General features: G+C 45.2%; 2 protein-coding genes across 4 annotated transcripts; one reads left to right on the plus strand and one right to left on the minus strand.

Moving 5' to 3' along the window:
* The first annotated feature begins 5,125 nt into the window (after positions 1 to 5,125).
* On the plus strand, positions 5,126 to 129,559 carry LOC115087341 (sulfotransferase 6B1-like). The gene is made up of 7 exons (XM_029594438.1): positions 5,126 to 5,438; positions 29,396 to 29,505; positions 46,710 to 46,799; positions 57,810 to 57,936; positions 84,580 to 84,674; positions 123,472 to 123,628; positions 129,166 to 129,559. Exons 1-7 carry the CDS (start codon positions 5,237 to 5,239, stop codon positions 129,294 to 129,296), a joined length of 912 nt encoding a protein of 303 aa, XP_029450298.1. The 5' UTR covers positions 5,126 to 5,236; the 3' UTR covers positions 129,297 to 129,559.
* A 5,939-nt stretch (positions 129,560 to 135,498) lies between these two features.
* On the minus strand, positions 135,499 to 184,965 carry LOC115087340 (zinc finger protein 10-like). Of its 3 annotated transcripts, XM_029594435.1 has the most exons (7): positions 184,516 to 184,960; positions 161,777 to 161,903; positions 159,098 to 159,211; positions 155,438 to 155,551; positions 154,194 to 154,301; positions 147,225 to 147,332; positions 144,022 to 145,998 (listed from the first exon to the last, which is right to left on the minus strand). In XM_029594435.1, the coding sequence occupies exons 1-7, from the start codon at positions 184,537 to 184,539 to the stop codon at positions 145,073 to 145,075; spliced, it is 1,521 nt and encodes a 506-aa protein (XP_029450295.1). In that variant the 5' UTR covers positions 184,540 to 184,960; the 3' UTR covers positions 144,022 to 145,072. The 3 variants fall into 3 exon arrangements, with proteins under 3 accessions (XP_029450297.1, XP_029450295.1, XP_029450296.1); XM_029594437.1 differs by lacking the exons at positions 144,022 to 145,998; positions 147,225 to 147,332 and adding an exon at positions 135,499 to 135,727 and having other exon boundaries at positions 184,516 to 184,965; XM_029594436.1 differs by lacking the exon at positions 147,225 to 147,332 and having other exon boundaries at positions 184,516 to 184,962.
* Between the last annotated feature and the right edge of the window lie 50,032 nt (positions 184,966 to 234,997).

Consider the following 234,997-nt stretch of genomic DNA (forward strand, 5'->3'; position numbering starts at 1 on the left):
CTCATTCGGACTCAGCACTCTCGGCCCAGGGATGCATTCTCCCTCCCGTGGTCAACAGGTCTGCTTTATGCATTCCCTCCACTTCCTCTTCTGTCGGACTCTTGTGAAGCTACGTCAGGACAAGGGAACCATGATCCTGATCGCACCTCACTGGCCACGCCAAGTGTGGATTCCCATACTCCAGGATCTCTCCATCCGCAGGCACATTCCCTTGGGAAATGACCCGCATCTGATCACTCAAAACGACGGATGCCTCCTCCATCCCAATCTCCAAGCCTTGTCCCTGACGGCATGGATGTTGAAAGGTTAGTCCTTCAACCACTTAACTTATCGTATTCAGTTTCTCGTGTCCTCATCGCTTCACGAAAGCCTTCCACAAGAAAATCTTACTCCTATAAATGGAAAAGGTACACATCATGGTGCACTTCTCAGTCCCTTGATCCCCTTTCCTGTCCAATTCCTAAATTTTTGGACTACCTTTGGCATTTGTCAGAATCTGGTCTAAAGACCTCTTCCATTAGAATGCATGTCAGTGCGGTAGCCGCCTTCCATAAAGGTATCGGGGGTGTACCTATTTCAGTACAACCCCTTGTAACACGCTTTCTCAAAGGCTTGCTCCATTTGAAGCCATCTTTACGTCCTCCGGCCCCATCTTGGGACCTTAATCTGGTTCTTGGTCGCCTTATGAAACCACCCTTCGAACCTCTTCACTCCTGTGACCTTAAATATCTCACATGGAAAGTGATATTTCTTCTGGCTATCACTTCAGCTCGCAGGGTTAGTGAGTTACAGGCCCTAGTTACCTATCCGCCTTACACTAAACTCCTGCAGGACCGGGCAGTACTCAGCACTCACCCTAAATTCTTACCTAAGGTAGTTTCGGAGTTTCATATTAATCAATCGATCATACTACCTATTTTCTTTCCCAGGCCCCACTCCAACTCCGGGGAACAGACTCTGCATACCCTCGACTGTAAACGTGCTCTAGCTTTTTATCTAGACCGTACAGTGGCCCACAGGAAGAGCACTCAATTATTCATCTCTTTCCATCCTAACAAATTAGGACAACCTGTGGGTAAGCAGGCTCTTTCCTCCTGGTTGGCGGACTGCATATCTTTCTGCTATCAGCAAGCTGGCATTCCCTTTCAAGACCGTGTTAAGGCACACTCTGTGAGGGCCATGGCGACTTCAGTAGCTAACCTTCGATCGGTGCCGCTTCCTGACATCTGCAGGGCTGCTACCTGGAGTTCTCTCCATACATTTGCAGCCCACTACTGTTTGGACAAAGCTGGAAGACAGGATTCCATCTTCGGCCAATCTGTCTTGCGTAACCTTTTTCCAACATGACGTACCAACACCCTTCCGCCTACCCGGTGGGGTGCGGATGTTCTCTACCAAATTTCACCCCAGTTGTTGTGCCTGTTGCACACCGTTGGTTACTTTTGGTGCATGTTCGGACATCCTCAGCTCGGTACTCACCCATTTGTGAGGACAACCATCCTGCTTGTCCTGTAAGAAAGCAAATGTTGCTTACCTGATGTAACAGGTGTTCTCACAGGACAGCTGGATGTTAGTCCTCACAAAACCCGCCCGCCACCCCGCGGTGTTGGGTTCGTTTTCTTATTTTATTTTTTCGGCACTGCCTGTAGCTTTGAAACAAGACTGAAGGGGGACCCCTGCTGGCTGCAGGGTTGGTGCCGTGCTGGGCATGCCCAGTAGGGGCCAGTCAAAGTTCCAGAAACTTTGACAGAAGTTTTTCCGTGGTTGGGCTCCATCCTCGATGTCACCCATTTGTGAGGACTATCATCCTGCTGTCCTGTGAGAACACCTGTTACATCAGGTAAGCAACATTTGCTTTATTTCCTAGGACTGTTTTCCAGTACATTTCTCTTATAAATCTCTTTTCAAGTCATGGTTCTGTAATTTAAGGGTTTGCATTCTCTCATTTTTTAGTGATATTTTAGTGATATTTCCTATAACATTACCATCAGAAGTCCAGGGGGCTGTGACATCCACATCCCCTACCTGAATATCTGACTAATCTATTCAATGGTCAGTTAAGTACCTTCACACTAAGGGGTCTGATGATGTTTTCAATTTCATTCTGTGTTTCCTGGGATGGTGGCTCATGATACAGAGCTGCATTATCCTCCCCCTTTTTTTCTCCTACAGTTCACTTAATGGCAGCATGCTCAAATCTGTCTCTTGTGTGTGGAGGGGTTTCAAAAATATACAATTCAAAACAGCTGTTGAATAGAATAATACACATTTTTTTAAAATGTCCTAAATATTGATAAAATATTTCAGAACAGCAGACATCAGTTAACACCCACTAATTAAACTAATAAGGGTTTTTAAAATCTCCCACTCTCCATACCTGGGGCTACACATACACACAGAGACACAAATAAAATATGCTCCCTCTGTCTCACACACATGTATGCTTGGTGAGAGACAGAGGGAGCTTGAGTGTGTGTGAACGTGAGTATGAGTGTGTGTGAAAGCAACAGACACACGTGTTTCCTCTGTTTCTCTCTCACACATGCATGCTTTCTCTGTATCTCTTACACACAATTCCTGTCTCACCAATGCGCGCGCACACACACACACACGCTTCATCCCCACCCCTGCACACAGGTACCCTCTCACACAATCGCACCCACAGGCACCCTGTCATATATACACACAGGTGCACACACACACTCACTGTTCTATACACCCCCTGTCTCATACACACACACTCACACAGCTTCATACATACACACCCCCTCATGCACACACACACACACACACACTCATATACACACACACTGGCACTTACTCTCAAAGGGCCAATCTCTCACTTCTTCAGCCGGCTTCTACTTTTGCCGCCGGCCCCAAGCGATGCCAGCAGTAACGCTGGCCTCTTCTTCTGCCACTGGCTCTGGGAAATGGCAGTGGTGCCGCTGGCTTCTTCCACGGGACCTCACGTTTGCTAGTGGAAACCCTGCCAGCATGTCACAGCAATGCGCCACTGCAGGACCTTCCTGCTGGTGGCAATAGCAATCATCTCCCCCTGTTGTCACCGGGGTGCTCCGTCCCTCTCGCCCCCCCCCCCCCCCCTTAGTATGCCTCCGCTGGCTACATTTGTTTTGTTGAACTGTATATGATAGCAAAGTTGTTTTGTTTGTTACTTTACACAAATAAAGAGGTTTATTAACAATTTTGCAAAAATCCATCCTGAAATCTGTCCTCTGGCTACCCCTCACTGCTCAGTACCACAGGTGCTAAACCTCATGTTTTGGGGTGGACCACCCTTGGCATTTCTGTCTCCTCAGCTGGAGAGGGGAGCTGGCACTTCTAACATCCTGTTCTAAAGCTGTTCGCCTGGGAGAGGAGGCAGCAGCAAGAGTTGGTTAGAAGCACTGGCAGTGACCACTAGCTCTGTTCACCACAGGGGGCAGAGTTTTGAAAGGAGAGGGGGAAATTGGAAGGAGACAGAGAGAAAGGGAAGAATGAAAGGGGAGGGTGTTGAAAGGTGCAGGAGAGCAGAGGGTGGATGGAATGTGATGGAGAAGGATGAAAGGGGAGAGAGGATGGAATGAATGGAAGGTGGAGGAAGGAGGGGATAGGGGAAAGGAAAGAGGAGGAGGGTTGAAAAGTGATGGAGGGAATGGATGGAAGGTAAGGAGAGGGGAAGGAAGGTGAGGGGGTTGAAAGGTGATGGAGAGGAGATGAAGGATGGAAGGGGAGCTAGTAGAGGAGGGGATGATGGAAGATGGTAGGAAGAAGATAGGAAAGGGGAAATAAGAGGAAAAGAAGGGAAGTAAGAAAGTGAAGAAGTATAAGTTGAGGGAGGGGAGAGGGGTGCATGGAAGGTATGAGGGTTATGGGAGGATGGAAGGCAGGGGAGGGGAGAGGGAGGATGATTTGGCAGAAGAGGGGTGTTTCAGAGAGCAAGAATTGAATAGCGGCAGTTGTTGAAGGAACCCAGATAGCTGGAGATGATTAAGGGAGCAACCCAACCAGAGAGAGATGGAAGGCTGAGAGGGGAAATAGTGGAGAAAGTTGGTGAGGAGGAAAGAAGGAATGAAATCTAGCCATGAGTTTATAATGAGACAGAGAGAGAGAAAATGGGAAAAAAATGAGACAGGGAAAGATAAATGTCAGAAAGTGATGTAGGGTAGGAACTGAAAATGGAAAAAAGACCCTGAAAAAGAGTTAGGAGACAAACAGAGAATCAGAAAAAAGAGATGAGGAACATTATATAGAGATTCTGATTTCTTGGGGTCTCCATTACAGTTTTTGTTTGCATGAGTCTTTTTCAAGTCATGGTCGCTTACTCTGTACTTGTTGAAGGTCTGTCTGTGGATGACATCGTGGTGTAAAGGCACCCACGCCTCCCTCCTGCTGCTTAGCAAGGTAGAGATTACTAATCAGTTGGGTAGAAATGAAGGGTAACACTTTTGTCAATTATGAATAGTAGTGTTATGCATTAAAATATATATATAAAAAAAAATTATCAGTCTCCCAATTTGTGGTGTCATGTACAGGGTGAGAAAGGTGCCAAATTGCCTGGCTATAGCTTTGATTTTCATTGGGGAAAAAACTCCAGGACAAAATTGCAGCAAAAGTTTGACAAATTTCTCTAAAAGTAATTAAATGGAATTTGCCCGCCCTCAGACGCTATCAGGTTTGCTCCTCCTAGAAAAATAAAAGGAATTGCATGCACTGGGCTCATAGTTCAGTCACGCAACATGACGTAAATCATTAACAAAGGAGTTCTCATTTCATTTGCTGCACTTTTGAGTTTCAGCAGACTGGAGTCATTTTTTTTTTGGCTTCATTCATTTACGTTTTATTGTTTTAAGGGGTGGACTGAACATGCACGCAATCCACGTACACAAGTTGTCAAGGAATAAAACGATTTACACTCAATCCCTCCACCCCAAAAATATCCTTTGGCAGGCATATTTTTCTAACCCGTCTTCTCTGCAGCTATATAATGCGACCTATGAGCTTTCTCAGTAATGAGGCAGGAAGCAGCCTCCGGCATTCTGGGAGTTGCGTGTGAAGGGAGCTGAGAAACCCAAGAAATCATCCCAATTTCGTTTACAATAAAGTGAAAGAAAGCCAAGGTTAGCACATTAATTCTTTTCCCTCCTACTTCTTGAAAAAAAGAGTAGGGGAAAGAAGGGCTGGGCTAAATCCTAATCCTGGCTGCTGCTACACGACGGTTGGAAGTCTAGAAGCAAACATGGAGAAAACTAGATTGCAGTTTATTGAAGAACTAGAAAAATTAATGCTTACAGCTAAGGATAAAGCTCCAGGAGATCTGCTGTTTACCTATAAGGGAGTGCTGTACCCCAGTATTTTCTGTAGCCCCGAGACTTTCCAAAAACTGGAAAATTTTGAAGCCAGAAAAGATGATCTAATGCTGATAGCTTACCCAAAATGTGGTAAGTATGCAGCCTAAATTGCTAAAAAAAAAATAAGAAATTTACTAAACTAGTTTAAAAGGATCATGTTTAAAAGAATGCAAATGAAAGCTTATTAAATTATCAATGACTTGACTGATTAATTTATTGCCTCAGAAGTTTTAATGTGGGTTCCCACATAAATGCACTGTTTGAAATCTGTCTCTTGTGAATGTAGTTTGAACTTTCAGAAGTGCTGCAGGCTGGATTAGGTGGTGTCATAGGCGAGTACTTGTGGAGATTTTACTTTGAAAGCCCTTTGAATGCTTTTGAACGCATATTTTGCACCTCCTTCGGTTTGACAGTAAGCCTGCAAGTTCCCTGCAGGACTTTGAAAATTACTCTTGTAGTTTATCTCCTTCAGTACCATTTCATATAAAAGAGATAATAGTACAGTGATTGAGCGTACAAGCCATGGAAAATGACAGCCAGTGAGTTAGGATTTGGAGTGAGGTAATGTAAACTTCTTCTTCTGCGACCGCCGCGATTGCCTCTTCGCCGCGATTGACTGCAGCCCAGGCCTGCGCAGCCGGCGCTGAAGCCCATCGGGGCAAGGCCCAACTTAAAATAAAGCACTCACCACCGGGGCTCCAGCGACGGCCACGCGGCTCACCCCGATCGTCCCTCAGCTCCGCCCACCCAGGAGAAGCAGCCTACCAGCGAGCACAGACACGTCAGCAGCAGAGGTAAGCGGGGGATTTAAATCCCTGCCGCTCCTCCCGGCGTCCTCTTCTTCTGCGACCGCCGCGATTGCCTCTTCGCCGCGATTGACTGCAGCCCAGGCCTGCGCAGCCGGCGCTGAAACCCATCGGGGCAAGGCCCAACTTAAAATAAAGCACTCACCACCGGGGCTCCAGCGACGGCCACGCGGCTCACCCGATCGTCCCTCAGCTCCGCCCACCCAGGAGAAGCAGCCTACCAGCGAGCACAGACACGTCAGCAGCAGAGGTAAGCGGGGGATTTAAATCCCTGCCGCTCCTCCCGGCGTCCTCTTCTTCTGCGACCGCCGCGATTGCCTCTTCGCCGCGATTGCAGCCCAGGCCTGCGCAGCCGGCGCTGAAGCCCATCGGGGCAAGGCCCAACTTAAAATAAAGCACTCACCACCGGGGCTCCAGCGACGGCCACGCGGCTCACCCGATCGTCCCTCAGCTCCGCCCACCCAGGAGAAGCAGCCTACCAGCGAGCACAGACACGTCAGCAGCAGAGGTAAGCGGGGGATTTAAATCCCTGCCGCTCATCCTGGCGTCGCGCGCCGAAGGAGCGCGACAAAGGGGCCTGCCCCTTTGTCTCGCCCCTTAGTTGCAGCCCCGAAGGAGCCCCGATCCCTACCCCCCGGAATGACCACAGACAAACCTCTGCTTAATTAACGCTTCCCATTAACGGATTTCGCAGCCCTGTTTGCAACACTCCGCCTTCCAATAAAAAGAAAAAAGAAAAGGAACAAACAGTCCCGCTTCCTGCTGATACTTCAGAATTCTTACAGCCTCTCCTCTCTCCCAAACTAACTCTCATCCATCTCATTATAGACAGCATCTACTCCCAGCTTGAGCTACTAAGATTTTTTCTCCCTGGCTTCTCTTTCAATAACTCCCAGAAGGAATGCAAAACCAATACATCCCTATCAGACACCACCGTCTCCTTCACAACATGTCACCTGTGCAAGAACTACCAATTAGAAATCCCAGATCTCTCATTCCAATCATGATCACTCCTCTAACACAGTTCCTAGGGCTAACTATGCTCTCAGTAACACTGGTCAATGCACAATCTCTGACAAAAAAGACGCATATCCTCAATGACTATCTCTTGGACTGTAACCCTGATATCTGCGCCATTACAGAAACTTGGCTAAAAAACTCAGACATTGCTCTAATTAACCAACTACCCACTCACAAATACGATTTCTTCTCAATCCCCAGACACAAAAAAAGAGGGGGTGGCCTGCTCCTAGCCACAAAGAAAGAATTCAGACTAACACTTCATCCTATCAAGTTAAAATCTACAATTGAACTTGGATTTTTTTAATCGAATCACTTTCAAATTCTACTAGTCTACGCTCCCCCAGGAATCCTGGAAGCAGACTCCTCACCCCTTATAGAAACCATCGTGAAACACATCAACACAGATTTTCCTACCATAATTTTGGGAGATTTTAACTTACACTTTGATGCCTCTCCACACTCATCCAATTGTGAAGCATTCCTCACCGCCCTTAACGCTATGGGATTCACCCAGATTATCAACAATCCAACTCACAGAGCAGGACACACATTGGATCTTATTTTCATTAATGCTAATTTCCTCTGCTCTATTGATCCTACATGTACCCCCATTCCCTGGTCAGACCATTTCCTGATAACTACAACCCTATCCACCAAGATACAATCTTCCACTGATCAACACCTCTCCACCATTTACTTCAGGAAATCTTGTGCTTCAGAAATTCTCAGCGAGCAGCTCACCAAGGAACTCACAAACCTAGACACATCTAACCCCAATTCAGCTGTGCTATCCTGGCATAAGATCACGGAAAGGGTAGCAAACAATCTTTGCCCATCAACCTCGAAATTAATCAACCCAGCAAAAAAAGGTAAACAACCTTGGTTCACCAGCGAACTCAAACGGATAAAACAAGATCTACGCCACAAAGAAAACAGATGGCGCAAAGTCCCTTCACCGTCTACTCTTTCATCATACAAAGGAACTTTACATTTTTACAGATCATCCATCCTAAAATCAAAAAAACAATACTACGCTAATAAAATCCATGACCTACAATATGATGCAAAGGCTTTATTTTCATATGTATCACAAATCACAAAGCCAATTCCTCCATCAATACCAGATGATCATGCTCAATCCAAGGCAAATGAGTTAGCCCTGTTCTTTCAGCAGAAAATTTCAAACACTATAGCACTTCTTCCAACTAAGACCAACCCTCCTGATTCAAGCTCCTCCAACCACATACTCAAGGATACTAAATTCGACAACTTTGAATTAACTTCCACTAAAGAAATCGAAACCATTTTAAAAAGGCAGAAACCATCCAGCCACCCAACAGATAACATACCCTCCAAATTATTGCTACTCATCCCAGACACAATCTCAAAACCTCTGACTAACATCATAAATTGCTGCCTAACTCAAGGTCTGTACCCAGATAGCCTAAAAAATGCTTCCCTTAAACCCCTCTTGAAAAAACACAATTTAGACCCTAGCATTCTTGCTAATTTCCGTCCAATCTCTAATCTTCCATTCCTAGCCAAATTACAGAAAAAGTAGTCAATACCCAGCTATCAGATTACTTAGAAGAACACAATATTCTTTCCCCTTCCCAATATGGTTTCCGCAAATCACGCAATACAGAAACCCTGCTCATCTCACTAACAGACCATATTATTATGGGAATGGACAAAGGACACTCATTTCTTCTAATCCTTCTAGACATTTCAGCAGCCTTCGACACGGTCAACCACACCATCCTCCTGGATCGTTTATCTGATATTGGCATAACTGGCTCAGTCTTCAGCTGGTTCAAGTCCTTCCTTGATAACAGAAGCTTCAGGGTCAGGATCAACAACAAAGAATCACCATCGACAAATTCTTCTCTTGGCGTGCCTCAAGGATCCTCCCTTTCTCCCACCCTTTTCAATATTTACCTCCTCCCCCTTTGTCATCTGTTAACAAGTCTCAATCTCATCCATTACATCTATGCTGACGATGTTCAGATTCTGCTCCCCATTACAGAATCCATTACTAAAGCTCTCTCACTTTGGAAAACTTGCCTTCAATCTATAAACAATCTCCTCAATAATCTAAATTTGGTCCTCAACTCCGCTAAGACTGAATTACTATTTATCTCTTCCAACCCAGACATCCATCCTCCACAAACCCATCACAGTCTCCAACTCACCCATACTCAAGTAAGAGATCTGGGAGTAATTCTAGACAACCGCCTTAATCTAAAGACTATGATCAATTCGACTACCAAAGATTGTTTCCACAGACTACAGGTGTTGAGAAGACTCAAACCTCTCCTATATCTCCACGACTTTAGAACTGTTCTGCAATCCCTAATATTTTCAAAAATAGATTATTGCAGCGCTCTTCTCACTGGCCTACCCAGCTCAACCACCAAACCTCTTCAAATGATACAGAATGCTGCTGCCAGAATTTTAACCAGTACCAACCGAAGAGATCATATTACACCAATTCTCCGAAACCTTCACTGGTTACCAGTCTACTACAGAGTCCTTCACAAATCTCTCACCCTGATACACAAGTCCATCCATAACTATTTTCATCTTGACCTTGAATTTCCCCTCAAACTCCATACATCCAACAGACCGATTAGAGAAATCCACAAAGGAGAGTTACAACCCCCTCCAACCAAAACCATTCGCCTAGTTTCGACCAGGGTCCGAGCCTTTTCTCTAGCAGGTCCAAACATTTGGAATAGCCTTCCTGCAGAACTCAGGTTGGAATCATGCCTACTAACTTTTAAAAAAAAACTTAAGACTTGGCTGTTCCGACTAGCCTTCTTGGATCCTTCAGACACACAATAATCTACCATCCTACTCACGAGCCATGGAACCATGCCTTCTTTGTGAGATGCCTCTTATCCAATACCTCCGCAATTAAACTATCTTATGACTTTTGATTTTAAGTTATGGCCCTACTCGGGCCTTTTTTACTCTATTTACTTCCAAGCTGTAAAGCCTCCAAGTTTATAGTCCTTGTTCAATGTAACTTTCTTGCTCTCTTTCTGATTATAACTTATTGTTCCGTTTTTTGTTACAAGTTTCTATCCCTCGTTCGATGTAAACCGATCTGATATGGTATTCAACCATGAAGCTCGGTATAGAAAAATGTGAAATAAATAAACTGCAAAAGGATGAGGTTTTAGAAGAGCTTGGTATGCAGCACGTGAGAGGCAGAGGAGACAGTGAATGGAAGTTGATTCCTCCAAAATGAAACAAAGAGAAAGGGTGAATGAAAGAAGGAACTTAGACTTGGATTTTCAGGAGCAAGAAAGAATACATAAGTGCACCAATTTTCTGAGAAAGGAGTGAGGGCATGGGGTGCAGAGTAAGTAAAACTGATGTAGAAGGAGATTGGAAGCCAGACAAGTTGAAAGATGTATGAGAAGAGCAAAAAAGAAAAGAAAGATAAGTTGAGCAGCAAAACGTTGAATCCTCTATAGGAGATGAGATAGGAAATCAGCAAGGAGAGCATTACATTAATCAAGACACAAGATTTCATGAAAACGTATCAAAATGAAGTCACTGGAGAAAGGCAAGTTAAAGTAGTAGGTATTATACAGTTGCAATAGCAAGTATCTATGGGGCTGATTTACTGAAGTGCAAACTGTTTACTGCATGGAAAACCACTATGGTTTTTGTTAAACTCAATACGGCAGTTTAGCAAATCCCGCTGTAGTTTTCTGTGATTGTTTTAGGATGTCAGGTATAATTGAAGTTTTCATTACCTTGATTGTTTTAATATGATTTCTGTAATGTTTTGGTGTGTACAGTGACTGTGCTTTTGATAATTATGTATGTTATTTTATTGTTATCCATTCTGGACAAGATCCTTAGAGGTAGTGGAATACAAGAATTTAAATAAAGATCAGCAAACAAAGCACTACTAACTATTCCTTCAGTCAAAACAGCAAGACTAACCCAAGTAAGGGAAAGGGCCCTATCCTTAGCAGGACCCATAATATGGAACGCCATGCCTTTAAAAATCAGATTGCAAAGGGACATCAAAACATTCGGAAAAAGTTTTAAAACATGGCTATTTAAACAAGCGTACCACAAAGAGAACGGAGAGTAGAATCCAGGGAAGTGTAGGAGGCGGTCAATAGAGCACCCACACACATCACCTTATTCAAGATGTGTGTATTTTATTTTATATTTTTAGTTTCAACACCAAAGGATGAGATATAATTATTAATTCATTTTTACAGCTGATACGGATAAGAATGGACATGATTTATCACACCCACCAATCAGTATTTATTATGAAACTATGTTACCATATTTTGATAGCGCCTGTTTAGTTGATAGAATATAATATATTTGAGCAACATTAATTTATGCGCCTTATTGTGAACCGTTGTGACGGCATCTAGCTTAACGACAGTATAGAAAAGATTTTAAATAAATAAAGAGGGAAATATTTTTGTTTTGGCCAGGACTTTGGGCTTTCCAGGTTGTGGCAACACACTAGAGTGGTTCCACATCCTGGGGCCACCATGTTTTAAAGCACCTGCCCAGCCCCAGAACGACCCCAAAACCCCAAGAAAAGAAAGCCATGGTGGGTTGGGGGGGGGCCCTCAATACCACCAGTGGAGTAAAATTAAAAAGTATAATTAAATGCCCCTCATGCCACACCCCACCAGAAGAAAACAGGGATACAGTTAAACTAGAGAGTTTCCAGGGGGGTGAGATAGAGTAGGAGGGGGGCTGAGGGCTATATTTGTAAAGGGCCAATGTTTTTTTTTCTGCAGGTTGGGCCTAAAGGAAACTGAAAAATTATAATTATTTTTACTCTGCTTGAGATACGGGGGAGGAGAGGTCCTACTAGACTCCCACAGATTTGTTTACTTGGAGCTTGGTGAAGATTCTGAGCATGGGAGGGCCCTTTAGGTGGTGACCCTGGGAGCATCAGAATGTGCATTAGCATTGTGGTGTTCTTGGAGGAGGAAGGGGGGAGTTATCTACACCTCCTGAGCTGTAGCTAACCTCCTGGGAGCAGTGCAGCACGTTACTAATTTGCATGGAAATAAGCTGCTTTGCATGTATTTGCATGTTAAGCTGCTCATTTCCATACTTGCGTTGGGCCTAATTTATGGAGTCTGAAATCACGCGCCCATATATGTGATCTGTGTGGGTGCACATATATGTGCATATGTGCTCACAAGCACACATTCGCAAGAATTTTAAATCATGCTTGTATAGAATTTAAAATGCACCAAGCACATGTATGTGTGCTCCTAATTTTAAGTGGTTACATGAGCAAACTTAATGCATGTACCTTCCTTAGGACTTTGTCAGCTTTAACACTCGCATATAAATGGATTTTAGTTCAAATATTTGTATTAAATCGAAATGATATACATCAGATGCTGGTTGGCTCTGACTAGCCCCAAAACACACAAATTGAAACTTTTTTCTTTTCAAACCCACAGAAAAGCCCAAACCCCACCATCATATCCCTCCCCAGAGAGTTTCCCATTCCCTCCCAAATTGTCCTTCATATTAAACCCTAGAGTGATGTCCAGTCATCAAAGAGTATCCTTCCAGTAACTCTTGACTCCTACTCAGTCCAAAATGTTTAACACCAGTCTCTATGTGGTAGGTTGTAGGTATCAAACCCAGACTTTAAAAAGCACTGCGCACCACCTTGTAATGTCAGTCTTTCCTTCACAAGGACACATCCGATGAATGGAAATCCTCTACATCATCAAGGAGGTTGGATCTTTGTTAAGCCAACCCTGTAATATTGACTTTTTCACTAACGCAAGCACTTTTCGGACCCACAATCTAGTATACATATCCCGAAATGGGTTGTGCAATAATCCATCCAAAAAAAAAAAAAAGAATTTTAGGATCATTTTGCACTTCCAGTCCCAATACCGCACCTAAATATCCAATCTTTTTTTGCCAAGATATAGCAAATTTTGGACAGGCCCAAAATTGATGACCCAAGGTGCCCACACTCCTAGTACACTTTACCCAAAACGCTGCTGGACTTAATTTAGTTAAATGAGCACATTTTTGAGAAAAATAGGCTTGCAGGAGAAATTAATACTGTGTTTCCCGTAAAGGAACATTATCCATTACCAACCGTATCTTAATGAAGCTACTGGCATATTGAGAGGCGGTTAAGTCCACACCAAGTTCCAATTTCCAAGCTTGCAAAAAGTTGTCATAATTGGGGAAACTCTTCCATTCTTAATAATTTAGCATATAGTGCAGTAATCATATGATGAGACAGGTCTTCAAAATCGAAAATTTCCAAAAGTGACACCCTATTGTACTTTTGCAATTCATCAATAGGTAATCGATTAACATAGTGCCGAACCTGCAAGGAAGTGCCATCTAGGTCAAACTCTTATTGCACTTCCGCAAATGATTTCATTCGACTGTGTTAATTCAATAAGGGCTGGATTTTCAAAAGGTTACGCGTGCTGGGCCTATTTTAAAAAGGCCCGGCGACGTGCATAAAGCCCCAGGACGCGTGTAAGTCCCGGGGCTTGCAAAAAGAGGCGGGGCCGGAGGCCTTTGACACAGCGGCCATTTGCTGCTGTGTCAGAGATCGCGTGCCAGCAGTCGGCCGGCACGCGCAACTTATTCAGCCCCAGGGCTGAAGTAAGTTTTGAAATAAAAAAAAAAAAAAAGAAGTCATCAAAGGTAGGGAGGAAAGGGCGGGGGAGGTAAGGGAAGGTGGGGTGGGGGTAGGGAAGTTCCCTCTGAGGCGAGGGAGGGAACAGGGGAAGGCAGCGCGGCTTGGAGTGGGCTCAGCGTGCACAATTGTGCACCCCCTTGTGCGCGCCGACCCAGGATTTTATAACATGTGCGCGCCTGAATCAAAAGATAATTCATGTGAGCTTGTGAGTTATGTGCTTGGGAAACATGAGTATATCTCCTTTCCATGGGATGCAACACCCACCGGCCCGTACTGGACCTCAAGTCGGTCAATCGATACTTAAGGGTCCCGAGGTTTCGCATGGAAACTCTGCGTTCCGTCAAGACTGCAGTCCAGCCGGGAGAGTTCCTCACGGCATTGGACCTGTCAGAAGCCTACCTGCATATCCCGATCCATCCGGATCATCAGCGCTACCTACGTTTCAAGGTTCTAGGGCGCCACTTCCAGTTTCGGGCTCTGCCCTTCGGGTTGGCCACGTCACCACGCACCTTCACCAAGGTGGTCGTAGTGGTAGCAGCGGCACTCAGACGGGAAGGAATTTTGGTCCATCCCTACCTAGACGACTGGCTGATCAGGGCGAAATCTCGAGAGGAGAGCATGCGGACAACCGACAGAGTGATCGCCCTTCTGGAAAGTTTGGGCTGGGTAATCAACCTCAGCAAGAGCTGCCTGCAGCCCTCCCAGTCCCTGGAATACCTGGGAGTACAGTTCGACACCCGGGTGGACACAGTCAGTCTCACTGCCAAGAGAAAGTTGAAACTTCAGCAGTGCATCCAGTATTTGATGGGAGCCAGTCAGCCCATAGCTTGGGATTATCTGCAGGTTCTCGGTCTCATGGCATCCACCCTGGAAGTGGTACCTTGGGCGAGGGCCTATATGAGGCCTCTACAACACTCCCTGCTCTCCCGCTGGAGCCCCCGTCTACGGAACTATTCCACGCACCTTCATCTTCCAGCGACAGTGCGGACCCAGTTGCGGTGGTGGTTGCAGTCCAACCACATGAGCAGGGGGTCGAAGATGTCCTCACCCACATGGACCTTGCTCACCACAGACGCCAGCCTGAGCGGATGGGGAGCGCACTGCGAAGAACTCACCGCACAAGGGCAGTGGAACAAAGAAGAGTCAGCGTGGAACATCAACCGTCTAGAGGCCCGGGCAGTCCGATTGGCATGCCTTCGATTTGCTCACAGACTGAAGAACAGAGCAGTCAGAGTGATGTCCGACAACGCCACCACGGTGGCATACATCAACCATCAGGGCGGAACCAGAAGCCGTCAAGTATCTCTGGAGATCGCCCCACTGATGGCTTGGGCAGAGGCGAATCTGCAAGACATCTCCGCCGTCCACATTGCCGGGAAGGACAATACTACGGCAGACTTCCTCAGCAGAGAAAGCCTAATTCCGGGAGAGTGGCAGCTGTCACCCACAGCCTTCCAGATGATTGTGGATCACTGGGGGATTCCGGACATGGATTTACTGGCGGACAAGTCCAATGCTCAAGTACCCAGATACTTCAGTCGCAGGCGCGACCCGTTCTCACCCGGAATTGATGCCCTGGTTCAGCCATGGCCTCCAGGGACTCTGCTATACGCCTTTCCTCCGTAGCCTCTGCTGGGCGCCATCATCCACAAGATTCGGAAACACCGGGGCCTAGTTCTTCTAGTGGCACCAGACTGGCCAAGAAGACCCTGGTACGCGGACATGAGAAGACTACTGGCAGGGGAGCCTCTTCCCCTGCCTCCTCTCCGGGACCTTCTACATCAAGGTCCCATCCTTCATGAGGATCCAGCTCAATTCTCTCTTACGGGCTGGCCATTGAGAGGGCTAGACTAAAGAAAAGAGGTTACTCGGAGCCCGTGATAGATACACTCCTCCGAGCGCGCAGGTTTTCCACATCCCTCACCTACGTCAGGATCTGGAGAGTATTCGAAGCATGGTGCGACACTCATGGCACCAATCCACATGCGGCCACAAATCCCTATTGTGTTGGATTTCCTGCAAGATGGCCTTCAGAAGGGTCTCTCCCTCAGCTCCATCAAGGTTCAGGTGGCTGCGCTGTCTTGCTACGGTCCCAAGAGGGATGGCAAGACCATCGCCAAGCACCCAGATGTTTCTCGCTTCCTGCAAGGAGTCAAGCATATTCGTCCGCCGCTAAAGTGGCCTGTGCCCTTATGGAACCTCAATCTTGTTTTGGATTTCCTCGCGGGATCTACCTTCAAACCCCTTAGGGGACTGACTCTCCGTTCCCTCACCTTGAAGATGGTGTTCCTATTGGCGGTATGTTCAGCACGCCGCATCTCAGAGCTACAAGCACTGTCCTGCCGTGATCCCTTTCTCAAAATCACTCCTGAGGCTATCCATCTTCGTACGGTTCCCTCCTTTCTACCTAAAGTGGTTTCACAGTTTCATCTTAACCAAACTATATTTTTGCCTACCACGGCAGGTTTGAAGAAATCTGAAGAAGGGCGTTTATTACGCCATCTCGACATTGGCAGATTGCTGCCCAGATATCTGGCAGTAACACAAGAACTGCGAAGAACGGACCATCTGTTCGTCCTGCACAGCGGGAGGAAGCAAGGTGAAGCGGCCTCGCGGCCCACCATCGCCCGCTGGATTAAAGAAGTTATCAGAGCAGCTAATGTAGAGGCTGGGAAGTCTCCGCCTCTACACGTCAAGGCTCATTCTACCAGAGCACAAGCGGCATCTTGGGCTGAATCCAGGATGCTGTCGCCTGCGGAAATCTGTAAAGCGGCGACGTGGTCCTCCCTCCATACCTTTTCCAGGTTCTACCGTCTGGATGTCCAGGCCAGGGAGGACTCAGCTTTTGCGAGGGCGGTACTACATGGGCCTCAGGCAGCCTCCCGCCCAGGCTGGGAGTAAAGCTTTTGTACATCCCATTTGTTCTGAGTCCATCTGGCTACACGCCAAGAAATGTTGAGATTACTACCTGATAATCTCCTTTTCCTTAGTGTAGACAGATGGACTCAGCATCCCGCCCAGCTGCCTGTGTACATGGGTTTCACCGATTCAAGGTAAGCCATGTCCTCTGTTTCCATAAAGAGCGTACACTCTACCAGGTGTCAACGCCTTCCGGTTGGAAATGCTGGCGGTCTCCAGCTACTATCAATCGGTCAGGGGAATCCTGTTTCACTTTTCACTGAGCATCAGTACACACATCCATAACAGCTTTTGCAAGGAAGATTACTAAGTTGCTACGCTTCCTGTGGGGATATATATACCCCGTGCTGACGTCAGATCCGTCTCCAACTGCTAGCACGCGGATACTATCCCATTTGTTCTGAGTCCATCTGTCTACACTAAGGAAAAGGAGATTATCAGGTAGTAATCTCAACATTTAAAACCAAAAACAAATAAAAGTGGAATAAAAGTTAAAAATAGAACATGAAGGTAAAGGATAAAAAACAAAAAATATTAATGATAATAAAAAAACAAAGGATCAATTATATTAAAATATAAGAATAAATTGTTGGATCTGTATAGATACAACCAAATTAAAAACACCAAGTTGCCCACACCAGAAGTGAACAAATGTAAAACAAAGTTATTCATAAAAAGACATTTAAGTCAGTATCACAACTGAGACCAAATGGAGATACAGTGTTAAAATAAAAAATAAATTTTTGTTCACATCTTAATAACAGTACCATTGCTTTAATGTACCCTTGTTCCCTCCACCCCCTCCACTCCTTTTCCCTCCTCGCTCCCTCCCTCCTTCCCTACTCCCCCTGCACCTGCATTTAATTGTACATAAGTGCACATGCCTCCTTTATACTGTAAATAAGTTCATATGCTAAGTTCATAAGTGCACACGCCTCCTTAACATTGTTTATGCATATCTAAACTTAACATGGATAATCAAATCCCATTTCGTTCAACAAAGTTGTATCTCTGCTCGTTGATTCTCTCTCCTTGTACTTTCGTATATTATCCAGTATCGTATATTATCCAGTTAGCCCTCTATCCTCGTTCATTGTAATTTCCTTTCTCAGTTACTTGTGAACCGACATGATGTGTCCTACGAATGCCGGTATATAAAAAGTGTTAAATAAATAAATAAATATTGTCAAAATTGCCACCTCCTAGCATTCATATGTACTTTTTTGATAATGCAGAATCTGTACTGTTCAAATGTGTGACCCATTTCAATTGAATGTGAGACCAATGGTTTTCCATCACTGCGCCTGTTAATGGCACTTTTGTGTTCTATGACTCTCTTGTTAAATTGTCTTGTTTTTCCTACATATATCAGATCGCATGGACAAATGGCGATGTAGACAACACCTGAGGTTTTACATGTAGTGGAATCCATTAATTTAAAAACCTTTTCATTTCCTCCAATCTGCAAGGACTGGGGGTCTTACATTTACAGAGCAAACGCTACACCTGCCACAGGGTTTGTGTCCTAGTGGGTGTGTAGTTTGGTAAAGCAGAAGGGGACAGGAATTATTTCAAATTCTTGTCCCGTTTATTGGCCACCTTGACATCTTTGCCTTTAAATGCTGGGAGTAACTGGAGTACATGCCTGTGTTTTCTAATTATTTTAGTGATGATATGGGATAATCCTGTAAACGTTAGTGGAAAAATTATTTTGTCTTTCTTCATAGGTTTAGCTTGAGGCTTTAGCAATTTGGAGCGTTCTTATGACTGCGCTCTTGAAAAGCCATTGTCAATGCATGCTCTTGGATATCCTCGTTGTAGAAATCTGTTTTTCATTTCTACAGATCTCTTCATGAATGTACTTTTGTCTGTACACAATCTCTTGAGATGGAGAAATTGACTGTATGGTAGATTGCGTAAAAAGGATTTGTTATGACAACTATTAAATGTTAACAGTTTATTTGTATCAGTAGGTTTTCTGTATATGTCAGTCTCAAATCCATCAGGGGTGTTTTTGATTAAGATATCTAAAAAAGCAATTTCCTGAGTGTCATATTGTATTTTGAATTTTAAATTATCATGTGGAGAATTTAACCAATCATTGAATTCCAAGAGTGCATTGACATTGCCTTTAGAAAAACATCGTCAATGTATCGTTTCCATAGTGCAATGTTATTTTCATATTTATGATGTGTCAGGAAGATCTTTTCAAAATTGGCAACGTACAGATTTGCGACAGAAGGGGTCATGGTGGACCCCATAGCCACATCCTTAATTTGTGGATAGAATTTCTGATCAAAACTAAAAAACTTTTTTGTTAAGGCAATGGTGGCCAATTCAATGATTAATTGGTTCAGAATGCGCGTACTTGTATTCCTGCCAAAAATCGTTTGTTCTATGATCTCTATTGCACTGTTTTGAGGAATGTTAGTGTACAGTGAGTCTACGTCCAAGGTAACCAAGATGATGTCATTATTGTCAAATGTTGTGTTCATGAGAATATTGATCACATGGGCTGAGTCTCTAATGTATGACGGCATACTGGGGACATGCGGACGCATGAAAGTATCTATGAATGTGGATAATGGTTCTAAAAGTGAACCATTAGCTGATTGGTCTGCCTGGTGGATCTGTTATGGATTTATGTATTTTTGGTAAAGTGTATAATACTGGCATAACCGGATGTTCAACCTTAAGGAAAGATATTTCTTTTTTTGTCAGATAATTAGATGTTTCAGCTATATTCAAAATGGAATCTATCTCTTGTTTTATCTTCTTCGTTGGATCATCGTCAAGTCTGTTAATCTCAGCTGTATAGTCAGACCTATTCATAACTACTACTGCACCGCCTTTATCTGCTGACTTAATAACTATTGTTTCATCTTTGCTCAGACTATTGATGGCATTTCTTTCGCGTAAACTAATATTGTGTTTATATTTGAAATTCTCCTCCTTTTCTGTAACTGGATGGCGCGGGCCATCCAGTGGACGGCGCGGGCCATCCAGTGGACGGCCGGTGCCATCTTTAAAAATGGCGCTGGCCGTCCAGTGCTCCTACCATGTGACAGGGGCCGGCCAATGGCATGAATATCCTGTCACATGGTAAGGGCAAAGGGCCATCGGCGCCATTTTTATTAGTGGCAGCCGACGGCCCGAGAGTGGGAGATCGCTCCCGGCGCCCCCACTGGACCACCAGGTGATTTTAAAACGTTTGGGGGGGTTTGGGAGGGTGGGGGAAGGTAAGGGATTTGTTTTAAAGGGTCGGGGTGGGTTTAGGAGTTGTTTTGGTGTGCCGGTTTTCCCACCCTCCCCCCAAATACTCCCGTTAGTGGACACAACCCGATTAACGATTTTTCACGATAAATCGGGGGGATTTCTATTGTATCGCACTCTTTAATGATTTTTGACGATTTAAAAAATATCGGACGATATTTTAAATCGTCAAAAAAATGATTCACATCCCTAGTTGTAATACACCCTGCCTCTCCCTCTCCCCCTCACTGGCATCGTGTCCCATTTCTTTTCTTGTGCATCTGGTTTTGATAAGTCCTTTTTCCAAAATTTTCCTAGCTGAAAAACTTGGTAGACTGGTTTTTGCTGGATGGGAACATCATGAACTGTGCTAAATAGGGGTGCTGAAGGATCAACATTGTCTCCATTGTCACTACGTATATGCTTAGCCCCTCTATCAATATTTGGACTAGTGTACTGTCTATCGACATGTTTTTCACCATTGATGTTTTTATCCTTATTTTGCAAGTGATTCGGGGCAACATAATTATTCTTGTTGTTAGATCTATTATTGAATTTGTTGTTGTATTTGTCCTGTCTTTGCCAAGGGTATACTGTGTTATTTTTATGGTCGTTTTCATCTCTTTTGAATTTGTCATATTTAATGTTTTTGAGATCCTTGGTAAATTTTTCCAAATTAACCTTATAGTCCTCATATATAAGGTCGAAACAAAGGTCCTTCTCTTTCAGAAACTGTAGTTGTTGATCTAATTCCGCTTTCAATTTCTCTTCCCTTTCTTTGGCTGTTTTTATAATTAGTATCATGAGGTCCAGCGAGCATTTATTAAGAATAGCCTCCCAACTGTTCATAAAGGTGTTATCTTCTTGATACATGCTCGGGGCTGCTTAATCCTCAAACCTCTTGGAATTCTCTTATATCTGCAATAGTCCAGACCACTTCTTACTAACCCTTTGTTGAGATTAATGGCATCTTCCTATTTCTTCAAAAAGTCATCAAATGTCTCATTGTCTTTGAAGAACGGTTCAGATGGCAGTAAATGATTAAGTACGCCGTCGTCATAACTGAGTATGTCCTTCCAAGGTGAGAAGGACATTTCCGGTAGGAGGGATGGACCCAAGAAACAAATCGGAAGCCGATCCAAATTGTTGATAAGCGAAGAAACACAAGCTGATCGGTATAAAGCAGTCTTTATTGGAATAAGGCCGACTCTTGCCAAGTTTTGCTCCCACAGGAGCTGCCTCAGGGGCTGTTGAGGGCAAAAAATACATATATCTCAACACTTAAATTAAAATACACATACATATGTCACATAAATAGGTGTAAATAAAACCAAAAAGATAAAACAAATATGTACTCAAATTGCTGACAACAATGACACAATTGTACATATATAGTGAATCAATAAACATATAATGTGCACATATATTGAAGACATGCATGATTGCATAGGCGGATGGTATTATTACGTAAGAAAATCATGTATGAGTGTGGGAAGAAGTGTGAATGGGTTTGTATGTGTATTATCCTAGATACAAAGGACTAAGACTTAAACTAATTAGTAAATAATAAAGGAGTGGAATACATGTACGTGCAGTGCACAATTGACACTAGCGCGCAGTGAAAGGTGATGGTCAGAAAACAAATTTAAAATACCTATTGTTGGTCAGTGTCTTCAATCTTAAAGGATAAATAGGCAAATCAACAAAATCATATAATCCAGGCTGAGCAACCCATGGTTGTCAGTGGGTTCGAGAACCAACGCCGGTAAAATTGAGCGTCAGCTGTCAAACCCGCTGACAGCCACCGCTTCTGTCAAAAAGGAGGCGCTAGGGTCACGCTACTGTCCCTAGTGCCTCCTTTTACTGCAGGCCCTCATTTAAATACTTGATCGTGCGCCCAGGAGAGTGGCCTAGGCGCGTGTCGGGAGAGCGGGTGCTCGCCTTGGAGCACCGGTTCTCCCACGGTTTTTACTGTATAGGCTCGTGAGATAGTTGTAATGTGGGCCAAGCAAACTGCAGAGTGTGCAACTTTAACCACGGCAGCCCCAGGACCACAGGGTAGATAGCTTTATCCAGCACAAGCAAGAATATGGTCTCAACATGAAGAGAGCCGATGCGGAGCTGAATGGGTACCGTGGAGTGTGTGACTTTGCCTGGTAGAGGTTCGCCATGAATGGAGGACAGTAATAAGGGTACCGGGGAGTGAATGGTGGGGATTCGGAGATGTTCCACAAGATGTCTCAGGATGAAGTTCCCACTGGCCCCAGAGTCCACCAGAGCAAGTGTATGAAATTCTTGGGCCTTGTTGGAGATGGAGAAGAGAAGATCCGTATGTGGTCCTTCGATCTGGGTTGTCGAATACGGAGTGAAAAGGGGCAAGAATGTCCGACAGATCACGAAGAACTGGGTCAGCTCGCTCCCAGAGAGGTGACGCCCAGGCCAGGGCCTTACTGTCTAAGAGTAACAGGATGTTCGTTGTTTTGGCAATCACATCTGGAAAATTCGCGGGTTGTAGGAAAATGTGCATATTACACTGATTCAGGAAACCCCTGCACATGAGAAGGTCTCCTGAGAAACGTGGGGGTGCTGGCAAGGGCACTATAGGCTGGAGGAGTGGCATGTGAGGAGCAGGATTAGGTTTGGCAGATGTCGATGACTGCAGCCAGAGTTTCTAAGAACTTTCGTTGTTCAGAAATTCGTTGCACCAGGCCAGGGATGGCCTGGAGAACCGAGACCTCTGCCGGGTCCATGGACTTGGCAATCTGTTAGGTTTTGTGGGTTAGTGGGCCCTTGGCCTGAGGTGAGAGGTAGTACCGCCCACAGGGAGGAGCCCCGTTGAGCCTCACCGTCAGGAGGCGAGGGCAGAGCTATAGGTAGCACAGCCCAGCGAATAGGAAGAGAGTGGGAGGCTGGGCTGTGGGAGAAAAGAGCCAGTAAGGATCCCCTTGGTAGTAGAGTGCAGAACAGACCCTGAGGAGCAGGGAGTGCAGAGAAAGCGACCCCGTAGCGGAGCCACAGAGAAAGAGTCTTGCACAGGAGGAATGACATAGGTTACCCGAGACAAGGGGAACCCAGGGGTCTCTGGCAATGCAAGGGAACACTACTCCAAGGAGCTGTGAAGTGTGGTACAGTCTTGGAGTGTAAGTGGAACGCTACCCCGAGGAGTGGGGTGCAAGATGTAGTGGCAGGAACAAGGTGTTGGCCCGAGGAGTGGGAGAACGCCAAGCAATCACAGTTCACAAGTGCAGAACCGAGGAACGGGAGGCGCGGCTGGTCCCTAGCGATGGCAGTGGCCCGCGGAGCGGGATACACCAGCGCTGGTTCTCCAAGAGGCAGGGTAGCACAGTAATGGTCCGCAGAGCGGGTTACACTGTAGTGGAGGTTCATGGGCAGCGTAGTTCGGCAGTGGTCCGTGAAGCGGGGTACACCGAAGTAGAGGCTCACGAGCAGAGTAGTTCCTGAAGCTATCCCCGAGGAGCGGGAGAAGGTAGCCAGCATCCGAGGCGCAGGGCCCTCCAAGGAGTGGATAGCCAGAGACTAGAGGAGGGCCCCCAAGGAGCGGGTACCTGAGAGTATCTCACGCCACGGGAAGCAGGAAGCAGGAACCAACGTCCGTAGAGAGCGCAGCAGGATTCAGCAAGGAGGGGACTCGTTGCCAAGTCGATTAGAACCAGGCCTTGATGGTGTTTAAGAGTCCAGGGCTAATGATGTCATCAAGGGGAAGGGGAGATGCCCCTGAGGTTCCCGCCCTGGTGTCCTTAAAGGAGGGCCATGGAGCGCGAACGCGCCTAGGAAGGCACGGGAGAGACATGGCGGTCGGCGGCGTCCTCACCACCCTGGGGAGACCTGAAACAGAGCCATGAGAGTCGGAGACGGCTAGCCACAGCCACGAGTCTTCCCAGAGGAGAGAGGGCAGTGAGGCATGAATTAATTAATAGCGGTCATAGCCGACAGTCATAACACTTATCTGGCTACCTTAACCACCCCAGAACATTCTCGGAACACTCCCATCAAAATTTTGTCCTAATGAGTTATCCGGCTAAAATTTAAACAGAACTATTCAAAAGTTGGCATTTAGCCAGATTTCACATGCGTTATCTGCTAAATGCTGTTGAGTATGGACCTCTGTATGTGTTATTTCCTTTCCCTGACCTAAGTACACCCACAGGAATCCTTTCTTCTTATCTGGGTAAAAGTACACATGTTGTTCAACCCCATGCATATTTTTACCTGGCAAAGGGATGAACCTAAAAATAGCCAAGCTGGGTCAGACCAATGGTCCATCTAGCCCAGTATCTTATCTCCAAAAGTAGCCCCAGAATCACTAGTACCAGCCAACAGATGAAAACCAAAGTTCATCTAAGCTCTCCCTGTAGATATATTAAAGGCTAGGATGGCAAAGTCCCGGCCTGCTGTCATTAGCATGGAGGTGGGTCAGTCTCCCTTCCCATATGACCCTATTGATGTTTGAGGGATGTGCCCTCTGTTGTAGGAAGGAGGTGTCCGAGATGGGGGAAGGGAAATAGGGAATTGTTGGTTTGTTGGTTTCTTTCTGCCCCCTTTCTTTCCCTTCCCTTCCCTTGCTTGCCCCCCTTTGCCCAGGGATCCTTGTAAGTGCTTCTGTTCAAGCTGGGGGCTGAGCAGCCTCTGGTTGGATAACCTCCTGCAGGGATTGTAGAGCTGGGGTGGGCAGGGTTTTCCTTGCATTTTTAAGTAGTGAGGAGGGAATCTCCCACACCATTTTTCTTCCTCCTCTTTGCTCACAGTGGCTGATCTCAGGGTGTAGAAACTTACCTTGTTCCAGGGATGACCAGAACTCGTGGAGTTAAGACATCAACAGGTGTTTAAGCAAAGGCAGGATCAGAAGCAACAGCAGACATAGTGATGTTTGGGCGAGAAGAGGTGCTGGGTCTGATGGAGTTGGGTAGGGGTCTGGCAGAGAGCTCAGTTCCCAAAGTGATGGTCATTGAAAACCAGGAGGATGAGGAGTTGGTCACTGCCCAGTGTGGGTCAGGCAGGGGAAGCAAAGATTCAAGGGGTGGTGTTGATATTGCAGGGGAGTTTGGGAGCATGTGGAGTCAGAGCAAAAACACATATACTCCAGGGTACCCAACCAGCTCTTGGTATGAGGACTCAATGTATGTGGGGGATTTGGCTGCATCATCCTTAGCCATCATGCCTCTCTTACAGAAGGCAAGCACAGTGTCTCAGAGAAGACTACAATAGAGACTGGCGTCAGTGGGTGGAGCGCGTTGGCAGGAGAAAGAAGCATTAAGGCCAGAACCGGCAGTAGTTGGTCTTTGGGAAGGGATGACAGAAGAGATGCAGGGCTCCAAGAAGGTTCTAAAGATTTGATAAGTAATGTACCTGATGGAAAAAGTTATGGAATGTCTAGGAAAGGGATGTTACCTGCATGCATGGGGTATGAGTGCAGTAAGGGTATACTCAGTACAGAATTACATAATAGCATATTCACTACGGGAGCTGTATACTCCCTGGTATAAAAATAGATGATCAAGAGGTGGATCACATGTTGCAGTGAGCGAGAGAGAATGCAGAAGCTTCAAGACCCACCCTGATAAACAGTACTTTCCCAAATCTCATTCAGTGGAACATATTGCCTTTGGCATACATAATTTATGGACAAACATGTCATTAGAATCTCACATGATGACTAAAAGTAGGAAAAAAGGAAAAGAAAAGCTAAAGATACCAGAGAACAAAATGACGGACATATAGGAGGAGGTTGTCTTGCTGCACAGGAGAAAATGGTAATTGACATAACAGCAGTGGTAGGGGTGCCACACTAGAAAGCCACTAGAAATTTTACCTTCAAAGGTTTTGCTTTCCAGGATTGTACATTTTTGGACTCTGTACTCTTTTTTTTTTTTTTTTTTTTCTGTCTGGATTGCACTCCATTGTACACTCTTCTGATTTAATTCATTTTATATGCAATGTATTATTTTAAATCATTTATATGTATTGTATTGTTTTAAATCATTTTATTATTTGTGTGATCTTGTCTTATGAATTGTTGTAATTTGCCTAGCATGACATTGTCACTATAGGTGAAACACAAATATTTGTAAATAAATACATAGATCTACATCAGTTATTCCAGTAAAGGATTTAATTCTTGAACAATACCAGACTGTGTGGGCAGTGTGTTGTTTTTGCTGGAAAGTGTCAGGAGAACGCCAGACAACCGAAGGACCTTGAGAGACATTAACTTGCCCCCTGCCAGGAAAGAACTCAAAGTTCTAGTAGCCTGTGGTACGGGCTCTGCACCTAAAAAATAATTTAGGGCCCTAAATTTGACTGAAAATAAGTTCCTAAATTGGGCTCCTAATTAAGGCGCCTAAGATCAAGAACTCAGCATTTCCTGACTATCAGGTTCATATTTAACTCTGATGAATCCACGTCAACACACACATTCTTTGCTTAACCTCATGCCCCACTCAATTCTGCATGACATGCATAACCTCGCACACCTATCTAGAAGAGCTGATATTATCATACTGTATACTCATACCAAAAAAATGTTTTCTTAAACTTTTTTTTTGGGGGGGGGGGGCATTTGTGCCTGTAATAAGCGGTCCTTCATATTAAACTCTTTGGAGGTAGGAACTCACTATCTCCGTCTCTCAGAGACAAGGCAGGACACTTAGGTATCACTTATAGCAGGCCTTCCCAAACTTAGCCAATGTGATTCCATATTAGCTCTTGAAAATTCACAGAGGACAACCAGAAGAAAAAGCAGTCCTCCTCCAACAATCCCTCCACTCTCACTCTCCCTATTCTCCAATTGATCCTCTCTCTCTCAGCCTCCAACCCCTTCAGAGGACATCATGTCTTAACTTCTTCCCCTGCTTCCTCTTACAACCCTGATCTCCTCTTACCTCTCCAATCTATGCTTTCCTGCCCTTTTTGCATCCCCACAGCTGATCCTCTCTCACACACAGACCCTTTTTATAATTCCCAGTTGATCCGCTATCATTCCCTTTTACCTCATCCCATTACCTCCTCTCATCTCCCACCTCCCTCCCTCATCTCCCAGCCTCACCCCTTCCCCTCCAATCTTCTTTCAGTCTCCCTCTCTCACCATCCACAGCCATTCACTCTCCAGCTGATCCCAACATTCAAACTACTGCATCTGATTCCTCCCTTCAAACAGCTCCTCCTCTAAAAATCACCCTGGTCAGGGTTAGCGGCTAAATTTTCCTTTAGACCCCAGGCCAAAAGTGGATGACAACAGATGGAAAGAGAAGTTAGGCTGATCTCAGGGCAATATTTTTCTGGTGAGTAAGTTCTAAGCCAGACCCTTCCCTCCCCTCCCCTCATGGTTGCTTCCAAGCCCAATAGTGATCTGCAAGTGACAGCAGCAGCATTAGTCAGCTCAGAGCTTTGAGCTAGTGCAAGCTTACAGGCCCTGCAATGGCCTTGATCCCTCCTCGCGCAGGGCTTCCTTTAACCACAGAAACTCATGTGAGGGCAGGGCAGGGCTTGTGAGTGTGTGCAGGCTCACAGATCCCATGCTGACTTCCACACTAATGCTGCTGCTGGTGACTGAAGAGTGCTGCTGTTCGAGGCACTTGTGACCCCAACTAAAGGTTTGTGACCCCATTTGGGGTCCTAACCTACAGTTTGGGAAACCCTGGTTTATAGCCTTCATTTAGAATTTCGAGGTCCATATTCAAAAGCATTAGCCAGCTATATGAATATTTGAGCACTTACCCAGCCAGCTAGAATTTAGCTGGCTAACTTAGGGGCGTTCCAGGGGCATAACTGGGAGGAGTTGAACTAGCCGGCTATGTTAACTGGTTAAATCCAATATTCAGTTAGTCGGTTGACATAGCCGGCCAAGTCTGGTCAGGCTAAATAGCTGTCCTAAAGCAAGCCGGTTAAAATATAGCCAGTGAACTTTAAGATAGCCGGGTATATTCCATAGTGCAGCTGCACTTTTGAGTATGCCTCTAAAGTTAGCCGGATAAGTTTATCTGGCTAACTTTGCTATCCAGACTGTGTCTGAATATGGACCTCTACAAGTCCAATCTTCACAACCTGCTTCAGTTAGAGTCTGTAGCTTCCAAGAAGTCAATATTCAAAACTAAACATTTAAATGGCTAACTTGGAATTAGATGGATAACTTGTATAACTTGTCAGATGGATAACTTGTGAATTATCCTTCTAAATGGCTTTGAATATTGACCTCCAACCTAATACTCTGGGACGGTAACTTAAAAAAAATCTGCACTCGTATGCTGGCTCGTGTGAATGGATGCGCTCATTTTATAACATACGCGCGTATTTGCCCACATGTTATAAAATCGGCTGTACGCGCGTACATGTGCACACAATTTTATATGGACGTGTATATAAAATGCTGCCTCTGCCGAGTAAGTGGGGAGATTTTGCTAGGCACGTGCGCTGACATAAATACCCATTTCCCCAATTCATTCCCAGTTCACCCCGGTAAAGGATAGGACTTCCTAACCCCCCTAGCTTGTTAGCCTCCCTTTTCCCTTGTGAGCCCTGACCCTTCAAACCCCGCTGACTAGCCCTGATTTTTTTATTTTAAAACTTACACGCCATTGTTCCAGAAGTTAAGTTACGCAGTAGGGGATCCTGGAGCGTGCTTGGCATTAAAATACTTATGCGTGTACTTTAGGTTACAGACCAGGAATGCCCATGTCCCGCCCAGACTTTGTCCATGCCCTGCCCCTTTTTTGACTTTCCCATTTGTGCGCATATTGGAAGATAAGTGTGTACTCGGATGCCTCTTAAAATCCACGTGGCACGAGCTGGCCCGACATATTCGCGTATCTCCCGGCTTTGGCACGTATACAGCTTTTAAAATCCGCCTTTTATGCATGGCTTCACAGAGCAGTGCATTTCTAACCCTGGAAATACCATGCAAGGCAATTCTGATTTTACAAGTAAAAGTAAGTCCACGCTGAATATGGAATGTAAAAGTACATTGTGAGCAGTCATTCACACAGGTAAATGACTTTGAAAATTGCCCTCAATATTTGCCAGCTGGAGGCAAATCCTAATTCTAATATTTTTAGTAGTTTTGAATTTATTATACTTTTTTCAGGGAAGTTAAGAGATAGCTTTCTTGCATGTACCGTGTATCTATCCTGAAATAAGCAGTGCGTTGTTGATTGTTGAATATTGTTATCTCTTCTTTGGATAATGATTAGAGATGAATATAAACGTTTCACATAAATAAATAAACATCGTTAATGTAATTGAAGTGACGTGATGTCTTTATATAACTGGACTTTTATTTTAGAGTCTTAATAACTATGTTTAGATCGAACAGATATTTCAACATATTTACTATTATGTTATAGGAACTAACTGGATTCTTCAGATCGTAACCGAGATGGTTTGTATGCATGCGAATAAATCGCCATCAGGTGACATTCCAGTGATTGAATTTGGATCTGCAGAAAAACTAGAGGTTTGTATAGAATACCTTGGACACCCTGCTACAGCTTTAACTTAGCATACGAGAAAATTGCCAAAACATAGTTGACAAGTTCATCCTGAAGGACAGACACTGTGAGGCAAATATGCAAAGCCATTTAGCCGGAGAACTTGAGAGCTATCCGGTTAAATACTGAGTTGTAAATATCCCTGGTACTTATCTGGCTACTTTTAGCTGCATAAGTAATGGGTTGTTTTGGGGGCAATCCTGGGTGGGGGATGAGTTAGCCAGGTAACCTATCTGGCTAACTCCAATATTAGGAGTTAGCCAGATAGGGAGTACTATGTCCAGAGTCCTGATAGTTCCTAAATTCCAAATGGAATAGCTGGTAAAGTCCCTAAATTTCATGCAGGAAAAGTAGGGACCCCAGTAACAGAGAGGATCCCAATTCTTATGTTCTTAATTAGCCTAATAAGATTTTTGGCTAACTTTTGCCATGCCCTGCAGCAGGTCTTTAGTTATCCAGCCGTGTGCGGCCAGGTAACTTTAGAATTAACTGGCTAGATTAAAAAAAATATAGTTGGTCAAGTGGTCCTGCTGACTTTAAAAGCAAAAGCACTTGCGGGCCTAGAGTAAACCATGAGTCCTGCCAGGCCAAGCCTCCCCATCCCTCAAACCCCCTTGAGAATATTTTAAAATGAAAACAGCTAGGGGTCCAGGACCAGCCTCCCCTCCCCACCCATTTTCTGGTTCTGCGTAAGCAATAATGAACCTTTGCTTGCCTCCCACCCTCGCAGTACCTTTTTGAATTCTCTGTCTTCAAAAGGGATCACTGTACGCTGCTGCTCCAGTCCCAACTGACACTTTTCGCATTGCTATATCAGGAGGAAAGAGGGGGTTCTCCACGCAGTCTTGTCAGCATCCTTAACCTTTCTGATTAATTTTACTGTTTGAGGTTAGAGAAGACTCTTCATTTTTGGACTTCACTTGAAAGAGAGTTTTCCCACCCTTTCTTTCCCTTTTTTCTTTGAGGATTTGCTTATTCCCCATCTGGTTCTCTCAGTTATGTCCATATGGCAAAGGTTTTGGAGAAGATGAGGATACTCATCTAGTATCCAGAGGAATTAGGAGAGAGGAGGTGGCACTCACAGCATATACCCATCTGGTATACATCAGAGAGTCAAGGAGGTTCCTAACCGGAAACAGAGGAGTGCAAGTAAAGGAGAGGATCCAGTCAGAGCATCAGTAGCACTCTGGTGTCATTTACTGGGAACTCTAAATTGGAGGGAGTACTATGTACAGAGTCCTGATAGTTCCTAAATTCCAAATGGAATAGCTGGTAGAATCCCTAAATTTCAAGCAGGAAAAGTAGGGACCCCAGTAATAGAGACAATCCCAATTCAAATATTTATTTATGGATTATGGATTTATTTTAAAAAAGTGTAGTTTGTATTAGATTCCTTTTATTCTCCAAGGATAAGCAGGATGGTAGCCCTCACCCATGGGTGACATCATCAGATGGAGCCCAGCATGGAAACGTTTTGTCAAACTTTCTAGAAACTTTGACTAGCACACTGAGCATGCCCAGCATGCCACTAACCATGCATCCACGCGGGGTCCCTTTTCAGTTTCTTCTTTTCAGCGAAGCTTCACCTCGCATTTGTGGAGCTTGCGCTTGTTGGTTTCTTTTCTGCGGTTTTTGTATCTCCAATGTCACGTAGGGTCCCTCACATTTCTTGAGTTCTTACCCTGTGCGATCTGGTAAGTCCTTCGTTTTTTTGCTGTCGATCACCGACGGTATCGCCTCCTGGTGGCCGCCGGCCATCGACCATGTACCGTGTTCTTTTTGTGATAGCATCATCCAGCTTTTGCCAGTGCCCCCGGACTATGTCCATCACATATCCCCACAAAGTCTGTGTCCTTTGCCTGGGGGCATCCCACAATGTCCGCAGTTGTGATCTTTGTGCCCAGATGACCCCCAAGGGCCGTCGGGCATGCTTGGACAAGATGGAGAAGTTGTTCAGCCCTAAGCATTCAGATCTGTCTTCGGCATCGGGGACCTCCACCCCACTCGGGAAGGAAGTTCTGGCCTCTATAGGTGGGATAGGAGGCGATGTCCTTTCGTGGATTGCAAACTGGCTAAAAGACAGGAAACAGAGAGTAGGATTAAATGGGCAATTTTCTCAGTGGAAGGGAGTGGACAGTGGAGTGCCTCAGGGATCTGTATTGGGGCCCTTACTGTTCAATATATTTATAAATGATCTGGAAAGAATCTGGAAAGAAATACGACGAGTGAGATAATCAAATTTGCAGATGACACAAAATTGTTCAGAGTAGTTAAATCACAAGCAGATTGTGATAAATTGCAGGAAGACCTTGTGAGGCTGGAAAATTGGGCATCCAAATGGCAGATGAAATTTAATGTGGATAAGTGCAAGGTGATGCATATAGGGAAAAATAACCCATGCATTAATTACACAATGTTGGGTTCCATATTAGGTGCTACAACCCAAGAAAGAGATCTAGGTGTCATAGTGGATAACACATTGAAATCGTCGGTGCAGTGTGCTGCGGCAGTCAAAAAAGCAAACAGAATGTTGGGAATTATTAGAAAAGGAATGATGAATAAAACAGAAAATGTCATAATGCCTCTGTATCGCTCCATGGTGAGACCGCACCTTGAATACTGTGTACAATTCTGGTCGCCGCATCTCAAAAAAGATATAATTGCGATGGAGAAGGTACAGAGAAGGGCTACCAAAATGATAAGGGGAATGGAACAACTCCCCTATGAGGAAAGACTAAAGAGGTTAGGACTTTTCAGCTTGGAGAAGAGACGACCTAGGGGGGATATGATAGAGGTGTTTAAAATCATGAGAGGTCTAGAACGGGTAGATGTGAATCGGTTATTTACTCTTTCGGATAGTAGAAAGACTAGGGGGCACTCCATGAAGTTAGCATGGGGCACATTTAAAACTAATCGGAGAAAGTTCTTTTTTACTCAACGCACAATTAAACTCTGGAATTTGTTGCCAGAGAATGTGGTTCGTGCAGTTAGTATAGCTGTGTTAAAAAAAGGATTGGATAAGTTCTTGGAGGAGAAGTCCATTACCTGCTATTAAGTTCACTTAGAGAATAGCCACTGCCATTAGCAATGGTTACATGGAATAGACTTAGTTTTTGGGTACTTGCCAGGTTCTTATGGCCTGGATTGGCCACTGTAGGAAACAGGATGCTGGGCTTGATGGACCCTTGGTCTGACCCAGTATGGCATGTTCTTATGTTCTCGATCCCTTTGGGGTCACCCCTGCTACCGCTCCACGGTCCTGAGGTGGGAGCGGGGGATCTAGCTCGTTCTACGTCTTCTCCTTCCCAGTCGGGTTCTTCTCCGTCACCATCTGTTCCGGGCGAAATCTGAGATGGACATCAAGAAACGTCAAGGAAGCATCTCCATCGGTCAACTTCCTCCAAATCGGTCAGTGGGCAGGCATCAGCCGTGCCCCAAAGCGGTCTCAGACAGAAGAATTGATTTCCACCGTTCCTTCTGAGGCCTCTTGGTGGCCTCCACCGACACCAGTGGAGGGCTCGGTGTCTCCCAGTACTCCAGGGGCATTCTGATCCTGCCGCCTCCTCCTCCTCAAGCTGTTTTGTTTTCGTCTGCTTTTGAGGAGGAGTTGGAGAGGCGTGTGCAGTTGAAGGTCGGCTGTGCCCTGCAGGGCCTCGAGCCTTTGGTTTCACTGGGACCAACACCACCACAGTAGCCAACTCCACTGGTGCTTGCACCTTTACTGGAGCAGCTGGATATGCTGCTCTGTGTCCTATTAATGCAGTCAGCACTGATGCCCCAAGCTTCTTCGCAGCCGAAGGGAACATCGATGCTGCCATCAACTGTTCCCATTCCGGTGAATGATTCCTTGGATGAGGAAGGGTTGGCAGGTTCGGTGGCTGGCACAATGCTCCCCACCACCTCCCAGTTCTCCCAGGACCATTAGAGTCGATGCCATCGGTGCCCCCAGCACCCCCGAAGCTGTTAGATCCATCAGCACTTCTATGGCCTCTAGCCCCTATGGTGCCCTCTGTTCCCTCTGTTTCTGACAAGGCCTGTGCTCCAGGTGCAATTGGGTTCTCAGCCCCCCCCCTCCCCCCACATCTCTGGACATGCACAGTGAGGGGGAAGCCACCTATGATCCCTGGGAAGGAGAGGCATTCATGTCCTCCACAGAAGAATCGGAGGATTTGCCCTCGGAGTCCTCTCCACCAGAGGAGTGGTGGAAATCCCCCTGGATGATCTTTTCTTCACTGGATTCATCAAGGCCATGGCAGAATCGGTGCCTTTTCAGCTATTAACAGAACAGGACTCTAGGCACAAGATGCTAGAGATCTTGCAATTCCTGGATGCCCCGAAGGAAGTGGTGGTTGTCCCAATCCATGACATCTTCAAGGACCTGGTAGCCTGTCTCTAGCAGCACACCATCTCGGTGTCTCCAGTGAACAGCAAGAAGGATACGGTTTATCTGGTCCAGCCTACCACTGGCTTCAAACTCCCTCACCAGTTGGTGGTGGTACAAGTTGCAGTTCCATTGAGTTCCACTCCACTCGCCTCCATGTCCTCAGTGGAGAGCAGTAGGGAATTTGCAGATACTTCAAGTAGAGCTCTCCGCCCTCGTGCTGGCCTGGGCAGTTGAACCAGTTCCGCCAGGCCAGCAAGGTGAAGGGTTCTACTCCAGGTATTTCCTGATCCCCAACTAAAAAGGTGGCCTTCGGCCTATTCTGGACCTGCAGGCACTGAACCGGTTTCTGTTCAGAGAGAAGTTCAAAATGGTCTTGTTGGGCACCTTGATTCCCCTCTTCAAAGCAGGAGACTGGCTCTGCTCCCTCGATCTAAAAGACATGTACACTAATATCCCCATTTCCCAGGCGGATCACCGGTACCTGTGATTCCTGATAGACAGGAAGCACTGTCAGTATAGGGTGCTGCTCTTCGGCCTTGTGTCGATGCCCCACATTTTCACCGTGCCTGGCGGTGGTCTGAGTCTATCTTGGGAGGCGAGTGGTCCATGTCTTCCCTTACCTCGACAATTGGCTTATCAAAAGTGACTCCAAGCAGGGGGCAGAGAGTGCCCTGCATGCCACTGTCCAGGTCTTGGAAAATCTGGGGTTTCTGATCAATTATCCGAAATCTCAACCGTCCTTGCAACTGGAATTTATCGGGGCCTAGCTGGACACTGTTCAGGCGAAGGCTTTTCTACCTCAAAACAGGGCGAAGATTCTCATGACTCTAGTTTGGGTAGTCTCTGGCTGCTCCTATGTCCAGCACACCAGTTTCTCTGGTTACTGGGCCATATGGTAGCGATGGTACATATCACGCCATTCGCTCGGCTTCACATGCCCAGGGCTCAATGGACATTACGTTCTCAATGGTGTCAAGCTACCCAGGACCTTCGAGCTTGTATCCTAATCACCATGCTCCTTCGGCAGTCATGTGGTGGACAACCCCTTCAAATCTGGAGTGGGAGCTCCTATCTGGAGCTCCCACTCCAGATTTGAAGGGACTATGGGCTCCTTTCTGGAGCCCATAGTCCCATATTGTCCTCACCACAGATGCATCACAGAGGGTTGGGGAGCCTCCACACCAGGGGCTTTGGTCCTGGCAGGAGAAACAGCCCCAGATCAACTTCCTGGAGTTGCGGGTGATTCGGTATGCCCTACAGGTATTCAGAGAGCAACTTCTCAACAAGTAGTCCTTGTTCAGACCAACAATCAGGTAGCTATGTGGCATCTGAACAAGCAGGGGGGAATAGGGTCCTATGCCCTCTGCAAGAAGGCAGTCCAGATCTGTTGTGGGCCATCGAGAATGGCGTTCTCCTCAGGGTGGTGTACCACCCCGGAGTAGCCAATGGCCTTGCGGACTCCTTGAGCCGTGCCTTCTGGCCTCACAAGTGGTCCCTCAATCAAGAGGTAGCGAACTGCATTTTTCACTCGTGGGGGACTCCGGACATAGATTTCATTGCTTCATTGGAGAACAGGAAGGTGGATTGCTTCTGCTCCCTAGGCTGGATGAGCAGAGGATTGGTGGCAGATGTTTTTTTGATTCACTGGCGCACTGGGCTGCTATACACTTACCTTTCCCTTCCGTTCATCTCAAAAAGACTCCAAAAGCTCCAGCAGGACAGGGGTACCATGATCCTGATCGCCCCCTTTTGGCCCCAACAAGTCTGGTTTCTGCTCATATGGGAGCTTGCCACGCGCCCTCCGATCTGGCTACAGACCTAGCTTTCTCAAGACCTGGGCAGATTCCGCCACCCCAACCTCTGATCCCTATCTCTCATGGCTTGGATGTTGATGGGGTGATTGTACAGGCCCTAGGCCTTTCGGAAGGCGTATCCCGAGGCTTGTTGGAGTCAGAAAACTCTCCATGAGGAAATCCTACAATCTCAAGTGGAAGCATTTTTCGGCTTGGTGTGTGGAGCGCAGTCTCAATCCCTTCTCCTTTTGCCCCTCTCAGAGTCTGGTCTGCAGACCACATCGGTGAGGGTTCACCTAAGTGCCATTGGAGCATAACATCAGAGTAATGATGGTTCCTCCATTTCCACCCATCTGCTTGTGGGGCGGTTCATGAGAGGCTTGTTACAGCTCAAGCCCCCCACTTGGCCACCAGCTGTCTCCTTGGACCTCAACATTATCCTGTCTTAGCTCATGAAAGCTCCATTTGAGTCATTGCAGTCCTGCGACCTGAAGTACCTATCCTGGAAGATCATCTTCTTGGTTGTGGTTACTTCCGCACGCAAGGTGAGTGAACTGCAAGCTCTGGTGTCGTACCCCTCCTTATAGGGAATTTTGTCACAATAAGGTAGTTCTGCCTACGCATCCGAAATTCCTTCCTAAGGTGATCTTGGAGTTCCATCTTAATCAACCCATTGTGTTGCTTTCTTTTTTTCCAAAGCTGCACACTCACCGGGGTGAGTGGGCTCTGCACACCCTGGATTGTAAAAGAGCTCTGGCCTTTTACTTGGAATGGATGGCACTTTTGACAAAAACAAATTGGGGGTCGTGGTATCCAAACAGACTGTATCCCATTGGCTTGTGGACTGTACTTCAGCTACGCTCAGGCGGGCTTACAGCTTGAAGGTCACATCAAGGCTTATTCCGTATGAGCCATGCCAGTCTCTGTGGCCCATTTACGTGCAGTCCCCATTCACGAGACTTGCAGAGCAGCGACCTGGAATTCCCTCCACACGTTCACCTCGCATTATTGTCTGGATAAGGATGGCTGGTGTGACAGTCGTTTTAGATAGTCCGTCCTCCGTATTCTCTTTCACCCTTGAAAACCCAACTCTCCCTCCGTGGGCCCCATCCTTGGGTGCAGGCCTGTTCCTCTGGTTATTGCAGCTCTAGTTGTTGTGCACGTTGGCACCTGTTCTCTAATGCACATATTGGGAGCAGCCTGGTGTAGCACCAGGCTGCTCCCAATATGTGCATTAGAGAACCATACGTGAGGACTACTATCCTGCATGTCCTTAGAGAAAGCAAAGTTGCTTTCCTGTAACAGGTGTTCTCCAAGGACAGCAGGATGTTAGTCCTCACGAAATCCACCAACCACCCTGCAGAGTTGGGTTTCCCTCGGTTTGTTGTTTTATTTTTTGTGAACTCAATGTTATAAGACTGAAGAGGGACCCCACGTGGACGTGTAGTTAGTGGCATGCTGGGCATGCTCAGTGTGCCAGTCAAAGTTTCCTGTGCCAGGCTGCAGCTGATGTTGTCACCCATGTGTGAGGACTAACATTCTCCTGTCCTTGGAGAACACCTGTTTCAGGTAAGCAACTCTGCTGTGCAGAAATGCTTTAGTAAAGTCCAGTCAAGTGACTCGCTGATTCTTTTAATGCTATGTTTCCCAACAAGTCTGCCATGGCTCACTGGAGTGACTTCAGATCTGATCAAGTCTGCCATGGAAAAGTCACCATTGCCTGATATTCAGATCCAGTCCAGCACCTGGGCTGTGCTCTCAGCACATTATAACAGCAAGAAACACCATCAGTGAACTTTAAACTCGTAGGAACTCCTTAAGAACATAAGAAGTTGCCATACTGGGTCAGACCGAGACTCCATCAAGCCCAGCATCCAGATTCCAACAGTAGCCAATCCAGGTTACAGGTACCTGGCAAATACTCAAACATTAAATAAATCCCATGCTACTAAGACCAGTATTAAGCAATGGTTATTCTCTAAGTCAACTTATCCAAAAATGTTTTAAACCCAACTACACTAACTGCATTAATCACATCTTCTGGCAATGATTTCCAGAGCGTAATTGTGCATTGAGTGAAAAAGTATTTTCTCCAATTTGTTTGAAATGTGCTACTTGCTAATTTCATGAAGTGCCCCAAAGTCCATGTATTATCTGAAAGAGTAAACTGATTCACATTTACCGTAGACTTCTCATGATTTTATAGACCTCTGTCATATCCCACCTCATCCTTCTCTTGCCAAGCTGAGCAGCCTTAATCTCTTTAGCCTTTCCTCCTAGGGGAGCCATTCCACCACTTTATCATTTTTGACACTCTTCTCTGTACCTTCTCTAGTGCAAGTATATCTGTTTTTTAAGATGCGGTGACCAGAATTGCACACATTTTCAAGGTGAGTTCTCACCACGGAGCAATACAGTGGCAGTATGACATTCTCTGTTTTATTCACCATTCCCTTCCTAATAATTCCTAACATTCTGTTTGCTTTTTTGACCACCACAGCATACTGAACCGACGATTTCAAGGTACTGTCCACTATGAAGCATAGATCTTTTTCCAGAGTGGAAACTCCTAATACAGACATTGTGTAACTTCAACATTTTTCCCTATATGAATCACCTTGCACTTATCCACATTAAATTTCATCTGCCATTTGGACGCCCAGTCTTCCATTCTCAGAAGGTCCTCCTGCAACTTATCACAATTCGCATGTTCTTTAACCTTTCTGAATAATTTTGGTCAACTAACTTGTCATATCCCTTTCCAGATCATTTATAAATGTATTGAAAAGCACTGAACAAGTACAGTTCCCTGTACGTACCAGGATCAGTCCAGACGGTGGGTTATGTCCCCCATCCAGCAGATGGAGTCAGACAAGAACTTCGAAGGGAGGTGCCACCTAAGCCCGCACCCCCTCTATGCCTCTTCAGTATATTTCTGACTCTAGCAGATAGGAGCAGGGGAACCTCAGTTCCCCAGTACTTTGCTTTATTTTTCTAATTTAGCACTCAGTTTGTTTCTTGGCTTACCCGTGTTTTGTGAGGGATCAAGTTTCCTATTGAAAAAAAAAAGATTTTGCAGTTGCTTCGGGGCACTTGCGGACAGGTCTGTGCTGACTTTCCTTCTCTGCCTTCCTCCTCTGTCTGCTTCCTACCATCGTTTTCTCGCCGGTGGGGTAAGTGCCTGCTTGTATTTATTCCTTTTTCTCTTCACAGGTTTCTTGGCGCGCCGCACCGCTGGGGTGCATGCTGGTGGCTCCAGCCTCTCCCCCCTCTACCTCCCCCCTCGGTCGCCTTCTGACCCGCGGCACCACGACATTACATTCCCCGGGGCTGCTGATCACTGGGAGGTCCCATTCCCCAGTGGCCCCTGCACATCGTTGGCGCGGGGGGTGCGACAGCGTTCCTGGACTGGACTCTACGTGCACGGCATTCACGGATCTTGCTTCCCACGCTTCTTTCATCCCTTTCCCCGCCATGCGACATGCCGCGACTTTCGGCATGCGTCGCGTGTGGCCGGCCTGGGGGTCACCGCTCCAGAGAGGGGCTGTGTGCCGACTGCCTCCCCGGTGGGGAGTCCAGCTCGAGGCAGGGGGACAACATGGAAGCGCGTGGTCAGGACTGCGCTTCTGGACAGCAGCCTGCCCCGATCCCGTGGAGTGCAGGAACGGCGGCCATCTTGCTACAGGACCAGGCTGCCTCAGAGGAGAATGCGGAGCCCTCGTTTTCTGCCCTGCCGCCGGTTCTGGAACCAGTACAGGCAGGCACCGAATGCTTTGATGCTGTCGGGGGATCCTCGGACCTCACTGGGCCCACCATCTTTTTCACCGGAGTTTGTGGTTTTAATGCATAATGCGTTCCTGGCCCGGATGGCCCAACCAGTAGATCTCATCTCCGGACCTCCCCCTCTCAAGCTGGCACAGTTGGATCCTTCCCCTGGGGGAGTTCTCCCCCAGGTCATCAACCCCCCCGGGAGGGGGGTCGGCAGTCCTACCACAGGACCCCCCTGAATCTTCCATAGGATACCCCACGGGGCAAGGGGGTATCTGGACCCAGATTTGGTTGGCGACGACCCGCTGTTGGCGGCCCAGATGGAGGGTGACGACCCTCGGGTCCTGTGCATTTTCCAAAGAGAAGAGCTGGAGGACCTGATCCCGCATATCCTGCAGGAGCTGGACATTGATGCGCCACCTGATCCTCCAGGACCCGAACCCACGGCAAAGAAGGGGGACCCTGTGCTGGCGGGGTTCCGCCCGCCCGCGAGGGCATTTCCCACCCATTCTACATTCCTTCAGTTGCTTTCTAGGGAATGGGACTCGCCAGAAGCCACACTCAAGGTCAGTAGGGCCATGGAGAAGCTTTATCCACTTCCTGAGGATTTTCTGGAGCTACTCAAGGTCCCGATGGTTGATTCCGCAGTTTCGGCGGTCACCAAACGCACCACCATCCCGGTTATGGGGGCACAGCCCTGAGGGACCTCCAGGACAGGAAGCTGGAGGTGTACCTCAAGAGAGTGTTCGAAGTCTCAGCACTGGGAGTTCGGGAGGCCATCTGCAGCTCTTTGGCGCAGAGAGCTGGTCTTCGATGGGTGCAACAGCTTCTCACATCGCAGGAACTACCTCCAGAGGAGACGTGCCAGGCGGACAGGTTGGAGGCCGCGATTGCCTATGGGGTGGATGCCTTGTACGATGTACTCCGGGTCCTTGTCAGATCGATGGTGGCGGCAGTCTCGGCTCGACGCCTCTTTTGGCTCAGGAACTGGTCGGCAGATTCCTCCTCCAAGACTCGCCTAGGTTCACTTCCATTTAAGGGTAAGTTCCTTTTTGGAGAATATCTGGATCAGATCATCAAGAACCTTGGAGAAAACATGGTGCATAGGCTCCCGGAAGATCGACCGTGCTCCACGAGATCCTACAATTCCTCCAGGAGTAGATTCCGCACCCAACACCGTTTTCGTACCATGAGACAGCAGACTCCGCGGACTCCCTCTGCTCGCTCACATTTTTAGAACCGGCCCTTTCGAGGGCGCAGACCCAGCAGGGAAGGTCCCTCTCAGGGCGCTTCCTCCAAGCCCCTCCAATGATGCCAGGACGACCCATGCGACAGTACCCATTGTGGGGGGCCGGATCTCTCTCTTCTATGAGGAGTAGGTCCGGATCACGTCGGATCAGTGGGTCCTAGATATTCTAAAGCACGGCTATGCATTGGATTTTGTACAGCACCCAAGAGACAGTTTTCTCTTCTCGCCCTGCGGATCTCTTGAAAAACAGATCGCGGTTCGCCAGACATTGGACCGGCTTCTCTCGCTGGGAGCGATTGTTCCAGTGCCACCCTCAGAAGTGGGCCGGGGACACTATTCCATCTATTTCATGGTGCCCAAAAAGGAGGGCGCTTTCCGCCCCATCGTGGACCTCAAGTTGGTAAACAAATCTCTCAAAGTATCGTGTTTCCGGATGGAGACCCTACGCTCGGTAATAGCGGCAGGGCACCGAGGGGAGTTCCTGGCCTCTCTGGACCCTCACGGAGGCGTACCTCCACATCTCGATCCTCAAGTTGCATCAATGTTTCCTCCGGTTCAAGGTGCTAGGACAACATTTTCAGTTCCAGGCCCTCCCCTTTGGTCTGGCGACGGCCCCTCGAGTTTTCACCAAGGTCATGGTGGTGGTAGCGGCCTCCCTCCGTCGGGAGGGTATTTTGGTTCACCCTTACCTGGGCAACTGGCTCATTCGAGCAACATCCCTGGACCAGGGTTATCGGGCGGTCGACAAAGTGTTACAACTACTCCAGTCACTTGGGTGGATCATCAACTTCGCCAAGAGCAGCCTCACCCCATCTCAGTCATTGGCCTTCCTGGGCGCCAGATTCGACACGGCAGAGGGCAAGGTGTTCTTACGGCCAGAGCAAGCACAGGCATTGCGGGATCAAATATAGCATTTCTCTGGTCTATCTTCGCCCACAGCTTGGGATTATCTACAGGTCCTGGGATCCATGGCCTCCACCATAGATCTGGTACCTTGGGCCTTTGCACATTTGCGCCCCCTACAGAGGGCCTTGCTTTCCCGCTGGAAGCTGGTGTTGAGAGATTTTCAGGCAATCCTCCCGATTCCACAGACAGCCGAGGACAGCTTTGCCTGGTGGCTAGACCCTGTCCATGTAGCTCGGGGTATCCCTGGAGACTCCGGACTGGATAGTAGTCACGACAGATGACAGTCTCTGATTTGGGGGTGGTCTGTCAGTCGAGGTCGCTGCAGGGTCAGTGGACGCAAGCCCAAGCAAGGTGGCCAATCAACCGCTTGGAAACCAGAGCGGTCCGCTTAGCGCTGAAGGAGTTCCTTCCCCTCGTTCGCCATCGAGTGGTCAGGATACTCTCGGACAACGCGACCATGGTGGCGTATATAAATCGCCAGGGAGACACGAGAAGCCGTCACGTCTCCCTGGAAACGGACAAGCTCCTGGCATGGGCGGAACAGCATCTGATCCGCTTGGCGGCCTCACACATCACCGGGGTGGACAACATCCAGGCAGATTTCCTCAGCCGTCAACACCTCGACCCCAGGGAGTGGGAGCTGTCGGAGGAGGCGATGCACCTGATTGTCCACTGTTGGGGGATTCCTCACGTAGACCTCATGGCGACAGCCCGCAACGCCAAGGCCCCCGCTTCTTCAGTCGCAGAAGAGAACATGGTGCGGAGGGCTTCGATGCACTGGTACTGCCATGGCCCCGCCATCTCCTCCTCTATGGGTTTCCTCCTTGGCCTCTAGTGGGCAGGGTTCTACGAAGAATTGAGAACCACCAAGGCACGGTAATTCTGGTGGCTCTGGAGTGGCCTCGCCGGCCATGGTTCGCAGATCTACTCAACCTGGCAGAGGATGGGCCCCTGCATCCCGGGCATCTTCCACGCCTCCTTCGTCAAGGGCCAATATTTTTCGATGAGGCAGCTCGCTTCTGTCTTGTGGCTTTGCTTTTGAGAGGCGCAAGTTGAGGCGACATGGTTATCCGGAGGCAGCGATCTCAAACCTCCTTCGTGCACGAAAGAAGTCCACCTCTGTCGCCTACGTCCGGATGTGGAAGGTTTGAGGCATGGTGCATGGCACAAGCTACACAACCATGGCAAGCGATGGTGTCCCAGATTCTCTCGTTCCTACAGGCAGGATTGGAAAAGGGTTTGGCTTACAACCATCTCCGAGTACAGGTTGCAGCCTTAGGAGCCTTATTTCGCCGAGAGACGGAAATTCCTCTCGCCTCTCATCCGGATGTCGTCCATTTCCTTAAGGGAGCAAAGCATTTGAAGCCACCACTCCAAGCCCCTTGCCCCTCTTGGAGCCTCAATCTGGTACTACGGACCCTCGGCGGAGCTCCCTTCAAGCCTCTATGGACCGCTACTCTCAAGGTCCTCACTCTCAAGACGGTCTTCCTGGTGGCCATTTGTTCGGCCCGCAGAGTCTCTGAACTACAGGCGTTTTCCTGCAGGGAACCGTATCTTCGATTCACAGACTCAGGGGTCACTTTGCGCACAGTACCCTTGCTTCTGCCCAAGGTGGTCTCCACTTTCCACTTGAATCAGACGGTGGAACTACCCTCCTTCTCATCGGTTGATTCTCGAGATCTATGCAAGCTTGATGTTAAGCGCTGCTTGCTGCATTATCTGGAGGTTACCAACGATTTTCGGCTTTCGGATCATCTTTTCGTTCTTTGGTCAGGACCCAAGAAGGGACATCTGGCCTCTAAGACGATGATCGCTCGCTGGCTGAAGGAGGCCATTGCGTCAGCGTTCATTGGTGCGGGTAAGAAACCCCCGATGGGGGTCAGGGCGCATTCCCTCTGTGGCCAGGCGACATCCTGGGCGGAGAGCTTTTCGGTCTCGTCGCAGGAAATTTGCAGGGCGGACTTGGAAGTCGCTACATACTTTTGCCCGACACTACCGTCTGGACATTCAGTCGTCGACCTTTGGTTCGTTTGGCAACAGGGTCATTTGAGCAGGGCTATCTACGGCCCTCCCTCAGTAGGGAAGCTTTGGTACATCCCACTGTTTGGACTGATCCTGGTACGTACAGGGAAAAGAAAATTATTCCTTACCTGCTAATTTTCGTTCCTGTAGTACCATGGATCAGACCAGACGCCCTCCCTCAGATTGGTTGGGATTTCTCAGGGGATATTCTGCTCGACTTTTCTTATCTCTGTGACCCTCCGGGGTAGAGTTTTTTGCTATTCTTCTCTGAAGCTGTTTCTTACAGTTCTGTTGGCAAGTTGCTGTTGGACAATAGTTTGCGTTAACTATTACGGTTTTAGTAATACTCTAAGTTGGTCTACTTGATCCCTCGTTTTTCTCTCTTCTATGGCTTTAATAGGCTATTTACTGAAGAGGCATAGAGGGGGTGCGGGCTTAGGTGGCACCTCCCTTCGAAGTTCTTGTCTGACTCCATCTGCTGGACGGGGGACATAACCCACCATCTGGACTGATCCATGGTACTACAGGAACGAAAATTAGCAGGTAAGGAATAATTTTCTTATTCACTCCGTTAGTGCGCACTAACCCGAAATTCAGACGGCCGAAATAAAAAAAAAAAAAAAGGCCCGAACTGCGGGAAACCGAAATTTCCCGCGGCAGGCCGATAACGAAGGCCGAACCAAAAGGTTCAGCCGAAGCACATCTCTACTAAATATACTCTTTGCCCATTACAGATTATCCAAAACTCTGCAGCTTGCTTACTGACACTCACACTAGTTTGTGAGCTCATTACCCTAATTTTACAGCAACTCCACTGGTTACCGATAGCATTCAGAATTCAATATAAACTTGCCACAATTGTACATTCTCTCATATATAATGTTCAATCACCATGGATAGATGCCATCATGAAAATACATTCCCCGGCGAGATCCCTCCGATCAGCAAATCAGAATATTCTGGATATCCCCTCCTCTAAAATTGCACCTCTCGGACAAAACTAGAGAAAGAGCACTTTCAATAGCAGGTCCAACCTTTTGAATTTGTTACCAAATGACCTGAAAACCTAAAAGACCCTAGGTTTTTAAAGAAAGCTTTAAAGACTTTTTTATTTAAACTCGCTTTTAATGTCGAATCCAGGTGTATGACTGTTTGACTACTCGCTGGTATGCAATTTTTATTTTATGTGTCTGTCGCCATGTTTTAAAAAATCTGTGAATGTGATATTGTAACCCTCCCTGAACATAGGAAGGGTGGGCTATAAATGTTTTAAATGAATAAAAATAAATAGGTAACTTAGTGGAGACCCCTAATGGGTCTCTACACTATTGCAACTTCCTTATTGGTGGATGTCCTGAATGCAGAGGGCACACTGTTGTTCCCGGGGCCACTTTCTCCCAATTCTCTCTTTTCTCATACAAAGACAGTCCACTTACTCTGGAGGTGCTGGGGTTTCTTTCCGATGGGGAGAAGGATTCAATCTCCCCAGGCCCTAGGCTCACGGGGTGGGAAGAAGCACATAGCCTCTCGGTCTGTCTGCTTTTTCTCTCAGGGCTGCACTTACTATTGCTTTAGGGCATCTCTTGACGTTTAAAGAAGTTGCTGGACGTCGTGGGGAGTGTTCCAAAAATAAATTTACTGTAACCAAAAATACTTCAAGTCCAATTAACAACATTTCTCCAGTTGATCTTCTCACAAACTTAAATAGTTCGGAAGTTTTCCTTGCTCTCAGTTGTGTCAGCTGAGTCAGTGCCCCTTGGAAGGTAGGCCCTAGGCAACAACTCGCCACCCTTTAGTGGTAGAATGTGGCTTCCTAGTGGGAACTAGGATCTCCTTATCTCGTTCTGAAGTTTACCCTGAACCTCGAGTGTTAGAAAGTCCAGACAGTGTCCCAATCTCTTCTTCTTCTCCGGGCAAGGACCTGGTAGCAAAAAATCCCTCCCAAAATGACAGGAACAAAACTCTCCTCAAACCCATAAATTGACTCTCTCTTATTCTTCTGTGGCAGGTCATTGCTGTCCCTCTTTAACTGGACAAAAGGAAAAGACAATCCCTTCCAGACATGGGGGGTGGGGGGCAACTGGCCAAGCCAGTGTCTCCTGGATTAGGCTGAGGGGCATAAAATGGAGGACTCTTTCCCCCCCCCCCACCCCCTTCACACTATCTACTACTTCTCTAAACTCAGCTCAAAAAGAAACACACACAGTACTCCTCCTGCATTACAGCTTTTAAGGTGCTTAGCTGTCCAATGCAGGCAAGCCTCTCTGATGTTGCTTGTAAGGGATGGTCAGCAAATTACCCTTCCTACCTGAATCCTTACTTAGGGCTTAAACTAGGGTCAATTTAGCTAGAGGAAACCTAGAGAGTCCCCAACACTATGTTGACCTATGGAAAGATATTACACAGAGATGTTAGACAGGGCCTTCTGGGACCATTCGGCTCCTTCTTTAATGTAGAACAAGCCTGTGTTCTCCTGGCATCTAGATGGGGAGGGAAATGGGTGGGGGTGGTGGTCACTTGAGGATAGATGCTGAAGTCAACCATAAGACAACAGGTTAAGTTTTAGCTGATTATCTTAAGTGCTTGGGGGCCAGCTGAAAATTTGTCAGGATGAGGCCTTATAAAAACATTAAATTCTATTCCAGATCTCTTTGGATATATAAGTAGCAACAACTGAATTACCTTTCTCAAACATGTTAGAACATGTTGCTTTATTATTCTTAATATTCACAGTGAAAGACTGAAGATCAAAAACTATTGTCTTTATTTGGACCCATCAGAATGACATGGCATGCTGAGTCAGACTACATACTGAGCCTAATTGGCCACTGTCAGAGACAGGATGCTGGGCTCGATGGACCTTTGTTCTGACGCATTGTTCTTATGACATTTTGTTTTCTCTGCACAGGAGGTGCAAGCCAGGAAAGACTGTGCTAGTCAATCTTATCCTAATTGGGATTTCCTGGCATATATCTCCCCTATGTGCAAGAGTCAGACTGGTGTGTCTTGAGCCATGCATGTTTAATTTTCTTGTTTCTTGTTTTCAAGAGGTTAGAGCAGCAGCCTTCACCAAGGGTGATAACAACTCATCTGTATCTTGATAACATCCCCAAGTCATTCTTTAAAACTAAAACAAAGGTGAGTGCCTTGCTTTGTCCTTCTCAACAGATGTTTTCATTGTAATGAATCTGTTCCTCTACAGCCTTTGGGTTGATACTGATATACAGGCCGATTCAGTATGGTGTGCTCGGCTGAGTGCACCATTTAGCACCTGTTTGGCCGCGCGTTTTCAATGCGTGTCTATTACCCCTTATACAGTAAGGGGTAATAGCGTCTTGAAAACACGCGGCCAAACTCGTGAAAACGAATAGCATTCATCACATGCAAATGCATGTTGATGAGCCTATTAGTCGCCCGAGATACTGAAAGCTGCACATTTTACTCTCAGAAATTAACGCCTGTCCAAAGGCAGGTGTTAACCATAGACAGCACCGGATAAGTGTACAGAAAAGCAGAAAAAACTGCTTTTCATGTTCACCCTCCGACTTAATATCATAGCGATATTAAGTCGGAGGCCCCAAAAATAAAAAAGCAAAAACTTCTTGAAAAAAAAATAAAAAAACTACCGTGGGTTCAAAAACGGATGCGCAATTTTGCCGCCGTCCATTTTCCAAACCCGTGGCTGTCAGCGGGTTTGAAAACCGACGCTGGTAAAATTAAGCGTCGGTTGTCGGACCTGCTAACAGCCGCCACTTGCGCTTATAAGGAGGCGCTAGTTTAAATAGAGAATCCAAATGTATCTTTTCTCTATGTACGTGATAAGGTCTCAGGTTCCTGGGGTGTAAGAGGCCCAATCTCTGTGGGAAATCCTGCTCTGCTTGAGATCCCCTTAAAACATGAAACAGTCATACCTGAGGTCCAAATTGTTCCCTTCTACCTGGCTTGTGCCTGTGTCCCAAAGGGAAGATCCTGTGAAGGGTCTTCAGTGCTATTTTTCTTCCTCCTGTCTCCAACTGAGAGGAGGGTTGGCAAAAATACCTCCTTTCAACAAAAATAGAAAAAATACTTCAATAGACTGGCCTGAAAGCTCTGCAGCCCTTCTCTGACCTAGAAGGCAACTGGTAGGTATTCAATGTCTTGGCCTCCAAAATCAGGGAATGGTCATTTCCAAGAGTAACCAGGCTGCACTCCCGGCAAAAAATTCTCTGCATAAAAAAATCTTCTTAATTAAAGTCTCTGTCTTCTTAACAAGCAAGTATTGCTCAAACAGGATTTCCCTCCAAACAAGTACTGAGTGAGGGAGTAGGCCTCATTCTAAAAGAGCAAACTCTAAGAGCTCCTGTCTCAACAAAATCCTAACCCAAATGCCACTCCTCCTATTGCTCTAGTCCCTATTAATAGGCAAGGTCTACCCACTCAGGCAGCCTCTAGTGGAAGAACGGAAATGTGGTATTCCTGCAAGCTAGTTCGTGAGCTACTAGAGATATCTAGAGGCCAGCTCGTAGAGAGGGCCACACATAAATCAAACATAACTTGTGCTTCCTGTCTTACAATAATGCAGGTTAGCCTGACTTCAGTGCCAGGAAAAATAGTGGAAAGTGTTCTAAACATCAAAATCACAGAACATATAGAAAGAAATGGTTTAATGGAACAAAGTCAGCATGGCTTTACCCAGGGCAAGTCTTGCCTCACAAATCTGCTTCACTTTTTTGAAGGAGTTAATAAACATGTGGATAAAGGTGAACCGGTAGATATAGTATACTTGGATTTTCAGAAGGCGTTTGACAAAGTTCCTCATGAGAGGCTTCTAGGAAAAGTAAAAAGTCATGGGATAGGTGGCGATGTCCTTTCGTGGATTGCAAACTGGCTAAAAGACAGGAAACAGAGAGTAGGATTAAATGGGCAATTTTCTCAGTGGAAGGGAGTGGACAGTGGAGTGCCTCAGGGATCTGTATTGGGACCCTTACTGTTCAATATATTTATAAATGATCTGGAAAGAAATACGACAAATGAGATAATCAAATTTGCAGATGACACAAAATTGTTCAGAGTAGTTAAATCACAAGCAGATTGTGATAAATTGCAGGAAGACCTTGGAGACTGGAAAATTGGGCATCCAAATGGCAGATGAAATTTAATGTGGATAAGTGCAAGGTGATGCATATAGGGAAAAATAACCCATGCTATAATTACACAATGTTGGGTTCCATATTAGGTGCTACAACCCAAGAAAGAGATCTAGGTGTCATAGTGGATAACACATTGAAATCGTCGGTGCAGTGTGCTGCGGCAGTCAAAAAAGCAAACAGAATGTTGGGAATTATTAGAAAGGAATGGTGAATAAAACGGAAAATGTCATAATGCCTCTGTATCGCTCCATGGTGAGACCGCACCTTGAATACTGTGTACAATTCTGGTCGCCGCATCTCAAAAAAGATATAATTGCGATGGAGAAGGTACAGAGAAGGGCTACCAAAATGGTAAGGGGAATGGAACAACTCCCCTATGAGGAAAGACTAAAGAGGTTAGGACTTTTCAGCTTGGAGAAGAGACGACTGAGGGGGGATATGATAGAGGTGTTTAAAATCATGAGAGGTCTAGAACGGGTAGATGTGAATCGGTTATTTACTCTTTCGGATAGTAGAAAGACTAGGGGGCACTCCATGAAGTTAGCATGGGGCACATTTAAAACTAATCGGAGAAAGTTCTTTTTTACTCAACGCACAATTAAACTCTGGAATTTGTTGCCGGAGAATGTGGTTAGTGCAGTTAGTATAGCTGTGTTTAAAAAAGGATTGGATAAGTTCTTGGAGGAGAAATCCATTACCGGCTATTAAGTTCACTTAGAGAATAGCCACTGCCATTAGCAATGGTTACATGGAATGGACTTAGTTTTTGGGTACTTGCCAGGTTCTTATGGCCTGGATTGGCCACTGTTGAAAACAGGATGCTGGGCTTGATGGACCCTTGGTGTGACCCAGTATGGCATTTTCTTATGTTCTTAAACAAAATAGCCAAGAAGACTTCCCTTACTGGGCAAGCAAGAGTGAGGTCCAAACAGCTTGAGAGATTTCAGCATAGCCTTCTTCAGATCTAGCCTTAAAGACAGAGATGTTGTGCTAGCAGAGAACTCTCTAGCCACTGGCCCAGTCCTCCCCCTACTTCCTCACTAAAATTACTTAAAATGTCCCTCCTCTGTCTCCCCCAGTCATCCATCCTCCCCCACCCCAGCTGATACCCTCTCCCACACCCCTTACCTCCAAAATGGCTCCTCTTCTGTGTGCAGGGATTGCTGTTGTCAGTGATCTTGGCTGCTTGCAACGTAACTTAGTCTATTACCTAAGCCAGTGATTCTCACTACTCATTATAATCCATGGCGGAAATTTAAAAAAAAAAAAGGCCCCGTATTACTTTTATTGTTAAGAATGACACAAAGGAAAGATAAGAGTACTCTCTCTGAAAAAAAAATTACATAAATAATAATCCTCCCATACCATAACAGCACCAACTTCCAGCACTCAAACAGTAACCACCTTATTTAAGAAAAGGCAACACTGAAAATATTACACCAGGCCTTAAAAGTCCAATACTCCTCCAATTAGGGAAACAGAACAAGCCAAGTTGCTATAGAGCCCTTCACAGAAACTATATGCCAACAGAATACCTCACCTCAGACACATGTGTGCTATGACCACCGTCCGTGGCCGTCTGCGGTAGGCCCAACTCTCACCGCATGTCTGACGTGGCCCTCCACCTCCGGTTCTCTCGCAGCGGTGGCCAGTCACCACCGCCATGTTTCTCCCAGTTCCCTGCGCTCCACGTGGTGGCCAGGACGCCATTGACCAGCGCTCCGATCCTGGTCCTCTCTAGGCACACGTGCACTATCACGGACCCAGGATATTTAAGCCCCTCCTGTAGCCTTCACTAACCGACTTGGCAACGAGTTCCATGGTTCCTATTGGTGCCATACTTTCTCCACGGACCGATTGTTCCCGTCGTCGGACCTCTGCGCTTCTCCTTCCAGGTTCCTCTCTCAGCGCTTCCCGTTCCGCGGATCCTTCTCAGTGCTTCCTGCTCCTCGGGGCCAGGCTCAGTACAACCTTATCCGGACTTTCTCTCTGCACCTCGCGCTCCTTGGGTCCTGGCTCAGCACAATCTAACTGGAGTCTTGCTGTGCGCTTCCCGCTCCTTAGGGCCAGGTTCCGTGCAACCTTACCCAGATGCTCTCTCTGCACCTCCTGCTCTGCGGATCCCAGCTCTGCGGGTCCTGGCTCAGCGCAACCTATCTGGACTCTCTTCCAGCGCTTCCCGCTCCTCAGGGCCAGGCTCAGCGCTAGTCTATTTGTGAGTTCCAACAGCAGTGCCCGCGGCTCCTGGGAAACCCCACGGTACTTCTCTTCGAAGACTTTTGCTACAGTGCCTTCTCTCTCCGGGAGTTGGCTCAGTGCAGTACACCTTCAGACTGGGCCTCGGAGCCCCGCTCCTCGGGGTAGCCCTCTACACTATTGCTACAGAAGGTCTTGCCATTGGATCGCCGAGTCCCAGGCAGTACCCCTGTGCTGCTACTCTTCAGGCATCAGCTACAGCGGGTTACCCGCTCTACCTCTCCTCCTGCACATTACAGATCGTGTCTCCGCAGCTGCATCTCCTCTCCTCGAGGCCACTCCCACGTTGTCCTGCTCTACTCCCTTCAGTGCTGCAGTGGCCTTGCACTCTGAGACTCTTTCTCCTTCTCCCTCCGAGAGTGCTCCTGTCTCGAACTGTGCCTAACCTCTCTGACACTCTCTGCACTCGCTTGCCTACCCTCTCTGGGACCAGCCACACAGGGGCGCTCCTAAGTCCTACTGGCCACAGCACCCAAGGGCTCAACCTGAGGGGAACGAGGGTTGGCACAGGTGAAGTTCCAGCTTGCCTCTGTTCCCGGCCAGCCTCGCCTCCCGACGGTGGGGACCTGTGGGGCCCAACCCTTCAGGTAGCAACAACCCCACCTCGGGCCAAGGGTCCACAATTCCTAACATAAATATGCAGACCCTCACCTAATAAAGAATAAAGAAACCGTAAAGCATAAATAGAAGCATGCAGACAAGAAACTGAACTGGAAACTACTACAGGCCAGAGACTCTGTATGCAATGCAACAAAGGAAAAAGGGAAACAACACCAGTCCTCATAAAACAAATCAAGAAATATAAAATCAATAGCAGTAAAGCCATAATAATAAAAAGAAAAGATTATTTCAAAACAGATGATGAATGGAATATCCAATAATTAAAAATCTATATAAATATTTTATAGACACCAAAAAAATATTTCAAAACAGCAGACAGAAAGACCCAATAATTAAAAATAATAAGAATAAAAAAAAATGCATTGCTTTCCATACCTGGAAACATTGGATTTGCAGGTGCCTTGAGATTGTTGTGAATTTAGTATGATGAGAGGAAGACGGGGGGGTGCTAGAAACTTTCTCCTTTCTCTCAGTCACACATATAATACACATGTTCTCTCTCTCTCTCTCTCACTTACACATACAGGTTCTCAATCACACACTGACACACATGTGCTCTCTCTCTCTCTCTCTCTCACATATACATACAAGCTGTCCATCACATACACACATGTTCCCTCTTCATTACACATACAGGTTCTCAAACATACATACTTGCTGTCTCACACATACAGGATCTCAATCACACACAGGCTCTCAATCATACACATATGCTGTCTTTCACACATAGGTTCTCTATCACACACTTACACACATGCGCTGTATCATACACACAGGCGCTCAATCTCACACTTACATACCTGCTGTCTCTCTCACACACAAAAGATCTCAGTCACACACAGGCTCTCAATCACACACACACACGCTCACTATCACTCAAACAGGTTCTCAATCACACCCTTACACGCATGCACTCTCTCTCTCTCATATACACACAGGCTCTTAATCACACGCTTACACATACAGGTTCTCAAACACACACTTAAATACATGCCATGTGTGTGCGTCTCTCACACGCTAATGCACAAGTCTCAAACACATGTGCTCGCTTTCTCACTCATTCAGTCTCTCTCCCCCCATTGAACAGCAACTAGCAGCAGCAGTAGCCTCCTCTTCTTACAGCCATCATGGCCTCGGGAAAGGAGTCCCATCGGCCACAGGGGCTGATGTTGCTCCGGGCTGCACTGCTCTTCTCCTTTGGGCCGATGCTGCACGCACTTGTGCCTAGAGTTGCCAACTCTCCCGATTTTCTCCGGACAGTAGGTATGATAGAGGGACTGTCTGAAAGTCAGAAGGAGGGCCAAAATGTCCAGAAAATGTCCAGATTTTAGCCCTCCAGGTCCACCTACAGTGCCCTCTGGTATATCCTCTAGCATGCTCTCTATCTTATTTTTCAGCAGAGCTCTGTACCTCTAGCCCACCACCGTGGTTTCTCATCTATATGTTTCCACAGCCACACAATCTCTATTATGAGAACAGTTCAAATGTCAGCTGTTTGAACTGTGCAGGGCTCTGTAGCCCGCATGGTTCTATCAGCTGATCTATGAATTGAGCCCACAAGAGGAGCTAGAGTGTGGGAACAGTGGTAGCCAGGCCCTCTGGGCCAAAGAGAGGAAGCAGCGAAGTGGTGGCCAGGCCAGGGGGAGGAGAAAGCATGTATGTATTAGTGGGGGGGGGGGGGGGGGAGAGAGCGCATATTTTTGTATATGGGGGAGGGGGAGAGAGTATATTTATGTATGTGTGTATAGAATGGGATAGATTGTGTGTGTGTGTGTTTATGGAGTGGAAGAGAGAGCACATGTATGTGTGTGTATGGGGTGGTCTAAGGAGAGCGCATGTATGTGAGTATATAGGATGGGAGAGGGGATTATGCCTGCATATGTGTGTGTGTGTGTGTGTGTGTGTGTGTGTGTGTATGGTGTGAGAGAGAGATTCTATTTGTGTGTGTATGGTGTGAGAGAGCAAATGTGTGTGTGTATATGGGGTGGGAGATAGAAAGAGCATGCATTTGTGTGTGTGTGTGTGTGTGTGTGTGTGTGGTGTAGGAGAGAGCTAGCCCATGGGTGTGTACAGGGTAGGAAAGAGAGCGCAGGTGTGTATATGTATGTATGTGGGGTGGGAGAGGGAGAGCGCATGTATGTGTTTATGGGGTGAGAGTAAGAGCGTGTGTATATGTATGGGTGGGAGACAGAGAGCGCATATGTGTGTGTGGGCTAGGAGAGAGAAAGCACGTGTGTATGGTGTGGGAGAGAGAGTGCATGTAGGTGTATGTATGGGTGGGAGAGTGAGAGTCCATGTGTGTGTGGATTGTAGGGTAGGAGAAAAAGGGAGCATATGTGTGTGTGTATGCTGTGGGAGAGAGAGAGCACATGTATATGGGAAGGGAGGGAGAGTGCATTTGTATTTGTGCATGGGTGCAGAGTTGGAGAGAGTTAGCCCATGTGTGTGTGTATGGGGTGGGAGAGAGCAGGATTAAGGTTAAGGAGATGGTAAAGAAGGGTACTTGGATGCTGAGTAGGGGGTAAAAGACAAATGAAAGAGATGGGAGGCAGGGGAGGACATGAAAAACTGAGGAGGCAAGATTGCTGATGAGAGGATTAGAGTCAGAGGAAATAGTTGAGGATTGGAAATAGGTAGACATAGGGATTAGGGAGTGGGGGAATAGAAGATTGCTTTCTCATTCTTTACCAGAGAAATGGACTGGGAAGTAGCCTTAGACTCCTTCAGAAGGTGATGGGAATGGGATAGCTGGTGAGAAGGAGACAGAATTGAAAAGAGATTGAGGAATAAAAGCTGAGGAGAAAGGAGGGGTGAAATCTAGCTATGGCTAGAGGCAGAGGAAAGGAGATAAACATGAAAGATCAATCTCCGAGACAAATGTAGAGGAGGAAGTGAAAAAGACAAGAGTTGAGAGAAGAAATAAAAAAATATAAGGAGACCTTGAACAAGATCGTAGGAGAAGCAGAAGAGAGACTGGGATCAACACAATTTGAAAAATAAGATCTCTAGACAAAGGTAGAAGAAATAATTTTTTATTTATAGTTTGTTGTTTGGAATTTGTCTGTTTTGGAAATATATATCTCTTATCCTTTCATTTTGCTCAGCAGAGGAGGAAATGCATTTCTGTTTTGAGTTTTCCAGTGTTGCACTGCATGTGGAGTCTGGTGTCTCAAGATTTAAAGTTTAGTTTTTATCTCATTATTTCTAATTTCTGGTCACTTATTCTGTATTTAGTGAAGGTCTGTGTTCTGCATGTGTGGTTGAGGTGAAGTAAACTTGCCAGTATGTAGTTTTTGTGTAAGGATTAATAGCAATCTGCTTTCTTCTTCTTTCCTAGTAGGAGATATATTGGTGCTGTAGGGCTCATTGCAATATTTGCAGTGCCACTTTTTCATATGTAGGGTTATTGCTGTTTGTGTTCTGGATGTCAGTGCTGTTTGGGGATGGCAGGTTTGCAACATAACTGCAGAGTTTGCTTTTTGTAGGATTTTATGTTGCTTCTTAGAGTGCCTGATACAGGATGGAGTTTACATAATTCCTACTGAAATGAAGCCTAAATTTGACTATTCACCATATGAAGAAGCACATTAAGGGGAAACCTCCTGCTCTGCCCACTTTTGGGGTGTTTCTATGGATACAGAATATTTGCAGAACTGGAGGTGCAGGATTTATATAGGGGTTCTATTCTATTCTGTATAGGTTGGGGTTAATGATGATTACTCTCATGTGAGGATTGATTGAATGCTATTGAATAATTGGTCTTAATCTGCTGCTTTTACAATGTTATTAATGGTGGGGTGGCAATAACATTCATGTGTGAATGTGGAAGTACATTGTCAACAAAAACCTTGCTCGGCACCTCCAGGTGTTCAGAATTTTCATGACTGAAAGTTGGCAGTACTACTTGTCTCTTCTTCCTGCACGTGCAGCCACTGATCACCACGTCCTCTTCCGGACTGCGAGGGCGAGAAGAAGAGAGCATGCTGTTAGTGCCGCTGACTCCAGCTCTCCTGCCGAATTCCACCTTGGGCTATCAGCATTTCAAGCCCAGGCAGAGGAAGAGATGCTGTTATGGAGGGGCAGGGGGAGAAGCTGGGCCAGCAGGGGAGTGGGAGTGTGGTGACACACCTACTTGTGCTTGGCGACACACTGGTTGTGAAACTCTACCAGAATTATTACCTTATTATTACACTGCAAGCAGCCGGGATCACTGAGGCCAAGTCTCAGTCTCTCTAACCGTCCTCAAAACTTTTGGACATTGCATGGCAAAGCACCCGCACATCCAAAAATGTGTTCCTTTCAAAACAGTTCTTTTCTCTTCTCTCAGACAGATGCAAAAGCCACCCCCCACTTCAGTTGGGCCTTGGGCAGGCACAGCATCCAGACTCTTTTCCTCTGGTGGGGCGGGGAGGGGGGGGGGGAGGAGGTTTTGAAAATGGGATCAAGTCCAAAAAAAAAACCCCAAAATTTTCTTCACAAAAATCAGTCTCTCCCACACCTCCGTCCCTCTCTTCTCAAGGGCAGAGGGGCTTAGCCAGGGATCTCCACCAAAAACCTCTCCTCCCAGCAGCAACTCCAATCCAGCTCTCTTCTCCTCTGTACATGTTCAACCACCTTTTATATGGTGAAGCTGACCAATCCCAGTCCTTGGGAGAAGGACATTTCTAGGGATGGTCTACAAACCCCCAGTCCCTTCCCTTAGTGTTGGTCAAAAAAGAGAAAAATTATTAGTAAGGAACTGGAATGTCCCTTCAAGTGTACCATGGGTTTAACATGCATATAAATGCCTTAATGTGAAGTTAGATGTCCTAATGACTACAACTAACATTTACTTACAAGGAACTATGCATAACAGAACAAAGAACAAAATTGTTCAGTTAAACTGAGGTAAACAATCTTATTTTAGTTGCAATTATTGTAAATAGATCTTTCTGTAAATAAGTTCCTTCTATTTTGACGGTTGTTTTTTATTCTCTATTTCACGCTACCTATTTTTTCCCTCTCTTCTCCTGTCTCCCTTACCCCCCCTCCTCTTTCTGGCCTGCTCCCATCCCCTGCTCCCTGTTCATTGTAATTCCTCCTTTATTTGAGTTAATTGTAAACCGGCGTGATGTGCCATACGAACGTCGGTATATTAAAAGTTGTTAAATAAATAAATAAATAAATAAAGAGGGAGGATAAGCCAGATGTGACAGGAATTACTGATCCTGATCAGTGCAGTATATGGAGACACACACAGCGAGAGCAATTTTCAAAGACAATTACTGGGAAAATTACCCTTCTGAAGTGCACCTAAAAGTATGTTTGTCAGTCATAGCACATGTTCTTTTAGCTGTAGAAAAAAGAGGTTTTCCTTGGGGCATGTTTACATTGGAACCTGGAATAAGTTAAGTACATCAATTTACACTTTTAAGAGTGATCTTCTTGAGATGAAAACAGTTTGATCTGATAATCTTATAAAAAATTATATCAAGGCAAACTATAGAGGGGTCTATTTCTCATAAGATTTAATTTAAAAAAATTGTGAATGTGACTCATTATCCATCTAATTAGATTATAAATGGAAAACAAGTTCTGCTTACAGTGATAAAAAGACAACCCCATCTCTGGTGACATTTATTTTTATTTTACACCCTGAGATTACATAACATGTAATTATAAGACCATGGTGACAGAACAGAATGGCACTGCATATAGAGACATAGAAACATAGAAATGATGGCAGAAGAAGACCAAACGGTCCATCCAGTCTGCCCAGTAAGCTTTCACACTTATTTTTTCATACTTATCTGTTACTCTTGTCCCTTTTAAGAAACTTTTTGGTTCTATTTCCCTTCCACCTCCGCCATCGATGTAGATAGCAGTGCTGGAGCTGCATCTAAGTGAAGTATCTAGCTAATTGGTTTGGGGTAGTAACTGCCGTAATAAGCAAGCTACTCCCACGCTTGTTTACCCAGCCTGTGCAATTCAGTCCTTGTTGGTTGTTTGAATATAAATCCTCTTTTCTTCATTCCCCCTGCCGTTGAAACAGTGAGCTGCGCTGGATATGTATTCCAAGTGAAGTATCAGGCTATATATATATTTTTTCAAAGATCTCAAAATTACCAGTCTTGTTTACCTGTGTGTCATTGTCTATTAACAGAAACTGGTGATCTTTCGAAATCCAAAGGATACAGCAGTATCATATTTCCATTTCTCTAACAATAACCCTTCGCTCCCCACCTACAGCTCCTGGGATGACTTCTTCCAGCACTTCATGAGTGGAAAAGGTATCAGTAAAGTTATTACAGTTTATAATATTCATAACCACCTTGTGTTTTCAGAAGCGAAACTTTCAAAGTTTAGTCAGGATATATCCACATAACTTCAGGAACTATCTACAATATAAATGGGCACTGACCGACGGCCCGCAAATGCACAGTAGAGAGCAGCTCTACCGCGCATGCGTGGGCGAGAGAGCCCGTCGGTCAGAGCGGAGCGGCGTCGGGAGGAAATGGAGCTGTGTGAGGGCTGCGGTGAGGCGCGCTCGCACGAGAGAGAAAGAGAGACCTGCGGCTCTGACGGACATGCATGCAAGGGGAGTGCAAAGGGAGAGAGGGTGGAGGGGGAAGAGGATAGTAAGAGGTAAGGGGAGGGCCAGAGGAGGTGGAGGAGGATATGAGGGGGGATATGATAGAGGTGTTTAAAATCATGAGAGGTCTAGAACAGGTAGATGTGAATCGGTTATTTATTCTTTCGGATAGTAGAAAGACTAGGGGGCACTCCATGAAGTTAGCATGGGGCACATTTAAAACTAATCGGAGAAAGTTGTTTTTTACTCAACACACAATTAAACTCTGGAATTTGTTGCCAGAGGATGTGGTTAGTGCAGTTAGTATAGCGGTGTTTAAAAAAGGATTGGATAAGTTCTTGGAGGAGAAGTCCATTACCTGCTATTAAGTTCACTTAGAGAATAGCCACTGCCATTAGCAATGGTAACATGGAATAGACTTAGCTTTTGGGTACTTGCCAGGTTCTTATGGCCTGGATTGGCCACTGTTGGAAACAGGATGCTGGGCTTGATGGACCCTTGGTCTGACCCAGTATGGCATATTCTTATGTTCTTAGGAGGAGTGGGAGAATAAGGAAGAGAAGGGTGCTGGGCAAGTGAGGAGCAGTGAGGAAAAGGGAGTGTAATGGAAGAACGAGGGGAGAGGGGGGCTGCAGGGGCAGACCAGCGGGTGATAGAATGGGAAGGGGCTGCAGGAGAGGACCTGTGGAAGAAAGGAGGAACATTGGGGGAATGAGAGATGAGGAGGAGCAGTGGGGAAGTGAGAGGGGGTTGGGGAGATGGGACAGCAGAAGAGGAGAGGGGAGCTGGAGGGAGGGAGCATTGGGTGCAAGGGGAGGGCAAAGGGAGAGAGGGTGGCGGGGGAAGAGTACAATCCTGACACCTCCACACATAACACAGCTGGCATTTGGAACAAACATCTCGCCCGTTTTAAGGGGCTTAACGGCTTGTATAGGCATATTTGGCTATTTGAAAATTTAACAATCACAGCAGGTAGAAAGTATGTAGTTCTGTACATATTTTACTATGAATGTATTTCTCTCCACATTAAAATTGGTCATTCTGGGGGATGTAATTAAGTTGAGAGAGTAATACATGCAGGTAATTTTTAATTTTTGAAAAATACCTAGTGTAAGTATGGTACACAAGTACATCTAGGCAAAGCAAAATCTGATTTAACTGAACCTGAGAGTTTTAGCCACATAACGTTAGTTGGATTTTCAGCCACCAACTAAGTGGTAAAGTCATGTGGTTAACACAACTCAGGTATCTTACCACTGAACTGTTTGAAGATCTAATCCAATATATCATAGAAGACAAATATATGCAATATTCAAAATATGAGATTTAATCAATATTACTGTAAAAATGCAGTCACCGCTGATTAAGGATATTAATAAGTCAGGTTAAGTGCATTTCAGATGAAAGTGTGTTTAGTATACCAATAGCATGTTTCCAATAAGACAGCTAAGTGACCTGCTGCTAATCACAGCCTATACTGAAATCATTGTTTTACACATTACAGCACAGAACATTAACCACCATCAAGTGGCGACACCTAACCCAACCCATGTACAGCCACCCTACACAATGAAATAATTACATAAGTAGGAAGTTCTGCCTCCATGTTTCTCTCTTTCATTGGCATTTACTTATCATCTAACCCTCTCTCTCTCTGAGGGTTGACAGCATTATAAGAAAACAATCACCCAGCTAGAGCACACATTCATTTTCTATACTTCAGTGGCATCACCCTTTTATGTAATATTTATTTATTTAGACATTTTATATATCGTCCCATTTTGTAGATCACAGTGGTTTACAAGGTGACGTTCATAATTTTAACTCAACAAACAGATGAAGATTGGTTACATAGGAGGTCTTTATAGTCAGGCATTGATGTCTGTCCATAGAAATGTTTTAGTACATATTAATATATCAGCAAGTCACAGAGGGGTGGATATTCCAAGGCTGTTGACGGGGTAAAGATAACCAGGTAAATGTATCCTTTCCGCCTCTGGATTCTGCCAAATTGACTTGTACAAGACTTTGCACATTCAGTTGCTATGTCTTAAAATTATAGAACAAGTTAGTGCTACCTTTTTGCCTTGAAACATCTTACCCTATTGTGGTAATTTTGGTGATAGTGGGCTTAGAAACAGCCAGAGAAATAAAGAGGCATATTCTGGCTGTTCCTTAGGTGCAGTTTATTTACAGTTAAAAACCAAAATGAAAACAATCAGTGCAGCTCACCTTAACATCAGATAACACATAGTCCTTAAAATAACAGGTCTTGGCATACGATAGGTCTCTGCCTGCTCCCCAGGGCCTGCTTAACCCTTCTAGGCCCTGAGTTCTTATACTCTGGTGAAAGGCTCCTCCCATCACCCAGGATTCCCTGTGGGTCTGAATCTTAAGGAGGACCGGGCAAGGCTGCTGTGCTCGGACCCTTAAAGTAGTCTGAGCAAGTTTCCTATCGACTCCCTCACAATTACTATCTGGAAGAAAGTCAAGGTTTGACTATATGAACAGGCCTTCACTTAGACCTCATGACATAGCCTGTGACATGATACTGCCTTTCGACCACATGACTACTAGAGCTCGATCAAGGACCTCTTCATCACCGCTCGACTTGCTTACTTATCAATTTAACTGCATTAGTTGCCAACATTTTATTACAAGACAGGCACACTCTTATACCTATCTCTATCCCTGTTTTCTAAACTTATCCCTGCTATAACCTAGCAACCAATACAGTAAACCATGGGTGTCCAACTCCAGTCCTCGAGGGCCGCAAACCGATCTGATTTTCAGAGTCTCCCTAATGAATATGCATGAGATGCATTTGCATGCACCGCCACAATTGAATGCAGATCTGTCTTATGTATATTCATTAGAGATATCCTAAAAACCAGACTGGTTTGTGGCCCTCGAGGATCGGAGTTGGACAACCCTGCAGTATACCTTATATTTCCAACCTTATATGTATGCCCACCTTCATGTTTGTTCTTGACTTGTTCTGTAAACTGTCAAATCACTGTAACTGTAATTTTATTACAACTTTGATTGCAGTCCATCTTGAGACTTGCTTAGGAAAAGGTTGAATATCATATGTTCAATAAAATAAAATTCCTAGTTATCTTTAGCCAAATATTCAACTGCATTTACCCAGCTAATTTTGTGGCTGAATATCCAGCCAAACCTATCCCCTAAAAATTAGAGTGGATAGATTCAGGAGAGTCATTTGGCTGGATAGCACTGGAAATTGTGCTGACTGGCTAAATTCAGAACGGCCAGCCACAGGAATGCCTCGAAGCAGCCACTTTCCTTGCCCAGCTAAATTTGTGCAGCTTGTGGTTTTACCTGCACAAATTTGGACAGAGGACCAAACTTTTAGCTAGACGCCCCTAGTCACTCTTCAGCATAGAATTGCTCCTCCTGTAGCACCTGCAAGATATTGCTTAGACATCATACGGCATATCATTTCCAAAACAATCAGGTGGAAGGAATGTAAAGAAATTTATCCATCGAATTAAACAATAGGTAGAGGTCGACAGAAACCCACACCCTCCTTATGATAGAACTTCTCCTGGATAAGTGCCTGGCTTTGCAGTTTTCTACACTTTCTCCTGGAATGATTGCCTGGATCACAAATCTTCCTGGTTTTCTTTCCTATACGGGACCACCTAATTTAGAGATTCAAGGCTCATATCCTAAAAAACATAAAAAATACTCCTACATATGTCACATTTCTTGTAAAAACGTGACACTTTTAAAAGTGACTGAATTATATCTGTAAAAGAACTTCACAAATAGTGCAAAGCACCATTCCTAGCTGTAGGAATTGGTCACCTAAAATTATGTAACCCCCATCCCGGGGAGCTGACTCCGATGGGGGCCATAAAAGATTTTTTATGTCTCTTCAGGGCAGGATCACTCCTGGCTAGCTGGTACACAATCTCCTACCCCCAGGGCCCTCATCCTTTATTGGTATGGGGAAAAATAGTTTTTCAAGGCCCAGAGTGCTAAAGGTGACTGATGCTTTATTTTCCTTGGGGGAGAGGTATGTTTTCCCCACTGTGTGCTGTAAGAGCCCAATATTACGCTGGAGTTACTGTTTAGTGTCCAAAATAAATATCTTTACTGGTGGGCAAACAGATTGAATATTGGCACAAATAACAAAGTCCTCAGCACCACAGCTAGTCTTTTCTCTCTTATAGTTGGTTCCTCTATCTGTGCATGAGTCTCAATACTAGGTCAAGGGAGAGCAACCATCTTCCAGGGCTTGGCTAAGTGAGGATTCTCAGGTGGGTAGGGTATCCTTAGTTGGTCAGGAAGAACCCCTTCCAAAACTAGTAAAATAGTAAAACACAGTCTCTGCACAGAGAGCCCTTTCCTCTTTCTCTCTAGAGGGTGAAGACTCCAGATAGGTGTCCTCAAAGGTTTTAAATTTATTACCCACAATTAGTAGTTATTCTTCCTAGTAGCTCTCTTTCTTGCTGGATTCCAGATGGGAAGGATCCCCTTGGGAAAAAGTAACTCCAGCTGTTCCTGGCCCAGGCAAGAAAGGTGGAAAAACTCTTCCTACTGGGCAGCAACCAAAAATCTTATTTTTCCCCAACTCAGGATCAACTCCAGAAGACACTGCAGCAGGTCACCACCATTCCTTTGCTTCCTAGGCAGATCGCAATGGGGCAGGTCTTTCCTACCCAGGACCCCTCAAGGAGAGGTTTCCCCAAGACCTCTCTCTGAGCAAACACCCTGGGGTTTCACAGTCCTCTTACAATGAAAGATAAACATTTCCCCAAAAAATATCCTGAGATAACCACGCTGAATATAAGGAGTGGACTGCAGGAGTGGAGTCCCTGATCTAAACCAAGGGTTCCAGGCAGGAGAGAGGCCAAACCTCCAGGAAAGTCAAAACTCTAACTCAGAGGAAAAGCTCCCCAATCTCCTCCAAAATTCCAAACTTATACTGGCTCCTCCCCGCCACCGGTCTACATTAAAGAAAATATTGAATGGGGCTTCATTCAGCCTTCGTCCTCCCAAGCCAGGAGCCAGGTTCTTTTGTGAGGGGAAGAAGGATAGCTCACTTAGACCATATATTGTTACAGAGGGTTAAATGCCATCACCCATAAAAACAGATATCCATTACCTATGATTAAGGAGATCTTTAACCACTTACAGGGAGCAGAAACATTTACAAAGCTGGACCTCTGGATGGCTTATAACTTCATCCATATGCAAGAGGGGGTTGAGTGGAAAACATTCTTTAATACAAGGGATAGCCATTACAATTACTTATGCCATTTAGCTTATGTAATACCCTTGTGGTTTTTCAACGAGATCTTTCAAGACCTTCTCCAGCCCTGTGTGCTTGTCTAACTACACGATATTTTCATTTTTTCCAAGTCTCTAATCGTGAGCATGTAAAAATTGTACTTCAAAGGTTTTGAGAGAACCATCTATATACTAAATTTGAGAAGTGCACGTTTGAGCAGCAAGAACTACTCTTTTTGGGCTACATTATCTCTCTCTGTAGTCCCCACATGGCTCCTGAAGTTGAAAGCCATACAAGCTTGGCCCCGGCCTGTAGGACTTTAAGCATTGCAAAGATTCCTTGAATTCATGAACTATTACTGACAGTTCATTCCTAATTACTCTTCTCTGGCAGAACATCTCACCTCACTCACACAGAAGGGTTCTGACACTAAGAATTGGTCGAAAGAGGCTATCCTAGCCTTTGAGCAACTCAAAGCATCATTTCTCAAAGAATTATACTTGAAGTACTCAGATCCCCGAAACCCTTCATTGTAGAGGTGAATGTGTCCACTACCAAAGTGGGGGCTGTTCTCTTGCAGCATAATGATAATGGCACACTCATTTCCTGCTCATTCTACTCTAAGAAATTCACACCTACATCGAGGAACTATACCGTTGGGGACAAGGAGTTATTAGTCATAAAATTCACCCTGAAGGGCCATGCACCCAGTCACCATATATACTGACCATAAGAACCTTCAGTACTTCCCGGAAGTGCAACAATTATACCCACAACAGGATAGGGGTCCTTATTTTTAAACATTTTGAGTTTGAGCTTAAGTACCATCCAGCAGAAAAGAATCAACCTGCAGATACCCTTTCCCGATCCTCTGAAGCACTAGACATTCAAGAGCCACCCCATTACATTATTGATTCTGCAAGAATCTTGGTCACGATAGCCACTCCAGTACCTCCCGGGGAAATGGTTTTGCATAAGCACCTCAGAGAGAAGGTAATTAATTGGGTGCATGACTCTTGTTTAGCTGGCCATGCCAGCACAACAAAAATCCTGGAATTACTCTCTATTGGAGCACTATTGGTGGCTCCAAGTGACACAAGATGTCCACCACTATGTTGAATTCTAATTGTGCAGTCAATAGAGTGTCTCATGCCCAATCCTAGAGACTGTTGCAACCATTGCCAGACCCCTAGAGACCATGATATCACATAGCCATGAACTTTGTCGCAGATCTACCTCTCTCCCAAGGCTGTATGACTCTTTGGGTCATAGTAGACTGATTTCTCAAAGATGACCTACTTTGTACCTCTCCCTGGCTTGCCATCTGCCCCCAAATTGGCTCGTAATTTTTTTCAGCACATAGTCCATCTCCACGGCCTACAGTAACACGTACTCTCTGACTATGGAGTCCAGTTGACCACAAACTTCTAGAGGAATCTGCAAAAATTTCCTTGGATTTCTCATCTGCCTACCATCCGCAAACCAATGATCAGATGGAGCACATAATCAGATTCTCAAGATTTTCTTAAGGGCATATGTCAATGATCGGCAAGATGACTGGGCTTCCTTACTACCATGGGCATAATTCTATCATAATAACCATGCTGGTGAGTTTGCAGGCACCTCATCCTTCTATACAGTAGACATACTAGGCTTCCGCTTCCAGGTCCCCTGACAATTTCATGTCCCACTGCTAACACACTAGCCCAAGACCTTGGGAAACTGTGGCAGAAGATTCAACGACTCCTTGTAGCCACTGGAAAATACAAGAGACAAATCGATAAGAGGTGCTGTCCAGAACCAATGTTCAAACTAGGAGACAATGTGTAGCTCAACACATGGAATCTTATACTGAAAACATCTTCCATGAAGTTCTCTCCATGATTCATTGGCCCCTTTTCTGTCATCTGCCAGGTAGGGTCCATGAGCTATCAACTTCATTTGCCTCCTGCGTTGAAGATCCATAACGTCTTCCATGTTTCCACTTCTCTTGACCTGCCCCTCTCAGTCTATACCCAAGCCCATGGAAGTGGTTTAGAATCAGAGTATGAAGTACAGTCCATCTGGGATTCCAGATGCATCAGAGGAAAATTACAATAACTCATCTCTTGGAAAGAATTTGGTGAAGAAGAAAATACTTGGGAATTGACTCCAATGTATAAGCTCCTTGTCATACCAAGGAGTTCCATTAGCTCCATCCTATAAGTCCAAACATAGGGGCTTGGGAGGGGGCTTAGAAAGGGGTTACTTTAACATTTGGCCAACCACGGAACCTTCCCGTAGCTAGCCTAACTTATCCCAAACTCTGCCAAAACTGCAAGATGCCACCAGGATCTCTTCACAGCAAGAATGCCACCATAGGGAACTCAGCCAGCTGCCTCTCTCTAGGTGCGCATGTGCCAATTCCACTTCTATAGGCCTTGTGGCATGAAAATGGACTTTCAGCACTCCATGATGATGTTGGTGTGGCTGGGAATTTAAATCCCAGCTGTGTTCCCAACTGCTGCTTCTGCAACAGGTCCTCCTGCTGTGCTTGCTTGCAGTGCATGAGTGTGTTCCTGTTCCTGCTCCTGCTCTCCTTCGTTCCTCTTCCAGCCTGCTTTGCCTCTGTTCCTGCCTGCTCTCATTTTCACCTCCATACTTCCCTTTTCAGACTGCCTCCTGGATCTGACCTATTGCCTGAATACTGATGTGCCATGATCTCTGTCCGCCTGATCCTATTACATAGTAGCATAACACAGTAACATAGTATTGTCGGCAGAAAAAAATCAAATGGTCCATCCAGTCTGTCCAGCAAGCTTCCCATGACAGCAACTGCCGATCCATGCAGGATACCCCCAAATGTCTGCCAAGGGTAGTAACTGCCACGCTGTGCAGGTTACCCTCATGCCTTCTGTTAAGAATAGTATACTTTCAAGCAAGACCAAGCAACTGTCAAACCCATAACAAAATTACTGCAACATTTTTACATGGTGAGCTATCTGCTCTGCTATCCACCATCTTTGGGACTCTTGCCTAAGTCCTGCCATCTTCAGAACCCAAGGGCTCAACCTGCGGTGGAAGAGGCTGGTAAGTTGAAGCCTAGACTTTGTCCTAGTTTAAGTGAGCCTGCCTACTGTCGATGGGGGCCCAGCTGGTTCACTAGCTGGGCAACACCAATTCCACCACAGCTAAAGGGCTCACCTTCCGTGAAAACGATGAGGAAAGGCGTAGTCTTGCCATGCCATTTGATACAATGATGTAGTTGCAAAAAATGTTTTACTCCTTCTCGACTAAACTTACCTTCACCATAAAGAGTGAGCTGGCAGTTGTCAAAAAGGTTACTGAACTTGTGGTTTCCATGCAAGTATATTCCTCCCAGATCGAGGTCGTAGCGACATGGGTAGAGGAACTTGAAGACTCCTTGATTGGCACAAGAAGGAAGGTTGATTTCTTGGAGTAGAAGTTCACAGAGGTGATGGATAAGCTTGAAAATATGGAGAATTGGGAGCACTACTGGAACATCAGACTGGTGGGCTTCCTAGAGGGCAAGGAGGGCCCAGATTTGATGGTGTTTTTTGAGAGATGGATTCCCAAGGTTTTGATGATACACATCAAAATAGTGTATTGTGCACTCACACCACCCCTAGACCTATGTGGGCACCCAAGAACTGTAATCATGCAAATGTACAATTATCAAGACAAAGGGGCAGATTTTCAAAGGGGTACGAGCATAACCCCCGAAAACGTGCCCCAAGCTCCCCCTGCACGCGCCAGTCCCGGGACTTCGAATAAGAGGCTGGCCGGGGGCATGTCCGGGGGCGCAGCGGCGGGCCGGGGGCATGGTGGCAGTTTGTGGGCGGGGTCGGAGGCGTGACGGCGGTCTGGGGGCGGGGCAGAGTGCTCCGGCACAGCGGCCTGTGCCGGGGCAGGGAGCTGGCGGCGCACGCAAGTTATACAGGAGGGCCATGGGTACCTCTACTTAGTTTACTTATTGAGAGACGGATATGACGGCCGGCTGGACCTTTAGCCGCACTTCTTCACAGAGTCAGGCATAACTCCACGAAATAAGGTGGGGGGGGGATTTAGTGGGGGGAACGAAAAGAAAAGTTCCCTCCAAAGCTGCTCGGCTTGGCGCGCACAGGCTGCACAATTGTGCACCCCCCTGCGTGCGCCAACCCTGGATTTTATAACATGCGCGCGGTAGCGCGCGCATGTTATAAAATCGGGCATAGATTTTTCACGCCAGGTTGAGCGAACAAATCTGCACCCTCGCATAACTTTAAAGATTTGCCCCAAAGTGCACATCTTGAACAAAGCACACACCAAGGGAGAGATATTCTATAGGAACCAGAAGGTCATGTATCAGAACTTCTCAGAAGCATTGCAAAATAAGAGCAGGGTATGTCATTATTAAAAAAAAACCCATGCCGCACTACTATAAAAACATTGCTTGCACAAAAACAGCCACATATGCGCATATGCAGGGTTCGCGCGAGCAACGCAAAGTTTAAGAATTTTAAGAAGCCGCGAAGTACGCGAGTACTTACCCGCTTCAAGAATAAGGGGGCAGGGTCACAGCTTGCACGTGTAACACCAAATTTTTAAAAAGCTGACCATGGCACGTGTGAGTAACTTATCCACGTAACGTTATTGCTGGTCCTGATAAGGAGCAAGTCTGGAGATCTCGAGTTTTAGGGCTTTCAGCACAGCATGAGGGTTTGGGGGTCAATTGGGGGCTTAGAAGATGAAAAACCAGAGGGGTCTTGAAGACCTCAATATCAACTGGACAAACTGTTTTTTCCCTTGCGTGAGCATGTTTTAAAATCCACCTGCATATGCATGTAAAAGCCACTAAAGCCCTAGCAGAAATACATAGGGGCACTTTCCCGATCTGTCTATAAAGATTGCATGCACGTACGCGTGGCAGGGGTATTTTAAATGATATGCACATGCTTGCGCGCATGATGTAAAATTGCTGTGTATCTCCGCTCGCGTGCCAATACGCACATTTATGGGTGTATTGGCACGCATATGCACTAAGAACATAAGAACATAAGAAAATGCCATACTGGGTCAGACCAAGGGTCCATCAAGCCCAGCATCCTGTTTCCAACAGTGGCCAATCCAGGCCACAAGAACCTGGCAAGTACCCAAAAACTAAGTCTATTCCATGTAACCATTGCTAATGGCAGTGGCTATTCTCTAAGTGAACTTAATAGCAGGTAATGGACTTCTCCTCCAAGAACTTATCCAATCCTTTTTTAAACACAGCTATACTAACTGCACGAACCACATTCTCTGGCAACAAATTCCAGAGTTTAATTGTGCGTTGAGTAAAAAAGAACTTTCTCCGATTAGTTTTAAATGTGCCCCATGCTAACTTCATGGAGTGCCCCCTAGTCTTTTTACTATCCGAAAGAGTAAATAACCGATTCACATCTACCCGTTCTAGACCTCTCATGATTTTAAACACCTCTATCATATCCCCCCTCAGTCGTCTCTTCTCCAAGCTGAAAAGTCCTAACCTCTTTAGTCTTTCCTCATAGGGGAGTTGTTCCATTCCCTTTATCATTTTGGTAGCCCTTCTCTGTACCTTCTCCATCGCAATTATATCTTTTTTGAGATGCGGCGACCAGAATTGTACACAGTATTCAAGGTGCGGTCTCACCATGGAGCGATACAGAGGCATTATGACATTTTCCGTTTTATTCATCATTCCTTTTCTAATAATTCCCAACATTCTGTTTGCTTTTTTGACTGCCGCAGCACACTGCACCGACGATTTCAATGTGTTATCCACTGTGACACCTAGATCTCTTTCTTGGGTTGTAGCACCTAATATGGAACCCAACATTGTGTAATTATAGCATGGGTTATTTTTCCCTATATGCATCACCTTGCACTTATCCACATTAAATTTCATCTGCCATTTGGATGCCCAATTTTCCAGTCTCACAAGGTCTTCCTGCAATTTATCACAATCTGCTTGTGATTTAACTACTCTGAACAATTTTGTGTCATCTGCAAATTTGATTATCTCACTCGTCGTATTTCTTTCCAGATCATTTATAAATATATTGAACAGTAAGGGTCCCAATACAGATCCCTGAGGCACTCCACTGTCCACTCCCTTCCACTGAGAAAATTGCCCATTTAATCCTACTCTCTGTTTCCTGTCTTTTAGCCAGTTTGCAATCCACAAAAGGACATCGCCACCTATCCCATGACTTTTTACTTTTCCTAGAAGCCTCTCATGAGGAACTTTGTCAAACGCCTTCTGAAACTCCAAGTATACTATATCTACCGGTTCACCTTTATCCACATGTTTATTAACTCCTTCAAAAAAGTGAAGCAGATTTGTGAGGCAAGACTTGCCCTGGGTAAAGCCATGCTGACTTTGTTCCATTAAACCATGTCTTTCTTATATGTTCTGTGATTTTGATGTTTAGAACACTTTCCACTATTTTTCCTGGCACTGAAGTCAGGCTAACCGGTCTGTAGTTTCCCGGATCGCCCCTGGAGCCCTTTTTAAATATTGGGGTTACATTTGCTATCCTCCAGTCTTCAGGTACAATGGATGATTTTAATGATAAGTTACAAATTTTTACTAATAGGTCTGAAATTTCATTTTTTAGTTCCTTCAGAACTCTGGGGTGTATACCATCCGGTCCAGGTGATTTACTACTCTTCAGTTTGTCAATCAGGCCTACCACATCTTCTAGGCTTGCTGGGCAGACTGGATGGGCCATTCGGTCTTCTTCTGCCGTCATTTCTATGTTTCTATGTTTCTATGTTTCTATTTGATTCAGTCCATCTGAATCATTACCCATGAAAACCTTCTCCATTACAGGTACCTCCCCAACATCCTCTTCAGTAAACACCGAAGCAAAGAAATCATTTAATCTTTCCGCGATGGCCTTATCTTCTCTAAGTGCCCCTTTAACCCCTCAATCATCTAACGGTCCAACTGACTCCCTCTCAGGCTTTCTGCTTCGAATATATTTAAAAAAGTTTTTACTGTGAGTTTTTGCCTCTACAGCCAACTTCTTTTCAAATTCTCTCTTAGCCTGTCTTATCAATGTCTTACATTTAACTTGCCAATGTTTATGCTTTATCCTATTTTCTTCTGTTGGATCCTTCTTCCAATTTTTGAATGAAGATCTTTTGGCTAAAATAGCTTCTTTCACCTCCCCTTTTAACCATGCCGGTAATCGTTTTGCCTTCTTTCCACCTTTCTTAATGTGTGGAATACATCTGGACTGTGCTTCTAGAATGGTATTTTTTAACAATGACCACGCCTCTTGGACATTTTTTACTTTTGTAGCTGCTCCTTTCAGTTTTTTTCTAACAATTTTTCTCATTTTATCAAAGTTTCCCTTTTGAAAGTTTAGCACGAGAGCCTTGGATTTGCACACTGTTCCTTTTCCAGTCATTAAATCAATCACTGTCTTTTTAAAATTTGCCAGTCTGTGAACAATAAGCCCTAGACCTTTGCAACTCCCTTGGTGGCTCAGCGCTTTCTGGAGCAAACTGGGGAAGTGCTTCCCACCAAAAAGCAGAGGACTGTTGGTAACCGAGATGAGGCATTAACTTTAATTACCACATGCTGGAGAAAGAGGAGCAGGAGATGTGCCGACACAGGCGCTGCAGCTATGGATTCACTGCACTGCCATGATCCCTCCACTGGGTTCACGTTTTTATGATTCTAGGTTGGGGCTATATTGTGGGTTTAATTATCTAATTTTTGTTTTAAGTTGGGGGAGTTCAGGGATATGTGGGAGGGCCATGGGTACCTCTGCTTAGTTTACTTATTGAGAGAGGGATATGACGGCCGGCTGGACCTTTAGCGGCACTTCTTCATAGAGCTTAGAGCCTTTTTTCTCTTCTACATGGTGCTGGGTTATGTTTCTGATGTTCAAAGCACCGCAGCATCCAGAGGAGTCCAGACAGGAGAACCTCTGCTCACATCACATTGTTGATGCTTTGCGAGTTTGAGGCTGCCTCTTGCAACAAATATTGGCACTTCATACCTCTGATTGCGACCTGGCCTTCAGTTTTCCAAAAGTGGTCATATGCATGGCTCCTTTTTGCTAGCCACACTGAACAAGAGAATGGATTACCCTGTGGTATGTCTTTGTTCCCTCTGAGAAATGTTTGCAGGTTTCCTTCAATATTGTTTCCCTTTTCTGTATGGGAAACAATATTGTTGGGGGGAAAGGAGGGAAGGGTACGGAGGAAGGGCAGAATTGGAAATTGGAGGGAGTGGGAGTAATAGGAATTGATGGAGGATAGCAAGTGAAAAGGAGGGGGGACTTTTTGTATGGTTGGTGTTGGAGAAGTGAACCAAGGAGGAGTTGGCACCGCCTGTGGGGAAGATCCCCATAGGCCTCCTCCATCGGTAGGCGAGGCTGGACGGGAAGCAGAGGCCAGTGGGAGCTTCGCCAATACCAGCCCTCGTTCCCCGCAGGTTGAGCCCTTGAGTACTGGGGTCGGCTGAACTTAATGGGCCTCTGCGTGGATGATTCCATGGGAAGAAGGCCAGGTGATATTATTCGAGGTCAGGTCTAGGCCGAAGGTCATAGGCAGGCGGCGATACTCAGTCAGGTCCAGGCAGAAAGTCAGGGCAGGCGGCAATACTCCGAGTCAGGTCCAAGCAGAAGGTCCATCTGGGGTCAGGAGTGATGGAAGGGAGGAACGAGGGAACTCAGTGAGGCAGGGACCCAGGAAGGCTGCAAGGTAGGAACACGGGAAGGCAGGAGCTCTGGAACACAGCTCAAGGAGAGCTAAGAGTCTTTTTGCCAAGGCAAGCTCTGACTGTCAGAGCTTGCCTTATATAGGGAAAGGCTGGTGATGTCATCAGCAAGGGCCACGGGCGGTCTCCCGCCAAGGACAAAAATCTTAGGGAGAGGTGCACGCATAGAGGGGCGTCGAGCCCGGAAGGAAGGCAGCGGTACCTCAGGTGCAGCCGCGGGCAGCAATGCAGCATCAGTGAGGTGGCTAGACCCGGGGAGGGCTGCCGCATTGGGGTGAGAGCTGGGGAGCAGTGCAGCATCGGTGGTGGCTTCCTGCTGTGGCCAGGGAGCCTGGGGCTGCCTTGGTGAGCTGGCATCAGGAGATGAGTGTAGCTGACTGAGGGCCCCTGCGGTCAGCGCATGTAACAGTACCCCTTCCCCCTAAGCCCCCCTCCTGGAGGTCTTGGTTTCTTGGGATGAGTAGTGTGGAATTGCCCAAACAAAATCTTGTCGAGAATGTTCGTGGCTGGCTCCAAAGAATTCTCCTCGGGCCCGTATCCTTCCTATAACAGGAGGTACTCCCACGTATGACCTTGTCTCTGGACGTCCAGGACATCATGTACTTGGTAGATGGTGTCACTCTCTGCAGCGAGTTTCATTGGTACAGAGGTCTTCTGGGATGGCCAGGAAAGGACCAAAGGCTTGAGGAGGGACACATGAAAGACATTATGGATTCCCAGCCCAGGAGGGAGGCATAGCTGATACATCACCGATCCAATCTGTTTGATGATGGGAAATGGGCCGATGTATCGAGGTGCCAGGCACTGGGACGGAAGCTTGAGCCAGATGTGGTGGGTGCTGAGCCACACCTTATCTCCAGATTTAAACTGAGGTACTGGCTTACAGTGGGCGTCAGCAAATCTTTTAGCCTGACTTGCCGCTTCCTGTAACAACTTGGTGGTGCGAGTCCAGAGCTGGTGTAGTTCATCCGCAGTGGCTTGGGCTTCCGGAGACAGAACTGACAGGGGTATTGGCAACGGAGGAAGCGGTTGTTTCCCATAGACGATGAGGAAGGGAGATGGTGGTGCTGATATGGGAGTTGTGGGAGAATTCTGCCCATGGAGGGAGGTGGGTCCAATTGTTTTGTTGATCATTGGCATAGTCTCATAGGAAGGTCTTTAGTGATCAGTTAGTTCGCTCTGCCTGTCCATTGGCTTGTGGGTGGTAGGTGGTGGTCAGATCCAACGTTATATTACACTTCCTGCAAAGCGATTGCCAATACCGGGCAGTGAACTGTGGTCCTCTAACGTAAATTACATGTTTGGGGAGCCCAAGGAGGCGGAACACGTGTAGAGTGAATAATCGGGCCAACTCTGGGGCCGAAGGGAGACCAGGTAATGGAACGAAATGAGCCATCTTGGAAAATCTGTCAACTGTCACCTAAATTACGGTGTTGCTATTGGAGTTCTGGAGGTCCACCACAAAATCAGTGGATAGGTGGGTCCAGGGTTTCTTGGGGGCTGGCAATGGCTGTAATAGCCCCCAGGATATCCCACCAATGGCTATTGTTGTGCAAAGGTGGGACAAGAGTCTACATAGGCCCTAACATCTTGTTGCATGTTGGGCCACCAGTAGTAGCATTGGAGGAGAGCCAGTGTCCAAGCACGGCCAGGATGGACAGCTATCTGGGAATCATATGACCATTTTATACTCTCTCTCATATCCTGCACAGAACCACTGTCTTCCCAGTGGTAACAATTGTAGCTACAGAGAGGTGGATGCGTGCTGGGTCAATGATATGTTGGTGTTCCTCGATGGTATTTTCTGGTTGAAACGACAATGATAAGGCATTGGCTCATGTGTTCTTATCTACTGGATGGTACCTTAGGTCAAAGTTAAAATGGGCAAAGAAGAGAGACCATTGGGCTTGCCGGGTGTTTAAGCATTGGGTGTGTCCGAGGTGTTCTAAATTTTTGTGGTCTGTGTAGATTGTGAACTGGTGCTGAGTCCCCTCCAGCCAGGGGCGCCATTCCTCCAGGGCAATTTTGATGGCAAGGAGTTCACAGTTGGCGATGCTTTAGTTGCACTCTACAAGAGAAAACTTGTTAGAGAAAAAGGAGCAGGGATGTCAGGTGCCTGTTGCAACTGTCGCTGCCCGATGGCTTCACTTCGCCTACCTTTCTTTTTCTGCGACTCTTCCTGCTCCCTGTGGACGTCTGGCTGCCGCGGCGTCTGCCCGCCGTCTTCTCTGGCATCCCCGGACCGGCTTGGGCGCTGCCTCCCGCCATGCTCCTCAGGTACCTTGGGGCGCGTGCGCCGCGCAGCCGTCATTCTTATTTCCTCTCTGGCGCGAACCTGTGATGACATCACACTTCCCGGATATTTAAGCCTGTTGTTTATTGCTAGCCTTTGAGTTTCAAGGGATTTCCTACGGATGGGAATCACTCTCCGTACCCAGCTACTCTGCCTCCAACGTCTATTTGGACTCTTTGCTGTTTACGAGATACCCGCTCCTCGGGGGCCTCTCTGCTTTTTTCAGGTTGCTATCAGGATCCAGTACTTGCTCCTTGAGGGCCCATGTTCCCTGACTCGCTGCCTGTGTCCATCTCCTCTTCTACTTGGAAGAATTCACTACAGACACCACCTGTGAGTACTACTACCATCTACTCCTCAGAGCTGTTTCCCTGGAACCAGGTATTTGCTCCTCGAGGGCTTGCCTCCATTCCAGCACCAGTGCCATCTTCTACGGAGAACTGCCGCGTGAGTACTTGCCAACGAGTCTCTGTGCCCAGGGATCTGGTACTCACTCCTAGAGGGCCAGCTCTCCCTATCTCGGTGCTTCTCCATACTGGGGACTCTGTGAATATCTCAGTGTACTTATTTTCTCAGTTCTTCTTCCTACAGCATTGCTACCAGAGAAGCCGCTGTTCCAGCGCCCTGAGGAATACTAGCCCAGCCGGGCTCCATCTTCAACTCACTATTGCCAACTCTGGTGGCTTCACAAACTGCTAATAAAAGATATAATCTGTGTTTGTGTGTCCAGAGCTGAACCTGACCTGTGGCCTCTCATGGGATTTCCCCCCATGGGCGTGGTTAGCTGCCACAGTGTCCAAGGGTCCACCCAAACCCTACAAAACATAACAGTGCCTTTAGGGGAGTGCTGGCTGAGGACAGCTCCAACACCTATAGAGGATGCGTCCATCTCAAGAATGAAAGAGCAGCTTGGATCAGGATGACAGAGGCAAGGTGCTTGCAGGAAGGCTTCCTTTAACGTTCAGAAGGCCGAGATCGCAGCGGGGGACCAATTTCGAGTGTGGGCCCCTTTGCGCGTGAGCACCGTAAGAGGAGCCACAAGGGAAGAGTAGTTTGCAATGAAATGATGGTAGTAGTTTGCGAACTCTAGAAATCTTTGGAGGGCTCAAAGGCCAGTTGGCTGGGGCCAATTGTAGATTCTCTGGAGCTTACTGGGATCCATGGAGAAGCCTTGCTTGAAAACGATATATCCCAAGAAGGGAAGACTTTCTTGCTTGAACAAACATTTGTCCAATTTAGCGTACAGTTCGTTCTCTCGTAGGCAGTGGAGCACCTGACAGACATCCTGACGGTGGATTGGCAGGTCCTTCGAGAATACGAGAATGTTGTCCAGGTAGACAACGACCTTGGAATACAGAAGGTTTTGGAAAATCTCATTCATCATCAGCTGGAATACCGCTGGGGCATTGCATAGGCCGAAGGGCATTACAAGGTACTCATAATACCCATCCCTGGTGTTAAAGGCAGTCTTCCATATGTCGTCTGGGTGAATATGGACCAGATTTATAAGCACCATAGAAATCTAACTTGGTGAAGACTGCCGCCCCCTGAAGGTGGTCGAACAGTTCATTAATCAGCAGCAATGGGTATTTGTCCTTACGGGTAATGGCGTTGAGCCCTCGGTAGTCAATACAGGGGCATAAGCTGCCGTCCTTTTTCATAACGAAGAAGAACCCCGCGCTGGCAGGAGAAGAAGGACAAATAAATCCTTTGGCCAGATTCTCCTAGATGTACTCTGTCATGACCCTCGTCTCCGGAATAGAGAGAGGGTATCCCCTATCCCGCGGAGGAGTGGTTCCGGGGAGTAGGTCTATGGGGTAGTCGAATTTCTGATGAGGTGGAAGGATGCCCGCATTCCTCTTAAAGAAGACATCGGCGAAGTCCGAATAGGGCTCTGGGATTCCAGGCATTGCAGCTGCCAGTAGTATCAGTGTGAGTGGCTCCACCCGCTTCATGCAAGAGTGTAGCATCACCCAGTTGAATTGTGGAGAGTGGCGCTGCAGCCAGGATCATGAGGTGCATAGATTTGTCAAAGATGTAGAACTCTATCTTCTTCTCATGGAGAGTGCCAATCCTCACCGGAACTGGAATGGTGATCTGGGTGATCCTCCCCGGCAAGGGGTCTCCATGGATGAACACAACGACCATGGGTTTTTCTATGGTCTTGGTAGCAACAAGTAGGTGGGCCGCGAAATCCTTGGCTAGGAAATTTCCTCCCGCTCTGGAATCCACCAGTGCCAGTACTGGGAAGGAGCGAGAGTCCAAGGTGATGATTGCTGGAAGAGTCAGCTGAGGGTCCAGAGTGACGGAGATTAAGGTCAGGGCCCTAACTGTCCTTAGACAGGCAAGTTTCCTAGACTGATGGGGCACTGGGATAACTGGTTTCCTGTCACGCCACAGTATAGGCAGAGACCCACTTGTCTTCTCCGTAGACATTCCTCCGGAGATAATTGCCCACGACCCAACTGCATGGGTTCTTTGTCCTTACAGGCGGAGGTGCTTCCAGGAACTGAAGCCACGGTGGTAGGAGGAGAGCGGGGACACTTGGAAACCAAGCGGCGTGGAGTCTGAAATTCCCTTGTGCATTCCTGGAAGCGTCAGTCGATTTGGCCAGTGAGGTCAATGAGGCCTTCCAGAGTTTCGGGAAGCTCCCAGGTGGCGAGTTCATCCTTGATCTGGGATGAGAGGCCGTCCAAGAAGAATGGGCGTAAGCAGTCCTCTTGCCATCCATGTTTGGTGGCGAGCATCCGGAATTCAATAGTGTAGTCACTAAGCGAGCGTTGCCCCTGCTTGAGATGCAGAAGGTCTGCACTGGCGGTGGCCAGTCTCCCAGGATCATCGAAGGACCTTTTGAAGGCTCCTGCTGAAGCATGTGAGAGATGATAGTGCATGAGCAACTTAAGCATGATTGGATGGGTCATGTATATTCAGCTCCATACTTCTCTAAAAGTTGGAGAGTATGTATCCTGAGCCATAAAAATTTGCCTATTCAAATATTGAGCTCTACAGTGGGAGGGTAGGGTAGATATATTTTACTACATTGCAGTATGTTCTCCAGGAATTTTTACTGTTAAATGTCTATGAGCCAAATGATGACCCAGATCCTTTCTTCACAGACCTTATCAAAGTTTTGGATGATTTTGTGGGTGCTTTACTGGAGGGGAGGGGGGACTGGAATATCTCCCTAAATCCTGGGATGCATTGCTCTCATCCTAAAGATTATCATAAGGAGCCTGGTTCACTGACTATCTTGACTGGCCTCTATAGCTTTCTAGATATGTTTTAGGAGAGATATCCTTCTAGTAAGGATTATACTTACTTCTCTCCACGATAAAACACCTATAGTTGCCTGTATTTGTTCTTTACATTTAGATAGGTTAATTATCCATTAGATCATCATCTGATTTCTACATTGCTTTCTTTTGATCAGCACTCTGACTCTTCACACACATGGAGACTGAATCTTTTTTTACTGGGTAAATAGGAATTTCTTAAGCTTGTTAAAGAGGCAGTTACAAATTTTAATTTTCATCGCTGTGCTGTGCTGTGACCTAGTGCTGTGTTGCAAATCTTTTAAAATGGTGTTGCGGAGCAAAATAATTGGCTATGCTAGTCACATAGAGTTAGCCTTGAGGAACAAAGGACATAGGAGGTGGAAATAGCAAAATTGCAAAAGGAACATAAGAAGAATTGTTTCACTTGAGTTTATAGGAAATTGCTATTGATGCTGGATCAGTTAAGGGCCTTACAGGTCTCTAAAGCTGAAGCGGCATTGTGGTATACTAAACAGTTCTACTACGAATATGGCAGTAAAACTGGTACCTCGTTGGTGGACCTGCAGCGAGGAGCCCTGCAGGTCCCCACCATTGGCTGGTGGAACTGACTGTGACAGAGACCCAACTGGAGCTTCACCTGTATCAGCCCTCGTTCCCCTTAGGTTGAACCCTCGGGTGCTGGGGCTGGCAGGTCTTAGGCGGGGTCTCTGCTGATGAGCTGGATGTCTATGGAGATGGTTGGGTCACAGGCCAGGGTTCTGGGCAAGCTGGGTTCAGGTGAAGCTGGGAACAAGGCTGGGAACAAGGCAGGTGAAGCTGGGAACAAGGCAGGCAGTGTTCAAGCGACGAGAATCAGGCAATGGTCAGTGGCAGGCAGAGTTCAAGCATAGAAGTGAGTCAGGCAGTGGTCAGTATCAGGTGGAATTTAAGCATAGTCACGTGTCAAGCAAGTCGAAGTCAAAACCAGAGATCCATCCGAGGAAAAGCAGGATGGATAGGTAGGCAGGGAGTTGAGGAATGGCACAGGTGGGCAGGAAGACATAGAAGACATTGAAGAACTGAAGACTGATCACCAGACAAGGATGAAGATCAGGAACAAAGACCAGGAACACAGAAACGAAGACCAGGAACAAACGCTAAGGCAACCTGCACTACTAAAGGTAGTGGACCTATTGCTGAGGCACAGGTTGCAGGAAGGAAGATCCTTATAAAGGCCAAGACTTGTAAGGTCATCAAGAAGGGCCGCAAGACTTTTCCCACCACAGTCCCTTTAAATTCAGCCAGGCGGCATGTGCACATGCCTAAAGAGGGCGCACCTCACCAAGGAGCATTGGTGGCATCCCAGCCCATGTCGGATGCTGGTGTTCTTGACTGGACCAGGGTAGAGATGAGAGAGGCGGTCCGTGGGGCTAGCTCGCGGACTGCTGATCGTAACATCTTGAGATGTGGCGACCAGAAATGCACACAATAATAAAGCTGTGGTTGAACCATGGTGCGATACAGAGGAATTATTATATTCTCTGTTGTATTCTGCATTCCTCACAAACCTCACAAATCTCACAAACCTTACAATCCTCACAAATCTGCTTCACTTTTTTGAAGGAGTTAATAAACATGTGGATAAAGGTGAACCGGTAGATGTAGTATACTTGGATTTTCAGAAGGCGTTTGACAAAGTTCCTCATGAGAGGCTTCTAGGAAAAGTAAAAAGTCATGGGATAGGTGGTGATGTCCTTTCGTGGATTGCAAACTGGCTAAAAGACAGGAAACAGAGAGTAGGATTAAATGGACAATTTTCTCAGTGGAAGGGAGTGGACAGTGGAGTGCCTCAGGGATCTGTATTGGGACCCTTACTTTTCAATATATTTATAAATGATCTGGAAAGAAATATGATGAGTGAGATAATCAAATTTGCAGATGACACAAAATTGTTCAGAGTAGTTAAATCACAAGCAGATTGTGATAAATTGCAGGAAGACCTTGTGAGACTGGGAAATTGGACATCCAAATGGCAGATGAAATTTAATGTGGATAAGTGCAAGATGATGCATATAGGGAAAAATAACCCATGCTATAATTACACAATGTTGGGTTCCATATTAGGTGCTACAACCCAAGAAAGAGATCTAGGCGTCATAGTGGATAACACATTGAAATCATCGGTTCAGTGTGCTGCGGCAGTCAAAAAAGCAAACAGAATGTTGGGAATTATTAGAAAGGGAATGGTGAATAAAACGGAAAATATCATAATGCCTCTGTATCGCTCCATGGTGAGACCGCACCTTGAATACTGTGTACAATTCTGGTTGCCGCATCTCAAAAAAGATATAATTGCGATGGAGAAGGTACAGAGAAGGGCTACCAAAATGATAAGGAGAATGGAACAGCTCCCCTATGAGGAAAGACTAAAGAGGTTAGGACTTTTCAGCTTGGAGAAGAGACGGCTGAGGGGGGGATATGATAGAGATGCTTAAAATCATGAGAGGTCTAGAACGGGTAGATGTGAATCGGTTATTTACTCTTTCGGATAGTAGAAAGACTAGGGGGCACTCCATGAAGTTAGCATGGGTCACATTTAAAACTAATCGGAGAAAGTTCTTTTTTTACTCAACGCACAATTAAACTCTGGAATTTGTTGCCAGAGGATGTGGTTAGTGCTGTTAGTATAGCTGTGTTTAAAAAAGGATTGGATAAGTTCTTGGAGGAGAAGTCCATTACCTGCTATTAAGTTCACTTAGAGAATAGCCACTGCCATTAGCAATGGTAACATGGAATAGACTTAGTTTTTGGGTACTTGCCAGGTTCTTTTGGCCTGGATTGGCCACTGTTGGAAACAGGATGCTGGGCTTGATGGACCCTTGGTCTGACCCAGTATGGCATTTTCTTATGTTCTTATGTTTCCTAATAATTCCTAGCATTCTATTTGCTTTCTTGGCAACCACTACACACTGGGAAGAGGATTTCAACATGTTATCCATGATGACACCTAGATCTTTTTCCTAGGTGGTGATTGCCAATGTGGATCTAGGACACTATAGACCAGTGAGCCTGACTTCAGTGCCAGGAAAAATAGTGGAAACTATTCTAAAGCTCAAAATCATAGAGCACATAGAAAGACATGGTTTAATGGAACACAAGCAGATTGTAATAAATTGCAGGAAGACCTTGTGAGACTGGAAAATTGGGCATCCAAATGGCAGATGAAATTTAATGTGGATAAGTGCAATGTGATAGGGAAAAATAACCCATGCTATAATTACACAATGTTGGGTTCCATATTAGGTGCTACAACCCAAGAAAGAGATCTAGGCGTCATAGTAGATAACACATTGAAATTGTCGGTTCAGTGTGCTGTGGCAGTCATAAAAGCAAACAGAAGGTTGGGAATTATTAGGAAGGGAATGTTTAATTACAGAAAATGTCATAATGCCTCTATATCGCTCCATGGTGAGACCGCACCTTGAGTACTGTGTACAGCTCTGGTCACTGCATCTCAAAAAAGATATAGTTGCACTGGAGAAGGTACAGAGAAGGGCAACCAAAATGATAAAGGGGATGGAACAGCTCCCTTATAAGGAAAGGCTAAAGAGGTTAGGGCTGTTCAGCTTGTAGAAGAGACGGCTGAGGGGGGATATGATAGAGGTCTTTAAAATCATGAGAGGTCTTGAACGAGTAGTTGTATATCGGTTATTTACACTTTCTGATAAGGACTAGGGGCAGTTCATGAAGTTAGCAAGTAGCACATTTAAACTAATCAGAGAAAATTATTTTTCACTCAACGCACAATTAAGCTCTGGAATTTGTTGCCAGAGGATGTGGTTAGTGCAGTTAGTGTAGCTGGATTTAAAAAAGGTTTGGATAAGTTCTTGGAGAAGAAGTCCATTAACTGCTATTAATCATGTTGACTTAGGGAATAGCCACTGCTATTAATTGCATCAGTAGCATGGGATCTTCTTGATGTTTGGGTACTTGTGAGGTTCTTATGGCCTGGTTTGTCCTCTGTTGGAAACAGGATGCTGGGCTTGATGGACCCTTGGTCTGACCCAGCATGGCAATTTCTTATGTTCTTATTTAAAAAATGAAATGAAATAGGAAATGTCATTGACATTTCCTCAGGATTCTCACTCTTTCAAAACACCTGGCGGGTCCCCAGGCAACTCGCTTCCTTTCTGTAGGCAGATGCGGTTCCTGGCCCATACTGGAAATTCTGACAGATACCGTTTTTCCTTGGATTCTGCAGGCTACTCATACTCTGCTTCTTCACTTCAGTCTCTGACACATTGAACTTCTTTTCTTGTGATCTTACTGTGTCATTCCAGCTCTGTTTCTGAAGTATAATAGGGGATGGCACCTCAGCTCTCTCCACACCACCACTAGCTCTTCCAGGCTCACTGCACGGGCTAGGAAAACCCCTCTGACTCCTCACAGAAAATCTGTCCAACTGTTTGCAAGCTGGAACACTTCACAGTTTTTTCTCTCTCTCTCTCTTTCTCTCTGTTTTGGGTACCACAGCTAATGGCACCATATATCTCTCACTCCTCACTTCTGGTGTGGCTCATACAGGCCCTACTCCCAAAATCCCTTCCTCAGATAACATGTGCAACACTAGTTTTTATTCCGCAAACATACTCACCTATTGATTCAAAGTCACTATGCAACTCCTACCACTGGCACATCCTGCACTTCCTCTGACCTAGCATTGAAAGTTTCCACATGTTAAAATATAGGATAAACTTTTCACCCCTTTGACAAATCCCACAAAACATCCCCCTCAAGAATGGGCTACCTTGATTCTTCTCCCATTCCAGCCATCCCATTTGTGCCTTGCCTGAACTTGCGCAGACCAGAATTTTTCACCTTAATCCATAGCAAAACCATTACACAGGCAGCATGTATTCCAGTGATGTTTTCCCCATTGATTCCTATAGGGCTGGGGAAAATAAGCGTTTCATAGAATATGCAATTGAGGCGTATGAAGTGTGGGCATGTATTTTGTTTTACTTTTGCGCTTAGATCACATTCACATCATGCCCTCTGTGGTTTCCCTGCCTTTTTCTGTAAGAGAACAATTTCACCGAAATAATTTTCTTTATCCAAGAAGGGACAATAAGGATCATTGTCACAGTTGGTCCTCTAACGGAGCTTCCCAGAATCTAAAATAGAGCCTGGACTTTGGGAGTTAGTTCTCCTCTGCAGAAATGGGAGATCCTAATTCCAAATGAAAAAGAAAAAAAAATAGCAATTTACGACAGGTCCAAGTGCCATGGCTACAGAAGCAGTTCATGGTAACCCACTCACTGCTTCTCCTGGGTGGGTCAGAGAGAAACAGGGCACAACGAGCTGTGCCCACACTTTGTCTTTCTCTGTCCTGCAACAGAGCAGCAATGCTGTACTCAAAGGGTTATATAGTCTCACAGTAAGCACGCAAAAAAAAGATCCCCCCCCAAAAAAATGTAGTTCCTGCAAATCAAGGGTTCAGACTGGGCAACTGGAGTACAAATTTCTCTGCTCAGTCCCCCACAGGTTGTATGCTAGGCCATGCTCCTGCAGCCCTTGTCCCAAATAAAAATGAAAAGTACACACAATCAGATCTTTAGATAAAAACATGTTCCCAGTCCTTTTTGCCACCATTAGCTGTGCTTCCAAAAAGGCTCTGTTTAGACATGCTCCACAACTCGACAATTAAATAGAGAGAAAAACAGCCTCTGCTCAGTTAATATCCATGGCAATGTCCTCCTTTGGATTGTCTTGCAGCATAGTAAAGCCCAGCACCATGTCCTCCATACTGAGTTCTGTTTGTTGTTGGGGAGGTATATAAACCTCTGCTGTAAGATGTGGCTGTCTCTCTGGGTAGTGTGTTTCCCAATTTATGTCTTCTATATTACCTGTGGCTCCAGGGAGATAAGTATGGTCCTATGTCCTATCTCTTACTGAAGGAGGTCTAACCTGAGGTAAGTGGACCACTTCATCACCCTCATATATGGAAATTTGGCAGTAAATATATTCCATGGTTGGGAGCAAGGTAGGCCTAAAGTGCCTCATTGAACTCCCCATTTTTACTTATTTGGCTTCCTTCTGTTCCAGTTCTGAATAGCAAATATTTTTATTCTCCACACTGCTTCACAATTCACTTCTCACCTCAGACTATTTTCCAGCCACAAATTGGATGAAGCAATCCTCTAATAGATTAGTCTCATCCAAAAATAGCATGTAATCTGTTAATGATTACTTTTGAGGCAAGAAATCAATATGTTGTACCTGTTTGCTTTTCAGAAGTAGAACTGAGAACCATATATACACATATCCAGTTGTACCTAGGGCAGCAAAATGTTTAGGACTAGCTCTGTGGCTGACTCAGTCTTTCTATAGAATGAACTCTGAAGTGTGGCTGAATAACAGCTGCATAAATGGTGTGAATCAGTCCCGTGGTACATTGATGCTGTATAAAAGGCCTGAAGATTTGAGGCTCTGCATTTTGACATAGGCAGTTTTCTGATCCGCCGTCCCACATTGAAATATTGTATTGAGAAGGTGCATTATAAAATTCTTCTGTAATGTACTTTCACATACATTTTCTCCCAAAACAATGTAAAGAGGTTTTATCTAACAATGCAAATTTAATTAAGAAAAAGATGACAAAAATCAAATGTAACTTAAAATACTTGTACAGGTCCTGCTTCATTAAGAATAAATATCTCCTTGTTCCACAGCACGGATATTTTGATCTACTCTATTTGCAGTAGTTGTTTATGTTGTATTAATTGTCTTGTTGATTGCAGTCTCCTTTGGCTCTTATTTTGAATACATGCTTGCTTGGAATGAACACCTTGATGATGAAGATGTTATGATCATTACCTTTGAAGACATGAAAGAGGTGAGGATTGAGAATGTGAAATGCTGGGTTTTTTTTATTTGTCTGGTGAACATCACGTTGAAATAGAGAAAAAAAATATTACTCAGTAGGGACTGCTAAGATTGTAAATTATTCAACAGCATATATACTGTAAATTGGAAAAAAAAGTATGGGACTGAGCCAAGTTGAATATCTCATAGCACAACAGGCTAGACTGCACAGTCAGAGGAAAATATATTCTTCTGCAAATGCAAACTTTCTCTCACATTTATTGTAGTAGAAAATCAAAATTTGACCTCTCGTCCCCAGAGGCATCATTGTAGGTGACCACTGTTTATAACTAAACTAAAAGTAGATAAAGCAATGGAACCAGACGGGCTACATTCAAGAATTTTAAAGGAACTTAGAGACGTTCTGGCAGCAGTGCTGGTGCAAGGGTATGTAGTTCCCTAGGCAGATTAACGTAGCACCACCACTCCCCCTCCCCCAAACCAAATGCCATCTCTCTCTCTCTTATATTATAGCCTCCCCTCTCACCTCAGCGCTCTAGGCGGACGCCTACTTCACCTAGTGGTTCCACAGGTCCTGTCTGACAGCAAAGATGATTTTTTCAAAGCTTCTTTAAAGTTGGGAGTAGATCTGGAGGACTGGAGACAAATGAATGTGGTTCCTCTTTACAAAAGTAAAAGTAAGGTGGAGGCTGGGATCTACAGGCCTGTCTGTCTGGCCTCTGAATCCATTAACAAAATTGCTGCTAAAACAGAGGATAGTGCAGTTTCTGGAATCCAACAAATTACAAGATCTGAAGCAGCATGGTTTTACCAGAGGTAGGTCTTGTCAGACAATCTTATCAATTTGTTTGATTTGATGACCAGAGAGTTAGATCAGGGGAGAGTGCTAGATGTAGCATACTTAAATTTCAGTAAGGCTTTGACACAGTTCCGCATAAGCAATTTTAAAATAAACTGCGCACCCTTGCTATGGGCCCTAAAATGACGGACTGGGTTAGAAACTGGTTGAGTGGGACACGACAAAGGGTGGTGGTAAATGTTCACTATCAGGAGAGGGGCGTTACTAGTGATGTGCTGCAGGGATTGGTCCTTGGACCATTTATTTTCAACATTTTCATAAGTGATATTATACAAGGGCTATCAGGAAAAATTTATGTTTTTGCAGATGATACCAAATTCAGCAACAGGGTACAGGGGTGGCTCAAGGCAATCCACTGCCTGAGGCAAGGTATGGTGCTCCCTCAACCCCGAAGCATGGCGCAGTACAGGTCAAATCACTGAGATAGCAAGGAGGTGGTGTCCCCCTTGGAGTCTGGTCCTCTCGATGATTTGAAATGCTGGGGCAGGGATCAGAGTTCCCAGAGGTGTGGCAGATAAGAGCATCAGTGATATTTCTATGAAGCTGACAATCCTGCTTACTTCTTAATCCTACATCTGTTTCCCACCAATCCCCAGCATTAGCACCCTGGGGATGTAGGAGATGGGTGAATGGTGAGGGTCTGTGTGTGGCGCACTCTCTCACAGACAATGCCAAGGGTATTAGGTGCTTGCTGAACCTTAAAGCCTTGCTCTGTCCAGTCCTCAGATCTCATCACACGCAATTAAAACTATGCATAACAACAACAGATTTTATATGAAAAAGGACTTTCAAAGTAAAGTCTTCTGATGTAAAAATATCACTTACAACAACATGGCACTGCTGTGATGCCAATGAGGAGACGCTGCAAAAAAGACACTTGGAGCCCATATGATATTAAGCCTATTGTAAAAATTTGTTTGGTTTGGGCTTAGCCCTCAGAAAGTCATGAATAAACAATTACAATTATAATATTGTAATCCTCCCATACCAAAATTGCACTAACAGCCAGCACTCTAACAGTAAGAACCCTACCCATAAAATGCAATAATTCAAATATTTCACCAGGCCCTAAAATAACAATATATCCTCTGTTTAGAAAACAGAACAAGACAGGTTGTTATAGTTCCCTAAATAGAAACTACACAATAGCAGAATACAACACTTCACATACCAGAACACAGACATTCACCAAATACAGAATAAAGTAACCATAAAGTAAAAATAGAAATATGCAGGCGAAAACTAAATTGCAAATTGCAAAATGCTACTGTAAAATCAGAAAATATAAAACATGAGTCAATAATAAACTATACTAATAAAAACATATTTCAAGACAGCTGATGAACAGAATAACATTCTAAAATTAATTTCATATTAATTCTTAAATGTTTAAAGTTCCGAAGACTAATAAAATATGTCAAAACAGCAGAAACATCAAATAACATCCAATAAGAATTAAAATTAATAAGAATTAAAATTTTACAGCTTTCCATACCTTGGAGCTTTAATTTCCAGTCATCCTGAAACTGTCCTGGATTAGCAGGGGAAGGGGCGAGGACTACACACACCCTTATCCATTCTCTCTCATATATACATACTTTCTAACACACATTTGGTCATTCTCACACACAAGTTCGCTTACATTCACACATGCTCTTACACACACTCACATGCTCACACAGTCACATACACACACTCACTCCTATAAGCTTGCTCACACACTCACATGCTCACACACACACACACACACATGCTTATTCTCCACATACTGTCTCACACCACATGCTCACACACACAGTGCCTCACATGCTCCCCTTTCCCTTCCTTCTCACTCAACCCTTCTGTTCCCTTTCATTCTCTCAGCCCCCTTTGCTTTCCTTCTCTCCCTCTTCTCAAACACTCCTTACCTTCTCTCTTTCCTCCCCTCTTCTCTCCACCCTTTACACTCAATCCTTTCCCTTCCATTCCCTCTCTCTCAGACTCTTCCCTCCCATTGCATCTCACTCACCTGCCACCTTCCCTTACACCCCGCATACCAGGTCTCTTCTTTCTTCTCGCCAGTGAGATGTGGGATCCCCGCAGGCACATCAAAATCCAGCGCCGGCCTAGGTTCTCCGAAGGCATGTCTAGCTGCTGCTACTGCTGCCATCATCTTCTTGCCCATGGGTTCCTGGGATCCCCTTGAGCACATCATAAATCTGAGCCGCTAGCTTCTTTCTGCTCATGGGGCTGTGATCCCTGCGGGCACTTCATAAATCCATGCCGCTGCTGCCGCCATCTTCTTGCAGGGGCTTAGGATCCCCTCAGTTTCATCATAAATATGTGCCGCTGCTGCTGTCTGTGGCATCCCTCCAAGCTGCTGATGGGTTCTCTCTGCTTGCGGGTCTTTTGTATTTGACTACAAGGTAAGGCAACTGCCATAGAGGTGTTTTGGAGACACTTTTTGCTGCCTTAAAATGTTGCCGCCTGAGGCAGCTGCCTAACCCTGCCTAATGATAGAACAGCCCTTGACAGGGTGGACATCCAGGGAGGTGTGGAAAACATGAAGAGGGGTCTTGTGAAGCTTGAGTAATGATCTGGAGTCTTGTAGCTAAATTGAGTGTTACAAAATGCAGTTTAATGCATTTTGATGCACTTTTAATGCATTTTTAATGCACAGTTTAATGCATTTTGATGCACCGCCACCACCTCTTTCTGACCCTATTGTTTTGGAGGTGAGGGAAGGGGAGGCTGAGTCATGCAAGACAAAAGGGCGAGACCCAAAAGCAGCAGTGCGACAGCAGACTCTAGTTAGCGCTGAAAATGTAGCGCAAACACTGTTTGCTTCTGATTCCAATGAAGAATCATCTTGTGTGGGATTCTCATCATCAGAAATGGAAGAAGTAACAGCTGAAGAAGGTTTAGGAGGATTAGTTAGTTCTGTCTCAGCCTCCACTTCAGTGCTGCAGGGGAGAGATGAAACTGAAGATGATGAGGAGAAAGAGCAGTCAGCGCAGGCACAGTGTGTGACTGATGCCCCTGGCATTGCTTCTCAGAGTGCACCCACTACTTCAACTCCAGTGCCAGCATCCAACCCAAAGGCTATAGAGAAGGGATCACGAAAGAAATCTGTGATCTGAAGCCACTTTAAAGTGACGGAGGACCCGCATTTTGCTCAGTGGAATTACTGTGCCAGGGCTATTAGCAGAGGCAAGCAAATTGGACATCTAACTAATTTTGGCATGATGCATCATATGCAGAAGCAACACCCAACAGTACTGCCATCTGGGGATGGTGGCAGTACCAGTCAAGGGACCCCTTTTCCAGGCAGCGTAAAGTGTTTGAAAAGGAGCAGAGTCATCCCATGCCCTTAGCCCCTTCTAGCAGTCAGGTGGCAGGCCAGCAGCCCCCTGCCATGTGTCAGAAGCGACAACCCACCATGGAGGAAATGGGGTGGTGTTTGGTAATGCTATCCCTGGGAAGAAGGCAGGCAGCCTCAAAAGTTGTAACCAGGAGCATTGGGGAAATGATTGCCCTTGATGACCAGCCCTTGCAGTTAGTGGAGAATGTGGGTTTCCAGCATTTGCTGAAGGTCTTAGTTCCAAATTACAAAGTCCCCTCCAGAACCACATTTAACAGAAAGGTCATCCCCAGCCTGTAAAACCAGTGTCACAGTCACATCCAAGCGCTGCTAGCTAAGCAGAGGGGAGTGTGCATTTCACCTGCGATATCTGGACCACCATCAATGCTGCACACTCTTACCTCTCCCTGACAGCACACTGGTAGGACCTGGCTAAGGCAGGGGCAGGCAGCAGCTCTATTAGTGAACATGTATCAGGGTGGAGGTGGGCTTTACTGCATACCCACCTGACGGATGAGGCCCATACCTCAGCCAATATTCTAGCATGCATCAGACAGATGCTGGAGAGTTGACAACTACACCAGCGAGACAGGCATCTTCAGGCAGGGTTCTTTGTTATAGACAATGGTGCAAACATAGTAAAGGCAATATCCGACAGGCGCTTTCAGACCATCCGATGTTTTGCACACACTCTGCACCTGGTAGTGAAGTCAGCTCTGGGGTTGGAGTCCAATCACCAAGAGAATGAATACCTGCATACGTTAATACACAAGTGCAGGAACATAGCAGCGCTCTTCCACAGAAGTGTGAAGGCGGGGCAGTTTCTCCGACAAAAGCAGACTGATTTGGAGATGCCTCACAAGCGTCTCATTCAAGACATTGGCACCCGGTGGAATTCCACCTATATGATGCTGCAGAGGTTAGTGGAGCAGCAGACACCCCTTCATGAACTTTCTGCGGCAATGGACATAGGTGTGCAGAGACCCCTAGGGCTTCATGATTGGTTAGTCATGAGTCAGCTGGTAAAAATCCTGCAGCCCTTAAAGGATGCCACGGAGGAGCTGAGTTCCAGAAGTGCCACCTTGGCTGACATCATCCCTATAGTTAATTTTCTGGAGGAAAATTTGGAGAGCTTTAAACAGGAAGAGGGAATGATAGCAGAGGTGCTGCATTGTCTGGACTTTTTGCAGAAGCAGGTGCAAGAGAGATTAAGACCTTTAACAAAAGACCACACATACATGCTCACCACAGTCTGTGATCCCTGTGTGAAAGGGAAACTCTCCCTACAGTCTGATTGTCTCACATTTGTGAAGGACCTGCTGTTAATAAAAATCCGTGAACAGGAGCGCCATAGGCAGAGACAGATTAGGCATGAAGCAGAGGAGGAAACAGCGGGCACTTCAGAGAGTAGTGCAAACCCAAGCAGGAGCAGCACTCTGTCAGCAACAGCTAGTACTTCCTCCTCCACTTCAGTACGCCAAAGCCATGTTACCCCTAAAAAAGCATCTGTTCTGGAACGGGCTAGAGCGAAAGCAGCTGGCAAAAAGGACTCTCAGCCCACCCAAGCAAAGGAGATACCAGCACAAATGTCAGTGACACGGTATCTCACAGAGCCCATAGAGAACATGCAGACAGATCCGCTGGCATATTGAGCACACAAGTCCACTATCTAGCCACACTTAGCCAAAGTGGCTCAGCGATATCTGTCATGTCCACCAATCAGTGTGCCCAGTGAACATGTATTTTCAATGACAGGGGATATCATGAGACTTTATCGCTCAAGGCTGGCACCAGAGTTGATGGAAATCCTAATGTTTTTGAAAATAAACATACCTTTGCTTGGGTTTCCAAATTTTCCCTGTGAATGGCAAGATGAATAAAAGCAATTTAAAGCCTTGCAGCAGCTCCAACTGCCTCATATGCTCCAGAGAATATCAGCACATGTACCTGACTTCATCCACTGTGCCTGTCCATTGTCCAGCCCTTACTTCACTACAAGGGCCTGACCTCAAACGCTGTGCCTGTCTGTCCAGCCCTTATGTCACTAAAAAGGCCTGACCTCAAATGCTGTGCCTGTCCGTCCAGCCCTTACGTCACTACAAGGGCCTTACCTCAAACGCTGTGCCTGACTGAGTTTAGTTCTAGTATTTCTAATTTCAGTTTCATGTATTTGTGCATCACTTCTTTCCAGAATATTCTTTTTCCTATTTTGCAACATTTGGAATGTAAGAACATAAAAAGCTCACTTAAGATGTTTGGAGCTTGCATATTTCATATGCTCAATAGTCTTCATGGCCTTCATAATATGGGCCATTTTCCCTAAATCTTTCTTAGGTGCCAACATTAATGTTTCTAGTACTATAGAAAACTGGTGGTAGTTGCACTCTAGTTCATCCTCTGAGTTTACAGAGGCTGTGTAGGGTACAAAGTCAACTTGTAGATTTGGACTTGAGTAACAGTTTTCTTATTTCTGAGAGCTCTTCAAGTTCCTTTGTCATCAGCTGAAGTGCATAAGTACACTTATGCACTTCATGGGTATTCACAAATAATCTCCAGCTCAGTTCTTGCTTCACAAATGGCAGTCTCTATTGCTCTAAAAGCATCCTCTGTTGAATTATCTTTCACAAATGAAAAAGATGCCATTTTCTTCTGGCAGTGAACCAGTTCAGGAAGAAGTGACAGATCAAACCACAACATACCTGCACAAAGGAAAAGGAACTGTCCCTGGGTGTTGCCTATCTCTTAGTACCTGCTGACCCATGTTGAACCAGAACCGCTGTTCACATGGAAAACTCCTTCATGTCGCCACACTTGCCCAGGCTCGTGCCCCAGTCTAGGGGCCAACCCTTTTCAAGGAACCCTTTCCTGCACAAAGGAAAGAGAACTCTCCCCGGGTGTACCCTTTCTCTTAGTACCCGCTGTCCCATGTTGAACCAGAACCGCTGTTCACATGGAAACCTCCTCCACTTTGACTCGCCACACTTTGAAGGCTTAGGCCCCATTCTGGGGCGAACCCATTTCAGGGAGCCCTTTCCTACGCAAAGGAAAGGAACTCTCCATGGCAATAGCCTATCTCTTAGTACCTGCTGACCCATGTTGAACCAGAACCGCTGTTGACATGGAAATGTCCTCCGCCTCGGTCTTCAAAATTCTCATTTGTATATCTGCTACGTCCACCAGATTTTAAAAGACCAGCGAGAGCTCACTAGACGCCAATGGAACCACCACACTCTTGGGGCGAACTCATTCTAGGGAGCCCTTTCTTGCACAAAGGATAGGGAACTCTTCCCAGGGCCAGCCTGTCTTGCCACTATCAAAACCACAGGGACCTGACTACCGCACCTCTGCCAGCCTGTCTTGCCCCTATCAAAACCACAGGGACCAGACTACCTCCGCTCTGCCACCCTGTCTTGCCCCTATCAACTTTCTGCCTCTCTGCCTTGCTGCCATACACCAGATGACTCACTCTACTCCTTGTGGTGTTCTTGCCACAATCATGGTTCCTCAGTGTGTTGGTGCTAGTCTTTCTGCTGCTTTCTCCCTTTATTGGCTCCTTGTGGTTTTTTCTGACACTTTTTCTGCTTGCTGTGTTCCCCCTTCATTGTGCTGTAGGATGTTGATGCCACTTGTCTTGCCACTTTGCCTGTCGTGCTGCCTTCGAGTGTTCATTCAACTGTTATCAGTGTTCTCTTTTGAAGCTCTGGTGTGTTTTTGACTCTCTCACTGCTGCTTTGTACCTGTGTTAAAGCACTCTTGCCACTCCTGGTACCCCTTTGCCCCTTTACAGTGCCTTAGGCTATTCATGCCACTTTGGTGCCACTTTGTCACACTCTAAGTACCTTGGAGCTCTTTTCTCGTTCTGATGATTGCTTCCCAGAAGTTTCATCAGAATTGATAAGAAAACCTCAATTCTGCAGCCAAAAATAGGCTGCAAATACTTCCCCCATTGACTTTAATGGCAAGCAAAAAATGAATGAAACTAATAAATTAATTGGTTTTTCCCCTGTGAAACTAATTAAACGTATTTGGGTCCTGGTGAAACGAAAAATGAAACAAAACACAATTTTTCCTTCTGCACATCCCTAGTATTTACCTTGCCCACATCCACCCCAGGCCTTCACATGCCTAGCGTTTTTTGGGGGGTTTTTTTAGTGACTCTAGTTGCCCAATGAAAGCAGCTCAATGGGGAACAATTTAAAAAACCTCCAATCTATCTAACTCCTTAGTTAATCAGCTAAGCTGTTCTGAAACCTGCCCTCCGTGGGGGGAATTTTTGATTAATCCACATTATTTGCCAGGTAGGTGGGCACATTTAGCCCATTTAAGTTGCAATCAGTTTTGAAAGGGAAACCATGCATGTGGTTTTTTCCCCCCTTTGGCAGGTAGCAGCCAGAGAATGTGTGCTAAAAGTGCCCATATGTTTTGCAGTTGCTATCAGTACAAGTGGATAAGCAGGGGGGTAAAATAGTACGTGTGCATGCGAGAATCCCATTTATAGTACACGTGCTGTTTAAATACTCCCATAGAAGCACCTTGTAAACCTACCCAAAAGTACGAACAGTGTGCAAGACTGTGTGTACTGTTAGCCAGGCAGAAGAGGGAAAGTTGCAGTCAAGTCATTTTACCCCATGTAAATAACGATTAATCTGGGTGAATTGCTTTTCAAATTATTCTCTGAGAAGGGGAATTGTTAGACTGTGCATACAGGTGCAAACCCTGTGGTTCCTTTTCATAATGCCTCTGTAATTCTCCATGGTGAGCCTGCACCTTGAATACTGTGTGCAATTCTGGTTGCCACATCTCTAAAAAGATATAGTTGCACTGGAGAAGATATAGAGAAGGGTGACCAAAATGATAAAGGAATGGAACGGCTCCCCTATAAGGAAAGGCTTAAGAGGTTAGGGATGTTCGGCTTGGAGAAAAGACAGCTGAGGGGAGATATGATGGAGGTCTATAAAATCATGAGAGGATTACAGGTTAAATGTAAATCAGTTGTGTACTAATTCAGATAATACAAGGACTAGGGGGCATGCCATTAAGTTAGCAAGTACATAGCACATTTAAAACAAAGCAGAGAAAATTCTTTTTCACTCAATGCATAATTAAGCTCTGGAATTCGTTGCCAGAGGATGTGGTTAGGGAAGTTAGTATAGCTGGGTTTAAAAAAGGTTTGGATAAGTTCCTGGAGGAGAAGTCCATAAACTGCTATTAATCAAGATGACTTAGGGAATAGCCACTGCTATTACTGGCATTAGTAGTATGGGATCTATTTAATGTTTTGGTACTTGCCAGATACTTGTTACCTGGATTGGCCGCTGTTGAAAACAGGATACTGGGCTTGATGGACTCTCGGTCTGAGCTAATATGGCAATTTCTTATTTTCTTATGTTCCTGCAGACTTTGCACCAATACTCAAAAGGAAAATTGCCTAAGAAAAAGTCTTTGTGAAATTTCTACTTTTAGGTACTTTTTCTGGGTAAATTTATGCACTTATGTTGGGTGACTAAGTGCAAACTCCTCCCCAAACATCCCGCACCCCCACCCTGGAATACCTCCCTTTGCTGGAGTGAATTTTTAAAGGGGTTGTGCGCATAAAAATAGTATGTACAAGCATATATGCTAGGAATGTGAATCGTTTTTCTGACTATTGAAAATATCGGACGATATTTTCAAACTCGTCAAATATCGGGGGTCCCTGAAACTGATAGGAAAACCCCATGAAATTTTTCGTGTGGTTTTCTTATGGTTTTGGGGGGTGGGAAGAAAGGGTACACTGAAAAACAACCCCCAAACCCACTCCAAGCCGTTAAATCAAATTATTTTGAATTACTTTGAATCCCCCTCCCTCCCGACCCCCCCCCCCAAAACTTTTTAAAGTACCTGGTGGTCCAGCAGGGGTCCCGGGAGCGATCTCCCGCTCTCGGGCCGTCGGCTGCCACTAATCAAAATGGCGCCGATGGCCCTTTGCCCTTACCATGTGACAGGGGCTATCAGTGCCATTGGCCGGCCCCTGCCACATGGTAGGAGCAATGAATGGCCCGCACCATTTTTTAAAAGCAGCCTCTAAAAGGTGGGTCTTTAGATAGGATTTAAACATGGCGAGAGAGGAAGCATGATGCACGAGTTCAGGGAGGCTATTCCAAGCACACGGCGCAGCCAGGTGAAAGCACAGAGTCGGGAATTGGTGGTAGAGAAGACGAGCATACATGGGAGTGACTTGTCTGATGAGCGGAGTACACAAAGAGAGGTGTAGAGAGAAATAAGAGAGAAGAGGTTGTGAGGTGCTGCAGAGTGAAGGCATTTGTAGGTGAGAATCGTATGCAGACGTGAATAGGGAGCCAATGCTGTGACTTCAAAGGAGGGATTATGTGAAAGAAGCAACTTTTGCAAATGATAAGTCATGCAGCTGTATTCAGGATAGATTGTAGTGGAAAGAGATGGCTTGCTGGGAGACCTGTGAGGAGCAGGTTGCAATAGTATAAGTAGGAAGAGATGAGAGAGTGGATAAGGGTTCTGGTAGTGTGTTCAGAAAAGAAAGGACAGATTTTGGCAATGTTACAGAGAAAGAAAAACTGCATGTTTTAGCAGAGTTTTAGATATGCGAAGAGAAGGACAGAGAGAAGTCAAAGATGACTCCTAGGTTAGGGGCTGAGGGAATCAGGATGATGACCATATTATCCACAGAAATAGAGAAAGGAGGAAGTGGGGAGAAAGATAAGGCCTTCTTGGCCATGTTAAGTTTAAGAAGGCAGCGGCACATCCAGGTAGCAATGTCAGACAAGCAGGTCAAGATCTGGGACTGGAATTCTGGTGAAATTTCTGCTTTAGAAAAGTAAATCTGGGAGTCTTAAGTGTAAAAATGGTATTGAAATCCATAAGAGGAAATCAAAATGCCAAGGGAGTTAGTGTATAGTGAGAAGAGAAGAGGGTCCAGGACAGAGTCCTGAGGCACACTAATTGTTAGTGGAATGGCAGTAGAGGAAGAACTATCAGAGAAAACCCTAAAAGTGTGATGGGAGGGGCAAGAAGAGAAATAAGACTGGACAGAGTCCTGAAATTCAATTGAGGATATTGTATCAAGGTGAAAAGCAGCAGTTAGGTCAAGAAGGTTAAGGACAGAATAAAGACCTTTGGCTTTAGCTATAAACAGGTCATTGGAAACTTTTGCAAGAGCTGTTTCAGTTGAATGCAGAGGGCAAAAACCAGATTGGAATGGATCCAGAATGACTTGAGATGTAAGAAAGTCAAGACAGGGGTGGTGAACAGCTCGTTCAGGTAGTTTGGAGGCAAAAGGGACAATGGAGATGGAACAATAGTTGGCAGGACAGGTAAGATCTAGTGAGGATTTTTTAAGGAATGGTATGCAAGTTTGAGGGCAGGAGGAACAGTAGCACTGGAGAGTGATAGATTGAGGATGTGACAGATGGAAGGGATGACTGCAGTGGAGATGGAGCTGAGGAATCGGGTAGGCACAGGGTCAGGGGAACAAGTAGTGAGTTTGGAGGAAGAGAGAAGATGTGCAGTTTCCTCCACTGTGACTTCAGGAAAGATGGAGAAGATGGAGGAGGCTAGGGGAAGGTTAGAGGAAATTAGTGATGCAGCTAAAGATGACATGGATGAGAATTTGAGACTACTTTTGTGAATTTTATGATGGAAGTAGTTAGCTATAGTCTTAGTAGAGAGCGAAGGGGACGAGGGAGGTGAGGGAAGTTTGAGGAGGGAATTGAGTGTGGCAAAGAGACGGCAAGAGTTGGATGAAAGACTGTACCCAGCTGATCCCAAAATATAGATCTATTTCATGTTACTCACTCCCACAGATAGTGATAGCTTTTTCTAATCTACCTAGCTAATAATATTTTATCATCGTTTCCTCCAGGAACATGTCTAAACCTTTTTAAAACTCTACTATGCTAATCTCTTTGACAATGTCTTCTGGTAACAGATACCACGATTTGATTGAGTTTGAGTGAAAAAAATACTTTCTACGATTTGTTTTAAATCTGCTTGCTTGTTAGTTTCATGGAGCATCCCCTTGTTTTAGAATTATTTGAAAAGGTAAATAATTGTCCACCCCACTCATGATTTTATGAACTTCTATCATGTCCCCTCTCAGCCTTCTCTTTTCCAAGCTGAAGAGCCCTAATCTGCATAGCCTCTCATCATAGGAGAGCTATTCTATCACATTTATCATTCTTCTTGCCCTTCTCTGCATCTTTTCTAGTTCTGCTATGTCTTTCTTGAGGTGGGGTGACAGAACTGCACACATTATTCAAGGTATGGTCGCACCATGGCTTGATACTGAGGCGATATAATGTTTTCCATTTATTCTCCATCACATTTTGGATAAGAACATAAGAAGTTGCCATTCTGGGTCAGACCGAGGGTCTGTCAAACCCAGCATCCTGTTTCCAACAGCGACCGATACAGGATCATTCCTATTTGCTTTTCTGACCGCTGCTGCACCCCGAGCTGAGGATTTCAAGTTATTGTCCACAAGAACTCAAAGGTCCTTCTCCTGGGTCGTGACTCTAATACAGAACTTGTATTGTGTACCTGTAGTTTGAATTCTTTTTCCCTATGTGCATCACTTTGGACATAAATTTCATCTGCCATTTAGATGCCCATTTTTGTTGTCTCACAAGGTCCTTCTGCATGGAGAGTCCGGTTGCTTGGATCTTCATTTCAGTTTTTCTCTGCACATTTTCTAATCTGTGGTCACTTATTCTGCATTTGGTGAAAGCTTTTCTCTGTATTTGGATTTGTTGGGTATTCCAAACCCTTCTTGTTGTATAAAGATGCCATTTGTAGTCTGGTTTTGTATGTTTTATTCTCACAGGACAAGCAGGATGGTTGTCCTCACAAATGGGTGACATCGAGGATGGAGCCCACCACGGAAAACTTCTGTCAAAGTTTAACAGAACTTTGACTGGCCCCTACTGGGCATGCCCAGCAAGGCACTGACCCTGCAGCCAGCAGGGGTCTCCCTTCAGTCTTCTTTTTTCCGCGCAGCAGTTGCCACGCGGTGAAAGGAGCTCTCTTACCACGTTCCTGACAGGAATTCGGTTTTTTTCTTTCCGAAGAAAATTTGCCCCTCAGGGGTCTCCCTTCGACAAATTTTTGTCACCTCCGCGAAAGCCGGTAAGTTTTTTGCCGATTTTCATCGACTGCCGTCGATTTTAGCCCTAGAGGCCTGTTGGCACTTACCAATCCCGCGGCTAAATTTGGCCCTAGGCCATGGCGACGGGGTTCCGTCGTTGTCCGGATTGCACCCGGACTATGTCAATCACAGATCCCCATCGGGTCTGTGTTCTATGTTTGGGAAGTGAGCATGATGTCCTGACTTGCACTAAATGTGCCCTAATGACACCTAAGGGTCGTAAAGCCAGGATGGAGAAGATGGGGCTCCTCTTCCATGCACCCACCCCAACGCCATCGATAGCATCGACGTCATCGGAACCGGCACCGTCGAAGTTGCACCACCATCGTCAACCCTCCGGTGACCGTCCTCCACCGATGACTTCTCGGCCGTCGACTCCTGTCCCCTCCCCGGATGGGCGAGGAGATCGGAAGGATAAGCATCGCCATCGACGGCACAAGTCTCGGCCCGTCGAGGATCCACAACCATCGACCTCTGATCAGGCCGAGCCACCGACGAAAAAGCCTCGGTCAGACCTGGCACCGTCCACGTCTCGTTCGCAGGCACCGAGGAAACCCTCACCCTCCCGAGGTGCGGGGGCCGTGATCCCACCGGTTACGGTGGTACTTCCGGCCCTGCCTCAGCCTCCCTCTCCCGTCGAGCCGGGTATGGTTACCCCTGGTCTCCGGGCAGAACTGGACCGGCTGGTCCAGGAGGCCATCGAGAATGCGATGCGAAGATTCCAGCCTCCACCGGCACCGCCTCCGGCACCGATTCCGGCACCGCCACCGGCATCGACCCCGGCACCGACTCTGCCACCGAGGAGGGAACCGACCACCGAGCCTCTAATGGAAGCGTTGGCACCGATACTAACTCGTATGGAGGCACTCATGCGCGCCCTTCCATCGGTGATTCCAGTAGCACCGACTACACCATCATCTCCGGAAGGACATTCATCGACAGGAGAAACACCGTTCCGGATTCCCCCGTCCGGTGTCGTTCCATCGGTGCCTTCACATACCTTTCCACCGATTTATCCTTCGGCTCCATCGATTCCAAGATCGGCACCGATTCCATCGGTACCCCCGAAGCCCTCGATGCCGTTCACAGTTCCGCTTGCAGCACCGATTCCATCGATGCCTTTGGATCCTCTACCAGGTCCTTCAGGACTGCAAGCCCTACATGATCCTTATGATACCTGGGGTGATGATACATCTTCAGATACAGATTTACCATCCCCACCATCTCCTACAGAGAGTAGAAAACGATCTCCTCCTGAAGATCTCTCCTTTATAAATTTTGTAAAGGAGATGTCAGAAATTGTGCCTTTTCAGCTGCAATCTGAGACCGATGACAGGCACCAAATGATGGAGCTGCTCCAATTTCTGGATGCCCCAAAAATCATCGCTTCCATCCCCATTCACCAGGTATTTCTGGATCTTTTAAAGAAAAACTGGGAATCACCTTCCTCTGTGTCACCAGTTAATAAAAAAGCTGACTCAACATACCTCGTTCAGTCAGCACCAGGATTTCAGAAGTCTCAACTGGATCATCGCTCTGTTGTAGTTGAGTCTGCGCAAAAGAAGGCCAAGCGCCTAAAACCACACTCTTCCACTCCCCCTATCAAGGACAACAAATTCCTTGATAGTGTGGGAAGGAAAGTGTATCATGGGGCTATGTTGATATCTCGCATAGCTTCATACCAACTTTATATGACTCAATACAACAGAGCTATCCTTAAACAGATGCAGGACTACGCTGACACATTACCGGACCAATACCAGCCACAGCTTCAAGCCCTCCTTCACAAAGGATTTGAAGCTGGGAAGCACGAGATCAGAACGGCCTACGATATCTTCGATGCTTCCACGAAAGTCTCAGCTACTGCCATCTCAGCCAGACGTTGGGCTTGGTTAAAATCATCCAACCTTCGCCCAGAGGTCCAGGATCGTCTAGCCGATTTACCCTGCTTGGGGGACAATCTGTTCGGAGAACAGATTCAACAGATTGTGGCAGAATTGAAGGATCACCATGAGACGTTGAAACAACTTTCGTCTGTTCCATCTGAGGTATCCTCCAAACCACCACCTAAGAAGGACTCTAAAAAGTCGTTGTTTCGGCCACATCGTTATTACCCTCCGTCGACTAGGCCTCGTCCGGCTCGATCCTCCACCAGACCTCAGCTCCGCCAACCTCGGAAACAAAGACCTGCTGTAGCCCCACCTCCCGGGCCTGCGGCAGGCCTTTGACTTCCCGATACGGAGCACATGCCATATCCCACTCCCCCACATCCCTGTAGGGGGTCGTCTGTGCCACTTTTTACAGCATTGGATACGGATTACCTCAGACCAGTGGGTGCTGGCAATTATCGCACAGGGTTACCACCTCAATTTCATAACTCTTCCGACAGACTCCCCGCCTCTTCAAGCATGGAGTCTCTCCAGCCACTTGACTCAATTACAACAGGAAGTATCCCTTCTTTTGCAATCAAATGCTATAGAACCTGTCCCTCCCTCTCAACGAGGCAAGGGATTTTACTCCAGGTACTTCCTAATTCCAAAAAAGTCAGGAGGGCTACGTCCAATTTTGGACCTTCGGGCCCTCAACAAGTACCTTCAAAAAGAAAAGTTCAAGATGGTAACCCTGGGCACGTTACTCCCTCTGCTGCAAAAAGGGGATTGGCTATGCTCCCTCGACCTCAAGGACGCTTATACCCATATTGCGATAACACAATCCCATCGCAAATATCTGCGGTTTCTAGTAGGCCGCGACCATTATCAATACCGAGTACTACCTTTCGGTCTGGCATCTGCTCCACGAGTCTTCACCAAATGCCTCGTAGTTGTAGCAGCATTCCTCAGGAAGGAAGGTGTCCACGTATACCCCTATCTGGACGATTGGCTAATCAGGGCCTCCACCCCTCAGATTGCCCGGTCCTCCCTACAATTGACAATCAACACACTCCTTTCCTTAGGGTTTCTTGTCAATTACGAGAAATCTTGCTTCGTCCCATCTCAAACCTTATCTTTCATTGGGGCAGACTTGGACACCTTACAGGCAAAGGCCTACCTTCCGCTTCAACGGGTCCAAACTCTCATGTCCCTAGCTCACCAGCTCCAGTCTCAAGACACGGCCACGGCTCGCCAGTTCCTCATTCTCCTAGGACACATGGCATCCTCGGTTCAAGTCACTCCCATGACCCGACTAGCCATGAGAGTAACACAATGGACTCTACGACACCAATGGATTCAAGCTTTTCAGCCTCTGTCCTCCATAGTCACAGTCACACAAGCGCTGCGCCTATCCTTAACCTGGTGGACGACTCAGGTCAACCTCCTTCAGGGCTTACCCTTTCTTCCACCGGATCCGCAAGTAATCCTAACCACCGACGCTTCTCACATCGGTTGGGGAGCCCATGTGGACAACTTTCAAACCCAAGGGTTATGGTCCAACGAGGAAGCCGAACACCAGATCAATTTCCTGGAACTTCGAGCAATCCGCTATGCGCTCCGCACTTTCAAAGATCATCTCTTTCATCAGATAATCTTAATCCAGACGGACAACCAAGTGGCCATGTGGTACATAAACAAGCAGGGAGGCACAGGCTCCTTCCTTCTGTGTCAGGAAGCTGCGCAGATCTGGGCGGAAGCCCTCTCCCACTCCATGTACCTCAGGGCCACTTACCTGCCGGGAGTAGACAATGTATTGGCAGACCGGCTGAGCCGTGTCTTCCGACCGCACGAGTGGTCACTCGATCCTCTGATAGCGACCTCTCTGTTTCACAAGTGGGGTTCTCCCCGCATAGACCTCTTTGCGTCCCCTCAGAACCACAAAGTGGACGATTACTGCTCTCTCATTCGGAGCCAGCACTCTCGGCCGAGGGATGCATTCTCCCTCAAGTGGACAACCGGTCTGCTCTACGCATTCCCTCCACTTCCTCTTGTGTCAAAGACTCTCGTGAAGCTACGCCAGGACGGAGGAACCATGATCCTGATAGCACCTTACTGGCCACGCCAAGTATGGTTTCCAATACTCCAGGATCTCTCCATCCGCAGGCACATTCCTCTGGGAAAGGACCCGCATCTGCTCACTCAAAACGACGGATGCCTCCTCCATCCCAACCTCCAAGCCTTGTCCCTGACGGCATGGATGTTGAAAGGTTAATCCTTCAGCCTTTCAACCTTTCAGATTCCGTTTCTCGAGTCCTGATAGCTTCACGAAAGCCTTCCACAAGAAAGTCTTACTCATACAAATGGAAAAGGTACACATCATGGTGCACTTCTCAGTCCCTTGATCCCCTTTCCTGTCCAATCTCCAAATTCTTGGACTATTTATGGCCTCTCTCTGAATCAGGTCTTAAAACCTCTTCCATTAGGATGCATGTCAGTGCGGTAGCCGCCTTCCATAAAGGTGTACAGGGTGTCCCTATTTCAGTACAACCCCTAGTAACACGTTTTCTAAAAGGCTTGCTCCATCTGAAGCCACCCTTACGGCCTCCGGCCCCATCCTGGGACCTTAATCTGGTTCTTGGTCGTCTAATGAAACCTCCCTTCGAACCTCTGCACTCCTGTGAGTTAAAGTATCTCACATGGAAAGTGTTATTCCTTTTGGCTATCACTTCAGCTCGCAGGGTTAGTGAATTACAGGCCCTAGTTACCTATCCGCCTTACACTAAGCTCCTGCAGGACCGGGCGGTACTCCGCACTCACCCTAAATTTTTACCTAAGGTAGTTTCTGAGTTTCATATTAATCAATCCATCATACTACCTATCTTTTTTCCCAGGCCCCACTCCAACTCTGGAGAACAGACCCTGCATACCCTAGACTGTAAACGGGCTCTAGCCTTTTACCTAGACCGTACAGTTTCTCACAGGAAGAGCACTCAATTATTCGTCTCTTTCCATCCTAACAAGTTAGGACAACCTGTGGGTAAGCAGGCTCTTTCCTCCTGGTTGGCGGATTGCATTGCTTTCTGCTATGAGCAAGCGGGCATCCCTCTTCAAGACCGTGTTAAAGCACACTCTGTAAGGGCCATGGCTACGTCAGTGGCACACCTTCGATCGGTGCCGCTTCCTGACATCTGCAAGGCTGCAACCTGGAGTTCTCTCCATACCTTTGCAGCCCACTATTGTTTGGACAAAGCTGGAAGACAGGACTCCATCTTCGGCCAATCTGTCTTGCGTAACCTTTTTCCAACGTGATGTACCAACACCCTTCCACCTTCCCGGTAGGGTGCGGATGCCCTTTACCAAATTCCACCCCAGTTGTAGTGCCTGTTGCACGTCGTTGGGTGCATTTGGTGCAAGTCAGGACATCCTCAGCTCGGTACTCACCCATTTGTGAGGACAACCATCCTGCTTGTCCTGTGAGAAAGCAAATGTTGCTTACCTGATGTAACAGGTGTTCTCACAGGACAGCAGGATGTTAGTCCTCACGAAACCCGCCCGCCACCCCGCGGTGTTGGGTTTGTTTTGTTTTTACTTTCTAGGCACTGCCTGTAGCTTTGAACATCAGACTGAAGGGAGACCCCTGCTGGCTGCAGGGTCAGTGCCTTGCTGGGCATGCCCAGTAGGGGCCAGTCAAAGTTCTGTTAAACTTTGACAGAAGTTTTCCGTGGTGGGCTCCATCCTCGATGTCACCCATTTGTGAGGACTAACATCCTGCTGTCCTGTGAGAACACCTGTTACATCAGGTAAGCAACATTTGCTTTTTCAGAAATGTACAAAGTTAGTCCACATTCTCAGGAACACCATACGTTACAAAGTCTGCTGCAGGGGTGTCAGATGGAAGAAAATGGCTTTCTGGAGCACAATAGAAGAAAAAAGAGGGAAGCAAAGGAGGCTGTTCTGTTAAACCAAAAAAGGAGTCATGCTAGAGTCTCCATCCATGGCCCTGATAAGCCCTCTGCTAAGAAAAGTCAAGAAAGAGGATGCTCAAGTGGTTCTAGTAGCACCAGATTGGCCGAGGAGACCATGGTATGCAGATTTAACCCATTATGTTCCAGTGTCCTATTTAGAGTACAGCTTCTTAAAAAATTTGGGACATAATGGGTTAAAAAGGTTAACAGTGGACAGTCCACTATATTTTTCAGGAGTTTCAGGGCTATTGCACCAGGGACAATATTAAAGGAAGATCCATCTCCTTTTTATCTTACAGCAAGGCTCTTGAGAAGAAAAAATGTGTTAAGGAAGGTTATTCATCCTCCGTGAGAATCTACCATGTTAAAAGCAAGAAAGCAATCAACTTTTTTAACATACGTAAATGCTTGCCGATGCTTAGAATCTTTTTGTAAAGTTTCCTCCATTTCACCGTGGCAATCTCAGATATTGGATATTTTAGCCTTTTTTTTGCAAAGAGGATAATTCCCTGAAAGTTCAAATAGCTGTAATAGCCTGCCACAGAGGAAGATTAAAAGGTCTCAGTGGTATCTCATACTGATATTGCTCATTTCCTAAAGGGAGTAAAGAGAATACACCATCCTTTGAGAGCAGTGGAACCACACTGGATTGTGAACTTAGTTCTGAAAGCATTAATACCTTTTGAGGCTTAAAAGCATATCACCATCGAAGATCTAACTTTGAAAACAGTCTTTTTAATAGCGATCACTTCAGCAAGTTTTCTGAAAGACAGGCATGCTCATGTAGAGATTCCATTTTACAAATAAACAAAGATTCTGTAACAATAACACCAGTACCTTCCTTTTTGCCAAAGATGATATTGTCTTTCCATTTAAATCAATCCATTATTTTACCAGCATTTGCAAAAGGAGGGGAAAACCCTCTTGGAGCTGCCAAATCCTGCCCTTTTCTTGACGCCATCATTTGGGGACCTCCTCTGTTAAACAGAGGCAGCAGCTAGCTAGCATTTCAGCACTGCACCTTGAAACTCTTGCTCTCCAGCTAGCCTCTTTGCTGCTGGTGGATTTTAATTCCAGCATTTCCAGCACTGGAACTTAACAGCTAACAGTGCCTTGTGTAGCCCTGGAGATGCTAAACCCTTCCCTTTTCTTGATGACATCATTTGGGGTCTGTTTGAGGCGGCCCAGAGGTGGGGCTGCTTTTGCTTGATCCCTTCAATTTTTCATTCCTTCTGAACTGTTTTAAGTGCAGGGATCTCCTTTGGTTATTTTAGCCATGTACGGTATAGCGTGAGCCCTGAAGGCTTAGGAAATATGCCTGAGGACAAAATGGAGGCTAGACTCTGGCTGATTCCTTACATAAGTTATTTTTATTCAAACAAAAACAAAATCAAACAAAATAGCAGAAAAGGGCTGCTTACCTCTTTACAGTGTTCAAGCGTAGCTTGTCTTAACCTACCTTTGGGACCTCCATGTTCCCTCTGGGTCATGGCTTTTTATCCCCAGGTGAAGGAAAACTCCCTGGGACCGTAATCTCTTGTCAGGCTGTTCCTTAAAGAGGACCGGGCCAGATAGATGGAGCTGGCCTCTTAAGGTATTCTGGGGACTCTGTCTATATTCTCTGTCACATACCCTCCTTCTCAGTTCAGCTTTTTCTGGATGAGCGCTTGCCCTTACCAGGATTACCTGCCTGGAATGGGAATCATGTTTCATAAGAACATAAGAAATGTCATACTGGGTCAGACCAAGGGTCCATCAAGCCCAGTATCCTGTTTCCAACAGTGGCCAATCCAAGTCACAAGAACCTGGCAAGTACCCAAACATTAGATAAATCACAAGCTACTATTGCTTATTAATTACTAAGAACATAAGAACATAAGAAAATGCCATACTGGGTCAGACCAAGGGTCCATCAAGCCCAGCATCCTGTTTCCAACAGTGGCCAATCCAGGCCATAAGAACCTGGCAAGTACCCAAAAACTAAGTCTATTCCATGTTACCATTGCTAATGGCAGTGGCTATTCTCTAAGTGAACTTAATAGCAGGTAATGGACTTCTCCTCCAAGAACTTATCCAATCCTTTTTTAAACACAGCTATACTAACTGCACTAACCACATCCTCTGGCAACAAATTCCAGAGTTTAATTGTGCGTTGAGTAAAAAAGAACTTTCTCCGATTAGTTTTAAATGTGCCCCATGCTAACTTCATGGAGTGCCCCCTAGTCTTTCTACTATCCGAAAGAGTAAATAACCGATTCACATCTACCCGTTCTAGACCTCTCATGATTTTAAACACCTCTATCATATCCCCCCCTCAGTTGTCTCTTCTCCAAGCTGAAAAGTCCTAAACTCTTTAGTCTTTCCTCATAGGGGAGTTGTTCCATTCCCCTTATCATTTTGTTAGCCCTTCTCTGTACCTTCTCCACCGCAATTATATCTTTTTTTATGCGGCGACCAGAATTGTACACAGTATTCAAGGTGCGGTCTCACCATGGAGCGATACAGAGGCATTATGAAATTTTCCGTTTTATTCACCATTCCCTTTCTAATAATTCCCAACATTCTGTTTGCTTTTTTGACTGCCGCAGCACACTGTACCGACGATTTCAATGTGTTATCCACTATGACACCTAGATCTCTTTCTTGGGTTGTAGCACCTAATATGGAACCCAACATTGTATAATTATAGCATGGGTTATTTTTCCCTATATGCATCACCTTGCACTTATCCACATTAAATTTCGTCTGCCATTTGGATGCCCAATTTGCCAGTCTCACAAGGTCTTCCTGCAATTTATCACAATCTGCTTGTGATTTAACTACTCTGAACAATTTTGTGTCATCTGCGAATTTGATTATCTCACTCATCGTATTTCTTTCCAGATCCTTTATAAATATATTGAAAAGTAAGGGTCCCAATACAGATCCCTGAGGCACTCCACTGTCCACTCCCTTCCACTGAGAAAATTGCCCATTTAATCCTACTGTCTGTTTCCTGTCTTTTAGCCAGTTTGTAATGGCAGTTTATGGATTTAACATCTAGGAAATTATCCAAACCTTTTTTAAACCTAGTAACACTAACTGCTGAAACCACATCCTCTGGCAATGAATTCCAGAGTTTAACTATGTGCTGAGTGAAAAAGAATTTTCTTCGATTTGTTTTAAATGAGCTACTTGCGCACTTCATGACGTGCCCCCTGGTCCTTGTATTATTATTACTGCTGGAACAACTGGCTTCCTGTCTTCCCTCTGGCTCGGGTTAGATTTAACTAGTTTATGGCACTTGGAGTATTTCTAGCTGTACCCAAGTTACCCTCCTTATTTCCTTCTAGTGGGGTCCTATCTACATCAGTATTGCGTGTCCTGCCCGCGACCGTGCCCACTTACCTCCGGCGCCCGGTTCCTGGACCCGGCCCATTCTCACTGGCGACTGTAGGCAGCTGTCTGCGCTCCTGCACCCCCGTTACCTCCTCGGCCGTTCCTGGCTCCTCTGCGGACTTCCCCGGCTCCTGGCAGGTCTCCCCACATGTGCCGCGGGGAGACACCGCCATCCAGCATCCTGCCTCTCCTAGGCATTTAAAGGGGCCTTGGCGGGAAACTAATCCGCGGCCCCGGATGATGACATCATTGGACCCTGCTACTTAAGTCAGGGTCCAGCACTCGTTCCTTGCCTTAGCAACAGGTCTCTATGCTTGTTATGTGCTCATCGCTCATTCTAGTTCCTGACTTTGTTCCTGTTCCTGACTTCGTTCCTGGTTCCTGTTCCTGTCTTCATTCCTGGTCCTAGTTCCTGACTCCGTTCCTGTTTCCTACCTAGCCTTGCTTGGACTGAATTCTGGCTTTTACCCTTGCTATATTTGGACCACGCTCAGGACTGACCTCTGGCTTTGACCCTTGTTACGTTTGGACCACACTTAGGACTGACCTCTGGCTTTGACCCTTGCTACGTTTGGACCACACTCAGGACTGACTACTGGCTTTGACCCTTGCTTTGTTGGAACTCTGCACCTTGACTAGTTCTGCCACCTGCCCCGACTCCAGCCTGTTCTTGACTTCGCCTTCGGTATCACCCTGGACTTGGCTCTCTCAGGCTCCAGCCTGGGCGTCATCTGTTCTTGTTCATGGCCCATCCTTGGCGCCTGGGTCTCTGGATCCCTGCCTCGTCCTGATCTGCTTTGGTCCCTCCGATACCTCTGCTGGTCCCTGGCTACCTGCTACAACATCCACTGGGAGTCATCTGACGGAGGCCCACCTAAGACCAGCTGGCCCCAGCACCCAAGGGCTCAACCTGCGGGGAACGTGGGCTGGTATTGGCGAAGCTCCAGTCGGCCTCCGTCTCCTAATCTGCTCTGCCTCCCGACGGTGGGACCCGTGGGGCTTGCCCTATGGATAGCGTCAACCCCACCTCGGGCCAAGGGTTCGCCTCCGGTGCAACAATCAGTCTCTAAATAATGGAAGCAGCTGAGCTTCTTTCTTCATTTCCTCCTCTGTGGTTTGTTTAGCCATTTCAGGTTCCTTGATATGTGCTTGATTGCAGTCTAAGCTTGACTAATTGGACTTAAGCTAGCCCAAGAGAGCCTCAAAATGAGGATAGTTATGTCCCAGAACCATGGGGTATGGAAGTTGTGGAAGTATTCCAACTTCTACACTGGCTTGTCTAGCCAGTGTTATCAGAACAACTTGGCCTGTCAGATACCATTGTTGATCCCCTTATATAAAGGTGAGTGTCCCACTATTTTTATAGTTGACATAATCTCTTGGGGCCATCTCCTCCCGAATAAGCATTTTCCTGCTCCCAGAATCCATCAAGGCTTGAGTAGGGATGTCATCCAGTACTACTGGGATTTCAAAATCACTTCGTGAGGAATATCAGTAAGTTGCAACTGGGAACTTTTGCAAGTTTGCACCCCCATTCTTCATCCTTGGCCACATGTTTCTTCTGTGCACACTAGGAACATGCTTGTGTACCCTGACTCATGAGTCCTCCTTTTTCTGAATGTGGTACTTCGCTGCTATGGCTTCCAAGTTGATGGTTGATGGGGTCACCATGTGTACTTCCATAGGCTCATTCCTCTCATAAAGACAGTCCTTGGCCAAGTGACTCTTCTTTCCGCAGTTCAAACACGCTGCTAATTCTGTGACTTGTGGTTGCACTGAAAGTTCAAGATTGTCCTGATCAGTGGTCTAACATGGTGTTCAGGTTTTAGAACTATGGCATGCTAAGCCCTGAGAAGACTGCTTCTTGGTCCCCTTGGGGCCTGGCATATACCGTTTCTCTTGTACAATAGAGTGTTCTGCTGTTAACTGTGCTTGGTAATAAGCATCAGCAACTTCCACAGCAGATTTCAAAGTAATTTTGAAATGTTAACGCACCTACTGCCATATGGGTGGGAGTAGGACTCCTATAAACTGTTCAAGAAGGAGGATGCTGGCTACTTTTGATCCAGTTTTCCCATACAGCTTCAGCCATTTCCACCCAACATCCTTTAGTCTGTGGAAGAGATTTCAGGGACTTTCCCCAAAGAGATTTCTGCTCCAAAGTCATTGCTTGGTAAGCTTCTGGGTTAACCTCCTCTCTCTCAAGGATGACTGCTTTAACTGCCTCATAGCTGGCCCTTCCATCTGGATTGGTGGCTTGATAGGCAGCTTGATTGCTGCCTGTAAGCAGGAAAGCTGGATAAGTAGTCCCTGTTTCTTCCGGCCAACCTGCCAATTGGACCATTCATTCAAAGTTGACCAGAAAATATTCTGGATTCTCCCCAAACCCATTCTTGGTATCACAGGGACAGCTGGAGTATGCCAAATGGCAACAGCTGAAAAGCTTCTGTAAAGGAAGTATGTTGCTTGTTTGCATTTTTCTTCAGGCTAATCAAGGTAGCCTGTATCGTGCTCAATTTCTCTAGGAGGCATTGTTGTTGAGTTCCCTGAGCCTGCACAATAGCCTGTAACTGCTGTTGTCTCCCAGTGAGGGTCTGAATCACCCGCTTCATACTTTCAACAAAAAAACGTTCACTTTGATTGAGGGTCAAGATGGCCACGGGTCAGTAGCCTCTATTCTGCTGAGCTCCAATATTTTCCTTCTTTTGCTTCTCCTTCAGTGCTATGGCTCCTAAAAGGAAATGGAAAATGAGGGTTTTTCCTGCTGAACCTTGTTATTACCTGGCCAGCAGACAATTACTTCTTTCACGGCTACTGTGGACTCCATTTCCCTCGGGGGCAAGTTCCCTGTTGAAGCTGCTGGCGAGGGAGCATCGGGGCTTCTTGGAGATGAGGTTTCCCTCAGCCCCTGAGAGCCAACTCCTCCACCGTTAGAACAACGTCCCTCCTCTAGTGTGGCTGTAGGGATGCCGACAGAGTTTTTGGTGCTGGTGTTCACGCAGGCGGGAGCCGCTGAGGTTATGGCGTCTTCTCTTCCATCTCTGGCAGCATCTGAAGGCTTGGGTGCAGCTGTTTCTCCTTCTCCCTCTGATGGAAGCTTTGCCGGTAAGAGGGCTGGGGGCTTTAAACGTGGAAGTTGCATCATCTTTGGCTGCCCTCTCCTTGCATGAGCCTTTTCAAATGCCCAAGAAACTGGCGATTATTACACTGGAGTCTCTATAGGGACTTATGGAAAAGTTTACTAAGATTTTGCCCTTTTCTGTTTGCAAAGTGGACACTGTGGTTTCTAAACTGAATCTTCTCATGGAACAGCACGAAAGTACTTTAATAGAACATTCAAGACAGCTTTCTGCAGTCCATCAGGACATGGCTAAAATTCAGGGGATTCAATCCACGTTTATGTGAGATAGCGGAGCACTTTCTCAGAGGCTAGAATTGTTGGGGGATACTTTTCGCCGTTTGAACCTTTGGATTCTAAACTTTCCTAAGATTTTGGGTGAACTCCGAAAGAGTAAATAACCGATTCACATTTACCCGTTCTAGATCTCTCATGATTTTAAACACCTCTATCATATCCCCCCTGAGCCGTCTCTTCTCCAAGCTGAAAAGTCCTAACCTCTTTAGTCTTTCCTCAGAGGGGAGCTGTTCCATTCCGTTTATCATTTTGGTCACCCTTCTCTGTACCTTCTCCATTGCTAATCATGAATTCCTAATACAAGAGTTCCTAAAACAAAGATGGTGATGGGGGGGGGGGGGGGTTGTCATGATTTATAGAGACATCATCTGGATTGGGTGCATATCTATTAACATTGTTAAAGGTTGTGAAGGTTTAGTTGTTAGTTTTAATTACTTTGTTTTATTATTAATGTACTGCCTTCCAGATGTAGTTAGAACTAATTTTTAAGAAATTTTAGATGTTATTACTTCCTTGTGGCTGAAATTCCCATACCTTATGATTTTAGGGGATTTCAACATTCATAGAATGATTTGGGAGACCCTCACAAGCAAGATTTTTCTCCTATATTAGATGCCTCTGATTTAACTTAAGTTATAAATGAGCCTACACATCAGATAGGGCATAAACTTGATCTGTTGATTGTGCCTAATTCTTGGCATCTAAGGGATAGTTAAGAGATATGAGTATCAGAAATTAAGATAGTCTGATTATTTTCTTATTTTTAAGTTAAGTAGACAATTTTTAACCATGGTAGAGAAAAGGGAGTGTAGATTAGTTAGGCCCCACATTGATGTTGAGAAATTTTCAAAAACATGGTTTGAGTTTCACTTGCAAGTTAATATTATATCTGTTGATTCTTTGGTTTCTTCATTAGAAGTGAAATTATTTATAGTAATGTTGGCTGTTGTGTCTCTACAGATACAATTGGCAATGTAATCATTTCAAATGTGTTCCTTAGTTTTCTGCAGATTTGTTAGATGATAAGAGAAGATTATGACAGACTGAATGTAGGTGGCAGAAATATAAAATTGATGCCGATAGAGTATAATAAAATGTGGCATATTTTAAAAAAGCATGTTGAATCTGCCTGTAAAACGTATTACTCTAATTATGGGGCTCGATGAATCACCCTCTGGAATAAATTACTTTTGTAAATAGTTTGATCCACCCTGAGAAAACATTAAATGAATCAGAGGTTATAGATTGTGATAAATTTGCTTTCATTGTGTGCAAAAAGTTAAAGATCTACAGGATTGCTTATGGGTTTCTCCATCAGACAGTACAACTAATTATGTCTAATTGCCTGAAAAGACAAAATTTATGGGTAGGCTTTGTTTTTGTTGCTTCTACCAAGGTGGATTGAGTTTTGTCCTCTTCTTAATTCCTCATATTCCCTTCTTGATATCTATCCTGCATGGATTTTTCATCAATTAAAGGGTAGCTTTTGGAAATCCTTACAAATTTGGTAAATTTGTTGCTAAGTGATGCCAAGATCCCTGAATCATTAATATGTGTGGCCGTTTATGGTTTGACTCACCCTTAAAAAGCAACATACAAATCTTCGTGATCCAGCAAGATATCATCCAATGTTAAATTTGCCTGTACTGAGTAAACTTTTTGAAAAGGTTATGTTTCTCAGTTAACTGATTTTTTTAGAGGAAAATGAAATTCTTGATTCCCATCAGGTTAGAGTTCAGAAAAATAATAGTACTGAAACTTCTTTAGTATCAGTTTATGATTTGATATTACAGCACTTGAGTAAGGGCAGGTCATGTATCATTGTTTACGTTGATATATCTGCAGTAATCATGCTCTAGTCCTAGATTGACTTTGTGTGTTGGGGTTAGGAGGTAGAGTTTTGGAAAGGTTTTGTGACTTTTATCAAAATGTAAACAGTAGTTTAGGATTGCAGGGCATTTTTCTGCTTGACATTTGATTAACTCTGGAGTCCCTCAAGGATCTGCACTTTCTTCAGCTCTTTTAAATATTTATATGCAACCATTATGTTTAGTTATTGCAAAGTGGGGAATGGAGTTTAAGATCTATTCTGATGACATTCAGATTATATGCCCTGTTATTCAGAATACAGGCACTACAGCTAGTAGGTTGTTAAACTGTTTGCATGATGCTCATCTTAGGATGAGTAAGAATTGTCTTTCTTTGAATTATTTATTTATTTGTTTATTTATTTATTTAATTAACAGTTCTTATATACCGCTTATACAATTGGGTAATTGATCTATGCGGTTTACAATTCGGTCACATACATACATAAATTTCAATTAAACAAATAAACAGTAAAACAATTAAAATAAAGATAAAATATAAAATACAATGACGATCACAAATGATAAAAAAGCAAAACAAAAATAAATAAGCATCAAAGTAATAAAACTATGTTATTATTAAGAGTGGATATTTAAAAATCAGAGGCTTTGATGGTATGTCATCCCGCTAATGAACTTACTTCACCTGATCTGCTTATAGCTTTAAGGTTTTCATTGTGCATTTGTAACTTGGAGATTTTGTTACTTTGTTGTAGAATCTTCTCACTACCAGTACCAAGTGTGCTCCCTTTCAGATTCTCAGCTGCACTGAGGTCTTTACCAAATGCCTAGTTGTAGTGGCAGCACATCTCTGTCATCAGGGTATCAGTGTCTTCCCTTACCTACATGACTGGCTGGTTATGGCACCTTCCCAGGTGAGAGTGTTGACTTCCCTGCAGAAGACAATTCAACTTATTCAGTAACTGGGTTTCCTAGTAAATTTTGAAAAATCAACCCTGATCCTGGATGGCCCGCGCCATTTTTAAAGATGGCGCCGGCCATCCAGTGCTCCCTCCATGTGACAGGGGCCGGCCAATGGCACGGATACCCTGTCACATGGTAAGGGCAAAGGGCCATCGGTGCCATTTTGATTAGTGGCAGCCGATGGCCCGGGAGCGGGAGATCGCTCCCGGGACCCCCACTGGACCACCAGGTACCTGTAAAATGTTTTTTGGGGGGTCGGGAGGGTGGGGGAAGCTAAGGGATTAGTTTTAAAGGGTCGGGGTGGGTTTAGGGGTTATTTTTGTGTGCCGTTTTTCCCGCCCTCCCCCAAAACGATAAGAGATCCCCCATGAACAATTTTGTGGGGTTTTCCTATCGGTTTCGGGGAGCCCCTGATTTCTGACGATTTTGAAAATATCGTACAATATTTTCAATCGTCAGAAGCCCAATTCACATCCCTATTGTCTACCTTGCTGCAGATTTTGATTTCATCTGCAAAAAGCTAAACCTTTCCCCATAGCACTTCCGCAATGTTGCTTACAAAAATATTAAGCGGAACTGGATCAAAGGACCTATTCCTGTGGCACATGTCTGGTAAGCTCCCTTTCCTCAGAATGTTTAACACTACCTTCTCTCACTGCTCACTCATCCAGTTTCTAACCTAATCACTTTAGCTCCTATACCTAGGGCACTCGGTTGTTTATAATTCATCTATGCAAAACCATGTTAAAGGCCTTGCTGAAATCCAACTTCACTACTTCTAGTGGCCTCCCCTAATCTAACTCTCTGGTCACCCGCTCAAAGAAAATCATGCTGCCTCAGATTCTGTAATCCATTGGATTTCAGAAACTGCAATATCCTGTGTTTTAGCAGTGATTCCATTAATTTCATACAACCAAGTTCAGACTAACCAGCCTGTAGTTTTCAGACTCCTCCTTACTTCCACTTTTGTGAAGAGGAACCACTTCTGCCTGTCTCCAGTCCTTTGGAACCACTCCTGATTCTAAAGAAGTGCTGAAAAGGTCAGACAGAATTGCTACCAGAACCTCCCCAAGTTCCCTTGATACCTTCGGATTTACCCCGTCCAGCACCATTGCTTTATCCACTTTTTAATTTTGCTAGCTCCTCAAGATCACAGTCTTCTGAAAATGTTTTTGTGTTCTATCATACTTCCATTCCTATTTCACTTATTTATTAAAACTTATAATCCGCACATTCCAGTAAATTGGCTGTTCATAGCGGCTTCCATTCATAAAATATAGATTAAGTTACAATGCATAACACTTTGAAAACATAAAATGTACATATTACACTATAAAACTAAACAGTCTTTTTTTTAATGTATAATACACTATGAGGTGAATTTTCAAAAATGTACATGCAAAAAAAATGTGTATTTATGTACCTATGTGCAAAAAAAAGTGAGTGTATTAGGGGCATTCCAGGGCAGGGCCAACAGTTAATCTGCAAGTCGCTATTTTACACATTCACTTTCCAGCTTGCATATTTTCACACTTACTAATGAGCTGTGTCTATTGTGTAGTGCTGACCAGATAGGAGGTCTGGGTGAACTGGGGGGAGTTCATAGTGAAGAAATAGAAGGGTCTTGATGACTTGGAGAAGGACTGAGCAAACTGGTGGACTAATTGGTAAAACTGGTAATTTCACTCATCTGCGTATATGTTAAAATAAACCAACTTAAGCGAGTAAGTTCTGTTTTATTTTTTCATGTAAAATATGCACATGTATATTTTTAAAATAGGTAAAGTACACATGTTCAATGCATTGATATACTTATTTTTATATTCCATTTTTTCAAGCACTTCAAAGCAGATTATATTCAGGTACTGTAGGTATTTCCCTGTCCCCAGAAAGCACCCACTCTAACTTTGGACCTAGGGCAATAGAGGGTAAATTGACTTGCCCAAAGTTACAAGCAATGGCAGCAGGATTCGAACCCTGGCTTCCCACCTGCTGCTTTAATCACTAGGCTACTCCTACACTGCATTGCATGTATTCACATGTAAGCCTACATATACATGTATGTGCTAGGGTAACCATATGCTTATTTTATAATATGTACATATCTGATACACATGGGTTATAAAATCCTAGGGTAGATCTATATACAGCCATATACACGCATATGTCACCGGGCGTAGTTGTTTGAAAGTTATCTTCTTTATGTGGCAGGTTTCTATGGTCCTACTCCAAATCTTTTGTCAATGAACATTAAACAGAAATATTTGTTAAATACCATTTTCTTCTTGTCAGCCTCTACATATTTTCCCCCGTCACCTTTGGGACAGTAACATTTGTGCACTATCTCCTGTCACTAACATACCTAAAGAAAAGTCGTGTTCTCCTGTTTTTACTATATTAGCTATTTTTTTTCAGTTTGCACCTTTGCTGACCTGACCACTTTCCCATCTTCTCTTAGCTTTTCCAGATATTGTTACCTCTCTTCATCATTCTGCGAAGTGGTTTATAGTAACATAGTGACATAGAAATGATGGCAGAAAAGGACCAAAATGGTCCATCCAGTCTATCCAGCAAGCTTCTTATGGTAGTATTTGCTGCACCGTGCAGGTTACCCCCATGTTTCTCTTAAGGGTAGCACCTGGCGCTCAGTTATCCCCAAATGTTATGATAGTCCATACAAATTTACTGCTAGCAGCATTTTTCTGGGTAATGAGCCTTTTTGAAAATTAAGACAGTGTGCTTGATGTGCTTTGCTTATGGACCTGGCCGTAGAAGAAGTCCAGTGTATTTTCCCTTATGTCTACGCATCAGTTCCCCAGACCATAAAAGTGGGGGCCCTTGTTGGTTGCTGTCTGAATCCATATTCCCCTTTTCCCCTTGCCATTGAAGTAGAGAACAATGTTGGCGTTTGTAGCGTATTCAGGCTAGTAGTGGCCTCAGGAACAGCCAAGGATTACAAGAAGACTTGACTAATTTTAATTCTGGTGCAAGTATTTATTTACAGTGCTTCAAAGTTACAGTAATCAAAATAGTAGCTCACCTTTCATCAGGCACAAATATCAGGTAGACATATTGCATATGTCTACCTGATACCTGATACCATATTGCATATGTCTACCTGATACCATAACAGCCCATGCTCTGTAGGCCTGGGCTGTTATGGTAGGGTAAAGAGAACCTCCCTTCACTCAAAATCCCTTGCAGCATTCTGCCTTAAAGAGGCCTGGTTTAAAAGCCTGAACTGGGCTCCTTAAATAGAATGAGGGACTTTACGGTACACTCCGTCATATACCCTCTCCCTCATCTCGGCCTTGTCAGGTCAAGCGTCCAGATGTGCCTGGGGTACACCTTAGCTTGGCTTCAATTACACTTCCCCTCCAGCCATACTGTCCCTACTACCCATGAGTTGTCTCCATACAGTTGCAAAATGGGGATAATCTGACCCAGGATTACTGAGTACAGGAGCTCAAGGAGGATGCCCGCTTCTAGCATGGCTTATCCTGTGGCAGTTACCAAGAGGATGAGGGAGGTTGAACACTTCTGTTTGTCCCCATGGATACATGTTAATGTCTCTTTCCTCTTATATATGATGTATCCTTGACACAGTAAGTCCTGGCGAATGAGCATTTTGCTACAGCTGGAATCTACCAAGGCTTGGGTAGAAGCATCTTCTAGTTCCACCTGGATTATAAAGTCCTTTATTTGTGTAAGCAAGACACCCACAAAATTGAAGTTTTGACAACTTGTGATCCCAAGAGTGTTCCCACTTGTCATTAATATTCTGGGTTTCTCTCCCTGTTCTCTGTTCCTTCTCAGATTGTTCTGCTAATTTGCGCTCACCTTCCAGGTCATCAATCCAAGGACATTCTTCCTTTGAATGACCCTTCTGTTTTACAGAAAGAACATTCCCATAGGGCCAGTCGGGTTTCTGCCCTACCTGGTTCGTTTAAAGACTCTTCGCTTTCTGGCTGCCTATAGGGACAGCGGTTTTCTTTGTGCCTATTCTCTGTACAAAGGACACAAAAGGAGATGGTCTTAATTAGGGATGTGAATCGTTTTAGGACGATTAAAATTATCGTCCGATAATTTTAATATCGTCTTAAACCGTTATGGAACACAATACAATAGAGATTCTAACGATTTATCGTTATAAATCGTTAGAATCGTGAGCCGGCACACTAAAACCCCCTAAAACCCACCCCCGACCCTTTAAATTAAATCCCCCACCCTCCCGAACCCCCCCCAAATGACTTAAATAACCTGCGGGTCCAGCGGCGGTCCGGAACGGCAGCGGTCCGGAACGGGCTCCTGCTCCTGAATCTTGTTGTCTTCAGCCGGCGCCATTTTCCAAAATGGCGCCGAAAAATGGCGGCGGCCATAGACGAACACGATTGGATGGCAGGAGGTCCTTCCGGACCCCCGCTGGACTTTTGGCAAGTCTCGTGGGGGTCAGGAGGCCCCCCACAAGCTGGCCAAAAGTTCCTGGAGGTCCAGCGGGGGTCAGGGAGCGATTTCCCGCCGCGAATCGTTTTCGTACGGAAAATGGCGCCGGCAGGAGATCGACTGCAGGAGGTCGTTCAGCGAGGGTTCCGGCGCCTCGCTGAACAACCTCCTGCAGTCGATCTCCTGCCGGCGCCATTTTCCGTACGAAAACGATTCGCGGCGGGTAATCGCTCCCTGACCCCCGCTGGACCTCCAGGAACTTTTGGCCAGCTTGTGGGGGGCCTCCTGACCCCCACGAGACTTGCCAAAAGTACAGCGGGGGTCCGGAAGGACCTCCTGCTGTCCAATCGTGTTCGTCTATGGCCGCCGCCATTTTTCGGCGCCATTGCTGAAGACAACAAGATTCAGGAGCAGGAGCCCGTTCCGGACCGCTTCCGTTCCGGACCGCGTAAATCCCCGGAGAAAGGTAAGGGGGGGGGGGTGTAGACAGGGCCGGGTGGGTGGGTTAGATATAGGAAGGGAGGGGAAGATGAGGGGAGGGCGATAGAGGATTCCCTCCAAGGCCGCTCCGATATCGGAGCGGCCTTGGAGGGAACGGGGGTAGGCAGCGCGGCTCGGCGCACGCCGGCTATACAGAATTCATAGCCTTGCGCGCCGATCCAGGATTTTAGTGGATACGCGCGGCTCCGCGCATATCTACTAAAATCCCGCGTACTTTTGTTTGCGCCTGGAGCGCCAACAAAAGTACGCCAACGCGCCTTGTTTGAAAATCTACCCCAAAGCTTTAAAGCCACATTAAAGCTAGAAGATATGAGACCATTTAACCCCTTAAAACTAACATTAGAATTTTAAAGGAGATCCTTCATTTGATAGGAAGCCAATGTAAATTCTTAGACAGGTGATATATGCTCATGAATCGGCGACCAGTTATTTTTCTTGTGGCTGAATCTGAACAAGTTGTAGGGCCTTTAAAGATTTTTGTGGGATAATCGAGTGCAGACAATGCTAGAGAATGAACATCTGTTCTTAAATTGGACTCACTAAGGAGTGTTTGTAATCTTTACAGCATGTTTATCGTTTCTTTCAGCAGAGTCTCCATTAATTTTCCTACCACCAAGGTGAGGCTAACTGGCCTGTGGGTTTCCAGCCTCCTCTCTGCTATCACTCGTATGAAGCAGGACCACCACCGCACTTCCCCAATCTCACGGCATCGCTCCCGGTTCCAGGTCATTCAGCGGACCCGTCAGGACATCTCTGAGTTCCCATAGTATCCTGGGATGTACCTCTTCTGGCCCCATGGCCTTATCTACGTTCCGTTTTCCTAGCTCTATCCATGCATTCTCTTCTTGAAAAGTAGTTGTGTCTGTCCCTTTTCCTTCTACGGTCTTGTCAATCAGCGACAGTCCTTCTCCAGAGTCTTCATTAGTGAAGTATTAGTTTAATATTTCTGCCATTTCTTTGTCTCTACACATTGCTCCTTGCCACTTTTCAATTTCACTATGCCACTTCGGGCTTTCCTTCATTCTCTGATATATCTGTAAACTGCTTTGTCACCTCACTTTACCTCTGGCAATCCTTTCTTCCACTTTACCTTTTGCTTTTCTGATTTCTTTCTTCGTTTCCCTCAGTTTCACCAGGTAGTCTTCCCTGTGTTCCTCTGTTTGGGATCTTTTATACTTCCTTAATGCTGATCTTTTTGCCTTTATTTTTGCAGCCCCTTTGAGAACCAAATTGTTTTCTTTTTCCTTGTACTTTTGTTTACTTTTCTAACATATAGATTTGTTGTCTTAGTAATAGCTCATTTTAATTTGGCCCACTGTTGTTCCACCTTGCCCATTTTCTCCCAGACTTCCAGTTTTTCTTCGGGTATATCCCCATTTTGTCAGAATCCATATTTTTGGAATCCAAAACTCGGGTCTTCCTTGTGACTTCTCCATATCTTATTTGTAATGTCTAACAATACCATTTGATGATCACTTGTGCTCAGGTGAGCACCGGTCTGGACATTACAGGCATTATCCCCATTTGTGATTATTAGGTTGAATATCACACCTTTCCTTGTGGGTTCTATTACCATTTATCTGAGCAGACATGGTTTAATGGGAAAATGTCAGCATGGTTTTACCCAAGGCAAGTCTTGCCTCAAAAATCTGCTTCACTTTTTTGAAGGAGTTAATAAACACGTGGATAAAGGTGAAATGGTAGATGTAGTGTATTTGGATTTTCAGAAGGCGTTTGACAAAGTTCTTCATGAGAGGCTTCTAGGAAAAGTAAAAAGTCATGGGATAGGTGGCGATGTCCTTTCGTGGATTGCAAACTGGCTAAAAGACAGGAAACAGAGAGTAGGATTAAATGGACAATTTTCTCAGTGGAAGGGAATGGGCAGTGGAGTGCCTCAGGGATCTGTATTGGGACCCATACTTTTCAATATATTTATAAATGATCTGGAAAGGAATACGATGAGTAAGATAATCACATTTGTAGATGATACAAAATTATTCAGAGTATTTAAATTACAAGCTGATTGTGATAAATTGCAGGAAGACCTTGTGAGACTGGAATTTTGGGTATCCAATTGGAAGATGAAATATAATGTGATGCATAAAGGGAAATATAACCCATGCTGTAGTTACATGATGTTAGGTTCCATATTAGGAGCTACCGCCCAAGAAAGAGATCTAGGCATCATAGTGGATAATACTTTGTAATCATGTGCTGCCAGTCAAAAAAGCAAACAGAATGTTAGGAATTATTAGGAAGGGAATGGTGAATAAAACAGAGGATGTCATATTGCCTCTGTATCGCTACATGGTGAGTCTGCACCTTGAGTATTGTGTATAATTCTGGTCGCCACATCTCAAGAAAGATATAGTTACGATGGAGAAAGGTACAGAGAAGAGCAACCAAAATGATAAAGGGATGGAACAGCTCCCCTATGAGGAAAGACTAAAGAGGTTAGGACTTTTCAGCTCGGAGAAGAGACGGCTGAGGGGGGGGGGACATGATAGAGGTGTTTAAAATCATGAGAGGTCTAGAATGGATAAATGTGAATTGGTTATTTACTCTTTCAGATAATAGAAGGACTAGGGGGCACTCCATGAAGTTGGCATGTGGCAAAATTAAAACTAATCGGAGAAAGTTCTTTTTCACTCAGCGCACAATTAAACTCTGGAATTTGTTGCCAGAGGATGTGGTTAGTGCAATTAGTGTAGCGGTGTTTAAAAAAGGATTGGATAAGTTCTTGGAGGAGAAGTCCATTACCTGTTATTAATTAAGTTGACTTAGAAAATAGCCACTGCTATATTACTAGCAACGATAACATGGAATAGACTTAGTTTTTGGGTACTTGCCAAAGTTCTTATGGCCTGGATTGGCCACTGTTGGAAACAGGATGCTGGGCTTGATGGACCCTTGGTCTGACCCAGTATGGCATGTTCTTATGTACTTATGTTTAGAGCCCCTTGAAGAACATCCCTGTCTCTCTACTTCTTGTAGATTCTGCAGAAGGGATACTTTGGTCTACATCCAGCAGATTAAAATCTCCAACGTGCAGCACTTCTTTCTTTTTCCTCACCTTTTGGAGTCTTTGATCAGATCTCTATCCTATTCTTCTGTTAACCTTTTCTTCCTTTACCTTTTCAGCCACTAATTTAAACAAGCACAGTGACCTCTTTTTTTTTCTCTTACATTTATTTACTTTTTTGTTAAAAAAAAATGTGTTGCCCTTACAACATCTCCTTGTAGTTTTGACCACTGCTCTTCTTCTCCTAGCTTAACCCATCCAGTTGATACCTTCTTGATGTACTCATTTATTTATTTGTTTTTATATACCATCGTTCGATCTGGCATTCACAACGGTTTACAGTGTAACGAAGTTCCAGTAAGAATTATACTACTTACTTTACATTGTAAAGTCATATCATTTTTAAACATTTTAACATGGAATAACTGGTAACATATTACTAACATTTTCGCTAACATAAGTAACGTTTACTGACATTTAACTAACTTTTTTATTTGGTGTCATTAGTAATATTTAACATTCTGACTTGTTGTCGATGGTGATGTTTTACATTCTAACATTTTGCATTCTGTCATTTTAACTTGGTGTAGTTAATAGCATTCTACTTAGCATCTTCAGGTCATTTAACATAGTAACTTTGAGTCATTTGTAGCATTGTAAGTTAGGAGGACTTAGTAGAGAATAATAGCAGGGTCAAACAGTGGTATAACAATGTGACATTTATATGGAAACATAGAATATAATGGTATGACTAAGTAACGCAGAGTGCAATAGGATGGTCGACTGTAATTTGACAGTGTAACATTTGACAGCAGTAATTTAACATCATCTTAACAAAGTCCAGGATCCTTGCCTTTGAATGAACCACTTCTGTCTGTACTCTAATACTGAACCACACCACCCTGTGACCACTGCATTACTGAACCACACCACCCTGAGACCACTGCATTACTGAACCACACCACCCTGTGACCACTGCATTACTGAACCACACCACCCTGTGACCCCACTGCGTTGCAGTTGATCCCCCACTTTGACTTCAGAAACACTATCCCCATTTGTAAGCACCAGGTTAGGTTTCACCCTCTCAAATGTGGGTTCTGTTACCAGTTGCCAGAACAGTTCTTTCTGCAGACAATCCAAGGTCTCCCTGTGTCTAGATGACACCGTAGCTGGGATGTCCCAATCAGTATCTGGCAGATTGAAATCACCTAACAAAAGCACCTCCCCTTTCATAACCATTTTGTGAAAATCTTCCATTAAATCTCTATCCATTTCCTCTGCCTGTGAAAGAGGTTACTATATCTCACCAATATAAATGGATGTTCCATCCCCTCTTCCTGATTAGCCCACAGTGCCGCCTCCTTATCTCATAAGCCCTTCAATTCTGTTTTAATATTATTTTTTATATATAGAGCCATTCCTGCTCCCTTTCTTCTTACCCTATCCTTCCTGAATAGATTTCTATATCCCAGTCATGGTTCCCTGCAGATTTTTTGTTGGAATTTTTTAAATAAATTTAAACAAAATTAAAATAAAGCGTATTTTCTGTTGACACCAGTGTGAAAGGTGGAATTTGATCAGTTGTTTCCCCGCTACAAGATGGCCACCTGTCTCTTCCTATTCATATTCAACAGATAAATAGAGGACTTTGGTTTCCACTGTTCTCAGCCTGTCACTTTTCACAAGCACTATTCACTAGCAGTGCTTGTTTCTTTGTTATAAAACTGCAATGAAAATTGTGCAAGGAATCAAAACAGCTAAATAGACACTTTCATAAAAACACAAAGTATACATTAAAGCACAAGTGGAAAATGTATTTTTGAAGATGGTATTTTTTTCTGGAAAATTCAAGCAAACTCTACATGTGTGTGTGTGTATTTTTGGGATCGGAGTTTCTTTATAAATGAGATTGTCTGTCTGTAAGTGCAGTCACATGAACTGCCCGAGTCGCCATCTTTCCAAGAACCAAAGGGATGACATTGTAGGGGTTGGCACTGGATTTTAATCATGTAGTAAGATGTCCTTTTCACACAGTCTGAATTGTGGCCTTTGTGTTCTCAGAACCTGGTGGCGGGAGTGAAACAGATTGCCGAGTTCTTCGGATATCCTCTGACTCAAGATCAGATCCAGGAGATTGCAAACAGAGGCACTTTTCAAAGTATGAAAACGAAATCCCAGGAGACATATGGCCAATTTGGTCAGGTCCTTTTTCGAAAAGGTAAAATTCCAGACTGCAGTCATGAATTTCAACATTTCTCCCCTAAGAGAGTTGCATAGGATCAAAATGAGAATGTTACGGTCTTTGTAGAGAGAGTTTCTCTACAAAGATCTCTTTTTGGCCACTGATCATTTGACTGCTAGCTTAGAACTGAACATTAAAAGGTAAATTTTCCTTAGGGTGCCTAACTACAAATGTATGTATGTGCTTTTAAGCTTTCATAAACCCAGCCAAAATGCAAGATATCTGCATCCAATGTGTATGAATATCAGTTTGTGCAGCTAAGATTGCAATACACTTACACTGTGCCAAACAATGATGTAAAATACAGTACGTATGTTAGCATATGTAAATGCATTTTACCCATGTAAATGGTGTTTTGAAAATTGCTACAGTATGTGCCATTGAATTGTAAGTAGGTTTTACCTGCGTTAAGTGGTTTTTGAAACATGCTATGATAGTATGTTACATTTACATGCGTAATTCCTTTGAAAATTCACCTGCATGTATGTATATGTTTTATACTTAAATGTATGAATGTAGAGGTCCATATTCAGATGCTGGCTTGCTAACTTTGCTAGATATATGGAACTGAAGAAGGACTTTGTAGTCTCCAACCATGTTCTCAAAATGCTCCCTGGGATTCCTCTTTTTAATGTTGCTACAAGTACACAATTTGTACTACTATCATGGATTAGGCCAATCTACCCGCATTCCTCTCTAATCTACTTGTGTCCATCCTGGGTAACATTTGCAAACCGGTAACTGTCTAGCAGAAGAGATGAAGCACTTTTATCAGTGATTGAAGGTTTTTCCTTTTAATATAGAAACATAGAAATGACGGCAGAAGAAGACCAAACGGCCCATCCAGTCTGCCCAGCAAGCTTCACACATTTTTTCTCATACGTACTTATCTGTTTCTCTTAGCTCTTTGGTTCTATTTCCCTTCCACCCCCACCATTAATGTAGAGAGCAGTGATGGAGGTGCATCCAAGTGAAATATCAAGCTTGATTAGTTAGGGGTAGTAGGGGAAGTAACCGCCGCAATAAGCAAGCTACACCCATGCTTATTTGTTTTACCCAGACTATGTTATTCAGCCCTTATTGGTTGTTTTTCTTCTCCCCTGCCGTTGAAGCAGGGAGCTATGCTGGATATGCGTGAAGTATCAGTTTTTCTTCTCCCCTGCTGTTGAAGCAGGGAGCTATGCTGGATATGCGTGAAGTATCAGTTTTTCTTCTCCCCTGCCGTTGAAGCAGAGAGCTATGCTGGATATGGGTTGAACGTGAAGTATCAGGCTTATTTGGTTTGGGGTAGTAACCGCCGTAACAAGCCAGCTACTCCCCGCTTTGTGAGTGCGAATCCTTTTTTCTTCTCCCCTGCCGTTGAAGCAGTGAGCTATGCTGGAATTGCGTGAAGTATCAGTTTTTCTTCTCCCCTGCCGTTGAAGCAGGGAGCTATGCTGGATATGCGTGATTAATCATTTAGGTTAAAGTTTGCTTAAGAAATGATCTTGTGGTTGGTAACTAGACTTACAAAATAGAACAATGATTTTTAGTTTCCAGAAATACCATCAATCATGGGATACCTTTATAAATACTAGACAGAGGAGCAGGTACTAGAGAGAAGAGAATTGGCATGGCCCCATCTCTGAACTGTACAGTGAAGCACTGACCAGTGATCTTATGACACTGTTGTCTAAAGTGGCACTTTTTAACAACTGAGAGAATTCCCAAACTGAAAATGGACTGAAATTCCACTAATATTGGTAGCCACTTATTTAGTGGCTATTTGGCACTAGGTAGCACTAGAGCAAAATGTTTACATTAAACTACCCTTTCCCACACACTCATCCAGTCACCACATACACATTTAGGAATCTCCAAGCTGTTGACCCTTGCATTTTTTCCACTGCTATTTCATCTCTCTTTTCCTCCACAACTTTGTCTGAATCTATTGATGAAGCAGTTTCTTCTTACAACACTATACTCTCTTCTGACTTAGACACTCTTGCCTCTCCTCTTACCCATCCTATAAGGTGCACTAAACCCCAGCCTTGGCTCACCCCTAGAATTCGCTACCTACATTCCTTTGCCTGCTCTCAGAATGTATCTGTCTTCAATCCCATGCCTATACAGACTTCATACACTTCAAATTCATGCTAACCACTTTCCAGTCTGCTATTGCACTTGCCAAACAAGACTACTATGTCTATCTGACAAACTCTCTCACATCCATCCCTCGCCATCTCTTTGCCAAGATTCACAAAATTTGTCTTGAGTTCTCAACTTTTTTACTTTTACCTGCCTCTCCCCCACTTCTTTCCTTTACCTTTCCCCTAGCCTCCACCACTCTCTCCTCCTTTCTTGAAGTCACAGTGGAGGAAACTGCTCGTCTTCTCTCTTCCTCCAAACTACTACTTGTTCCTCTGACCCTGTGCCCACCCGATTCCTCAGCTCCATCTTCACTGCAGTCATCCCTTCCATTTGTCACATCCTTAATCAATCACTCTCCAGTGGTACTGTTCCTGCTGCTCTCAAACGTTCATACCATTCCTTAAAGAACCCTCACTGGATCCTACTTGTCCTGCCAACTATCGTCCCATATCCTTTCTCCCTTTTGCTTCCAAAGTGCTTGAATGTGCTATTCACCACTGCTGTCTTGACTTTCTTATATCAAGTCATTCTGGATCCATTCCAATCTGGTTTTCACCCTCTGCATTCGACTGAAACAGCTCTTGCCAAAGTTTCCAATGACCTGTTTATGGCTAAAGCCAAAGGTCTTTACTCTGTCCTTATCCTTCTTGATCTAACTGCTGCTTTTGACACTGTTGATCACTACCTACTCTTTGATGCAATATCCTCCATTGATTTTCAGGACTCTGTCCAATCTTGGTGGTCTTCTTGCCACTCCCATCGATCTTTTAGCATTTCCTCTGGTGGTTCCTCATCTACTACCATTCCACTAACAATTAGTGTGCCTCAGGGCTCCGTCCTGGGCCCTCTTCTCTTCGCACTATATACTAATTCCCTTGGTGCTCTGATTTCCTCTCATGGCTTTCAATACCATTTTTATTCTGATGATGCCCAGATCTATCTTTGTACACCAGAAATTCCACCAGAAATCAAGTCCCGGATCTCAGCATGCCTGGATGTCCCTCTGCCACTTTAAACTCAACATGGCCAAGAATGGAGTTCCTTATCTTTCCCCCCAAGCCCACCTCCCCTCTTTCTCCTTTCTCTGTTTCTGTGTATAACATGGTTGTCATCCCAGTCGCATTAGCTTGTAACCCTGGAGTCCTCTTCGACTCCTCTCTGTTCTTCTCTATGCATATCCAAAACACCTCTAAAACATATCATTTCTTTCTTTATAACATTTCCAAAATCCATCCTTTCCTTTCTGAACACACTACCAGACCCCTTATCCACTCTCATCTCCTGCGAGCCATCTCTCTCCACTGCAATCTGTCCTAAGTTCAGCTACATGACTTATCTTTCACCAAAGTCGCTATAATCACATAACCCCTCTTCTGAAGTCACCGCATTGGCTCACTATCTGCTCCTGCATACATTTCAGGCTCCTTTTTCTCACCTACAAATGTCTTCACTCTGCAGCATTTCACTACCTCTCCTCTCTTATCTCTCTCTACACCCCTCCTCGTGCACTCCGCTCGTCAGACAAGTCACTCCTATCTGTGCCCTTCTTCTCTACCACCAATTCCAGACTCCGTGCTTTCCACCTGGCTGCACCGTGTGCTTGGAATAGCCTTCCTGAACTTATGCGTCATGCTCCCTCACTTGCCATGTTTAAATCCCATCTAAAGACCCACCTTTTTGAAACCGCTTTTAAATCTTATGCCTGATTGTCTGCTTTTAGTTTTGTTAACTAACTCTCTTTTCTTTTTAAATACCCCAAGTCTCTTGTCCTGTATGTTTGTCTTATTAGATTGTAACCTCTACTAGGCAGGGACTGTCTTTTTATATGTTTGTACAGTACTGCGTATGTTGTGTAGCACTATAGCAATGTTAAGTAGAATGAGGAGTAGTAATCTGTTTTTGGGGCATATGTAATAAGCAGTGATGACCCTAGTGTGGCTTTTAACTCCTATTTTTGACTTGATTTTTCAGGGCGAAGACAACCCCAGTATGTAAAAATGTTTTAGCGCTTAAAAATCATGTGGTGAAACAGCAGTTAAAACTCACACTAGGATTAGTACTTCTCCATGCAAATTGCAGGGTAATCAGTTAGCAATTACCCTGCAGTGCTGGGAAGCATGCTAAATGACAGACATCTTTTGTGCAGATTGTTTTACTATGGGAATTAATTCTGGAAAAGAAAAGGAGTTAAACTGCCTGTAGTAGTGCAGGCTGAACAAGTGAACCTCTTCCCTCCTTTCCAGCTACCTAGCCAAAATGTGAAAAGTAGTATCCCAAGGCACAAATTCCCACCCGTCCCTTCCAGTAATCCAAGTTAAAGTTCCCATGGAATAGGGCTGAGCTGGTAAACCCCTTCCCTCCCACCCACCTCCGTTAAAATATAACTGTGGCCCAGGGCACGTATTCCCATCCCTCCCCTGAGTTAAATCTCAGCCTGGAGAGAGGGTTGAGCATGAAAGTACACTCACCTACCCATCTGAAAATGAAAGCAGCAGCACCTGTTTCCAACCCTCTCCTTCCCCAAATTCCCTACCCCAGCTGGAGGAGAAGACCCTTCTCCTGCTCAGCTGCCCCTACAGCTCTCAGCTGTACTTGCATTAATATTAATCACTTCCCTAGCTGGCCACTGATTGGTTCCTTCACTGACAGCTGTCAGTGAAAGGACCAATCCCCATTCAGAGCTCACGCTGGATGCTGCTAGGAGCAGATGTACTATGCTGCTGGCAGTCTTGGGAGTATTAGTGCTTCCGGATTCATTAATGATCTGAAAAAGGGAGCTTGTAAGCAAGATGATCAGATTTGGAGATGATCCAAAATTATTCAAAGTGGTTAAAACACAAGTAAACTGAGGAATTGCAGGAGGACTTGTGACCTGTAGTGGGGAGAGGAGAAGTGCCAGTAGGATGTATCAGAGTGCACATTCCATTTCAGATGTGTTGTCTGCAGAAAGGAGATTCAAACATGGAACTCCAAACCCAGCACTGCAGCTGAGTCAAGGTCCCCTGTACCGTTCTGAAGGTTTGAATGATACTGCATGGCAAAACAAACCGAAGAACACGAGACTGAAAAAAACTATGAAGTTCATATTCAGTCACTGGCCAGATTGCAAAATTAGCTGGATAAACTTATCCAACTTACTGTGGAGATATATTCAGTAGTACAGCCACACTATTGAACATAAATGGCTATCTTAAAGAAGGCTGGAAACTTTGTCTGGCTAACTTTAGGACAGCTTTTTGATATGACCAGAGTTAGCTGGCTAAGTTATCTGGCCAACTCTGAGTTCTCCAGCTAAATGCCTCTAAATATGGACCTCTAGATATCTAAGGATGTATTTAACACTGAATATCACTTCCTTATACTTCTTTATTTTCTCTTCAAAGGTGATATTGGAGACTGGAAGGAACATTTTTCTCCAGCTCAGAGTGAGGAAATGGATGCCAGCTTTAATAAATACATAGCAGGAACTAAACTGGGAGCTAAAATGAAGTATGATGTTTACTGCAAGGCCTAAGTGTGCCAATATAATTTCTAAAATAACTGCCATACCACACAATGGACCTGAATTCTCTGTATAAATATTTTACTGATTTATCTTATTTTCTTTACATTGATCTTAAACTCATGCTTCCAGTTTTATGTCTGTAGCCTGAGTTTGCTTTGTGCATGTATAAATTTCAACTAAGACTATACTAATCCCAATTTTTTGGAATTTTTGTATGAGTTTTATATTGTTTAGTATATAATGAATAATGTTAATAAAATAATTATATGTCACTTGCAACGTCCAGTGGTATTGTCCTTTCAAGTTTTTAGACATTTTTGTGAAAAAAAACCCTCAACCAGCCCAATTCTAAGTTCTTGCTGACATATGAAGTGCTTGCAATCTTTGATTTGGTAAGGCATCTTTTATCCTTTGTATATATCCACTGGCATTTCCAGGTTAATATATATCCCAGGTTAATATATATAAAAAACCCTCAACCAGCCCAATTCTAAGTTCTTGCTGACATATGAAGTGCTTGCAATCTTTGATTTGGTAAGGCATCTTTTATCCTTTGTATATATCCACTGGCATTTCCAGGTTAAAGCATATGCTCTAATCCCGTTAAATTATTCGTATCATGTTATATTTATTCTACCTGCCTCTATCTTCCTTCCAGCCTCCAAGTTTTCCATTCCTTGTTGATTGTAACTTTGACTTATTCCTTTTCCTTTGTTATCTATTATTTACCAGAATTGTTACCTCAGTTTACCCTTTGTTAAAATGTAAACCGATCCGATATGGTTATCTACTATGAAGGTCGGTATAAAAAACTGTTAAATAAATAAATAAATATAAATGAGATAGTTGTGAGATGACATTTATTTTATATTTTTAAGCAAGACTATATTTGTTTCATTACAATTCAAATTCACTAAGAGCCTGATTCTAAAAAGCATTTACATGCAAAAAGCTGAGTTTTAAACATGTAAATGCATTTTACTCGAGTAAGTGGGCTTTTGAAAATTGCTACAATGGTGAAATTTATACATACCAGATAATTTCCTTTCCTTTATTCCTAGCAAACCAGTTCACACTTGCGAGGATTCCCCCTCTTGCCAGTACGTGGAGGCAGAGAACTTTTTCCACTTTTTTTTTTTTTTTTGCTTATGTCACACACACACTATATATATATCCTGGGATAGCTGGGTGGCTTCTCAGTAGCCTCTTGCCCTAGCCTATTAAGTTCTTAACCCCCATTTTTTTTTTCAGGAGGGTACTTGGACTGATCTGCTAGGACTAAAGGGAAGGAAATTATCTGGTAAGTATAAATTTCACCTTCCTTTTCGTTCTGTAGATCAGTCCACACCTGCAGGATGCACCCAAGCAGTAAGTAATTCAGGTTGGTTTAGGCCTTAGAGGCCTCCAACACTCGTTTGCTAAATTTCAGATCCTCTTCTGCCTCCAGGTCAAGCCTATAATGCTTTGTGAAAGTATCCCAGGAGGACCATGTGGCTGCCCTACAAATATCCTGAGGCATTGCAGACCTACTCTCTGCCCACAAGGTTGCCTGATCTTTAGTAGAGTAGGCACACAAAGCCCTCTGGGCCTGCTTCCCCTGTGCAATATATGCTACCAATATCGCTTTCCTAATCCAGCATGCAGTTGAGGGCTTAGAAGCTGCTTGGCCCCTTTTTTGGCCCTCCAATAGGACAAACAGCCTGTCAGTCTTTCTGAATTCATTGGTGACCTTTAAGTAATTTAGCAGAATCCTTCGGACATCTAGCAGGTGATGACTCCCCCCTGTCTCTTCCCCCTCTGTTCTCATCAGAGCTGGTAAAACAATCACCTGATTAAAGTGAAATTCTGACACCACCTTAGGTAAGAAGGATGGGACAGGATGAATAACTAATCTATGCATGTGGATCGACAGGTAGGGCTCCCTACAGGTCAAGGCCAGGATCTCCGAGACCCTCCGGGCTGGCCCATATTGCTACAAGAAAGACTGCCTTTAAAGTGAGGTCCTTTAATTTTGCCCCTCTGAGCGTTTCAAAGGGTGCCTTGGATAAGGCCCTAAGCACTACATTAAGGTCTCACTTAGGTATTACCTGGTACTTTGGAAGCCGCATGCATTTTACTGCCCTCAAGAAATTAGCTTCCTTGTACCTGGCCCTAAAACAGGCTAATGCTGCCACCTGCACTTTGAGAGAGTTTAGGGCCATCCGGCAGAAACTGCAATATTTCCCTTGTTCTTGCTGTGGTTGGGGAGACCTTTTTCCCTCTGCACCACTCTTCAGAAACTTTCCAGATCCTATCATGTCCTCATAAGGTAGAGTGTCTCCTAGACCTTAACAAGGTGGCTACTACTGCCCTTGAATAGTCTTTTTTTTCTCTAGCTTGTCCATCTCAAAAGCCAGTCTGTAAGATAATAACGATCTGACTTTCCCCTCCTGACTGGGCCCTGCCCGAGCAGGCTCTCTGCTTTCCCTAGTTTTAGAAATGCATCCCTGCTCAGCCTCACTAAGTCTGCATACCAGGGGCTGGATCATTCTGGTAGCCAGTCTATGGCTACCAGAATGATCCAGCCCCTGTGTTCTGCTGCTTTTTTCAGTACCCTTGCTATTAAGAGTAGTAGTGGAAAAACGTATAGCAGCTGGTCCACCTGCTACAGTTGGGCTAGAGCATCTACTCCTTTTGATTCCTGTTCCTGGTGTCTGCCTTGGTATACCTTCCCATTGCCATCAAGTCCCATTCTGGCCTTCCCCACCTCCCTACTCTTGAAAATGCTTTCTCTGCTAGTTCCCATTCTCCCTAGTCTAGTGCATGCCTGCTGAGGTAGTCTGCCTGTATATTCTCCTTCCCTGTTATGTAATTGGCTATTAACCCTGCCATGTTCTTTTCTGCCCAGCTCATTAGCTGTTCCGCTTCTTCATCTAACTGTCAACTTCACATGCCTCCTTGCCTGTTTATATAGGCCCCCTCTGTGGTGCTGTCGGAAAGGACTCTTACCAGCTTTGCTTTGACCCTGGGGCTTAGGTATTTCAGTGCCATCCTTACTGCTCTCAGCTCCAACAGGTTCATTGAGGCCTCACTCTCCTTGGCTGACCAACTGCCCTGCACCACCTGTCCTTTGCAATGCCCCCCCCCCCCCCCCCCCACAACCTAACCTGTTGGCGTCTGTTGCTAACGTCATCTAGTCTGCCAGAACTAGATTGACCCCTGCTAATAAGTTGCCTTCTACTAGCCACACACTTAGGATGGCCATGACCTTGGAGGTAAGCCTGAGCCTTTCTCCATATCTCTGTATGCTGGGGTTCCATCTTGAGAGCCATGCTCTTTGTAGTGGGCGTATATGAGCCGTTGCCCATGGGACCACCTCTAGGGTTGCTGCCATCAACCCCAACACCTGTAGGTAATCTCTTGTTGCCAGCTTCCTGGCCCCTATAAGCTTCCTCACCAGATATCTCAGTTTGTCTTCCCTATTCTGCTTAAAAAATCTTTGCCCTCTCGGTGTCGAACTGGGCCCTCAGGTAAACTAACCTTTGGGTTGGCAGTAAATTGCTTTTGGGCTTGTTTATTACCCAACCTAACTCCTTGAGGAGTGTTCTCACTCTCCTTGTGAAGCTCCTGCTCTCCTCTGACATGGCTCTAATCAGTTAATCATCTAGATATGGGTGCACTGGAATACCTTCCCTGCTTAGTGCTGTTGCCACTACTAACATTATCTTCATAAAGGTTCTTGGTGCTAAGTCTAGTCCAAATGGCAGAGCTTTGAACTAATAAAGGTCCCCCAGTGCTGTGAATCTCAGGTATCTGTAATGCAATACTCTGACGAGGATATGTAAATATGCTTCTGCTAGGTCCAGAGCAGTCAGAAATTCCCCCATTCTGACTGCCCCAATGACTGACCTCAATGTTTATATTCTGACTTTTCTCACCTTGAGGGCTCTGTTCACCCTTTTCAAATCTAACACTGGGCGGAACATCCCTTCTTTCTTGAGGACTGCAAAATATAGGGAGTAACAACCCCTCTCTGAGACTGGTGCCGGTACTATCACTTCTAGTGCCACCAGCTTGTCTATGGTCATTCTGATTGCCTTGCCTTTCTCTTGTGACCTGCAGGGAGATGCCACAAAGAATTCTGGTACTGGGGTAGCCAACTCCAGGGAGTACCCTAGGTGGATCACCTCCAGGACTCACCTGTCCCTGGTGACTTGGGCCCATTCCTTGAAAAACTATATTAAGCAACCACTCACTGGAGGAGGTTTGGAGTGGGCCCCCTGACCATCACTTAGCCCCTTTGAACCCTCCGGGAGCTCTGGGGGCTTTGTCTCTGACCCAGCCCTCCACTACTTGAAAGGGCTGTCTCAGCTGGGGTCTAAAACTCTGACTGCCCAGGACCCTCACTTGCCTAAACCCCCTAAATTCCTTGACTTGTTTAAAAGTCCTTAAGGGACCTCTGGGCCTATCCTCCAGGAGTCTCTGTGGCTTTGAATCTACCAGGCTCTTCATTAGGGCATCTAATTCCTCCCCAAAGAGGAGTCGCCCTTTGAAGGCCTGGATGCTTTGCCTTGATTTTGAGGGTGCATCTTCCGCCCAATGTCTGAGCCACAAAAACCTCCTTGCCACTACCACCGATGCCATCTGCTTGGCTGAAGTTCTGATCAGATCATAAAATGCAACTGCCAGAAAGGTGGTCCCTGACTCTATTCTGGTCATATTATCTCCAGGGCTCTCTGCTATACCTAGCATTTCTTCCTGGAGCTGCTGGAACCATTTGACCAATGCCCTGGCTACATAGTCGCCACATACGGCTGCTTGTAAAGACAAAGTGGCTGTCTCAAATGCTTTCTTCAAAGAAGCTTCCACTTTTCTATCCTGTGCATCTCTTAAGAAGGTGCCACTTTCTACAGGTATAGTCGTCTCCTTCAACATTGCTGCCACTGGGGCGTCTACCTTCGGAACCTTTAGTAATCTATCTACCTCCCCCTACTGTAGTAGGTAGAGGCAGTCAATTAAGAATCTGGTCTTCAGGGCTGAATCAGGCATGACTCATTCCCCCTTGATCATCTACTCTATCGAAGGGTGGAGGGGGAAGGCTTTTGCTGGTTTCCTTATATCTCTAAGGAAGGGAATTCCTTGCACATCCTTTTTCTCCTCCTTATCCTTGCCTGACACCTGCAGGCTTAAGGCTTGCATAACCTTTACTATTAGGAGGCTCAGTTCTTCTTTCCTAAACAGCCTCACTGCTGCTCCTCCTTTACTCACCTCCTCTTTCACAGGAGCTTACTCTGGGAGTTCTAAATATTCTGCATCACTGTCCAAGCCACCAGGGAAGGGCAAGGGGAGCGACAGGGGAGTTCCCTCTGTCCTAGGTTTCTTTAAACCTGGTGCTTGTGAGTCCAATGGGGAACCGCTTCCTGAGGGGCCTACTAATACAGTCCTCCTTTTGGCTTTCATATCTTTATAGGCCTGGTGCATCAGTAAAATGGACTGTGGAAAACTCAGTTTCTTGCACTGTCTTGCCTTCTTCCCCCCCCGCCGGGACTTCTCTCTATTACAGGGTATGCCTGCACCTCGACTGCATCCCCTCACAATGGGCCCTCTGAGCTGACGTTAGCAGGGCATCTGCCTGCAGCCCACCCCTCCCCTCATCATCTGCTTTACCTTGTTTTCCGGTGACTCAAGTTTATCACAGGGAGGGCAAAAGGAGCCCGTGATGGAGCTTTGTTTTCTTGTTCTGCATTGTGCGCATTTCTGGCCCCTCATGTCCGTGTCTTGCCGCTGGAGTGGGAGAAGCGTGTTGTCTGCTGCTGTGGCCAAGGACGGCAATCGCTCCCTAAGAGCACGTGCCTCCCCCTCCTGGAACTGCTCTCTGCAGACCGTGGCTTATTCAGGACTACTCCGAGGGTTGTTTTTTTTTCAAAGGGTAAGAAGGAGGTTTCCCTGGAGTCCAAGCCTACCTTGCGTTCTATCCCTCACCTCTTCTCTATTTTTATTTTATTTTTTTTATAGTTCCCAGCTATTCCAGTACATACCCACACCTAACCAGAGGCAGAGAATTACTGAGGAGCCACCCAGCTATCCCAAGAGACTAAATGCTCAGTAGAATCTATATGGGTGGAAATCCCATGTGTGTTGGGTAAGAGTATAGTGATAGGAGTATACTACCATCCACCTGAACAAAATGGTCAGACAGATGATGAGATGCTAAGAGAAATCAGGGAAGCTAACCAATTTGGCAGTGCAATAATAATGGGAGATTTCAATTACCATCCACACAACAGTGCAAGTAAATGTAGTAGTCCCAAAGAAGTTCATCAAAGGATTTATTATATTATCACATTGTTATGCGGCAACTCCACTGACTTTAAACAACAGTCTTTACACAGGGGTCCCCCGACACGGACCCGTGTTTCGCCGAGGCTGCGTCGGGAGGGACATAGGGCTTCAAAAAGAATCTAAAAAGAAAGTACATACATACAGGGACTGTATTAAGCAATGGACTAGACAGCCGACCAGAATCAGACAAGAGTATTACAAAATTCATACCTTAATGTAAATATTTCAGACGTGGCAGGGAGTGCGCCTAACCAATGTTCAAACTGACCTTTAAACATAACGGAGTAAAGGCGCGTAGGGGAGAGCCAATCACGAGACTCCAGCGAACCAATCAAAACCCTCTGCTGACCCCAAGGCGCCAAACGCAATCAGACAAACAAATGCCATTCAAGTTCTCTGTTAAGACCTGACGGTATTAGTGTCTAATGTGTGGATCCATCTCTGTTCTTTTCGACCAAGGTGTTCTGAGTAGTCACCACCCCGGGAGGGGCGTGTGACCACTTCCACCACAAAGAAGAAAAGATCAGAGATGGAGTGTGACAAATGTTCCCAATGTTCTACTAGGGGCTCACTCTCCCGAGAGTTCCTAATGTTAGAACAATGCTCAATAATGCGGGTCTTCACCATCCTGGTAGTTTTGCCAACATATAACAAAGGGCACGGGCATTTTATCACATATATCACCCCTTGCGTCATGCAGTCTGACAGAGCCCGCAAGTGAACCATTTTCTTCGTTACAGGGTTCTCAAAGGACGACAGCGTATCAGTATGACAACACATAGTACAGTGTCCACACGGTCTATGGAGTCCCGGCAACCGAGTCTGAATACTCCCAGTCAAAAATTCAGTGTGAACTAATCTATCCCTAAGATTCCTGCCCCTACGGTATGTGAACCTCAATGGGTCATGGAACACATGTTGTAAAGACAACGCCTGCCAATGTTTACGAACTATACCAGTAACAGCCCTACTCAGGGTAGAAAAAGGTAGTATACAATTATTCACTTTACTCTCCCTGCCCTCACACTTGGATCACATCCCTCCTTCTCCTTCACTTCTCTTCTATGCTTCATCTTTCACCTTCTAGTTCTCCCTGTCCCAACACTTCACTTCTTTAACTCTCCCCTCCATTACACCTCTTACCCTCCATTTCCTCTTCACTGGGTTGCTCCCCCCATCAACCTCCTTCCATCTGACTCCCTTCTTCCCCAACAGCCACCGCCTCCACACACATACCTCTCTCACCACAGCCCATCATCCCCACATTGATTGTCTCAACCCCTCTCAACTATTTCATTTCATTCATCTCCTCTCACATTCTCCCATCCCCTTGTTTGTCTCCTTTACCCTCTATTATTCCTACTCATACTTCTCCACATCACTTTCTCTGATGCGCGTTCCAGTCATTCCCTTGCATACCCTCCCCCTCTACTCCTTCCTCCCTCAATGTCATCTTCACTGGCTCTTATCGAACATGCTTCTCCATCACCCCTTCTGACTCTCACACACTAATTCCCCATCGTTCCTCTTTTCCTCTCTCTCTTAAACCCTTTCTTGTCCCAATTACTACCTTTGGCTCTCCTACACCTCTCGCTTTGTGTCACCATCCTGCACTTTATTGCCTCTAATTCTGCCACCCTCCTTACCCCCATTGCCACCTCTGAGTCGCTCTTACCTGCTCCATCATCACCTCTGCCCCACACCCAGATCATCCCTGGCTCTCTTCTCTCCCCCCACCACCTCTAGCTTTCTGTCACGCAGACCCTTTCCCTTGGGCCCTCTCTCTCACACTTCATTACCACCAGGTTTCTTTGCAACCCCTCACCAGATACTGTGCCCATGTATATCCCCACACATTTCCCACATGTTTTCATGCACCCCCATAACCTAGCTCGCTCTTGGTGCCTCAAAAGACCCAAGTCTGCATTGCTGATTTCAGAGAGATGGGGGAGGAAATTGCATTCACCTTCCCTTCTCATGCTCCCTTCCAACAATCTCCCCTCCAACCTTCTCCTCACCTCCCCCAACTTCCACCTCCTTCTCATTTCCCCCAACATTTATCCCTTCTCCCACCACCCCTCTTGCATCACTAGCATTCACCCCCTCTTCACCTCTCCCCATCAATCACTTACAGCTCCCTAATTGTGCTCAAGGCTAGAATGCCTCCTTCCTCCTCCCCTACTGTGCCCTTAGCTGAATCCAAATCCTGGGATCATAGATTGCGGCTGCCTGTGTCTGGTCCAACCCCATATTCTCCTGTGAAACAATGGGACAGGGGAGGAGGAGATGAGACCTGAGGACACAGCAGATTACACTGTGCTTTAATCCAGTCCCTCTCTTCATAAGTGGGCCTGCGGCTCCCTGCCCAAAGGCCACCTGTAACTGCGTGCTGCACGTGGTGGCCCGGTTACAACCGGCTGATGGGGCTCCCGCACTGTGTTGGGGTGGTCTGAGCAGCAGCAGTCTAAGAGGAAAAATTTTCTAGCTGAAAAAGTATGGAAAAAAAAGGTTATTGTTCATAAAGGAAAAGAGACTGCAGAAAGAAGAAGACAGGCAACAATATCTGGAAAAGGAAAAAGACCTGAGAAAAATGCCAGGATAGTGAAGATGCAAATGGAGTGAAAATAGCAAATACCCCCCTTCCCTGTTTTTTACTGTAAGTTTGTTTTAGATATGTTAGTGATAGGAGGACGTGCAAAAGCGGCATTGTGAGACTCAGACGAGAAGGGAAGGAAGAAAGCAGAAGTGCTTAACAAATTTTTCAGTTCAGTGTTCATCAAGGAAGAGCAGGAGTAAACTATAGAAAACAGAACTAAAAAGACTGGAAGTGAGGTGAACTTTAAACAATTTTCAGAAAGTAAATAAAGCAATGGGGCTGACTAGGATATATATCTGAGGGTATTAAGGGAACTTAGAGAAGTTCTGTCAGCTCTGCTGGCTGACAGTTTCAATGTTTCTTTGAGCCAGGAGCAGTTTCAGAGGACTGGAGACAGGTGAATGTGGTTCTTCATCACAAAAGTGAAAGTAAGGAGGAGGCTGGGAACTGCAAGTTGGCTAGTTTAACTTCTGTGGTGGGCAAATTAATGGAATTGCTGCTAAAATAGAGGACAGTGCAGGTTCTGGAATTACAAAATTCAAGGCAGCATAGCATTATCCAAAGATAGGTTTTGTCAAACAAATCTGATCAATTTCTTTAACCAGGTGATCACTTAGTTTAAATGTAGTTTACTTGGATTTCTGTTAAGGCCTTTGACACCGTTCCACATAGGCAACTTATAAATAAACTGAGTGCCCTTGGTGTAGGCTCTAAAATGAATGCTTGGATTAAGAAATGGTTGAGTGGGAAATGACAAATTGTAATGGTAAATGGAGTTCACTCTGAGAAGTGGGGCATTATTAGTGCTGTGACACTGGGATCAGTCCTTGGACCATTTCTTTTCAATATATTTGTAGGTGATATTGCGAAAAGTTTGTCTTTTTGTAGATCGCACCAAAATGGTAGACAGCCAGGAATGGTATGGAAAATGCAAGGAACTGGGCTGCTGATTGGGGAAAGCCAACAGTCACTCAGAAGCACATGGTTTGGAAGGATGCTAACAGAACAGGAAAATTAGGGCATCCCACTAGAAATGTTGCAATAAATGCTAAGGTGGCCCAAGCGCCTTTAAGTAAAATTATCCCTGTCAGCTAATAAGCAGGTTGTAAATTTAAACAAAAACAATATTTTGTACACAAATGCTAGAAGTCAAAAAAATAAGATGGGAAACGTAGAGTGTATATCACTGAATGAAGAGGTAGATATACAGTAATTGGCATCTCAGAGTCCTGGTGGAAGAAGGATAACCAATGGGACACTGTTTTTCTCAGGGTACAAATTATATTGAAATGCTAGGATGGATCAAATTAGTGGAGGGGTGGCACTATATATTAAAGAGGGCATTGAGTCATAGGAAACAAATGCAATGTTGAATCTTTATGAATAGAAATTATAGGTGAAAAATAGCAGTGGAGGTGTATTACCGTCTATCTCACCAGAATGAACAGATAATGAAATGCCAAAAGAAATTAAGGAAGCTAACAAAATCAGCAGCACAGTAGTAATGAGTAATTTCAATTACCCCAGTATTGACTGGGTGAATGTCAAATCAGGACATGCTAGAGAAGTAAAGTTCCTAGATGAAATAAATATATACTTGAGAAAACAATTGGTACAAGAACCAACAAGAGGGGAAACTATTTTAGACCTGGTCCTTAGTGGAACATAGGATTTGGTGTGAAAGATAACAGTGTTGGAGCCACTTGGCAATAGCGATCACAACATGATCAAATTTGACTTAATTGGAGGGAGGACACTAAAGAAATCTACTGTGGCAGCATTTAACTTTCAAAAGGGTGACTATGATAAAATGAGGAAAATGGTTAGGAAAAAAACTGAAAATAGCAGCTACATAGTTAAGAGTTTACATAAGCTTTGGACCTTGTTTAAAAATACCATTTTGGAAGTCCAGATCAGATGTATCCCACGCATTAGAAAAGGAGGAAGGAAGGCTAAACGACTACCGGCATGGATAAAAGGTGAGATAATAGAGGCTCTAATAGCTAAAAGAACATCTTTCAAGAAATGGAAAAGGGATCCGAATGAAGAAAACAGGAAATTGCATAAGCACTGGCAAGTTAGATGCAAAGCACTGATAAGAAAGGCAAAGAGAGAATATGAAAAGAAGCTTGACATGGAATCAAAAATTCATAATAAAATCTTTTTCAGGTACATTCAAAGTAAAAGCCTGTTGGACCATTATATGATCAAGGGGTAAAAGGGGCACTTAGGGATGACAAAGCCATAGCAGAGAGACAAAATGAATTCTTTGCTTTGGTATTCACTGAGGAAGATGTAAGACAGATATCCATGCCACAAATAATATTCAAAGTTGATGATTCAGCGGAACTGAAACAAATCTTGGTTTACCTGTAAGATGTAATTGTTAGGATTCTGTTAGGATAGTTGGTAAGTGGCCCTGGGCCGAAGTGAGAGGTGGTACCGCCCACAGGGAGGAGCCCTGTGAGCCTCACTTTTGGAACGCAAGGTCCCAGCTGACATCAGACACAGAAAAAGTCTTAGAATCTTTATTAAAGAGATAGAAGCACTACCCACGGAGCGGGGAGTGCCAGAGAGGAGGTCTCATAGACCCAAGAGGCACAGGGTCGGTGAAATGAGGAACACCCAAAGGGAACACCTCCGTAGAGTTGGTAATGGTCCGCAGAGCGGGGTACACCAGTGAGGTCTTCAGTAGAGATGGTAGTGGCACGCGGAGCGAGGTACACCGAAGAAGTCTCTAGTAGAGATGTAGTGGTCCGCAGAGCTGGGTACATCGGTGAGGTCCTCAGTAGAGATGATAGTGGTCCGCAGAGCGGAGTGCGTAGATGAGGTCCTAGTAGAGATGGTAATGACCCGCGTAGTGGGGTACACCAGTGAGGGTCTCTGGTAGAGATGGTAGCGGTCCACAAAGTGGGGTGCGCCAGTGAGATCTTCGGTAGAGTTGGTAAGGCCCGCAGAGCGGGTGTTTCCGAAGGATACCTCCATCGAGATGATAATGGTCCGCAGTGCGGGGTACACTAGGGAGGTCTTTGGTAGAGTAGGAAGTGGTCCACAGAGCAGAGAACTCACAAAAGAGCAGTGCTGGTTCCAGGGAAGCCCCGGGGAACGGGGCAGGCAAAGTCCCAGGCGTCAGGCCCTCCGAGGAGCGGATAGCCAGAACGAGAAGAGGACCCCCAAGGAGCAGGTACCTGAGACGTCCACACTGGGAAGCAGGAACTGGAACACAGGGTCCTCAGGAAGCGAGGCGGATATGGCAAGTACGGAACTCTTTGGCAAGTCGTCCATAGGCAGGACGGGGGATGACGTCATCCGTAGGGGATGCCCCTGATATTCCCGCCATGATGTGGTTAAGACTGGCCCGTGCGCGCGCGCGCCTAGAGGGTCCCGATGGTAAGATGGCGGTCGGCAGCATCCGTGCCAACCCAGGAGACCTGGGACTGGTAGGCAGGTCGTCGGCAGCTGGCGGAGGCTGCAAATCTACCCCATGGAGACAGAGAAGCAAAGAAGGAGGTGAGCAAGAGCGGTCGCAGCCGTCTGTGACCGACGGGCGTAACAGCTAAATGCTAAATTTTCTCAATGGAGAAAGGTGAAAAGTGAAGTGCCCCAGGGATTTGTTCTGGGACCACTGCTTTTTAACATATTTATAAATGTCCTGGAAATGGGAACAATGAGCGAGATAACCAAATTTGCCAATGACACAAAATTATTCAAAGTTGTTAAACCATAAGAGGATTGTGAGAAATTGCAAGAGGACCTTGCAAAACTGGGAGACTGGGCATGCAAATTAAATTTAATGTGGACAAGTGCAAAGAAATGCACTTAGGGAAGAATAACCCAAATTATAGCTACAAAATGCAAGGTTCCACATTAGGAATTACCATTCAGGGAAAGGATCTAGGCATCATCATTGATATGTTGAAATCTTCTGCTTAGTCTGCATCAGCAGCAAAAAAAGCAAACAGAATGCTAGGAATTATTAGAAAAGGAATGGAGAATAAAACATAGAATATCATAATGCCTCTGTATTATTCCATGGTGCGACCTCATCTTCAGAATTGTATGCAGTTCTGGTCATCATATCTCAAAAAAGATATATCAGAATTAGAAAAGGTCCAGAGAAGGGCAACCAAAAGATGGAATAATTCCCCTATGAGGAAAAGTTAAAGAGGTTAGGACTCTTCAGCTTGGAGAAGAGAAGGTTGAGGAGGATATGATAGAGTTCTATAAAATAATGAGTAAAGTGGAACGAGTAAACGTGAATCAGTTGTTTACTCTTTCAAAAAGTACAAATACTAGAGGACACACAATGAAGTTACTAAGTTGTACATTTAAAACTAATAGGAGAAAATATTTTTTTACTCTATGCATAATTATGTTCTGGAATTTATTGCCATTGGTGAAAGCTGATAGTGTAGCTGCATTTAAAAAAAATATGGACAACTTCCTGGAGGAAAAGTCTATAAACCATTCTTAAGGTGGAGTTGCAGAAATCCACTGCTTATTCTTGGGATAAGCAGCATGGAATCTATTTACCCTTTGGGATCCTGCCAGGTATTTATGACCTGAATTGGCCACTGTTGGAAACAGGATGCTGGGCTTGATGGACTTTTGATCTGACCCAGTATGCCAAAGCTTTTATTCTTAGGGATTTAGTGGAGCTCAAGGAATGGTCTAGAGTCTGGTAGCTAAGATTTTATATACATCATCACATGAAAGAATCAAATATATTTTAAAATGTGTTTATGTAGCTAACATTTTATGCCACAAAATGAAGAATTATGCATTGGGGCTGCAAAACCCCAAGGGAATGGTACAGTGTAGCGGGTGAAATTCTTCTATGCAGAAATCAAGAACAGGATCCAGGTATGATCATATCTGATGATCCTAAGGTGGCCAAACAGGCAGATAAGGCAACAGCAAAAGCCAGAAAGATGTTTGAGTGCATAGGAAGAGGAATGGTCAGCATACAAAAAGAAGGTGATATTGCCCCTGTATAAGTCCCCATTGAGACTTCATATGGAATAATGTGTACAATTCTGGAGACCCCACCTTCAAAATGATATAAACCGGATGAAGTTGGTCCAGAAGGTGGTTACTAAATTGATCAGTGATCTTTATTGTAAAGCATATGGGAACACACTTGCATACCCCTAGAGGAAAGACAAGATAGGGGAATCATGACAGAGGTATAAATTCACAGGAGTTGAGTCTCTTTCACTCTGGAATGAGGGGTCATAGGAAGAGGGTGAAAGGGGGTACATTCAGGAGTAATCTAAGAAACCTTTTCTTTACAGAAAGGTTGGTGGATTCATGGAACAGCCTCTCAGTAGGGGCGTTAAAGATGATGACAGTATCCAAATTAAAAAAAAAAAAAAGAGACAAGCCCAGGGGATCTCTGAGGGAATAGTAGGGTTTGTTCAGGTGAGCAGTTGTGTGGATGAGCAGAATAGATAAGCCATATGGTCTTTTTCTGCCGTCATGATTCTATGTTTATGATTTTATACTTTTATTCTTATTTTATCTCTTTTATGTCTTCTTAATGACTTAATAACTATATATTTATGTTTTTAAGTCTTATCTGCTGATGTTATTATTTATTTTATTATTTTATTTGAACTTTTAGTAACAATTAGTAACAATTTGAAATAATAATTTTTATCTTGTGACGTTATTATTTATTATTTTACTTGAACTTTTAGTAACACTTTGAAATTATAATTTTGTTATTTAATATTTTTACTGTGTGCTTTGTAAACCGATGTGATGGTTCTCCAAACGACGGTATAGAAAAACTGTTAAATAAATAGAATAAATAAATATGTTCCAATGTTTTTTTTAATCACACTGGAAACATCTGATACAATCAGGACTATTTCTCTATCTTTCTGCTACATTTTCTTGGTCTCTGAATATATGTCTAGGTACTTAATGATTTTCTCTCTCTTCATATGTTTCACAGAATAGTCACGTGGTATTGACTCTATTAGCGGTGCCATGCTTGTGTTTTTCTCCTTTACTGCAATGTCTGATTTTCCAGCATGAAGCTTTTTAATCAGTTGGAATAGGAATGTCCCAGGTAATCATAACTTCTTCATTCTCTAGAGTTCTGGTTAAGATTGTGAATCCCATGTTTTTCTGGCACAATGATTTTGTAGTATTCACGCAGTTTCCACTGGATGAGCTGTGCCACCTTGATGTGCTTTTTTACATCAGTAAGTCGTATCCAGCGATGAGATGTGTAACCATTTTTTCCAGTTCTATAAAAACAGAGTCTGCATTTGTCTTTTTTTACTCTTTTATTTCTTTGCTGGCTGTGAATCACCACTGTCCTATGCTGTAATTATCAATCGCTCATCTTTAGGTTTCTATCCTTATCCATTCCTGTGTCAGGCTGCGATCCATCTGTGGTTGCTGAATTATCTTTTTGTATTCTCCACTTGTTTTTCTTCATTTGCTTGTCTAATTCTTTAAAGAGGTTTTTCTCCTGTTTTGCACATTTTGCTGTTTCATTCCCTACACATTCTGGTGGATTCTCACTCATTTTTATTTATTGGATCATTTATCCACATTTAAGCATGGAGACAGTTGGTGGCAGTTCAGCATGTTTTGAGCAGTTGGACCGTTGAGGTTGTTAAGTATGTTTGAAGGTCTATAACGGTAGCTCTGTATATGTATTATCTATTTCTATAAGATCTATACCCCTTCAGCTCTAGGGATGTACAATCTCGGCATACACTGATTTTTATATATTACCTGGTAGACATAGAGGAAGTTTCTACTTACATTCAATTTTTCAAGATCTTTCTGGAGCAGGTCTATGATTCCAAAGTTATAAGGGAGTGCAAATGTGTTTCCTTCCATGCCTTTTTCAGTTGGAATTTATAACCGAATCTTCTGTCACATTTGCAACATGCAAATGTTTTTTGTGGATCCTTTCGTGTTCTCTTAGGTAGGATTTCAGACTGAAGCTTTTCTCACATTCAGTACACTTAAATAGTTTTTCTCCTGTATGAATTACCTGATGAATGATAAGCCGTGATTTGCGTGTAAAACATTTTTCACATTCATTACATTTAAAAGGCTTGTAACCTGTGTGATGATTTTCATGTTCTGTGAGGTTGGACTTTCTAGTAAATCTTTTTTCACATTTAGTACACTTAAATGGTCTTCCTCTGCAGTGATGTCTTATATGCCATTCCAGCTCAGTTCTGCAAGCAAAGCATTTTTCACACTGATAACATTGTAATCTATGTGCTATAAAGTTTGTTTCCTTAGGGATTTCTATGTCACCTTCAGAAGTTGTACATTTTTTCTCAATTCTGCGATATTGTTGGATCCATCCTTGACTTGACTTCTTAATGAATTTGTTCCCACATTGATTCATTTCTTGGTGCTCAATAAAATGTGAGTTTATGGTGAAGATTTGGCAATTATCTGCACTTTGAAATAGTCTCTCAGTCTCATTGAGGCTCTGGGATTGTAGAAGTTTTGAGCAGTGTTTAGAAATTTTGCCTTTTTCAGGACATGTGTTTGGTTTCTCTCCTTTATTGATTCTCTGAGTTTGTACAAGATTTGGGCAGTGGTTAGAATTTCTCTCTCGTTCAGTGCAAGTATTTAATCTCTCTCCTTTTTGGGCTGTTTTGTCCAATCTAGGTGATGTTACTCTGATGATACCTCCTTCACAGTCAACCAAAGGATCTGGGCTGTCTCTGGAGTTGTCTCTCTGTTTCCATTCCTCCCTCTGCTGTCCATCACACATTCTTTGCATTTCACTATTTTTCCTGAATCCATCATCTGTTGGATAAAAATGAGAGTATGCTCATTAGTTTGATAGCTATGGAGAAGGACATATAAGGGGAAATATCCCATCTTATTCTTTAAAGATCTTTGTTAGGATAAGACTCCATATGAGATATAACAGGAAGTGGTATTGCTTGAAGACAGGTACAGGTTGGCAATAGCACATAACGAAAAGTAACACACCATGTCCGATCTCTTCCATACCTCCAATACCTGCAGGATTTTCCTTCACGAGGGAAAGCAAGGATCCATAACCAAGCACTGTAAAGTACTTACACAGGAAGAATTGTTCCCTTCACTCTGATTACAATCACTAACTGAAAACTCTGCAATGTGCTGAACCCCAGGACTGCGAGCATAAAACATCCAAATCCTAAGGTCTTGGTGCTAAAAACATAACTGGAAATTATTAGCAGGATTCAGAATTGCAGGCGGATTTTAAAAGCCCTACATGCGCCAAAGCCAAGGGATATGCACCTTGGGGCCGGTGCGCCCTGCAGGGATTTTAAGAAGCGCCCGAGTACACGCGTATCTCCTGGTGTGCACACAAATCAAAACGTTAAAAAAGGGATGGGGGGGGGGGCGTGGTCGGTGCGCAGCATGGACGGGACACTGGCATTCCGGGAAAGTCACCTGAAATGTGAGCGTAAATTCTTACACACCCAAGCACGCGCCAGGGTCCCCTACCACATCTTTACTTCTGCTATGGATGGCATGTACGTTTTAAAATAATAATATCAGGCACATCAGCGGGGTTTATGGCATGTACGATTTAAAATAATAATATCAGGCACATCAGCGGGGTTTATGGCATGTACGTTTTAAAATAATAATATCAGGCACATCAGTGGGGTTTGAAGGGTCGGGGCTCATATGGTAGAAGGGAGGCTATCTAACTTGGGGGGGGGGTCTGGAAATCCTATCCTTTACTGGGGGAAACTGGGAACAAACGGGGGAAACGTGTATTTGCATTGACCTGCGTACCTAGCAAAGTCCTTCCACTTACATGGTAGAAGCGTGCATATGCGCCCGTCCAAATAAAATTGTGTGCACATGTATGTGTGCACTGCCGACTTTATAACATAAAACGGCTGTGGCATACCGCGAACATGTACGTTTGCACAATTGTTTAAAAGCTATCGTCTTAAGGTGTGAAGTCTGAAACACTGCACAGCACACATAGAAATTCCTTTACATAGTACATGACAATTCTTTGTCACCTCTCTTGGTATCAATATCCTCCTCTTCTCCCTCCAGCTGGTCACTAAGATGAGGTTCTTCTATTTTCACAATTTCTAGAGTGGGGTCAGGATTGTAATTTTCGCTGCCTATTTGAAAAATGGGAAAATATCTTCAAGTTTAAACAGCCTTGGATGTTGACTTAATGTTGAAGTGGTGGGAAATCTGAGAGCTTTTAAAATGTAAGTGTCCTGGTGGAAGGAGTTAAAGAAGCTCTGTAGCACCGCTATAGGAAAATTGGTTCTTACCTGCTAATTTTCGTTCCTGTACTACCATGGATCAGTCCAGACTCCTGGGTTTTGTCTCCCCTTCAGCAGATGGAGACAGAGAAGTTTTGACTGACACTGTCCTATACCATGAGGTGCCACCTGCAGTCCGTCAGTCTTGAACTGTATCCAAGCCAGATGAAAAAAATCTCTAGCAAACATTAAGTATAACTAATTTTGTCCCCCAGACAAGAAGAGGGATGTAGAAACCATGCAAACCTAAGACCTGTCCACCCTAGGTGGGACCGGAAAACAGAGCCATTCCTCAGAGCAGAGAAAACCTAATAATTGATCAAGCGGACTCTCTCCTTTCCTCTTTCATGAACTGGGCGGGACTCTGGACTGATCTGTGGTACTACAGGAACAAAATTTTGCAGGTAAGAACCAATTTTCCTTTCCCTGTATGTACCTGGATCAGTCCAGACTCCTGGGATGTACCAAAGCTTCCCTATCCAGGGTGGGTCCTCAAGAGTCCCGCTCGCACTTTCTCCAAAACCCCCAGAACCTGGGGCCTGGATATCCAAAAGATAGTGACTGGCTAAAGTGTGTAAGACTTCCAAGTAGCCACTCTACAAATCTCCTGTGGTGAAACTTGCTGACACTCGACCCATGAGGCCACTTGCGACTAGGTAGAATGCGCCACAGACTGGAGTCGGACAACCCTGAGCAATGTATGCTGAGTCAATTGCCTCCTTCAACCAGCATGCGACAGTGGCCCAAGAGGCCATGTGCCCCCTTCTAGGGCCACTCCACAACACGAAAAGAGGATCCAAGAGGCGGAAACTGTTCATAACTTCCAGTTAACGCAACAGAGCCCATCTCACGTCCAATCTCCGTAAGTCTTTAGCCTGATGAGAGGGGGAATCCGAAGCTGGAAAGGATGGGAACTCCACCAACTGATTCAAAGGAAAAGAGGATACCACTTTTGGAAGAAAGAAGGGAACCATTCTCAAGGACACACCTATATTCGTAATCCATAAGAAGGGCTCCCTACACGACAAGACCTGAAGCTCGAGCCAAAGATATAGCCACCAGGAAGATCATCTTTAAGGTAAGGTCCGTAAGCGTCGCCCACTTCAAGGGCTCAAACAGGGGCGCACACGTAGCCCCCAGGACCACATTAAGGCTCCAGGAAGAGCAGGAATTCCGAAACCATACTACGTCTGGATTAGCCGCCAAGTCAACTCCTCGCACCTTACTGAAAACAACCTAGAGCCGCTACCTGAACTCACAGGGAATTAAAGGATCAACCTTTAACGAGACCATCCTGCAAAAAAGGCCAAAACATCCCCCGCGGAGGCATGAGTAGGCTCAACTTTGTGCAGCAAACACCAAGGCTCGAAACTCAGCATACACCAGAGAAGTAGAGGTCTTCCTGGACTGCTAGAGAGTAGTGACTACTGCATCCAAATAACCATTATTCTTTAAACGCTCCCTCTCAAAAGCCAGGACACTAGACAAAAGCGATCTGCCTCTTCCAAACAAATGGAGTCTTGACGCAGCAGATTTGGCAGTAGATGAAAGAGTAAGGGCCTGTCCACTGCCAGGTTAATCAGATCCGTGGAACCACGGCTGCCTCGGCCACTCCAGAGCTACCAAGATTACGTTGCCTGGATGAGCCTATATGCGTCGCAATACTTTGCCGATTAAGGGCCACGGGGCGTCCACCCCCTCCGCCCCTGTCTCCCATTGCCGGCTGAAGAATCTTGGGGCTCTGGTGTTGCGTAATGACGCCATAAAATCCATGCACAGCCTGGTCCATCCACCTGCGGCAAATAAGGAGAAAAACCTCCTCAGACAGTTCCCACTCCCCGGGATCCAGCTGGTGATGGCCGCTTGAACGTTGTCCGTGCCTGCAATATGGGAAGCTGTGATTCTCTCCATATGCATTTCTGCCCAGCTGATCAGCTCCCGGGCTTCTAAGGCTACTGCTCGGCTCTTAGAACCACCCTGACGGTTGATGTAAGCCACTACTATTGCATCGCCTGACAGGACTCTCACCGATCTCCCTTGCACCAGGGGGAGAAGAGCCTGAAGAGTAAGTTGAACAGCTCTGGTTTCCAACCGGTTGATGGACCACGAGGACTCTACCATCGACCAATGGCCCTGCACCGATCTGTTCCAATAGAATGCGGCATCTGTGATTACCACCGCCCAAAAGGTGACTTCCAGGACTACCTGTCAGCAAAGCTTGACCGGGATGAGCCACCAGGAGAGACTGGACCACGCAGACTCAGTAAGTGGAAGTGGTAGCTGAAACTGTTTGGAGATCGGGTCCCTTCAGGATATTAAGACTGATTGAAGAGGCCTTATATGAGCAAAGGCCCATGGAACCAGCTGCAGGGTGAAAGCCATTGACCCAAGGACTTGCAAGTAATCCCAGACCCTGGGCAGGCGCTTGGTCCACAATGAGTGAACTTGGGATTGCAACTTGGGATCCACTCCACAGTGAGGAAAACCTTGCCCAACCTTGTGTCGAAGAAAGCTCCTAAGAACTCCATGGTCTGGGAGAGAACCAGGTGACTATTAGCCAAATTGACCGTCCAGCCCAAGGACTGCAAGAGATGCAGGATGCCTCCCAATAGAGAGACTGGCTTCACCAGAATCAGCCAGCCATCCAGAAAGGATGCACCAGCACTCACTCCCTCCGGAGGGCTGCCACCACCACTACCATCATACTGGGCGCTGACACTAGGCCGAAAAGGCAGGGTGCAAAACTGAAAATGTTCTCCCAGAATCATGAACCATTGTTGTTTGGGCTGAATTCCTATGTGCAAGTAATCCTCTGACAAGTCCAGGGATGCTAGGTACTCTCCCTTGTAGACCACTGCAATTACTGACCGCAAAGTCTCCATGCGGAAACGTGGTACCTGGGACGCCTTATTCACCACCTGCAAATCAAGAATGGGCCGGAAGGAGCCTTCCTTCTTTGGCACTATGAAGTAGATGGGATATCAGTCTGCCTTACACTCTGCACAAGGCACCGGCACGATGGCTCCCAACTTGCTGAGGCGATGGACGATGTCTCACACTGCCAACTTCTTTTGTTCGTAAGAGCACGAAGAGACAAGAAAAACTATCCCTGAGGGACCGAGCAAATTCTAAGGTGAAGCCTTGCCTTGTTATGTCTGAGACCCACTGGTCAGACGTGATTTTGGCCCACTCCTCGTAAAAAAAGAGCCAGTCGGCCCCCTATCAATGGAACAGAGGAGTGGGCCGGCCTCGCCTCATTGGGAAGATTTTGCTCCCCCCATGGCATGGAACGATTGGTCTCTGCTAGACCGACAGCCGCGAAAGACTGATCCCATGACTGCTGACTGCCTGAAGTTTGCCTTGAGGAAGAATCCGATGCACCTTATTCTCTCCAAGGGATTTGATCATTTCCTCTAAATCCTTGCCAACTACCAACTTTCCCGCAAAGGGTAAAGAACCCAGTTGTGCTTTGGAGGAGGCGTCCGCCGACCAATTCCTCAACCAGAGGAGCCTGCAAGCGGAAACAGCTGATATCATGGTCCTAGCTGAGGTTCAAAGTAGATCATACAATGTGACTGCATTGTAAACTGCCACGGCTTCCAGCCGATCTGCCTGAAGTGAGTCCGAAGCTGCCAAGGGCTTATCCCCTTGCAATTTCTGCACCCAGCGAAGACCCGCTCTTAACATAAAGCTGCTACACATAGCTGTGCTAGCTTCCATAGCAGAGACCTCAAATATCTTCTTGAGATAGCGTTCAAGCTTCCTATCCAGAAGGTCCTTAAATGCTGCGGCGCCAGACACTGGGATAGTAGTCTTCCTAGTAACCACTAAGACTGCAGCATCCAGCTTAGGGACCCTGAAAAGGTCAAGCGCCTCTTCTGGGAGAGGGTATAACTTGTCCATCCCCGACAGACCTTGAGTGCTGTGTCTGGAGTATCCCATTCCCCATGGAGCTACGACCACCAATTGAGCGCCCTCCTGAGGAGCCTCGATACTCAGTTCCTCCAGAACTGCAGGCCATTCCTTGAGGATCCTGGGCAAGCGGGTCATCCTGGGCTGAAGCTGCAGAAGAGGAATCCACCGTGGGCTGGGCTACCAAGGGTCACTGGAAACCTTTCAACCTCCTGACCCCCTCCTACTCCAAGGTCCTAAGTTTCTTGGCAGCCGAAACCCCCGCCTTCTCAGAGGCTTTGGACTTCTTAACCACCTGGAAGGGAGCCCCGTTTTCCCCATGTCTCTTAGTAGATCTTCTGGACATAAAGGCCTTTTGCAGCAGGAGAATAAAAACAGAGGAGAAGGAGGAAGAAGAATCTAAAGCCTCCCCAGGGTGCCCATCGAAAAAAAACCATTCTGCTCCCCCGCAATTTGGCCCCCTCTGGAGGCACCAGCCTGCAAAGATAAGGGAGGAGGGAAACCCCCGCAGTCAGCGTGGGAGAAGCAAAGGCAGCCAAAATGGCCTCCGTTCCCGCACTAAACGGGAATGGGCCTACCGGGGGCTGCTGCACTGAGGAGAGCCTCCCAGGCTCTGGCGCAATGATTGTTTGCCCTCCCCACAGGGGAGGGCACCTAGAACCATGGGTCCTCTGGGGGCTGCCGTGCCGAGGAGAGCCTCCCAGGCGCCTGGTGTGATGATTGTCTCCCTCCCCCCCCCAGGAGTGGTTGCGTGCACATCCTCAGAAGTGGAGCAGGCCAAACCATGTGGCATTGGGGGCGGTGGGTGGAAGCGAAATGGGCAGGGGGGGGACGACAAAACCAGCGGAAGAAAGACACCGGGGGGCCAAAGAGAGAGAGAGAGAGAGCCTCCACAACGGTCACAAATGGGACCCCAGCCACCGCTCTGCCTACCCGCTCTTTTTCTTCCTGACCTTTTTTTTTTAAACTTTACCAAGAGAACAAGCTGCAGGCTCAAAGAGATCTCTCTCAGGCTGAGTGAATAGGGCTCCCCGGTATCAACCCTGACCGGTCAACAAGAGAGTGAGCATCTGAAGGAATCCGACCCTCTGCTCAAATGCCTCAACTACCAGGGGGATGGTCCCACCAGGACCTGACTACCTCCTGGGAGCCTGTAGAATCTTATGCCGTCAAACTTTTCTTTTTCCCCCTTTTTTCAATCAGACTGCAGGTTTTGTACCTCCACCATCTGCTGGAGACAGAGAAATAATGACGGACTGCAGGTGGCACCTCATGGTATAGGACAGTGTCAGTCAAATCTTCTGTCTCCATCTGCTGGAGGGGAGGTAAAACCCAGGTGTCGACCTCTCATGCTCACCTCTTTTTTCCCTGCTCCATCAAGTCTGGGAAGAATGGCGGTCTCTGCCAGTCCCCGCTGACCTCTCCGGTGTTCCCAGGATAGCGTAGGTGCTGCCGACCGCCATCTTGGACCCGGAGTTACCTAGATGCTCGTGCAAGGTCCTCATTTGAACAAGTCATGGTGGGAACCTTGGGGGCATCCCCGCCCGATTACGTCAACCCTCTAGTGTATTTAATCTGACCAGCCCTTGCCTTCCTCGAGTTAGCAAAGAGTTCCATCTTGCTGAATTCTCCACATTCAAGGACTTCCTGTTCCTGACCTGGTTTTGGCATCCGGACACTCTGAGTACCTGCTCCTCGGGGGCTCCCCTGCGTTCTCAGCTATCTGCTCCTCGGAGGACCTTCCTGCCTGTCTGCTACTAGACCTGCTTCTCAGGTCTCTCTCTCTCCTGGAACCATCTCTTGTGAGTACCTCTACTGACTTTTACCATACGAACTGTATTGTGGATTCCACGTGATGTACCCCGACCCTCGGGCCACTACCGCCTTTCTTCAGTAGAAGCCATTTGGCTTTCCTGCTCTACCTATACACCATCTACAGGAGCCACTTCCGGGTTCCGGCCTCTCTCACCAGTTCTTCAACATCTACTGTACAGACATCCTCGGCATACCCTGCTCCGCGGGCCACTACCGGATTTCTCAGCTGTGGTCTCACTCTGTGTAATTCCCATTGCCCAGGACTGTACTACTCTATCTCCAAATCTGTGGACATTACTTTTTCCTTCCTTCATTCTACATCCCTCCTCCCTGCTGCCGCCAGGGAGGGCCATCTTGCCTTTCTCCTTTTATCTGCCAGCGTGCACAACTCACATAAAACAAAAACACCTGCGGATGGAAGGGAGGAACGGGGAGCATGAAGGATCAGCATTTTGGAATGGAAGAGCAATGGATGGAAAATCTCATAGAAAATGATAGACAGGAGGTGATGAAAGAAGGAAAGAGGGCAAGGAGACAGAGGAGAGAAAGATAGAAGAAGCACAGAAACATGACAGCAGAAAAAGACTATCTACATAGCCCATCCAGTCTGTCCATCTCTGCAATCTCTACCACTCCAAGAGACTAAAGAGGGGAGAAGAATAAAATATTAGAAAGGGGAAAGGAGGTGCCTTTGGAAAGATAGGCTATAATTTAGTAGTGGAAAAGGATGAGAGAGGGAAATGGAGAAGAAAAGAATGAAAGGCAAAAAACATAGAATTGAAAATGCTAAAAAGCAGAAATAAAAGAAATAGAACAAAAAAGTGTTCCCTGCAACTAAGATTGCGAAGTCGGAATACCTGATTATAATGCTTCGTTCTCACTACGTCTAGCTCAGAGGAGGCACCTTTCTTGTAAGAAATGTTTGTATCAGCTCATCATTAGCTTTAATCCAAGCTACATCACCTGCTTCATGCAGCTACTCACATGTGCCTGTGATTGGGAGGTTTCCTCTTAGTTCAGATTCATGGGGTTCAGTCTTGAATTCTTCTTGCTTAAATTGGATTAAAATGTCAGGTTTGACATTTGGGAAGCCTGTTATGGGAAAAGATGGTTAAAATATGATTAGAAAATGTACCCCAAATCAAGTATTATCAATGCAAGTGAGCTCAGTTATACTGCTCTCATAGCCACTGCCACCAGTGTAGAGCTTAGAATGGAGGGGTGCTACTGTGCTGATTATCATCAGAAATTATTCTAGCAGTACCCTGATCACTTTAATACAGGAGTGGGAAAATGTTAAGAAAACAACCTAGCTCTTTGATGTGTAAATTGGATTTAATGTATAAACAATGCTCCCTGAGACTGCTTCTGAATTGCCTTGCTGGTAATGCCGCACTCTCTGGAATATCCCAGACTTTATTTAAATAAAGATCTTTCTTTAAGCTGCCCATATTTAAGGATTAATTTTGGTTAAACTACAACAGAATGCTCTCTGTTTCCTTACATTTCTAATCTTCCTGTTTTCTTACTATAAATAATGCAAGCTCCTCTTATGTTTTATTTAAATATTCTGTTTGTCCTCTTGTTCCATTAACTTCATTGAATAAGGATGATACCTTCCCTAGAGATCTTATAATCTAATAGTGAGTAAAGATGTCCAGGAGGAATTTTATACTTATTTATTTTAAATTATTTGTATTCCACCAATCCACGAATCTTGGTGGATCACAATACATACACAATTGTATCACAAAAGACAATAAACGTCAATAGACTGACATAATTAACATAAAACAAACATCCAATTCATGTTCCCAATAATCACCTTCCTTAAGCTGGTCCAGATACAGCCCCACATCCTCTAGGGCAACTCATTAACAAAGGCCCTACAGAAAAAGTGTGTTTTAAGAGACTTCCTAAACTTCAGGTAGTCTTTTCCTACCCTAATCTGTTCTGGTAGACTGTTCTATATAATTGGCCCAGGATTTCTGAACCTATGGTTTCTTGATTCTGTTAGCCAAAGGAACATTTAAGAGATTTTGTATTGACAAGCGAAGTAATCCCATGGGTTGGTATTTTTGGATAGTTGTCAAAATGCCCAGAGGAAGCATATTATGTTGTGCCTTAAAGATTGATGTAAGGGCTTTAAACTTACTTCTCCATGAAAGTGGGAGCCAATGCAGTGTATGCAACACTGGAGAGATATGGTCCTGTAGCAAAGTACTTGCCTGTTACAGAGGGTTGACTCTCTTCAGTTGTCTCTAATTTAGGTGGATCCATGAAGATCAGATCTTCCTCTTGTTTAATGCTCAGTGAGAACACAGATGTTACAATTGGAAGACCTGCAAAAAGAAAACATGTAGAAAATTTCCCTGAGGCACTGGGAGCAATTTTCAAACTGTATGGGCTGATTTTCACAAGTTCTCAAAGTGAAAGCATGCAGGTACTGTGTACTTTACTTCACAGATTTTGTACTTCACATGTTTTTCACATGTTTTTCACATGTTTTCACAGATTTTGTATTTCACATGCAGGTACTGTGCACTTTACTTCACAGATTACCTGGAAGATAATACTATACTGGCTCCATCACAATACGGATTTCGTAAATCCCGAAACACAGAATCCCTTCTGATTTCATTCATGGATTCCGTTCTACTGAGCTCAGAAAAAAAGACAACCACACTTACTTATTCTCCTCGACCTGTCGGTGGCTTTCGACACGGTTAACCATTCAATCCTTCTCAACCAATTAGCTGAGATTGGCATCTCAGGCACAGCCCTAGACTGGTTCCGCTCTTTCCTCAGCAATAGATCATTTAAGGTAAAAATCAATAACAAAGAATCACAATCTATCAGTTCAAACTTGGGAGTCCCTCAAGGCTCTTCCCTCTCCCCTACCCTATTTAACATTTATCTGCTACCGCTCTGCCTCCTCCTTTCTAAGCTGAAAATCAAACACTTTATTTACGCGGACGACGTCCAAATTCTCATTCCTATTAAGAGATCCCTACAAAATTCATGAATCTTCTGGGAGAATTGCTTTCTTTAAATCAGCGCCCTCCTCACCAAACTCAATCTAGTAATCAACAAAGACAAGACAGAATACCTCATCATCTCTCAGGAAGATAACCTTATATCTAGAGATACAGCCTCACCCGTAAATGGTCAACAACAAATAGTCCTCAACTCTCCCCCCAACCCCACATCAACTTTATCGAACAACCTCAAAAACTCAACCTTCGTAAGAGACCTAGGAGTGCTCATTGACAATCAGATCAACATGAAAAAATTTATAAACAACACGACAAAAGAATGCTACTTCAAACTACAAGTTCTGAAAAAGCTAAAACCACTACTGCATTTTCAAGATTTCCGCCTCGTTCTACAAGCAATCATCCTTACAAAAATTGATTACTGTAACTCTCTACTAATTGGTCTTCCAGCTACCACCATTAAGCCTCTACAGATGCTACAGAACTCTGCAGCCAGGATCTTGACCAACTCTAAAAAAAGAGACCACATCACACCTATCCTATACATCCTCCATTGGCTACCGATCAAACATAGAATTCTATACAAAATTCTAACCATCATGCATAAATCTTTACACAACTCAGCCCCAATGGATATCACATTTCAGCTACGCACCCACAAATCCAAGAGACCGATCAGGAAAGCTTACCAAGGCACCCTATTCGTCCCTCAAGTCAAATCCTCGCGAAGTAACAGGGCACTATCCACCGCAGGTCCTACCCTCTGGAACACCCTCCCACCAGAACTCAGACTAGACTCCTGCCAGATCTCGTTCAAGAAAAAACTGAAAACATGGCTATTTAGTCAGGCATTTCCTTGAAGACCCAATATATACTATCCAAGACATTTTTTTAATTGATTCTATTTGTTATAAATTCACCATTTATCCGTCCCTATTTTACATCTTCTTTCTTTTGCCCCTCCTCCCTATCCCCTTTTTCGTGTAAATCCCAATCAATCTTTTCCCCTTGTTTTTCGTTTTTATCATTTAAGGCACATTTAATCAAATTCGCTATAAGAATTGTCACTAATGATCTCTAAAGGTTCAAATGTTTAATTTGTTACTAGTATTCTATGTAATGCTCGTAAGCACTATTATATTGTTCCATGTTCTTTGTTCCATATAATGCTACTTGGCAAGCTGAATGTAATGCTCGTAAGCACTATTATATTGTTCCATGTTCTTTGTTCCATGTAATGCTACTTGGCAAGTTGAATTGTTTTACTGTAAACCGGTTTGATTTGCATCCAATGCAAGAAGATCGGTATATAAAAAACCTAAATAAATAAATAAATAAATAAATAAATAAATACTTTATCTTTGAAAAATGCCCAAGGAGAAGGTAGTCCCAGATATCTGCACCTGTTTTTTTCTGTAAAAATGTTTCCTAGCCCAAAAAGTAAAGCAAAGTTGTGAAAATACAAAACTAACAGGTGAATTTTCAAAGGAGTTATGCATGTAAATATAACATACTATTGTAGCAATTTTCAAAAGCCATATACCTGCGTTAAGTGCACTTAACATGGGTAAAACCTATTGCCAATTCAATGGCATATGCTATAGCAATTTTTTTATGTCCACTTATACAGGTAAAATGCATTTACACGTGTGAAAGTGTCTATAAGAAACTTCCTCAAACCACTTTAAAGGACTGGCCACAGGTATCTGGCCCGGTCCTCCTTAAGGACCAACAATGCAAAGGACTCTGGCCAGGGGTGTTCCTTCTAGCCTGGGTTAAGTTGGCAGGGCCGAGAGGGGCTAGTGGGGCCTGGGAAGCAGAGAGAGAGAGAGCTACTGCATGAAAGGACCTCCTGTGTTTAAAGGACTGTGCAATACCTGAAGTAAGGTGAGCTGTGTCGTTTATTCTGACTCCTGAAGTGAAGATGTGCTACCATATTAGTTCTGAGTTTGTTTCGCTGTAAATAAAGTGCACTTAGGGGCGGATTTTCAGAGCCCTGCTCGCGTAAATCCGCCCAAAACCGGGCGGATTTACGCGAGCAGGGCCCTGCGCGCCGGGAAGCCTATTTTACATAGGCCTCCCGGCGCGCGCAGAGCCCCGGGACTCGCGTAAGTCCCGGGGTTCTCCGAGGGGGGCGTGTCGGGGGGCGGGCCCGGTCGTCGCGGCGTTTCGGGGGCGTGTCGGCAGCGTTTTGGGGGTGGGTACGAGGGGCGTGGCTACGGCCCGGGGCGGTCCGGGGGCGTGGCCACGCCCTCCGTACCCGCCCCCAGGTCGCGGCCCGGCGCGCAGGAGGCCCGCTCGCGCGCGGGGATTTACTTCTCCCTCCGGGAGGCGTAAATCCCCGGAGAAAGGTAAGGGGGGGGTGTAGACAGGGCCGGGGGGGGGTGGGTTAGGTAGAGGAAGGGAGGGGAAGGTGAGGGGAGGGCGTTAGAGGATTCCCTCCAAGGCCGCTCCGATTTCGGAGCGGCCTTGGAGGGAACGGGGGTAGGCTGCGCGGCTCGGTGCGCGCCGGCTATACAAAATCGATAGCCTTGCGCGCGCCAATCCAGGTTTTTAGCAGATACGCGCGGCTCCGTGCGTATCTACTAAAATCCAGCGTACTTTTGTTTGCGCCTGGAGCGCAAACAAAAGTAGGCCTTTCGCGCGCCTTTTAAAATCCGCCCCTTAAGGAACAGCCATAGCCTGCTTCCTGCTTCCTCTGGCTGTTATCAAGCTACCACAACGTGTAAAAACAGCATGTAATTTACCTTGGTAAAGAGCCATCTACATGCGGAAATGGCTTTTCAAAATTGTGCTCTGTATTGACTTTAAAACTCCAAATGTTTGATGATTATGACTCATCTCCTCTCATCTGAAAACGCAAAGCCCTTTAAATCCAAAACATTTACTTACGAATGGTGGGGTCATTCATGTTTTCTTTTCCCTCCATCTCACAGTTTTGAGTGAAATATTTCTCATCTTCTTTTTTAATCTTGAATATTACATCAGGATTAATAATTGAATAACCTGTCAATAAAAAAACAGCAAATTTATATTTCAAATTTGTACCAATATAGCCTCAGGGGGTTTCATCTGTGTTTTGTTCTGATGGAGCAGTGTGTGTGTATGTACGGATGTGTGTGTGTGTGTGTGTGTGTGTATATATATATATACACACACACACACACATATATATACACATACACACACACATATATATATATATATATATATCTTTATCTTTGAGTTGTATATTTGCCTGACAAAGCTTGGTGAGAAGAAATGGATGAGAGAATCTGAATTAGATGTTCATGCAGACAACAGGGTAAATCAGCACTGGATCAGCCTATTCTTATAATACGAAGTCTTTTATTAAGCTTAGCTTTAACTGAATACGAAATACAAGAGTGAAAAAATTATCTGAAATCTTGTGTGCCAAGTCAAATTGTTTTAGGAGCCAGGAGCAACATTTTGTCTCAAATGACTACTTTTTTACTATTACTTTTTTTTTTGTTTTATTTGATTTTGTTCTTTTCTATTTTTGTAAATTTTGGAGGGTTTTTCTTTCTTTTAAAATATTTATTTATTTAAATTAAACAAATACGTTATGAACACAAAACAAAATAATTACAAAAACACCTTAACATAGCTAAAAGGAAAACCAACGGTTGTATAAGCCAACCTTCTTTAACGCCCTCAGTATGGAAAGGGATCCCAAAAAAATAAGGAGAAAATAAAATTAATAACAATCATATATTCCAATATAAAAAACCTGAAAGAAAGGATACCAAATACATGTTGTGCAAAAACATCACGAGTAGAACAACTTTAAATCATCACCAACAATCACCGACTTTGTACAGAAATCTTGGCATCTACAAAACTCCTAAGCTGCTTAGGGTCAAAATGAACATATTATCTAACATTAACATACATCTGCAATGATACCACAGGAAAAATTCACCACCCAAGGTTAACACTTTCTGACGCATTTGCAGGAACCCTTTCTGCCTATTCTGCGTTGACCTACAAAGATCTGAAAAAATCCAAACCTTCTGACGCAAACATAGTATTCCTAGACTAAAGAAAAATCTCATTATGGAATTCTTGTCTGATTCAAAAACAAAGAACACTAATAGAATGCACATGTAACTCCCCCTTCTTGAGAATTTTCAAGAAGTGCCGTCAGTTCCTAATATCTAAAGTTATTTGATCTTGATCACACACTTCTGGAGCTGAAAAGCCTGCAGTATGCCTTTCAGATGGGAGATAAAATACCCAATTCAAAGGAAGTAGGGAATCCCTAGGAATCTTTAAATTCTCCTGCATGTGTCTCTTAAAAAGCTCCATAGGACTAGTCATTGTAACTTGTGGAAAATTAAGAATGCAAAGATCCAGCCCTCACATTCTATTTTCCACCAAATCCAACATGCGTTGAACTCCCATATTGTCTTAGAGGAGGCTAACATTCCCATTCTGTACCGCTGTTAATTGCTCCTCCAAAAACTCCAGTTTACCACTATGCGAGACTGCAGTGTTGTCTGGTCTAGTAACACGCTCTGTACACTCCTAGAGGGAGCATTCCATGTCCTCTAGCCTTTCACTCATAGACAGTGTGAGGGTAGTAATGGCCTACCAAATTAATTCAAGCGTTAAGGCTTCAGGTCTCCCCACTCTGCTGACTCCGGCCTCCAGGCTCGGGAGGTGCTTGAGCAAGTTGCTCAGTCCCAAATCACCCTCTGCCTGAACTCCGCACGCAGTTCCTTCCAATGGTGACTCCTCTCTCCAGCCTTCCAGCCTCTCTATGGTTGACATTACTCACCGAGCAGACATCAACTGATAGCTCCGCGGCCACCAGGGCAGAGGCTGCCTGTGAGGAAACTGCACCGAGAATGGCTTTTCCCCGCGATGTCACTTCCCCAATTTCCATGCCACTCCTTCCTAATATTGGAGGAGTCTTTACAGCCATTGGGTCTGAGCAGTACCTCAGCCTCGGGCTGACACGACGCTCCTTCCATGCAATCCGCAACAAGAGGCATTATCCCCAAATCCAAGCTTGAGAACACAAACTGTCAGAAATATTGCAGTGTGGAAAAGATAGAATTGGTAGGGAACACCTGCACTTGTCACTTCCTTCTCTTCCCCATTGACACAGAGTAACAGATAACAAGAAACTTCTACGGTATGGAGCATTAAGGTGGTAACCCATCCCTCAGATGCCGTATTGAAATGTGTGAAATGTGGAATGTAAATCAAATAAGCAAAATAAAATAATAAATATTGTAATCTCCTTATTGGAATTGCTTTTTTCATTTTTTGCATGTCTTCCCTCCAGTCTCTCTCCCCATTCCCATCCCCTCCCTCTCTCTAGCAGCACCTTTTCCTGACCCCCTGCTAGCACCCGTGGTGGCTTTCACTGAGCCCGTGCCCTGGACAACTTCAGAAGATCTCGTTGTGCTCAGAATGGCTCCAGGACCCAATTTTAGATACCCACAGGACCTGACTGGGATTTTCCATCACTGATAAAATGCTAACTTGCACCCTGTAATGGACCTAACTCTGGGTGAAAGAACACAGAAAAGGTATATCTACCTCGAGACATGAGGGTGCCATGAATCTCCTTGATGACCTTCTTGTACAGCTCCTTCTGCCGTTCTCCCAGAATGTCCCACTCCTTTTCCAAGAAATAAGCAGCGACATCGCTGAATGTGACCGATACCTGGAACAACAAGTTTTATTTAATCTCATTTCTTCACATTTAATTATATGAGTTACACTAAAAATTAGATGTTACACTAAAATCAACAGTAGAATAAATATTGAGATCTCTACAAATACATATAAAATCACAAAGTGAAATATAAAACACAGGAAAGCATAGCCAACAAATAGCCTTGCCATTAAAAAGTAAATGAAATTCATAGGCCTTAAGAGCATAAGAAGTGCCAAGCTGGGTCAGAGCAAGTTCCATCAAGCCCAGTATCCTGTCTTCTGACAGCGGCCAGTCGGGTTACAAGTACCTGGCAGATCCCCCAACAGCTGATCTATTTCACTCCCAGGGATAAGAGCTAGCTTTCCCAAGTCCACCTGGCTAGGCTTGGATTTGTCAATCGGCACCCTAGGCCTGTGCCTAGGGCGGTGAAAATCGGGGGGGGGGGGGGGGGGGGGGGGCAGTAGGCTGGCTGAAGATTTGCTGCCTTACACCTGTGCTGAATCTCACTCAGCAGCGAACAACTCTCCACTTCCTGATCAGCCCCTCCCAGGGAACAGCAGAGGAGGGAGTGAGCCTACAGCAGACAAAGCAAAGGAAAGTCCCTCATTTTGAAGAGCTTAGGAGGGACTGAGTGGGGATCATTGGGCGATGAAAAGGGATCAGCTGGAAGGTGTACGTCTGTGTGAGAGAAAGCGAGGGGAATGGGGGGAGGAGGCAGTGATTTTGAGTGTGAGAGAGACAGGATTGGTGTTGGGTGGGTGTGTGTGTCTGTTCCAGATTGGGTGAGATGTTAGAGAGAGAGAGCAGGACCACAGCACAGTAATGACACCTGCCTTCTCATCACTCCCTCCACTGCCCTTCCCTCCTCATCATGGTTCAAACCCCCTCTCTTTTAATCTTGGATTCTATCTCCCAGATTCAGGAAGCGCTCATCCTTCCTACCTGCCCCGTCTCCCTAGGTACTGGAACTTACCCTTCAACACTTCCCACTCCCTGCTCTCCTTCTTCAATCCCAAAACTTTCTTCCCTCTCCCATCACAGGTTTCTGATTCTCCCTCCCCTCATTTTCCCTATATCCGGTCCTCTCTTCTCCTCTTCCCATTCCTCATCCTCCTTCTCGCTCCATCCCTGAGATCTCCTCTCTGCACTGATGCTTGAGATCCCTTTTCCTCACCCAATTAAAAAAAAAAAAAATTGTACAGATACATGCAAGGTTTATAATGTAATAGAAAAAGATGGAAATATTTGTCAAAATACTTCAGAATTTTCACACTTTTGTCATGGAATCTAGTCCTCAACTGCAGCAGCAAACTCTGGGGCTGTGCCTTCGACATACTCCGTTGTCTGACCCTATTGGAAGATGGGGAGCAACAGCACCATCAGTGCTTAGGGGTGGAAAAGTCCTAAATCCATTACTGTACCTGTCCAGCCCTCTTTTGAACCCCACTGTGCTAGTTGCTTTGACAAGCTGTGCGACCAAAACTGTCAGACTTTTCAAATGCAATACCAGTAGAAGAATTGCAGCAGAAGAATCAGCAATTCGAAACAGCGCATGCATTGTGTAACCAAAAATGTCAACACTGAGAGACTGAGATACATAGAAGTGGCCCAATTCCTAACTTGTTAGCCCCAAAGCGATTTGAGGGGTATAGGGGGCACTACCAAGGGTTGCTGCACCAACCCAACTTATATTTATTTATTTATTTTATTTATTTAACAGCTTTTTTATACCGACATTAGAGGGCACATCATATCGTTTTACATCTGAACAAAAGGTGGAAAATACAAAAAACAGGGAGGGGGGAAAGGGGAGCAACAAGAGTAACAATTTGCAACAAAGGTGCTGCAGCTAGAAGGAGGCTCTATATGTGAGCCTGAAAAGTTGAAACTAAAGGGTTAAAGATATTTACATATTAACATAGTGCTAAGGGCGGCGAGGGTTAATTGCAAGGTGAGGAGGTGAAGGTGGCAGTGGTAAAGGGAACTAGTCAGGATATGCCTGGTGGAAAAGCCAAGTTTTCAGCATTTTCCTGAATTTGTATGGGCAGGGCTCGAGGCGGAGGTTTGTCTGTAGAGCATTCCAGTGAGTGGGGCCTGCTATTGATAGGGCACGGTCCCTTGTTGATGTGAGGTGAGCTTTTTTGAGGGGTGGGATGTGTAGTGTACCTTTACGGTTTGTTCTGGTTGGGCGAGAGTGTGTGAATCTGAAGGGTTCGCTGAGCCAGGAGTTGCTGCTTTTGTGGATGGATTTGTGTATGATGGTGAGGGTCTTGAATAGGATGCGTGATGGGATAGGGAGCCAGTGGAGGTCTTTTAGGAGGGGGGTTATGTGGTCTGATTTGCGTGCGTTCATGATTATTCTGGTGGTGGCGTTCTGTAACATTTGAAGGGGTTTGTTAGAGGAGTAGGGGAGGCCTAGGTACAGTGAGTTGCAGTAGTCCAGTTTGAAAACTAGGGTGGCTTGGATGACTGTTTTGAGGTCGTGAGTATGGAGTAGGGGATTGAGCTTTTTTAAGACGTTGAGCTTATAGAAGCCTTCTTTTAGTACGGAGTTGATGTGTTTTTTTAGGTTTAGGTGTGGATCAATTGGCACACCTAGGTTTCGTACAGGAAGCTGTCTGGCGAAGGTACTGGCAGCAGAGTCGTTGGGAGATGGGAGTTTGTGAATTTGGTGGTTGTGGATTTTCAACTTCACCCAACGTCCTATTCCTATGATGTAAAGAAACTGTATTGGGTAGTTACACTACTTAAGGGAGATGCTCTGAAATGGGCCATCACTTTTATAGACGACAAACCGAGAACCTCATGGGACACGTTTCTCCAAAGGTTTAAGAAACTGTTCTCTGACCCTCCACCAAAAGCATACGGCTGAGGGGGGCTTAATACGATTACATCAAGGAACAGGCTCAGTCCTATTGTATGTCACTTGCTTCTGCCAGCTACAAGCAGATGTGGGTTGGAGTGAAGAATCATTGTGGCACCAGTTTCATCGAGGGTTAAAAGAAGAGATTAAAGATGAGTTGGCGTGGATCAAACATCCCTCTTCCCTAGAAGAGTTAATCAACATATGTATTCTAATTGACACCTGGCTAGGGGAGCAGCAAGGATAAAAACAAGGAATCCTGGGTTAATCACACCTTCCACCAAGGAATCCCTCTGCAGTAATCAAAGAACATGATGCCCCAGAACTGATGCAGGTTTGCACTGCCCCCTCTTGGAACCCAGTCTTGGGGAGCGATAATAGATGGCCACTACCATGACCCAATCCCACTGCCTGCTGTGTGGAGATGTGAGATACTTTATGGCTCACTATCCCTACCGAGAGAGTCCCCGAGCAACTGGGGACTTAAAGGAACACTTACATCCTCCAAACAGTGGGGTCAGAGATAGTGTGGAACAGATTGCAGGTGCAGTACATTCCTAGGTGTCACAGGCTAGGCAAAGAGATTGCCTCAAGAAGACCGAATTAATGGTACAAATTCGAGAGACTTGTATTTGAAAAACAGGGAAGATAGTGGCCCCTTTGATCTCCTGATTGGATAGGTTGGATTCGGTAGTTCTCCCTGCCATAGTTAGTTTCGATGAGACAGTCTGATATATTCAAAAAGACCCGTGGGCAGTGACCCAGAGGCTCCAAAAGGAGCTGCTATCAGAATCAGAGGAGACTACAGTAGAGGCCAAAACATCCACAGATAATGTTCGGGGCCCAGTGCTCGTAGTAGAGGCTTTCACAAAACTGGGAATAAAAAAACACCAGCAAAAGACGAGCCATGCTGGAAGGAAGACACTAGTGTAAATGTGGTGAAGAGAATTAAAAATAAAATAATTAATTTGAAGGGGCTGTATAAGTGCCAGTGATGCCTGCATTGAGTAAAGTGCTTGGGAACCATAGCAACGGGTATCCAGGGAAGCTATTACTTTAACAACAGAGCACTGGTCATCTGCTCACTGTAACAAAGTTTAAAATAATGGTACAAATTACAGCCAAGTTGCTATTTTGTTTGGAAAATTGGTATAATTGGGAATACATTTAAATTAGTTAATAAGTTTCCTTTTTTCTAGTCTCTTGAACCAAGGGTTTGTTTTTTGTTTGGGTTTTTTTTAAAGATTTCTGTTAATTACTAATCTATCCCAAGTAAACCCTTTTCTTTTTATGACATCAGCAATATTCTTATTTTTTTCTCTGCATGACAGCTGGTCAGTGAGGGGGTTGAGCTGGGAAAGGTGACAGAGAGAGAGCGTGCGCTGCTGAGCTCTGTTATTCAGGTCTTTATACTGTGTAAAACACCTAAAAAACATTTAAGAAACACTAACTAAGAGTGAATGCGAAAGAATGAGAGTGATTATTGTTGTTTAATTGCCTGCCAAAGGTAAGGAAATTACTTTAGTGAGATTAAAAATAACACAGCTGAAACGTGGATATTTTCTCAGCTTTCATAGGGCCTCATTTTCTAAAGTATCGCAGGCCTGCTATACTTTAGGGAATGAGGGGCGGGGGGCCGAAACGGGGGGCGGGCCTGCGCTAGCTGGCAGCGATCGCACTGTCGTGGTGCGATCGCTGCCTGTTTCGCACCCAATAGCACCACCATAGAAGGTGGAGCTATTGGGCGCGAAAAGGGCCTTAGCCTTACCTTTTCATCGTCTGCGGCGTCTTCGTGGAGTCGGCCCCGGTGATGCCCCGACTCCTCCTCTTCCGGGGCCGATTCCGCCTCCATTTTGGTATCGCACGCGATAAGGGACTTTTCACTTGCGAAACGTCCCTTATCGCGTGCAAGCCACTTGGAAAATGAGGCCCATAGTTAGCTGAATGAAAGAAACTTGTGAAACTGATTGTGTGATATCATAATTACACTGAAGTTAAAGCCCTATTAGAAGCAGACAAATATTGCTGCTGTTTCTGACAAGGCAGATAATGGCGGAATCTCCACATAAACACTTTTTTCTATGCTGGTTTGTGTGGGGGCCAGTTGAAACAGATCCAGTTCTGATTTCAAGCATTCTTCAGACCCCTGATGTACAAAAGCCATAGTTTTTTTAGAATATATCTTGCTTCTTGGCAGAGAGATTTCTCTTCTTAGCCTTGCGGTTAGTCTTTTGAGACTTGACACGTTTGGTCTTCTTTGTTTTAAAAGGTTCAGGAGGCCCCTGTTGATTGGTTCTCTTTCTTTTAACAGCTCTTCTAATAACCACTAATCCTGACCCCTCCTGCTCCGTGTTATTGTTCATTTTATGCAGAACCGCCGTTGTGACACGGCCCATAACATCTTTGGCGATGTTTTTTGCTGCACTTTTCACATGAGGTTTAACAATCTCAAAACCCCTTCTCAAAAGAGGTATTGCTTTTCTAAAGAGACTATGAAAAATACCGCCTATCCCAGCCCCGTACATGACCGGAGCACCGTAATACCCCGAAAGGCCTTCACCGGCCTGTGCTGCATAGTAATTTCTGTATGCGCCAGGGTCCCCATAGTCTTTAACCACAACCATTTTAAAAAACAGTTTTCCGGGGTCGCAGGTGTAGCTTAAGGATCACTTTCCCATAGCGAAATGAGTCGTGTTGGTTCTGGTCCGTCTTTATTTCAAATGTTATGGTGTCTATGTGCTGCTTGTTCACAGGAACATAATGCAGTTTATCATACGTGAAGGTGATAAACTCGTCCTTACCCGCTTTAGCGGGAACACAGCAAAGTAGCTGCACAAAATGGTCTCCCACCAGCTGGTGCTCTACGATATCCATATACAGGTATAGGGTATTAACCCCCCCCTGTGATATCCGTTGGAAATAGCGAGCGCTTCGTATTCGTTTTAGCTTCTAGCCCCAAATGGTCGCTAAGTCACCCCCTGCGGAAATTACGGCATTGTCCTCTGATTTTAATTTAATTCTTCGGATATTGGGGTCATAGATGATTCGTGGTGCCATGGGTTTGAGGAGACTGCTCATGTCGTGGTTCATTTGATCTGTCAGGTTTTGAACGGTTGCATAATACCCTCTTCGTACAACAAAGTGATGCTCCGTGCTTCCTTCAACCGTGGTGACAACATATTTATGGTCTTCTTTAATATTATCCCATGTGTTCGGGTACTGTATTTCCATCAGACCCACTTCCCATGGGCCCTGTAGGTCCAAAGGTCTAGCTAATTGTGTGGTGAAATTAGAGCTGTTGTTTTGTGGAAATATTCTCATAGAGGCTTTATTAGGCAGCGTTTTGTAAAATCCTCCTTCATTCATTTTTTTCTTTTTATGATACAAGGCCTTGAATCTCTGATGCTTTTATCCAGCTGTTAAATTTTTCGGGCCATCCTCGCCATTTCACAAAGCACTGCTTGTTCTTACCTCTCCCTTTTACCTTTAGAACCTTATCAACGCGGTATATTCTGTCCTGTTGAGGGATGACTTTCTGTAATTCTTCAGGATAAAAAGAACCTTGAATGGTTTTCCTCACCATAATCTTGTATCTTGTACACTGTTTTCTGCCCCCTGTTTAAGACGTCAGTTATTATAAATATCTCATCTGTCCATGTTTGTTCATAACCTTTTTCAAATTTCCCTTTAGTTTTTGACAGTCTAACATGATCCCACTTTTTAAAAAAAGGCTTAGCAGTTTCATGTTTGTTGTTATTGCCGTAGATTACTTTCCAGAACCGCAGAGAGTTTGAGGTTGTTATATCGATGGGGCGGGCCTGTATTGTTCTGTGAAAACTGTGATTGTAACTGTTCATAAAAGCCGGAAGCACATCTTCATATCGAAAAGTGTTGCGCGCTGTAAAGTATCGCCACATTTTGGATTGTAAAGTCCTGTTAAATCTCTCCACAACCGCTGCCTTAACATCGTTGTTGGTCACAAAATGATGAATGCCTCTGTATTTTAACAAACTCTTCACAGAGCTGTTTAAAAACTCTTTACCTCTGTCTGTTTGTATTTTGTTGGGAACACGACCACCTTTAAATATATTTTCAAAGGCCTCGGCCACTTCACGACCTGTTTTTGTTTTTAGGGTCACAGCCCATGCGTATTTTGACAAAACATCTATCACCGTCAAAATGTATTTGTAGCCTCTATTATAACCAGACAAGGCAGTCATGTCAACCAGATCTGCTTGCCATTGCGCATCCACATCAGACACTATGGTTTTATTTCTTTATAATCGTACCCTAGCAGGCTTGTGTAAAGAATAAGCATCTTACTCTGTAAGCCAATCAATCACCTGTTTCTTGGTCACAGACGGCATACATGTTTTAGCTGCCTGCAAAAGAGGTGTTATACCGCCAAAGCTATCTATAGAGCCTGGGTCATGATAAATTTTCTTCAAGATCCGCTGGTGCATTCTTGTTTTTTATATGGCTGTAAATACAGAGGTCTGTTTTTTTTTTTAAAACAAAACTAAAGCCTTGTGTTTCACCATTGCAAACCTACACCCCCCCCCCCCCCCACTGCTTTCAATTATCCTCTGCTCAGGTTTAGGTCTGGGCAGGGAGGGTTGAGGCATGCTTATCTACAGAGAGGGGAGGAGGGAAGGGGTGTGGGGAAGATTCTCCCTGTCTCTGTGTACAGAATGAGTCACAGCTTCCTGCCAGATGAGTGGTAACTTTTATTGGGGCATGCCTATCTACAGCGAGGGCTTGGAGGGGAGGGGTGGACTTCTGGTGACATCACTGGGGGTTTGGCTTGGGGGTTTGAGTGACAGCATACCCATAGACTACTCCGGTCCCCGGTCTTTGCAAAAAAAGCCTGTCTTTGCAAAGTTTGATCGTGCCTGTGTGAAAAAATACATTGTCTGCAGTTCATGCAGTTCACCACATGTAGCTCCAAGCAATCATTTGTTTTAAAAACCAAATCCTTGTCAACAGAATGAGCCACAGTTTTCCTGCCACCTAAAGCTTGTATTTTTTTTTTAAAAACAGAGGGGCTAGAAAAAAAGCATATTTCCTGCTCTGTCATCATTAAAAGATGTAAGGATGTTCTAGGGGCGCATTTTAAAAGCATACTTCCGGCTCCGACATCATTAAAAGGCATCAGGATGGCTCCCTGAACGGTCGCATACGAGGATGCCTCCGAGATTTCTCTGAATTTCTTCTGAAAAATTACCTTGAATTACTATGCCACATAAGAGAAAAGGGAAAGTAAGGGTATACCCACCTGAACCCACTTCCCTTAGGACATTGGATTATATCACAGTATGCGACACCAATATCAAATATTGGGGTACCGAGCCCCGTTGGCGAGTCGGCAGGAGGAGGCACGGCTTCGCCTGGGGAGATATCGTTGACCCCGCCAGAGCCGCGAAAACAGCCGAACGCACCTCCTCCAAGCAGCGCCGGGATGGCAGAATCGTCGGGGAGAGATCCCTTGCAGACGCCTCTGTCAGGTGGCCAGAACGCCATTGCATTGGACCGGTAGAGAGCCTCGATCTCCTCTAGTACCCTGGAAAGATTGGTGTGGAATGGGGAGAGTTCCCAAGGCCAACCGTATAGAGGTACATCAGGAACCGGAAAGACGGAGGAAGTAAGATCTTCGCGGCCCCCCCCTGGAGATAGTCAAACCGGCAGTGATCTGGGACATGATTGTGAGGATGACAAAGGTATTTAACGAACTCACTCAAGAAACAGAAGAAAACACACAGAAATTTCTTGTATTAGAGAATAATATCAAATCGAAAGTAGAAGAGCAAACTAATGCCATAACCCAGGTTGGGAATGACCTAAAACAATTGTCTGGAGTGAATGTAGAATGTATGAAAAATCAAGCTATCTTTCAGCGGAGAATGGAGTCAGTGGAAAATTTTTTGAGACAGTTAAACATCAGAGTTATGAATTTTCCCAAAGTGGCTGGCGAGATTCCAATACTAACTTTTAAAAGGTACCTGAGAGAGGTCCTGAAAATCCCAGAGGATCAAATACCAGCCTTAAAAAAAGATATTATTCTTGAGACAAAGACAAAGCCAGATACAGATATCCCCATCGGGGGAAATTGGAGGATTTGAGAACTTAACAGATTATTTAGAGAATTCTGGGTTTGAAATAGTGGAAAGACCGGTATTGTTTGTCTCTTTTTTTTCTGAAAATGATAGAGCAATAATAATGAGATATTATTTTAAAGCTATGAATGTTCCTTATTTGGGTGGGTTAATTCGTATTTTCCCTGACCTCTCTAGAGTTACTCAATTACGACGAAAAAATTTCCTAACAATGCGAGCAGAGGCCCAGACACTGGGCGCAAATTTCATATTGAGATATCCAGCGAGGTGTGTAATAAAGTACTCTGGGCATACTTTTGTTTTCTATAATCCAGAACAATTGAGGGAGTTCTTAAATGCCAGAATTGTTGTCCCAACAAGTCAAAGCTCGCCTATGTAAATGTAGGATATGGTTTACTCAGAGAGCATGTAAAAGATAATAGTTTCTACTGAAATTTTCCTCTGTTGCCTTAATATCTCCCTCCCCCCATGTTTCTTTAGGAAAAGAATGAAAGTCTTATTACCTATTCATATTTTAGGTGTAATATTTTTCCTGTGTGTAACTTTCTTTTCAATATGAAACCAATGTTTTCTTTGTGTTGTATTATAAATAATGGCATAAATAAAAAATTTAAAAAAAAAAAAGGCATCAGGATGTTCTAGGAGCGCATATTTTGGGGCTTTTGTATTGTACTTCCAGTGAAATCATCAAAAACAGCCAGAGTCCATTAATTCTGGCATCATTAAAAAAGCGACAGGACCTTTTCTGATGACGTTTTAGGGGGTGTGTTTTTGGGGGGTGGTGAGGGGTGGACTTCTGGTGATGTCATACCCGCGACGTCACAGGGGGTGTGTGGCTTGGGGCTGGGGTGTGAGAGGGGCTCCCCATTCACTTCCATTGGGGGGAGGAATATCGATGGGGTCTGGGGCGGGGCCAGGGGTGGGGCCTTGGGCGGAAGGGGTGTGGCCTGGGGGCATGGTCGTGGGCGGGATGAGGTGGGAGGGGGCGTGGCTATGCCCCCATTCAATTCTATAGGGAGTGGGTGGGGCGTGGGCGGGGCTTAGACCGGAAGTGAACGCTGATTGGCTGCTGTCATCCTTATCTCACCTGTCAATCAGTTTGATTGATCGTGTACCCATTATACTACTATTATATAATAAAAAGAGGTTTCTATGATTGAGGATTTACTTTAAAATTATGAAATTATGTTTGAATTTAGAGGGTAGTGTTCACTATATTTACTGCTTGTGTAGCTTATAAACACCCTCAACTTTATTTCTCTTCTTGGCCCATTTTTGTATTACCATCTTTGAAAAATTGGTCAGTGTCAATCAATTAGGCACTTTTGTGTGAGGCCACTAATTGACTGCCAATCTGAAACTTTTCCCAGTCCCCTAAGTATGCAACAGTCTATATATTAAGATTTTCGCCAGAGCTGGGTGGGAGGGAGGGAGGGAGGAAAGGAAAGCTTTTAAACAATCTTTCTCACACACGGTAACTTTCTCACACACGGTAACTTTCTCACACACGGTATTGATACACTGTATTTAAAGTTTTCACAGTTTATTGGGAATATACGTTACGCTATGCTTTACACACATTGTTAATTGTAAACCGGGTTGATGTGATATCTGTCATGAAACTCGGTATAACAAAAATAATAAATAAATAAATAAATAAATAAATAAATAAATCAGCTCCTACAAGCAACCAGAATCTACTTTCAAAACTTACAAATAAAACCCAAATGCAAAAAGAAATAATTTCAAACAGCAGCCACCAAGCAAACAATTTACCCTAAAGTCTAACTGGACACCTCTCAAAAAGAAGCCCTCTAGTCAGGGCTGGCACATCCCAATAGGCAAACTAGACGATCGCTTAGGGCGCCAGCCATTAGTGGGCGGCAAAGAGCAGCCATGTGGGGCCATCCCGCTCATGCTGAGAGAAGCAGAGACTCGGCAGGCTGCGAGCAGTGTCTGCCTCTGTGTGTGTGTGTGTGTGTGTGTGAGTGAGAGGGATTATGTGTGTGTGTGTGTGTATGAGAGAGCAATGGTGTTAGTGAGAGAGAGAGGGAGGGAGCCTGTGTAAGAGTGAGTGTATGAATGAGACAAGGAACCTAAGTGTGTGTGTCTGAGTGAATGATGTCGGGGCCGGAAGTGGTGGAGGGGGGGGGGGCGGGCACAAGGCAGAAGGTTTGCCTAGGGTGCCTAATATCCTTGCACCGGCCCTGCCTCTAGTACAGGCAAAACTCCCAAACGCTTCACAGTGTAACGCTTGTACTCACCAATTTAGCTCCCTCTAGAAAAGAGTTCCCTGGACCCCTTGCCTTCCAATTTAACCCAGAGCAAGAGCTCCAACTGTAAATGTTCTGAAGACAATAGCAAATGCCCTCTTTAATTAGCCTTTTTCAGCTATGCTAAGTTTCTGTCACACTTTCTCACTATCAGAGTACTTGCAGAAAATGCCCTTCTGATCAAAGAGACATTGGCTAAGCCCCCAGGAAGTTGCCCGAAACACGTAAAAATAGTTTTTAGACTTCAAACCTCAGTCCCCGCAAGCAACCTGAATTTACTTTCAACAGCTTACAGGTAAGCTCCACATGCAAACAAGATTTAAAAAAATATAACCAACTCCTACAAGCAACCCTTTTTAATATTTATTTGTTACCGATCTGTCATCTTCTCACGGGATTAGGTCTGAAATTTTATGTTTATGCAGATGATATTCAGTTTTTAGTCCCTATAGAAAATGATTTTGATTTCACTTATAAACTAATAATAATTTTTTTTATAGCATCCAGATAAATAGTTATTACAAATGAAACTAATCCTGAATACAGAGAAAACTGAAATAATATTATTAGAAAGAAAATATTCACAATCGAATATTCCAGCATTTAAATTTGAGAACACAAATTTGGTGCCTTCACCATTCGCCAGAGATCTTGGAGTGATAGTCGACTCTGAACTGAATATGAAAAAACATATTGCGACCAAGTTAAGAGATGGATACTTTAAATTATTAACCTTAAGAAGACTGAAACCATTATTGGAACCTCCTGATTTTAGATCTGTCCTTCAGGCCTTACTATTTGCCAATTTAGATTATTGTAACGCTTTGCTACTTGGTCTACCTCAGTCCACTATTAGACCTTTACAGGTATTTCAGAATACTGCAGCTCGAATCCTGACAGGAAAAAAGAAGTTTGATCACATTACTCCAACATTGATAGCATTACATTGGCTACCAATAAATTCCAGAATACTTTACAAAGCTGCATGCATAATACACAATATAATCTATGGAGAAAGGACAGAATGGCTGAACACTGCGCTGCAACTGCACGCTCCACAAAGAAGCTTGAGATCAGCCAATAAAGGACTCTTATCAATCCCCACAATCAAATCAGCACATCTCAGTCAAGTCAGAGAGAGGGCTCTGTCAATTGCAAGATCAAAACTATGGAACACACTTCCAATTCAATTAAGGATGTAGCAGGAAAAAAATAAATTTAAAGCAAAACTTAAAACATGGCTGTTTAATGCGGCTTATACCGAAAACGAGAAATAGACATGCATTTAAGTTTAATACTTACAGTTGGTTTTATTTTAACCTTTAAATAATGCTGGAAGTGTATATTTATGCTTTTAGTATTTTATTGATTTAATACTTATGGTTTTATATTTTATATCTTTTAACAGCTAACATGTTTTTTGTAATTTCCCTCTTTTAATTTTTAGCTGTTTTATTCTTTTTATAATTGATTGTAATTTCCTTACTTTATATTTATTGAAATGTTAACCGCTGTGAAGGCTACGCTGAGACAACGGTATATAAATGATAATAAACCTTAAACTAGAACCAGAACAATCAGCTCCAACAAGCAACCCTCAAGGTACTCCCCAAATATTCCCAAAGAGCCATGCTGTTGCCTTTTTTGGAAGTGAATTTAATTTAATTCATCACACAGCTCACTCGGGCAAGAAGTCCAGATGGTAGGCCCAAAAATCCTAAAGACCAAGCAAGCACCTTGTACCTGATAACCATGTTATAGCACTGCTTGAACGCTAAGACACTCTTTTCGAGCTGTTCTAAGGTATCAACTGGGTGCAAATAAATTCTTACTGTGCCTGAATGTAATTCACCTTGAGCTATCAATGAAAAGACATGAGCTAAATACACATATACAATAAAAAAGAAAAGAAAAATAGGACAAGCTCAGCTCTTCTCTCTCCAGATTCAGTATGTGTGTGCAATAAACTTTAATATATGGTCTCTGTCAGTGATATCAGCTCACCACTAGATCAACCTAATAAATGAAGGTTGACCGACGTGCCGCAAATGCGCAGTAGAGAGCAACTCTACTGCGCATGTGTGGGCGAGCACGTCGGTCACAGCAGAGCGTCAGCTGCTTGAAAACATGGCGGCTGCAGCGGCGGCGGCATCGACAAGGTGCAGTGGCGGCGGCGGCATCGGCGAGGGGCAGTGGCGGCGGCGGCGGCGGCATCAGCGAGGGGCAGTGGCGGCGGCGGCGGCATCAACGAGAAGCGGCGGCATCGGCAAGGTGCAGTGGCGGCGGCGAGGAGCTGTAGCGGCGGCGGCATCGGCGAGGGGCAGCGGCGGCGACATCGGCGAGGGGCAGTAGAGGAGGCAGCATCGGCAAGGGGCAGTAAGAAGTGGCGGCGAGCAGTAGCAGCAGCGGCGAGAAGCAGCGAACCCGGTGGTGAGGGAGAAGAGAGTGAGGGGGAGCGGAGAGTGAGAGTAAGGGGAGGGGTGAGAGGGTGAGGGAGGGAGAGTGAGGTGAGAGGGGGAGGGAGGGGAGGGAGGGGGAGGGGGAGGGAGGGGTGAGAGGGGGAGGGAGGGTGAGTGAGGGGAGGGGTGAGAGGGGAAGCGAGGGTGAGTGAGGGGGTGGGAGGGAGGAGGGTGAGAGTGAGTGGGGGGTGGGAGGGAGGAGAGGGTGAGAGGAAGGGGTGGGAGGGTCAGCGTAGCCCGTTGTTACGGGCTGTGAGCGTCAGCTGGATATCAACATGGCGGCGACGAGGAGCGGCGGCCAGTAGCGTCCGCGAGGAGCAGCGAACTCTGTGGGGAGGGAGGAGAGAGTGGGGGGAGGGAGGTGAATAGTGGGAGAGAGGAGAGTGGTGGGAGAGAGGGGAGGTAGGGGTGGGGGAGAGGTGGGGAGGAGTGAGGGGAGAGGGGAAAATGAGAGGGGAGAATGAGGGGGAGGTGAGAGACAGAGAAAAAGGGAGTGGAGGAGGGCTGAGGGAGAGGGGATGGGATTGAGAGAGGGTGGGGAGTGACTGAGGGAAGGGGAGAGAGGTGAGAGTGAGGGGAGGGAGGCAGTGGGAGACAGAGGGGGTGAGTAAGATTGAGTGGAGGGAAGGGGGTGAGTGAACGAGGGGGAAGGGGGAGTGAGGGAGAAAAAGTGTAGAAGGGTGCTGTGTTCGAAAATGGACTGAAAAAAAATTTAATGTTGCCCGTTTTAACGGGCTTAACGGCTTGTTATAGCATAATGGGAGCCCTGTGTGCTGTGAGGAGGGCAAGTTAGATGAGTCAGGTACAGAAAAAAAATATGTTCTTTTAAGCTGGGGTGGTCTGAATAGAAGGGTTAGAAACAGTGCCAGTCATAGGCATGCGTAAACTTAAGAACATAAGAACCTATCCATACTGGGTCAGACCGAGGGTCCATCAAACCCAGTACCTGTTTTCAACAGTGGCCAATTCAGCATACAAGTACCTGGCAATTACCCAAACATTAAACAGATCCCGTGCTACTAATGCTAGTAATAAGCAGTGACTATTCCGTAAATGTTATGGTTTCTGTCTGGGCAGAGCGTGGGGAACACCACACCCACAATGGCATGGGGCGGCAGGGCAAGGCTAGGACTGGAACAGAAAGCAGTTAAGGCTGGAACCAAGGCTTGGACTAGAACAGAGTGCAGGTAAGGCTGGAACAGAAGGCAAGTAAGACTGGACTGAGGCTTAGACAGAACAGCATGCAGGTAAGACTGGACATGATAGGACAAGTCAAAGATAAGATAGAACATAGAACATACAGGCCTGAAGGCAGTGATACAGGAAGGCCCAAGGGGCAAAAGGCAAGGCAAGGGGTCAGAAGGCCCAGAGACCACAAGGCAAGGCAAAGATTGGCCTGGGGAGGCCACAAGGCAAGAGTGTTTAGGGTAGGGAGCCAAGGGTGACTTGATTCAGAAGCATCTTGGGACTGAAAAAGCAGGGTTATGTAAGGCTGGAGTCTGGTTGTGGTACAGGCAGGAGGGAGGAGCTTGGCCAGCCTGGAGGACATGCTATTCAAGATCCCTGGTGGATGGGGAGGCTACATAGCAGCTGAAATCATAACACTAAGTCAACTTGATTAATAGCAGTTTATGCACTTCTCTAGGAACTTGTCCAAACTTTTTTTAAACCCAGCTATGCTAACTGCCTTAACCACAACCTCTGGCAATGAATCCCAGAGCTTCATTGGATGTTGAGCGAAAAAAGCAAGTTTGCTTACCATAAACAGTGTTTCTGTAGATAGCAGGATGAATTAGCCATGCTGTCATGGGAACTGTCCATCAGGGCCCAGGAAGCAGAGCTTTGTAGTAGATACAGAGCTTTGCTCTGTGCGGCTGCGCGTGCCTTCCTGCGCAGAAAAACAGTCTCTCCTCAGTCTGTGATGTAGCAGTTGGTGAAAAACTTGCTGACTATCCAGGGAGGTGGGTGGGTCAGCATGGCTAATTCATCCTGCTATCTACGGAAACACCATTTACGGTAAGCAAACTTGCTTTTTCCCGTTGATAGCAGGGCTGAATTAGCCATGCTGTCATGGGAGTCCTAAGCTCCCAATCACGCAATTACAGCACTTCATACGAAGACTCTCATTGTCCTGTTTTTCTTCCTTTTTTGTTTTTTTGTTTTCTTTTGCGTGATCCAAAGCGTGGATAGTCAGGTGTAGATCAGGAAGATATTGTCTGTAAAACCACCTTCCTGAGGTTGGCATCCTGCGACACCTGTTGATCCAGGCAGTAGTGGGACGTGAATGTGTGTAATGAAGACCACGTTGCCACTTTGCAAATGTCTATTGGTGGTACTTGTGCAAGATGAGCCAATGAGGTGGACATTGCTCGTACCTGGTGCGCCTTTGGGTGAGAAGGTAAGCTGAGGTTCTTCTTCTGATGACAAAATTGAATGCATTGGGCAATCCAGCTGGATACAGACCGTTTGGCTACTGGGAGCCCTGGCGCGTTCGGATTGAAGGAGACGAACACGAGTCTCTGACTGTGTGCGTTGCTTGTAATACGCCAACGCCCTTTTGCAGTCCAAAGTATGCAACAAACGTTCTCTATCATTCTGATACGGTTTGGGAAAGAACGTTGGTAATTCAATGGATTGATTCAAATGGAATTGCGTGATTACTTTCGGTAGGAAGGCTGGATGAGTCCGCAGTACTACTTTGTTATGAAAGAACTGCAGATATGGAGAGTAGTGTACTAACGCCTGTAGTTCACTCACTCTGCGGGCTGACGTCAGCGCGATTAGAAACACCACTTTCCATGTTAGGTACTTGATATGAGCTTCTTCCATTGGTTCAAATGGTACCACCATTAATTGTTCCAGCACCAAGTTGACATTCCACGGAATCGGAGGCTTTGCAATGGGAGGTCGGAGATGCATGAGGCCTTTCAGAAACCTTGAGATAAACGGATGAGCCGAAATGGGATGTCCATTGTATGGTCTGTGGTAAGCGGTTATAGCACTGAGGTGTACTCTGATTGACGAGGTGGCGAGGCTCGCCTGATACAAGGTGCGCAAGTAATCTAATAATTTTTCCGGCGAGCAATCCAAGGGAGGTATCCCTTCTGAGGAACACCACGTCGTATAACGCTTCCATTTAAAATTGTAGTTTCTATGTGTAGAGGGTTTCCTTGATGTTAGAAGTATGGTTTGCGCTGAGTGCGATATACCTTGTTCCTCCCATAAGCACCGTTCAATCTCCACGCCGTTAGGTGTAAGGAGGTGTGCATGGGATGTACTAGGGCTCCTCCGTTTTGCATGAGAAGGTCCTCCCTGTTTGGCAGTAGCATGGGATCCGCTACTGATAGATGAAGTAGATGAGTGTACCATGGTTGACGTGGCCACGCAGGTGCGATCAAGATCAGTTGTGCTGCATCTTGTATGCACTTTTGTATGGTACATGTTATGAGAGGAATTGGAGGGAATGCATACATAAGGGGTTCCGTCCATGGTAGGAGGAATGCATCTTGAGCTATCCGAGTGTCGCTGGCCCACACTGAGCAAAAACACGGAAGTTTCGTGTTGAATTCCGTGGCAAAGAGGTCTATGATCGGAACTCCCCACTGCTGGAACAACCCGTCCGCTACTTGTTGGTGAAGGGTCCATTCGTGCGGATGAAATATTCGGCTGAGGCGGTCGGCTTGGGTGTTTACCGTTCCCAGCAGGTACGTGGCCTGCAGACATATGGAGTGTCGGGCCGCATGTTCCAGGATTTGCAGTGTTTCCTTGCAAAGGGACCAGGAACCGGACCCGCCTTGTTTGTTGATGTAGTACATCACGACTTGGTTGTCGGTGTAGACCATCACCCTGCGGCCTCTTAAGAGTGGAAGGAATGTCTGTAGGGCGTTTTTTATCGCCCTGAGTTCCAACAGGTTGATTTGTAGAACTTGTTCTTGTGGCTGTAGGTGGTCTAGATGTGCCCCCCAGCCCTTCCGGGAAACATCTGTGGTAAGGACAGTATTGTGTTGAGGAGGGGAGAATAACGCTCCTGTCTGTAAATTTGTCCCTCGGAGCCACCACTGGATATCACGTAGCATTGCCTGTGTGAATTTCACCCAGGTTGAGAGTGGTTGTATGTGTTGCTTCCATTATCTTTTGAGTCCCCATTGCAGACGACGCATGTGGAGTCGTGTGTTGGGAACTGTGTAAATGGCCGCCGCCGCCATGTGCCCCAGGACGGTTAAAATCTGTCTTGCGGATGGTGTCCTGATTAGGCTTGTGATTCGGAAGAGTCAGCACATCTCTAGCCTCCTCTCTCTGGCTCTGATGGTGTCGAGAGCCGTTCCGATGAACTGAACAGACTGTGTCAGAACGAGAATGGATTTCTGATAATTGATGAGGATCCCCAAACCATGCAGGCACTGCATTGTCAGATGCAGGTCATTGCGGAGAGTCTAGAGTTCGGAGGCCATAATCAACCAATTGTCCAAGTACGGAAAAATTGTTATTTATTTATTTATTTTTCATTTTTATATACCGATGTTCCTGTATAGAATACATATCGCACCGGTTTACAGAGAACTGAACTGTCGCCTCAGGGGCGGATACATTGGAACAAGGTTGAAAATGAACTTACAGTGAACAAGTGAACTGCAATTCAAAACATATTTACAGTGGGATTGGTGGGCCAGCATCTATAAAGCTCGATTCATCGGATCTTAGCTCTCAGGGTATGCTTGGCTGAATAGCCAAGTCTTTAGCTTCTTTTTGAATACCAAAAGGCAGGGTTCTTTGCGGAGGTCCGGAGGGAGCGAATTCCAAAGTGGGGGACCCGCAGTGGAAAGGGTGCGTTTCCTAAGTGAGGTTTTTGCCAGCTGGGTGTGTAGCATATCCTTGTACGCTCTTCTGATGGGTCTCTTGGTAATGGCTGCTGAAGTTGGAAAGTTAGGTTGAGGGGGGAGATGTTGTGTAAGGCCTTGTGTATCATCATGAGGGCTTTAAAGAGTATCCTGAATTTAATTGGCAGCCAGTGGAGGTTCTGGAGGATAGGGGTGATGTGTTCCCTTTTGTTGGTGTTTGTGAGGAACCTGGCCGTCGCATTCTGGACCATCTGAAGTGGTTTTATTGTGCTGGCGGGAAGGCCCAAAAGGAGTGAGTTGCAGTAATCCAGTTTCGGGAGGATGATAGATTGGCCACCGAATCCTGAAACTTATCCCCGAAGAGATTGTCCCCCTTACAAGGAATATTTGCCAGCCGTTCATACAGTTCTTCCCGAATGGCACTGGACCTAAGCCAGGCCATTCTGCGGGCGGCGATAGCTGATGCTGACGTGCGTGCCAACGATTCAAACCCCTCATACACCATCCAGAGGAGGTGCCGAATCCCCTCTTCCAGGTTTTGAATTGGCAGGTGTATTGCATCTGGTGCCACGTCGAAGTCGGGAAGTGCCCGTTTCAAGGTCTCAAAACTTTCGTAGAGGTACTGCACCATATAAAATTGGTGCTGGCTGATTCGAGCCGAGATCATGGAAGACTGGTACGCCTTCTTACCAAAGTCGTCCAAGAGGCACTGTTCCTTTCCCGGTGGTGCCGAGCCATGTAATTTGGATCTTTTGGCACGTTGCATCGCCAATTCCACGACTAGTGACGAGTGTGGAAGTTGAAGCGAAGAATAGAACTGGGATTTCTGCATGAGGAATTTTAAATCTAATTTCCGGGATACCGGTGTTGTCGTGTAAGGGGACGCCCACATTTTCTCCAGGAGGGAGTCAAGCACCTTGTGTGACGGAAGTGCTGTAGGTTCCTTCGGAACATCAAAAATCTTTATGATTCCCGGTGTTTCCGCCCGTGGATCTGGTACCTTCTGTACTTCTAAACTGAGAAGGGTTCCCATCTTATCCAGAAATTTCGGGTACGAGAGATCCTCTGGCGGTGAGTATGGTTCCGCCGTGTCCTCTGGGGGATAGGAAGGGTAACCCATGGATGATGCTGGAGATGATGGTGATGATGGCGGTGACTACGGATCCCTTATCGGGGGTGACCATACCCTCCTCGGTGCTATGGGTGTAGGTGGGAGAGGAGCCCGTGGGGAGAGACCTTTGGGAGTCTCTGCGAATGATGTGCTCGGTTCTGGCTCCGCTTCCCCTTGAGAAGAGGGAAGAGTGCTTTCCTTAGAAGATGGTGAGAGATGGAAAGTGGAGTCGAAGACTTCAAAGAAACCCACTAAGGCTGTGGATAGCTGAGAAAAGGCTTCCTTCGTCTGTGGGGGCATTCTCGGCTTCTGGTCTGCGCCACTGGCAGGTGATGCCGTGGGTGTCTTTCCCAACTCCAGTCTACGCTTCTTTGGAACCGGTTGATCTATGGCCGAATCCTCTGTGCCATGATCGGAGCCCCGTGATGGAACCGGCGATCTGCCCACCAGGGAGGACGAAGACGAGGACGTAAGATGGACATACTCCTCCTCCGAGTGCATCGAGGATTTGCCATATCTCCCACTCCTCAGGGACCCCGACCCATCGGACCCCTAGGACTAGGGTGTTGTAGCCTCGGGGAGGCTTCAGGCGATGTACCCGTTCTCACGTGAGGCCAGTGTTTCAATTTCCCTTGCCTCTTTTGCTTCTCCGTCCTCCCCCGACTGTGCGGGGCAGGTGGGGACGTGTGCTGACTCTTTAGCGGTGAATCCGGTGAGGTTGACCTTGTCCCTATGTTCTGCGCCGTCTGTGAAGGGCACGTCAGATGGTCTCCACCCGGGAACTTCTGCTTATGCGTCGCATGCTTCGAGCTTTTGGGCTTCGGCGCCGACACCTGCACCGTAGGCTTCGATTCCGGGCCTTTCGACACTCCTTGCGTCGATATCGGCACCGAGTGTGCCGACTTCCGTGGTTCCGGGGTCGTTTGGGGTGGCCGCCCCTTTTTTGCGTCGTTCTTCGGCTCATGCTTTGGCTTGTGGGCCGATCCCAGTGCCTCCGGCGCCCTGCAACTTGACTCTCTCGCCTCGAGTGCCAGCGAAGTCGATGCTTCCGATGCGTGACCAACGCTCTTCAGCCCCAGCCGGTGCGCATCTCCTCTGCCGTGCGTCGTGACTAACTTCGCTCCTCGGCCTTGCCACGGTGAGTCACGCCGATCCTTGCTTGGACTCCGGGCATGATGGCTGGCTTCCAGGCCTCCAGTCCTGGAGGTGGAAGGTTCCACGGACGCTGCTCTCCTTACCGGAGCCATCCGATGGTGATCCGGGCCAGGTGACAAGTGGGCCTCCGAAGGCGTAGCACCACCCGATTCCTTGATCCATAACGATTGCAGCTTTTGGGCCCTCTGCCGGCGAGCCCGCGGCGACATCCTGCGGCAGTGCTTGCATGCGGCCTGTTGGTGATCCGTTCTCAGACACCTGTAGCACCGATCATGTCCATCGGTTATGGACATGATCTTGCCACAAGTGCAGGACTGGAATCCCGAGGGCCTTGGCTCCTGTTTTTTAGACATTTTTTCTTCTGTTTCGGAGAGTTGCTGAGGAGAACTCTAGCTCTGCGTGCGCTCCCGCGCGCGGAAAAACAGACTAAGGAGAGACTGTTTTTCTGCATGGGAAGGCACGCACAGCTGCACAGAGCAAAGCTCTGTATCTACTACAAAGCTCCGCCTCCTGGGCCCTGATGGACAGTTCCCATGACAGCATGGCTAATTCAGCCCTGCTATCAACGGGAAAAGAATTTTCTACAATTTGTTTTAAATGCTAACTTCATGGAGAGCCCCCTAGCCCTCCAATTATCTGAAAAGTAAATAACATATTCACATTTACCTGTTCAAGTCTTTTCATGATTTTATAGACCTCTATCCTATTCTCCCCAGTTGTCTGAACAGCCCTAAGCTTTTTAGCCTTTCTTCATTGGGGACTGTTCCATCCCTTTTATCATTTTGGTTGCCCTTTTCCGTACCTTTTCCAGTGCAACTATATCTTTTTTGAGATGCGGCAACTCAGAACTGCAGAGAGTACTCAAGGTGCGGTCTCACTATAGAGAGATACTGAGGCATGATGACATTCTCTGTTTTATTCACTATTCTCTGCCTAATCATTTCTAACATTCTATCAACTATAACGCCCAGATCTTTTTCCTGGGTGGTAGCTCCTAATATGGAACCTAACATCGTGTAACTATAGCATGAGTTAATTTTCCCTATATGCACTTGCACTTGTCCACATTAAATTTCATCTGCCATATGAAAGCCCAATCCCACAAGCTCCTCCTGCAATTTTTCACAATCCACATGTGATTTAACTACTCTGAATAATTTTGTGTCATCTGCAAATTTGATCAACTCACTCGTCGGACCTCTTTCCAGATCATTTATAAATATATTAAAAAGCACAGATCCAAGTACAGATCCCTGAGGTACTCTTCTGTTTAACTTTTTCCATTGAGAAAATTGACCATTTAATCCAACTATTTTTTTTTTTTTTGTCTTTTAAACAATTTCCAAACCACAAAAGGATTTGTGGAGACATGATCGCCTCCTATTCCATGCCTTTTTAATTTTCTTAGAAGCCTCTCATGAGGGACTTTGTCAGAAGTCTTTTAAATGACATCTACAGGTTCACCTTTACCCACAAGTTTATTAAACCCTTCAAAAAAATGTAGACTTTGTGAGGCAAGACTTCCCTTGGGTAAATCCATGTCTATCTATATATTCTGTGATTTTGTTTTTCAGAATACTTTCCACAATATTTTGCTGGCACTGAAGTCAGTCTCATCAATCTATAGTTGGTTAGCCTGGGACCCAGACAGAACTGGTCTAAACTTGGTGCCCAGCTGCAACCCAGACAGAAAGGAGACCCTAAAATGAAAATGATCATCTCTGGTGAAGGGAAGCCTGATACTAAAAGTTCACACAAGCTGCCCGGAGTCTAGGTATAGTAAGGGTTAGAAAATTAATTTCTTACCACATCAGGATCCAGGGCAGACATTTCCCTCCTGTTTTCCCTCTGAATTCTGCAGCTGGAGGTTTGTATTCAGGCTGGAGATTTCCCTGTTCCTGGTCGGATACTGGAAAAAATGACTAAGACAGGAGAAAGCTGGGCTGATTCCTGAGGGTCTCAGATAAAGTACCTCCTCTCCCCCTCTGCAGAGTGTAGGGCAAGATCTGGAACTTGCAGAGAATTCTAGTCCCGGGGAAGCAGAAAGTTTTTGCTTTCTTCTGAAGCTTCCGCTCTATGCAGCCTCGCAGATGCTAGAGGAAGAGAAATGAAAAGCAGAAACTGAGCATGCACAGCCCTCCCTAGCTGATACCATGCTGCCTGCCCGCCAGTGCGTGCTTAAGGTGGAATAGAAGAGATACTGGGTAAGAGCAGGCGATTAGAGAAAGAAGGAACAAGTCAGGGAGCTAGTGTAAATCCCGTTGCATCTATGGACTTGTAGTTCTGTGATTTTTAGGGAAATAATAATTACAAAAAGTTAAAAATATATATTTTATAAACCAATGGCAAAGAATATACACTAAAATAACTAGATGGCATGCGGTCTTTACTTGTTTACTTTATTTGTGCTTGATTTCCTGGTTGTAATCAACTTGCAGACAAATCACTGATATCTTCAAATCACCTGATCCAATCACATGACCACTCTCCCAGGTTGTATAGCTCTGTTTCCATAGTAGCTGTGTACCATATGATAGTGGTGGCCATTTTGGTAGTTCTTTGATGTTTTTATTTATGTAAAATTTCTTATTGGCCGTTTCCACAGTCCATCAGGGTTGCACAAAGTAGTGTTCAAAGGAAGCATGCACAAATTTCATGACAAAACAAAACATACAGTAGAGCAAAACAGACCATTTGAATAATAAAATAATAGACCAAAAAATCTCACACCTACTGGACAAAGTTCTCTGATAAAACGTCTTCTAACAATTGAATACTACCACTGATTCAAATAATCTCGCTTAACAAAGGAACCATGTCCCAACTTACAAACATAATCCTTTGTAAAAGCTATAAGAACATAAGAAATGCCATACTAGGTTAGACCAAATGTCCATCGAGCCTAGCATTCTGCCTCTGACAGTGGCCAATCACAAAAAAAGAGATCCATTTTCTTGTTGCTCACTCCCTTTGACAAGTGGTGGGTCTTCCTGGAGTCACCTGGTTACCTATCTATGGACTTTTCTTCCAGGAACTTGTCCTTTTAAACCCTGCTATGATATGTGCCAAGACCACATGCACCGGCAACAAATTCCACAGCTTGGTTGTGCATTGAGCAAAAAAATACTTTCTCCAATTTAGTTTACATCTGCTACCTGTTAGTTTCAAGTAATGTCACCTAGTTAGAGTGGCAAGGTGTCCACCTTTGTGTTGGCCAGTTATCCTTTATTTGTCGCATTAAGAAAGGTGGAAGGAAGGCCAAACGATTGCCAGTATGGTTAAAAAGGTGAGGTGAAAGATAATATTTTAGCCAAAAGCTCTTCCTTGAAAAATTTGAAGATGAATGCATCTGAAGAAAATAGGGAAAAGCATAAGCGTTGGCAAGTTAAATGTAAAACATTGATAAGACAGGCTAAAAGATTATGTGAAATGAAGTTGGCCATAGAGGCAAAAACACAATAAAAGCTTTAAAAAATATATCTGAAGCAGGAAGCCTGTGAGGGAGTTGGTTGGATTGTTAGATATCCGAGGGGTTAAAGGGGCACCTAGGGAAGATGAGGCCATCGCGGCAAGACTAAATTAATTCTTTGCTTCTATGTTTACTGAGAAGTATGTTGGGGAGATACCCGTTCCAGAGAAGATTTTCAAGGGTGACGATTCAGATGAACTGACCCAAAACATGATGAATCTGGAAGATGTAGTAGGCCAGACTGACAAACTGAAGAGTAGCAAATTACATAGTCCAGATGGTATACATCCCAGGGTTCTGAAAGAACTCAAAAATGAAATATCAGACCTATTACAAGTAATTTGCAACCTATTATTAAAATCATCCATTGTACCTAAAGACTGGAAGATGGCCAATGTAGCCTTGATTTACAGGATGGCCCATGGAAAAGTAGCACTGGTATTGGAGGCGGGCTACTTTTCCATGCTCCACCCTGTATAAAAAGGGCTCCAGAGGTGATCCTGGAAACTATAGACCAGTGAGCCTGACTTCAATGCCGGGAAAAATTATGGAAACAATTATAAAGAATAAAATCACAGAACATATAGATATACATGATTTAATGGGACACAGCCAGCATGGATTTACTCAAGGGAAGTCTTGCCTCACAAATCTGCAACATTTTTTTGAAGGGGTGAATAAACCTGTGGATAAAGGTGAACTAGTAGATGTGGTTTATTTGGATTTTCAGAAGACAAAGTCCCTCATGAGAGGCTCCTGAGAAAACTAAAAAGTCATGGGATAGGGGAAGTTCTTTTGTGAATTCAAACTGGTTAAAAGACAGAAAACAGTAGACTTGGACTGGTGCTTTTTTAATATATTAAGTTGGCCCTTTATGTATAAAGTTTTGGAGAAGTTTGGATTCGGGGGCAATTTTCATGCATGGATTAGTAAGTTATATGAGTTTCCATTAGCATGTGTGAAAATTTATGGTGGTTATTCTGATTCCTTTGCATTAGGGCATGGCACCAGGCAGAGTTTCCCACTTTTGTTTGCCTTACTGATGGAGCCACTTGCTATGAGAGTTAGACATAAGGATGTTAGGGGGATTCAGATTGGGAGAAGTGATTAAGATATCTTTATTTGAAGACAATGTGATGTTTACTGAGTCCAGTCCCATGGTTTCTCTTCCTAACTTGGTGGTTGAGTTATGGAACTATGGGAAGTTAGGTTTCAAGGTTAATATGAGTAAATCTGAAATTGTAAATATCTCTTTAAGACCTGACTTAGTAGATCGTTTAAAAAATAACTTTTCATTTCGGTGGGCAGCTCAGTTTGTTAAGTATCTAGGGGTGAAAATAACTAAAGATATCTCTCAATTAACACAGTTAAATTATGCATCCTTAATTCAGGTAATAAAATCAGATATGTATAAATGGAGAAAGACAAACTTAACCTGGTTAAGGAGGCTAGCGGTGCTAAAGATAAATGCTAAATTATTTATTCCAGGTGCTTCTGATAGACTTGGCGCTGGGAATTTGAAACAAATTCAAGGGAAATTTCTAGACTTTATTTGGCAGCAGAAGAGTCACCGTGTGTCCAGAAGAGTTGTATTTATACCCAAAGGATTGGGGGGATGGGGGGGGGGGGGGCCTAGGAGTTCCACAAGTTGCTTAATTGAGAGCTAGTCTCGAATGGTTTCGAACTAAGAGGGTGAAGCAATGGGTTTGTATAGGGCAGCACTTTCAACATTTCCCATTATAGGCATTGTTGTGGGTCACTTGGAGATCCCATATAAGGAAGAATCTGTATAATCCATTTACTAGAAGAACATTAGAGGTATGGGATGCACTTAAATAGAAATTGGTCCCCTGGGGTAGTGCTCGCCACTGATGCTGATCAAGAGTAATGAGGGACTTCAAGCCGGGTTAGATAATGTTAAGTTTCAGAACTGGGAAAGGAAGGGTCTGGTTTGCTGGGGTCAAATTTTATCTCCACAAGGGTGGATGCTTTTTACCAATTTGAAAGAAAAGTTTAATATGGGGAGGGGAGATTTGTATACGTGTTTACAGATTCGTGATTTCATAATTTGTAAAGTGGGGACTAAATGGGAGGGTAGAGGATGCTCAATCTTTGAAACATATGGTATTAAAGGGCTGCCCATTAAAGGGTTTATCTAAAAAATGTCTAAGTGGTTAAGTTATCCCTCTGATAATGTTCTTCTTGAGCATGAAAAAGATTGGGTAAGAGATCTGGGCTGCTCAGCCGATGAAGACGTCTGGATTGATATCAGGTGGAGAGTGGCGAAGACTTCACTGTCTACTCAACTGGTGGAAAATTCTTTTAAAATATATTTGAGATGGTACATTTAAGTTCTATGTTTTCGAGCACTTTTGATCAATGTTGAAGGGAATGAGGAGGGAGAGGTACTATGGGACATGTGTGGTGGTTTGTCCAATAATCGATTTATTTTGGGGGATGATTAGGGGCTTGGCTCAAGATATTACAGGATTCCAAATGGACATTGATTCATTGTCTTTCCTACTATCAGTCTCGATTGAAGGTATGCGAGAAAGACTGATCAGATAGTGACGCAGATCTTGCTGGCAGCAAAACGCACTATCGTAGTGCACTGGAAGGTTAAGACTGTGCCTAGCAAGCATATGGTGTATAAGCGTCTTTTGTTCGTTTATCAGATGGAGAAACTTACAACTATGAAAAGAAATAAGCTAGAATAATTTGAAGATATTTGGAAACTATTTACAAATTGGTTGGCAGATAAAAATGAAACATTTCTGTCAAACTGATCTAGATGGGAGGGGGTGTTTATTCTGTGGGTAATTGTCACTGTTATTGCTTATGGAAAATTTGGCTGTATAAAAATAAAATAAAGAAAAATGATAAAGGGCATGGAATGTCTTCCCTATGAGGAAAGGCTAAAGAGGTTAGAGCTGTTCAGTTTCGAGAAGAGACAGCTGAGGGGGGATATGATAGAGGTCTACAAAATCATGAAAGGACTTGAAAAGGTAAATGTGAAATGGTTATTTACTCTTTCAGATAATACAAAGACTAGGAAGCACTCCATGAAGTTAGCAAGTAGCACATGTTACAGTTTTGGCTGCAGTGCAACCGCCTCACCACCAGGGGTCCCTCTAGTGCTGGCTTTCCGGACAGGCCCAGTCCATCTTATCTGTCCACTCTGTGCTCTGGGTGTGTCCTTATAACCCTGCCTGCCAGTTGCCTCGGTGCTTCGGCATCGAGCTCACTTGGGCTCCCTGCTCTAGCCTTGCGTGGCCTTCGGGCCTTTCCTTGCGCGGCCTTCGGGCCTCCTTCCTCGCTGTTCTCACCTGGCCTACGGGCCTTCTGACCTGCCTGCTCTGCCTACGGTGTGTGGCCTACGGGCCTTCTGTGTATGTGTGGCCTATGGGCCTTCTGACCTGCTTGCCCTGACTACGGTGTGTGGCCTACGGGCCTTCTGTGTATGTGTGGCCTACGGGCCTTCTGACCTGCCTGCTCTACTTATGGTGTGTGGCCTACGGGCCTTCTGTGTGTGTGTGGCCTACGGGCCTTCTAACCTGCCCTGCTCTGCTTATGGTGTGTGGCCTACGGGCCTTCTGTCTGTGTGTGTGTGGCCCACGGGCCTTCTGACCTGCCTTGCCCCGCTTATGGTGTGTGGCCTACGGGCCTTCTGTATGTGTGTGGCCTACGGGCCTTCTGACCTGCCTTGCCCCGCTTATGGTGTGTGGCCTACGGGCCTTCTGTGTGTGTGTGGCCTACGGGCCTTCTGACCTGCCTTGCCCTGCTTACTGTGCCCTGACCCAGCCTGGACCCAGACACTGCTTATTGCCGCCTGCCCTGACCCAGCCTGAACTTAGACTCTGCTCCTTGCCGCCTGCCCTGACCCAGCCTGAACTAGACACTGCTTATTGCTGCCTGCCCTGACCCAGCCTGGAACCAGACACTGTTTCTAAGCTTCCTGTCTCTCTCCACCTGGAGCCACCCTGCTGGGTGGTGTTCACGCCTCCTGACCGGAGCCCAAGCGTAACAGTATGCCGAAGCCATCACATTTTCCAGGGGAAGAGATAGGTCTGTGTCCTGCCGGTGAGTCAACTTTTCACTAATTCAAGATGCCTCCTTCTTTACAGTTTTATACCTGCAATTCCTGTCAGACTTTGAATTATCCAAGCTATCAGAACTGTCTAGCCTGTGAACTTGTTGGTCAGGAACACTGGTCATGCAATAACTGCAACAAGAAAAATGTCTCTGTCTATCAGGAGTGTTTGAACTGTCTGGCTCCTAAACCAGGGTGGTGGAAATGCTCCTGTCTTCCGTGTTTGTTACCACCAGGCAAACCCTGCCCCCGTTGTTCTGCTCTAGGACCAGCTGTGCAATTAGAAAAAGCTATCAGCTCTCCTAACCAGTATTCTGTTTCTGGCTCAACTAAAACAGACATTTTTGCTGGCAGTTTGTGGATAGAAAAACCCAGGACTTACCTGGCCAAGAAGGCTTCTGTGAGACCAGTGCTAGAGCCTCAGGAACAGGTTTCTCTCAAACGGAGAGAGTTGATGAACTCTAGCAGGGCTCTGCTTCCCACAGCTGCTGTTGAGACACTAACGAGCACATTCCCTAGACGTCCTAGAACTGCCTGTGCCTTCTCTAAACTGCTCCTCCAGAAACAAAATAAGGAGCCTCAGAGTGTGGCTCGAGGTATCAAGCCCACAGCAGTGCTACTTGAGTCTTCTATGTGCACTGCTTCAAACCTTGCTGCTCTGCCATCTGAGCCTGTTTCATCACCCCAGGAGGGGGCCAAGCCTGCTGCATCACCCCAGGAGGGGGCCAAGCCTGCTACATCGCCCCAGGAGGGGGCCAAGCCTGCTACATCGCCCCAAGAGGGGGCCAAGCCTGCTGCATCGCCCCAAGAGGGGGTCAAGCCTGCTGCATCACCCCAGGAGGGGGCCAAGCCTGCTGCATCACCCCAAGAGGGGGCCAAGCCTGCTGCATCGCCCCAAGAGGGGGCCAAGCCTGCTGCATCGCCCCAAGAGGGGGTCAAGCCTGCTGCATCGCCCCAGGAGGGGGCCAAGCCTGCTGCATCGCCCCAAGAGGGGGTCAAGCCTGCTGCATCGCCCCAGGAGGGGGTCAAGCCTGCTGCATCACCCCAAGAGGGGGCCAAGCCTGCTTCATCGCCCCGAGAGGGGTCCGATCCTGCTACAACGCCCGGAGAGGTGTTCCAGCCTGCTGTTTCATCCCGAGAGGGGCCCGAACCTGCTGCACTACCCCGAGAAGAGCCTGCTAAACCGGTCCTGCTGCCACCCCCGGAGGGGCTCAAACCGGTACCACTAACAGACTTTCTAACTCAGCCATCTGAGCCTGTTGAATGGCTCCAGCTGTTGTTGCCCTCGGAGGGGCCAGATCTCATCTTTGAGTACCCCCTGCTAAGATGGGACCCAGGAGGAGGGGGAGGCCTTGAGGAGGGGGTACTGTTACAGTTTTGGCTGCAGTGCAACCGCCTCACCACCAGGGGTCCCTCTAGTGCTGGCTTTCCGGACAGGCCCAGTCCATCTTATCTGTCCACTCTGTGCTCTGGGTGTGTCCTTATAACCCTGCCTGCCAGTTGCCTCGGTGCTTCGGCATCGAGCTCACCTGGGCTCCCTGCTCTAGCCTTGCGCGGCCTTCGGGCCTTTCCTTGCCTTGCCCTGCGCGGCCTTCGGGCCTTTCCTTGCCTTGCGCGGCCTTCGGGCCTCCTTCCTCGCTGTTCTCACCTGGCCTACGGGCCTTCTGACCTGCCTGCTCTGCCTATGGTGTGTGGCCTACGGGCCTTCTGTGTATGTGTGGCCTATGGGCCTTCTGACCTGCTTGCCCTGACTACGGTGTGTGGCCTACGGGCCTTCTGTGTATGTGTGGCCTACGGGCCTTCTGACCTGCCTGCTCTACTTATGGTGTGTGGCCTACGGGCCTTCTGTGTGTGTGTGGCCTACGGGCCTTCTGACCTGCCCTGCTCTGCTTATGGTGTGTGGCCTACGGGCCTTCTGTCTGTGTGTGTGTGGCCCACGGGCCTTCTGACCTGCCTTGCCCCGCTTATGGTGTGTGGCCTACGGGCCTTCTGTATGTGTGTGGCCTACGGGCCTTCTGACCTGCCTTGCCCCGCTTATGGTGTGTGGCCTACGGGCCTTCTGTGTGTGTGTGGCCTACGGGCCTTCTGACCTGCCTTGCCCTGCTTACTGTGCCCTGACCCAGCCTGGACCCAGACACTGCTTATTGCCGCCTGCCCTGACCCAGCCTGAACTTAGACTCTGCTCCTTGCCGCCTGCCCTGACCCAGCCTGAACTAGACACTGCTTATTGCTGCCTGCCCTGACCCAGCCTGGAACCAGACACTGTTTCTAAGCTTCCTGTCTCTCTCCACCTGGAGCCACCCTGCTGGGTGGTGTTCACGCCTCCTGACCGGAGCCCAAGCGTAACAGTATGCCGAAGCCATCACATTTTCCAGGGGAAGAGATAGGTCTGTGTCCTGCCGGTGAGTCAACTTTTCACTAATTCAAGATGCCTCCTTCTTTACAGTTTTATACCTGCAATTCCTGTCAGACTTTGAATTATCCAAGCTATCAGAACTGTCTAGCCTGTGAACTTGTTGGTCAGGAACACTGGTCATGCAATAACTGCAACAAGAAAAATGTCTCTGTCTATCAGGAGTGTTTGAACTGTCTGGCTCCTAAACCAGGGTGGTGGAAATGCTCCTGTCTTCCGTGTTTGTTACCACCAGGCAAACCCTGCCCCCGTTGTTCTGCTCTAGGACCAGCTGTGCAATTAGAAAAAGCTATCAGCTCTCCTAACCAGTATTCTGTTTCTGGCTCAACTAAAACAGACATTTTTGCTGGCAGTTTGTGGATAGAAAAACCCAGGACTTACCTGGCCAAGAAGGCTTCTGTGAGACCAGTGCTAGAGCCTCAGGAACAGGTTTCTCTCAAACGGAGAGAGTTGATGAACTCTAGCAGGGCTCTGCTTCCCACAGCTGCTGTTGAGACACTAACGAGCACATTCCCTAGACGTCCTAGAACTGCCTGTGCCTTCTCTAAACTGCTCCTCCAGAAACAAAATAAGGAGCCTCAGAGTGTGGCTCGAGGTATCAAGCCCACAGCAGTGCTACTTGAGTCTTCTATGTGCACTGCTTCAAACCTTGCTGCTCTGCCATCTGAGCCTGTTTCATCACCCCAGGAGGGGGCCAAGCCTGCTGCATCACCCCAGGAGGGGGCCAAGCCTGCTACATCGCCCCAGGAGGGGGCCAAGCCTGCTGCATCGCCCCAAGAGGGGGTCAAGCCTGCTGCATCACCCCAGGAGGGGGCCAAGCCTGCTGCATCACCCCAAGAGGGGGCCAAGCCTGCTGCATCGCCCCAAGAGGGGGTCAAGCCTGCTGCATCGCCCCAGGAGGGGGTCAAGCCTGCTGCATCACCCCAAGAGGGGGCCAAGCCTGCTTCATCGCCCCGAGAGGGGTCCGATCCTGCTACAACGCCCGGAGAGGTGTTCCAGCCTGCTGTTTCATCCCGAGAGGGGCCCGAACCTGCTGCACTACCCCGAGAAGAGCCTGCTAAACCGGTCCTGCTGCCACCCCCGGAGGGGCTCAAACCGGTACCACTAACAGACTTTCTAACTCAGCCATCTGAGCCTGTTGAATGGCTCCAGCTGTTGTTGCCCTCGGAGGGGCCAGATCTCATCTTTGAGTACCCCCTGCTAAGATGGGACCCAGGAGGAGGGGGAGGCCTTGAGGAGGGGGTACTGTTACAGTTTTGGCTGCAGTGCAACCGCCTCACCACCAGGGGTCCCTCTAGTGCTGGCTTTCCGGACAGGCCCAGTCCATCTTATCTGTCCACTCTGTGCTCTGGGTGTGTCCTTATAACCCTGCCTGCCAGTTGCCTCGGTGCTTCGGCATCGAGCTCACCTGGGCTCCCTGCTCTAGCCTTGCGCGGCCTTCGGGCCTTTCCTTGCCTTGCCCTGCGCGGCCTTCGGGCCTTTCCTTGCCTTGCCTTGCGCGGCCTTCGGGCCTCCTTCCTCGCTGTTCTCACCTGGCCTACGGGCCTTCTGACCTGCCTGCTCTGCCTACGGTGTGTGGCCTACGGGCCTTCTGTGTATGTGTGGCCTATGGGCCTTCTGACCTGCTTGCCCTGACTACGGTGTGTGGCCTACGGGCCTTCTGTGTATGTGTGGCCTACGGGCCTTCTGACCTGCCTGCTCTACTTATGGTGTGTGGCCTACGGGCCTTCTGTGTGTGTGTGGCCTACGGGCCTTCTGACCTGCCCTGCTCTGCTTATGGTGTGTGGCCTACGGGCCTTCTGTCTGTGTGTGTGTGGCCCACGGGCCTTCTGACCTGCCTTGCCCCGCTTATGGTGTGTGGCCTACGGGCCTTCTGTATGTGTGTGGCCTACGGGCCTTCTGACCTGCCTTGCCCCGCTTATGGTGTGTGGCCTACGGGCCTTCTGTGTGTGTGTGGCCTACGGGCCTTCTGACCTGCCTTGCCCTGCTTACTGTGCCCTGACCCAGCCTGGACCCAGACACTGCTTATTGCCGCCTGCCCTGACCCAGCCTGAACTTAGACTCTGCTCCTTGCCGCCTGCCCTGACCCAGCCTGAACTAGACACTGCTTATTGCTGCCTGCCCTGACCCAGCCTGGAACCAGACACTGTTTCTAAGCTTCCTGTCTCTCTCCACCTGGAGCCACCCTGCTGGGTGGTGTTCACGCCTCCTGACCGGAGCCCAAGTGTAACAGCACATTTAAAACAAATTGGAGAAAATTATTTCACTCAGAGCACAGTTAAGCTCTAGAATTCGTTGCCATAGTACGTGGTTAAGGAAGTTAATGTAGCTGGATTTTAAAAAAGTTTGGGTAAATTCCTGGAGGAAAAGTCCATAAACTGCTATTAATCAATAGGGAATAGCCACTATTTGTTGCCTTTCCCCCACTCTTCATTGGCGGCCTCTTGAATTTATGGATCCACAGTGTTTATCCCACGCCCCTTTGAAGTCCTTCACAGTTCTGGTCTTCACCACTTCCTCCGGAAGGGCATTCCAGGCATCCACCACCCTCTCCGTGAAGAAATACTTCCTGACGTTGGTTCTGAATCTTCCTCCCTGGAGCTTCAAATCGTGACCCCTGGTTCTACTGATTTTTTTCCTACGGAAAAGGTTTGTCGTTGTCTTTGGATCATTAAAACCTTTCAAGTATCTGAAAGTCTGTATCATATCACCTCTGCTCCTCCTTTCCTCCAGGGTGTACATATTTAGATTCTTCAATCTCTCCTCGTACGTCATCCGATGAAGATCCTCCACCTTCCTGGTCGCCCTTCTCTGTACCGCTTCCATCTTGTCTTTGTCTTTTTGTAGATACGGTCTCCAGAACTGAACACAGTACTCCAGGTGAGGCCTCACCAAGGACCTGTACAAGGGAATAATTTCTGATTATTCCCTTGTACAGGTCCTTGGTGAGGCCTCACCTGGAGTACTGTGTTCAGTTCTGGAGACCGTATCTACAAAAAGACAAAGACAAGATGGAAGCGGTACAGAGAAGGGCGACCAGGAAGGTGGAGGATCTTCATCGGATGACGTACGAGGAGAGATTGAAGAATCTAAATATGTACACCCTGGAGGAAAGGAGGAGCAGAGGTGATATGATACAGACTTTCAGATACTTGAAAGGTTTTAATGATCCAAAGACAACGACAAACCTTTTCCGTAGGAAAAAAATCAGCAGAACCAAGGGTCACGATTTGAAGCTCCAGGGAGGAAGATTCAGAACCAACGTCAGGAAGTATTTCTTCACGGAGAGGGTGGTGGATGCCTGGAATGCCCTTCCGGAGGAAGTGGTGAAGACCAGAACTGTGAAGGACTTCAACGGGGCGTGGGATAAACACTGTGGATCCATAAATTCAAGAGGCCGCCAATGAAGAGTGGGGGACTCGCCAGAATGATGGCTACTGCCTGGAAACAATATCCTTATTCAATAAACATATACATGGTTACTGTGACTCCAACATCACTCTAAGCTTCAACAGCAAGAGGAAATATGGAAAAAAGGATTTGCACTCACAAAGAGGGGAGTAGCTGGCTTGCTACGACGGTTACTACCCCAAACCAAATAAGCCTGATACTTCACTTTCAATGCATATCCAGCATAGTTCTCTGCTTCAACGGCAGGGCTGAAGAAAAACTGATACTTCACACACCCAGCAGAGCTCTCTGCTTCAACGGCAGGGGAGAAGAAAAAAGGGTTCGCACTCACAAAACAGGGAGTAGCTGGCTTGTTACGGCGGTTACTACCCCAAACCAAATGTGCCTGATACTTCACTTTCGATGCATATCCAGCATGGCTCTCTGCTTCAACGGCATGGGAGAAAGACTGATACATCACGCATTTCCAGCATAGCTCTCTGCTTCAACGGCAGGGGAAAAGAAAAACAACCAATAAGGGCTATATAACATAGTCTGGGTAAAACAAATAAGCATGGGTGTAGCTTGCTTATTGCAGCGGTTACTACCCCTACTACCCCTAACTAATCAAGCTAGACATTTCACTTGGATGCAGCTCCATCACTGCTCTCTACATTAATGGTGGGGGTGGAAGGGAAATAGAACCAATGAGCTAAGAGAAACAGATAAGTATGAGAGAAAAAATGTGTGAGGCTTGCTGGGCAGACTGGATGGGCCGTTTGGTCTTCTTCTGCCGTCATTTCTATGTTTCTATTTAATGTTTGGGTACTTGACAGGTATTTGTGATTTGGGTTGGCTGCTATTGGAGACAGGATACTTGGCTTGATGGACCCTTAGTCTGATCCAGTATGGCATATCTTATATTCTTATGTCCCCATTTGAGAATCCAGGCCACCTGCCCTGTAAAAAGTATTCTTAAAATCTCACTGCAATATTCAAGAGGTGAAATTCCCAGCAGTCAAATGAGCTCCCTTATCTCTTTTTTTTCTTTGCATCTCTTGTATCCATAGAGACATCAATAGACAGTAATTGGCCAAGAGAATCAGCAGCAATGTTAATGGACCGTCTAGTAACCAGGAGGGAAGGGAGCAGAGGTGCTGCGTGAGGGCAATTCAGAGGAAGAGTCCATCGCCATCCCAGCCATCAATCGTCTACTCTTTGTTCTACTACCTTATTTATTTATTTATTTGGCACTTTTATATACCGATATTCTTGTAAACAAGTTACAAATCACCTCGGTTTACATTCTAACAATAACCATTTGCACAAGGATGCATTACATTGAACAGGGATAACAAAACTTGGAACCAACAAATGGGGACAACGGGTGGATAACTTGGTTAGAGTCTTAAAGCTGAAAAACATTTGATGGCATGTCATGACCTTGTGCACTGTGCACACTGTCTCTCTCATCATGGTGCCGTTGGCACCGGTGGGCCTGCTGCTGCGCCTGCAGGACTCAGACTGGTTCACTCCGCTGAAACTGGTGGCACTGCAGGTGTGGCTGGGGCCACTGGGCAATTGTATTTGAACCTCCTGGGAACTGGACCTCCACCACAACCATGGATGTCTGACTCTTCTGCCCACTTTGCAAGTGCATTGAAATTATAGTCCACAGATACTGTGTGACACAGAAACTCTGCTGGAGTTTGTGAAGGGTGGGTGAAAGGAAGGGGATGGAAATGCATGGGGGAGTGTAGGATTCCCTCTCTCCTAGGTGCATAGTAGTTATGACACAGAGTGCTGTAGATGAGGTGGGAGCTCAGCTGGTGTGTGTGTGTGTGTGTGTGTGTCAAAGTGAGTATATATCAGAGACAGAGAGAGTATGTGTATATGTTTGACAAAGTGAGTGTATTTCAGAGGGTATGTGTAACAGAGAAAGAATGAGTGTGTATATGTCAGAGAGAATGTGTTGCAATGTGTTTGTCAGGGAAAGACAGAATCAGTGTATGAATATTCAAAGAGAGAATGAGTGAGATTATGCCACTGTATGTGTCATGGAGTGAATGAGTGTATGTCAATGTGTAGTTGTCAGAGAGAGAATGAGTGAGTGTATGTTAGAAAGAAACTATGTCAGTGAGTGTATGTCAGAGAGAGGGAGGGAATGCATGTGTGTCAATATATGTGACAGAGAAAACGAGTGTTTGTCAGAGGGAGAGTACGAATATGTCAGAGAGATAGAGAGAGTGTGTATGTGTGTGTGATTGTATTTATGACAGTGAGAATGAGTGAATATGTCAAAGAGAGCAAGTGAGTGTATGCCAATGTGTATGTATCAGTGTGTATGTTTCATAGAAAGAATGAGAGAGAGAGATAGTGTGTCAATGTGTGCATGACAGAGAATGAACGAGTGTGTCAGAGAGAAAAAAAGTATATATGTGTCACTGTGTATATGTCAGAGAATGAGTAGAAAGTATGTCAGAGTGAGAACATGTGTGTGTGTATGTTAGAGAGAGAATGAGTGAGTGTATGCCAGACAGGGAAAGAGAACACATGTGTCAATGTGTCTATATCAGAGAGACAGTGTGTATTTTAGTGTGTGTCAGTGAGTGTGTGTATATGTATCAATGCATGTACATCAGAGAGCGAGAGAGAATGTGTGTGTTGTGTGTGTTGTGTGTGTTTCAGAGAAAGAATGAGTGAGCATTTGTCAAAAAGAGAGTGTGTGTATGTAGAAGAGGGAGTGTGTGTCAGTGTGTATGCCAGAGAATGAGTATGTTAGAGAGAGTATGTGTCAGAGAGAGAATAAGTAAGTGTATATCAGAGAGAATGAGTAAATGTATATCAGAGAGAGAGGGAGAAAAAGTGTGTATATGTCAGACAGAGAGAGTGAGTGTGTGTGTGTGAGTGTATGTCAGAATAGGTGAATGTATGTCAGAGAAAGAGTGCATATGTCAGAGAATGTGTGTCAGTATGTATATGTCAGAGAACGAATAAATGTATGTCAGAAAGAGAGAGAGTGTGTGTCAGTGTGTATGTATGTCAGAAAGCAAGAGAATGTATGTGTCAGAGAATGAGTGAGACTATGCCAGAGAGAGTGTGTGCATCAGTAAGAAGTACTGGAAGTGTAAACTGAGAGGTAACTTATGCTTTCAACACTTCTCTGTCTGAGCGGTGCTGGAAGCATGTAGGTGAATACCTTGCTCCTGGCTGGGGATTTCTTAGTCCAGAAGGTGTGGGATTTGGGAGGGAGGGTGAGACATAAGGCTGGATAGCAGATCTATAAAGCAGGCTGCAAAGCAAATCTAAACTTATCTGGCTAACTTACAGTTACAGCTGAAAATCCACTAAGTTACCCAGATAACTTAGGTACACTCTAGGGTGCCTCTTTTTTAACCAGCTAAATTATAGCCAGATAAATGACTCAATATTTAAAATGTTTCATTTAAATGTATAACTTTTGAGTTACCCAGCTAAATGGCTTTTAATATTGACCTCACTGTTATTAAACAATATTTAAACAGTAAATAAATAAAAACTGTACCAAGAACAAAAATCAACAATTTGTCAAGGTAAGACATATAAGTTACAAACTTAAAAGGTGAATTTTCAAAAGTGGTGCACCACCCAGGAAAAAGATCTAGGCATCATAGTGGATAATACTTTAAAATCGTCGGCTCAGTGTGCTGCAGCAGTCAAAAAAGCAAACAGAATGTTAGGAATTATTAGGAAGGGAATGAGCGATATATAGGTCATAATGCCTCTATATCGCTCCATGGTGAGACCACACCTTGAATACTGTGTACAATTCTGGTCGCCGCATCTCAAAAAAGATATAGTTGCGATGGAGAAGGTACAGAGAAGGGCAACCAAAATGATAAAGGGGATGGAACAGCTCCCCTATGAGGAAAGACTGAAGAGGTTAGGGCTGTTCACAAACGTTTGCAAGGCTATGGACCCAGCGGACCTTTCGGGCCTCCAGGCCATACCCGGTATCGCTCAAAGGTTACAGCAGCAGCAACGCTGCTTGGATGTCTTGGCAGCTACAGTAGAAAGATTAGCAAACCGCCTAGATTCAACACCACTGGTGATAACTCCGCCTCCGGCATCTGTTGCTGTCCCTGGACCGGCGGCATCGATGCATATGCCCGGTCCACCGTGTTATACAGGGGAGGCTAAGCAGTGTTGGGGTTTCCTCAATCATTGCTTCATGCAGTTTGCTCTCCAGCTAAATCAGTTCCCATCTGACCAGGTGAAAACTACCTACATATTATCCTTGTTGGATGGGAGGGCCCTAGCTTGGGCCTCTCCGTTATGGGAACGCAATGATCCACTGCTGTGAAGTCTTCCACAGTTTGTACAAAGCTTCAAGCTGGTATTTGATTAACCATCCCGCCAGTCCACCGCAGCTATGGAGCTTTTGCAATTACAACAAGGCTCTTGATCATTGGCCGACTATGCCGTCGAGTTTCATACTCTGTCAACTGAGCTTGGCAGGCGCGAGGACAGCCTACACAGTATTTTCCTGGGAGAACTGTCCTCTCGCATTAAAGATGAACTTGCGGCAAGGGATCTTCCTGACTATCTCGAAAGCCTGATTGATCTGGCAGGAAGGATTTTGACATGGTCCCGCACAGGAGGCTTGTGAATAAAATGAGAAGCTTGGGAGTGGGTGCCAAGATGGTGTCTTGGATTGCAAACTGGTTGATGGACAGAAGACAATGTGTGACGGTAAATGAAACTTCTTCTGAAGAGAGAGCGGTGTTAAGCAGAGTGCCGCAAGGATTTGAGTTGGGACCGGTCCTGTTCAATATCTTTGTGAGCGAGATTGCGGATGGGATAGAAGGTAAGGTTTGTCTTTTTGCAGATGATACTAAGATCTGCATTCGGAAATCCGAAAGAATTGTATTTGATGGGAGGTGAAGGACTGATGTGCACGGAGCAGGAGAGAGACCTTGGGGCGATAGTGTCTAACGATCTGAAGTCGGCGAAACAATGTGACAAGGCGATAGCTAAAGCCAGAAGAATGCTGGGCTGCTTAGAGAGAGGAATATCTAGTAAGAGAAAGGAAGTGATGATCTCCTTGTACAGGGCCTTGGTGAGGCCCCACCTGGAGTACTGTGCTCAGTTCTGGAGACCGTATCTCCAAAGGGACAGAGACAGGATGGAGGCAGTCCAGAGAAGGGCGACAAAAAAGGTGGATGGTCTTCATAAATTGACTTATGAGGAGAGATTAAAGAACCTAAATATGTACACCCTGGAGGAGCAGAGGAGATATGATACAGACTTTCAAATATTTGAAAGGTTTTAATGATTCATGGTCAACATCAAACCTTTTACAATGGAAAAAAATCAATAGAACTAGGGGTCACAATTTGAAGCTCCAGGGAGGAAGACTCAGAACCAATATCAGGAAGTATTTCTTCACGGAGAGGGTGTTGGATACCTGGAATGCCCTTCCAGAAGAAGTGGTAAAGACTAAAACTATGAAAGATTTCAAAATGGTGTGGGATAAACACTGTGGATCCATAAAGGCTAGAGGATAGGAATAAAGAGTAGAGCCATGGGGGGTGGCTTGCTGGAATGTTTACTACCTGGTGATTACTACCCTTACTCAAAAAAATCCCTTGCACGTTTAATGCACCCCCAACATTGCTCTCTGCTTCAATGGCAAAGGGAAGTGTGGAAAAGAGGATTTGCATTCAGATGACAAACAAAAAGGACTGAACTTCATAATCTGGGTAAACAAGTAAGCATGGGGGTAGCTTGCTTATTACGGCAGTTACTACCCTAAAACAATTAAGCCTGATACATCACTTTGAATACATATACAGTGCTGCTCTCTGCTTCTACGGCAGGGGGAAAAAAGTAGAAAACAGGATTTACATTCAGGCAACAACCAACAAGGACTGAACTTCACAATCTGGGTAAACAATCATGGGGGTAGCTGCTTATTACGGCGGTTATACCCTAAACCTATTAAGCCTGATACATCACTTTATTTATTTATTTATTTATTTATTTTTAATTTTTATAGACCGAAGTTCTTGTAGGAACTACAAATCAATCCAGTTTACATACAACTTTTAAATGCCCAAAAAGAGTAGTGGGCTTTACATAGAACAGATGAACAATAAAACAGGTAACAATAGAATTTTTTTTTATATGCTTTGAAAGCATATACAGCATTGCTATCTGCTTCAATGGTAGGGGGAAGTGAGGAAAACAATTTGCCTTCGGACATCATCCAACAAGGCATCGATCTGTGCAGTCTGGGTGAACAAGCATCGGGGTAGATTGCTTGATGCGGCAGTTAAACCATAAGCCTTACGCTTACCTTTGATGCAACTCCAACTTTACTCTCTGCATCAATGTCAGGAGATGGCTGGAAATTTGAATCAAACAGTTACCAACAAGAGCCCTGAAGTTGGTGGTTGGTGAAACAGATAAGTATGAGAAAATAAGAGTCGTAGCTTGCTGGGCAGAAGTCTTTTTCTGCTGTCATTTCTATATACATTTCTATGATTGATCGCAGGCTCCAACAATGGGCTTGAGAAGTTAAACCAGCCTATAGGCCAGTCACGCTGGGTCCGGCCTTCTCCCGACCTATATCTTCATCTTCGTCTCCCTCGAACAATCAGGGTGACGAACCCATGCAACTGGGGCGTAGTCCTCTTACGCCTGAAGAGACGCTGACGATCATTAGGCCTCTGCTTGCATTGTGGAGGCAAGGGCCATTTACTGGCTCAGTGTGGTAAGCGGCTGGGAAACTCCAGGGCCTAGGGTTCATCGGGGAGCTGTCCCTAGGCTGTGTCAATCCCGCTCCTCAATGTATAGTTCCTGTTACCACCGAGTATCCTGGGGGAACCTTCTTTACACACTCACCTTCGTGGACTCCGGAGCAGGAGGGAACTTCATTCTTGCTGATCTGGTGCAACAGCAGCAAACTCTCTATGCTTCCTCGCAAACCACCACTACGAATTTCATCTATCTATCTATGGATCATTACTTCCAGGATGTGTCTCAGCTACGACAACCCCTGAGACCTTTCGTACTGGAATACTCCACACAGAAGAGATCTCGTTTCTGGTTTTGGAGAAGTCCATCCACCCTATCGTGCTAGGGTTGCCCTGGCTTCAAAAACACTCTCCTATCATCCACTGGGACACTATGCAGATAGCGGCCTGGAGTCCGCATGTTTCTCGTCCTGTTTACCCGCACTACCAAGACCCTGTATACCTTTGTTGGTTGCTCACCTCACATTACCACTGCAGTACTCTGAGTTCATGGATGTATTTTCTAAGGAAAAAGCTGATCTTCTGCCGGAACATTGACCATTCGATTGTGCCATTGATCTACTACGGGTGACAACACAGCCTCGGGGCCGAGTATACCCCTTGTCCCTTCTGGAGACACAAGCCATGTCCAGCTATATCAAGGAAAACTTGGATCGTGGGTTCATTCGCCCTTCAAATTCTCCAGCAGGAGCTGGCTTTTTTGTTGCAAAAAAGGATGGTTCTCTCAGGCCTTGCATCGACTACAGAGGGCTCAATGCCATCACACGCAGAGACAGGTATTCATTACCTCTTATTCCAGAACCTTTAGACAGACTACAGGGAGCCAAGGTCTTTACCAAACTCGATCTCCGTGGGGCCTATAACCTCGTACGAATCTGCCCCGGAGACGAGTGGAAGACTGCTTTCAATACTCGTGACGGACACTATGAGTACCTCGTCATGCTGTTTGGGCTGTGCAATGCCCCGGCGGTTTTCCAAAACTTAATGAACGAGGAACTATGAGACATGCTCCATTCATCTGTCATTGTCTATTTGGATGGCATTTTAATCTATTCCAAAGATATTGCTACACATTGCCAACAAGTGAAACAGGTCTTATTGCGACTTAAAGACAATTGGTTGTTCGCTAAACTAGAAAAATGCTTGTTTGGCAAGCGTCGTTACCCATCTTGGGCTATATCGTCTCGTCAACTGGTTTCTACATGGACCCAGACAAGGTGTCTGCTATTAAAGATTGGCCCCAACCTGTGGGAATTAAGGCTTTCCAGCGATTCCTTGGCTTTGCCAATTTCTACAGGCAATTTATACCTCACTATTCTCAGAAGGTGGCTCCTCTCACAGCCCTCACGAAGAAGGGGGCTAACACCAAAGATTGGCCACTGACAGTATGTCAAGCTTTCGAAGACTTAAAGAAAGCTTTTTTACTGAACACTTGTCTACATCATCCAGACCCCCTACGACCTTTTATAGTAGAGATGGATGCATCAGATCTAGCAGTAGGAGCAGTACGAGCAGTACTCAGCCAGATCTCCCCTGTTCTTACTTCTCTCGGAAGTTCTCTGCTGCCAAAAAAAATTACAGAATCGGCAATAAGGAGCTTTTGGCCATCAAGCTAGCCTTCGAGGAGTGGTGTCAATGGCTGGAGGGGGCTCAGCATCCCATTGTAGTGTACACAGACCACAAGAATTTGGAGTTTCTTTGCCGTGCACAATGCCTGAATCCAAGACAAGCTCGCTGGTCTTTGTTCTTCAGTCGTTTTCATTTCTCTTTACGTTACAGGCCGGCATCGAAGAATGTATGTGCTGATGCTCTTTCCCGCACTAGGGAGACTGTTATGTTAATGGTGTTTGGGTGGATCCTTGGAAACTGTGGCAGCTGACCACGTCCACTGGGGCAGCCCCATGAGGGACCACGGTGTCAGGCTAGACTCCGGACAGGCAAACACAGATTTGAATCTTTTATTAAACGGTGTGAATGACCACCAGAGGTGGCAGTAGTGAGTTGTAGTTGTTGAGCCCGGCTGGGCGCATCTCGCACAGAACGCTGGAACAGCGGATCCTCTGCAAGGCAGTGCTGTAGTGGAAAGAGACTGAGAGTTATGAGCACACAATAAGATTAACATTCAGTGTCCCAATGTAGAAATAGGAGAAGCTCCAAGACAGGGAGAGCAGGCCCTCGAGGAGTGAGTACCTGATCCCTTAGAGCAGAGAGACTCGGTAGCATTGTACTCACTTAGCAGTATCAGAGATTCCACTAGATGAGAGGTCTGGCACCGGAGTAGAGAGCAGGCTCTCAAAGAGTGAGTACCTGATTCCAGTGAAGCAGTACTGTGGAGAGAGATGGTATCTGTACTCACTGATGGTAACTGTAAATTAGTTCTTCCACGTAGAAGGGTAGAGGTTGCAGGCAGCGACTCAGGGAACATGGGCCCTCGAGGAGCGAGTACTGGTTTCCTGATAGCACCTGAAAGAAGCAAAGAGGCCCCTGAGGAGCAGGTACCCCGTTAGAGACCCCTGAAGAGTAGTAAGAGTTCCAGATAGCGCTGGAGTGGCAGAGTAGCTTGGGAATGGACAGCGAATCCCATCCGTATGAATCCTGTTGCTAACTCGAGCTAGCAAATACTGTAGTCAGATATACCCGGAAGACGTGACATCAGAACAGGGGGACGCCCCTGAGGTTCGCGCCAACGTAGAGTTAAAGATGAGGGAGGCGTGTGCGTGCATGCCCTAGAGGTACTTTGAAGGAGAATGGCGAGAGGCAGCACCAAAGCCGATCCGGGGACACCAGAGAGAACAGCAAGCAGACGCTATGGCGGCCATCAGTCCAAGGTGAGCGGGAGGAGCCGAAAGTAGAGAGAGGTAAGTGGGGCGAAGCCTTCGAAGACCAACGGACGCAACAGGAGACACATCTAGCCCACTTCAGTACATCTTGTATCCTGCAAGTGTATTGGTGGCAGTCACAGAAGTAGCTCCTACCGGCAAGACAGTAGTTCCATTCTGTCTGAGGAAGAGAGTTCTTGCTTTGGCCCATGATTCCCTTACTGCAGGACATCCTGGCAGGGCATGAACTTTGGAACTTCTCACCTGCTATTATTGGTGGCCTCACGTTAAATGGGACGTCCAAGCCTACGTTAGCTCCTGTCTTACCTGTGCAAAACAAAAGCCGTTACCAGGTTGCTCTTGGGGGTCTTCTCCAGCCACTTCCCATCCCCACTGAGTCGTGGACCCACTTGTCTATGGACTTTATAGTGGACCTGCCTCCTTCTGAAGGGAAGACTATCATATGGGTCATAGTGGACATATTTTCTAAAATGGCTCACTTTGTTCCATTACCCAAACTTCCTTCTGCTCCTGAGTTAGCCCAACTCTTCACACAGTACATCTTTCGTACTCATGGACTACCTCTCCACATTACTTCAGATCGGGGTCCTCAGTTTACAGCGAAGTACTGGAGGGCTTTCTGTAAAAAGTTTGGAGTCCACTTAGATTTCACCTCCGCATTCCATCCACAGAGCAACGGTCAAGCAGAACAAACCAATCGCTCACTAAAAACCTTTCTCCGAGCCTTCGTCGGGGACAAGTAGGATAATTGGATGTCTCTACTACCATGGGCTGAATTTTCATACAACCATCATGTCCATTCAGCTACAGGGACATCTCCCTTTCAGCTTGTCTATGGCAGACAACCCAAGTCTCCTCTACCTCTCCCTTTGTCCGTGCCGTCCTCTGCGGCCCAACTATCTGCTCAGCAGCTTCACTCTCTCTGGGAGTCTACTCAACTCAAGTTGCAGCAAACGGCTACCATCTCTAAGAAGAACACCGATAAACATCATCATCCAGCTCCGGTATTTCAACCAGTAGATAGAGTATGGTTGAGCTCAAAGCACATTCACCTCCACATTACTTCAATGTGCCTAGCACATAAGTTTATTGGACCATTCAGTTTCAGAAAGAGTGGGGACTGTCTCCTATCGTCTACGTCTTCCCATTACTTTGAAAATCCACAACGTATTCCATGTGTCTCTGCTTAAACCTCTGATTCTCTCAACCTACCACCAGAAATCACCGGATCCCTCTCAAACAGTTGCTGAAGATGACACCATCTATCAAGTACAGGAAGTACTAGATGTTCGCTTCCATCATCATAGATGGGAATACTTATTGTCTTGGGAAAGATGTGGCCCTGAAGACAACACTTGGAAACCTGCTGTCAACATCCTAGACAAATCCCTCCTTTCCCAATTTCATCAAGACCATCTGGATGAGCCTGGACCCCGAAAGAGGGGGCGTAAGAGGGGGGTACTGTTAAGAATCCAGGCAGTGGGACTCCACGGCTGGGCTCTCACCTTCCTTGCTGCCAGCTCCTGCTGAGTTGCAGTGTTCTCTGGCCTTCCCAAGGCCATAACTGGGCCTCTCCGGTGGCTTCACCACAAAGGAGATGCTGCCGAGCTCTTCTGACAAACCCCGCCCCTTAGGTGCGCATGTGCGCAAGGGCTCGGGATTTAAGGGGGCCGCAGCAGGAAACCTTGACGTGGCCCCTAGGACGACGTCAGATGCCACTGGGTATTTAAACCCAGCAGCTACTCCTATACTTTGCCTTGCAACGAGGGTCACTCTTTGAGTTACTAGTTGCTCATCCTGCATTCCTGTTCCTGATCCACTTCCTGCCTGTTCCAGCCTTTGTGTTCCTGTTCCTGCAAGTCCAGTCTCCGTGTTCCTGCTCTGCTCCTGTTCTCCTGCTCCAGTTCCTGATTCTTCTTTGGCTTGTCTTCCTGGTTCCTGACTTCGGCTTCGCTCCTGGTATTTCTGTCTGCTGCCTGTCTTGACTCCTGGTCGGCTACCTTGACTTACATCACTGCCGCCTGCCTCGACCTCCAGATTTCCTTGACTTCGCTTCACCTCCGCCTGCCTCGACTTGGACTGTGTTCTGACTATTCTTCACCTAAAGATTCTGTTGGTCTGCTGCCCCTGATCCACCTCCCAGCTTCGGGTTCCACTGCAGGTCTCCCTTCAGCGGTTTCCATTCATCTCCAAGCCGGCTCAAGGGCCCACTTCACAACAGTTCACAACAGATGGACTTCTTTTCCTTTTATTGGAACCTCACTATTGGCATACCACCCTTCTCCCCTTTTGAAGATACCTCCCACTGAAACATGCATTGCTGAGAGACTGTCAGCTATCTCCATCACTAGAGTTCCATAGAAACCTAGAAATCTGTCTGCATGTCTGGTCCATCTACTCTCTTTTTTCCTGGATATTTACTTCTTGGTATTTTAGATAATTTCTTCAGGCCCTACATACATATTTCATTTTCAATTCCTTCACTTTTTCTACATGCTGACAACATATAAATGAGACCACTTTTCTTTTAAGAGAGTTAAGAATATATCATGGTCAATCAGTTCATAATTTTATCTCTACTCCAGTCATTAGTGTCTCCAAATGACGTTCTTGCTAAAGTAACATTGCCTTGATATCCTCTATAGCCAAAGTTTTCTCTTCTAGAGATCATGAAGCAGTGTTCCACGCAATCACAGATTAGAACAATGTCTTCAGCCAACAATGGAGGTCCTCCAAGTAGCTGACCTGATTCCCATTCCTAGCTTCCTTATCCTTTATTGTCCTTTTCAGTTTTAATAAAGAAAATAACAGCTTGGATCTTTTATATTTTGTTTTTATTATTAACAGAGAAAATCTATTCTTTACTCATTAGTAGTCTATGGGTACACTGTCAATAAAAAATGTCAGCCAATCAGCGTTCACTTCCAGTCAAAGCCCCGCCCCCTCCCTGTCCACACTCCTCCATCTCTGGCCCCGCCCCTAACTCCACCCCTGGTCCTACCCATGGACTCTGGCTGTTTTTGATGATCTCACCGGAAGTACGATAGAAAATCTAACCCACCCCCCAAAAATGCATCCCTAGAACATCAGCAGACATGTCCCTGTCGCTTTTTAATGATGACAGAGCTGGTGATGAGCTGCATGCATTGTAATTTGCATGGACATGCCCAAACTGACACTACCGGATATAGAAATAAGCATGTGATAGAGGTCACGTGAGAACATAATCTCCAGACAGAAGGGGCAGAAGCTGTTCGTGAAAAGCTTTAGCTTTGTGATCCTGAAAATAAAATAATGGATGTGTATGAGACCCCTAAATGGCTGGAAATGGAAAGCGAGCAGCAGCCAAAACTAAAGAGGTGCCATAAGCAAAGAGGCTTTCTGAAAGATGTTGAAACAGAAGTTGATACATCAGTGCACAAATTGTACTCTTGCAGGAAGAGATGTGCAGATGAAATGACAGAGCCAGAATTTGATGAACTTCCGTTGGGAGAAAAGCTTTTTGATTCGCAGGATCCAGCCATTGTCAATGAAAATGCTATGGACTCTACAGATATAGAGCTGCACCAAGCCGCATTAGATGCTGAAGCAGATTATTTATTGGAAAAGCTTGAGTGTAAGGTAAGGAAATCTCTTTCATTTTAATTATGCCTTTTAGGGGGGTTGGGAGCTATTTACAAGGGTAAGTCAGTAAGTAAGTCACAAACATACATGGGATTAATATTCATGAAATTTATTTAAATGCAAAAGAAATTATTTACTGTGAAATATACAGAATATAGTCACAAACAGTTTTTCTGGAAAAACCAACTACTTTTCAACGTAATCACCGCGAACATTTATACATTTATCCCAGCGTTTGAAAAGTCCGTCAAAACCTTCTGCGTAAAAGTCTTTTGGCTGGCATCGTAACCAGTGCTTCACCTCTTGTTCCACTTCTTCATCGCTGGTGAAATGTTTTCCACCGAGATGGCTTTTCAGTTTGCCAAACAAGTGAAAATCGCTGGGTGCCAAATCCGGACTGTATGGTGGATGTTCAAGAACTTCCCAGTGCAGGGTCGCAATTGTCTGACGAGTCTCATTCGAAGTATGTGGTCTGGCATTATCGTGAAGAATCAGCACTCCTCTTTTTTCCATATCTGGGCGTTTTCTACGAATAGCTCTTTTAAGCTTTAATAGAGTAGCACAGAAGGAAGCTGAATTAACAGATTCACCACGCTTCTGAAAACTGGTTAAGAGTATCCCATTTCGGTCCCAAAACAGAGTCAACATCACCTTTCCTGCAGAAGGCACAAGCTTGAACTTTCTCGGTGTCGGTGATAGTGGATGCTTCCACTGCATGGAATCACGTTTCACTTCTGGGTAATAATGGTGCACCCACGACTCGTCACCAGTAACAATATGTGCCATCATTGATTCACCTTCGTTTGCATAATGGCAGAGATTTTCCAAACAGACACCCATCCGGTTGTTCTTATTGTCTTCGGTCAGCTGTTTGGGAACCCATCTTGCACAGACTTTGCGAAAGTTCAATGCATTGTGCACTAAGGAATATGCTAATCCATGAGAACACCCAATTTCTTTGGCAACTTCGTCAATTGTTACCCTCCGGTTAGTGCGAACCATCTCTTCAACCTGCTTCACAGTTGCCTCTGTCACAATCTCTACAGGTCGACCAGGTCTGGTTTCATCGTTCATGTTGGCATGTCCTTGTGCAAATTTATCGGTCCAGTTATAAATTGCTTTACGCGAGAGACATTTCTCTCCATATACCGGATACATTTCTTTATGAATGTCTTTTGCCACTATGCCCTTAGTCCATAAAAATCAGACAACAGCACGTTGTTCTTCGACCATACAATCTGTCAACACGGCAGCCATTTTCCTTGTGTACACAGCCCCTGCGCATGCACAGTTTAAATAACTATTTATGTACATAAGCACTTCTAAGGTGCTGTCATCTATGGAATATGACATTACAGATATATGTTTTATTACCTTAGCAGAGAGATTTGTGACTTACTGACTTACCCTTGTATAATAGAGACCTTGTTTAGAAGAGGTTTTAATTTAATGTTTACATTATGTTTTATAGGAAAATGAAGGATCTTTACAAACAGAAAAATATGAGGACATACCAGATAGATATCAACATGGCCTGTTTGTGCTGTTTTTGCCCAAACATCAAAGAACCACCAGACTCAGAAGGTAATTAAAAAAAAAAAAATCAAACCTGAAGATGCACATGATTTCAGCTGGTGAGGGTGTATAGGATTTCCAAAACCCCCACTGGTACATGGCCTTTTTCGAAAAATGACATATAGATCAATCATAAGGGTGGCCGTGTACAGCATTCTTACAAAGTGTTTGGCTGGAATTCGCCATGATGACTGTGACGGCTGTCTCACTGATGAACCAAGTCAGACGGACCATAGTTACGTTTATTCAACTGCCTCTGACACCCATGAAAAATTAAGGACCGTTTGTACCAGGTTGTGCCTAGCACGTGTTTTGAATCTTATTGTATTAGCAGCATATAAAAGAGGTGTATTAAGTCTAAACAATGACGATTTGAATCTAATCATGTACCTTATACATGTGAAAAGTGCTCTAAATCCTGTAGAAAAACTAAACAGTATGCTTAGACCTATAGATGATGTTTTAATGATGAAATATATAAATGCCATCATCTATGGGAGAAAGCACCAGTCCTTTTTTAAAAATGCATAATAAAACAACCGATGTTTGCTAGTAATGTTTTTCTTGTCTGTATTTTCAGAAGTGTGTATTGAACATGAAATACTTTGTGATATTTAATACATTTTGCCATGTGTGTAAATTAGTTAATAAAAAAACATATAAAGACAACTAATAAATATATCAGAATTAACAAAATGTGTCAATCGTGATTTAAGGATCTATGGCAGGTTTTTGGGGGGGCTACAAAGGGGGGGTACCTTATTGTTTTATTAAGTCTCATTGATAACAATGCACAGACTGTAAAATAGTTGATACAGCAACCATTTCATTAACTAAGGAATGAACGTTGTAATGACCTAAGTGTGGGGGGAAGTTGTTTGGACTCAAGATCTGTAAATGGTTAATCTAATCAGGATGAGACGATGCATAATGTGTAATCTTTGGAAGAAAAAACAAGAGACCTGGATGACAAGCCATTCAAGAGAGAAAGGCCTTTCCCATAAGGGGTGGTGGGGCTGCTGTAGAGAATGCAGTTGTTCAACACATGACAGTTTGAACAGACAATTTTGTGTTATAATACACAATATTTTTTAGGATTGCTGTGTGGGGGGATGAAGGAATACACAGAGGGGTGACCATTAAAGCACTGAAAAGCTCATCAGTCTACAGTTTGTAAAGTGCCCCCAAGACCTAAAGAGGCAATGATAACACACTACCTTTCATGAACAAAAGGGGGAGGATATTGTAATGACTTAGGTGTGAGTACATGACTGGACTCAAGATCTAATCAGGGAAAAACAATGGCCAGGAACCATTAAATCACAGAAGGTTCAACAGACTGTAGTTTTGTGAAATGGCTTCAGATCTAAAGAGATATTGATAATACACACAAAAAGCCTGTAAATGATAATCTAATCAAGAGAACTATCTTATACTATAATGGGGGTTTCTGAGATAGTTGTAGCAGATGTCCGTCACATGACAGAGAGGGACCAGGTAGCTTTTGTGTTACAATACACAAGTTTAGAGGGTTGTTGGTGGTTACGCCCTTATGATGGTAATAAAAGGTATAGCCAGTGACCAGAAAGGTTCACCAGTCTGTAGTTAGTAAGGCCTGAAGAGTTTGAAACAGAAATGGATTCTTCAAACAAAAAAAGGCAGAAGTCTGGATTTATTAATAAATTGTCACTCACTAAACAGAGGCGACAAAGAAAACTGAAAGGTGGGTTAATAGTTTTATTGTATCTTTTTGTTTTTAGATATGATTTTAAAACTGTGGTTAAAAAGAAAAAGGTGTTTGTCTGTTTTCTTTTTATTATTAGAACAAGAAAATATTGCAAGAATAGATACAGTGTTGAGCACAGACCAACAGCCTGGCTGCAGCGAGACCTCAGCGCAAAAATCAAAAGCCCATGACATTTCTGACAATAATACAAATGAAGGTAAGAAACATTTTTTTTCCTTAATGTCTGTGCCCAAATGCCTCTTTTCCTCCACAACCATCGAAGCAGAGAGCTTTGTTGCAAAGGCATGTGTGACTCAGTGTTTTTTTTTTATTTGTAATTTTTAGAATGTGAAAATGATGCAAAAGAACCTATTTCCAAAAGAAAAAGAAAAGACAGTAACATCTTAACAGAGGGGGAACCTGTTGAAGGTAAGGAACCATCTTTTATATCTATACAGGTAAACCTCCAATTAGTTCTCAGCTGTGTAAATGAAAAGATATTACCATGTGTTTGTAAAAAACAGCCCAAGAGCAGCATATGCCAAAGAAATCTGACAAAAGACCATACCAAAAGCCAAAGGATAAACAAAATAGTAAGAATTTATATTGTTATGGTTTTACAAAGTTCTTCTTAAAATATTGTAAAATCAATAAAAAGTTTGACCCCATGTTAATTTTTTATTTTTAGACCATGAAAATGGTACAAAAGGGTCTATTTCTGAAAGAAAAGACAGTGTTGCATCCGGTCTCAGACAGCTTCAACCTCTGTGCCTCACTTTTCTTCCTTCTCTCCTCAAGCCTTTGGAAGATGGCTGCTGCCGCGTCTTCATGCCACTCCCTCCGGTGTCCCTGGATCAGCAACGGCGACAGTGTTTAGCATGCTTTTTCCACATCATGGCGGGAACCTCAGGGGCATCCCCTCCGAGTGATGTCATCACATCCTGGTACTTAGCCTGCCCTTTGTTTGCTAACAAACTGAGTTAGCAAGGATTGGCTTGCCTCCGGTCTAAGCTGCTCTGCCACTTCCCAGCTGCCGCAGGAAGCTCTCTCTGCCCTTCAGGGTATTTCTTCACTAACCTGGGTACCCACTCCTCAGGGGCCCTTCTGCTCTATTTCAGGTACCTATCTTGGGATACCGTATACTCACTCCTCGAGGGCCTGCTCTCCCTAATCTGGTGCCTGCCACTGAACAACTTCTGCCTGTCTGGACCTTCAACTATACAGCTTCTGCTACAGTCAGTACTAACCCTTTCATTCTGTCTCACCTTCAGCTTCAGCGCTGTCTCTACATCGAGGACCTGTCCCTGCTACACTGCGCTGCCTATCACCTACTCGAGTGTGAGACTGGTCTCTCTGCTGAGGACCTCTGCGCTACTTCACTGGGTTACCTTCACTGCTGCCCGCTCCCTGGCAGTACCATCGAGCTGTACAATAAATACAACTTCTATGTGTCTGCATGTATAGAGTCTAGCCTAGTACTGCAGTTGCTCATGGGGCTCCTCCCCATGGGAGTGGCCAACACCACAGTACCCAAGAATCCACTCCAACACCTCATAACCATAACACTCAGAGACAGCGGACCAACCCAACTGTGACACAGTAGAGAAAGAATGTGAAAGCATGGCCTTAGATAAAATTGTACTGACAATGTTTCAGGGGGGTTGGTAAATAATTGTACATCAGGGACCTCTGAAAATGCATCTGCAGAAAATGAACCAGTTAATTATGTGCATTTGTGAAAATGGAGCCGTGATTTAGAAAAATTTAATGGCATACTTTATTCTGAGGAATTTCATTTTATTAATTTAGATAGAATAGATTCATTCATAGGTGCACAAAACATTGTGAGGCAAGGCATACAGCATGTTCTAAATGAAATAAGCAATAGAGTTTTATCTAATGATTATGTTCAGGAACATTTACATTCTACAGGTTTTCATAATTCTTTGTATTCAGGAAAGTTAAACGCTCAGGATCTGAACACTGAAGATTTCTTAGATCAAGTTAGTAAACTCATACAGAGTTATAGAGAGATAGAGTTTGGTGAGACATTCCGTATTGTCGTGCTTGTTATACAGAACAGTGGGGGGAAGGGCACGAAGGGTTTTAAAGGTCTATTCCATACAGCCAGATCGTACATAAAAAGAGAAGGCATTTAATAGACTTCAATAACACAGGTAACACTCTATGCTTTGCAGGCAGCTATGCAGTCCTCATAAGTACATAAGAATTGCCTTACTGGGTCAGACCAAGGGTCTATCAAGCCAAGTATCCTGTTTCCAACAGTGGCCAATCCAGGTCACAAACACCTGGCAGGATCACATACAGTAGATAGATCCCATGCTACTAATGCCCAGGAATAAGCAATGGCTTTCTCCAAATTTAATTAATAAGTTTATGGACTTCTCCTCCAGAAACTTGTCAAAACCCTTTTTAAAACTTTGCCACATCTTCTGACAATGAATTCCAGAGCTCAATTGTGCGCACAGAGTGAAAAATTTCCCTCTGACTTATTTTAAAATGTGCTACTTACTAACTTCATGGAGTGTCCTCTAGTTTTTGTATTTGAAAGAGTAAAAGACACAAAAAAATAGTAAAAATGAACTGAGATGTTAAAAGAGAAAATCAGCGATGTGAAGACTCGCCCCCCCCGACGTCATGACGACCAGCCAGCGGCGACCCGATTAACGGCACAATTACACCAGGCGTCGCGTGCCGGGCATGTGCTCCCCTTCATGCTAACCTTTGTGCTCCTTCTAATATAATTATATTTATGTTTATGTTAATAATTTAACTTTTATTAATGTTATTTAGCTTTTTGCTTTGTTTAAAATTATTTCATTATTGATGTTTAAATGTATTAGACTAAGGAATTTTACTTCCTGCTCATTCTGTTTCATTGTAAACCGGTTTGATATGCATTTTATGCAGGAAAATCGGTATAAAAAAACTTAAAATAAATAAATAAATAAATAAACAACATTCACATTTACCTGTTCTATTCCACTCATGATTTTATAGACCTTTCATATTCTGCCAATAAAGCTCACAGATGTAGAGCTGTTAGACTGTGCTAAAAAACTGCACACAGAGCTAGGGTGGTCAGAGCAAAGAAAGGTCATGCTAGATGATTTCTCAACATTTGAACAACATTTAGGTGTAAACATAAGGGTTGTGCTTTATACAAAAGAATGGGGTTGTTTTAAGACAAATGACAGACCTGAATTCCATAAAACTGTTTTTATGTTGCTACATGATGACCATTTTTATGGAATCTTAGATGTAAAAAAGTTCTATGGTGAGCGAAACATCTGTAAATTTTGCCAGAATCCATACAGTCACGATCATAGTTGTGCATTATGGAGCTGTCTCTGCTTAACAGCAACATGTATAGACAATATTGGTGCACAACAGAAATGTCCTAAATGCAGACTGTATTGCCATTCTAAAGAGTGTTTACAAAGGCATACAGTTCTGGCTTTAAAAAAAAGAAGTTGAGTGCTTGTTTAAAATACTGTGTGAAAAATGTGAAGCGTATGTGGACAAGAGGCATAAATGCAAGGGCAGACAATGTAAGCTGTGCTCTGAACCCTTGACTGCTGGCGACAAGCATTTGTGATTTATGCCTCCTATTGATCAAGCACAAATATCTGAAAAACATATTTTATGATTGTGAATGTATGCAGGAAACTGGCTTTCATGTTCCAAATTATATATATGCAACAGATTTAAACAACACAAGAAACTGGGAGTTCAAAGGTCTTGAAAGTATTTCTGAGTTTGTTAAGATTTTTTGTGACAAAAAGTTCAAAGGATACACCTTCACAGCAGATAATTCTAAAAGCTATGATGGTTATTTTGTAGTTAGAGAGCTGCTAAAGGAAAAGATGGATGTGCGCTTGTTAGCTCAGGATGCTAAGCTCTTACAAATCACAATCGAACCCCTGGGTATACGGTTTAAAGACTCTTTAAATTTCCTGCCCATGAAGCTTAGCAAGCTTCCACAAGCCCTGGCGTTTCAAGGCTATAAGGGCTATTTCCCCACATTTTTTTAATATCAGGGCTAATCAAAATTATGTGGGACCTATGCCTGGTGTTGAATATTATGGATATGGGAATATGATGCCTGGAGAAAGAGAGGAATTTTTAAGTGGTACAGGGACAATCAATATAACACCTTTGATTTACAAAAGGAGCTAGCCTATTATTGCCAGCAGGATGTGAACATTCTGAGGCAGGCATGTATCTTATACAGAACTGAAATTTTGGCAATGACAAAGAGAGAGAGGCAGTTACAGAGCAGTGTAGTGGATCTAAAACTGTGAAAAGATGTATAGATCCCTTCCAATATATAACACTGGCATCTGTGTGCATGGCTATGTCCAGGTTTATGTTTTTAGAACCCAAGACCGTGGCTCGTCCCTCCAGACAATTATCACAGATACACAGAGATGTTCAACACTCTCTATCCAGTGGCTGATGTATACAGGGGCCACAAAGCAAATACAGATCACCAATGCTTTAAAGGGGGGGGGGGGGGGTGAAAAGCAGGTGGGTCCCTATTTTCTTGATGGCAAACAGCTTTTGAATTTAATGGCTATTTTTCCCATGGTTGTCCGAGCTGTTATAATGATAAAGACCAGAACCCCTTAACGGCTACAACATTTGGTTTTCTCAATTACAAAACACAAATCAAAGCAGATTTCCTGAAAAGAAGAGGGTTTAAGATCACAAGCTTGTGGGAACATGAATGGAAGAGAATGGTGAAAGAAAATATCAGGGGTTGGGTAGATTTTCTGGTTAAATCTGACATTAGTACCCAGAGATGCCCTCTTTGGTGGTAGAACATAAGAAATTGTCATGCTGGGTCAGACCAAGGGTCCATCAAGCCCAACATCCTGTTTCCAACAAAGGCCAAACCAGGACACAAGAACCTGGCAATTACCCAAACACTAAGAAGATCCCATGCTACTGATGCAATTAATAGCAATGCTGTTTGCTTGTACTATAAAGCCAGGGCTGATGATAAAATACATTACTATACATTCTATACCCATTTGTCAATAAAACCAAGTAATATCCAGTTGGCCACCCGCAAATCATTTATGACAGTTTTGGCCCCTACTCGGACTATTTTGGGCTTGTTAAGGCCAAAGTGTATCCACCATGAAAGATCTTTTTCCCTGTATTACCAGTCCGTGTGGGTAGTAAGCTGATGTTCCCGCTGTGTCGTACCTGCGCTGACAATAGTCAGCAGGATATGTGCACCCACGTGGATGAGGAGAGAGCGCTTGTAGGGACTTGGTGCACTGTGGAGATGAATGTGGCTGTTGCAAAAGGGTATGTGGTTGCTGAAATATAGCACTTTGAACGTAAATCTGACGGTTTTCTAAATACATAAAAATGCATTTTCGTCAAAAACAGGAGGCCTCTGGCTACTCTCAGTGGAGTACCGATGTAGAAAAACAAAACATGTATGTATCTGATTTTTACAAAAAAAGGTGGAGTTTTAAGGCCTGAACTGGTTAGTATAAACCCCGCAAAGCGCCAAATTGCTAAGATTTTCTTAAACTCTTTGTGGGGGAAGTTTGGCCAAAGAACAAACCTACCTGTTACAAGTATTGGAGAGATCCTGATGATCTGTATAAGTATCTGTTTTCACCCGAATACGAGGTTTCATCATGCGATTTTACTGATGATGAAACAGCCTGTGTGACATGGAAGCTTTCAAAAGACCACAGGTAATACAAACATCTTCATTGCCTGTTTCACACTTACTTGTGTTCGTTTAGAACCGTACAACCTGCTTGACAGTTTGCAAGAACGTTGTCTGTACCACGATACAGACTCTGTGATATTTGTGAGTCGTGAGGGTGCCAGTGACCCCCTTTGGGAGATTATTTAGGTCAGTTGACGAGCGAGATACCAGCAGATGAGCATATCACAGAGTTTGTATTGGCTGGGCCCAAAACCTATGGCTACAAACTGTCCAGCAGAAAGACCGGTATGAAAGTGAAAGGGATTACGCTAAATGTAGAAAATTGTAAAAGATCAATTTCACTAATTTGAAAGATCTCATCTTTGACTATAAAACTGAGGCTGTGTGCAAGAGTCCTAAAATGATACAGGTACAACAATCTGGGATCATAAGAAACAAAAAGACCTGGTCGATAGAGACTGGCCTACTTAAGAAAACACAAATGGTTGTATATGATAAAAGGGTGATAAAAGAGGGATTTAACATGCTGCCCTATGGATATTGATTTTGTGGATGTGCGCTGGAGGCAACCCTTTTCGTGTATTTTAGCTGGACCGTCAAATAGTTTTTTTTAACAAAGAAGCTTTTGCCGCTATTAGATCACGCGGGGCATGTGTTGACTGACATGTCTAACAATAGTGTATGGTGTTATAGTTGCTGGCAACCTTTGTATAAAGAAATGTTGTGTAAATATCCTTTTACTACCTTTATGGATTCTTTGCCTGATACTTTTAATGATGATCAATTGTTTCCAACCAATAAAATACATATGGTTATTGTAGATGATTTGATGGCATCTGCTTGTAAAAGTGATGAAATCGAGAAAGCCTTCACACAATACGTGCATCACAGAAATAGGAGTATTATATATATATATTGTACAAAATGTTTTCTGTCAAGGCAAAACAAGCAGTACAATAGCTTTAAATACCAAATATTTGGTACTCTTTAAGAATCCTGGAGATAAGTTACAAATCGGTTTTAGCCAGACAAATGTACCCTGGTAAGTCACACTTCTTTTTAGAAGCCTTTGAGGTTGCCACCAGAAAGCCATATGGATATCTCATTGTGGATTTAAATGCTACGACCTCTGACTGTTACAGATTGAGGAAAACATTTTTCCACCAAACTGGTCAATGGTATATTGTGAAAAAAACACAGCTCCTCCAAAAAAGAAGTGAATATATATTCTCCCCCCCCCCCATATTTGTTTTGTGTGTCCCAGAGACCATGTCTGCTTGCTTAAAGCGGAACCTAGCCCTTTTAAAACTTTTAGTTCAAGCCTCTCCGCAGCGGAGAAAAGCTATCCTAAATGCCACTTCTAATGATTTAGTGGGGGCCATAGAGTAGATCACACTAAACACTCTGAAAGGTAATATTCCTTTATCACAACAGCAGATAAACATCTTGAAAAGGAAGTGTCAAGCCATAAGGATTCTGGGTGATAAAAGAATAACACTTAAAAAAAAAAAAAGCTGGTGAAGCAGTCGGAGGGGTTTATCAGGCCTCTGCTAGGTTGTGTATTGCCACTCATCACAGGTCTTTTGAGCTAAGCACTAATGCAATACACAGAAAAAATGTATTTAGTGCCTAGTCAACAACTTGATCGTTTGAGAAGTCCTTCAGTTTTTGACGAAAATATTAGAACATCGCAGCTCAAAGACTCGATGAAGAAATGAAAGGTATACTTCAAAGTTCTGGTATGTCTGAATATGAGAAAGCCAAACGTTATTCAGAAGTGCTACAGCACTATCTGGTGCTTAACAGACATGGAGAAATGAAAAAAGAAAGAATAAATCTGTATCTATCCCTGCAGGATGATACAGCAACCTCTGCATTTCTAGAGCACAATATCCCTCCAGACCCCATCCTGTAGGAAGTGTTAAATAGCATCAGCATGTGCTATAGAAAAAATGCAGAAGTACTGCTCAATAAACTGTCAAAAAATAAGGACATTGCATCCTGGGAGAGTAATGGGACTTTTGTTTACAAGGGAAAGCCTGTAAGTGGCTCTATCCTATTAGACCTGGTTCGTGGAGCTACACAGCTCTTTTACAGCAGAGGATACCCAAAGGCTGGGGAGAGTTCATGCAAACTCTGGCAGAACTAAACACGCTCTCCACGGTCATGGGTAATCCAGCCAACAGGGATCTATTGGTACAACTCAAGGAAAATCCTTCTGCGACAACTGCTGAAATGCCCACAAAGACTGTAAAGTGCAAAGACCCCCTTCCCTGTAAAAGGCGTAAAGTACTTGAATGTGTAATTATATCTTTTCAATAAAAAAGACTTTTTAAAAATAGACTATGGACATTTGGTTCATTTCTCCAAAAAAAAAAAAAAAAAAATTCCCTCGAGAGGTTGTTTTTATTTAGGATTAGTACAACATTCTTGGTATGGTACACACATCTGTGGGTCATGAAACAGTCAGCGAAAAGATCTAGACATACGATATGTTCTGTTTTTTTTTTACAAATTGTAAAACCATTTTGTCAATTTGCAGTGGTTCTTCAGAATACAATTTTAAAATATTTTCAAAAGACAGCCCTTTACAGCACTGATATAGGAAAAATACACAATGCTTACCACAGGTTGTAGATAACGGGTGTTACAATTGTCTGCTGTTGTATAAAACATCCTCACAATGTTTACTGAAAAAGTTCATAATACTGTTAGGGAAGAACAAGCTATCAGGCTGTTCATAGGAATAAAAAAATTCTCCTGTGCCATTTTCAGTCAAATAAATTGCTAATCAGTGATCTCCAAGAAGGTCGTGGGGGTGGGTATTTACCACCAAGCTTGCAGGTTTCCTTTCTATTTGTACATCAGACAGCTAGTCACTGGGCAGGATGTCTACAAAAGATTTTGTAACATACGGATCTTTCTTTAAAATATGGAAGATCTGTACAGTGTTCATCATCCTAGATAATCAAAAATGACATTCCTTCTGTGGTTAATTTCTATCACGTTGTCAAAGACACCATACATAATCATATTCACCGGGTGTGGCAAAGCGGATTTCAGCCCACAGATTATCAGTTTTAATCAAGGAGTAGTGGTCTGTGCACTCTTGGTTGGGTGATAGGTCAAAGGCCAGTAAGGTATAACCTTGGTAAAACTCGTGACGATCAATCAACAGAGCACTGTCTTTTAAATGTTTACCTGTCGCTTGAACCAGCTGCATGTCTTCTCTGACACAACAGCCATTATTGAAATCCGGTTGGAGAGATTTCCCAGGGACTTGCTCATCATCCACATACAGTTTAGCAAAGTTAATTTCATAATGTTTAAAATTGAAGGGGTTTTTAGGATAATTACTGCTGAAAGCGTCATCATCCACAAAGTGCAATATGATAATTTTGGGTAGCTGCCCCATAAAGAGGTTTTCCTGGTTAGTCACATGGGCTCCAGCAGGTATGCTAAAGACTTTCAGACCTACATGGTCCACGGCGTACTTGACATTAGCTCTCAGCAGAGCTTCTGTATGCCCCAAGCGCACTCCCAGGGACACTTTCACTTTCCTTACAAAGAGGGCTGCAGATAAAATAAGGAGTTTATGGTTCTCATCGGCATCTCCACTCATTAAGCAGAACCTATCTTTGTTCCGCGTTAATTTTCACATCCACGCCATTTATGAGCAGCTTTTCTTGAAAAAACAGATCGCTATGTAAATGTCCCAGAAGCTCTACTTTATGGCTAACTGCTGTAAAAAAAAAAAAAGCTCTTTCAGTAAAACTGGTATTACGGGGCCCCAAGTCTCTCACTTCGTGGTTTCCAGCTGTGTCTTTATAAAACAGACCACTTGTAAACTGTGTTTTGAGAGGTCCCTCACCATAATTGAGAAGCAGTTCTATGAGGGCTCTATAAGGGTAACAGTTGTTGCTCTGACTAATGAGTCTGTCTCCGAGAGTGATATCCAGCTGGCTAAAAATAGAGACTATTGGATAGTTCATGAGAGCTACTTTGGCCCCTACATCAAGATCGGACCCATCTTCTTTCACAATTTTACAGGTCAGGTACAGCAACATGTTCAAATCCAGGAAATCCTTGCTATGTCCGGCTATATAAAAATCTTAAGGGGCTGTTTCTGACAAGGCAGATAATGGCGGAATCTCCACATAAATACTTTTTTTCTATGCTGGTTTGTGTGGGGGCCAGTTGAAACAGATCCAATTCTGATTTTAAGCATTTTTCAGACCCCTGACATACAAAAGCCATAGGGGCGGATTTTCAAAGGGTTACGCGCGTAACCCCGAAAACCCACTCCTGCACGCGCCGAGCCTATTTTGCACAGGTCTGGCGATGCGCGCAAGCCCCGGGACATGCGTATTTATTTTATTATTTTAATTTATTTACTTAATTTTCTATACCGATGTTGGTGTATACCTTCATACCGGTTTACAGTGTTTCTTTATTAAATCATAAAATACAATAAAAATGTAAACCAATCGAAAAAATTATCATATAAATACTTAAAAAATAAAAATACATAACAACTAAAATACTAAATATAAAAGTAAAAGTCTTTAACATAAAATAATAATAACACAGAAAATTACTAACTGGCTTCTACTTGAAATGCTTGTATATACATCCAGGTTTTTAGTGCTTTCTTAAACTCTTTTAAATCTCTCTGGAGCCTTAATTCAGTGGGTAGTGAGTTCCATAAACCTGGACCAGCTAATAAAACAGCCCTTTCCCTGACAGACGTTTGGCAGTATCGATAGAAGGAATCGTCAGGAGTCCTTTACCAGCTGATCGTAGATTTCGCTGAGGGGTATGAATGCGTATGACCGCATTCATCCAGTCTACTTGCTCTGCATAGATTGCTTTATGTATCAAACATAAAGTCTTAAATTTAATTCTATATTCGACTGGTAGCCAATGTAATGCGGCAAAGACAGGGGTGATATGGTCTCTTTTTTTTTTTATGTCTCGGGGCTTGAAAAAAGGGGTGGGAGCGGGACAGAGGCCTCCTGCACAGCAGCTATGCTGGGGGATCACGTGCCGGACTTGGCTGGCGTGCGCAACCTACGCCTACCCAAAGGCAGGCGCAACTTATTTAACAAAGGTAAGGGGGGGGGGGGGGTTTAGATAGAGCTGGAGGGCGGAAGGAAAGTTCCCTCCGAGGCCGCTCCTATTTCGAACGGGGAAAGCCATTGGGGCTCCCCTAGGGCTCGGCGCGTGCAAGCTGCACAAGTGTGCCCCCCGTTGCACGCGCCAACCCCGGATTTTATAACATGCGTGCGGCTGCACTCGCAGGTTATAAAATTGGGCGTAGATTTGTGCGCACAAATCCACCCCCATGTGTAGGTCTTAAAATTCGGCCCATAGTGTTTTAGAATATATCTTGTTTCTTGGTGGAGAGGTTTCTCTTCTTAGCCTTGTGGTTAGTCTTTTGAGACTTGACATGTTTGGGCTTCTTTGTTTTAAAAGGTTAAGGAGGCCCCTGTTGATTGGTTCTCTTTCTTTTAACAGTTCTTCTAATAACCATTAATCTCCTGCTCTGCGTTATTGTTCATTTTATTCAGAATGGCTGTTGTGACATGGCCCATAGCATCTTTGGCGATGTTTTTTGCTGCACTTTTCAGGAGGTTTAACGATATCAAAACCCCTTCTCAAAATGAGGTATTGCTTTTCTAAAGACTACGAAACACACCGCCTATCCCTGCCCTGTATCTGACCGGAGTGCCATAATACTCTGACTGACCAGCCTGTACTGCACAGTAATTTCTGTATGCGTCAGGCTCCCCATAGTCTTTAACCACAACCATTTTAAAAAACAGCTTTCCGGGGTTGCAGGTGTAGCTTAAGGATCACTTTCCCATAGCGAAATGAGACGTGTTGGTTCTGCTCTGTCTTTATTTCAAATATTATGGTGTCTATGTGCTGCTTGTTCACAGGGACATAATGTGGCTTATCATAAGTAAAGGTGATAAACTCATCCTTACCCGCTTTAGCGGGAACACAACGAAGTAGCTGCACAAAATGGTCTCCCACCAGCTGGTGCTCTACAATGTCTGTGTATAGGTATAGAGTATTAAACGCACCTGTGATATCTGTTGGAAATAGTGAGCACCTTGCATTTGCTTTAGCTTCTAGCCCCAAAATGGTCGCTAAATCACCCTCTGCGGAAATTACTGCGTTGTCATCTGACTTTAATTTGATTTTTCGGATATTGGGGACATAAATGATTCGTGGTGGCATGGGTTTAAGGAGACTGTTCATGTCGTGGTTCATTTGGTCCACAAGGTTTTGAATGGTTGCATAATACCCTCTTCGTACAACATAGTGATGCTCCATGCTTCACCCATGGTGACAATGTACTTATGGTCTTCTTTAATATCCCATGTGTGCGGGTACTGTATTTCCACCAGCCCCACTTCCCACAGACCCTGTAGGTCCAAAGGCCTAGCTAATTGTGTGGTGAAATTAGAGCTGGTGTTTTCTGGAAATATTCTCAGAGAGGAGTTACTAGGCAGTGTTATATAAAATCCTTCTTCATTCATTTTTTTTTCTTTTTTATGATACAAGGCCTTTTCAAATCAAACGTCTTAAATCTCTGATGCTTTTATCAAACTGTTAAATTTTTCAGGCCACCCTTGCCATTTCACAAAGCACTGCTTGTTCTTACCTCTCCCTTTTACCTTTAGAACCTTATCAATGCGGTATATTCTATCCTGTTGAGGGGTGACTTTCAGTAATTGGAGAGGTTCCACGGCACCAGGACAGGATCGCCCACGGAGATTAGACTGGAGGCTATACCTGAGAGGGACCCTGAGGAAAGGAATGCCAGACAGACTGCAGAGTGGGAGGCATGAGGCTTGGCCAATCAGGAGGTACTCCGGAGGGCAACCCCGAAGGGAGGAGCTGCACAACATAGGATGATGATGTAATGCTGTAGGCCAGCCCACAGGACAGGGAAGCCCGAGCTGAGCCTCTAGTGATGATGTAGCACCACCCCAAGGACTGGGGAAGTGTAGGCAGCCGCAATGTAGTACGTAGGCACAACCCCGAGGAGTGGGGAGCACACAAGTCACAGGGAAGCTGGAGAGCGCTACCCCGAGGAGCTGGGAAGCACTGACAGTCGTTGTAATATGTAAGCGCGGTCCCGAGAAGCGGGAGGTGAGACAGTCATGTTCAGACAACAGGATCCCCTGTTTCCTGAGATAGGCCACAGCTACTGCTAGACACTTTGTGAAGACCTTTGGGGCTGAGGAGAGGCCAAAGGGGAGCACTTTGTATTGGAAGTGGCAACTATTGGCCTTGAAACATAGATATTGCCAGGACACAGGGTGCATAGGGATATGGGATAAGCATCCTTGAGGTCGCGTGAATACAACTAATCGTTGGGGCGGAGGAAGGGCAGGATGGACTTAAGGGAAGTCATCTTGAAATTCTCCCAGGCTAGGAATCTGTTGAGAGATCGGAGGTCCAGGATGGGATGCAGGCCTCCCGATTTCTTGGAAATGAGGCAGTATTGGGAGTAGAATCCCTGATGATACTGGGAGGTATGGACTCTGCGGATGGATCACTGAAGAAGCAGCTTGGTGATCTCCTTCAGGGGTTGGCTGCTTAGCGAGTCGACCTGCCTTGGACATACCGTGTGGGGGTGGGATGGTACGGACACGAAGTTTAGAGAGTAACCTTCCTTGATTATCTTCAGCACCCAATGGTTGGAGGTGATCGCTTCCCATGATGTGAGGAAATGGAAAAGTCTCCCTCTCACTAGTAGAAGTAGAGGTGGCCCCGCCTTCTCTAAAAACCTTGAGTGGGTTTGGTGGCAATGTTGTCTTGGGGAGGACGGGGTTGCTGTAGGGGACGCTGGCGTGAGCGATTCGCTGGCTGCGGCCGGGCCGGTGGATAAGGCTGAGGACAGAAGGGAGGTCAAGGCCAGAAGAAATGCCTCTGGAAGTAAGGTTTCCTGTAGCCAGGGTAGTAACGCCTGGTGGATGCAGGGTCCAAGGGCGTTGTCAGTGACATCACAGCCTTTTGCTCTTTAAGTTGCACCACTGTTTCGAACAACTTGTCCCCAAAGAGGTTGTCAGGAAGACATGAGAGGTCTGCCAACTTCTTGTATGAACCTTCTCGGATTGCACTTGCACAGAGCCATGCTAGATGGTGGGCCGCAATGGCATTTGGTGTGGTCTGGGAAGCTGTGTCAAAGGCCTCGTAGATGGTACACAGCAAGTGCTGGAGGCCTTCCTCCAGCACTTGCTGTGTACTTCATCCGGTGGGCGATTATCCAGAGAGGCTGTTTGTAGCAGGGGTTTCAACAATTATAAGCACTTGTATAGGTATTGAGTTAAATAGAATTGATGTTGTTGGATCTTTGCATTCAGCATGCCAGACTGAAAGCTTGCCAAAATTGTCCAGGTATTTACAATCCTTTCTCAGAGGGGTGTTGGAGTGCAGCCGTAACTTTTTTGCTCTTTGCATGGTGGATTCAACTACGACTGAGGCATGAGGTAGCTGCAAGGCATTGTAGAAGGGCGATCGCCTCATGTGGAATTTGAGGTTGGTCTTGCGTATGTGGGTGGACCAGCAAGGGAGACTCCCATGCCCTGGTCAACACGACATCCAGGACTGCATGCGAAGGCAAAGCGGTGGGCTCCAACGATGCCTCGAAAATCTTTAATATGCCAAGGACCTCTGCTTGGGGGTCTGGAATCGTACTGGTTTCGACATTCAATCTGTGTCCTACCTTCTCCTCGAATTTCGAATAAGAAAGATCCTCTGGGAGGTCACGTGATGTGGTGAAGCTGGTCGGACGTGTCTCGTACCAGCTCTAAGCACCATCCACCACAATCCATAAACATCTGCGGTTATTGGGAGGGGGAAAACTGATCTATCAATCCAGCTGAAGGAGCACATGTCGATCAACAAATTTATGCTAAAATCCAACAATAGCATGCCCTTGAGAGGGGGAAAAAGGAAAAAGAAAAATCTAAGGAACCAGCTGACAAGATGGCGCTGGCATCAGGCCGGTGCCCTTCCTCTCCGAAACAGAGCGAACTCCCCAGGGACTCTTTGATGGAGTTAACAACACAGGTTACCGAAGTGGTTGTTAAAGCCCTGGATTCCAGATTCACAGATCTGGCCTCTAAATTTCAGATCTCCAGCACTCCATAGAGGAGATCCCTCCACGTTTAGAACAAGCGGAAGCTTGTATATCAGGCCTAGAGGATGAACATGCTGAGACAGCTAAGAAAATCAGCACCATGGAAAAAAAGATAGAGGAGCAGGCAGAGAAATTAGATGATCTCGAGAATAGGGGCCGACCCAACAATATCCGGATTACAGGTCTCCCGGAAACATTGGAGGAGCAAAATATGGAAACCTTTTTGGAAAAATGGCTCCCTGAGGCCCTGTCTCTCCCAGAATTAGATGGGAGGCTGCACATCGAAAGAGCTCATCGCCTTGGTAAGAAACGGGACAGGGAAACACGACCACGTACTGAAATAGCCCAAGTTTTAAACTGGGCGCATAGACAAAAACTGTTACAAGCCTCCTGTGCACATGCCACTTTGACTTACCAGACCTCTCAGATCCGCATGTTCCAAGATTTTTCTCTGCCTCTCACACAGAAACGGAAACTATTCAGCTCACTGTGCTCAGACTTATACCATAAGAACATTAAATTCCAGCTGCAATATCCAGCAACTCTAAAGATTTGGCATGCTGGGCGAGCACACCTGTTTTCTGATGTAGAAACGGCAAGAGCCTTTTGTGAGGGGCTTAAATCACCTTGAGCTCTGCCGAATTTGATCACTCCCTATCGCACTCCCAGATATCGTTTAAAAAAAAAAAAAAGTGTCTCCTTTAGACTCTCTGCTGATGATCGCTGCAGATTGTTTACTGTTCCGAGTGGTTTACTTTTTTATACAATGCCGTTAAGTTCGCCAGTGTTCATAACTTGATATTGTCCTGCACAATATAGATTTGTTTAACCATGGAGAGCCGGGCAGCATTGGGACGCAGGACTAGCGTCCTACCCCACATTACCATCTTCCTTTTGAAACCGCAGGGTGCACACTGCATGGGTTTTTTTTCTTTTTTCTCTCCTTCTCTGGTATACTGCCCAAACCGGTTTTCAAAGCAATCAGACATGCCCAGGGGACCCTGGAGTACACAGAATGGATACAATCCTCGCAAGGGGGAGTAGCAGGAATGCTAAAGTATAATTTGTGGTTTGTTTGTTTTTTTCTCACCTACGATATAGGAAATCTTTATGCGAATACCGGCAAAAACAGAGGAACAGTGACTCTAACGTGATATAACCTATGCAGTTTAAACTACCATACAGGTTGCTAACCAGGAGGATGGTGATGTGCACATCTTTAAGTGACCTCCTATTCTCCCCGGTTCGGGGTAGTGCTATGGTTTTAGGTTTTAAGAAAGGGGGAGGGGGTGGGGATTCGGGTCCTTCCAACACTGAGAGCAATGATGAGGAAATGTGCATTTTTTGTGGGGATACTTTCTTTGAGCATATATAAAAGTTTCACAAGGGCTATCTATATGGGTTGGTGAGTCTAGGCAGGTTCTTATGGCCTGAATTGGCCACTGTTGGAAACAGGATGCTGGGCTTGATGGACCCTTGATCTGACCCAGTATAGCATATTCTTATGTTCTTATTTATTTTCGGTACTTGGCCGCTATGGCTTTAAAGGAGATATATATTTTAGTATATCTTTACTATATACAAATCCTGCCTCACATTTGCTGGTCAACAATATTATTACAAATGCCTTCCTTCCCCAATGGGGCATTCGCCAGGGTTGTCCCCTTTCGCCGCCGCTTTTATACATCCTTTCTATTGACCCCTTATTACGAACTATTGCTGTAGATGGGGAAATATGTGGATTGGAGTTTGAAGGCTCTTCATTTCGTGTTGCAGCCTTTGCAGATGATGTCCTCATATTCCTCACCAACCCTCAATATTCTTTGCCTAAAGTCTTAAATCATCAGGTTAGATTGGGAGCTTTCTCTGGTCTAAAGATAAAGAGAGAAAAGTCAGAGGCTATGGTAGTATACGGGAATTTACAACAGATCTGGGACCCAACATTTCCACTTGGGTGGACGGCCACTCATCTTAAGTATTTAGGAGTCCTTATTCCCCCTGAGGTAGACAAAATATACCAGTGTAAATTTACAACCAATGCTGCACAAATTAAAGACACGACTAAAGCAATGGCAAAACCTCCCTCTATCCTTGGGGGGCAGAATACACTTATTTAAGATGAGTGAACTTCCCAGGTGGCTGTATTTATTACAAATGCTCCCCCTTTGGATACATACATCTGACCTTCAGAAAATAAACAGTTGCCTTCGACAATTTCTGTGGCGTGGGAGTTGATCCAGGCTAGCATTGCATTGGTTGTACAATTCACCTGCTACAGGGGCTTGGCATGTCCAGACTTCAGGTTATACAATGTTATATGTATGCTGCACCATCTCAAAGACTGGTTTTCTGGCACATCTCAATACTCGCCTACTGCTCACTTGCAAACTTGGTGCCAAGGTTACAGTCTATCAGCTCTGGTACAAATCCCGATGTCACAGTTTCCGAAACACTATCGGAATTACCTCATAGTAGACTCTGGGAGGAAAACTTGGGTGTTTCTATGTAAATGTTTTGGACTTCAATCCACAGTCACACTTTTGCTGCCCATATCTGGGAACCCTCAGTTTATCCCAAGTAGAGGATCAGGCATATTTCGTCAGTGGGCGGTACATGGATTACAAACAATCAGGTCCTTTCCAATCAAACCAAGGGGGTGCATGCCTTTCATGACCGTCAAACCAGATTCCAATTACCAAACTCAGACTTTTATGCTTATTTACAGCTTAGACACTACATCACATCTACGAACCTGAATACCATCTCAGTAGGGGGAATGCAAGCAGTACTCAATGTCTTATCCAACCCCTGAATGAGTAAAATTACAAGCTCCCAGTATGCGAACCTATTGAGCCATAATTCGTTCAACAAGGCATACTCTGAAATTGTGCGCAGATGGGCAAAATACCCTCAGTTAAAGATCACTGGTACGGATATTAGATCATATTTACAGAAAATATATAAGGTGTCAATTAATGCCAATTTATGGGAAATGCTTTTTAAATTTATATGGCAACTTTACTATATACCTGCTATAGCCTGTCAGATGAAAATATGTCAATCAGGACAACGCATAGAATGTAAACTTGCTATTGGAGACTATCTCCATTGTTTTTGATCATGCCCATTAATCTACACCTTTTGGTGCAAGCTAAGGACCATTTGCTCTGATCTCTGTTCTCAATCTCACCCAGAAGATTCTGTTTTGGTTATTTGGACAAGTTTCAGGACACCAATTACGGCTTGGGAAGACCCAAAAGCTGTTCCTGGACAAATCTGCAGCGCTTGCTAAACAAACTATACTATCTTGCTGGGTATCTGAAAAATCTCAGGATATTCAGCACTGGACGAACAAGATGCTTCGAATGGCAACCTTTGAATATTTAACGGTGCGACAAGCAACAGGCACACAAAGGGACACCACAAGAGAGATCTGGGATCCCTTCATACAAAACCAAACTAATGACATTTGTGACAAATTTCAAACACTCATAGGACACGAGTGACTGGGTATACATGCTAAGATATCTTTCACTTGAGTTTTGAGACTCCTCAATCTATTCCATCATTTATTCCTTCACTCACTCCACTTAATCATAACACCGTGGTAGAGTCTTAGCCCTTCAACAGCTTAGACATATCCCTTTTTACAAGTACTCTGCAGTCACACAACTGCAATCACCTGCTTACTCTATTGTATTAGAGGTTTTCTGAATATTCGGAAGGGGGGAGGGGAGCTTCGGAGGTACATTGAAAAATTCACTTGAAGAGTACGAGTACTACAACCCTTTGTTACTTCTAGTTATCGCTGTTATCTGTTATAACATTTGCACTACTAATGTATGGAATAGCAGACTCATGTTATTTACAAGATGTTCTGATCTGTAAGTGAAACTAGATTTTTTGTCTTCAACAGCTCTTTGTATAACTCCTACACTTAAGGTAATAAAAAGATATTTAAAAAAAAAAAAAGAAAGATCCTCGGGGGGGGGGGGGGGGGGAAATCGGCTCAGGTTGATCTTCTGGGGGATCTGACGGGTAGCCAGTCGATGATCCCGGAGAGGTAAATGGAGGTCGATGAGGTATGCCTTCTCTGGGTGGAGAGCCGGGAGAGTGTGGGCTGATGGAACAAGGCCTCGGGCTAAGGCTATCCTATGGTGAAGAAGGAGCCTCGAGAGGGGCAGGGGGTTGTGCGCCACTGAAGCACCTGCCTTGCTTTTCCAGCATCGAGAGGAACTAGTACAAGATCATGGAGATCTGGGACATGGCTTGTGATGCCAGGGTGTCCTGGGAGACAGGCAGCGGACTCTTCGGGGTACCCCGTGGTGGTAACGCCGTCAGAAGAATGTTGGAGTCTGGACCCTGCAGACAAGACCCCGTTAGAAATTCTGCGGGGGGCTGCTTGTCCCTTTTGGTTAAAGGCTCCTGGAGATGCGAAGTAATATGTCTGCACCGGGAGGCTGAGGACAAGCCTGAGTAGACCCGGGAAGATCTGGAGGATCCAATGGATTCATCTTCAGAGGTAGGCCCCAGGTCGTAATCCAGCGGGTCCAGGAGGGGCGCTCGGTCGGACTAGTCTTTGGTGCGCTGATCCCCACTGGTGTGGATTAGATGCGTGGGTGGCGCAGGGCTCCCGCAAGATATGTGTCGATAGCATTGGGGCCAGCATTGCGGGGCACTTGTGCACTTTAAAGTGCACAAGTGCCCCGCAGAATTTCCAAACTTCAATATGCTTAATTCACGCAGCGAGGAAGAGATTGCTCCTTTCCTCCATCATCTGTTTCTCAGGTTCACGGGTGAAACAAGGATCCGTTGTTGGACCTGAGAAACAGATGGTGGAGGAAAGGAGCAATCTCTTCCTCGCTGCGTGAATTAAGCATATTGAAGTTTGATAAATAAATGATATTGGGAGTACAGAGTACCCTAATTAAAATATTGGAAACCTGGTGAAGAAAAGTTTTTGTATTCCTTGTAAAGCCTTTGGAGGCACTTGTGCACTTTAAAGTAAAAATTGTATACAGTGTTTGTGTCACTAGTGTATGGATTTTAAGGTGTGAAAGGGAGTGACTGTTTTTTCATATTTTTAAATGTACCGTGTTTATATGTTTCATAATAAATATTTTGCACATTAATTATAAGAAGTTATATTTCTCTATGTGTATGTACAATTTTTGTGTTTGGAGGCATGCTTCGACATGTGGTTGTGCATCCGATGCTTCGACGCACCGACATCTGTGTGTGGTGCGTCGGTGGCTTGCCAGTGGGCAGTGGCGATGTAGCTCCCGAAGCTCCCTGCGTCGAGTCGAGGGGAGCACGCTTCAGCAGTGGGATGGGAGGACCTGAAGGCCAGACAGAGGAGACCCTTCTTTGCTTTGATGCCTGGCTGGTTCAACTTGGTCCCGATGATGACTGGGTGGACTCTGTGCTGAGGGCATAGGAGCCCGATGCCGCCTCCCTCAATTTGGCAATTTTCGCAGCCAGCTGATATTGGGCCCGAGTGGACAAGTGGCCGCAGTCTCTGCAGGCGGCCTGATCATGGTCCGGATCGAGGCAGAGGATCAGTCGCAGACACGATCTTGCTGCACTGGCAAAATTTGAAGCCAGGCGGCTACGGCATGATTTATTTTAGGGGTTCTTTCCCATCGGGAGAGAGGAGAGAGCTCCAAGTGTGACCGGTGGCGTGGAAGAAAAAGGACTGAGGCAAACCAGGAGCTGCGTTTTAGTGCGCAAACGCACTAAAATTTGATCTCCTAAGAAAAGCTCCGCCACCTGGCTGCCCGGAGGACATACCAGATGTTATGGTTTTGAGGTGTTGGAGTGGATTTTTGGGTACTGCGGTAATAGCCACTCCCACGGGGAAGAGCCCCGAGAGGAACCGCAGTTCTAGGCTAGACTCAAAACACAGAAGATTTGTCTTTATTATATAGCAGGATGATACCACCAGAGGTGGCAGTAGTGAGGTGATCCAGTAAGAGTAGTCCAGGGCCCTCGGCAGAGGAGACCCGTCCCACTATGGTAGATGTTAGCAGCTCTCGGTAGTATAGGGGGTCCCGGATGTAGGTTCCCAGTGCTGAGCTGTAGATGAGACAGACTGACAAAGGTTAGATTACTCACTAAGTTGGTAGCTGTATTGATGTAGATCCAAGCAAGCAGAAGTAGTTGGATTGCAGGCAACAAGGTAGGGAGAACGTACCTGGTATCCCAGTTAGGCACCTGAAAGAAAGCATAGGGCCCCTGAGGAGCGGGTACCCAGGTTAGATGAATAACCCCGAAGGGCAGAGAGAGCTTCCAGCAGCAGCAAGGAAGCGGCAGAGTAGCTTAGACCAGAGGCATTCCAATCCTTGCTAACTCGATTTGTTAGCAAACTAAGGGCAGGCTAAATACCCGGATGGCGTACATCACTCGAGGGGGGACGCCCCTGAGGTTCCCGCCATGACGTGGATAAAGATGTGGGTGGCGTGCGCACCCTAGGAGGCCTTCAGGAGAAACATGGCAGATAGTCTTGCCATTGCCGTTCCGGGGACGCTGGAGAGAGCAGCATGAAGACGCGGCAGCAGCCATCTTCCCAAGGCTAGCGGGGAGAGCAGAAAGAAAGGTGAGGCACAGAGGTCGAAATAGTCTGAGACCGATGGAAGCAACACCAGACAGCAGGGCTAATTCATCCCTGCTTATCTATGGCAAACACTGTTATACTTGCAACTAATTGATAAATACCTCCCTAGTAGAGGTGTTAAATATCTCTATAGCGTTGGTGCTGGTGAAAAAAAGTTCGAGTGTGTGGAATACAGATAAACTACACAACTTTTGGCTTTGGAAAGAGCTGACACAGCAAATTGAGGGACTGGATCTTCTTCGGAAACTAAACTTCCGTACACAACTGTTGCTTGCCACCAGAGGATATTTTCATGTATGGTCACTGTCGCAAAGACAGCTTGGACAGTAAAAACCAAAGTTTGGTCTCTTAAGTGGATGGTAACCAATGGGTATCTTTTTGATGTCTCAGTGGAGAGAAGTGTGTGTGTGATGAGAGTGTGAATGGTATATTGTATGAGTGCTTGTCACCAAAGGGGGCAGTGTTTGTTGTAGTTATTAGGAAAATGAGTTTGAGCTGCCATATTAACATCCAGCTGTGTACATTGTGATGGATCTGTTTACACGTGACAAAAACAGAATTAAAAAAAAAGAAGCTAATTCTGAGAGAAGTGAAGCTTAAATGTTGCCAATACATATTCATAAAGAATAAATATAAGTTGATTTATATATGTCTGATATTAAACTACTTTATGCTGCTATTGAATAAGTAATGCTGCTAGAAATAGAGTAAGACAAACTGACAGCTTTATTGCTTTGCTAGGCATAGTAGAAAGAGTAAAAAATTATTCTAAAGTAAAGACCCCTCAAGGATTTGAAGTAGAAAATAAATTTTACTTATAAAAATCCTTTTTACACTTAAGACAGTTGCAGGGGGAGGAAATGACAAAGTGA

The sequence above is a fragment of the Rhinatrema bivittatum genome, chromosome 3 (genome assembly GCF_901001135.1).
Source record: "Rhinatrema bivittatum chromosome 3, aRhiBiv1.1, whole genome shotgun sequence".
Taxonomy (NCBI): domain Eukaryota; kingdom Metazoa; phylum Chordata; class Amphibia; order Gymnophiona; family Rhinatrematidae; genus Rhinatrema; species Rhinatrema bivittatum.

Coding starts and splice junctions, on each gene's coding strand:
- LOC115087341 (XM_029594438.1), top strand. CDS start 5,237: ATGGAGAAAACTAGATTGCAGTTTATTGAAGAACTAGAAAAATTAATG. Junction 5,439..29,395: donor GATAGCTTACCCAAAATGTG/GTAAGTATGCAG, acceptor ATTATGTTATAG/GAACTAACTGGATTCTTCAG. Junction 29,506..46,709: donor GATCTGCAGAAAAACTAGAG/GTTTGTATAGAA, acceptor CTTGTTTTCAAG/AGGTTAGAGCAGCAGCCTTC.
- LOC115087340 (XM_029594435.1), bottom strand. CDS start 184,539: ATGTCTGCCCTGGATCCTGATGTG. Junction 159,212..161,776: donor TGGCACCCTCATGTCTCGAG/GTAGATATACCT, acceptor TTTTATTGACAG/GTTATTCAATTATTAATCCT. Junction 145,999..147,224: donor GGATATTGATACCAAGAGAG/GTGACAAAGAAT, acceptor TTTATCCAACAG/ATGATGGATTCAGGAAAAAT.